The sequence below is a fragment of the Ranitomeya imitator genome, chromosome 4 (assembly GCF_032444005.1).
Source record: "Ranitomeya imitator isolate aRanImi1 chromosome 4, aRanImi1.pri, whole genome shotgun sequence".
Lineage (NCBI taxonomy): Eukaryota > Metazoa > Chordata > Amphibia > Anura > Dendrobatidae > Ranitomeya > Ranitomeya imitator.
The window spans coordinates 312,689,553-312,895,554 of record NC_091285.1 but is presented as its reverse complement, the minus strand read 5'-3'; the positions used below and the strand labels follow the sequence as shown (position 1 = coordinate 312,895,554).

General features: G+C 44.0%; 2 protein-coding genes across 6 annotated transcripts in view; both read right to left on the bottom strand.

Annotated features, from left to right (window-relative positions):
- Positions 1-2,517: 2,517 nt before the first annotated feature.
- Positions 2,518-177,344, bottom strand: ST7 (suppression of tumorigenicity 7). 5 transcript variants are annotated; one of them, XM_069764848.1, is made up of 16 exons: positions 177,165-177,331; positions 82,468-82,806; positions 79,481-79,563; positions 56,485-56,644; positions 53,650-53,704; positions 51,158-51,273; positions 47,242-47,317; positions 44,842-44,996; positions 41,317-41,414; positions 39,419-39,533; positions 38,741-38,813; positions 35,265-35,367; positions 29,658-29,808; positions 4,164-4,256; positions 2,955-3,094; positions 2,518-2,823 (listed from the first exon to the last, which is right to left on the bottom strand). In XM_069764848.1, the coding sequence occupies exons 2-16, from the start codon at positions 82,508-82,510 to the stop codon at positions 2,728-2,730; spliced, it is 1,557 nt and encodes a 518-aa protein (XP_069620949.1). In that variant the 5' UTR covers positions 82,511-82,806; positions 177,165-177,331; the 3' UTR covers positions 2,518-2,727. The 5 variants fall into 5 exon arrangements, with proteins under 5 accessions (XP_069620949.1, XP_069620948.1, XP_069620946.1 ...); XM_069764847.1 differs by lacking the exon at positions 82,468-82,806 and having other exon boundaries at positions 29,673-29,808; positions 177,165-177,344; XM_069764845.1 differs by lacking the exon at positions 82,468-82,806 and having other exon boundaries at positions 177,165-177,343.
- A 20,273-nt stretch (positions 177,345-197,617) lies between these two features.
- The window catches only part of CAPZA2 (capping actin protein of muscle Z-line subunit alpha 2), a 98,716-nt gene continuing 90,331 nt past the window's right edge, over positions 197,618-206,002 (bottom strand). The window contains exons 9-10 of the mRNA XM_069764844.1: positions 199,162-199,224; positions 197,618-198,461 (exon numbers count right to left, since the gene is read on the bottom strand). Coding sequence (XP_069620945.1) covers positions 198,321-198,461; positions 199,162-199,224 — 204 coding nt within the window. The 3' untranslated portion in view covers positions 197,618-198,320. The remainder of the gene's footprint in view (positions 198,462-199,161; positions 199,225-206,002) is intronic.

Genomic DNA, 206,002 nt, shown 5'->3' with positions numbered 1-206,002 from the left:
ATTAGATACACGGCTCAGCAGACAGTATCACACAGGATAGGATTAGATACACGGCTCAGCACACAGTATTACACAGGAGAGGATTAGATACACGGCTCAGCAGTCACTATCACACAGGAGAGGATTAGATACACGGCTCAGCAGACAGTATCACACAGTATAGGATTAGATACACGGCTCAGCAGTCACTATCACACAGGAGAGGATTAGATACACGGCTCAGCAGACAGTATCACACAGGAGAGGATTAGATACACAAGTCAGCACAGGAGAGGATTAGATACACGGCTCAGCACAGTATAGTGATAGATGCAGGGTCTGATGTCCTGTGAGGAGCTACAGTGAGACAGGGTCGGAGCAGCACAGAGATTCTCCCCCATCCCCCTCTGTTACCTCTCTGCAGCTCCATATCACCAGTCAAAAAGATATCTATCAAAGCAGGGTGTGACTAATAATTAAAAAATAGCATTGGCATACCCCTAGGTTGAGAATCCCCCACGGAGGTGGAGGGGTTTTACATCGATTTCCCCTGATGAGTTCATAAAACGAAACGCGTAGGGAAAAATGTGCGTGGTATTCTGGGGTTAATTTGCACTCCTGACAGCTTGGATGGGTACATGTGTGGGCAGAATTGTGGATCCCCCCACCCTCCCAAAATGCTGTGGACGTAAGTGATCTGGCCGTTACAAAGATAAGGAAACTGGAGGTGAGATCGTTCCAATTTTTTCTATACACGGTTTACGTCTCTGAGTGATAGAGACAGGATATATGTATCGGTACTGCATTCCCACTAGATTGATGGGATTTCATTGTATGCGGTGAGAGTTATCATTTACATGCTCCTTCGAGGAGGTGTTTGTGTTTTCTTCCCTTTGTAGACTGACACTGAGGCGTCTATGTGGACAGTCTTAGGGATTTTATTATTCGCAGATTCTCTATATATGGGAATTTGTTCTGTGAGTCCTTTCTGTTTGTTTGTACGTGGTTTATTATACCAATTTTAGTATTATACATTAAAAGTTATTTTTTAATTATTAGTCACACCATGCTTTGATAGACCTCTCTGCAGCTCCAGATAAGAGGACATCAGACCACAGCACTTCACCCTCTCTAGCGATTCTAGAGATTACAGGCAGCAGAGGACAGGGAATGGCCGCTGAGTGTGAGAGGAGACAGATGGAGCTGCCCCTCCAACAGCACGGCTCTACAGTGGAGCTCACAGGTACGCTCCACTGTGGGCTAAAGCAAGATGGCGCCGATCTCCTGCCTCTGCTGTGATGTGGAGACCGCCCAGGGGGCGTGGCCACATCAGAGCAGAGAAGCTTATAATGGTAGCTATGGGGTCGGATGCTGAGTCCTATGTCCAGGGCAGCCGTATGTGAAGACTGTAAGTGTCGTGCAGCTACACTTACAGTCCTGCAAATGAAAATGGCGGCGCCCAGTGGCAGAAAAAAAAATGAATAAAAAAAAAAAAACAACAATAAATACTATGCACTTGAAAATAACTTATGAAAATAAGGAATTAAAGAGGTTTTTTTTTTTTTACAATATTAAAACGCGGCACCTTCCCTTTAAGGTCACCAGTATATTTCCTATACCTTATAATAATGATGCTGCTCCATGGAAACTATACATGCTACAGAAAAACTACATCATTTTTTAAATCAGGACAAAAAGATGTTTCAGAAAAGTACAAAGTCACCTATGATGGTCAAAAAAAATTTTTTGTAGACTTGTGTTAAACTTGACTCGAAATTCTGATTACTGTAGTCTAGTGAAGAATACAGTAATTCTGTAGTCTGGTAGGGTTTTACCTACTGCTACGTGTATAAACTACCAGTAGTGCAATCTTTATACAAAGTCTGTAAGGATTCCTCCTAATGAAATCACAGTTATATTCTGTTTAACTACCATCACCAATTGAATGAATGCAAATAAAGCCAAAATTTGGATCAGTGTAAAAAACTTAATTAAGTCCATTGTGATTCAGGACATGAAAAGGCAGTGGGGGCGATTTATCAAGACCTGCCATCCTCTCGCCAGGGCGTTTTGGAGCAGATGCTCCTGATTTATTGAGAAGCTCATGCCTTAGTGAATCAGGTGCGGTGCATAGTGGCATGTACCCGCTGTGTATGCCTTATCACAAATATGAATCCAGCTGTCATTTGTCATGAATTTGACCAGCGAGGGCCACCATGCGCCTGTCCCAGCTCTGCCTAGTTTGTTGGAGCTGGAGTGAGAATGGTATGAAAACAAGTCGCATTTCTTGCGTAATCTCGTTCTGCGCAAAGGTTTTTTTTTTTTTTTTTTTAAGAGAAATCTGGCGATAAAGTTTTGATGAAATGCCCTCAACACATGTATGAAACATAAAAAAAGAAGCTTTCTTACGGTCTTGTTCTGGTTTCATTTGTTACTACTTTTTCTTTCCATTCCCAAAATGCATTTGCAAAAATCATATAGTTGTTTGCTTAGTGAAACGCCCTGGTAGCTAGGAATGGATACAGCAGAGGCAGGTGGTGATCTTTCTGCTGCCATACACAAAGATTTATTTTAAAGAATTGGTTTTTTCTCCTTTTTTTCTGAAGGTAAAATATAATTAAACATAATGGTTTTCCCCATTTACAACAAAACAGTTTGTATATGAGAACAGACAGTCTATTCATGAATAGTTCTTAATGTCATGCTTTGTCGCTGGCAGCCATGTTAGTCTTTAAGGCTGCAGGATCCTCAAATTCGTGTCAGTTGGTGCCACAAGCTGGATGGGAGGATGCTTTCCACTTTCTCCATAACGAAGTTTAAAGGTGCAAACAATGTGCTCAGGAACTATGGAAGACAAAGAATGATCAGCCACATTCCCTATGCGTTATGTTACGTACAGAACATTTACATGCGGTTTGCTTGAGCGGAAATTAGCGAGAACTTTATTGCTGACATAGTAGGAGTTTGATACTTACCGCTTTTGCAAATACTCCCATAAGCTCTGGGAACTGATGTGTAAGAAGAGCCAACATGGCTGTGAAGGAGCACAACCCAGCTGTGAAGAGTATGAAGAAAGGAAGCTCTTTCTTTGGATATACTGACACTTCATGAAATGCTGTAAGTGAAAATGAATAGTTAGTGCTTTGTGATACCCATGCAGACAGCACGCTGCCATCACTGCGGGTGTAAAATCATAGAGCATGCATACACATCAGTATGTCCGACTGTCCGCTCCCACCGCTGTGCATGCATGGAGCACAACATAATAGTAACCCTACATGAAGAAGGCAAAAACAAAAACCTGTGGATGAATAGCTGATTTCAGCCTCTACCACAGACCGTATAAATTGAGTGCTCCTTAAAGGGAATCTGTTAGTAGCTTTTGCTATGTAGCTGAAGACAGCATGCTGTACAGCAGTGTTCCCCAACTGCGGTCCTCAAGAGCCACCAACAGGTCAGGTTTTCAGGATTTCCATAGTATTGCACAGGTGATAATACCTGGAAAGGCAAGCATTCAATCACCTGTGCAATACTGGAAATCCTGAAAACATGACCTGTTGGTGGCTCTTGAGAACCGGAGTTGGGGAACACTGCTGTAGAGGTAAAAAAACACTGATGAGAGACATTCCTGAAATCTAGCTTCAAGCTGTTTATTTGCAATTATGATTTTTAGCACCCGGAGCTTAAGAAGCAACTGCCTGCTAGTCCAACGCCGCCCCTTTCTGCAATAAGCAGCTTACGGTTTATAGCTATTGGATATAAAGAGCCTGGTGTGGGCGAGGTTAGCTTCCTTAGCTCTGCTTCATTGATAAATCAAAAAACAGTTTACTGGGTGCAGCCATTCTGACACTGTTGGATATAGGGTCTCTTTGCCTATAACATGCTGCTCTCAGATGAGGTTGCAAAAACCTGCTGACAGATTACCTTCAAGTTCTGCTCAGATATCAGTGATTTTCATGTACATTTTTTTTTTCAGTACAGATGTCAATATTTTTTTGGATTAGTTTTCAAAAAAATGGGAATCCAGCACTCAATCAAATATCATTTATTCACTCCAAGAACTGTGTATCTACAGATTTTTTGACGTTTCAGTCTCACTGACCTTCATCAAATATACACATTTCAGTATGCATACTGCTCCTGAACATGTATGTGCAGCTAAATGCATAAAACAATGTACTTACAAGGAAGCAATTCTCTGTCGGCGGTTTCTGTGCAAATAGGGTATGGGTAAAAAAGGTGACCCTTTTCCAGTGGATATGGGATCATTCTGAATGCTGTAAAGACAAGGCACATACATTTTAAAAAAGTTCTAGAATAATACAGAATGTTAATATAATTAAATAGTGGTTGCTTCCAACAATTTAGATATTGAACATCATGAAGTTGTGCTGTTCTGCTTTGTTCACGGCTTAGATCTGACCGCTACTAGAAACAGCTGATCAATGGGGGCATTGGCTCCCTTCTATTCGGATATTGATGACATAAGGATCAATCATCATTGTAGTGTAAAACCTTCTAAGTTTGATTGTGCTTTTAGAGAACTTTGGATGTGTCAGAAGTTTTGATTAGTGAGGGAGACTGAGGAGAGTAGAGCTCGGTTGAAAACATCTGTCCCTTCTTTTTAGCGACTGGTGATGTCTCTGCAAAGATGGAAAAAGGGCTCAAAATGTCCATGGAGCCATTCTTCTCTCATAGGAAAGCACTGATCGGTGGAGCACTTCCGCTCCATCCATTTAGCAATTGTGGAGTCTTTTTTATGTTTTTAACCAAAGATTTTCTAGAAGTGCACCTATTCTTTCAATATCCAACAACCTCCAGGACACGTACATTTAGGTTATTAGAGAATATACAAGAACAATTTGGCCACACGTAGCTCCTGTTCACAAATTGGGTTTCTTGGTCCTACCATATACTGACTAAGTGTAACATACATAGCGGGAAACCTTGAAGAACATCAGTTCATTTCCAGCTACAGACACAGGAATTCACACTACTAATCCCAGGACTGATCTTTGATCTGCATATTACCACATTGTCTGTCAACATACAGATTTGTTTTAGCCACAAGATGTAACAAGACCAAGCCCCGACTCACAGAGAGCGTCAGAGTCTCACTAACACATGGCATTTATTTTGGTACATAAATCATGGACGTCTGAAATGTATTGAGAAAATAAAACCAGCGTGTGCAGGATTTGATCAGTTACAGCTGAATAATTTAACACAGACTGTAGGTTAGTGTCCTGCATATTTGAGATCTAATGTAACAAGAGCTGGGATATCCTCAGAATGATTCTACTTTTATCAATTTTACAAGAAATCCCCATGGCCTTCAAAGTCACATTGTTCCACTTTAATATTTCAGCAGTTGTAAGTGGTGTGAGAATGGCTGTCGTATGAGTGATACCAACACAAGAATCATTCTTCAACATTACACCACATGAACACGATAGGAAGCTCAGCACAAAAGTCGGTCCTATCATTGTTTTATAGTAATAAGATTTCTTCAGTACACTGCTCTCCTAAAGATTTTATATGAAAAAGTGAATATTCCTAATATTCCTACCAATATGAAAAGTATAGTAGATTACAGACCTCAGATATTGTTGGGTCATTGTGTGAAGATGAGCAGAACATGTGAGTGACTTTACCGAGGTTTCAAATACAGTTGCTAAAACGTAAATCAATCTTTAGGAACTACATGAATTTCCGCACTGATACTAATAACACACCAACAGCTATAGTACTTCCGGGTTCTGTTCACATGATCAGGGAACAGGATACGCGTCACTGCAGGTCCTGAAGCTGGGAACTGTGAATCCAGTATTGCCCGAACACCGCAGGTCCTAAAGTTTCTTAAAGGAATTGACTGTGCTCGTAGCTGCTCCTGCCGCAAACCCCCAGGAGGAGGGACATAACAAGATGGAGGAAAAAAGTTGTAGCGGTCTGTAGAGAGCTGAGATAAGGGATAAATGTAGGAACAGCAAGCTGGTTATCAAATTTTTATTAACCCTTAGATCTCCACAACGCATTTCAATAGCATAACACTATCTTCATCAGTTTTGTACCACCTGATGAAGATAGTGTTATGCTATTGAAATGCATTGTGGAGATTCAAGGGTTAATAAAGGTTTGTTAACAAGCTTGCTGTCCCTACATATTCCCTTATCTCAGCGCTCCACAGACCTCTACAACCTTTTTCCTCTATCAGAAGGCAGTCATTGACATACGCCACAAGGAGGGTAAGCCACAAAAAAGGTAATTGCTAAAGCAGCTGGCTGTTCACGGAATGCTGTATCCAAGAATATTAATGGAAAGTTGAGCGGAAGGAAACCGTGTGGTAGAAAAAGGTGCACAACCAACTGGGATAACTGCAGCCTTGAAAGTATTGTTAAGAAAAGGCCGTTCAAAATTTTTGGCAAGATTCACAAGGAGTGGACTTCTGCTGGAGTCATTGCTTCAAGAGCCACCACACACAGACTTATCCAGGACATGGGCTACAAGTGTCGCATTCCTCGTGTCAAGCCACTCATGACCAATAGACAATGCCAAAAGCGTCTTACCAGGGCCAAGGAGAAAAAGAACTGGACTGTTGCTCAGTGTTCCTGGGTGTTTTCAAATGAAAGTCAATTTTGTATTTCATTTGGAAATCAAGGTCCCAGAGTCTGGAGGAAGAGTAGAGATGCACACAATCCAAGCTGCTTGAAGTCTAGTTTGAAGTTTCCACAATCAGTAATGGTTTGGAGAGCCATGTCATCTGCTGGTGTAGGTCCACTGTGTTTTTTCAAGACCAAAGTCAGCATAGCCATCTACCAGGAAATTTTAGAGCACTTCATGCTTCCCTCTGCCAACAAGCATTTTGGAAATGGAAATTTTATTCTCCAGCAGGACTTGGTACTTTTGGCAGTGTGGACAGGTGTCAATACCTGGTTTAAAAACAACAGTATCACTGTGCTTGATTGGCCAGCAGACTCTCCTGACCTTATTGCCATAGAGAATCTATGGGGAATTACACCAGACCCAACAATGCAGATGAGCTGAAGGCTGCTATCAAAGCAACATAGGCTTCCATAACACCTCAGCAGTGCCACAGGCTGATCGCCTCCATGCCACGCCACGCCACATTAATGCAGTAATTGATGCAAAAGGAGCCCCGACCAAGTATTGAGTGCATTTACTGAACATACATTTCAGTAGGCTAACCTTCCGGATTTTATAATAATTTTTCAAGCAGGTGTCATAAAGTATTATAATTTACTGAGATAACTTTTGGGTTTTCATTGGCTGCAAGCCATAATCATCAACATTAACAGACAAACACTTGAAATAGATCACTCTGTTTGTAATGACTATATAATATATGGATTTCACTTTTTGTATTGAAGAACTGAAATAAATTAACTTTCTGATGATATTCTAGTTTTGTGAGAAGCACTTGTAACGCCAAAGTTCACCAAAACAGGGTGCAAACTCCTAGGGAGAATAAACAAAGTGTATACAAGTGGAAAAAGTTCAGGATTGTCTGGCCAACTCTGGATTCATGTACACTCAGGTAAAACTTTTAGCAATATTTTTGTAGACTGTTCAAGATTAAGGGGGTTGTCCACTACTATAACAACCCCTTCCTAATCTGAATGTTTGCCTGTGTTAAAATAAAGACACCTATACTCGCCTCTGGTACAGCGGTGTCTCCACTCACATTCCTGGGGCTCACGTGAGGTTGTGTCACGAGAGCCCTGCGCCAAATCAGAGCCGGCGTCACCATCTTGGCCTTCGGACAAATCAAACCTCAAGAGGAAGGGAGAGATCAGATGCAGCCCTGGCTTCCTCTTGATGTTCAATTAATCTAAATGGAGGGATAGTGAACCTCATGTGTGTCCCGGGATCATGAGTGCAGACACCGCTGCAATGGCGTCAGCACTGTTTGCTTTAAGACATGGTTTAAATAGACGAAAAGATGATTTGTTAATCACCAGGCATTGTGTGCCTTTATTGAAATAAAAAAAAAAAACACCTTTCAAAATCACATTTCCAAATTGATTTCCTTAATTAGCTTTTGGACAAGTGAATATTTTCTCAACGAGCACTACAAAACACAATGTACCTAGACTAATAGCATACAAACTGTTACACTGCTCATGTCTAACTATAAATGAACTTGGATAACAAATCAGGTCATAATTAGTAATCAATACAGAAATCCAGGTAATTTCACAGGGGTTCACATACTTTCTTACAATGCTATACGTTTAGGCATAACAAAAAAAATCCTATACAAAAGATAGGATGCCAATTTGTGCGCATATTTAAGATATAAAACAATGAAGTACACAGTACGTTAAGAGCTATAAAGGAAATACATTGTTCATAAACTTTAATGCAAGGAGCATAAAATGTATGGAGAAGAAATCAATATTAATGATGCACAATTTCCTTAGAGTGTATACAAGTAATATTATAATAATGCAAGATAAATACCACTTGGATTAGACTCCGTAATAAAAGATCTAGAAGGCTACTTGAGAATCTGTACACCTTAGCGTTATGTGTAGAGGTTGTCGCACGGGCTTCCTGTTCCTGATGATGGATTATGGCTGGGGTACATGGTTTAGATTTATGTAAATGACGGCTGAAAAGGTTAAGGAAATAATTATACCTTATTTCCTTTAAATTCTCAGGAGAACGAACCGATATCAACAAGGATTCAAAATGGGATGCGCTGGTTGTGGGCAAAGAGCCATATGCAAATGGGAAACAAAGATGACCAGAATGTTCCCTTTAATAAATTGGACTTACAGTAAAGCATTAAAATAATAGGACCTTTTATATGAGGACATGGAGACTGGAGTTCCAGCCACATTAACATTATTCATCCACTTCAGAACATATCAGCTTTCATGTGCCCCATCACTATTAGCATAATTCTCGGTGTAGGAATAATACATTCTTCACAACGAGTAACAAAATGGTAACGGGCGGGTATTGGGGAGGAAGACCAAATAGGGTCACAGGGCAGAGCGGGTACGAGGGGTGTTTAATAGATGGACGACTGACATTTTCGCTTTTAAGTCATCTACAATGAGTAATTACCTCAGATAAGGAGAATCGGAAAGATTTGTGGAAGCTGGAGGTTTGGGCAGTAACGCAAGATGGTTTAACCTGTTCATAACCAGGGAAAAATTCTACTTTTTAAAAAGTTGAAGTTTTGTTTCTTAAAACATTTTGGTGCAGACCGTTTCTCTTTTGGTGAAACATGGGGTTTTCTTAATACACTTAATTGGAGCAGATCTTTGTTAATCTTGTGTAGACAGGTGTACATTATGTGATGTATGATCGTAATATCATACATCACATAATGTACACCTATCTCACAGAGAACACAAGCCCCATTACAGCCTGCTCTCCTCCATTAGACACAGACATTGTCCATGCGCGATATCTATTCAAGTTCAGATATTTTTAATAAAATGCACAAAAGCAGGTAAGGAAATGGTGAATGGAATAAAATTAGATAATTTGATGCCAATGAAAATGCATTTGTCTCTTGCCAAGTGTCTAGGCCACGTTCACACTAGCAGTATTTGGTCAGTATTTTACATCAGTATTTGTAAGCCAAAACCAGGAGTGGAACAATTAGAGGAAAAGTATAATAGAATGTGTAAGCTATACCAGGAGTGGGTGATAAATACAGAAGTGGTGACGTGTTTCTAAGGTAAAATACCAACCAAATATTGAACGTGTGAACGCGGCCTAAGATTGAAGTGTACATAGGTTTTCATTTTTATACCTTCATTGATTTGTGACTAATCGGTAGAGATCAGAGTCCAGATTAGTAGGGAAAACATTAACCATCTGTTACTGGCCCCATATATACATCACTGATGGTAACAAAAATCTGTAAAAGATCTGTAAAAATCAACTATACGGGGGAAACCCTTCGATGCAATAACTGGTCAGTGTTCTGTAACAACTGCCTGAATGCAGCACGAGAAGTTTCTGCATTTAAGAAAATAGCACCTCAATTTAACACTATTTATGGGATTTTGTGACAAGAAACTGATTATTTCACAGTACAGGCTCAGTCTGTCATTACAGACTCAGATTCTCAAGCTGTGTGTCAAACTTCTCACATACATTACCGGGCTTCAGACATAGGGTCCAGCCAATAACTCCATTAATATAGATGGGTTAATATAGGCAAGTATGGCTTTTTTTAACACATGTAATTAGTAGGAGCTGCTGCCTGGCATTTTTTGGTAAATATAATTCTTCATGTACTGTAATCCATGTGCATCTGTGCCCCTTTTTGTTGCATTATTTTTAAAAACACACCTGGGGTTATTTAACTCGAGATCCATCAAATTGTTTTTTTTCATAACACCTACATGTAGCCCTGAATCCATGACATGAGGATATCTAATACACCACAGTATTGCAACCATCGACTACTGTTTTGTTGTGAGCGTTGATTACTTGATGGACTTGAAAGGATGACTATTGAAGAATTTCATACATTTTGTGACACATCAGTCTTCACAGTGTAACAATTATGGGTTCCCCCAAGTTAAGGAGGACATGAAGGAAAATTTAATGTTCTAGATTTCTCCAAGTAAAAAGTAATTAGAAATAGCTAAAATGAATTGTCAAGACAAACATAAGGCAAGGAAAGTCTCAGAAGCAGCAGTGAGGGTTTTGCTTTATATAGCTGACCAGTCTATGTCATTCTACCTACAGGAACATGTCAGAGACCAGAAGAATCATTTCTTTGAACCACAATCTATCAGATTACAGTGATGGTGACTTCTGTAAACCAAGATTGAGCTCTTTAGCTATAACCACTTAAGATGTGTATAGAAAGAATGATAAGGAAAACAAACATGGAGTACATGAATAGAGTGCACACTGCTGCTCCTGTTGTGAATTCTGCTCTTGGGTTCCCTCCAGTGGTTGTTGGTGGGAATGCTGTTGTCTCTGACTCGCAGTCCTGGCCAGGTGTATCGGATAATTACAATTCTGACTGGGATATTTAGGTGTGCAGGATCCTTTAGCCCTTGCCAGTTGTTAATGTTTCTTTGGAAGTATTGGATCTCTGCCTGGCCTCTCCTGCTTATCGGCCAGTTCAGCAAAGATAAGTGTCTGTTTCTTTTCCTGTGGCACACATGCGTGTGCTTATTTTCAGTACTGTTCGTTTGTTTGTCTTTTGTCCAGATTAGACTGTGTCTGTGTTTTCTCAGTCTGGTTGGTTTCATGGAGTTGCAGATATACGCTCCTACATCTTTAGTTAGATGTAGGAAGTTTTTTGTATATTCTGCTGTGGATTTTTGAAGGGTTTTATACTGACCGCACAGAACTCTGTCCTATCCTGTCCTATCCAGCTAGAGTGGCCTCCTGTTTTTTCTGCCTGTGTATGTATGTTTTTTCCTCTCCGACTCACCGCCAATATTTGTGGGGGACGGTCTATCCTTTGGGGATTTTCTCTGAGGCAAGACAGTATTCCGATTTCCATCTTTAGGGGTATTTAGTCCTCCGGCTGTGACGAGGTGTCTAGGTGTGTTAGGTACACTCCACGGCTACTTCTAGTTGCGGTGTTAAGTTCAGGTTTGCGGTCAGTATAGTGGCCACTTTCTCCAGTGAAAGTTCTCATGCAGCTAAAAGGTCACTGGATCATAACATGCTCCATTCATTCATAAGGAGGCCATCGGGGATAGGGTGATGGGCTCGTCTTGTCTTCGGCATTCCTACATAAACGAGGGGAGCAGTAGTGTGCATGATCGGAAACAGCTCAAGTCACATGGCTTTTCAGGATTGGTGAGGTTCACGGCAGTCCAACCCCAGTGATTGGGAAATTATCTCCACCTGTAGGATAGGAAATACTTCAGAATACCCCTTGAATAAACTATCGATCCATATATCTTCATACCTGCAGTAAGCTTAGGAGCTGTGGAAACCAAGAGGAGGATATTTTCACACCTATTTCTAAAGGGATTTCATACATGCATAAGATTTTGCAAACTTACAGAATGAAGAAAATTTACCCCAATGCACAAACCACCAATACTTGCAAAGACCTGTAAAAGTCAGCATCTAAGCGCCCCCCAAAAAAGGAGTCATATTATAGGGGCTAGAGGTAATTACAATCATGTCTGTCAGTGGCCTGGACCCACGACTGTATTGTGGCAGCAAATGTTACCGTACAACATAGTTATACACCATCCTGCATAACGGCACAGGAATAAATTGCAAAAACTAAATCGGTGTCATTTATGTGAGGTCTAAACTATTTGTGACTGATATGTGGGTGTAATTCACAACCTCTTCTGCCAAAACGAGAACCCCAGTAACATCACCCTTGGGTGGTCAAACAATACTAGGCTGTGGAGGGGACGTGACCACAAAAAGAGGCAGCTGACACATCAGCACCATCACGCCTGTCCAAAAGCAGCTCCATCTCAGCCAATCTGGTTTGGCAGCCGGTTTTGCGCACACTCCTGGACAACGAATACAGAAAGTAATGCATTGTGGAACATGTAGTTCCATTGAGATTGTATCTAATAATCCTGGAAGTTTAACTGAAATACGAGCAGGGAATTTCAGCAAAAAGTTATAGAATTGAAAATGTCACAGCTCACTAAAAGATATTATACATTTGTAATTTCAGCTTTGGCAGAACAGCTTGTAAAAAACAAACAAAAACAATCTCATACGTTTCTATATTATAAAAGATCATTCCTAAATAATGTCATCAACTGTGTCTGGCCCAAGGGTAAAACAATCAGCCAGACAAGTGATGTATGTAAACCCAGCCAAAAAGAGAAACTACACACTCCTCAGGTACACACACGTCTGCTTATTCTGAAAGATTAAATTACACCATTTCTGGTCATTATATGACTGGTATCCGCCATTTTTCCTATCTTTAATTTACAATTGATTGGGAGCTGGTGGGTGCAGAATAGCTGCTTTGATGTCTCCTATACACTAACAGCGGAAAATCCTTTCTCAAGGTATGGACCCTCAACATGCATATTTGCCATGCGTCAGACTGTGCATGGCAACCATTATGACATTTACGTCGATACTGTGCCCGTCGCTGATTGGTCAAGGCGAATTCACGGCAGACTCTGCCCGTCACTGATTGGTCGAGGCAACCTTTATGACATCATCGTCGCCATGCTGTGCCCGTCGCTGATAGGTCGAGGCAACCTTTATGACATCATCTGTTGTGAATTCTGTTGTCGGGCTCCCTCCTGTGGTCATGAATGGTACTTCAGCTGGTTCTGTCCATGGACTTCCTCTGGTGGGTGTTTCTGAGTTTCACAGGTGACGAGGTTAATTCGTTAGCTGCTGCTCTATTTAACTCCACTTAGATCTTTGCTCCATGCCACCTGTCAATGTTCCAGTATTGGTCTAGTTCACTCCTGGATCATTCTTGTGACCTGTCTTCCCATCAGAAGCTAAGTTCCAGCTTGTATTTCTTTGGTTTGCTATTTTTCTGTCCAGCTTGCTATTTAATTTGTTGTCTTGCTTGCTGGAAGCTCTGGGACGCAGAGGGAGCGCCTCCGCACCGTGAATCGGTGCGGAGGGTCTTTTTGCGCCCTCTGCGTGGTCTTTTTGTAGGTTTTTGTGCTGACCGCAAAGTAACCTTTCCTATCCTCGGTCTGTTCAGTAAGTCGGGCCTCACTTTGCTAAATCTATTTAATCTCTGTGTTTGTATTTTCATCTTTACTCACAGTCATATGTGGGGGGCTGGCTTTTCCTTTGGGGAATTTCTCTGAGGCAAGGTAGGCTTTTTTTTTCTATCTTCAGGGCTAGCTAGTTTCTTAGGCTGTGCCGAGTTGCATAGGGAGCGTTAGGCGCAATCCACGGCTATTTTTAGTGTGTTTGATAGGTTTAGGGATTGCGGTCAGCAGAGTTCCCACGTCCCAGAGCTCGTCCTTATTATCAGTAACTCAGGTCATTCCGTGTGCTCTTAACCACCAGGTCATAACAATCATCGTCGCCATACTGTGCCCGTCGCTGATTGGTCGAGGCCGCCAGGGATGCGGGATTTCCAGGACAGACAGACAGAAAAACCCTTAGACAATTATATTATATTATAATATATATATATATATATATATATATATATATATATATATATATATATATATATATATATATATATATATATATATATATATATATATATATATATACATATATATATACATATATATACTAGATTGTGGCCCGATTCTAATGCATCGGGTATTCTAGAATATGCATGTCCCCGTAGTATATGGACAATGATGATCCCAGAATTCGCGGCAGACTGTGCCCGTCGCTGATTGGTCGAGGCAACCTTTATGACATTATCGTCGCCATGGCAACCATTATGACATCTACGTCGATACTGTGCCCATCGCTGAATCAGAAACGTGGGATTTCTACGTCCTTTATGACATCATCGTCGCTGTGCCCGTCGCTGATTGGTCGAGGCCGCCAGGCTTCAACCAGAGACGCAGGATTTCTACGTCGATACTGTGCCCGTCGCTGATTGGTCGAGGCCGCCAGGCCTCGACCAATCAGAGACGCGGGATTTCCAGGACAGACAGACGGAAAAACCCTTAGACAATTATATATATATATATATATATATATATATATATATATATATATATATATATATATATATATATATATATGTATATGTATGTAGCAGCCGCATAGTATATAGCACAGGTCACGTAGTAGATAACAGGCCACGCAGTATATCACACAGCCCACGCAGTATATCACAGCCCACGTAGTATATAGCACAGCCAGCGCAGTATATAGCACAGCCAGCGCACTATATAACACAGCCCAAGCAGTAAATAGCAGCCACACAGTATAGAACACAGGCGACGTAGTATATAACACAGCCCACGCAGTATATCACACAGCCCACGGAGCATATAACACTGCCCATGTAGTATATAGCAGCCACGCGGTATATAACATTGCTCACGCAGTATATAACACAGGGCACGTAGTATATAGTACAGCCCACTCAGTATATCACACAGCCCATGGAGTATATAACACTGCCCATATAGTATATAGCAGCCATTTAGTATATAATGCAGCCCACACAGTATGTAGCAGTGTGGGCACCATATCCCAGTTAAAAAAAAAATTAAAATAACAAATAGTTATATACTCACCCCCTGAGATCCAGCGAAGCTGTGCCGAGAAGCGCGGCTGCCGCCATCTTCCGTTCCCAGGATGCATTACGAAATTACCCAGATGACTTAGTCTCTCTGGGTAATTTCGCAATGCATCTCTGGGAACGGCAGATGGCGGTCGGCGCGAGCGCATCGTCGGACTACGGAAGGTGAGAATAGCAGGTTTTTTGTTTTTTTATTATTTTTAACATTACATCTGTTTACTATTGATGCTGCGTAGGCAGCCTCAATAGTAAAAAGTCCTGTGGCAATGTCAAAGCGGGATTTAAATCCCGCACCAATGTCGCTGATTGGTCGCGTGCGCCGGCTGGGCGCCACCAATCAGCGAAGCGGGATTTAAATCCCACGTCAAGGTCGGCTGGGCGAGACCAATCAGCGAAGCGGGATTTACATCCCGCGGCAATGTCACTGATTGGTCGCGCAGTGTACTGCGGTCTCGTGAGATGATGACGTAGTGGTCTCGCGTGACCGCCACATCATCTCGCGAGACCGCAATGCATAAACTGGTCACCGGAGCGTCGGGAGGAGCGGTAAAGGCCGGTTCTGGATTCGGGGGCCGACGGACGGTGAGTATATAACGATTATTTTTTTTTTTTTAATTATTTTTAACATTAGATCTTTTTACTATTGATGCTGCATAGGCAGCCTCAATAGTAAAAGCTTGGTCACACAGGGTTAATAGCAGCATTAAGGGAGTGCGTTACACCGCGGCATAACACGGTGTAATGCAGCCATTAACCCTGTGTGAGCGCTGACTGGAGGGGAGTATGGGGGGAGTACTGACTGCGGGAAGGAGCGGCCATTTTTCCGCCGGACTGTGCCCGTCGCTGATTGGTCGCGGCAAAACAGCCACGACCAATCAGCGACTTGGATTCCATGACAGACAGAGGCCGCGACCAATGAATATCCGTGACAGACAGAAGGACAGACAGACAGAAAGACGGAAGTGACCCTTAGACAATTATATAGTAGATATATACATCTACTATATAATTGTCTAAGGGTTACTTCCGTCTGTCTGTCCTGTCACGGTTATTCATTCGCTGATTGGTCTCGACAGCTGCCTGTCATGGCTGCCGCGACCAATCAGCGACGGGCACAGTCCGGAAGAAAATGGCCGCTCCTTACTCCCCGCAGTCAGTGGCTGGGCAATATACTACGTGGACATGCATATTCTAGAATACCCGATGCGTTATTAGACGGTGGCCCGATATATATATATATATATATATATTTTTTTTTTTTTTTCATTTATTTTTTTTTTGCACATTTGCACTGACATGTAAACAATGATGCCATCCAATATACTGGAGAGCAGGTTAAAAAGTATTTCTATAAAAATATAAGCCTCAATGTGGCACCCCTAGAGGTATTTGCCACAAATATAGTTACTGACACTGAATACAAATACTAAAATAGCAAGACTGCACTACCTCCTCCGGCCAGAAGGGGGAGCTCCAGAGACTCCCCTTGATCCATTCTGGTCTGAGAGAAGAACTGGCAGTTGGGCTAAGGAGCTGAAAGTGAGAGGTCATACAGCTGAACTTCTAACAGCCCTATGACGGTTTCCAGGCCCAAATCACCGGCCTGAGGAGAAGAGGGACAGAGAAAAAGGACATTGTGAGAACCGGGTAGCATTAATCACTACCCAGAACAGGCGCAAAGACGGATACCGGATCCGTGGCTGTATTCATTACATATAATACAGCAACCGGAAAAACGTGAGGTGATATCAGCTTCACTAGGGTCGGACGCAGCAACAGACACAGAGTTCAGCGGTACTCCTGAAGGGGGTAAGCCGATAAAAGGACTCGGGTTGCCCGTCGAACCAGGACCCGGAGGGGACAGATTGGGCCGGCAGCCAGTTCACATACAGCAGCAGGGCCACACAGATATTGCGTACAATAAGAGGCGAAGACCCCGGCAGGGTCAAAGTAACTCAGAGTTCCTATACAGACTCCGGTGACAGGACTGGTTGTAAATCCTTTTTTGTTAAAGTAAACTGGTTAAACGTTTCAGTGCCTCAGTCTTTCATTTGGACAATAGCCATCTATCCAGGATCAGGATCATCACCGCTGAGAGAACCTGCTGCTGATCAAGTAAGTGCCTGTTCCCTCACGATACCCTTTACACTGTGCATTGCCTGAGGCCACAGCACCGGGTCAAGCCACCCGTGACATCCCCCTCAAGAGACAGACCCCATTGGTCCGGTGCTGGGTACCCCGGTCTCTCGGGCGTCACAATTGGCGTCACAAACAGGATTGGGCCAGCCCTTATACCGGGTATTGTGTGCCGTGATTGGAGCCCACAACTTTGAAAACTTGGATGAAAAATCGTGAAAATTGACTTTATTAAAGAAAATTCCATTTCCCATTAAAAACTATTGAAAGTGACTTTTCCCCATTGGTTGTAATGGAGTAAAGATGGCCGCCATCCCGAGGTAATCACCTCATAACCGTTAGGGGCGAGACTGTTAATTGAGCTACGCCATTACCTGAGCCCCAGTCTAACTGAAATACTTCAGAATCCGCCATTACAGAGCGCGCGGCGGGCGGGAGCAGCAGGGGGCGTGTCATTGTGGGCGGCACCAAGCTGAGCGCTCTGACGTCAGAGCAAGGGGAAAACCAATCCTGCTGCACAGCAGAACGAATCTACACTATCCCGACGGAAGCGGAGGACCGGAAGGGTCCGGATTAACTAAGGGGGCACAGTATGTCGCAGCACGGAGACGCCGCAGAAGCCCGGCGACGCTAATGCAGCTGAAAGACAGAGTGTCGATAGAGCGTCTGGTAGCGCAGCGGTGCAAGGAGTGGCGCCCATCATGCCGGTGCTGATGCCATATACCCCAGGTGGCCCGTGGCTTCCAATGTATGAAGGTGAGCCTAATACCCTTGATGATTTCAGAGAAAAGATGCTGGCCCATTTTAACATGTTCCCCGTGGGTGAAGTTCAGCGTGTTAGTCTCCTGATGATGCAGTTAAGTGGCCATGCTAAGCGAGAAGTCACAGCATGGGCAGCTGATCTAAAAGGCACTGTTGAACGCATATTTGCTGGATTAAAAGCTACATTTGAAACCACTGCCAGCAGCAAAGCTAAAATACGATTCTTTAATTGCAAACAAAAAGTTAATGAGGGCGTGAGAGACTTTGCCTTAAACCTGCAGGAAGCCCTTAAATCACTTACACTGGCTGAACCCATTTTTAACACCGGAGCGGATAAACTGCTAAGAGATCAATTTATGGAGGGACTCTACACCCCTTCTCACCGGGGGCATGTGAGCATGCTTGTTTTTAAGAACCCTGAATTGACATTTGCTCAATTAAAGGAGAGCGCTATACGTCTCCAGCTGGCAGAGGCACCTCGGGATCAGGATCCTGCGCAACCTATGGCAGAGGCACCTCAACAACAGGGAGTGCCAGTGACATCAGCTATGTCTGGGGCCATTGCTAAGCCCCTGGGGCCCAGTACTAATGAGGCTCTTCAACAAAAGCTTGACTCTTTAACTGAAGTTTTTGCTTCAATGGCTAAAACCATGCAGGAGATGAGAGGACCCAAGATAGAGTTCGCAAACCGTAGAGAGGATGTTCCATGGATGAGACCCCAGAGATACCCGACATGGAGAGGACGACCCCGCGACCGCTACCAACCGGATGGACAGCCCATTTGCCGCCGTTGCCAGCAGCCAGGCCACTTTGCACGAGATTGTGATTTAAACGGGAATCCCCTGTGAATGCGGGCCGCTTCGCAGGAATGAACTTTCAAGGCCCAACACCCTGGCACGACAGGTACATCGGAGGACGACCCATTATCCCTATCGCGCTGGACGGAATTCCCCTCAACGCTTTGCTGGACACAGGTTCCCAGATTTCATCTATACCGTATATCCTTTATAAGAGGTACTGGGCTGATGCAGATATTGATAAAGGGCCCTCTGATGTTGAACTAGATATATGGGCCAGTAATGGTAAGTTGGTACCGAAACTAGGATTCAGGGAGATGACCATAAAGATTGGTAAAGTAGAATTGAAGAAACAGGGTATAATTGTTGTTGATGTTGACCGGCGGAACTGTGAACCAACTGTATTGATAGGAATGAATGTGTTAGAGAACTGCTTTTCCGAAGTTATTTCTGTCTTACAGCAAATTGCGGAAACTGCCCAATCCTGCCAGCAGAGAGTTCTCCAAAGGGAAATAAAAGTATTGATGTTAAGGCAACAGGTAGAAGTTGCAGGTGGAGAAATCGGCAGTGTGAGGGTAAGTGATCCAACATCTATTGTAATCCCACCAAAAACAGAAATGCTGGTATGGTGTAGAGCAGCCATTGGTACTAAGGGACGAGATTATCAAGCCTTAATAGAACCAGTGTACACAGACAGCAGGCCCACTATACTCACAGCACGAGGGGTAGTCGAGGTACACCGGGGACGAGTGCCGGTACGACTTTTGAACTGTGGAGAGGAAGAGGTCACTTTGCCAAGGTATGCTACAGTGGCAAAGCTATATACTGTTGACAACAATGCCATCACAACCATTGAGCCCTTAGAACCAACCTGTCAGGTGGAAGGCAACGGCTCAGACGGAGAATTGGAGGATTGGTGCCAACAGCTACACGTGGGCATAAATTCAACACCTACCCATCAAAAACAAGGGGTGTATAGGCTAGTGACGGAATATGAACAAGTCTTCAGTAAACACCCATTGGACTTCGGACGGATAGAAGGGGTAGAACACACAATCCCCACCAGTGACCATCCCCCAATAAAAGAAAGATATAGACCCATACCGCCCGCTCACTATCAATGTGCAAAAGATATGCTGAGGGAGATGAAACAGGCCGGGGTAATAAGAGACAGCTGTAGCCCCTGGGCGGCCCCTCTAGTGCTTGTCAAAAAAAGGACGGAACCATGAGAATGTGCGTAGACTACCGACGGATTAATAACATCACCCATAAAGACGCCTACCCCTTGCCTAGGATAGAAGAGTCCTTGACTGCTTTGAAATCTGCTAATTATTTTTCCACCTTAGACTTAACAAGCGGGTATTGGCAAGTCCCTGTGGCTGAGAGAGATAAGGAAAAGACGGCATTCACCACACCAATGGGTCTATGTGAATTTAATCGCATGCCATTCGGACTCTGCAACGCATCCGGTACCTTCCAGCGGCTGATGGAATGCTGCCTCGGACACAAGAACTTCGAGACCGTCCTCCTGTACCTAGATGATGTGATCGTCTACTCAAAGACTTACGAACAACACTTAATAGACCTGGCAGAAGTGTTCGAAGCCTTATCCAGGTATGGCATGAAAATCAAGCCATCCAAATGTCACCTTCTCAAGCCAAAGGTACAGTACCTGGGACACATCGTGAGTTCGGAGGGAGTAGCACCGGATCCCGAGAAAATAAGCGCCATAAGGGATTGGCCAAGACCTACCAACGCAAAAGAAGTGAGGCAATTCCTGGGATTGGTGGGTTACTATCGCAGATTTATAAAAGGATTTACCAAATTGGCAGCACCCTTGCAAGACGCCTTGGTAGGGCAGACAAAGAAACCTTGAAACCGAAACCCTCCTTTTCAGTGGAACGATGAAAGGGAAGACTCCTTTGAACAACTAAAGAAGGCACTAACCGGAGAAGAGGTTCTGGCATACCCAGATTACCATCAACCTTTCATCCTCTACACCGATGCCAGTAATGTGGGACTAGGAGCGGTGCGGTCACAAAAGCAAGAAGGTCGGGAGAAAGTCATTGCCTTTGCAAGTAGAAAGCTCCGGCCTACTGAAAGAAATCCAGAAAATTATAGCTCCTTCAAATTGGAACTACTAGCAGTAGTTTGGGCTGTGACTGAACGTTTCAAACACTATCTGGCTGCTGCAGAATTTATTGTCTATACTGACAACAATCCGTTGACCCACCTGGACACAGCCAAATTAGGTGCGTTAGAACAGCGATGGATAGCCCGGTTATCTAATTATAACTTCAAGATCAAGTATCGAGCAGGTCGCAAGAATGGAAATGCCGATGCCCTATCCCGGATGCCACACTTGAGAGATGTAGAAGAAGAAACGGGGGAGCTTGAAGAAATTGAACTACCAGCCTTCCATCATCCCAAGGCAAAACATCATCAGTCAAGTACCTATCAGAAACAACAAGAGATGAATTTTAATCCGTTAGCACACCATAGATGGGCTGACACCCAAGACAGCAATCCGGCTGTGAAGTTGGTGAAGGAACTGTTAACTGAGCAAAGTGCATATCCCGATGAGGATGCCCCAGAAGAGACGCATCAACTCTGGAAAGAGAGAGGCAAAATGTTCCTGTATCAAGGGAAGCTCTGTAGAAGGTACACCAATCCGAAAACACATGAATTGGTTTGGCAGGTTATCGTGCCTAAACAAGATGTCAAGATGGTCCTCGAAGCTTACCATAATGGTGCTGGTCACTTCGGTTGGAAAAAGTTAGAAGTACTTCTAAGAGAAAGATTTTATTGGGTCGGGATGAGAAAATCAATCGAACAGTGGTGCAGAAATTGTGGCCCGTGCAACCTCAGAAGAAACGATCAAAAGAACCAAAGAGCACCACTGCAGCCCATAATCACCAAACAACCACTTGAACTTGTAGCCATGGACCACGTGAAGTTGACACCAAGCCGGTCCGGCTATGTCTATGCCTTGACCATCGTGGGCCATTATTCACGCTTCTTGGTAGTAGTACCCGTAAAAGATCTGACAGCAAAAACAGCAGCCAAAGCGTTCCAAACGTACTTTTGTAGACCCCATGGATATCCGGAACAGGTTCTCACCGACCAAGGTACAGCCTTTGAATCAGAGATCTTCAGAGAATTCTGTAATATGTATGGTTGCAAAAAGATCCGGACGGCGGCCTATCACAAACAAACGGCTTATGCGAGAAGATGAACCATATTGTAATAGAACTACTAAAGACTTTACCTGAGGCAGAAAGGAATCAATGGCCAGAGAAATTGCCTGACTTGGTGGATCTGTATAATCATGTCCCGGTGAGTTCCACCAATTGCACCCCAGCTTACCTTATGGGTGCAAGACCCGGCCAATTACCAATCGATCTAGAAATGGGAATTCTGAAACCAGACGCAGAAGTTTAAGACTCCAATTGGGATATCATACGGCAAAAGCAGTATCGCCAAGTGCAAGAGAGTGTGGAAAGAAGCCTTCAGCAAACTAGAGAAAGACAAGAGCGAACTTTCAACCAGAATGCTCTAGCGACCCCATTAAGACCGGGTGACCAAGTGCTCAAGAGAAATCGTCGAACCAATAAACTAGACAATCAGTGGGAAGCCGTACCCTACACAGTTTTACCAACAAGAATGGATAATCCTAAAATGTGTCTCATTAGCAAAAACGGGGGCTTATCATCTGTACTAGTGTCAAGAGACAATCTTAAATTATGTCCGGAAGCATTGAAAGAGACAGAAGTTGTCCAGCCAGAACCAGAAGTTATTCAACCCATGCAGGTCCAACCAGTAAAGGAAAAAGAAGAGGAAATGTATCACACCTGTATAGGAGACTTTCCCAAAACCCTACTAACATACCATGGTGCAGTAGTGGTTCCCATGGTGGCCTTTTACCCAACACCGAACCCAATACCAGAAGTCCCAAGACAGGAAGAGGCTGACCCCGTACTACAGGAGATTCCAGGCCACGAAGAACAGATTCCTGATCAGAGTGATCCCATTCACGGTGGACTTGCCAACTCCATAGTCGTGGAATTATCTTTAGCAGAGCGGGCAGATACTACATCCGCAGTAGACAGTAGTACACCACATGGAGAGATACCGCTGTTACGTAGATCACAGCGTAGTACCCAGGGTCAATTACCGGCCAGGTATGCAGATTACCAACTATAAAACTATAGTCATTGTTATCATTCTGCAACGTTTCAGCCCAGTACCTACAGGAGACTTGTCTGTATGAACTTCTTGCATATTCTTGAACTTTTTATCAGCCCGGAGGCACTAAATCAAAGCTCCGGAAAGACTGCTTTTTGAACTTTGCTTTTTGCTCTTTTTGAGCTTTCTTTAGACGTTATATTGATAACTCCGTTGGAAAAATGGAACTAAATTCTTGGATACAAAGTGCAGTGCCTTTCCTAGTACCTTCAAGGATAGAACTGTATTAATGGACGCTATTTGAAGTGACTTTTTACAGAACTCTATTTTTGTTTCCTTGAGTGGTTTTTGTAACTTTTCATTTTTAAGACTCTGTACATATTAATTGTTATTTCCCTTAATTAATTGTTATTGTTATCGTCCCACAGTCCCGGAGTACTGTTCTTAACTAAGGGGGAATGTGGCACCCCTAGAGGTATTTGCCACAAATATAGTTACTGACACTGAATACAAATACTAAAATAGCAAGACTGCACTACCTCCTCCGGCCAGAAGGGGGAGCTCCAGAGACTCCCCTTGATCCATTCTGGTCTGAGAGAAGAACTGGCAGTTGGGCTAAGGAGCTGAAAGTGAGAGGTCATACAGCTGAATTTCTAACAGCCCTATGACGGTTTCCAGGCCTGAGGAGAAGAGGGACAGAGAAAAAGGACATTGTGAGAACCGGGTAGCATTAATCACTACCCAGAACAGGCGCAAAGACGGATACCGGATCCGTGGCTGTATTCATTACATATAATACAGCAACCGGAAAAACGTGAGGTGATATCAGCTTCACTAGGGTCGGACGCAGCAACAGACACAGAGTTCAGCGGTACTCCTGAAGGGGGTAAGCCGATAAAAGGACTCGGGTTGCCCGTCGAACCAGGACCCGGAGGGGACAGATTGGGCCGGCAGCCAGTTCACATACAGCAGCAGGGCCACACAGATATTGCGTACAATAAGAGGCGAAGACCCCGGCAGGGTCAAAGTAACTCAGAGTTCCTATACAGACTCCGGTGACAGGACTGGTTGTAAATCCTTTTTTGTTAAAGTAAACTGGTTAAACGTTTCAGTGCCTCAGTCCTTCATTTGGACAATAGCCATCTATCCAGGATCAGGATCATCACCGCTGAGAGAACCTGCTGCTGATCAAGTAAGTGCCTGTTCCCTCACGATACCCTTTACACTGTGCATTGCCTGAGGCCACAGCACCGGGTCAAGCCACCCGTGACATCCCCCTCAAGAGACAGACCCCATTGGTCCGGTGCTGGGTACCCCGGTCTCTCGGGCGTCACATTAATATGGTGATAAAACAACAAAAAAGAAAAAAAGAGTTATGACTCTGAAAAGGAGAAAAGAAATGCGAACAAAAAAAAAAACAAAACAAAAACGATAAGCACAAAAAAGGGAAAAAAACAATATACAGCGCAGTATATGGGAACGTACAAAGATTTTTCTGCAGAGCAGCTGCTAGGAAATATCTGCGGCATATAGAACTGCACAATTTCTTTATTTTTTTATTTTAAATTAAGTGATCGAGGTTTCTCAAGGTATGGACCTGCAACGAGGGTATTTGCCATTGGATTTTCTCATATTTAATTACCGTATATCATTTCTTCGGAAATCAGGTGGTAATGGACAATGTAACAAGCACGCCACAATTCAGTCTGGAGTTCCTACCTAAAGGAGAGACGCCTCAGGGAGGCTACATGGAATATACCTGCAATTAGGCAACCTCTCAGGAGATGCACAATTACACTGACTTGATAAAGAACATGACACACTACAGGAGAACACAAAACAAATATTACCATTTAATTACTATATAATTACTTTATGGTATCTGTATCTGTAATTCTACCTGGCAGGTCTGGTACAATGCACAAGAATATGTACAACTGCCCTCTGCTGGTGAATCCTGCAAACTGCAAGGCAGTCTCACAAGTAACATGGCTCACTAAACTTATTACGCCCCACCGGCCTTGTTCTTCCATTGAAAGCAACATTTACGCCACTTACAAAGCCGCAGACTAGATGTAGCCAAATGGTACATTGGCTATTCTTGGCATTCTGCCACCTGGACAGAATACCGAGAGCACAAAGCTGTGGTCACTTACAGAATTACAAGTATAGATTACTTGGACAGATTTTCAGATCAGAAGAAAATAATGAAAAGTTAAATTGTAGAATAGTAATGTCCCGAGTTACCCAGACATGTAATTATGGGGAAACCGTTCTTATTACTTTCTGGTCAATACAATCACATTTACATGGGGTTAGAAATATGGCAGAATGGAGATTGCCATCTATATTTTTCTTTGGAGTGCAGAGAAAAACCATTTGGCATTATTGATGCGGCTTATATTCCTTGGGCTAAAAAGCACATCATCCTCCAGATCCAGCAAACTGGAGGGGATTTCGACAAGTCTCATGCCCTCTGTGTGGCTTTCTTTGTACCTTTTCAGAAATCTGCAACATATCAATTTCTCGTGCAGTAAATGAGTTTCATTTGTTAATTTGTGGATATTCTCTATGGACTTAAATGAGATCAAATCCACAGGAAAAAAAAACAAAACAAAACAAAAAAAAAAAAAACACAAAATAAATGCTTCTTTAGGCCTTCTTTCACATATCCATGTCTCCAGTACGTGTGCCAACCCAGTTTTCACACGTACCGCAGATATTTACACACGTAGACCCATTCAAGTGAATGGGTCTGTGAACATTAGTGTGATTCCATGGATCATGTGTCCATGGGCAAAACACACTGACGTATCTGGTTTTTACTGGCAGCACAGGCCGCAAAATGTCCCGCACACAGATGCACAGATGACACACTGGGATGTCATCCATGTGACACGTACCGGTGCCTGAGAAGCAGTCTACAGTTAGCGCGGTTCCCCAGCGCTGGGTGCTGAAGACTGCGCTCATTCTCCCCTGCTCTGCCGGCAATCAGCACGAACAGGGGAGAATGATGAGTTATATTCAAGTGAGAACAATGACAGCAGAAGACGGCTGATGGTCTATTACTCCCATCAGACTACACCTGGTCTATTACTCCCATCAGACTACACCTGCTGCCTCTAAGGGCAGTCTCACACGTCCAGATAATTACGGTACCGGAAAAATCGGTACCGGAATTATCCGTGTGCCCATGCGTTTCTGTGGCACATCAGTGTGGCACATGTGCAGCACACGTGTGCCGCCCGTGTGCCCACTGGGTACCACACGCACCCTGCAGGAGACAGCGCTAAAGTTTAGCGCTGTCCCCTGCATCTGGTGTTGAAGCGCCATTCAGATCTTCCCTGCAGCAGCGTTTGCTGTAGAGAAGATATGAATATACTTTTTTTTTTTGTTTCTCGTGTTTAAAATATAGCTCCATGTCCCCACCCCCCTCCCACCCCCGTGCGCCCGCCCACTGTTATTAAAATACTCACCCGGCTCCCTCGCTGGCTGGCGCTGCTTCCTGTCCTGGCCGCACCTGCTACTGTATGAGCGGTCACGTGGGGCCGCTCATTTACAGTAAAATGCGGCTCCACCCCTATGGGAGGTGGAGCCGCATATTCATGACTGTAATCGGAGCATCTAATGAATTGGACTGAATTGGAGCATCTAATAGATGTGTCTTTTCTGGGAGGCTGTTACTTTTAGGCTGGAGGGGGGGAGGGCAGGGGTGGTGTCAATATCCATGGCCCCGTACTAGCCGGAGAATATCAGCCACCATCTGTCAGCTTCAGCTTGGCTGGTTGTCAAAAATGGGAGAACCCCATGTTGTTTTTTCTTAAAACCATTTAAATAATTATAAAAAACAGCCTGGGGACCCCTCTATTCTTGATAACCAGCCTTGCTGAAGCTGACAGCTGAGAGTTGCAGCCCCCAGCTGTGAGTTTTGCCTGGCTGGTTATAGAAAATACAGGGGAACCCAAGCTTTTTTTATTTATTTATTTATTGCGCATGCGGTGGGTGATGAATACTCCCATCACCTGCTCCTGCTCTCACTGTTATTAGAGGCAGCTGGTGTAGGCTGATGGGAGTAAAAGTCCCATCAGCCGCCGCCTGCTGTCATTCTTCTCACTTGAATATAACTCCTCCTTCTCCCCTGCTCGCGCTGATCACTGGCAGAGCAGGGGGGGAATGATGAGCGCCGTCTTCAGCACCCGGCGCCAGAGAACAGCGCTTACTGTACCGCTGCTTCTCAGGCGCTGGTGTGTGTGTGGTACTGATGCGGCACATGGTTGTCACACGCATGCCACAAGTATTACACACAGGGACACTGACATCTTTGGTACCGTTTTTATTCCAGTACTGGAAATATCAGGATGTGTTAAACTGGCCTTAAGGCTATGTGCACACGATGCGGAAAATGCTGCGGATCCGCAGCTGCACAGCAGTTTCCCACGAGTTTACATTACAATGCAAACCTATGGGAAACAAAACGCTGTGCACATGCTGCAGAAAAAAACGTGCGGAAACGCAGCGGTTTACATTCCGCAGCATGTCACTTCTTTCTGCGGATTCGGCAGCGGTTTTACAGCTGTTCCTATAGAAAACCGCAGTTGTAAAACCGCAGTGAAATCCTCAGAAAAACCACGATAAATCTGCAGCAAAAACGCAGATTTATTAAATCCGCTGCGGAAAAATACGCAGTGGACTAGAATACGTGTGCACATAGCCTAAGTGTTTCACAGCTAAAATGCACTAAGAGCATGAAATCCACACATGCCTAGATCAATAAAGTTTTAGCAAAGCTAAATAATTGGAAGTATTCTGAGTAGGTACAATTGTAACTATTCCGTTTTAAAATTGCAATAACTTTTTTTTTTTTCGAAAAGCCATAGAGGGCTGAAATTTCGTGACATCTCTGCAGTTTTGGTCCAGAATATATTGGCCAAATTTCTATAAAATATATATATGAAGGTACAATTGTACCTCTGCAGCCTGTTAACGTTGTAAAATTATGCAGCCTGACGAAGGTTAAAGGAAACCGGTTACCAGTTTTTGTGATGCAAGACTTTGGGCACAACGTGGATGACGGAGAGACGTCATCCACTTAGAGGCTGTGTGAAAGGACCGGGTCAGTGCTGATCACAATGTAGAGACCCCCATTGGACCGGACTGTGTAGTTTACATACCAAGCAGGACAACTATAAAAAAACAACTCATTTGGAGGTGTACAGGGTCACGTCTGAGGATATAAAGGGGCTGCAGGAACCCCATTCTTATAATCTTAAAAGGTCTAACTGCTAGCAGGTTCCTTTTAAATCATGACATAGCAAAAAAGAAGCAGTTGAAAAAACAAAAACCGATAAAACACATGTAAAAAAAACAGTGACCACATTTAGCATATCGGTGCAGAGAATCTATTATCAAACATGCACCAAATACTCACTGTGAGGACTGCGTTTATTTAAAGTTCATTTAAGGCCATCAAAATGATATAGTATAAGCCTAGAACCATTGCGGCCTCATTTATGTGGGTTTCCAACAAAAAGGGAGACTTTACATGATGAACCCAGGCAACACAGCACCCCACCTGCTGCCATGCCCCTAGGATAAGGCCCTCACGTTGCTCCAAGCACATAGAATGCTATGGAAGGAGGCTAAAACAGACAAAGTCTTATTGTATGATTACCGGGGTGTCTTACAGAATGAATACTTATAATATCTGCATATACTAATACAGCGACTGCCTGGACCCCTATTCATTATTTTTCTGATTGGTATTTGTTGTGTTGCTTGCTTTGATAATAAAAGATATTCAAAACTACAGGCACTGCAAATACGGCAAAACTCAGACTAGGAGCGAGAATGAAGAATTGGTATCTTACTCTGGCTGTGCCACGTTATTTTACGTTACACTGGTTGACAAGCTCCGCTTTAGTCGGTTCACCCATGCACCATTTCCCAGCAAAACTTGCAAAGATGCAAAGAAATTGTTCCATAAAGGCAATGTTTGCCTTAAAAGCATCAGCACGTTGTAGTTAACAGGCTTTCTTTATGGTCAGACATGAAAACCAGGGGGTTGGATTACATGCACTAAGGTACAATAACCTGAAATTGCAGGTACGGAGATTGAGATAACCGATTTATATAGGGGAATAGAGCCAGTCACACATTTATATAAAACTCAATGTATGGTCAGACATGAAAACCAGGGGGTTGGATTACATGCACTAAGGTACAATAACCTGAAATTGCAGGTACGGAGATTGAGATAACCGATTTATATAGGGGAATAGAGCCAGTCACACATTTATATAAAACTCAATGTAGTTTCCTACACGAGGTCTTGTATAACGATAGCACGTCAGAGGATGGTAACTATGGTTTATAAAGGCTAATGCTTTCCACTACAGAAAGGAATAGGACGTGAAGTTTAATGATGTCTGACAGCGATGGAGGTCATCTGTGAAATCTTACTAAGGCACGATTTACCATTAGAACATGTAATAGTTGGCAGATTTCGGGTCATATATCCATATTGTGGTGCCTCGCAGACAACCTACAGTTTGCTTTATGCCATGAACTACAGAATAATAAGATTTAGAAAGGAATAATATACTTACTCCCTTCCCACGTACAATGTAAGAGATTTAAAGCTCCCTCGACCCTTTTCCAGTGTTGAAGGTGAAAGAAAGCGTATGCTATTGCTTCACTGTCCCCTCTCTTCAGGATGTGTTCTGGGGGCAGTATTAAACTTTTCATTTCAAGAAGGTACTAAGAAACAAAATACAAAAAATAAATAAAGAGAGCTATGTAAAAGAGATATTAGTTACATGAATGATTAATGGAATCCAAGAAAGGTGTCGGTACTCTATATTGGCATCATAAGTTGGACCACACATTTTCAAAAAAGTCGGGCTTACTATACAGCTCTGGCAAAAATTAAGAGACCACTGCAAAATGTTCAGTTTGTCTGATTTTTCTCGTCATAGGTATATTTTTGATTAAAATGTAAATGGTTCTTTTATTCTATAGACTTCTGACAACATGGCTCCGAATTTCCAAGTAATACATTTTGTATTTTTTCCCGTCAAAGAAAAATTGTCAAAATTTAACCCCTTTCTGCCATTGGACGTACTATTCCGTCCATGTGGGGTGGGCCTTACTTCCCAAGGACGGATGAGTACATCCAGCGCGATCGGCCGCGCTCACGCCTATCACAGCTGACATCTGGCACTATGTGCCAGGAGCGGTCACGGACCGCCCCCGGCACAATTACCCCCGGCACACCGCGATCAAACATGATCGCGGTGTGCCGGCGGTAGAGGGAAGCATCGCGCAGGGAGGGGGCTCCCTGCGTGCTTCCCTGAGACCCCCGCAGCTGTGAGATCGCGTTGCTGCGAGGGTCTCTTACCTATCCTCCCTGCAGCAGGCCCGGATCCAAAATGGCCGCGGCATCCGGGTCCTGCAGGGAGGGTGTCAGATCAGCAATCTGTGATGTCCCCCTCTGGGACAAAGTAAAAAAAAAAAATTCCACATGTGTAAAAAAAAAAAAATAAAAAAAAAATAATTCCTAAGAAAAAATATTATTCCCATAAATACATTTCTTTATCTAAAAAAAAAAAAAAAACAATAAAAGTACACATTTAGTATCGCCGCGTCCGTAACAACCCAACCTATAAAACTGTCCCATTAGTTAACCACTTCAGTAAACACCGTAAGAAAAAACAAAAATGAGGCAAAAAAACAACGCTTTATTATCATACCGCCGAACAAAAAGTGGAATAACACGCGATCAAAAAGACAGATATAAATAACCATGGTACCGCTGAAAACGTCATCTTGTCCCGCAAAAAACGAGCAGCCATACAGCATCATCAGCGAAAAAATAAAAAAGTTAGTCCTCAGAATAAAGCGATGCAAAAATTAATTATTTCTTCTATAAAATCGTTTTTATCGTATAAAAGCACCAAAACATAAAAAAAGATATAAAAAATGATATAAATGAGGTGTCGCTGTAATCGTACTGACCCTAAGAATAAAAATGCTTTATCAATTTTACCAAACGCGGAACGGTATAAACGCTTCCCCCAAAAGAAATTCATGAATAGCTGGTTTTTGGTCATTCTGCCTCAGAAAAATCGGAAAAAGCGATCAAAAAATGTCACGTGCCCGAAAATATTACCAATAAAAACATCAACTCGTCCCGCAAAAAACAAGACCTCACATGACTCTCTGGACTCAAATATGAAAAAATTATAGCTCTCAAAATGTGGTAACGCAAAAAATTTTTTTTGCAATAAAAAGCGTCTTTCAGTGTGTGACGGCTGCCAATCATAAAAATCTGCTATAAATAGTATATCAAACCCCCCCTTCATCACCCCCTTAGTTAATGGGAAAATGGAAATAAATACATTTTTTTATATTTTTCCCTAAGGTTAGGGCTAGGGTTAGGGCTAGGGTTAAGGCTACAGTTAGGGTTGGGGCTAAAGTTAGGGTTAGGATTACATTTACGGTTGGAAATAGGGCTGGGATTAGGGTTGTGTCTGGGTTAGAGGTGTGGTTATGGTTACCGTTGGGATTAGGGTTTCAGTTATAATTAGGGGGTTTCCACTGTTTAGGCACATCAGGGGCTCTCCAAACGCGACATGGCGTCCGATCTCAATCCTAGCCAATTCTGCGTTGAAAAAGTAAAACAGCGCTCCTTCCCTTCCGAGCTCTCCCATGTGCCCAAACAGGGGTTTATCCCAACATATGGGGTATCAGCGTACTCCGGACAAATTGGACAACACCTTTTGGGGTCCAATTTCTCCTGTTACCCTTGGGAAAATACAAAACTGGGGGCTAAAAAATAATTTTTGTGGGAAAAAAAAAAGATTTTTTATTTTCACGGCTCTGCGTTATAAATTGTAGTGAAACACTTGGGTGCTCAAAGTTCTCACAACACATCTAGATAAGTTCCTTGGGGGGTCTAGTTTCCAATATGGGGTCACTTGTGGGGGGTTTCTACTGTTTAGGTACATTAGGGGCTCTGCAAACGCAATGTGATGCCTGCAGACCAATCCATCTAAATCTGCATTCCAAATGATGCTCCTTCCCTTCCGAGCTCTGCCATGCGCTCAAACGGTGGTTCCCCCCCACATATCGGGTATCAGCGTACTCAGGACAAATAGGAAAAATTGGACCCTAAATATTGTTGTCCTTTTACCCTTGGAAAAAATACAAAAACGGGGGCTAAAAAATAATTTTTGTGGAAAAAAAAAATATTTTTTATTTGCACAGCTCTGCGTTATAAATTGTAGTGGAACACTTGGGGGTTCAAAGCTCTCACAACACATCTAGATGAGTTCCTTAGGGGGTCTACTTTCCAAAATGGTGTCACTTGTGGGGGGTTTCTACTGTTTAGGTACATTAGGGGCTCTGCAAACGCAATGTGACGCCTGCAGACCATTCCATCTAAGTCTGCATTCCAAATGGCGCTCCTTCCCTTCCGAGCCCTCCCATGCGCCCAAACGGTGGTTCCCCCCCACATATGAGGTATCAGAGTACTCAGGACAGATTGGACAACCACTTTTGGGGTCCAATTTCTCCTGTTACCCTCGGGAAAATACAAAACTGGGGGCTAAAAAATAATTTGTGTGTGAAAACATTTTTGTTTTATTTTTACAGCTCTGCATTATAAACTTCTGTGAAGCCCTTGGTGGGTCAAAGTGCTCACCACACCTCTAGATGAGTTCCTTAGGGGGTCTACTTTTCAAAGTGGTGTCACTTGTGGGGGGTTTCAATGTTTAGGGACATCAGTGGCTCTCCAAATGCAACATGGCGTCCCATCTCAATTCCTGTCAATTTTGCATTGAAAAGTCAAACGGCGCTCCTTCCCTTCCGCGCTCTCCCATGCGCCCAAACAGTGGTTTACCCCCACATATGGGGTATGAGCGTACTCAGGACAAATTGTACAACAACTTTTGGGGTCCATTTTCTCCTGTTACCCTTGGTAAAATAAAACAAACTGGAGCTGAAGTAAATTTTTTGTGAAAAAAAGTTAAATGTTCATTTTTATTTAAACATTCCAAAAATTCCTGTGAAGCATCAGAAGGGTTAATAAACCTCTTGAATATGGTTTTGAGCACCTTGAGGGGTGAAGTTTTTAGAATGGTGTCACACTTGGGTATTTTCTATCATATAAACCCCTCAAAATGACTTCAAATGAGATGTGGTCCCTAAAAAAAATGGTGTTGTAAAAATGAGAAATTGCTGGTCAACTTTTAACCCTTATAACTCCCTAACAAAAAAAATATTTTTGTTCCAAAATTGTGCTGATGTAAAGTAGACATGTGGGAAATGTTACTTATTAAGTATTTTGTGTGACATATCTGTGATTTAATTGCTTAAAAATTAAAAGTTGGAAAATTGGGAAAGTTTCAAAATTTTCGCCAAATTTCTGTTTATTCCACAAATAAACGCAGGTAATATCAAAGAAATTTTACCACTATCATAAAGTACAATATGTCACAATAAAACACTGTCAGAATCACTGGGATCCATTGAAGCGTTCCAGAGTTATAACCTCAAAGGGACAGTGGTCAGAATTGTAAAAATTGGCCCAGTCATTAACGTGCAAACCACCCTTGGGGGTAAAGGGGTTAAAAAAACAAAAACAAAACAGGGCTTTCAGACCTCAAGTAATGCAAAACTAATGTTTTAACTCCGGAAGAGTTCATAAATCAATATTTTGTTGAGTAACCATGATTTTTAATCACAGCTTTCATGCGTCTTGGCATGCTTTCCGCCAGTCTTTCACACTGCTTCTGGTGCAAAAATGTAAGCAGTTCTTCTTTGTTTGATGGCTTGTGACTATCCATCATCCTCTTGATTACATTCCAGAGGTTTTCAATGGGGTTCAGGTCTGGGGATTGGGCTGCCCATGACAGGGTTTTGATGTGGTGGTCTCTTAATTTTTGCCAGAACGGTTATGCGAATTTTGTTTCAAATCTGCAACATAAGGGCATGCTGCAGATTTTCAGATCCACATAGTCTTTTATAACTGCTCAGTATGAATGGGGTTTCTGCAACCAAAATCTAAACCAAATTTGTCATTTTCTAGACAGAATAATTTCGATGGTAAAACTGTCACTTAATCAGCACAATCACTCAACAGAGTGAGAAAAGCCAGTTGAAAGGAGACAGTCAATATGGCTGCATGTGGAAGCACTTCTCTTAAGGTACCGTCACATTAAGCGACGCTGCAGCGATATAGACAACGATGCCGATCGCTGCAGCGTCGCTGTTTGGTCGCTGGAGAGCTGTCACACAGACAGCTCTCCAGCGACCAACGATGCCGAAGTCCCCGGGTAACCAGGGTAAACATCGGGTTACTAAGCGCAGGGCCGCGCTTCGTAACCCGATGTTTACCCTGGTTACCATGTAAATGTAAAAAAAAAAACACTACATACTTACATTCCGGTGTCTGTCGTGTCCCCCGGCCTCAGCTTCCCTGCACTGTGTAAGCACCCGCCATAAAGCAGAGCAGTTACGTGACCGCTGTGCTCTGCCTTACGGCCGGCGCTGACACAGTGCAGGGAAGCTGAGGCCGGGGGACTGGTTGCCTGAGGCCCTGCACCTGAAGATAAGTATAAGCGTGGTGCTGTTCCTTTTCTACTACTAAATAAATATATATATATATATATATATATATATATATATATATATATATATATATACACACACACACACACACATACACAGTATATATGTTTTTTTTAATTTTTAACACATGGATCCCTTGTATAGCCGTATGTCGGTTTTGCAAGCCTGCGATAAAAACACGCATTACGGCTGCCATACAGATTACATACGGAGGATGCCATTCGCAAAAAAACGCTGACACACCCTGCCTACGGAGGAGCTACGGACCACTATTTTCGGGACTTTTCAGCGTATTACGGCCGTAATATACGGACCGTATTTTCATATGCTGTGTGTGACGCCGGCCTAAGACACAGGGTAAAATAAGTATTTGATACACTTTTGCGAGTTTTCCCACCTACAAAGTGTGCCTACGATAAAAGTTCCAGACCTCTCCCTTCTTTGTAGGTGGGAAAACTTGCAAAATCGGCAGTGCATCAAATACTTATTTTCCCCACTGTAGGTAACTTTTCGGCTGCAGTAATGCTATGAACGGACCGGAATTGTGACATTAAAGCCATTATGATCCATATTGATTTACGTACTTTTGGCACATGTGGATTAAACTCCACCGCCCTATGAATTGCTTCTACAGCATTCATTTCTGCTGTGCTGAGCCCTCGCCGTGACGCGGCTTCTGGGGAGAATCTGAAAAGAACAAAAACAGGTATCACCAATTAAGAGAAGGCTCTATACAAGAAATGGCACTTGGTCTAATGTACAGTGGTATTTATAGGTTTAGGCACGTTCAAAACTCTTTTCCTTTTCTAAAGTCTCTATTTCCCCCTGTCTGACAGTGACAATCACACACCAGTACAATGTATACATTCTGGTCATTTCATGGAGGGCTTCCTAGCACTTTCTGCTCAGAATGGTGCTCCATGCAGCTGGAGTTGGTAGCTCTATTCTGTTCTGCGGATCACTACCGGCACAGAAATGGCTATAGTATATAGGAAAGAAACCAGACCATGCAATCTCTTCCTCACCTCACACCTCACGGCTAACTCCAGAGCTGTACTTGGCAGGCAGACACCACAGGGAAAGCTGTGACAATCATTCCCCTGCCCTCCCAAGCTGGAGTCGCTGTGTAGGGAGGAGAGATGTTGCAGGTACTGGTCGATCTACAGGACAAAAAGAATGAAAACAAAAATTACTTGCACTTCTACGAGTGCACACATTGAACAGCATGCTGCCTCACAATACTGGCTGTGCCTGGCCTATGCCCAAGAGTAGCTGCTGTGTATAGGTTTTTCCTGCCATTATCCATTCTTTGGATTATCTGAACTACAGCAACATCGGAATAAACTAGAAATTAATAAAAACATGAAAATGTTGTTGTTATCTTACCTTCTTGCTTAGAAAAAAAATATACAAAAAAAAAATTGACATTTCATCAGAATATTTGGATTTGTTAAAAAGCTAGGTATAGCAATATTGGGATTAAAACATAACTTAATATGCTCTTATAGCAAAAGGTTAAAAACCAGACACACAACATAACAAAACCTGAATGCCATAAACCAGGTAGTTTATCACAGTAACTTACTAAATATTAACACTACAGCCAAGAAGGTTTAAGGAAAAAGAAAACACACATTATCCCCTTATTACACATATGCCCAAGAGGGGCCAAGGTAATTGCATATATATGGCTGAGGGCAAGTGAAGTGTCAGAAACAACAGGTGAGTAATATGCACCAAAAGAATAGCATAGGTAACTGCCAGAATACTCACTATTAAATCAGGGAGAGCAGAGTACACCCTGTAATAAATAGATCTAAAAAAACCTCTAAATACTCAATGAAAATGGTTTAGAAGAAAAATGCTGATCTATCATGGATCCACTATATGCAGCTCTTACAATGTCAAATGTGAGTATAACACCCCATATTCAAATTCCATGTGGTTGCTTACAGATAGTCCTCTACATAGAAATGGAACTCTCTCACGCACGGCTTCCACTATCTCCAGGTTGTTGGGTATCCATATACCGTACATGCAATTACCTTGGCCACTCTTGGGCATATGTGTAATAAGGGGATAATGTGCGTTTTCTTTTTCCTTAAACCCCCATGGCTGTATTGTTAATATTTGGTAAGTTACTGTGATAAACTACCTGGGTTTATGGCATTCAGGTTTTGTTATATGTGGTGTGTCTGATTTTTACGCTTTTGCTATAAGAGCATATTAAAAGTTATGTTTTAATCCTATTTCAGCCTTCTTTTCTGCTCGCTTTCTAAAACTGAAAATGGACAAAACAGAATTCATCATCTTTCCTCCATCTCACTCTACCCCTTCACCAGACCTATCCATCAATGTCAATGGCTGCTCACTTTCCCCAGTCCCACATGCCCGATGCCTCGGGGTGATACTCGACTCTGCCCTCTCTTTCAAGCCTCATATCCAAGCCCTTGCCTCCTCCTGCCGTCTCAAACTCTAAAATATTTCCCGGATCCGCGCATTTCTTGACCGAGACACCACAAAAACACTAGTGCATGCCCTTATCTCCCGCCTTGACTACTGCAACCTCCTACTCTATGGCCTCCCCTCTAGCACCACCCCAATCCATCCTACACTCTGCTGCCTGATTAATCTACTTGTCCTCCCGCTATTCCCCGGCCTCTCCCCTATGCCAATCTCTTCACTGGCTTCCTATCGTCCAGAGACTCCAGTACAAAACCCTTACAATGATGTACAAAGTCATCCACAATCTATCTCCTCTATACATCTCCGACATGGTCTCCCAGGACTTACCTACACGCTACCTCCGATGCTCAAGATATCCCTCTCTACTCCTCTCTCATCTCTTCTTCCCCCAACCGCATCCAAGACTTCTCCCGTGCTTCCCCCATACTCTGGAACACTCTACCACAACACATCAGACTCTCGCCTACCACAGAAACCTTCAAAAAGAACCTGAAGACCAACCTCTTCAGACAAGCCTACAGCCTGCAGTGATCCTCAACTTACTGAACTGCCACACAATCAGCTCTACCATCTCCTAGTGTATCCTCACCCATCCCCTGCAGACTGAGCCCTTGCGGGCAGAGTCCTCCCTCCTTATGTACCCATGTCCCTTGTTTTTTGCTCATGTTTAATGTATTTGTCTATATTTTATAGCACCATTTATTCCACGGCGCTTAAAAAATAAATGTATAATAATAATAATAATAATAATAAGAATAATAATCCCAATATTGCTATACCTATCTTTTTAAAAACTGGTAACCCGGTCTTTGTCCTCTGGTTTTAAGTTTATTCTTGGAAAACAAAAAAAAACTAATTTGCTAATTATTTGCTACAAAGCTACTGCAGTGGGATCTCAGGATTGCAATTAGTAGTAAATACAGGAACTTTGGAGAAGTCTATATCCAGGCTAGTAGAAGCCACACAATAGTGCTCCCACGCTGAACATGGAGAGAAGTGTGGGAAGTGTGCTGCAATCTCTTTGTAGAATACTCTGATGACTTTTCATTTTAATAAATAGGTTGATCTATGTAGGTTTTAAAAGAAGGGGCACAGTTTAGTATCAGTTTAATATCCTCACTGGTGCTGGTCCTGCTGATCACAGAGCCTCAGCTCACAGAAGCAACTGTATAAATGTAGACTAGCAAAGTAGTGTTAAAGGTAACCAGTCTTGTCCAGAAATGCCATTTACCTGCAGGTATATGGTTAATTTGCAGGTAAAGAGCATTAAAATCATACCTGCCCTACAGAAACAGCAACTACAGGGAGAAAATCAACTAATTTCCTGGAAACGAGCAGCTGCAGGGAGAATATAAAAGATTTGTTTTCCCCCTGTAGCCGCTGCTTAAGTAAGCCTGCCAGACATTATTTTAACACCATTTACAGGTAGATTATCTCGATCTGCAGGTAAATAGCGTTTCAGGACATGACAGGTTCCCTTGCAATGGATGGGGATATAGGAATAATATTTTCCTGTTTCCAAATAATTTCCTGTCCAGTACAGAGGGATCAGTGATGTTCTACAAAAACGAACATGACAATGTGTAACACTTACTTGTCTGATACTGCTCGTGCTTTTAGCAATGCAGCTGTGTAACATATTGTGGCAGATTTAGGTAAACTTATATCTGGAAGCAAAAAAGAAATTCAAGAATAATTACAAAGTAAGTAAGTCTAGTACCATATATGCAGAGCACGTGCCATGGTTCACAATCCGCAAAATTAAAATCGAATTCTGTGTGTAAACGTGTAATTAATATAAAATATTAGATTAGGTGAAAATATATCTAACAAATGGTCATTGGCCCATTTAGAAAAACTACATGGGACGCAATGCATTCATGATTTATACATGTTTTATTAAAGGGAAACACCACCATGGAGAACGCCTAGTCATACCTTTCTAAACGTTCCTGTTAAAATCTTTGCCAAAAGAATGCCCTAAGGGTATGGAAAGTCAATGCCAGGCTTGCTGAGCAGGAAATCAAGTAAAAAAAGAGAGGTTACAGTCAGGACACTGACTCCACCACTCCAGCGTGACTATTGGTGAATGGTGCGCATGGTTAATGCCTTCTATTTATCCAGTATAGTAAAGCACGCCATTATAACAAGTGGAAGCTTCCAAATACAGGTATCTATGGAATTAATTTTTTCTGGGACTTTCTGAATGGTGAGAATTAAAAGACATAAAACATGGTGCACGACGATGAGAGTGTAAGAGACGTGAACTCACCATCATACTTTGCTAAAACTGCTTGTACGTCTGCATACGCCTGGAGCTCGAGCAAAGCTTCTAACAAGTTCTCATGAATATTGAACATACTGAGAAGTGGGAACTCCTTCATTAACTAGAAGAAATCAGAAACCACAAACACACTAGCCTTAGTGACACACTTGAGGATAACTCCATTAGGTCCGGAGGCATCGAAATGCTGCAGTCAATTAGAATGATGATAAACATCTGCCGGGTATTTTATAAAATATAGACAATTAGGAGGCCATTAATTATAAATGCACTATTTTTTTTCATACTATCACTTTAGAATTGATATAGCGATAAATCAAATCAGCTCATGGAATACAAACTGGTTCCTAGGTGCAGTTTTAAAAATACAGACAAAAATGAAATCCCAGTAGCAAGCCAATGTGGACACTTCTCCCCAACACAGGTAACCCGACAGATTGGACAGAACAAATACTGCTGCATGTCATTTAACATCTGGCGAAACGCTGTGGCTTTTGTCATATACTAAAGCCACAAATCTGGTAGAAAAAGTTACTGGGTAAAAGAAAAAAACAAAAAAAAAACAATAAAGCACTAATGCCTTTTTTACATTCAAGCTCTTTGCCCCAAATGTACCGTATATACTCGAGTATAAGTCGACCCGAGTATAAGCCGAGGCGCCTAATTGTACCACGAAAAACTGGGAAAACTTATTGACTCGAGTATAAATTGTCCCCTTATCCCTATTCTGATATGCATGGCTCCCCGTCCCCGTATGCATGGCTCCCCATCCCCGTCCTCGTACGCATGGCTCCCCGTCCCCGTACGCATGGCTCCCCATCCCCGTCCTCGTACGCATGGCTCCCCGTACGCATGGCTCCCCATCCCCGTCCTCGTACGCATGGCTCCCCGTACGCATGGCTCCCCGTCCTCATACGCATGGCTCCCTGTCCTCGTACGCATGGCTCCCCCATCCCCATCCTCGTACGCATGGCTCCCCGTACGCATGGCTCCCCGTCCTCATACGCATGGCTCCCCGTCCTCATACGCATGGCTCCCCGTCCTCATACGCATGGCTCCCCGTCCTCATACGCATGGCTCCCCGTCCTCATACGCATGGCTCCCCGTCCTCATACGCATGGCTCCCCCATCCCCATCCTTGTATGCATGGCTCCCCGTCCCCGTATGCATGGGTCCTCATCCCCGTCGTTGTATGTATGGCTCCCCATTCCCATCCTTGTATGCATGGCTCCCCATCCCAGTCTTTGTATGCATGGCTCCCCATCCCTGTCCTTGTATGCATGGCTCCCCATCCTAGTATGCATGGCTCCCATCCCTGTATGCATGGTTCCTATATATTTAAAAAAAAACAAAAAAAACAAAAAAAAAAACACACACATCCTACTTACCTTCCTGCATCTCGTTCTGGCGCCAGCAGCTCTTCCACTGAGCAATCACGTGTCCCCACTCATTAAGGTAATGAATTTTCACTCCACGCCTATGGGAGTGGAGAGGGGTAAATATTCATTATTTTAATGAGCAGGGGACACGTGATTGCTCAGCGGAAGACTGGCACCGGAAGGAGATGCAGCGAGAGCCCACAGGGAAGTTAAGTAGGATGTGTGCTGGAAGCTGGCGCAGTGAACATTCATTTCTCTTTTGCTACGGGCACAGTTACAGCCACAGCTGCCGGCTCCTGCCTCTGACCCGCTGTTCCCCCTCCCTCCTGTCTTTCTGGACAATGACTCGTGTATAAGCCGAGGGTGGTGTTTTCAGCACAAAAAAAAAAAAAAGTGCTGAAAAACTCGGCTTTTACACGAGTATATAAACGTCAAACGTTCTTTAGGCACAAAACACTGGCTAATGGAATGGTCCCTTCAGAAAGTCTTGGCATATATCACACTTACATCTCTCATCATTTTAACGGCTTCCCTTGTTCTTCCGAGCTTCCGTGCACACATAGCTAACCTTCTTTTAATGTACACCAACACATTAGTGTCTCGTCCTGAAACAATAAAAGTGGAACTCAGATGTACTGTATATACCAAGCCCATGTTCAAGAGGTAAATGCACATTAATTTCTTTACCGTCATCTGCAAGACCAGATCAAATGTGAAGAATGGCAAACGGGGCGAAACAACGCTGAGCCCCTGAATACCTAGGGTCACTTAGGCCTGGGAACTTACTACAGTTTATTATTAAGTTCACCGTATAACCACTGTATGCAGTAAGGAATGCCCCCCGTATTGTGTAGGGAAGCTATGTTAAAAGGGTTTACAAAATTAAATATAAAAAACATGACTGCTTTGCTATAGCCACATCGGTGCAGTGATTTGTCTGATGCTACAGCTCAGCTCCATCAAAGTGAATCATAAGCGTCCAAAATAAACCTAGTACCCCAAATGCATGCGGATATATAAAATAAACCGAGCTATTACTTCACATCCTCAGATCTGCTCAGGTCTGTGTGGACAGGCTGCAGCTGTGGCATCACTACCAAAGTGCGTGTGATCACTGCAGACAGACATAGGACTCTGTGGTAATGCCAATGTAGATGGAACAAGCCACCAAGTCCATTGATCGCCTCCAGAGATCATGTGTAGCTGTGAGGTCACCACTGAAGCTGGTCAGCAAAATCTGGTACAACGTCGGAGCAGAAGAGTGATTATATTATTTATAAATCTTCACGCTTTGGGGAAATGAAAAGTATATCCCAGACATGTATTCGTGAAGTTGTATATGGTCCACTTAAATGGGGCTGAGTTACAATACCAGACAATCCATGGACAAATGTGGAGTTGCTTCTAAATAAAGACAGCTATGTTTGCTTAACCCTGGACAACTCCTCAGACTATATGCCTACACGGTGAAATTGTTGTCACCTCTGGGACGTGCACCTATGACAGGAAAGGGAAACCATATTTCCACTCTTTTTTCTGGTTGCATATGGCACACAGTGGCCATTGATGACATAGTGGCTGATCCATCAACACCTCCCATCCTGATGGTATTAGCACCCCTCCCCCCCCCCACATTTATGGCATAGATCAGGGATAAGCCAATTTCTTCTGAATGGGAAAACTCAGTTTTATTGCAGCAATGTGCATTTTAAAGTACATGCTAATCAGCTAAGACATTATCTGTTTAAGTTAATGGCTTGAAAAAAATGGGCCCTTCCCTGTTAATACATCAACACAAATTATATATACACAATGGGGAAAATAAGAATTTGATACACTGCTGATTCTGGAAGTTTTCCAACCTACAAAGAATGGAGAGCTCTGCAATTTTTATCTTAAGTACACTTCAACTGTGAGACAAAATCGGGGAAAAAAAAAAAAAACATTGTATGATTTTTACATAATTATTTACATTTTATTGCATGAAATAAGTATGTGATACAATAGAAAAACAGAATTTAATATTTGGTATGGAAATCTTTGCTTGCAATTACAGAGGTCAGACATTTCCTGTAGTTCTTGACCAAGTTTGCACACATTGCAGCAGGGATTTTGGCCCACTTCTCAGGGTTCAGGGCTGTCCCTGAGCAACATTGAGTTTTAACTCCCTCCAAAGATTTTCTATTGGGTTCAGGTCTGGAGACTGGCTAGGCCACTCAAGGACCTTGAAAAGGTTCTTAAGGAGACACTTCTTAGGTGTTCTGGCTGTGTGTTTCGGGTCATCGTCATGAAGGAAGACCCAGACATGACCCATCTTCAATGCTCTTACTGAGGGAAGGAGATTTTTAGCCAAAATTTTGCGATACATGACATCATCCAGGCTCTCCAATACGGTGCAGTCGTCTTGTCCCCATTGCAGAAAAGCACCCCTAAAGTATGAATTTTCCCCACCATGCTTCAGTTGTGATAGTGTTCTTAGGGTTGTACTCATCCTTCTACTTCCTCCAAACACGGCAAGTGGATTTAATACCAAAAAGCTCTAGTTTGGTCTCATCTGACCAAATGACAGTATACCATGTCTCCTCTGGATCATCCAGATGGTCATTGGTGAACTTCATATGGGCCTGGACATGTGCTGGCGTGAACAGAGGGACCTTCCAGGCTCTCCAGGATTTTAATCCATGACAGCAGAGTGTGTTACTAATGGTAATGTTTTAGACTGTGGTCTCAGCTCTGTTCAGGTAAATGACCATGCCCTCCCATGTAGTTCTGGGAAGATTGCTGACCTTTCTCAGAATCATCCTTATCCCACGAGGCAAGATTTCGCATGGAGCCCCAGACGGAGGAAGATTGACAGGCATCTTGTGTTTCTTCCATTTTGTAATAATTGTGCCAATAGTTGTTGCCTTCTCACCAAGCTGCTTGCCTATTGTCCTGTAGCCCATCTCAGCCTTGTGCTGTTCTTGGCCATGGTGGAGAGGTTGGACTGCGATTGAGTGTGTGAACAGGCGTCTTTCATACAGGTAACAAGTTCAAACAGGTGTATTTAATACAGGTAATGAGTGAAGAGTAATGGTACCGTCACACATAACGTATGTGACGTAGCAACGAAATCGTTATGCGTGACAGCGACCAACGATCAGGCCCCTGCTGGGAGATCGTTGGTCGCTGGGGAATATCAGGACTTTATTTCGTCGCTGGATCACCCGCTGACATCGCTGAATCGGCATGTGTGATGCCGATTCAGCGATGTCTTCACTGGTAACCAGGGTAAACATCAGGTTACTAAGCGCAGGGCCGCGCTTAGTAACCAGATGTTTACCCTGGTTACCATTGTAAAACTAAAAAAAAAAAAAAAAAAAAAAACACTACATACTTACATTCCTGTCGCGTCCCTCAGCGTCAGCTTCCCTGCGTCCCCCCCAGTGTCAGCGCCGGCCGGCCGTAAAGCAGAGCACAGCGGTGACGTCACCGCTCTGCTTTCCGGCGAGCGCTTACACAGTGCAGGGAAGCTGACGCTGGGGGACGCGACAGGAATGTAAGTATGTAGTGTTTTTTTTTTTACTTTTACAATGGTAACCAGGGTAAACATCGGGTTACTAAGCGCGGCCCTGCGCTTAGCAACCCGATGTTTACCCTGGTTACCCGGGGACTTCGGCATCGTTGGTCTCCAGCGACCACACAACGACTTGCCAATGATCATGGCCAGGTCGTATAGCTGGTCGTGATCGTTGGTAAATCGTTAAGTGTAACGGTATCTTAAGAGAGCTTCTTAAAGAAAAACTGACAGGTCTGTAAGTGCCAGAATTCTTGCTGGTAGGTGATCAAATATTTATTTCATGCAACAAAATGCAAAATAATTATGCAAAAATCATACAATGTGATTTCTGGATTTTTTTTCAGATTCTGTCTCTCTCCGTTGAAGTGTACCTACGATAAAAATTACAGACATCTCCATTCTTTGTAGGTGGGAAAACCTGCAAAGTCGTTAGTGTATCAAATATTAGAGAAACTGTAACAGGGGGCTCTTACTGTGTTGTGCTTCATACTGAGTTCCATGGTGTTGTAATTGTTGGCTTCGTCTGTAGCAGCCTTCCCCAGCCTTCAATGCTTGCTTAAATAATTTCTCTGCTTCCACAATTGTCGTGGCCTCTTCCTCGGCCAAAAGAATAAATGCCGTGGCACATCTGTGCTCAGAACAAAAAGAAAAAAAGAAAGAAAATCAATTACATTAAAGGGGTATTCTCATCTCCAAGATCCTATCCCTATATCCAATATGTAGTAGGTGTAGTAATAATAATAATAATAATAATAATAATAATAATAATAATAATAATAATAATAATAATAATAATAATAATAATATTATTAATAGCAAATTACTCCAATTAGAAATTTAGTATAGTTTTTTTTTTTTTAATTCATGGTGTCTTTCCTCACGTGCAGGCATTGCAGGACCTTCGGTTTCCATGGTTACAACCACTAGCAACTAGCTGTCACTTTATCAGTGGATGTAACCATGGATACCCAAAGTCCTGCAACACCTGCACATGAGTAAAGAGTCATGGCGAATAAAAAAACAAAAAAAACAAAACTATACTACATTTCTAATTGGAGGTATTTGCTAATATCACTATTACACCTATTAAATATTGGGATAGGAGCATGTAGATGGGAATACCCCTTTAAAGTTTTATGTTGGTTCTACCACTTAATATGTACAGACCCTTATCTGTATCAATGAGGTGCTGCAAGCTTAGCTTAAGTGACAAGCGCTGACATCCGGTTACCACCGGTCACTGAAGATCCGTTCCCAGGCTCACTTCACTGTGAGCCAGAATGATGAACTGCGGTGACCTCAATGAAATCACCTCAAGAGTTTTCTCATGGTGCTCACGGTGATCTCATGGAGGTCACTGCAGTTCATCGTCCCGGCTCACAGTGAACTGCGCTTGCAGCACCTCATTGTGTCCTGCTTTATAGCATGAACGGTCACATCATGGCACCGTTCATGTTGACAAATGGATTACGGCGTGTGACAGCATGATTTTTCTGCACTTCGGCCATGTGTTTATGTTTTTTTTTTTTTTTTACACAGAGGACATGGGCATCAGTGGATTAGGCGTATGGTGAGTATTTGTTTATTATTTTCTGGTTTTTTTTTTTTTGTTTTTTTACAGGGGACATGGGCTTCAATAGAACAATAAAATAGGCGTAAGGCGAGTATAACTGCTTTTTTATTTTTAAATAAATGATAAACTTTTGTTTTTTTTCAAATAAAGGATTTTATTTGTGCTGTATGTTTATTTCAATACTTACTACTATGGTGTTAGTAGCGGGGGAATCTTATAGGTGCCTCTCCATTAATAACCCCTTGGCTTGATGTCACCTGACAATAAAGAGGTGACATCAACCCCAATCCTATTATCCTGCTTGTTACTGCCACAGGGTAAATAGGAAGAGCGCTATTTCTGGGGCGGCTGAGGGCTGATGTTGGTAGCCTGGGGGGGAGGGGAAGGGCAATGTCTCTGACCCCTTCCCAGGCTATTAATATCAACCCACAACTGTCTATTTAGCCTTTGCTAGTTTGAATTTATAGGGAGACACCACTATTTTTTTTCTGGGGTCATCCGTAAAGTCACCAGGAAAGGCTAAGCAAACAGCTGTGAGCTGTTAATAGCCTGGGGACCTCATGGGGTATTGTGATATTGTCCTTTTACCCTGATTATTAACATCAGCCCCAAGCTGTGGACTTTCCCTCTGCTTGTTATGAAAATTGCAAAGGAGCCCACACTTTTTTTTATTATATTCTTTATTTTACATGAGGGACACAGATGCTGCTGAATAAAACTCCCATCATTGTCTCCTGGTCGCGTTGCTCTCAGGGCGAGAAGGAGATAATGAGAGCTGCCTTCAGCACTGGTGCCTGTGAACAGCGTAAACTGTACCGCTTCTTCCCAGGCGCCAGTACATGTCCTGCTGATGACACACGGATGTCATCCGTGTGTCTTCAGTGTACATGTGTGCGTCATGCATTTTGTGCGTGCTACCCAAAAAAACCCTGACATGTCTGAGTTTTTCCATACAGACACATGCGCACCACCACGGAATACAAAGGGTGCGTGTTGTGCATCCGTACTTGAGGCCCTTAAAAAATAGACCACATACGGACACAAAAAACGGACATGTGAAGAAGGCCTTCAAGACATTTCTACATTTTTTGCATTCTTAGTTTTTTCAATATAGGAACAAAAATCTAATATACATTTTATTTAAATGAAATAAATTACATGTGCCCTTGTAGTAGACAGCATTTACAGCAAAAGGTTAGCGTCACTCGACATCTATGTCACAATGAGTATGTGCAGGGCAGTGCTGAGTGTCCATTCAGGTACAATACATCTAGCACCACTGTTCTGTATAGCTACTCACTCATTCAGTTCTAGTGCTTCATGTGCTGCAGAAATCCTGGCTTGTGGATTTCTTTCTCGCCATGCTTTTTGCATTACTGTTCAATATAAAAGGAAAACTCGATCAGTTACAATTAATTCCACAGAATCACCCTGAGTGTAACCACAATTAGCCTCGCTGTCAAAAAGTCGTCTCACCGCAAGATATGGCACCAACTGCCGGACTGAGATGCCAGGACCCACCAGCAAAGATAACTCAGGGGGCTACTGTTCAGCTACATGGAAATGTCACCAGACCTTCATTCACAAAAGCACCTCTACTTCTATGTAGTAATAAGCTGTTGTAGTTTAATGAATAGGAGTGGGTAGACTAGACATGACAGATGGTACAGGGAGCAAGGGACAAGTTGCTAGTTGCCATAATTACTTAACCCCTTTACTACCTTGGGTTTTTCCATTTTCTTTTTCGGTTCCCCTTCTTCCCATAGCCAGAAGTTTGTTTTTTTGTCAATATGGCCATGTGACTGCTTCTTTTTTTTATACTTTTGAACGACAACATTAATTTTACCATATTGTGTACTATGTGTACTAGAAAAGGGGGAAAAAAATTCAAAGTGCAATGAAATTGGAAAAAAAGTGCATCTCCACAATTTTTTGTCTACAATGTTCAATAAATCCTAAAACCGAGCTTCCATTATGATTCTCCAGGTCATTAGGAGTTCTTAGATACCAAACATGTCTAGGCTGTTTTTTTAATTTACTCTGAAAATGGCGCCATTTATTTATTTTTACCAAGACCCGCGGCATCTCCATTTTTCGATATCTGCGGCTGAGTGAGGGCTTATGTTCTGCGTGCCAAGCTGACGTTTTTATAGATACCATTTTGGGGTAGATACGATGTTTTTTCATAGCTTGTTATTGCAATGTTGTGGCTACCAAAAATTTCTGCCATTTTGATTGTTTGTCTAGCTATGCAGTTTACTTATCAGATTCATTCTTTTTATATTTTGATAAAAATCGGGTGTCTCTGAACACAGCGATACCAAATGTGTACTTTTATTTATTTTTTGGTTTTATTTTGAATGGGGCAAAAAGAAAGGGCGATTTGAATGTTTATTTATTTTATTTTTTTTTTACATGCTTCAATAGTGTCTTTAGGAGACTTGAAGCTACAATCTCCTGATTGCTTGTGCTACACATAACAGGTCCAAGCCCCGCTATGTTTGGCAGAAATTATCATCCCCTATGGACACCGGCTCCTAGCAGTTTGGCAGTGAAAACAGGGGTCTCCAGTTGATCCCGGGTTGTCATGCCAACCTATTGGCACCCCGCAGTCATGTGACAGGGGTGCCGATGGGCGGAGCTAATGACACTGATCTGGTTTGCGCAAATTAAATGCCACTGTCAGAGATTGACAGCAGCATTTAACATCTTAACAGCTGTGGGTGGATCGCGATTACACCTGTGGCTGTTAGGGGCACATGTCAGCTGATCAAATCAGTTGTCATTTGCCAGAAGAGAAGAAGGATCAGTGCCAGAAACCCCATCAAAGAGGGGGGAGGCATCCTATGACATACCTATATGTCATTTGTCATAAATAGAACAAAACATTAATTTTAATTAATAGATCTTTGAATAATAACTTCCATAATTAGATGTGTTTAAATAAAATGTTCCCGTGCTGAGATTATCTTGTAAATGTGCCCCCCGATGTGTACCGCGTAATGACTGTCTGACCGTGTAGGGACATGGTCGGATACACGACCGCTCCACAGGAGACTAGAAGCTGCCATATACGGATCGGATCTGCTACATAGGGGCGATGCTCAGATCGTCTCTATGTAGTAGAATTAAGACTTGGTATGAGCGCCGACCACAGGGTGGCGCTCATAGCAATCCGGCTTCAAAAACCATAGCGGTCTCAAGGAGAGCTGTGGTTGTGATGCCAACACCCCGGTGACCCGCAATCACATGACGCAGGTCACCAGTGTGCGCATTTCCGGCCGGAAGAGCTTGTTAAATGCTGCTGTCAGAGTTTCACAGCGACATTTAACTAGTTAATAGGCGTGGGTGGATCGCGATTCCACCCGTGCCTATTGCGGGCACATGTCAGCTGTTCAAAACAGCTGACATGTCCTGGCTTTGATGTGGGCTCACTGCCGGAGCCCATATCAAAGCGGGGGATACTGACATCGGCGTACTAATATGTCCGATGTCAGTAAGGGGTTAATTTTGCACACTTCATACATTTTGAGGTTAGGTTCATTTACCCATCTTGAGAGTGTTCAGGGCTATTACAAAGTTCACAGCAGCCTCTTGCTCTTGCATTGCTTTTAGTAGAGATGGTTGCATATAAAAAAAACACCCCCAAAAAAACCTTATTCTACTTCATCAAGTTTTGGAACCAAAAACGCAGCAAAAAGATACATGTGTTTTTTTCAGCGTTTTTTGCACCACCCATTGCTTTCAATGGGTTAAATACGATGAAAAAACACAAAGTGAAAGGCTCCATTCTGCAAGACCCCGAGTTTTGCACAATATTCTGAGGACAAATAAAACTGAGCTGTGTGCATGAGATTTTTGAAATCTCGGACTTTACTGGTACTGTAAAATGCAGAACAAAATTTGCATAAAAAACAAAAACAAACACATGAAATGTGTGAAAATAGACAAATCGGTTATCTTCTCTGTGGGGAGTCTGTTCGGGTGTGACGACAGCAGTCTCTCGACCACTACAATCTCTTGTATGCTGCTTACTCTACATTGGTGTTCAAGGGTATGTGCACACATTGTGGATTCGTGTGCGGATTTATCAGCGCAAATTATGAAAAATCCACAGGCCCTGTGTTTTACCTGCGGATTTACCGCCGTTTTTACACCTGCGGATTCCAATTATGGAGCAGGTGTAAAACTATGCGGAATCCACACAAAGAATTGACATGCTGCGGAAAATAACTGCTGCAGTGTTTCCGCACAGAATTTTCCGCAGCATGTGCACTGTGGATTTTGTTTTCCATACATTTACATGATACTGTACAACGCCTGGAAAACTGCTGTAATCTGCAGCCAAATCCGCAACGTGTGCACATAGCCTTAGACTGCCCAGACGTTCTTAGTCGTCTATGGGCAGTCGGGAAGTGGTAGTAACTGCTGTGGAGGTCTATTCAAATTAAGGGCAAGTTCACACAGGGCGTTTTTGCTGCTTTTTTTATGCTAATTTTCAGCTGCTTTTTACAGTACCAGCAAAGCCTATGAGATTTCAGTAATCTCATGCACGCACATTGGGTTTTTTGTGTGATCGGTATTTTGTGCTTTGCTGCGTTTTTTGGACATAGAGCATGTCACTTCTTTCAGCGTTTTTGCTGCTGGGTGTTGAAAAAACGCAGCAAAAATGCAGGTATAATTATTTGCTGCTGAAAATCCAAGGACATTAGCAAGGACAAAGAAAAAAAAAATGCAACAAATATGCAACAACAACAAAAAAAAGCAACAAAAACACACCTAAATCTGCGTTTTTGACGCAGCTTCTTTCCTGCCAAGAAGATCAGGTTTTGCTGCAGAAAAAAACAAACAAACAACAAAAACGCCCTGTGTGAGCTTACCCTTAAGGGGAGAAGACCTGTAATGACAGATGATACCAGGCTCGCACATCCCCAGATCCATTCTGATAGCGAGACTGAATGTTCCATTAAGAGAATTTCAAAGCTCAAATATGCAACAATACTTTGCTGAACAAAGATCATCCAATTTGAACCTTTACATGGCTCTAAAAAAGGAAATGAATTTCTAAAATGATAATGGAAAGAGCTTGTAGCACGGCTTTCCAGTGGACTTTCTGGATCAGGATGTGCAGGGGCAGGCACGCCAGTAAATGTGGTTTGTAAACTTTCGGAAATATTAAAGTCTCAGTGCATGATACAACAGAGTGCAGTTCTTACTGGCATCTGCTGGTCGCACGTGGTCTGTGTCACACGTAAAGAACGTCTGATGATCCTGGGCTGAAAGATTCATATCGTAATAGGTTAGCGGTTCTCTTCCCGTCACCCACGTGTATCTGTAATACAGCACAAGTCTGGATTATACACTTATAGATTTACACATTAACTACCGTACAAATTAACAGATCGCATAAAGGCGCCTGCCAGACGGCCCTCATCTCCCAGCAGGCTGTTTGAAATGGAAAATACTTGATTTTGGGCTGCCCCTATGGACAGAGTTTTGTTAGACCCCAGAGACCTCCATTGTTAGCGTGACACAGCTCTTCTTGGACATGGACGTGTGGGTTTTTTTAAACCTCATATGGAATGGGATTAACTTGAATCTGTAAATGGAAACTACTTTCTATAGGGGACAACATAAGACTAAAACATATATATTCTCGTAATGTTTTTAAAGGGAATCTGTCACCAGGTTTTTTCTCTGTAATCTGAGAGCAGCTTGATGTAAGGATAAAGACCCCGATTGCAGTGAGTTATTAACTTACTGGGCTGCTTGCTCCAATTTTGATAAAATCAGTTTTCTGTGCTGCAGATCTACCAGTCCCCTCTGTATGTGGCGCCCTGTGTAACCCCATGCCCCACTATTGATTAGCAGCCTAGAGGACTACATGGCACAAGAAAACTAGTCCTCTAGTGATAATCTTCTGCTGGTAAAACACTGATTATTTTATTGCAACTACATCAAGCAGCCCAGTAAGTGACATGTAACTGAAATCAGGAGCTCTGCCCTTAAATCACACTGCTTTCAGATTCAATAGCAAAAACCTGCTGACAGATTCCCATTAAGAAAAAAGAGCTTTGCACAGAGCCAAGGATTACTTTACGTAGGCATTAATGAGAACTCCTGAAGAATCACCAGAACAGTTTTGCTTTCTGCACAACACATTAGAAATGGCACCGTGAATAGAGAAAGATTTGCATTTGCCTAGATTTGAACCGGGTCAGGAATAGGAATTCTGCTTTATTATGGCGCATAATAGCTTTCAACTTTGTGTCTTACAGAACAATGGGCAGCATATAAATGCCAAGGACTACACAGGGCAGGAATAATGTCATCTTTACACTCAGTGCACTCTGATTTTATAGCCCCAATGTTATTTATATGGTAGAAGAAGACAAGGCACTGAAAGAGAATGTATTAATTGTACATTCTACCTAATACTATACTTGTACATGTGTGGATTTTATTAAAAGAAAACAGCCTGTGTGTGCAGTCCGACAGCAGCCCTGTGCTCCTGCCTGCTGAGCTGCCCACTGTTTGGGAGGGAATGGGGGTCTGCTGAGCGACTTGTAGAGATCTCGCAATCCAGGAACTCACTGATTCAAGCGCCCGTTAACCATAAAAAAAAAAAAACGAGATGCAACTCTAGTTACTCTTTAAATATGTATATGTTCAGGTGTTACAATCCAACACAATGTGTTTTAGTGCCATAAAAATAGCAGGCATAGTACTAAAGTGAGAATACTGCACAAAGTACATTGTTGTAGAACTAAAGTGTGACCACATTTTCTCTAAGTCACAGAGCAGAAGTGACTATTTAGGATCTGGGTAACGTTCAGCAATTAGACTCCAGTATGAAGCATTGTACTTTGCACCTGTCAAAATGACATTGTGTTACACAGCACGTCACAGACAAAGATGGAGATCCCTGCACATCACAACGGCCATGCCGCATCCTACCGTACTCAGTTCCTACACTTCCAATGACAGAGCTGAAAAGAGATTTACTCCTTCAATCCATTCATTAGAGGTAAAGCCAGCGTAAGTCCCAGGTTTAGCTGATCATTCTCTCATTTCCCTCCCCAAATCTCCAGCAGATCTCGGCTCCAATAGACCGGATTTAGAAGGTCAATCGGGATAAAGAAAGAATAATAAATCCCATCTCAGGACAACAACGCTTTCTTATAAAGGTTGCAGAGCGATATAGATGTATTGATATTTGTGCAGTGTGTTTAATGTTCAGTGCTCGGAAAAAAACTTGACAAATGTACGTAAAAGGGGTTCTTACCTTTCAAACTGAATTTCCACAAAACACACAAAAACAACAACAACAACAACAACAAAAAACACACAACATTCTGTACTCACCTACCCCGGGTCCAACAGCGAGTCTCTGCCCCTGCTCCCGGTATGTGGCTTTGAGAGCAAAATTCCGGTGTAGACAGAAAGCCCCACTGAGCAGCTGGACCACAGACTGACGTCACATGAACAGTGTGGCAGCCAATGACGGACACCAGGAGCAGTGGCAGAAACTCACTGGTGGACCTGGGGAAGGTGAGTAAAGCAGGTTTGATATTTAAACCAACATTCAGCAAGGCATGATCTTTGAAGAGGATGGAGTCCTTGAAGTTTTATTTTTAACCAGCATTTATATGTGAATATATACACAAGTTTGTGTGGTGCACATTATATATTTTTGCCAAGAAGTTACCTATTATACTCCGCTCCTCGAAACAGGTTTAACGGGTTCCGCCAGACTTTACATTCTGTGAAGCAGAACAGGAAACTGGTAACTAAAAGAGCTATACAAAATGGGTTATTAAGATCAGACCATCAACACTCATCTTTGACTTTTTTTAAGGGACCTGGTCTAAAACGTTAGGGGGAACATTCTAGACCAAAAAAAAAACAAAACAAAAACACTCTCATACTGTAAATGTAACTATGTCTAAATAGGTTCATGCAGCTTTACATGAACACCCGAGCCTTACACTATGGCTGGTCCGAATAACTAAAGCAATTGTTACCATCCACCTCTCGTGTCTCCCCTTTTCCCCATAGTTTGTAAGCTTGCGAGCAGGGCCCTCATTCCTCCTGGTATCTGTTTTGAACTGTGATTTCTGTTATGCTGTAATGTCTATTGTCTGTGCAAGTCCCCTCTATAATTTGTAAAGCGCTGCGGAATATGTTGGCGCTATATAAATAAAAATTATTATTATAAATAGGTCAATTTCAGTTTCGAGGTCGACAGAATAAGAAGGAAAAATCGATACATCAGTGTAAGTGTTTGTATACTTTTTTTTTTTTTTACAACATCCGAGTGGGATAGGAGGAAGACTAGCTAAATTACACATACCTACAAATAAATTATATACATTACACAAATTGTTCTTTTTGGTGGTCGGGTAAGGGGTTTATTTTTGTCTCATTAATGGTCATTGAATTTTGCCCTTTTTCTGTCCCACTAGGGGACTACAATCAGTGATCATTTGACTGTCGGATGATTACCAAATGCTTTGGAATACATAATATTACAAAACAATATAATGTCAGTCCCTGCAATCACATGTAGATAGCCAAGGGTGGTGGGGGGTTCCGTCACACTCGTGCTTTCTGCAGACTGCAGCATTTAAAAAGACTTAAATCCAATCAGATCTGGTCGCAGTGCGCGCTCTCGGCATCGTATCCGTGCTTGCAGCGGTTATTATTCTGGACATGAGAAGAGGTTCCTCGGCATCACAATTCTTGGGGAAAGCCGCAGAGGTCTTCTCATGTAGTAAGGGGAAGCGCCATCTTCCAATCAGTTATGAAAAAGCATTGCAGCGACGGGAAGTTGTTTAGAGCAATTCATGACAAAACGGTTATTGCGTTAGGCCTCGTGCACACAACGACTGGAATTCTCGGCTTCTTAGACCCTGCACTAGCCACCTAGATTCCAATAAGAGCGCAGGAGACCCCTATTCTCCCAAAAGGCAAGAGTTACACTTCTGGAGCTCCTTCCTACTGGATGCTTCTAGAAACTAAAAGGAATTCTTATAAAACTTATTGCAAACCTAAGAGGGTAGATTAATAAAAATGTGGCCTAGGAAGGTAACAGACTGCGATCTGCTGTGTATAGGTGTGTGTGTGTGGGGGGGGGGGGTGCTCATTCTCACCAGATAGCAAATAACATGGGAAAGAAGGCTATGTTGTGAGGCAAAATTTTAACCCCGCGTGTTCCAATTCACCAAACAATTTTGCCCCTATCTACATAATGGGGAAAAAGTGAAAGGAAAAGTGTTGGAGGCAAATTGACAGCTGCCAGATGTGAACAAGGGGGACTTAAAAGAAAAAAAAAAAAAAAAAAAAAGGGGGGGTGGGGGGAGCCGCACAGCAGACTTCCAGTAAAAAAAAAAAAAAAAAAAGTGATGTTTATTTGCCCAAATGGCGTAGCGATGTTTTGGATACAATCCTTTCTCAAGCCAAGATTATAGAGAAAGGATTGTATCCGAAAGGCCTGAGAAAGGATAGTATCCGAAATGTCGCCACGCCATTTGGGCAAATAAACATCACCTTTTTCCCGGAAGTCTGCTGTGCTGTTTCCCCCTTTTTTTCTACTATTACTATAATTATATAGCTTAGTTGCCATAAAAGGCGGGAGGCCCAGACACATTTCTTGCACGGGGCCCCATGCTGTCAGTGTCTGCCCCTGGTCAGACAAGTTGGTTGTCATACTTGATTCTTTTTATTCTAACTTGAGGTTAAACAGAGTGCATGTTTACATGGTGCCGGCACAGAGATCGATGGCTGGACAACAATATGTAGTTTATGGCCAAGTAAACCCTTTAAGGTTCCTCAAAAGTTTAGCATGTAACAGCTCTGAGTGACACAAATAGCACAGAACTACAGAATGAACATGTGCACAATTTAAGAAAAATGCTTTTTAAGAGTCTCAAAATGAGAAATATTTTTAAATAGTCAATAATAATTTCTTAAAACCTTCTTTTTCCAGCAATTCTATTTTAGATCATCCTCCTTCGGGCAGTGCTATGGTTTTATTGTGCCGGATTTGATTTCAAATAATTGTATTGATTTATATTCTAATAAGAAAGTGAGGTGAGAATGGGGCAACATAGGAAGAAAAAATGGCAAATTGGGAGGGGGGTAGGTGGGAGTGTTTTGAAACAATCTGATTATACAATTAACATTTGTTAAGGAGAAATTTATGGATTAATAAGTTTCCTCCAAGTATCAATGAGTCCATTGACTAAAGCTGGTTTAGTGTTTATTAGATGTGAACCAAGAACCTTTACGTGAATGCTTATCCTGATATGAACATTACATTTCCACTCCTTGAGGATCTATTTCAGAAGGTGTTTTTTGTACAGTGCTAATGGAAGATGACATTTATGAAATGCCTTGAGATATTAAATCCATACAATAATTAAATGTAGTAACTTTTGAGAACGCATGAGTTTTCAGTCAATGGTATATTTTCTGCACATGAAAAATATTATTTAAATGAAGTTTGGTCAAAGTTAATTCCAACGATAAACCTAATCATTACCTGAAACGCTCTGTCGACTCGAATCAGCATCCCCATTACTCGTGTTTGAGTTACTTGGTGTGCTACTATCAACTCCTCCCAATAGAGGGCGTAAGTGACTTACAGAGACTTGCTCAATAAATGAAGTTCCATACTTCCGAAAGTACCACCATTCAAATATCTAAATATGGGAGGAGAAAAAAAAAAAAAAAAAGGTTAGGATTTGTGCAATTGTGGGCTTTCATCTTAAAACACGCATCTACATACCACTGGCAAATCCAATCCGGCCTTCATACATCAAAATAACCTCGATATGCTAATTTTAGTCATTAATAAATTTAATTAAAAAAAAAAAAAAAGCTTTAAATAAAGTTAAACTGATTTTTCTGTGATCTTCTAAAGCATAGAGGTCGTCTTACAGAAGTTACTTAGACCACATGAACCTGTAGTCTGTAGATGCACAATAAACTTGACTGTTCTTACTCATTTCTATTGTAAACCCACTGGACAGTCATATGTTCAGCCTTCTGAGCAGTTATCTTCTCTTTAACGGGAACCCGTCATGTGAAAAGACGCTATTAACCTGCAGACATGGGGTTAATCTGCAGGATAAGAACGTTCTGCACAGCTGTGGGGAAGAAATTAACTACCTCATAACAGCCTCAGGCTTTCAGTTGGAGGCACAGCCGGCTCGACTTCAGTCACCGCTCAGTACATAGTCAGTGAAAGGTGGCTGTAAACACGCCCTGGCACGGACAGCTGGCTCAGCAGTGCATTAGTGCAGAGCCAACTGTCAGTCACACCAGTATGTGGCTACTGCCGCAGCTCAGCATGCCGGCCCACCCCTATGACTGAAAGCCTGAGACTGCCGGGAGGAATAAAGTTAATTTCCTCACAGAAAACGCATGGATTCAGGGTCTCAGTATTCAATTAAAAATTGACCAAAAGAGATAGGTGGCAACTGCAAATTTGTAAGAGCCTCGGCAACTAGGCCTAGAAAAAAAAAAAAAGGCACTTCATTTCTTTATGAGGAAGCATTGAAGCTGTACGGAAACATCAAGATGACAATTTCTCCAGTCATATATTTCTACGTATTAAAAGCACCACTCCAGTGTGTTTTTTTTTCAGCAATAGAGTGGCACTTTAAATGTAAGCCCTTTGCCCATGTTGCTATACTCCTTTTACTGACCCTTCTCTGGTCCATCGGCGCCATTTTGTGCCTGAAACATCTGAATGGCTGGAAGTCAGAACCTAAATTACAAGCTCTCAATGCAAGTGTAAGGGGTGTACTGGGGGCCAACTTATGCCCTGCATACATTTGCACACTTTCCTAATAAAACGGGTACGTTTCACATGTAAAGTGATGCGTTATGTGATATTGTTTTATTGTGTATTAACATGTCAAACAGCGTGCTTATGAATATGTACTGAGTAAGTTATACATATATTTATGGGTTATGGATAGAGATAGGGAGCTATAGTGATAGAGTAAGGTTTAGTATTAATAAGGGGTCATTTAGGAACACTGGGGGGCACTGTAGAGTAGGAGATTAGATTGAGTTAGGTTCAGAAATGGTTTCAGTCAGAGTAGTGACAGTTGAAAAAGGGGGCGGGGCCAGGTTGTGTGGCGGGAAGAGTGTCTCCCTGAGGTAATCAGTTAGTAGAGTTGAGCAGAGCTGTCAGGTTTCTGAGACTGGGATAAAAGTTATGAAATAAAAAAATATGAAAAATCATCTTTGAATGTGAGTCCTGGGAAGCGCTGCCATTCATGGGCTGGATGTGCTTTTCTTGAACTACTCATCCTGTGTGAGCCTTACTCTGGCTCTCACTTGGATCCACCCGAGGCAAGCTGCAAGCCCTGTATATTGAAAAGTATCTCAGAGGGAATTTGGAGGATACACGATCTAAAGCCATTTTAGTCTTTTATCAGGTGAGTGCATAAAATTGTGCACCCTTTAACTCCTTTCTGACATCGGACGTACTATCCCGTCGAGGTGGGGTGGGCCCCCATGACCACGGACGGGATAGTACGTCCAGCGCAATCGGCAGCGCTTACGGGGGGAGCGCGGCCGGGTGTCAGCTGCCTATTGCAGCTGACATCCGGCACTATGTGCCAGGAGCGGTCACGGACCGCCCCCGGTACATTAACCCCTGGCACACTGCGATCAAAGATGATCGCGATGTGTCGGCGGTGCAGGGAAGCATTGCGCAGGGAGGGGGCTCCCTGCGGGTTTCCCTGAGCCCCCCGCAGCAACGCGATGTGATGGCGTTGCTGCGAGGGTCTTACCTCCCTCCCTGCTTGCTCCAGGCCCGGATCCAAGATGGCCGCGGATCCGGGTCCTGCAGGGAGGGAGGTGGCTTCACAAAGCCTGCTCAGAGCAGGCACTGTGAAGCAGCCTGCACTGCTATCAGATCGGTGATCTGACAGAGTGCTGTGCAAACTGTCAGATCATCGATCTGTGATGTCCCCCCCCTGGGACAAAGTAAAAAAAAAAAAATTCCAAATGTGTAAAAAAAAAAAAAAAAAAAAAATATTATTCCTAAATAATGAAAAAAAAAAAAAAATATTATTCCCATAAATACATTTCTTTATCTAAATAAATAAAAAAAAAACAATTCAAGTACACATTTAGTATCGCCGTGTCCGTAACGGCCCGACCTATAAAACTGGCCCACTAGTTAACCCCTTCAGTAAACATCGTAAGAAAAAAAAAAAAAAAACACGAGGCAAAAAACGACGCTTTATTATCATACCGCCGAACAAAAAGTGGAATAACACGCGATCAAAAGGACAGATATAAATAACCATGGTACCGCTGAAAGCGTCATCTTGTACCGCAAAAAACGAGCCGCCATACAGCATCATCAGCAAAAAAATAAAAAAGTTATAGTCCTGAGAATAAAGCGATTCCAAAATAATTATTTTTTCTATAAAATAGTTTTTATCGTATAAAAGCGCCAAAACATAAAAAAAATGATATAAATGAGGTGTCGCTGTAATCGTACTGACCCGAAGAATAAAACTGCTTTATCAATTTTACCAAACGCGGAACGGTATAAACGCCTTCCCCAAAAGAAATTCATGAATAGCTGGTTTTTGGTCATTCTGTCTCACAAAAATCGGAATAAAAAGCGATCAAAAAATGTCACGTGCCCGAAAATGTTACCAATAAAAACGTCAACTCGTCCCGCAAAAAACAAGACCTCACATGACTCTGGACCAAAATATGGAAAAATTATAGCTCTCAAAATGTGGTAACGCAAAAAATATTTTTTGCAATAAAAAGCGTCTTTCAGTGTGTGACGGCTGCCAATCATAAAAACCTGCTAAAAAACCCACTATAAAAGTAAATCAAACCCCCCTTCATCACCCCCTTAGTTAGGGAAAAATTAAAAAAATGTATTTATTTCCATTTTCCCATTAGGGCTAGGGCTAGGGCTAGGGTTAGGGCTAGGGTTAGGGTTAGGGCTACAGTTTGGGTTGGGGCTAAAGTTAAAGTTAGGGTTTAGATTACATTTACAGTTGGGAATAGGGTTGGGATTAGGGTTAGGGGTGTGTCAGGGTTAGAGGTGTGGTTAGGGTTACCGTTGGAATTAGGGTTAGGGGTGTGTTTGGATTAGGGTTTCAGTTATAATTGGGGGGTTTCCACTGTTTAGGCACATCAGGGGCTCTCCAAAAGCGACATGGCGTCCGATCTCAATTCCAGCCAATTCTGCGTTGAAAAAGTAAAACAGTGCTTCTTCCCTTCCGAGCCCTCCCATGCGCCCAAACGGTGGTTCCCCCCCAACATATGGGGTATCAGCGTACTCAGGACAAATTGGACAACAACTTTTGGGGTCGAATTTCTCCTCTTACCCTCGGGAAAATACAAAACTGGGGGCTAAAAAATAATTTTGGGGGGGAAAGATTTTTTTTTTTAATTTTCACGGCTCTGCGTTACAAACTGTAGTGAAACACTTGGGGGTTCAAAGCTCTCACAACACATCTAGATGAGTTCCTTAGGGGGTCTAGTTTCCAAAATGGTGTCACTTGTGGGGGGTTTCTACTGTTTAGGTACATTAGGGGCTCTGCAAACGCAACATGGCGTCTCATCTCAATTCCTGTCAATTTTGCATTGAAAAGTCAAACGGCGCTCCTTCCTTTCCTAGCTCTCCCATCCGCCCAAGCAGTGGTTTACCCCCACATATGGGGTATCAGCGTACTCAGGACAAATTGTACAACAACTTTTGGGGTCCAATTTCTTCTCTTACCCTTGGAAAAATAAAAAATTGGGGGCGAAAAGATAATTTTTGTGAAAAAATATGATTTTTTATTTTTACGGTTCTAAATTATAAACTTCTGTGAAGCACTTGGTGGGTCAAAGAGCTCACCACACCTCTAGATAAGTTCCTTAGGGGGTCTACTTTCCAAAATGGTGTCACTTGTGGGGGGTTTCAATGTTTAGGCACATCAGGGGCTCTCCAAACGAAACATGGCGTTCCATCTCAATTCCAGTCAATTTTGCATTGAAAAGTCAAATGGCGCTCCTTCGCTTCCGAGCTGTGCCATGCGCCCAAACAGTGGTTTACCCCCACATGTGGGGTATTGGCGTACTCAGGACAAATTGTACAACAATGTTTGGGGTCCATTTTCTCCTGTTACCCTTGGTAAAATAAAACAAATTGGAGCCGAATTAAATTTTTTGTGAAAAAAAGTTAAATGTTCATTTTTATTTAATTTAAACATTCAAAAAATTCCTGTGAAGCACCAGAAGGGTTAATAAATTTCTTGAATGTGGTTTTGAGCACCTTGAGGGGTGTAGTTTTTAGAATGGTGTCACACTTGGGTATTTTCTATCATATAGACCCATCAAAATGACTTCAAATGAGATGTGGCCCCTAAAAAAAAAAATGGTGCCGTAGAAATGAGAAATTGCTGGTCAACTTTTCACCCTTAACTCCCTAACAAAAAAAAATGTTGGTTCCAAAATTGTGCTGATGTAAAGTAGACATGTGGGAAATGTTACTTATTAAGTATTTTGTGTGACATATCTCTGTGATTTAATTGCATAAAAATTCAAAGTTGGAAAATTGCGAAATTTTCATAATTTTCGCCAAATTTCCGTTTTTTTCACACATAAACGCAGGTACTATCAAAGAATTTTTACCATTGTCATGAAGTACAATATGTCACGAGAAAACAATGTCAGATTCACTGGGATCCGTTGAAGCGTTCCAGAGTTATAACCTCATAAAGGGACAGTGGTCAGAATTGTAAAAATTGGCCCGGTCATTAACGTGCAAACCACCCTTGGGGGTAAAGGGGTTAAAGACTATAAGGCTGCCGTCACACTAGCAGTATTTGGTCAGTATTTTACATCAGTATTTGTAAGCCAAAACCAGGAGTGGAACAATCAGAGGAAAAGTATAATAGAAACATATGCACCACTTCTGCATTTATCACCCACTCCTGGTTTTGGCTTACAAATACTGATGTAAAATACTGACCAAATACTTCTAGTGTGACGGCAGCCTAATAGTGTGTTTACGCACTTAGGGCACCGCGATTTGTCTGTTCTTCTCTCCCAAACAGGGTTTTTTTGTATAGAGCTGTCAGGTTGTGAGAGGAACGAGTGAGGAGAAGCTCAAAAGTCCAGACCCTACGGGCGGTGTGAGGACATCAGGTGGAAAGAATCAGAGCAGTATGAGAGACAGCGGCTAGGCTTAATGATAAATCCCGGAACGTCCAAGACCCAAGGTCTGACAAGGAATGGCAGTGGCATCCTTTAGTTTTGCCCAGGATGGGGAAAGTGGATGGGGACATTCAGGAAGAAGCTAGCATGGCTACTCAGGGAGCTGTGGTACCGAGATACGGTACGAGAACTGGCAGGAAGAACTAGGGACAGTCCAGGGAAAGGAATGTCCTTGAAGTATGAAGATTACGGTGCAGTGTCTGAAAACTGGACGAGCTCAGTAAAGTTGTTTTATTAAAAATTAACTTGGACTCGTACCTTCATTGCGTGGTGCTGAAGAACTCTGGAATGCAGCAACCTGAAGAAAACTCGATTTCACAAGTGACTGACTGGCAATACACACACATTACTCAGACTGGACATGAAGTTTATGTAGCGGAGTGCCAGGGTGTGGAAATACAGAAGCCCCTCACCATGACTGGAACCCTGGCCGCTATTACACAAGTCTGAGAGCCAGATCGAGGCCCACAGACAGTGAAGTGTAACCTCCGGGTGCACCATGAAACACTGGAGCGGACGACAGGTTACTTTTTGCTGTAGACAAAACGGAAGCGACACGGGAAAAGAATGAAGACGATATCTACTCTAATCTCCAAATGGCTGTCATATACCGACCACCAGGCTCAGCCACTGCCTTCATTGACCAATTCTCCACCTGGCTTCTTCACCGTCTCTGCCGACATCCCCACCATCATCATGGGCTACTTTAATATCCCTACTGAAATCTGCCAGCCAGCAGCCTCCAAACTCCTGTCCCTTACCGCATCCTTTGGACTTACTCAGTGGTCCTCCACAGCCACCCCTCACAGACTACCCACCTCTGTTCCCCATCCAATCTCACAACCTCTCCCTTCCCCTATCTGACCACCATCTACTGACCTTCTCATCCTTGTCCTCCTCACCTGCCCTGCCCGCCCCCCCCCCCCCCCCCCCCCCCATGTCCAGCCACTAGTACAACCTCACAAACTTTGCACACCTAGACATTCACAAACTCTCAGACTTCCACCTCTGTCCTCCATATCTTCACTCCACGACACGGACAGTGCCACCGCTTTCTATAACGCTACCCTCACATCAGCCATAGATAGACTCAGACGCCCTTCTCATGCATGGCAAAGTGCGACAAATCAATAGGCAACCCTGGCATAACAATCTGACTAAAAAACTTTGACAAGCATCCAGGGTCACGGAGCGGCTTTGGAAGAAAACACGCTTGCCAGACGACTTCACTGCCTTCAAACAAGCTACACAAGCTACAAAAAGCTTTCAAATTAGCCCTCACCTCTGCTAAACAGACCTATTTCACAAACCTTGTATCTTCATTATCCTACAACCCAAAACAACTGTTCAGCACATTCAAATCCCTCCTCCGCCCACCACTGCCACCTCCAACTTCCCTCATCTCTGCAGAGGACTTTACCACCTACTTCAAAAATAAGATCGATCAAACAAGGCAAACCTTTACTGTTCCACCACCTCAACCACTCCATATACCACAATTTTTATTATTAATTTATTTAGTTATATAGCACCATTAATTCCATGGTGCTGTACATGAGAAAGGGGTTACGTACAGAATTATAGATATAGTTTACAGTAAACAAATTTACAATGACAGACTGGTACAGCGGGGAAAGGATCCTGTCCTTGCGGACTTACATTTTGCGGGATAATGGGGAAGAGATAGAATGTCAAGCGTGCAGCAGCTCTGGTGGTGGTGAAGCGGCAGCTCGGTTATTGCAGGCTGTAGGCTTTCTTGAAGAGATGAGTTTTCAGGTTCCGTCTGAAGGATCCGAGGACGGTGGATAATTGGACGTGTTCAGGCGTGGAATTGCAGAGGATGGGGTATATTCGGGACAAATCTTGGAGGCGGTTGTGTGAAGTACAAATAAGTGTGGAGGAGAGTAGGAGGTCTTGGGAGGATCAAGGATTACGTGAGGGAAGATATTGGGAGATTAGTTCAGAGATACAGGGAGGGGACAGGTTGTGGATGGCTTTCTAGATCAGTGTTAGTGAATTGGATTCGTTGGGGAATTGGGAGCCAGTGGAGGGATTTGCAGAGGGGAGAAGAAGGGGAGTAGCGAGGAGAGAGGTGGCTTAGTCGGGCAGCGAGTTGAGGACAGACTGGAGTGGTGCAACAGAGTAAGCAGGGAGGCCACAGAGGAGGGTGTTGCAGTAATCGAGGTGGGAGAGGAGGAGGGCATGCACAAGAGTTTTAGTAAATTGTGGGCTGAGGAAGGGACGGATTCTGGCAATATTTTTGAGTTGGAGGAGGCAAGAGTTGGGACTTGCGGTTTGAAGAACAGGGCACAGTCGAGAGTTACCCCGAGGCAGCGGATTTCAGGTGCAGGAGAGAGTGTGATGCAGTTTACCATAATAGATAGATCAGGTAGGTGGGATACGCGAGATGGGGGAAAAATGAAGAGTTTGGTTTTGTCTACGTTGAGTTTTAGGAAGCGAAAGGTGAGGAAGGAGGATATTGCTGATAGACACTCCGGGATTCTGGACAGCAGAGAGGTGACATCTGGGCCAGAGAGGTAGATCTGAGTGTTGTCCGCATACGGGTGGTACTGGAAGCCATGGGATATTATGAGTTGTCCTAGACCAAGGGTACAGATGGAAAAAAGTAGGGGCCCCAGGACAGCGCCTCTAACAGACAGGGACTCAGAGAGAGGGCGGGATGAGGAGGTGGTGTGGGAGTGTGAAACGCTAAATGTGCGGTTGGAAAGGTATGAGGCAATCCAGGACAGGGCAAGGTCTTTGATGCCAAGGGAAGAAAATCTGTAGCAGTAGGCAGTGGTAGACTGTCGAAAAACAGAGGACAGGTCGAGAAGGAGCAGGATGGAGAACTGTCTGTTAGCTTTAGCTGTAAGTCATTAGTAATTTTGGTCAGAGCAGTTTTGGTGGAGTGGTGGGGGCGGAAGCCAGATTGGAGGTTGTCATGGATAGAGTTAGATGAGAGGTGGGAGGAAAGTTGAGCATGGACATGCTGCTCAAGAAGTTTTTAAGCAAACGGGAGCAGTGATATGGGGCGATAGCTGGGCATAGCAGTTGGGTCAAGGTTGTTTTGAGGATGGGTGTGATGGTGGCATGTTTGAAGGCAGAGGGGAAGGTACCAGAAGACAGCGATAGGTTGAAGAGGTGGGTTAGGGCTGGAATGAGCATGTTAATGAGGTTGGGGAGCAGGTGGGAAGGGATGGGTCAAGTGCACAGCTGGGGAGGTGTGATTTGGAAAGGAGGTGAGTAAGCTCTCCTTCAGTGGTGTTGGAGAGGGAAGTTAATGGGGAAGGGCAGTGGTCTGGTATATGGAGTGGTTGGGGTGTGGAACAGTAAAGGTTTGCCTTGTTTGGTCGATCTTGTTTTTGAAGTAGGTGGGAAAGTCCTCGGAAGAGATGAGGGGAGTTGGAGGAGGCAGTGGTGGGCGGAGGAGGGAGTTGAATGTGCTGAACAGTTATTTTGGGTTGTAGGATAATGAAGATACAAGGTTTGTGAAATAGGTCTGTTTAGCAGAGGTGAGGGCTAAAAGTTTCTGTGAGAATGTGCTAGTGGTTGGACATGGGGGGGCGGGTGAGGAGGACAAGGATGAGAAGGTCAGTAGATGGTGGTCAGATAGGGGAAGGGAGAGGTTGTGAGATTAGATGGGGAACAGAGGTGGGTAAGGATGAGGTATAGTGTATGTCCGTCTGTGTGGGTGGCTGTGGAGGACCACTGAGTAAGTCCAAAGGGTGAGGTAAGGCAGTGTTTTTCAACCTTTTTTGAGCCGCGGCACACTTTTTATACTTAAAAAATCCCGAGGCACACCACCAACCAAAATGGCACAAAATGGTGCGTCCAGGTTTGAGATGAAAGTCTGCAGTCATTCTATGTGACTGCAGGCTTCTGAATTCTCACAGCGCAAGCACTGCACACTTTCAGGATTCTCCCTTGCCGGTGGCCAGAGTGGACGGTCATGACAGCACAAGTATGTGATTTGGATACTTCTGGTCACATTCTAACTAGACGTGTCCGGCCTCAGTCAATTCATTTTCATTGAATGAGGCCACACATGTCTAGTCAGCACGTGACCGCATGTATGTAAATCACCAACATCAGAGAATTATGATAGCAGTGTGCACTGTGAGAATTCAGAAGTCTGCAGTCACATAGTATGACTGCAGACTCATCACAACCTTGGACATCCCCTTTAATGTTCCTAACAAATAAAAATGAGAATTAGTATCACAAAAAAAACACATTTACATCCAGGTACCTGATAGATGACGTTGTTTGTGGAGTCGCCGCTTTCTTTTCATCTTCACCTTGTCCAGATGCCATGATGACTCTTCTCATCCACCGGCAGAGCTCGTTTCTGCAGACTTCCATCTTCTCCTGTCTTCTGCAGCACATCCCGACACAACACCCTTAAAGATAGCAGTGTTCTTATAATGCTCCGGAATAACAATATCTGCCCTAGGCTGAGCCCCTGAGTAAATAATTGCCCATCACTTTATTCCCAGCACATAATATGACCCTCACTGTCCCTCTTATGGTACATGCCATCCACACTACCCTCTCTCTTTTCCATACTTCACACTGCCTTCTCATACGGTGTCCCTCATAGAGAGCCCAGTCTCTCTACTGTGCCCCTTCATTACACTCCTCCTACTTGGCATACTGTCTCCTCCTGGCTGTTACCCTCACACTACTCAGTATCTATTATGTGTCCACTCACACTTTCATCCCCCCATACTGTCTGCACACATTTCTAATAGCCTCCTCCTGTACATCCCCCCCCTGCTAACATACGCCTTTGCTCTCTCCATATTTCCTCCTCACACATTCCCCCCTCACACATTCCCCCGACTCCCCATACTGTCCTCACACATCCCATCACCGTTGCTCCCAGTACTGTCAGCACACATTTTTCCCCTCGCTACTGTGTCCACCCCCATCTCCCCACTCACCCCCACAGAATATATCCACTGCCCTTCCGATAGAATAAATCCATCCCCTTCCACAGAATAAATGCACCCTGCCCCACACATGCTAAATAAATTCCAGCCCCCCCCCACGTACACACTGAATAAATTCCCCCCACACACTGAATAAATCCCCCCCACACACTGAATAAATCCCCCCACTCACTGAATAAATCCCCCCACTCACTGAATAAATCCCCCCCCCCACACTGAATAAATCCCCCCCCACACACACTGAATAAATCCCCCCACACACACTGAATAAATCCCCCCACACACTGAATAAATCCCCCCCACACACTGAATAAATCCCCCCCACACACTGAATAAATCCCCCCACTCACTGAATAAATCCCCCCCACACACTGAATAAATCCCCCCACACACTGAATAAATCCCCCCACACACTGAATAAATCCCCCCCACACACTGAATAAATCCCCCCACACACTGAATAAATCCCCCCACACACTGAATAAATCCTCCCCCCACACTGAATAAATCCCCCCCACACACTGAATAAATCCCCCACACACACTGAATAAATCCCCCCCACATACTCCCCATAAACCCACCCCACGCTGAATCTTCGGTGTCTTCAGCTCCACAGCACAGGAGCACTTACCACCAAGTCTCTTCTGTCTCCTGCGCGCCGGATAGTGACGTCAGCAGCGTGATCACATGACTTGATCACGCTGCTGGCGTCGCTCTGACCCAGCGGTCAGAGCCTCAATTGTACTCGCAGCTGGTAGATGTCTGCGAGTACAATTGATCTCCGGGAGCCGGCGCGCTGCAGCTTCTCTGTGCCGGCTGTCAGCTTGACAGTCGGCACAGAGAACAGCTGACTCCCATTCCCCGCGGCACACCCGACCATGTGTCGCAGCACACTAGTGTGCCGCGGCACACTGGTTGAAAAACACTGAGGTAAGGGACAGGAGTTTGGAGGCTGCTGGCTGGCAGGTGTCAGTAGGGATATTAAAGTCGCCCATGATGATGGTGGGGATGTCAGCAGAGACAAAGTGAAGAAGCCAGGTGGAGAATTGGTCAATGAAGGCAGTGGCTGAATCCCAGTGTTCGGTATATGACAGCCATTTGGAGATTAGAGTAGATATCACCTTCATTCTTTTCCCGTGTCGCTTCCGTTTTGTCTACAGCAAAAAGTAACCTGTCGTCGGCTCCAGTGTTTCATGGTGCGTCCGGAGGTTGCACTTCACTGTCTGTGGGCCTCGATCTGGCTCTCAGACTTGTGTAATGGGAACAGGGTTCCCGTCATGGCGAGGGGCTTCTGTATTTCCACACCCTGGCACTCTGCTACATGCCCTACATGATATTACATAAATGAACCGACCTACTCCTGATCGTGGGAAGAGAACCCCAACGCGTGTTTCGCACACTTTCACTTGCAATTATAGGGTTTTCATTATAATATGCTTTGCCTATATGTCTTGTTGTATTAATCAAGTCCATGCTACTTTCTACTATAATAATAATCACTAACTATAATGTTTTTAGATTACAATATTGATTACGACTGTATATAAGTATATCTTCTTGGCACTTTATTTGGATTCGATCTATGCATTTGATCTGCATTTAACCTTTTGAGTCTTGAGTTCATTCATATAATTCTTATAGGCAACTATACAGTAAGACAATTATACCCTATTTTCTAGTTTAATAATAGCATTTATCCTTTGCAGTCCCCCAGTAATTTTCTCAATTATTGTTATAGCTATTGTGGCTCTATGTAGGTGGCGACTATATCCTATGTACTGTTGCCACTTTGCACTTTGCCATTATTTGGCTAATCTATATGAATTTGATATGACATTTTGAACAGTTAGTCTATATACATAGCTCTGTGAGTTAGTACTAAAATCCTATAGAGAGGGATCTAGAGATTGGTTATTTAATTGTGTAGTTCATTAAAAATGAAGTGGCTATGTTGATTATTCCTGTTATACTCTTTCCCTGTACGTGGTACTAGTGTGTTGCCTTTTCCTTTTTAACTGTGTCTGCAAATATATTTACAATGATTATGTCTGGACAACAAAAATTTTTAAATATATTTTCAATAAATTTTCTAGTATTTTAATCAGCTCTAGTGTCCATTTTTTCTTTGGTTAACTATCTATCTATATTATATTTTATATATATATATATATATATATATATATATATATATATATATATATATATATATATATATATATATATATATATATATATATATATATATATATATATATATATATATATATATATATATATATACACACATACTTTATAGCAGAGCTCTCATACCACTTGCCCCGTTTTTTGGTCTATATACAGGGTGGCTTCATTGTGGATCCAAGACCACATATGGCTCACAGATCTTTATTGTTATAATGCCATTTATTCCGTGAGGCTTTACAGGTTAAAAGGGGTATACATAAAAAACAAAGCACAGTAATCTTGGACAAAACAAGTCACGACTGGTACAGGAGGAGAGAAGATCCTGCTCTCGAGTGCTCACAGTCTACAAGGGATGGATGAAGATACAGTAGGTGAGGGTAGAGCTGATCGTCCAACCGTATTGTGGAGCGAGAGTAACTGTAGGTTGTAGGCTTGTCGGAAGAGGTAGGTCTTCAGGTTCCTTTTGACGGTTTCCATAGTAAGCGCGTCTGATATATTGGGGTAGAGAGTTCCAGAATAGGGTGATACACGGGAAAAATCATGTATGCAATTGTGTGAAGAGGAGATAAGAGGGAAGTGGAGAAGGAGATCTTGTAAGATCGAAGCTTGAATGCAGGCAAGTACCAGGAGACTAGGTCACAGATGTATGGAGGAGATAGGTTGTAAATGGCTTCGTATGCCATGGCTAGGGTTTTGAACTGGAGTCTTTGGGTAATGGGGAACCAGTGAAAGGATTGAAAGAGGTGAGTCCAGAGAATAGTGGGGGGACAGGTGGATTAGTTAGGCTACGTTCACATTAGCGTTGCGCCGCTGTTGCGTCGGCGACGCAGCGGCGACGCAGCGGCGACGCGCCCCTATGTTTAACATAGGGGACGCGTGCGTTTTTTGGGTGGCGTTTTTCGCCACGTGCGTCGTTTCCGACGCTAGCGTCGGACGCAAGAAAATGCAACAAGTTGCATTTTCTGTGCGTCCGATTTTCGTCAAAAACGACGCACGCGTCGCAAAACGCGCGCGTTTTTGCGCGCGTTTGCGCGCGTTTTTCCGTGCGTCGCGCGTTGCGTCGCCGACGCAGGGCGGCGCAACGCTAATGTGAACGTAGCCTTAGGCAGCGGAGTTTAGATTCAATTGGAGGGTTGCAAGTATGTTAGAGGGGAGGCCACAGAGCAGGAAGTAGCAGTAGTCGAGGTGGATGTGGGCATGCACTAGAGTTTTTGCAGATTCTTGGTTAAGAAATATGCGGATCCGGGAAACATTTGAGTTTGGAATTGGCAGGATGTAGAAAGTGCTTGGATATTTGACTTGAAGGAGAGATCAGAGTCAAGGGTTACCTCGAGGCAGAAAGCTTGTGGGACTGGGGAGAGTGAGCAGCCATTGACTTTGATGGCTAGGTCTGCTGTTAGAGGATTGGTTGAGCAGATGGGAAAAAAAGATGATTGATTCTGTTTATCCATGTTAACTTATAGAAATCTAGTAGAGAAGAAAGATTAAATAGCTGACAGACATTGTGGGATTCTGGTTAGTAAAGAAGCGATATCAGGTCCAGAGAAGTAGATCTGTGCATCATCAGCATATAGGTGATAATGAAAGCAGTGGGACGATGAGCGGTCCTAGGCCGAAGGTGTAGATGCAGTAGGGCACCGGTCCTAGAACTGAGCCTTGGGGAACACCGACAGATAGGAGGTGAGATGATGAGGTGGTATGTGAGTGGGAGATGCTGAATGTCCAGTCTGCTAAGTATGACGAGATCCAAGATAAGGCCAAGGCTGTGATGCCAAGAGATGAGAGAATCTGAAGTAAGAAAAAAAGGTCCAGTGTGTCAAAGGCAGATGAAAGGTCCAAGCTCTTTCATGTGGCTTCTTGTTACTCAGCCCCATTCTAAACAAGCATCCAGGACCTAAAAATACGCTTTCTGCTCTGGTCCCAGTGTCTAACATCGCCTCGTCTGCTACATTTTTCCTGACTGCTGTCTAATTCTCTAATAGGAAAAAATCTGTAAGCAGTGTGAGCTCATGAACAGAAGCAGCATATGTTTCATTGAGGCACAGTCCATGCAAGTTTTTACTGTTTGTGTGGGGACCATTTTAGACAAAGCAGGAATGTAAGTGAGGAAAATGACCTTGTGTACAAGATTCCTCATACTTCTAAAATATTTGACAACCCCTTATCTGATCTATAATGTAAAATTTTCCTTTTGGGGCCCAATTCACAATATTACCTAAATGGCAAAAAAGTGGAAAGGACTACTGCATGCATATAATGTACTGACCTTATATTAAACCATTACTATTTGGATGTCTGATGCAGAAGACACACAAACAAATGTGCTGTCTGCAGCTTTGCATATTATATTTATTGCTGGGAAGCGCTCAGGTCGCTCACACTCTCGTACGCTTAATAGATGATCCCTACTTTGTTTAGGAATATGCTACTAGGTAAATAAGTTCTGGTGGTCAAAACAAAATCTAGATTTACATCCACTCTGTGGCTTGAGAGGGAAACTATTAGGCTATATTCACACTTAGCGGTTTTTTCCGCGGAACCGCCGCGATTTTGATGCTGCGGGTCCGCAGCAGTTTCCATAGCGTTTACAGTAACATGTAAACCCTATGGAAACCGCAAACCGCTGTGCACATGCTGCGGGAAAAACCGCGCGGGAACGCAGCGGTTTACAACCCGCAGCATGTCACTTCTTTGTGCAGAATCGCTGCGATTCTGCACCCATAGGAATACATTGAACCGCTTACTTCCCGCATGGGGCTGTGCCCACGTTGCGGGAAGTAAGCGGATAATGTGCGGGTGGTACCCGGGGTGGAGGAGAGGAGACTCTCCTCCAGGCCCTGGGAACCATATTTGGGGTTAAAAAATAAAAAATCTGGTTATACTCACCCTCTGATGTCCGGAGCTCCTGGGCGCTGCACGCGGCCGTCCGGTCAGAGTTGCTGTGCGACCAGGACCTGCGGTGACGTCGCGGTCACATGACCGTGACGTCACGAAGGGTCCTTCTCCCACAGCATCTTTGGAACCGGAACGCCGGGTGCAGCGCCCAGGAGATCCGGACATCAGAGGGTGAGTATAACCAATTTTTATTATTTTTAACATTACTATTGATGCTGCATATTGCTGCATATGCAGCATCAATAGTATAGGCGGAAACCCGCAGCGGAAAACGCGGAACAAACCGCGATAAATCTGCAGGGAGAACCGCAGTTGTTTTGCCCTGCAGATTTATCAAATCCGCTGCGGGAGAACCCGCAGGGACCCGACGCAAGGTGTGCACATAGCCTTAAAGGATTGGGTGTATAGTAAAATCAGAAAGTATCCATTTGCAGTACAAATTAACTCCACACAAAAAATAAAGCAATTACCGTAGGTCTTTTTCCGAAGGGATCACTCATTACTAGCTGGGAGCTTCTTTGGGGAAATGTCTATTTTGCTGTAAATATCCACAGAGAATCAATTAGACAGCCTCCTTATGCCTGGCAAACTGCGAAGATTATGGCACAGGTCTGTGTATACCACGATACACAGGGGTCATTAACAAGGCATTCCTGCAGAAAGCTTTGGGATGGATGCTCAAAATTATGTATATAAAGCTTGCTCCATGCACTCGTATGGGGAGGGGGGTTGGAGTCCATGTGCCTACCACCTGAGCACTGAATCTATAAGAAACTTGAAATAACCAATAAAAATTATTGCCATATTTTGCCTATGGTTGCATAGTCCAAAATACAGTTACCAATGTAAGCTGGATGTATCTATAAAATACACCAAAGAAGTCCGGTAAATGCAGGTCCCAGAAAAATGCTCTTTTATATCACTGACTGAAATGAAGGGATGGCCGCCCATGAACGTCTCTCCCACTCTGGGGAATAAGCTTGTTCCCAACAGAGGGACCCAAATCGATCAGAAATTTATGGCCAAGATGCGAATACTTCTTTAAAGGCCACACCCATTAAGTAAAAGTGGCTACTTGCATTTTCTCAAGAATACCACATACAAAAGAAAAAAAAAAAAAAAAACACAGAAGCAAAGTGGCCAAATGTTATGATTAGGCAACTCAGTACCACAGTGAACATAGAGGTCAGAGCACATACAGTGACCTGACAATAACCCAAAAACATAGAACGAGCTCTGAGACGTGGGAACTCTGTTGACCGCAATCCCTAATCCTATCCAACAACACTAGAGGCAGCCGTGGATTGCGCCTAACGCTACCTATGCAACTCGGCACAGCCTGAGAAACTAGCTAGCCTGAAGATAGAAAATAAGCCTACCTTGCCTCAGAGAAATACCCCAAAGGAAAAGGCAGCCCCCCACATATAATGACTGAGTAAGATGAAAAGACAAACGTAGAGATGAAATAGATTTAGCAAAGTGAGGCCCGACTTTCTGAACAGAGCGAGGATAGGAAAGGTAACTTTGCGGTCAACACAAAACCCTAAAAACCACGCAAAGGGGGCAAAAAGACCCTCCGTACCGAACTAACGGCACGGAGCTACACCCTCTGCGTCCCAGAGCTTCCAGCAAACAAATAGATAAGCTGGACAGAAGAAAAGCAAACAAAATAGCAAAGGAAAACTTAGCTATGCAGAGCAGCAGGCCACAGGAACGATCCAGGAGGAAAACAAGTCCAATACTGGAACATTGACAGGAAGCCAGGATCAAAGCACTAGGTGGAGTTAAGTAGAGCAGCACCTAACGACCTCACCACATCACCTGAGGGAGGAAACTCAGAAGCCGCAGTACCACTTCCCTCCACCAACGGAAGCTTACAGAGAGAATCAGCCGAAGTACCACTTGTGACCACAGGAGGGAGCTCTGCCACAGAATTCACAACAGCCAAACACCAAACAAAAAAAGACAGACATTCAATATTGCATTTGCAATTCCCCAAACCCATCCCCCTTAGGCTGCTTTCACACTAGCAGTATTTGGTCAGTATTTTACCTCAGTATTTGTAAGCCAAAACCAGGAGTGGAACAAATAGAGGAAAAGTATAATAGAAACATATGCACCACTTCTGTATTTATCACCCACTCCTGGTTTTGGCTTACAAATACTGATGTAAAATACTGACCAAATACTGATAGTGAGAAGGCAGCCTTAGAATAAAGAGAAAATTGTTGAAAAAAAACCAACTCCGATTTCAATTTGCACCTTTTCCGAAGTCTATTTTAATCGGTGTTTGCCTGTTATGTAGTGAAGGGCGAACCCAATCAGTAAAGTTATTCTCCCAGAAGTCTGTTACTGTTCAGGTTCAACAGCCTGAACAAGGCTTGAACTTCTGGCTATCACAGCCGGGGGAAACAAAAAAAAAACAAACAAAAAAAAAAAAATAACAAAAACACAATATGGGGTCCCCTTTATTTATTTTTATAACAAGTACAGGTAAAGCAGACAACTGCGGCCTGCAGCCGTCAGCTGCCTGGTTTATCTTGGCTGGTTATCAAAAATAGAGGGGTCCCCAAGTAGTTTTAATTAAATAAAGAATTTTAAAAACAAAAAGCGTGGTGTACTCCTTATTTGTGATAACCCGCTATGGTATAGCAGACAGCTGGGGGTTGATATTTTTGGGCTGGGAAGGTCCATGGATATTTGGCACTCCTGAGCCTAAAAATAGCAGCCCGCAGCCCCCCACAAGAGGTGCATTCATTAGATGTGACAATTCTGGCTCTTTGACCAACTCTTCCCGCTTGCCTTGGTCTGGTGGGTTGGCAAACATGGTAATGTTTTGGGGTTCATGTCAGTAATGTAATGTCTGCTGATATCAAGCCCAGGGGTTAGTAATGGAGAGGCTTTTAAAATACACCCCACTTATTAACCTCATAGTCAAAAGCAATAAACACACAGACAAAAGTCCTTAAATTATAAAAAGCACTTGCCTTGTTTTAGGGTATGTGCCCATGATCCGGAAGTGTCAACGCTTTGGACGCAGCGCATGTTCACTGCGTCCAAAGCACTGCAGTCTATTGAACACAGGTGAATCCGTATGTGTTCACTGTTGCGTTCAATACATTCTATTGGTAAAATTTATCTTGCGGAGACTAGTATCTCTGCAAGAGAAATTGACAAGTTGTGGTCTGGAGAGATGCGCCGCATGTCAGTCTCTGCAGGCTCTCTGGACGCATAGTGGGCATGGGATTTAAAGAAAAAAAAAAATCCATCCACTATACTGTAACATCTGGATGCTGCGGGTTGAACGCTGCAAAAGTAGGCAGTGTCCAACCCGCAGTGATTACTGATCGTGTGAACATACCCTGTGCCATTTATTACCTTAAAAAAAAAAAATCCAAAAGGGGAATGCCGTAAATCCATCCCACAACGATCCCAGACTGTGCTACACCCAGATGCAGTGCTTAGTGGCAATATCAGTAATGCAACCACTCCGCACAGCTGCTGAAACACACCGACAGTAACGTGTGAATCCGGCTGCTGCAACAAGTGCTGACATCAGTAAGGTTATCGCAGTTCAATGGCTATGAACTGCAATAACCTTACTGACAGCAATGCTCATCACAACAGCTGGATTCATACACTATCGTCAAAGTGTTCCGGCGGCCGTGCTGAGCGGTTGCATTACTGATGTCAGGTAACACCAGTCAGAGCTGGAGTTTACCCACACTGTCACACAGCTGACAGCATGGGAACCATGAGATGTTTGGGCCCCCGATGCAGGATCAAGTTTGGGTACCCTAACTGAACTTTTTTTTTTTTTTTTTTACAGAGTTCAGCAGAACCTGATGGACTCAAACATCCAAAGGTTTGCCCATTCCTACTGCTTGTTTACATTTGTCATTGTCGGTGGGGTTCAAGTTTACCTGAGACTTTGGCCGATTCAGCAATTGCAACTTTTTCAAAATTTGCAATATGTTTGTATGACAATGTCCCCCTGAATTAAAATTTAATGTTCGCCCAAAACTGTATAAAATTGTAAGATTAAAAATGCAAAAAAAATAAATAAAAATAAAGTTAATACAAAAATTTTTAGATTTTGTGCAAAATAGATTAACTACATGTACCTTTTGAAGAAATTGGCACAATAAATGTAAAAAACGAATACCAAGGCAAAAAGGGGGGGGCGGGAGAAAGCAACATAACTAGTATCACCCCGTCCACCGACAAAAGATGAATGAAGCTCAATGTGTATGTGCACTGTAAATGCACAAAAAAAACAAAACAGCAATTTTAAAGAGTTTCCTCACTTTGGAGTTTTGCAAGATTTTTTATTTTTATTCACAAACATGCTGACTGGACTCAGAATTATTCCCCAAAAGACACCAAACCAAGTTCTGCTTGGTCAGTTACCATGGAACATGGCACAATGCTATCTGAGGGTTTTTGCACACTGCATATTTTTCAGGCAAGTATGCTCGCTAACCCACCTGAAAAAGTGCAAAAGAAGAAAAAAAAAAAAAAACAAAAACAAAAAAACACCCATAACCACAATCTTACCCACACACAAAAACTACCAAAAAGGCATCAAAAGAAGACAGTTCAGGAAATCAAACCTAGTGTTCATTTTCCTGAAACATCTTCTGCTTAAAATTCAGAGGACATGCCCGCGTCTAAAAGACATCCTGCACACTTACTCTTAGGCTATGTGCACACGTTGCGGACTTACTGTGGATCCGCAGCGATTTTTTCCGTGCAGAAACGCTGCAGATCCGCAAAGTGATTTACAGTACAATGTAAATCAATAGGAAAAAAAATGCTGTTCTAATGGTGCGGAAAATTCCACACGGAAAACTCAGCAGATTGAAAGAAGGAGCAGGTCACTTCATTTGTGCGGATCTGCAGCGTTTCTGCACCCATTCCATTATAGAAATCCGCAGGGGTAAAAACGCATGAAATCTGCACTGAATCAGCAGGAAAAACGCATCAAATCTGCACCTGCGTTTTCTGCCAAGAGATGCAGAATCCGCACAGAAAATTCCAGAGATCCGCAACGGGTGCACGTACCCTTAGGCTAGGTTCACATTGAGTTAATGGGTGTCCGCTAGTGGACTCCGTTACATGGCGCAATTGTCGCAATTAACGCTATGTAACGGATCGGTTAGCGCACCCATTGACTGCAATGTGCTAACGGATCTCTAGCGCATTTTTTGCATGCGCTAGCGATGTCCCGTTAGATGTCCCGAGGTCCGTTCCTCGCTAGCACAGATTGGGTATCTGCGCTAGCGGGATCGCCAAATGCGATCCCTTTTGGGACATTGCGTTAGCGCAATCCGCTAGCGTATGCGCTAAACGGATTGCCCTAAAGCAATGTGAACTTAGCCTAAGAAGGCAGAATATAATCCATCCCCTCAAAGCCCCAGAGATGAAAACAAAGATGAATCACAGAGGATGATGGAGGAACAGTGAGCATGGCTACAAGTTTTTCCATCCTTCTTGAACAGTTGTCTTCATTCACATTTTTCAACCCCCAAAAAACCTTAAGGAATCCAATGTAGAGAGACCATAACGGAACAACCTTTTGCACGCAGCAGGGGGGATACTACTGGGCTTGCGGCATTATATACATTACCAAAACTAGCAAATCAGAATGTCCAAGTAAAATATGGATTAAAGGCATATATAGGGAAAATCTGCATGACTGACTGCAGGGGCATCAGCAGACAGCATGTCGGTTAATTGTCTTACAAGGAGGAAGTATGGTTATGTACTAGAAAATTCCATTAACGAAATTGTGGCAAATACATTTTTCATGAAACACGGAAATGTTATAAAATTCTGTACACCGAATAGTATGCGGATTCTCTAAATTATAAGAAAAGTCACCAAGGAGCTCAATGGTCTAAGTGTTTTGCTATAGATCGTGGAGCTCAACTTCTAGAAGTTGCTGAAAACCTTTTTTAATGAAAAACAAGGGGGAACTTTGTCAGCCATTGCCATTTCGAGGTACACTGGGTTAAGCCGAAGACTTTGGTTACAAACGTGCACACGTTGGGGATTTGGCTGTGGATCCGCAGCGGACTGGCCGCTGCGGATACACAGCAGTTTTCCATGCGGTGTACAGTACCATGTAAGCCTATGGAAATCAGAATCCGCTGTGCCCATGGTGCGGATCATACCTCGCGGAAACGCTGCATTGTATATTCCGCAGCATGTCAATTCTTTGTGCGGATTCCGCAGCGTTTTACACCTGTTCCTCAATAGGAATCCGCAGGTAAAATGCAGTGCGTTTTACCTGCAGATTTTGCAAAAACGTTGCGGGAAAATACGCACACGAATCCGCAACGTGTGCACATAGCCTCAAATCATAAAATGAAATCCCTACCGAGATGGCGTGGGAGATTTTATTTTCTAGACCAGGCTTATATTGTAAGGTATTGATAGTGGTAACCCTCACACTGGCAGTACAGGGCGTTGTTACTTATGACTTTTGTGTTTGAAACTGTTAGGCTATGTGCACACGTTCAGGAATTCATGCAGAAAATTCCTGAGAATTCCGGACATTTTCTGCATGAAATCCGCAAGAAAACCGCATGCGTTTTTGCCGCGTTTTTGCCGCGTTTTTTTCCGGACACTTCCCAATGCATTTTGGAGTGGGAAATCCGCAAAAAAAAACGCAAAAAGATAGAGCATGTCCGGATTTTGTGCGGTATGCGTTTTTTTTGCGGAAAAAAAACGCATCATGTGCACAAAACATGCGGAATTCATTCTAAATGATGGAATGCTTATTGTATGCGGTTTTTTTTGCGGTTTTATAGCGTTTTTATCGGGAAAAACCACGAAAAAACCGCAACGTGTGAACACAGCCTTAAACTGTAAAGCGCTGCGGAATATGTTGGCGCTATATAAATAAAGATTATTATTATTATTACAGGGCATGCAGACAAAAATGGCAATAACCGTGCACATAGAACTACTTTTTTGTAACCAAAAGAGGACTTAATTGGTTATTCCTAATTAATAGTGTTATAGCATTATTAGAATAATAATAATAATAATAATAATAATAATAATAATAATAATAGCATGCCATACCATGATTGTGTTGTCCTAACAGGTGGACATGTACGGTAATCAGCACTGTGAATAAATCCTATTAATTGAAATGTCTGTCTTTAGGATAACCGCCCCACTAAAATTAGCAGCAAGAACAAAACGGTCACCATATTACGATATAAGAAATATTAATTTACTCACCAAAATAAGTCCGGAGATGAGGGACGATGTGCCAGTCAGCGCAACGTAAAATTTGGGTGTAAGCGTGTTCAAAAACATACTCACTGAAAGAGAACAAAACAAATCCACTTACTACATTTCTCTAGAACGGGTGTATGACTTGTAGGGTGTAACATTCAGTTAGTACAAATCAAAAACGGACGCAATTTTACTATCCATTATCACAAAGTGTTTCTATGTATGATTTATACAGCTTTTATAGCTTGCAGAAATCTACTGCACCTACTACTGTGAATGTCAAGTAATTAAGATCAAATGACTTCCCGAGAAGTAGAAAAAAAAAAAAAAAAAAAAAAGTAGGGGGATGTGATAATGTCCATCATCTATAAAATACCGTATGCTCCATACAATTACCAGCCAGTGTTGTACTATGGACAATTATGATTTACAGCCATGTTGGATATGCTTTGCAGATTATTTCAGATGTAAAGGATATTACATTACTGACCAGATTTGCTTTCAAAACAATTTTATTTATTTTTTCAGTATTTCACTTACCAACCAGTAATATTATGCGTCATTTGCAGAGTTTGGCTATTGATTAAATTGTTAGGCTAGGTCCACATTGTGTTTAGGCTATCCGTGACGCACCTTCGAACGCGGGCTACCGCGTTTTGGGGTACATTACGGCTAATGCACAGCGAACGGAAGCGTTCGCTGTCCATAGACCTCTATTGCAACCATGCGTTAGCGCAATCGCAAAAAACGGATCCGTTAAACGGAATGCCCCAACGCGATGTGAACCTAGCCTTAGAGGGCTTTTTGCACTAGATACCTTTATCATCTACTAAATGTATGATCACTAGGAGCCCCCACCCAATCCCCAGAATGAAGTGGTGCAGCACAAGTGTGATCACAACTCCACTCATGTCTATGGGACCAGCAGTCAGTCCTATAGAAGGGTATGGAGCAGTGGTCACATGCATGGTTGTATGGAAGAGGAGGGAAAACTGAACATTACAGGAGGAAGAAAGATTCCAGCCCGATACGGTCATCTTCCTACCAGACAAGGAAGATGCGGGAACTTTTCTTTAGGTTATCACCTCTTTTACCTACAAGAGTAAATATTTTATCAAATAAAAGGGGAGAGAAGTTGTGTTGTTGCATAAGTAATCAGACAATTTTGTGACTCAGATGTGCACCGCCATGTGAATCGTAGAGGTTTCCCAAACAGCCATGAGGGACATGTCAGAAATCTGAACTAGTGATGTGTCAGACAGCCTCAACACACGCGGGGATAGCCTAACAGGCAATGCTCTCGTGTTGTGGCTGTCTAACAGAAGCAAACCATGCAGCTGTAGGGACAGGAACATAATATACGAGCACGCCCAAGATACTCGGAAAACACCAGAGCACTGGAGGGATTTGCTAATAATATTACACCTACTACATATTGGGAAGCTATCTCGGAGATGAGACTACCCCTTTAACCACACACAAATTACACACTTCTTTGGAGTCCTAATCCATGTGGTCAGCCTTTAGGCCATGTGGACTTGGGAACTTTATGAAGCCGGAGAATATCCAGAAGCTGTATTTTCCCCCAATTGACCCAGTTTACAGAAGACTGGACATCCATATAAAAGGCGCCAAGACAAACCAATCAAAAATAAATAAATCTGAAAAAGTGTGGTTGATGCCACTGTGGCACTTTGGGGGTAAAGAAGGGTTGATATCAGACACCCCCCAAACGTGTTTAGCGCACCAGTTACCTGCAGAGTCACCTACTACATGGTGCTAGCATTACTTCATAGGGCACATTCTAATCTGTTTAAAGCTGTATTACAATGTAAGCCAATTACTAAACCACATTATCCGGTCTGATTTAAAAGGTATTTAACAGCTTTTCTTCTAAAACACGGACAGATGATTTCTTTGACTGCTTGGAGATTGTTATAAGGAAAACTTGTACATGTTACACAAGCAGCGGTATCAAAACAGACTATTGGAATGGTCTAATGAAAATGGCTTACAGTAATCTTGAAGAAGACACTCGCTAAAATTAAGTCAGTCTCTGTTCTCCACCCCAGAACACTCCTAAAACGAGTGTGCGGCTTAGGCTACGTTCACATTAGCGTTTTGCGTGTTTGCGTCGGGTTTGCGTCGGGCAATGCAGCGGTGACGCATGCGTCATGCGCCCCTATATTTAACATGGGGGACGCATGCGTTTTTGTGGGCTGCGTTGTACGACGCATGCGTTTTTTTACCGCAAGCGTCGGGCCAAGAAAACGCAACAAGTTGCATTTTTCTTGCGTCCAAATTTTGGCAAAAAACGACGCATGCGTCGCAAAACGCAGCGTTTTTATTTGCGTTGCGTCGTCGACGCAGCGGCGCACAACGCAAATGTGAACGTAGCCTTAGATGGGGGGACTGCAGCACTCCCAGGCGCAGGGGGGACTGCAGCACTCGCAGGGGGGACTGCAGCACTCCCAGGCGCAGGGGGGACTGCAGCACTCCCAGGCGCAGGGGGGACTGCACTCTTTTGCTGGATCGAATTAAGAAGGCTTCAAGTTTTACAGTATGGGCAATTACAGCAAGAATACTACATATGTGACTTTAAAATGAAAACCAGCGCAGCATAAAAATATACACTTTGCTGTTATTTTACATTTTCAAATACAATGACTGTTCAAATCTAGCACAGGCTCTTGGTGCATCTCTGGCGCTTCCAAGCCGTTAAGTGAAACTTACCATATACTTGTATCCCAGTCATCTCTGTCCCCCGTAACTAAGGTAAAGCTAGAGCTGGCAATTAAGAAAAGGAGAAAGATGGAAAACAAGTGGGTGGGAAGGAGCACAGAACCGCTTGCTATACCGAGGGTGCACCAAGCACCTGTTCTTGTTTGAACAGTCATTTTGTGCTGACAGACTTCTTTTAAGCGATATTTAAGTTATAGGTTAGTGGTAATTTGTAACACTAACAGCGTACAGAGTCATCAGTAACGTACCTGCTTCACACAAATGACTGTCTGGTCTCACTGGAAACCCCATATCTTACACCCCATTATGTTGGTGATGCATTCAGTATGGCAATTGATGTAGGTGTATAAGTGTGCTGCAGTACTGAGGCTTTACGTATGCACCATGCCAAAAACCCAGACTGCTCTTTCACAGAGAAGCATTGTTTATGGTGTCCTCAAAATTGAGCTTCAGATACAAAACATCAGACGCTTCCCCCATCTTGCACCTCATCACGTAATAAAATGCACATGGGATATGTAGGAGACATTATTGCAGAGAATGGCAGCATTCACTCGTATACTCATTACCAAGAAATGGCAGAAAACCTGTAGAAAAGACAAGAAGCTCATTAACTTAGTAAGGGATGAAACAGAAAAATTGTAGGATCTACCTCACAAGTTGGAGACCAAAGTACATCTAAGGACATTTTAGCGCCACCATGAATCATCTGCTGTAGTGCAAACTAAACATTTTTGGGGGATGGAACATCTACAATTTTACAAAAGTCTGTAAAAAGCTACGTCTATAGACATTACGGTTTCCTACATTCCACCATATTGCTACAGAAGGTTGGTAAGAGAATAAGGACATGTAACTACACCTGGTTCTACAAGTATAGCAAATTAGCCCGGCACCACAATCATATTCAGTTACTTATTCTGCATTAAATAGGGATGACGTACAGCAGGCATGTCAAACACGCGTCCCGCGGGCCGCATGTGGCCCTTTACAGGCATATCTGCGGCCCGCACAAAAGTTTCAAACTTTGTCTCTAAACACAAAGTTTGAGACTTTTGTGCGGGCCACAGATGCTCAAAACTTCACGATCAGCACTTCCGGCTCTTCATTCATTGGCCGATATCCCTGCATATGACCTGCTTACGTGATCAGCAGCCGACTAACTAGCTCCGTGTCAATCCATGACGTGTGTACTTTGGTCGGCTGCTGATCACGTAAGCAGGTCATATGCAGGGATATGGGCCAATGAATGACGACCCGGAAGTGCTGATCGTGAGTTTTGTACATCTGCGGCTCGCATGGCTGCAAATCACGTCCTAAGTCAGGAAGGCTGAGAGTGACTGTGACCGAGGAAGAAGGGACCAACTGCCGCACAGGCAAAGTCCAAGTAAGTGAGTGGCCCTCCTGTATGTAACGGTACCATTAAACCCTTCCCGACCTTTGACACCACATAGGCGTCATGAAAGTCGGTGTCAATCCGACACATGACGCCTATGTGGCGTCATGGAAAGATCGCGTCCCTGCAGATCGGGTGAAAGGGTTAACTCCAATTTCACCCGATCTGCAGGGACAGGGGGAGTGGAAGTACAGCCCGGGGGTGGGGGTGGGGGGCGGGGGTGTTTTCACCCCCCCGTGGCTACGATCGCTCTGATTGGCTGTTGAAAGTGAAACTGCCAATCAGAGCGATTTGTAATATTTCCCCTATTATAACTGGCGAAATATTACAATCCAGCCATGGCCGATGCTGCAATATCATCGGCCATGGCTGGAAACACTGATATGCCCCCCCAGCCCACCGATCGCCCCCCCCCCCCAAGCCACCGATCAGTCCTGCACACTGCCCCGCTCCCCTCCGTCCTGTGCTCCTCTCCCCCCCGTGCTCTTGTCCGCTCCCCCCGTGCTCCAACCCCCCTGCACTCCGATCCACCCCCCCCATGCTCCGATCCACCCCCCCATGCTCACCCACACCCCATCATACTTACCGATCCTCCCGGGGGCTGTCCGTCTTCTCCATGGGCGCCGCCATCTTCCAAAATGGCGGTCGCATGTGCAGTGCGCCCGCCGAATCTGCCGGCTGACAGATTCGTTCCAAAGTGCATTTTGATCACTGAGCTATAACCTATCAGAGTGATCAAAATAAAAAAAATAGTAAAAAAAAAAAAATAGTAAATGACCCCCCCCCCCCCCCTTTGTCACCCCCATAGATAGGGACAATAATAAAGAATTTTTTTTTTCCACTAAGGTGGGGGTTAGAGCTAGGGTTAGGGTTAGGCTGATATACCAACAATTGTTAGCACAAAGGTGTCAAGCCTCAGGACAAAACACTAATGATTGAAAAAAAATGATAGCAAATAAATGTTTAGTTTTTAATTTGCTGTATTTTTGTTAAATATATTAGTTGCTGTTGTGCACTGCAAATATATGTTGCTGTTCCATATTACTACTTCATATCTTATTTTCATTGACTGCTGTTAAAATACGTGTGTGACATTAGCTGCTGTGTGCGGCCCTCGCAACATCCTCTTGTTATTCATGTGGCCCTCGGGGTACCCTGAGTTTGACATGCCTGACGTACAGAGTGCTAGACCCGTCTTCTGCGCCTGCCGTACAGGGCTACACCAATTTACACCATATCACAAGTCATGGAGCAAGAGCCGGATTGCCGGTTATTACAGTAACCTGTCTACAACAGAAATTACCAAGTTCATTGTCTTACTGTCCCTTTATAAAGAAAAAAAATATTGGTAACTGAAGAGGAGAATAGGTGCCTACTTATACTTTAGGGATACATTCACATTGACTAAATATTCATATACTAGATGGCAGCCCGATTCTAAAGAATCGGGAGTCTAGAATCCATATATACTTTATTTATTCAAATGTAAGAATAATACAATTAATAAATAATAGTAAGAAAGAACAAAAAATGGCTGCACTCACCAGCTCTTGACAATTCTTGTTATTTAAGGTACAGTTACACAGGATCCATGAACATGCTTATGAGGGGAGGGATGAAAGACATCAGACGACAACTTTGCGTGTTGTGGCAAATGCCACAACAACGGTTCTTTGCTTAAGAACAATAATGTAAATAATAAATAATATGTATCAATAACTATGTATATTGGTATGTTCTATGACATTTTAAAATATTTCATTATTATGTGGAAAGGCTCTTAGTACCCATACTGGCGCATACTTGTGTGCCCATCAGGTATTTTCACAGTAATTTTACATCTGATGGGTTGGTATGAAACGTTTTTAATCATCTCTTGGGCTTAGCTAAGCCTTCATTTTAAATAATTCTAATAGGTACAACAGAAATAAAAAGCCTTTTTGTGTACCCAAATTTTTTGTGTTTATTTTTACAGAAGTGTAAAATTTAAGAAATCATCGTTCATAGTACACCGATGGGCTAATATAAGCATGCCCATCAACCACATCACGGTAGCCTTTGAACTGATGGGTCCTAACTAACTGATTCCTATTTCTTAATACTCAGACCTCTTTCACATCTGCATGTTTCTGATATTTGCAGAAGTAATGTTAAAAACAATACAACTTCCACACTTGGCACCAAAGAACTGACCTACAACACACTTTCAGCAAGTGCCATGCAATGTAGATGAAGCTTGGAGTTAACTTGCAGTAAATGCAGCAAACGCGGCTTCGGCAATTGCATTAAATGCAGCCACAACAAAAACACTGGTAAGTGGAGATTTTGTGGCGAAAACAGCAGAAACCACATGTGCCGCACCTGCCGCAAGTGAAGTACAAATTCCGTATACATTGCATGCAACTTACAGCAAGAGTGGCGTGGGTCAGCCCTTAGGCAGGAAGTGCAGAAATAGCCTTTTTTCCACCATAAATTCTCCAAATAGCAGAAAAATGTTGATGTGAAAGCAAAATCTCTATTCTTTCCCTATCTATCTAAAAATGTACCTATCTATATATCTATTTCTATGTACAGAACACACCTGAAGATAGAGATGTGTGTGAACAGCCATCCCACCCGTCTCTTACCTGTTCACAAAAACCTCACCCTTTTTAAAAACAAAATGAAATCTCTCAGCAGCTATACTGCTGGAGCTTCAAATACAGGTTCCTATCACCAAATACAGGCATTTGAATGATACACATCTTACATCTTGTACTTAATGTGTGTTCTACTTACCTATAAAAATATGTATTGATATATCATATTTCTAAATTTATGTAGATATGATATAGAGTTATTAACCCTATATGCTAATGAGTACGTATGTTATATACGTATTTCCTACATAAGTACTTAAAATCTATATGTCTATGGCTACACTAATTTTTTTTTATTTTTTATTTTTTTCCTTATCTCTACACATAGAATTTGCCTATTGCTGTCTATGTTATTAGAAAAACTGAATAATGAAAAAAAAGAAAATTAAGTTTAAACTAAAATATTTTTGTACACAATATTACGTGTGAAGACTTTAGTACTATCAGCCAATAATTGTCCTTGAAGTGGTGTATTAACCACTTTAACCCTCACATTGCAACATTGCTTCACCCTGGAAAAAGCAACATACAATTGACCATGGGCAAAAGCAGGTTCTGGTAGATAAATGCCAACTCGATGGAGGGTCTGGCCTTGAGATTTATTTATGGTCATTGCAAATGCGGGCTTGATGGGAAATTGTCTCCGTCTTAAGGTACCTTCACATTAAGCGACGCTGCAGAGATACCGACAACGATCCGGATCGCTGCAGCGTCGCTGTTTGGTCGCTGGAGAGCTGTCACACAGACCGCTCTCCAGCGACCAACGATGCCGGTAACCAGGGTAAACATCGGGTAACTAAGCGCAGGGCCGCGCTTAGTAACCCGATGTTTACCCTGGTTACCATCCTAAAAGTAAAAAAAAAAAACACTACATACTTACCTACAGCCGTCTGTCCTCCAGCGCTGTGCTGTGCTCTCCTCCTGTACTGTCTGTGTGAGCACAGCGGCCGGAAAGCAGAGCGGTGACGCCACCGCTCTGGTTTCCGGCTGACCGACGCTCACAGCCAGTACAGGAGGAGAGCAGAGCACAGCGCTGGAGGACAGACGGCTGTAGGTAAGTATGTAGTGTTTTTTTTTTTTACTTTTAGGATGGTAACCAGGGTAAACATCGGGTTACTAAGCGCGGCCCTGCACTTAGTTACCCGATGTTTACCCTGGTTACCAGTGAAGACATCAATGGATCGGTGTCACACACGCCGATCCAGTGATGTCAGCAGGAGTCCAGCGACGAAATAAAGTTCTGGACTTTATTCAGCGACCAACGATCTCCCAGCAGGGGCCTGATCGTTGGTCGCTGTCACACAACGATTTCATTAACTATATCGTTGCTACGTCACAAAAAGCAACGATATCGTTAACAATATCGTTATGTGTGAAGGTACCTTTAATTTAAAAGGTAATCCAGTCTCTGATGGACACAAATCAATTCGTGGAATGAATACCACATTTCCTGCTGCTGACCCACTAATTACTTTAGCCAGTATGATATTGGCATGTAAGGCAGTGACAATGAGCCGCGTACCATTGCAGAGACCTTTGTTCGTGTTCACATTACGTAATAACATGACAATGGTGCCAATTTTAAGTTTCAGCCGATGGGAAGGCATACCAGTTGGTGTTAGTGAATTCAAAAACTCAAGTGGGTATTGATCGAGGTCATCAGCTTCATCAGGGCGGCTTTTCGCTCTGCATCATTACCATACTTTATATCAGACCTGATCTTACGTGCGCCATCATAAGCTTTGGACTCTGTGTCATTAGTATACTTAACAGTGTCCATGCGCTTGCATCTATCCTCTGTACTCTTGTTAGCACGCTGTTTGCGCTTACGTGCGGCATTGGCGTCTTTTTGCTCTGCATTATTAGTATACTTTCTATCAGACCTAATCTTACGTGCGCCATCAGCAGCTTTGGGCTCTGTGTCATTAGTATCCTTACTATTAGAGCTCATGTTGGCTAAGCTAAACAGCTTTAAGCGTGGTGGTGGCAAACAACAGGTTAATAAGAGGCAGTGTCAGGTAGTAGGAAAATAGCCAGTTAATAATAGGCAATAGTTCTTTGCAGGAATGCAGATATTAATAAATAGGCAGTTTACATTGCAGAGAAATTGCTGGGCAATAATGGACAATGTCCTTATGTGGCAAATAATAGAGCAATATACCCAATGTGGCAAAGAAGAGGTTAATAAACGGCAGTCTCTCAGTATAACAGTCAGTGAATAATAGGCAGTATATGGAGAAAACACCAAACAAAAGTTCAAAATTGGTGTGAAAATGTCACTGAACCACTTCACAACTAAATATATATAGTTTTGGTAAATGGTATCATTTTTTTTACGAAATTCGGCAGGAGCTTGAAGAGCAACGTCACTGGGCCCGCCTCCACGCAGTAGAAACTTGCTGTGAGGTAAAAATTCAAAAATCACACCAAAATGGCGGGCGGAGTGTGTCACAGTACGGCACGTTTCTGATTGGTCGCTCGCAGCAGGCGGCAACCAATCAGACACTGGACACTGTTGACGTCACTTATCTCCGGACATTAGCTCCGGACATTAGCTCCGGACATTAGCTCCGGACAAAGCCACGGAAGTTGGCACAAATTGCAGGAAGTAGTATTCTAGGCAATTAATCTCCGGACATTAGCTCCGGACATTAGCTCCAGACATTAGCTCCGGACAAAGCCACGGAAGTTGGCACAAATTGCAGGAAGTAGTATTCTAGGCAATTATATATTAGATGGGTAAATCCTTCTGCACATTGTAATGCCAGCACACACACGGAGAATTTCCCAAAGGTTTGACCGCCGGGATACCCCGGGTCCCGACAGCCGCAGCTGCACCATTAGAAGATGTACAACACTACAATCCATAATGGTCGCAGTTTTCCGGTCAACATACCGATGAACACTTAGCTGAGAGTTTGTGGAGATACCACAATATGGCGATTGTCATCCCTTCATATCTCCTCCATCTAGTTTCCCCATCTCATACACATTAGAGCCATTTTATTAGGAGGTAAAGTAACCTATTGGTATATTTTTAGACCATGTGGAAAAACCTGAGAACTGAGGAAACAATCAACAGTTTTGAATTTCTAAAAAGAAATCACAGCCAATCTGTTTTTCCAGCTGTAGCTTTCTGGCCTCCAATGTAATGATGTGACCCACCTAAAGCTACATTTCTTGGGAGACTTCACTTGACTTTGTAAATTTTATCCTAAATATCCAAGTTCAGGAAATGTTACAGTCATAAGAATTCATTTGTAGTCTATAGGGAAAGTGGAAATGTCAGCTTCTTTACAAGGAGTCTCTTGTGGAATGAGTACTCTACTTCAAGAACACTCAAGGGCACAGAATACAACCAAGGCGACAACATGGAACACCGCATACATGTGCATGACTGCTTGTATACACTCACCTACCACCCACAAGATAGATACCCTGCGCACCCAGAAAAACACAGGTACCAGCATATTATAATCGAGCAGTCTTCTAAACATTTTGTATAATATACATACCGTATATTTTTTATTTTATTTTTTAAAACGAGGATTCATAGCAGCCCCCTCATACATCAGTAAGGTGACCACCATTTTTTTTTTTCTACTTCGGTTTCCGTGTAAGGCGATATTTGCCTACAAAATGAAATGGGTACAGACAACGTTCTGGTATGACTGCAGCCGTTTGGGGTCAATCTCACAGAACTTAATCATCTTTACAGGGGTGTTCCCATCTCCACAATCCTATCCCAATTTGTAGTAGGTGTAATATAATGTAATATTAGCAAATCCCTCCAATTAGAAATGTAATCTAGTTCTTCCGAGTCACTATGTTGCTTACCTCAAGTGCAGGACATTGCAGTAGCTCAGAAATCCATGATTGCGACCATTAACAACTGTCACTGTAGGTCGTATGCATGGATACCTCAGATACTGCACTGCCCTGAAAGTGGGGTAAGCGACAGAGCGAATCTACTACATTTCTCATTGGAGGTATTTGCTAATATTACTACACCTACGACATATTGGGACAGGATCTTCAAGATGGGAACACCCCTTTAAGGCCAAGATGACTTTAGGAAAAACCGTGAATATTTAGAAGCAGAGGCTGAAAGTCATTTCTAGTGACTCCTGCCATTCTAGCAGAGAACAACTACAAATGCAGCAGGGGCAGCACCGGCTGTCTCTTCATATTAGACTTGTCCGAAGGTGGGCACAGTGACGCCAGTGCTGATTGGGAGGCGGCATCACAACAACAGCACCGAAGTCCCGGGAGAACCAGTGCCAACACTGTGGGAACGGCGCCGCCACGGGAGGGGAGTATAGGCTTTATTATTTTATAGGGGCCAAGAGAGGGGTATGAGAAGAAGTTGTCCAAGTAGTGGACAATTTCTTTAATGCTTTGTCAAGGTCAGTGGGCTGCTCCTTCCAAAGTCACCTACAGTGCACTACTTCTACACTAGATGTTATCGGGCTGGCACATCGCTTCTTAACAAAAATAAAAAAAACAAACAAACAAAAAAAAAACAAAAACGATTTTTAGTAGGTACTCCACTTCCATGAGTAAAGATTCAGAGGTTCCATGTACGAGCCTACACAAGAAGAATGTACAGAAGAGAACAACAAACGCCTCTACAGCAATCTGTCATACAAAGAGCAATACGCCTTTTGCCCTTAGGGAAATCGTGTAATCTGAGAATGTCAACAGTTGCAGCATATGGCAAGTCTCTGCTGTCCTACATGTAAATGAGAAAATCAGTATGCAACTACCCAGGTATTTGTGAGCCAGCACATTTTCAACTGGTCTTTAATTACTAAAGAGGCTGTTCCCACAATCAAAAGTTATGCCATAAACTGGGCTATGGATTCAGTCATCTTGTATGGAATGGAGGCGCACATGGGGGTCCCAGTGGTTAGACCTCCAGCGTTCAGTAGATTACTGCCTATGCTATATGGGTGGGGGGATAAAAGGGTATTCCCCAAAACAACAAGTCAAGAGAGTAGGTAACAGTACAGGCCATGTGGCTGCAATTCAGCAGTAGATCTTCACAATAGATTTCAATTCCACATGCAGATTTTGTTGCTTATTCACCACCGCAGTGAAGTGCACAGGTGCGTTTGAGGCAAAGTTTGTATTGGGGGTCACATCCCGAATCCAGTATTTTTTCGTTAAACAGCATTTAGAAGTAGAAATTACACTTTCAAAAACCAGCAGATAAACTTTTATGGACGTGCTTCTTTAACCCCTTCACCCCCGGGAGCCTTTTTTTCGTTTTTCGCTCCCCTCCTTCCCAGAGACAGAACTTTTTTTTATTTTTCTGTCAATATGGCCATGTGAGGGCTTGTTTTTTGCAGGACGAGTGAAAACGGGAACGAAATTCCAAATACGGTGAAATTGCAAAAAAAAAAGTGCAGTCCCACACTTTGTTTTTGTTTGGCTTTTTTTTGCTAGGTTCACTAAATGCTAAAACTGACCTGCCATTATGATTCTCCAGGTCATTACGAGTTCATAGACACCAAACATGTCTAGGTTCTTTATCCAAGTGGTGAAAAAATTCCAAAGTTTGCTATAAAACAAAATCTATATAAAATTGTGCAGTTTTCCAAAACCCGCAGCGTCTCCATTTTTCGTGATCACTGGTTGCGCGAGAGCTTATTTTTTGCGTGCTGAGCTGACGTTTGTCATGATATCACTTTTATGCAGATACGTTCTTTTGATCGCTCGTTATTGCATTTTCATGCAATGTCATGGCAACCAAAAAAACGTAATTCTGGCATTAACTTTTTTTTCTCGCTACACCATTTAGCGATCAGGTTAATCCTTTTGTTTCTTGCTAGATCGGGCGATTCTGAACACAGCGATACCAAATGTGTAGGTTTGATTTTTTTAATTGTTTTATTTTTATTTTGAATGGGAAAAAGGGGGGGTGATTTAAACTTTTATATATTTTTAAAAACTTTTTTTTTTTTTTTTTTTTACTTTTGGCATGCTTCAATAGCCTCCATAGGAGACTGGAAGATGGCACAACTCGATCGGCTCAGCTATACAGAGGCGATGCTCAGATCGCCTCTATGTAGCTAAATTGCTGACTTGCTATGAGCGCCGACCACAGGGTGGCGCTCATAGCAATCAGTCACTGACAACTATACAGGTCTCAAGGAGACCTCTGGTTGTCATGCCGACAAACAGATAACCCCCGATGCGCATATTTCCGGCCCAATGGCCGGAAGAGCAATTTAAAACGCCTCTGTAGAGAGTATGAAAGCAGCATTTAACTAGTTAATAGCCACGGGTGGATCGCGGTTCCACCCATGGCTATTGCGGGCATGTCAGCTGTTTAACCCTTGTCAGGCTGCATAATTTTACAACCTTAACAGGCTGCATAGGTACAATTGTACCTTCACATATACCTCCACTGTGGGAAGACTTTACTTGGTTTCAGAAACTAAAGTTCATTCAGCTACAAATGTTATGCTGATATCTATTGTTCAGTGTTGTTACTGGTCACTTATGTTGCTGTCAATTAAGTTAATTCAAACTGGGAGTGGCTTCTACTTGTCTTCCTGCCTCCCTCCTCTCATTAGCCATTTTGCTGTTCATCTCATTGCTGTGAGCACACATTTCTAGGCTTGTGAAGTCTTCAATTTCTTGGAAACGAAGGTAGGAAAGTCTCACAGCATCTAACAGCCAGTTATACCTTTATTCTCATTATGTGGGGACAGAACAGTCAAATTGTCTTTCAGCCTGGACTTGGCTTACATATATTTTGTATGAAACTTATCACTATAGGTATAATTTTTATACGAAAAATGGATAATAATTAGTATCTACATATTGTTTTACGATGTTTTATTTATATTCAGCACAAAATACGAAGCCAAAATTCATCTAGCAAGTCATCATGAGTGATAGTAATGCTGGATCTAGTTTCCGCCATAATCCAAGAAAACGTGTTTGCAGGTTAGTATAATTTTGTGAAAAGCCAATAATGTAGTATTTCGGAAAATTATTTATTTTACATTTTTTCATATTTACAGATTTACGTCTGACGAAATAATGCGAATGCTAGAAGAATCTGATTCTGAGCATGAGGATGAACCATATGTTCCATCTGATGATGAAAACTATGTACCACAAGTGGATGTTACTGAAGAAGATTCAGACATTGAACAAGAAATGGTCATAGAGCATGAAAATGAATACGAATCAGACGAAAGTGTTGAGGATGATTCTGTGCCTCAAAGTGCAGGCGACATTTGGACTGCTAAGGATGAAACTCAATGGTGCAGTAATCCACTGCCAAATGCACAAACAAAATCTCGTAATGTCCTACGACAAAGAGGTGGCCCTGCAGCAATCAGCAACCTATATACAGCAAAAGAGCTATTCAAGTCCATCATGACTCCCGAGATGTGTGACATCATATTACGGGAAACGAATCGAAAGGCCAAGAGAGTTTGTGATGCTTACAACAACGAACTGGTACAACGTTTTCCTGATTCTTCCAAACGGCCACCACAAAAAACATTCAAGCAATTTACTGAAACTGAACTTCATGCATTTTTGGGCATACTGATTGCTGCTGGTGTGCACAGAGCCAACAAAGAGAATCTGGAGGAAATGTGGAATGTTGCTGCTCTGCCTCTTATACGTGCAGCCATGTCTCGTGACCGCTTCAAGATGATACTCAGATTTATCAGGTTTGACAACGAAAATACACGTGCAGAACGTGTGCAAACAGATAAAGCTGCACCAATACGGGACATCTGGACAATGCTGAACAGTAATCTGGAGAGAGCCTACAAGCCATATCATTGTATCACCGTCGACGAGCAATTATTTCCATTTAGAGGTCATACTAAATTTACCCAGTATATACCTTCAAAACCAGCTAAATATGGCATAAAGATTTTCTGGGCTTGTGACTCATCAAATGCCTACCCTTTACAAGGTCAGCTCTACACTGGGAAACCAACTGATGGTCCTCGACAAGTAAACATTGGAGAACGAACAGTATTGGACCTAGTGAGCTCGTATAAAGGCTCTGGAAGAAATGTCACCACCGATAACTTCTTTACAACCATGGAACTAGCTAAGGTATTGAACTCCTGGAACATGACACTAGTTGGTACAGTGAGAAAAAACAAAAGGTTCCTACCTAACAACATGCAGCCTGCCAAAGAAAGGCCTGTATACTCGACAAATTTTGCCTACAATCATGATGCAACAGTCTGTTCATATGTACCAAAGAAGAACAAATCAGTCGTGCTTCTATCATCTATGCACATGACGGGAGAAGTTGAAGAGACACTAGCAGCCAAGCCAGAGATAATAAAATACTACAACATAACAAAAGGTGGCGTTGATGTTATGGATAAAATGTTGGGAGAGTACACTGTGAAACGACGAACATCACGTTGGACTTTGGCATTTTTCTACAATATGATTGATGTCAGTGGGTTAGCATCCTACATCATCTACAGAGAACACAATCCAAGCTTCAGGGCAAAGGATCAACGAAGAAAGTTCCTGAAAGATCTCGCAAATCAGCTGTGTATGATTGCAATTGAAGATCGTAGTACAAACAAAATGATAATGAGAAACCATTTTCTTCGAGGTGCAGTAGAAATGGTGCTTGGACGATGCATTGTGGTAGCATCGCAGCCAGCAGCTGGCCCCAAAATACCTCATGGTAGTCGTGGACCCTCCCCTGTTGTTGGTAGTTGCTATGTCTGCAGAGACCTGAGGCGAAAACAACGCAAGACTAGAAAGTCTTGTGTGGTTTGTGTGAAACCCATTTGCGATGAACACTCTGTAGCAAAGCCAACATGCATTACTTGCAAAGTAAATCAATAAAAAAAAGTTTCTTACATTTTCTTTTATAATGTAAATGAACAGTTTTTTACTTGTTTATAATAGTTAAATAGCATTATCATTAAAAAAAAATTTATGCTTTTTCCCTTGCATTATCTTCATTCAAAATATATGAGGTACATTTGTACCTATGCAGCTTGTTATGGATGCAAAAAGATCTCGACCCCTTATCTCGGAAGCGGGTGGAGATATTTTATTGAAATTTGGCCAATATATTCTGGACCAAAAATGTAGAGATGTCACGAAATTTCAGCCCTCTACGTCTTTTAAAAAAAAAGTTATTGCAATTTTAAAACGGAATAGTTACAATTGTACCTATTCAGCCGGATAAGGGTTAAAACAGCTGACATGTCCAGGAAAAGATGTGGATTCACCGCGGAGCCCACATCAAAGTAGGGGATACCGACATCGGTGTACTATTATGCCCGATGTCGGTAAGGGGTTAAAGAATTAAAAAAACAAAAAAAAACAAATACACCTTCAGCATTGCTGAGGTCACAATGGATATAAATAAATAGAAAGGTGATGAAAAAAAAATGTATATATCGCATCGGGAGGGCATCAGTGTCACGACAGGGGCAGGCATGCGGCGCGGTTGTTGCCTAATGGCATCCTGTGATAATCAGGGGATTCATGTGCTTGATGCCTACGCTTACAGTCATGGCCAAAAGTATTAGCACCCCTGCAATTCTAGCACAACCAGGGAAAACTCAAACATAAGAGACCCAAAGGAGTATATAACAAATATTTATTAATTGCAAAATACCAGAGCAGAATAAACACTACCAAGCAGGTAAAAGATAAATACAGGTGGTCCGCATAAAATACAATAGCCCAAACCCTGACCATATACTGAGAAAAAAAAAGGGGAAAACAATTGCACTATACTAAAAAAATATCAAAAGCAACCAAAATTGGTATAACTGTGCAAATAACAAATGTAAACTCTAAAGTGCAAATGCTAGCTAAAGTGCTGTAGTAATATAGGTGCTGCACTAATTAAGCCACCAAGGCCCCACTCAAATACCTATGCTGGGAGCACACCAATCCTTAATAATATGCAAAGTGCAAGGAGTGCCAGGATAGGGAGAAATGGGATAAAGTGCACGCTATCTATAAGGTCAGGGAATACCAGGAATTATGGATGAGTACGTAACAGAGCATCTGTTGGTTGTACACTATAGCTGACAACTTGCTGTATCAGCCACGATCAGTATTTGCACCTTCTAAATCTGTTTAACCCCTTAGATGCTGCTGTCAATAGTGACTACATCATTATAAATGGTTAACAGAGTGTGGGGGCTTCTTGTTTATCCCAATTGGTGCCCTCAGATCATGATTTTGTTGTCCTGATGTTTGCGATGGCAATTCATGAACAAATAGCGGCCTTAGAGTCTGACGGCTATAGTAATCTGTTTAGAAGTTAGCAACATTTAGGTGGTAAAAATACACATTTTCATTTCTGTCATGCCACTTTGCATTAATTCCTGTAAAGCACCTGAAGGGTTAATAAAATACCTGACAGCAGTTTTCAATATGTTTAGGGGTGCTGTTTTTAAAATGGTATCACGTTTGGGGGTTTCCCAATATATGAGACCCCTAAAGTCACTTCAAACATGGATAAGTCCCTAAAAAAATAAATGTGGTAAATTTCTTTGAAAAAATGAAAAATTGCTGCTACATTTTTAAACCTCCTAAAATGCTAACAAAATAAAATAACATTTTACAAATGGTGCTGATGTAAAGCAGACATGTGGGAAATGTTATTTATTAATGGTTTGCTGTTGTATGACTATCTGGATTAAAGGGATAATCATTCAAATTTAGAAAATTGCTAATTTTTTAACATTTCTCAAATTTTTTATATTTTTTATAAATAAACACAAAAAATGTTGAACTAAATTTACCATTATCATAAAGTATAATGTGTCACGTAAAAACAATCTCAAAATCACTGGGATTTGTTGAAGCGTTGCAGAGTTATTACCACATAAAGTGACACTGGTCAGATTTAAAAAATTTGGCTCGGTCACTAAGGGGTTAATTTGTCTTAAATGAAAAAACACAAAAGAGAATGAAGCAAAAAGCAAAACATTGATCATTTCACGCAAAACTCCAAAAATGGGCCAGACAAAAGTATTGGCACCCTCAGCCTAATACTTGGTTGCACAACTTTTAGCCAAAATAACTGCGACCAACCGCTTCCGGTAACCATCAATGAGTTTCTTACAATGCTCTGCTGGAATTTTATACCATTCTTCTTTGGCAAACTGCTCCAGGACCCTGATATTTGAAGGGTGCCTTCTCCAAACTGCCATTTTTAGATCTCTCCACAGGTGTTCTATGGGATTCAGGTCTGGACTAATTGCTGGCCACCTTAGAAGTCTCCAGTGCTTTCTCGCAAACCATTTTCTAGTGCTTTTTGAAGTGTGTTTTGGGTCATTGTCCTTCTGGAAGACCCATGACCTCTGAGGGAGACCCAGCTTTCTCACACTGGGCCCTACATTATGCTGCAAAATTTGTTGGTAGTCTTCAGACTTCATAATGCCATGCACACGGTCAAGCAGTCCAGTGCCAGAGGCAGCAAAGCAACCCCAAAACATCATGGAACCTCCACCATGTTTGACTGTAGGGACCGTGTTCTTTTCTTTGAATGCCTCTTTTTCTCCTGTAAACTCAATGTTGATGCCTTTGCCCAAAAAGCTCTACTTTTGTCTCATCTGACCAGAGGACATTCTTCCAAAACGTTTTAGGCTTTTTCAGGTTAGTTTTGGCAAACTCCAGCCAGGCTTTTTCATGTCTCGGAGTAAGAAGTGGAGTCTTCCTGGGTCTCCTACCATACAGTCCCTTTTCATTCAGATGCCAACGGATAGTACGGGTTGACACTGTTGTACCCTCGGACTGCAGGGCAGCTTGAACTTGTTTGGATGTTAGTCTAGGTTCTTTATCCAACATCCGCACAATCTTGCGTTGAAATCTCTTGTCAATTTTTCTTTTCCGTCCACATCTAGGGAGGTTAGCCACAGTGCCATGGGCTTTAAACTTCTTGATGACACTGCGCACGGTAGACACATGAACATTCAGGTCTTTGGAGATGGACTTGTAGCCTTGAGATTGTTCGTGCTTCCTCACAATTTGGTTTCTCAAGTCCTCAGACAGTTCTTTGGTATTCTTTCTTTTCTCCATGCTCAATGTGGTACACACAAGGACACAGGACAGAGGTTGAGTCAACTTTAATCCATGTCAACTGGCTGCAAGTGTGATTTAGTTATTGCCAACACCTGTTAGGTGCCACAGGTAAGTTACAGGTGCTGTTAATTACACAAATTAGAGAAGCATCACATGATTTTTCGAACAGTGCCAATACTTTTGTCCACCCCCTTTTTTATGTTTGGTGTGGAATTATATCCAATTTGGCTTTAGGACAATTCTTTTTGTGTTTTTTTCATTTAAGACAAATTAAATGAAGATAATAATACCAAAGAATTTGTGATTGCAATCATTTTTAGGAAGAAACTGAGTATTATCTGACAGAATTGCAGGGGTGTCAATACTTTTGGCCATGACTGTATATGCATTGCTTTTGTCCCAGCGCTGCTGTTGCTCTTCAAGAGTTTAATTTGCCCTTTGTTGTTCCGCTGGTGGCACCGTGCAAGAGGATGAGCGTGTATTATTTTCCACTATAGTGGCCTACTTTCAGAAGGATTCTTGTGTGCCACAAAAAGATGGTTCTAGGCTGTCACCTTTGGTGTTATTAACCATTACAACAATATCGTTAGTTGATGCATTTACGATACATAATTTATGGTTATGATTTATCCTGCTCAGAGGTCTTGTGAGCTAGGATTTATTAATATGATGGTGAGAAAGACCTGCCCACATTCACCGGCTTCATTACACAACCTGCTTCTCTAGTAAATGGTTAGAGATCACCGTGGCGTTGCTAAAGAACCAGGGATTAGAGCTGGCTTATATGATCCATGTCATACACTGCTCCTGAGTAGACAGCGAGCCTTCATAGTCAGTCCTCATTTGTGTGCAACGAGATCAAAATCCATAGCAAATAGGAGTGCTTTCATTTCACATAATGAAATGAGTGAATAAGGGATGGGAAAAAAAAAAAAAAGAAAAAAAAAAAAACACACAACAAGCCAGTAGGTGCACTGGATTATGTATCCATCTGCTGGAACTTATTATATAGCAGCACAATTAAACATGGATTTATGGCCGTACTTTCAAAGAAGCCCCGATTCAAAATGTTCATTGTCAATATTTCAGCAAGAGCTCATTTCTTCCACATAAAGAAAAAAATAGAACACGCAAAGAAAAAAAAAAAATCTCCAAACTCAAAAACTTCTCAACAGAACTCAATCTGTGCAAAATGGTCTTAATGTTTTGAAGGGTCATTGGGCAGGAGGGATAGAGAGAACCAATAGTCTGAACAAAACATCAAATGACCCTTTTAGATTGCATATGACATTTATAAATAATAAATGAGGAAATGTCTGAATAGAGAGTTAGGCTATGTGCACACATTGCGGATTTTGCTGCGGATCCGCAGCTGCGAGTCCACAGCAGTTTCTCATGAGTTTACAGTACAATGTAAACTTATGGGAAACCAAAAACGCTGTGCCCATGCTGCGGAAAAAGCCGCGCGGAAACGCAGCGGTTTATTTTCCGCAGCATGTCAATTCTTTGTGCGGAATCTGCAGCGGGTTTCCATCTGCTCCAATAGAAAACTGCAAATGGAAAACCGCAGCAGAATCCGCATTTAAAACCGCGATAAATCCACAGTAAAAACTGCAGCGGTTTTGCACTGCGGATTTATCAAATCCGCTGCGGAAAAATCCGCAATGGAATCCGCAGCGTGTGCACATAGCCTAAAAGGGAGAGAGCTACGACAATCATTGGTGTGCCCTGTGTTTACTATTAAAATAGGGTTTCTACATTCTCCATTTTCATACAACTTCTGACTGGCATAAAACTGTTCACAATGCATTTTTTCTGATTCGAAGTCTGTTATTCCACACATCAGTGTGTCCAGTACCTGTGGTGACAGTTTTCACACATACTGGAGACACTTGCACACAGACCCAGTCAAGTGAATAGGTCGGCGCATGTCAGTGTGTTTCCATGGACCATGTGTCTGTGGGCAAAACACACTGAAAAGTCTGTTTAACAGGAGCATAGGCAGCAAAATGTTCCCCACTTGTGCACACTGAGGACACAAAGGATGTCATCCATGTGTCAGTGTGACATGTTTTGGCACCTGGGAATCAGAAGTACTGTTTGTGTCGTTCCCCGGCACCAGGTGCTGAAGACAGCTCACGTCATTGTTCCTTGAATTTGCAGCGATCAGCACGAGCAGGGGGCCATGCTGACCATTGTATCGAACTGATAACATCGAGAACAGGCAGGGGCTGATGGGAGTATTTCAGTCGCCCCATACTTTCTAAAGAAAAAAAAAATAAAAATTGACATGGATTGCCCTATATTTTTGATAACCAGCCAGGCAAAACCGGCAGCTGCAGTGTGCAAACCTCAACTGTCAGCTTCAGCAAGGCTGGATATCAAAAATAGAGGGGTCCCCACGCCGTATTTAAATAATTTAACAACCAGAGTGGGGAACCACCTCCACCCTATTATTGACAACCAGCCTTGCTAAAGCAGAAAGCTGGGGGCTGGTAAGGGGCCACGGATAATACCCCCCTAAAAATAGCAGCTCGCAGCCGCCCCAGAAAAAGCGCGCCTATTAGATGCGCCAATTCTGGCGCATTGCCTGGTTCTTCCCACTTTTCCTGTGGCAGTGGCAAGTGGAGTTCATGGTTGTGGAGTTGATGTCCGCTATATTTTGTCCAGTGACATCAAGCACAAAGGATAGTGATGGAGAGGAGTCTATAAGACACCTATCCATTACTAATCCTATAGTTATATTGTAAAAATATGACATTAACAAATTGTTCATTAACATCTTGCAATCAAATTGGGCGTCGTCAAGCCTGAGAAAAGGAAAGAAATCCACCCAGATTCAGCTACGTACAAGTACAATCATCACGACAAAAGGGTTGAGGAGTACTCCTGGGAATCTCTGAATAAATCCTTCCTTGCCAAGTACGGAAAGAGTTGTCTGAGCTAATATTATAAGCAGAGAGTCTCCATTCTACACAAAAAATCCATTTCAAGAGACAATTCTTGGATAGATTGAGTGATTCTATAACGCCAGTGTCTGGGAATGACTGTTTTAGTGGCAGATAAACAGTGTCTCAGCAATCCTCTTGATAGATTTAACCCCTTAGTGACAAAGCCAAATTTTTGAAATCTGACCAGTGTCACTTTATGTGGTAACTCTGCAACACTTTAACAAATCCCAGTGATTTTGAGACTTTTTTCATGACACATTATACTTTATAATAATGGTAAATTTAGGTCAATATGTTCTGTGTTTATTTATAAAAAAAAAATATCAAAAATTTGAGAAAAATGATAAAAAATTTGCAATTTTCTAAATTTGAATGATTATCCCTTTAATCCAGATGGTCATACCACAGCAAACCATTAATAAACATTTCCCTTGTGTCTGCTTTACATCAGCACCATTTGTAAAATGTTATTTTATTTTGTTAGCATTTAGGAGGTTTATAAATGTAGCAGCAATTTTTCATTTTTTCAAGGAAATATACAAAATTTTTTTTTTTTTTTTTAGGGACTTATCCATGTTTGAAGTGACTTTAGGGGTCCTATATATTGGGAAACCCCAAAACGTGATACCATTTTAAAACAGCACCCCTAGACATTGAAAACTGCTGTCAGGTAGTTTATTAACCCTTCAGGTTACATAGTTATTAAGGTTGAAGGAAGACTATATGTCCATCTTCAGGTGATTTTCAGGAATTAATGCAAAGTGGTATGACAGAAATGAAAAAAAGTGTATTTTTACCACCTAAATGCCTCTAACTTCTGAACAGATTGCTACAGCTATCAGACTCTAAGGCCGACCTCACACTAGTGTGTTTTACGGACGCAAGAGGTGCTGAAAATACGGACTGCATACGGTACAATGCTTCTCTATGCCCCACCTCCTATCAGCCGTATTTTACTGATCCATATTATACGGTCTTCTACGGCCGTAGAAAAATGCAGCATGCTGCGTTTGTCACCGTATTGCGCAAAAAATATGCCAATAAAGGTCTAAGGGGGCCATAAAAATACGGATTACACACGGACCAACAGTGTGACTTCCTTGAAATACGCAGCGGTGTTCTATAGAAAAGCCGGCAACTGCGGTGTACAGTAAAATCACACTGACAGGTTAGAATAGAATAGGTAAAATAAATGTGTACACATAGTATAGGGGTATAATATATATCAGTGAGACATATGTATATATATTAAGATTTCATACAGCACTAGATAGGAAAAGCCGGCAATTGAATTACCGGCTTTAAAGTCATCTCCTTTCCAAACCTGACATATGAGACATGGTTTACATACAGTAAACCATCTCATATCCCATTTTTTGCATATTCCACACTACTAATGTTAGTAGTGTGTATGTGGAAAATTTGGGCGCCCTAGCCATTAATTTAAAGGGTTAAATCGCGGAAAAAATGCGCCTATTATGGCACTTGGCCACTCTCTTCCCATTCCCGTGTAGCAGTGGGATATGGGGTAATCAATTATGACACCTATCCATTATTAATCCAGTAGTATGAAATCGTTAAAAAACACACACATTATTACAAAGTCTTTTAATGAAATAAATACACAGGTTTTTGTAATATTTTATTATACTGGTAATCCACCTGAAGACCCTCGTTCTGTAAAAAAGGTAAAGTAAAAAAAACAATACCTTCCATCGTTCTGTCACGTCCAACGATGTAAATCCATCTGAAGGGGTTAAATAATTTTACAAGCAGAACCTCTGCTAATGCAGCTGTGCTCCTGCCTGTAAAACCCCCGGGAATTAATGGAATGTAGGTGAATGACCTGTAGTTGCGGTGATGTGCCCTCTGCTGGATGTCCTCATATGAACTCGAGCCTGGGAACTTTTCAGAATATTTTCCCACGCTCGAGTTCATAAGACTTTGTAATAATGTGTGTGTTTTTTAACCATTTCATACTATTGGATTAATAATGGATAGGTGTCATAATTGACGCCTCTCCATTATTAATCTGGCTTAATGTCACCTTACAATAGCAAGGTGACATTAACCCTTCATTACCCCACATCCCACTGCTACACGTGAATGGGAAGAGAGTGGCCAAGTGCCAGAATAGGCGCAATTGAATTACCGGCTTTTAAGCTATCTAGCGCTGTATGAAATATTAATATACCGGTATATACATATACGTGTCTCACTGAGAGATTATATATATATATATATAATGTGGGACATGCAGGGAGCAGAGCTGTGTATATATGTGGGACATGCAGGCGGCAGAGCTGTGTATATATGTGGGACATGCAGGCGGCAGAGCTGTGTATATATGTGGGACATGCAGGCGGCAGAGCTGTGTATATATGTGGGACATGCAGGCGGCAGAGCTGTGTATATATGTGGGACATGCAGGCGGCAGAGCTGTGTATATATGTGGGACATGCAGGCGGCAGAGCTGTGTATATATGTGGGACATGCAGGCGGCAGAGCTGTGTATATATGTGGGACATGCAGGCGGCAGAGCTGTGTATATATGTGGGACATGCAGGCGGCAGAGCTGTGTATATATGTGGGACATGCAGGCGGCAGAGCTGTGTATATATGTGGGACATGCAGGCGGCAGAGCTGTGTATATATGTGGGACATGCAGGCGGCAGAGCTGTGTATATATGTGGGACATGCAGGCGGCAGAGCTGTGTATATATGTGGGACATGCAGGCGGCAGAGCTGTGTATATATGTGGGACATGCAGGGAGCAGAGCTGTGTATATATGTGGGACATGCAGGGAGCAGAGCTGTGTATATATGTGGGACATGCAGGCGGCAGAGCTGTGTATATATGTGGGACATGCAGGCGGCAGAGCTGTGTATATATGTGGGACATGCAGGGAGCAGAGCTGTATATATGTTGGACATGCAGGGAGCAGAGCTGTGTATATATGTGGGACATGCAGGGAGCAGAGCTGTGTATATATGTGGGACATGCAGGGAGCAGAGCTGTGTATATATGTGGGACATGCAGGGAGCAGAGCTGTGTATATATGTGGGACATGCAGGCGGCAGAGCTGTGTATATATGTGGGACATGCAGGGAGCAGAGCTGTGTATATATGTGGGACATGCAGGGAGCAGAGCTGTGTATATATGTGGGACATGCAGGGAGCAGAGCTGTGTATATATGTGGGACATGCAGGCGGCAGAGCTGTGTATATATGTGGGACATGCAGGGAGCAGAGCTGTGTATATATGTGGGACATGCAGGGAGTAGAGCTGTGTATATATGAGGGACATGCAGGCGGCAGAGCTGTGTATATATGTGAGACATGCAGGCGGCAGAGCGGTGTATATATGTGGGACATGCAGGGAGCATATGGCACCGTATATGGCACAGCAATGGGGCACAATGAACGGTGCAGAGCACCGTATATGGCACAGCAATGGGGCACAATGAACGGTGCAGAGCACCGTATATGGCACAGCAACGGGGCACAATGAACGGCGCAGAGCACCGTATATGGCACAGCAATGGGGCACAATGAACGGTGCAGAGCACCGTATATGGGCACAGCAATGGGGCACAATGAACGGTGCAGAGCACTATATGGCACAGCTATGGGGAAATAATGATCTATTTTTATTTTTGAAATTCACCGGTAAATGCTGCATTTCCACCCTAGGCTTATACTCGAGTCAATAAGTTTTCCCAGTTTTTTGTGGCAAAATTAGGGGGGGTCGGCTTATACTCGGGTCGGCTTATACTCGAGTATATATATATATATATATATATATATATATATATACACACATACCCCTATACTATGTGTAGACGTTTATTTAAGCTATTCTATTCTAACCTGTCAGTGTGATTTTACTGTACACCGCACTGAATTGCCGGCTTTTCTATAGAACACCGCTGCGTATTTCAAGGAAGTCACACTGTTGGTCCGTGTGTAATCTGTATTTTTCTGGCCCCCATAGACTTTCATTGGCGTATTTTTTGCGCAATACGGTGACAAACGCAGCATGCTGCATTTTTCTACGGCCGTAGAACACCGTATAATACGGATTAGTAAAATACGGCTGATAGGAGCTGGGGCATAGAGAATCATTGTACCGTATGCAATCCGTATTTTCAGCACCTCTCTTACGTCCGTAAAACAAGCTAGTGTGAGGCCGGCCTAAAAAGTAGAAGAAAAAGAGTTCTGGCATTTTAACATGGGTGTGTATTTTTTATTTATTTATTTATTTTTATTCTACACACACCAAACAGGACTACGATAGAACCATACCTGAGGTTGATATTACACTTCTGCGCTTTCCTCAAGACCAAAAATCCTGGAGGAATTATGTCCCTCAGTCACAAACATATCTGCATAGTATTCAGATTATTATCGATATGGCATGCAAATCGTGATGTGTCTGGCATGGGCTAGATACGACCAGTCTCGCCGGAAGAACAATTATCTTCACGTTTGAGGATGTACTACCCATTCGTTAACGATGCACTACATAGTAAAGTATGCACTTTCAGAAACTGGGCTAATTGCTAATTAAGTAATCTATGCACAGGAGGTGCTACTAGGTGGCCAGTGACATTAGGGTTATGGATCACATTAATAAATCCATTCATATGCCATAACAGATACAGAGAATTACAAACTTCAAACTAAAGAGTGAACAGGCTTCCCTGTACTTTCAGCTTTGGGCTCCTGAAGATAGAAGTCTAAAAGATGATCTATTCATTCCGCAGTAGTTGTAGCCTCCAAATAACCCACTAATGTAGGCAATCACCAGAAAGAGCTTTTAACATGAGCAAGCAAGCTGGTATATATAGCAATGCACGCTCAGCTTCCCAAATATTGTGCAGCATTAGTGTAATGCTTTATATACACTCAAGATTGAAAAGGCCATCAATGAATGTCACAGATAAAAGAAACATTCAACCATTAACCAAAAAAAGGCATCATTACAATACAGAAAGAATAAAATTCACATGCAGATGTAAAAGGAATCCTTGACAGTCATGGCCAATAGTTTTGAGACTGACACATTTTGGTTTTCGCAAAGATTGCTATATCAGTGTCTTGGATCTTCTGTCAGAAGTCTCTGTTACTGATGCACAATTACAGTATAAGCATTTCAGAAGTTTATACTTTTATAGACAAATACTTCAAGTTTAGGCAAACACTCAATATTTAGGCTACGTTCCAATGATGAGCTTAAAACAGCATGTGCATTTTGTACAAATGCAGATTTTCCACATCTAATGAAAGTCTATGAATGAAAATCAGCACAGCGTACCAGTAAGAGAAGTAATATGCTGCGGATTTGAAACACCAGGGAAGAGTTTATGCGGAGGGGAAAAAAACAAACAAACAAAAAAAAACAATCTTACTGGTGGTGTCTGGATGTTCTTTCAACTAATGTTTTTTCCATGGAAAAATACTGGTAAAATGGTTAAAAAGACACCTAGGTGACTTCAATTATAAAAGTATAGCGCGTCTTCAGAGTGGAAAACACTTGTGCTTCGGGGCGGGACTGTGGGCAAGGTCTCATCTTCCTGCTCTGGGCCGGAGAAACCAATGAAAGACCTGTCCACAGGCCGCCCCGAAGCACAAGCAGTCCGTCGTTACTTAGCAAAATCCTGCTGACAGCTTCACTTTATGGGTGAATGCGACATTTATACATTTCAGGGAGGAATATCAGAACTACAGAACAAAAACACACACACAAAAAAAGAAAGAATTGTTGTGAGGATTCCATTAAAGATGAGGCTATACGCAGGACCCTGATCCAGAAGCCAGGTCAGTAGTCCAGTACCACTGGTAGGGGACCCTGCGAATCGCCTCTCAACGGACGGCATCCACAACTCCTGGTAAGCAGGGATGGTGAGATGAAGTGTGTGTCCCACACCAACGTGAACGACCTGCCAGCTCGGCCAATCGAAAGACGAGTCGTGGATGTGGTCAGGTAAGAGACGATTCCCAGGACTCCTGTCCATTGGTCACGGATTACTGATCTGGGTGCTGGACCGAGTCGATTCTTCCAAGTCTACCAAAACAGACATGTCAGGAAAACTGATCGGTCCTCTTCAAGAAGTCATTCTTTCCATTGCTTCACATCACATGGATCACCTTGCCGCTCATACCATACACATATGAAGCCATGTATTAATGAAAAGATTTACAGGGTCTACTCAAAGTGATCCAAGCCATTAGGAGAATCAAGTCACAATCCAGCAGCAGTTTGCCTTTATTTCTGTTTTTCAGGTTGCTTTGGAGTTCTTCCGCTGCAGGCTTTGTAGCTGGAAAAACCAAAGTAGGAGAGCTAGATGACTACTAATGTTCTTACTTACAAAACTGTACATTGGTACAGAAAAATCTGAATTATTCATAGTACCAAACCTAGAAAAAGGACTTCCTATGGTTTTTGTAAGCAATGAAAATTGCAGGTAATGCATTTGAGCGCACTCCCCGATTTGGTGTATTCTGCCGCTGCCATGCTAAAATGAGCACAATGGTAACCCCCTCCTCGTTATTAGCAATCTGGCTGCCATGGTAACAAACAGCTACCAGCAGAAAGCAAACAGATAGTATGTCTGCGGCTTTAATCGAAAGCCATGTGCAAAAAGATAAAGGAACACCCTTGATGCAAGCAATAAAGATGAAATAACTGATGGCGCAGGGAAGGATTTCATATCCAGAGCAGCCATTGCACCAGCCAAGCAGCATCTTCTCCTCCTCTCCAGAACAGTCACACATGGCCATAGAATTGCCGCTATGATGGCACAACGGAAATTAAGTTTCTCACCTTCAGGATTTACACCTGCATAACGCAGAGATTGCGGATCCCCCCAGAGATGAGCTACAAGACCCTCCATTCCTTCCTCAATAAGTGTGAAACTGGGATTTCATCACATGTAGATATATCCACATGTATACAGGGCCATGGAATCTCGGGCATGGCAAGAAAATGCCTACAATTAATACAAATCTTCCAAATGGAATGGAAAACTGCAGAGTCTGTGCAGTAGGGGACCCTCTGACCTGATCAATGTGTCCAAGTCTTCTAAAGGTAACTGGCATGTGGCAGAGCACTGGGAGAGGGTGAACGGCTGTCTGGTGGCACAATGGGCACCTGCATGTTTCCTTGTGGGACCACGTCAGACATCCGCCTGCACAGCTTTATTAATAGAGATGGTAACTGCGCAGCACATCTCATACCACACATGACCCGTCCATACATAACAGAGTGCCGTTATATGACAGGGAAACACGTGTACATGCATATAGACAAGAGGAGACTATAGCCAATGGCTTCCAAATTGCATACTAAGCAATGGCACCCTCGGTAAAGGCAGTTCTGTCAGGTTATGTAATATTCACCGTGGGCACCATGTATGATGGAGGCTACAACACAAATAGAAAAGCCTTGGTCCTCCAACAGACTAATCATCCATGTTACTAATAATGCATTAAGAGACATGGCCACCCTGCATCCATGGCCGGGCAGCTGTCACATCAGCCTTGTTCTTCCGGTTATCCTTCATCCCCCTGACAGACAGGCAATGCCTGGGATAAAAGGCACATCCAAGGATGCATCTATTCAGGCTCAGAGGAATCACTGACATGTCTTCCTTCGTCAATATATTCAAGGAAAAAAAACAATCGCTTCTCCATTACTTGCTCGGCGGCTAGGAAATTAAAACCTAAATCAAAACCTAAGACATGTAATCACAGCTTACGCATCCTTCACAATAAATCAGAAGGATAGGAAACGGGAGGATTCATTTACTTACATGAAGATTCTGTACCAAACATGGCTGGCCTCAGATCCGGGCTTAATAAATTAGGATGAAATGATGGAGGTAGTATAGGAGGCTTTCACACAGCAGGGTTCATGAAGCCAGACAATGCAGCTCTGGCTCTCCAGCTGCCAGATACCTTCTCCCTAAGCTGGAGGCTGCAGACCACTCTCACCCAGACAGAAAGAGCCCTCCTGATGGAGCGAAATAATCATCAGCTCCTATTTTCAGTCCAATGGGCAAGCGAAGGCCAATATGTCTCTTGTATGATGCAGTGAGGCAGAAATAGGTAGCAGAAACCAGATACTGCAGTCCACAGCCCTACTCTCTCCTAAGACAATAGCACAGCTTATGCACACACCGAGTGACGTCAGGACACTGCAATGACCGACTGCTGTTAACCAAAGCCTTGGAGGGGGCTCGCATAAAGCAGAGTAACTCAAATAGGAATTCCTTTGTCACCAAAGCCACAATGAAAAGGAGACATCCCCTTTCTTACATCTTGCACAGCAGTGAACGGAGGGTAGCCTTGCACTTGTACATCCAAATAAGCATGAAGAAATGTGGTGCTACATAGGGAACGCACTACGTGCAATTATTGCCATCAAGAACCCATTCCATACAAAGTGAGATTGAAGCCTTCACATACTCTACCTCCAACGAACCTTTGTGTATATACATACAGATTTTTAATATTTTACCCTCACTATATGGATGAATGTATTGGCTTGCCAACGCGATGCACCTACAGAAGCTTTTATCCATAAATATTGGTATGGAGTTGGTCCCTCCTTTGCAGCCAAGACAGCTTCCACTCTTCCAGGAAATCTTTGTATGAGATTTTCGAATGAGTCTACAAGAATTTTTGCCCATTCATCTGAAGGAGTATTGACAGGTCTGACCAGGATGTTGGAAGAGATGGTCTGGTTCTCTGCCTCTATTCTAGTTCATCCCAAAGTTGTTTGATGGGTTTGAGGCCAATCATGTTCTGTCATTCCAAACTCATCAAAAAAGGTCTTTATCGACCTTGCTTTGTGCACTTTGGCAAAGTCCTGCTAGAACAGAAAAGGGCTTCCCCAAACTGTCCCACAAAACAAGCATAAAATTGTCCAAATTACCTGTGTATGCTGAAGCATTGAAAAGGGTTCTGCTCTACTGGACAAAGTCCGCTTAATCAACCAGGAGCCTAATTGAACCAAAAACAATGAATCCTCACCCAAGTGGTACTGTTCCATTGACTCCGGCAGCACTTTTCCAGGAGAGTGGTGTGACTAGTGTCCCCTGCAGGCTGTAGCCAATGAGTGGCCACTCAGCCTTCAATATTCCATTAGAGTAGAGGTCCGACCTGACTGAATATAACAATAGCGCAGACATCGAAGGAATGGTGCAAAGATGGTTTTCATTTTAACCAGAGTCCTGAATCGATTCAGTTGTCCAGTAGTGGACAGAAGCTTAAGATTTCCTTTCACTTGTACAAATGGGCCCAAGATAATCCTGAGAAACACCACTATAGCATTATCTCCAAAGGGAGCGGGGGGGGGGGGAGGGAGGGGGCCTTGGGGCGGAAGGGGGATTTGTCCCCGCACAGCAATATATAGAAAACCAAGATACACTGTACATCCAAATATAGAACATCTTCTTGGTCCTGGAACAATGGATATCTATACGTGTGTTTGAGTGCTTTTGAAAAAAAGGGAGCCTCTCAGCACTGCGAACAGCGGCTGTAAGCTCACCCCAGCACTGCGAGAGCCAAGCTTTCAGTGCACAGCTATCAGTCATTAACATCAGCACAAACATAAAACAATCAATAACTTTATGTACCTATGGATACAATGGTATGGGAGAGAGACAAAGACAGACACCAGGAATAACCAATATATGGTACCACAGTCTACACAAAAGGACCAAAGATATTGCTGATGTAAGAGGTAAGAACCAATTAGAATGAAAAGGTGATAAAAATATGCACAACAGAATTATCCCTCGTATTCCTTGTGATTAACCAAGAGAGCGTCTCAGAGTGCTTAGTTCTGATAGAGCACTCTAATATCCTCACAATTATATCCCTTTTTGGAATCTTAAAGTGAGGTCTTTGGCTTCTTCTCATAAAGGTATGTGTCATGATCCCAATGGCAGGGGATCACAAAAGGACAAGCACAAAAAACAAAACAAGCTCTAGGGTGATGGAAACTGAGCTGACCGCGATCCTGAACCTCAACACACAACTAGCTTACATAGTTACATAGTTATTAAGGTTGAAGGAAGACTATATGTCCATCTAGTTCAACCCATAGCCTAACCTAACATGCCCTAACATGTTAATCCAGAGGAAGGCAAAAAAAACCCATGTGGCAAAGAGTAAGCTCCACATTGGGGAAAAAAATTCCTTCCCGACTCCACATACGGCAATCAGACTAGTTCCCTGGATCAACGCCCTATCAAGGAATCTAGTGTAGTGTAGTCTAGTCTAGTGTCTAGCTGTAGCCGGGGAACGTGCCTACGATGATTCTAGACGTCTCGCGCCAGCCGAAGAACTAACTTTCCCTATTAGAAGAAACACAGACCTCTCTTGCCTCCAGAGAAACACCCCACAGAAATAGCAGCCCCCCACATGTAATGACGGTGAATTGAGAGGAAAGCACATACGTAGTTATGAAAACAGATTCAGCAAAATGAGGCCCGCTAAAGCTAGATAGCAGAGGATACAAAAGTGAACTGCGCGGTCAGCGAAAAACCCTACAAAAAACCATCCTGAAATTACTTGAACTCATGTTCCAACTCATGGAACATGAGGAGTAATATCAGCCCACTAGAGCAACCAGCAAAAAGGAATCACATATCTGCAAGCTGGACTAAGACAAAAATTAAGCAAAACGTGGAACAGCAAAATCAAAAACTTAGCTTGTCCTGAAGAATACAGAAGCGGGAAGCAGAGGTAACAAGACACACTGATTACATTGATAGCCGGCGAGGAAATGACAAGAAAGCCAGGTTAAATAGGAAACTCCCATATCCTGATAGAACAGGTGGACACCAGAGACCGCAGAGAACACAAGTCACCCAGTACCATCTGTAACCACCAGAGGGAGCCCAAAAACAGAATCCACAACAGGCATGATCATTAGGCTCGGGTCACATTAGCATATAGCATCCGATGCATGCACCCATAAACTTGTAAGGGGGGGTCTGATATACACTGCCCATCACAGCATGCAAAGATTTTATTCTCATGCCGACTCGGCATGAGAAAATAAACGCTAGTCGGCACTTCTCCATAGTATAACATCGGAGCGAGTGCTATCCAATGAAACATTGGACAGCACTCCAAGTCATAACCTGGCTATATGCCAGTCTGACCAAGCCCTAAGACCATATCCTCCTGGCCTTCAAAAATTGTCCAACAGGAATAGCTCTTGATTTGTGGAAAATATGAGGAGGTGGTATGGAGAAGGGCATTATATATATATATATACATACATACACACACACACACACAAACAAAGTATTATATGCCCTGGTGTTCAGCAGATGACAAAAAACGAGACAAGGCTTTAAACGTAGCAACGCCTCCTGACAAAGCCCAGCATTGGTGAAACTTGTATTGATGTGACAGTGTGCCCCTTCCCCCTCTTTTCATCTTTCTAGGCACATCTCAGGTGATAAATTACAATTAAGCTTTTCGTTTGTTGTTTGCTATATTACACATGGGGGGGGGGGTGTCTTAGTTTTTTTGGACTTTCTTTAGATTTATGTGATTATGGGATTCATCTTAATCAGATTAATTATTAAGATTTATATGGCTCATTTTCAGCATATTGTTTATCTCATTATTTGGACTGTTCTCGGGTCCCGATGACCATTGATGTGATAAACCGATATAGAATGACATCAAGGCCCTTTGTATGGAAAGTGGAACCATGAGTTTATTCCACGTGTGTCTTAGTTTGATCTTTCCACATTTTTTTTTTTTTTTTTTTATGTACCTATGAATAGACTTCATAATATATAAAAGTCAATATTTGTGTACCGGGTTCTTTTCTATTGGGAACATCTAGTGAATGGTTAATATTAGTCCCATTTGAGTTTTTAGATTTCCATTACATTTTCTAAAGGGGATTTATTACATTTTGTAGATTATTTGTAGGTTGGTCTTTACTCTACATGGTCTCCATGTGGTAGTGTTGCTTTGGTTCCTAAACACTTCGCGATCAGATGCGAGTCGTATGAAAAGTGGAATAATCAATAGGAAGGAGATTTCATGAATAAACTAATTCATGACGAGCTGCACCGTTCCCCAAGCCAAAAATCCCAGTCCAGAGATTTTTGGTGTTGAAGACACTGGCGTGAACAATGCCACCCTTGATTAATTGGACTCAAAGTTTAAAGTGTTGAAGTGGCCTCCAAATTAGAGAGATCAAAGCCAATTTAGCATCCATGAGATGTGGGGGAGAAGCAAGTCTCATTGAAGTTCCACTTCCAAGCTTAGGGTACCGTCACACAGTGGCATTTTGATCGCTACGACGGCACGATCCGTGACGCTCCAGCATCGTAACAATATCGCTCCAGCGTCGTAGACTGCTGTCACACTTTGCAATGTACGACGCTGGAGCGATAATTTCATGACGTATGTGCGATGTAGAAGCCGTTGGTTACTATGCGCACATCGTATACAATATCGTGCACACCTTTGTTACACCATGCGATCATGCCGCCACAGCGGGACACTAGACGACGAAAGAAAGTTTCAAACGATCTGCTACGACGTACGATTCTCAGCGGGGTCCCTGATCGCAGGAGCGTGTCAGACACAGCGAGATCGCTGGAACGTCATGGATATATCGCTGGAATGTCACAAATCGTGCCGTCGTAGCGATCAAAATGCCACTGTGTGACGGTACCCTTAAAGGGAACCTGTCAGCAGGATTGTGCTCAGTAACCTACAGACAGTGTCAGGTCGGCGCAGTTATACTGATTAAGGTGACACTTGGGTGATGAAATCAGTCATGTGGTTGTGGTTTAATCTTTATTTGCAGCTTTCAGTTAAGGATATTCTTGTGCTCCGGGGTGGCCTGTGGGAGAGGCTTCATGTGGTGCTGTGCTTAGATATTCATCTATCATTTGCTTATGACCGGTCACTGATTCTTCAGTGACCTGCCCCATATTTTACATAATGCACAATATTGTTGGCTTAAAAAAAACAAAAAAAAAACGCAATCAGCAAAATGGCGGCGTCACATGCACCGTAGCATCTATCGCTTGCCAATAGATGCTACTGTGCCATTTTGGTGTAGCCAAAATTTTTGACTCTAACAAAATGCCACCGCTGCCATTTTGTTGGCTGTAGCAAAATGGCGTCGGCGGCAGAACTTGCGCAGCAGCATCCATTCGCCGCCTGCCTGCAGAAGGTAATATAATATATATATATATATATATATATATATATTTCATTATGTTAACCCCTTAATGGCAGGAGCATTGTTTCGGTTTTGTGTTTCGTTTTTCGCTCCCCTCCTTCCCAGAGCCATAATTTTTTTTAATTTTTCAGTCAATATGGCCATGTGAGGGCTTATTTTTTAGTGGGACAAAGTACTTTTGAACGACACCATTAGTTTTACCATGCCATGTACTAGAAAACGAGAGAAAAATTCCAAGTGTGGTGAAATTGCAAAAAAAGTGCAATCCCACACTTGTTTGGCTTTTTTTGCTATGTTCACTAAATGCTAAAACTGACCTTCCATTATGATTCTCCAGGTCATTACGAGTTCATAGACACCAAACATGTCTACACTGTGTACAGAATTATTAGGCAAGTTGTATTTTAGAGGATTATTTTTATTATTGATCAACAACTATGTTCTCAATCAACTCAAAAGACTCAAATATCAAAGCTTAATATTTTTGGAAGTTGGAGTGTTTTTTTTTTTTTTTAGATTTCGCCAGCTTAGGAGGATATAGGTTTTTGCAGGTAACTATTACTGTGCAGAATTATTAGGCAATGTATGGTAATAAAAACCAAATATATTCCCGTCTCACTTGTTTATTTTCACCAGGTAAACCAATATAACTGCACAAAATTTAGAAATAAACATTTCTGACATGCAAAAACTAAACCCCCCAAAAAATGAGTGACCAATACAGCCACCTTTCTTTATGATGACACTTGTCATGATCTGGTAATTCAGTACCACAATGGACATAGGAGTCAGAGCACATACAGTGACCTGACAATAACCCAAAAACATAGAACGAGCTCTGAGACGTGGAAACTCTGCTGACCGCAATCCCTAATCCTCTCCAACACAACTAGAGGCAGCCGTGGATTGCGCCTAACGCTCCCTATGCAACTCGGCACAGCCTGAGAAACTAGCTAGCCTGAAGATAGAAAATAAGCCTACCTTGCCTCAGAGAAATACCCCAAAGGAAAAGGCAGCCCCCCACATATAATGACTGAGTAAGATGAAAAGACAAACGTAGAGATGAAATAGATTTAGCAAAGTGAGGCCCAACTTTCTGAACAGAGCGAGGATAGGAAAGGTAACTTTGCGGTCAACACAAAACCCTACAACCAACCACGCAAAGGAGGCAAAAAGACCCTCCGTACCGAACTAACGGCACGGAGGTACACCCCCTGCGTCCCAGAGCTTCCAGCAAGCACGAGAAAACAAATAAGCAAGCTGGACAGAAAAAAAACAGCAAACAAAAAGCAAAAGCGGAACTTAGCTATGCAGAGCAGCAGGCCACAGGAACGATCCAGGAGGAAACAGGTCCAATACTAGAACATTGACTGGAGGCCAGGATCAAAGCACTAGGTGGAGTTAAATAGAGCAGCACCTAACGACTTCACCACATCACCTGAGGAAGGAAACTCAGAAGCCGCAGTACCACTTTCCTCCACCAACGGAAGCTCACAGAGAGAATCAGCCGAAGTACCACTTGTGACCACAGGAGGGAGCTCTGCCACAGAATTCACAACAGACACTCAGCCTTCCATCCATAGATTCTGTCAGTTGCTTAATCTGAACATTGCGTGCAGCAGCCACCACAGCCTCCCAGACACTGTTCCGAGAGGTGTACTGTTTTCCCTCCCTGTAAATCTCACATTTTATGAGGGACCACAGGTTCTCTATGGAGTTCAGATCAGGTGAACAAGGGGGCCATGGCATTATTTTTTCTTCTTTGAGACCTTTACTGGCCAGCCACGCTGTGGAGTAGTTGGAGGCATGTGATGGAGCATTGTCCTGCATGAAAATCATGTTTTTCTTGAATGATACCAACTTCTTCCTGTACCACTGCTTGAAGAAGTTGTCTTCGATAAACTGGCAGTAGGTCTGGGATTTGAGCTTCACTCCATCCTCAACCCGAAAAGGTCCCACAAGTTCATCTTTTATGGTACCAGCCCATACCAGTACCCCACCTCCACCTTGCTGGCGTCTGAGTCAGAGTGGAGCTCTCTGCCCTTTACTGATCCAGCCTCTGGCTCATCCATCTGGCCCATCAAGAGTCACTCTCATTTCATCAGTCCATAAAACATTTGAAAATTCAGTCTTAAGATATTTCTTGGCCCGGTCTTGACGTTTTATCTTATGTTTCTTGTTCAAAGGTGGTCGTTTTTCAGCCTTCCTTACCTTGGCCATGTCCCTGAGTATCGCACACCTTGTGATTTTTGGTACCCCAGTAACATTGCAGCTCTGAAATACGGCAAAATTGGTGGCAAATGGCAACTTGGCAGCTTCACGCTTGATTTTCCTCAATTCACGGGCAGTTATTTTGTGTCTCTTTTGCCCAACACGCTTCTTGCAACCCTGTTGGCTATTTGCCATGAAACGCTTGATTGTTCGGTGATCACGCTTCAAAAGTTTAGCAATGTCAAGACTGCTGCATCCCTCTGCAAGACATTGACAATTTTGGACTTTTCAGAGCCCATAAAATCTCTCTTCTGACCCATTTTGCCAAAGGAAAGGAAGTTGCCTAATAATTAAGCACACCTTATATAGGGTTTTGATGTCATTAGACAACACCCCTCCTCATTACAGAGATGCACATCACCTGATTTACTTAATTGGTAGTTGGCTCTCAAGCCTGAACAGCTTGGAGTAGGACAACATGTATAAAAAGTATCATGTGATCAAAATAAAACTTGCCTAATAATTCTGCACACAGTGTAGGTTCTTTTTATCTGTGGTGAAAAAAAATTCTAAACTCTGTTTTAAAAATAAATAAATAAATAGTGCCATTTTCAGTGATCTCGGGTTGGGTGAGGGCTTATTTTTTTTGCGTGCCGAGCTGACGTTTTTAATTACACCATTATGGTGCAGATACGATCTTTTGATCACCCGTTATTGCATTTTAATGCAATGTGACAGTGACCCAAAAAAACGTACTTCTGGATTTTTACTTTTTCTCGCTACGCCGTTTAACGATCAGGTTAATCTTTTTTTTTTTTTTTTTTTTTAACTGATAGATCAGGCGATTCTGCATGCGCAGATCGCCCCTATGTAGTAGAATTGCAGCATTGCCACGAGTGCCGACCATAGGGTGGCGCTCTCAGCAATCTGACAACAACCATAGAGGTTTGCGGGAGACCTCTGGTTGTTATGCAGATGCACTGATGACCCCCGATCATGTGGTGGGGGTCAAAAGTGCGCGCATTTCCAGCTGGGTGGCTGGAAGCAGTTGTTAAATGCCTCTGGCAGTGGCATTTAACTAGTCAAAAGGCACGGGTGGACACAATTCCATGACCTGTCTGCAGCCTGCATTATAAATAGCTAATCAGAGCACCACATGAAGACACCCCCCCAACAAGGCCGCCCTGGAGCACGAGCATATCTAACTCAAAAGTGAAAATGAAAAATTAAACAATCACAAGACGGATTTCATCACCCAGGTATCATTGTAAGGCCGGGATCACACACAGCGAGATACGGCCGAGTCTCACAGGTTAAAACCAAGCTCTGGCACCCCGGAGCGGAGCGTGCAGCCGCATAGCAATACATGGAGCTGCACGCTCCGCTCCGCAGTGCCGGTGCCAGAGCTTGTTTTTAACCTGCAAAACTCGGCCGTATCTCGCTGTAGTGTGACTCCAGCCTAATCAGTATAACGGCGCCGACTTGACACTGTCTGCAGGTTACTGTTCACAATCCTGCTGACAGGTTCCCTTTAAGCACCCTTACACCAATAAGTCCTTTATCCGGCTTCCTACATAGGGGGTCTCAGGGTTAGAAAGGAGAGCCGCTGGTGAGCAGGGGCGCCACATGCGCAGGAATAGGGTGCCATGTAGGGTTGTACAGTAGTAGAGCAGAAGCGGGCACCCCCCCATCCCCCCCTCGGCTCTATCTAGTGTCATTTTTAAATTTTTTACTAATGGCGGTGGTATTTTGTCATTTGCACTTTTTGGTATTTTTTTTTTTGATTGATAAATAAAAGTTATATTTTAATATCATTGTGATCAGTGTGGAGTCTCTTCTATGAGTTTTTTTTCTAAGCCAACATTATATGCATTATACGATAGATGCTACTGCGCATGCGCCACCGCCATTTTGCTGAAGTTACATTTTTTTTTTTAAGAAACCAACAATATTCTATGCAGTATATAAAAAAGGGGGTAGGTCACCGAGGGATCAGTGACCTATCAGAAGCCATACTGGTGAATACCTTATCAGACAACCACATGAAGACCCCCCGACAGGCTGCCTTGGGGCACAAGCATATCATGAACTCAAAACTAAAAATAAAGATTAAAGATTAAACAACAACCACAAGACTGATATCATCAACCAAGGTATCACTTTAATCAGTATAACAGCGCCGACCTGACTATCTGTAGGTTAGTGTGCACACCCCTGCTGACAGGTTTGATTTAAAAAGAACACCATCTGGGTTCTTGTGAAGTCCATGTCTTGGCAGGTAAGAGTCATTTTGGCACCAAGAAGGGGACCTGCCAAATATTAGGTACCATAGGTAGCTTTAATATTACACAGATTGAGGATCAGGGGTAGGCCGGAGTCACACATGCGAGAAACACGTCCGTGTCTCGCATGTGAACATCAAGCTCTGGCGCCGGCATTCCAGAGCGGAGCGTGCGGCCGTATAGCAACACATGGAGCCGCACGCTCCGCTCCGAAGTGCCGGCGCCAGAGCTTGCTGTTCACATGCGAGACAAGGACGTGTTTCTCGCATGTGTGACTCCGGCCGTAGAAACATTACATTTTATTCCAGTTTGCAAAAATTGTGTGACATTTGAAGTCTTCACACCAGTCCAGTCCAGTGCTGCCAATATGGGCAGAGCTGGGACTCAGGCTTGGCGATTCCCACCCATCTAATTCAGAGTACAATTTCTGGCAAAGCGCATGCAACTTATTAGTTGCATCTGATTCATTAGATAGCGTGTGCCTCTTAATCGAAGTAGGGAGAAGTAAGAGAAGCCAAATTCATTAAGGCTGGCTGAATAGGACCTTATACCTTATCATAGATCACGACATCTGAAGATCCCCACTCTCTGGGCTTGTGAGGGGCCATTTCTCTAAGGCTTAGCAAATCAGGAAGGGTAGCGAAGAGGAGAAGTAAGACAATTTGCAGTACAACACAAGATGGATGTTTTGTATCATTTGCATTTTGAAAGATTCCATTTTACTTGCTGTAAATACTGAAAATGCAGTGCCACACAGTGGCCAATGCAATGTACACGAGCAACAGGCTCAGGAAGCTTTCTAGAGTGGACAGAGCCCAGCTTTCTTTTTTGGGGGAGGAGTTTTACTTTTTAAGGACACTATTGATTTTACCATATAAAAGGGAACCTGTCACCCCCAAAAATCAAAGGTGAGCTAAGCCCACCAGCATCAGGGGCTTATCTACAGCATTCTGTAGATGAGGACATCATCGTAAGATGGGAGGCCCTCGGACCACGACGCCCATCGGACCAGAACCGGACCGCCCCTGGGTGAGTATAATCTAATCTCTTTTTCTCATCTTTCAGGTTACATCGGGGCTTATCTACAGCATTACAGAATACTGTAGATAAGCCCCTGATGCTGGTGGGCTTAGCTCACCTTCGATTTTGGGGGCGACAGGTTCCCTTTAATTGTGACAAAGTTCTATTTCAAGTTATCATTTAAGCTACAGTACGTTGGATACTAAAGGTTATTGGGCAGTTTTCCACATTGGGCTTTTTGTCAAGGTCATCACAAACACAGTTTCACCCCCACTTGCAAACACACAGCTGACAACAGTGGCTGAATCACAGCTCTCTCCTTGACATCTCACATCGTTGGCAGCCATCATTTCTGGTCAGCATGAATAGACTTGAATAGCAGCGGCCCACTGGTCCCTCTGCAGCATAGATGCTCCCTGGCTCTGTAAGACGATGCCGGCTGTGCCTGGTGGTGTGGTCAGGTACCCCCTGCAGGTAGTCTACACCCAAACCAAGGTGGAGGACTTTAATTATAAATGAACCCGGAAATGGATTCTCCGAGTCCTGGATCAAACACCTGTTGTGAATTTTGCCATTAACCTGTTAGTGACTGGGCAAAATGTTTTAAATCTGACCAGAGATACTATGTGATAACTAACGCTTCAAAAAATCCCAGCAATTCTGAGATTGTTTTTTCGTGGCCCATTATAATTTACCAGATGGTGGCCCGATTCTAACGCATTGGGTATTCTAGAATATGTATGTATACAGCAGCCACGACATTCTTGAATACCCGATGTGTTAATACAGGCCACGCAATATATAACAGTGGCCACGCAGTATATAAGACAGGCCAAACAGTATATAACAGGCCACGTAGTATATAGAAGCCATGCAGTATATAACGCAGCCCACGCAGTATATAACATTGCCCACGTAGTATATAGCAATGTGGGCACTATATGGGTGGTTAAAAAAGACTTAAAATAATAAATAAACATATACTCACCTTCCAAAGGCCAACTGAAGTCCTGGAGCTTGTGTGCGGTGCATGCGGCAGCTTCCGGTCCCAGGGTTGGTATGAGCGCAGGACCTGTGATGATGTCGCGGTCACATGACCGTGACGTCATGGCAGGTCCTTCTCGCATAGCATCTTTGGAACTGGAACCTGCCGCTTGCACTGCAGAGGACAGCACGCACGTCGGAGGGTGAGAATAACTTTTTTTTAATTATTCTTATTTGTAACATCAGATCTTTTTACTATTGATGCTGCATACGCAGCATCAATAGTAAAAAGTTGGTCACACAGGGTTAATATGTAACGCACTCCGGTTACGCAGCTATTAACCCTGTGTGAGGGCTGACTGGATGGGAGTATGGAGCGGGCACTGACTGCAGGGAGGAAAGAGCGGCCATATTGCTGCCGGACTGTGGCCGTCGCTGATTGGTCGTTGCAATGGTCATGGGCGTTTTGCCACGACCAATCAGCGACTTGGATTCCATGACAGACAGAGGCCGTGACCAATGAATATCCGGGACAGAAAGACGGAAGTGACCCTTAGGCCATGTGCACACGTAGGAAATGTGGTGCAGAATTTTCTGCACTAAATCTGCATCTGCAGATTTGATGCAGTTTCTGCGCAGTACAATGTAAATCAATGTGAAAAAAAAAAGCTGTGCACATGGTGCAGAAAAATCTGCTGCAGAAACGCTGCAGAACTGCACAAAAGAAGTGACATGCACTTCTTTGAAATCTGCAGCGTTTCTGCGCAGATTTTTCTGCACCATGTGCACAGCTTTTTTTTCACATTGATTTACATTGTACTGTACATCACAGTGCAGTTCTGCAGCGTTTCTGCAGCAGAAAAATCTGCTGCAGTTCTGCACCAATTCTGCACTAAATCTGCATCGTGTGCACATACCCTTAGACAATTATATAGCAGATGCTAATGGGAAATAAAGGTTGATATGTTTTGTATTTACAAAAAAATAAAAATCAGAAATTTGAGAAAAGTGTTAAAAAAAAAAAAAAGGTAGCAATTTTGAAACTTTGAATGATTATCCTTTTAAATACAGATAGTCATACCATAGAAAAACAATAATAAACAACATTTCCCACACATCTGCTTTACATCAGCGCCATATGTAAAAGGTTAGTTTATTTTGTTAGCATTTTAGGAGGTTTAGAAATGTAGCAGTCATTTTTCATTTTCTCAAGGAAATTTACAAAATTTATTTTTTAGGGACCCATCCAGGTTTGAATTTCATTTGGGGGTCCTATATATAGGGAAATTCCCCAAACTGATACCATTTTAAAAATAGCGCCCTCTGACATACTGAAACTGCTCTCAGGTAGTTTATTAACCCTTCAGGTGATTTTCAGGAATTAATGCAAAGTGACATAACCGGAATGAAAAAAAAATATGTATTTTTACCACTAAATATTGCTAACCTCTGAACAGATTATAGCTGGCAGACTAAGACTTTGCCATGGCTATTCACGACCAAGTAAAACATCAGGAGTACACAATCATGATCTCAGGGTGCCGATAGGGATAAAGAAGACGCCCCCACACTCTATTAGGCTAAGTTCACATTAGCGTTCGAGTCCACAGTGTGGTGCTGCGGACTTTTCCTTAAGCTCCGCCTACTTCTGCATGCGTCTTGCGTACCTATCTTTAACATTGGGTATGCAGGGTCATGTATGCTGATGCCTCTGTCATTTTGACGTGCCCGCCGAACGCAACATGTTGCATTTTCTTGCGTACGGCGGGCACGTCAAAAGGATGCATCTGCACACATCGCATGTCCCTGCGTACCCAATGTTAAAGATAGGTATGCAGGACGAATGTGGAAGTAGGCGGAGCTTAAGGAAAGCAGTCCGCAGCACCATACTACGGACTCGAAACACTAATGTGAACCCCGCCTTAACCATTTAAATGATGTAGTCACTATTGACAGCAGCATGTAAGGGGTTAAACAGATCTGGATGGTGACAACACTGATTGTGAAGTCCACACCATCAGGCTCTTCAGTCCCCTCTCCCTCAGAGTAGCGGTCATATACCGGCCCCCAGGCTCACCCACCCACTTCCTGGACCATTTCTCTGCCTGGCTGCCGTACTTCATGTCCTCAGAACTCCCAACCCTTACCCTGGGAGACTTCAACATCCCCATTCAACCTCTGAAACACACAAAGACGGTAACACCCTGGACCTGGTTTTTGCCCGACTCTGCTCAATCTCCTACCTTGATAACTCACCGCTTCCCCTCTCTGACCACAACATTCTCTCTTTCACACTCACAAATCCTCGCTCACCCCAGCACCCTCCTACCTACCATTCAGTCAGAAATCTACATACCATTAACCCTCATACACTTTCAGACTCCCTACACTCATCATTGTCCCCAATCTCTTCTTTTTCCTGTCCTGATCTGGCTGAACATCACTTCAATGACAGTCTTAGAAGCACCATGGACCAAGTAGCTCCCCTCACCCTCAGAACCTCCAAACACAGAGTGAAACAGCCCTGGCTCACATCGCAAACCCGATTTCTCCAGCAATGCTCTTGGTGTGCTGAACGCCTATGGAGGAAAACACGCACACCAGAAGACTTCATACACTTCAAATTTATGTTAAGGACCTATAATTCTGCCCTTCACCTCGCCAAACAGACCTACTTCACCACCCTGATCTCCTCACTATCCAATAACCCCAAGAAACTTTGACAGCTTTCACTCCCTCCTCAGGCCAAAAGCACAAGCCCCTATCACAGACATTTGTGCTGATGACCTTGCCTCCCACTTTATAGAGAAAATAGACAATATCCATCAGGAAATCCGCTCCCAATCACCAAGTTCAGTGACTCCCATCCCTCCCTGCATTTCCCCTGGCTCACTCTCCACATTCGATCCCATCACAGAAAAAGAAGTCTCCAGGCTCCTCTCCTCTTCTCGTCCGACTACATGCACCACCGACCCCATTCCCTCACATCTCCTCCAGTCTCTCTCTCTCCAGTCACAACTCACTTAACTACAATCTGTAATCTCGCCCTATCTGGCATTTTCCCCTCCTCCTTCAAACACTATCTTTACTCCATTACTAAAGAAACCCACCCTCGACCCATCCTGCACAAACAACTACAGACCGGTCTCCAATCTCCTCTTCATCTCTAAACTCTTGGAGCAACTGATCTACTCCCGCCTTACCCGTTACCTCTCCACTCATTCCCTCCTAGACACTTCACAGTTCGGTTTCCGCCCCCTACATTCAACAGAAACTGCACTCAAAGTGACCAATGACCTTCTGACGGCAAAACGTAATGGTGACCACCCGGCTCATTCTTCTCGATCTTTCTGCAGCTTTCGACACTGTTGACCACCCTCTCCTACTCTCTAGGCTCCAGTCACTTGGCATTAAGGACACTGCTCTCTCCTGGTTCTCCTCCTATCTTTCTGACCGCTCCTTCAGTGCTCTGTTCTCTGGCTCCACTTCATCTCCTCTTCCTCTCACTGTCGGGATACCTCAGGGCTCAGTTCTTGGCCCCCCTTCTCTTCTCTCTCTACACGGCCCCAATTGGACAGACCATCAGCAGATTTGGCTTTCAGTACCATCTTTATGCCGATGACACAACTATACACATCCTTCCCTGACCTTACCCCCGCTGTACTACAGAACGCCACTGACTGTCTGTCTGCAATCTCCAACATCATGTCCGCTCTATCTGAAACTCAACCTCGCCAAAACTGAACTTCTTCTGCTCCCGTCATCTACTAACCTCCCTAAATCTGACATTTCCCTCTCCGTGGGTGGCACCATAATAACACCCCGGCAGCAGGCGCGCTGTCTGGGTGTTATGTTTGACTCCGATCTCTCCTTCACCTCCCATATACAATCTCTTGCCCCCTCGTGCCGCTTACACCTAAAGAAGATCTTTAGAATCCACCCTTTTCTCACCATGGAAACAACAAAAACCCTCACTGTCGCCCTGATCCACTCCCGCCTGGACTACTGTAATGCTCTACTAATTGGCCTCCCCCTTACTAGACTTTCCCCTCTCCAGTCTATCCTTAACGCAGCAGCCAGGGTCGTCCATCTGGCTAATCGTTACTCGGACTCGTCCGCTCTTCGCCAGTCGTTACACTGGCTGCCCATTCATTACAGGATACAATTCAAAGTACTTGTTCTCACCCAAAAAGCTCTCCACAGTGCGGCACCCCCATACATCTCCTCCCTCATTTCTGTCTATCGGCCTAACCGACCGCTGCGCTCTGCAAATGACTTTCGACTAACCTCTGCACTAATCTGTACCTCCCATTCCCGACTCCAAGACTTCTCCCGTGCTGCGCCAATCCTCTGGAATGCTCTACCCCAAGATATTAGGACCATCCACAATTTGCATAGTTTTAGGCGCTCGCTCAAAACACATTTGTTCAGAGCGGCCTATCCCATTCAGTAATCAAAGTAATTTTATGCTTGTGTGTGTAGCCCATTCACTATCTCCATCTATCCCCAACCCCCTGAAGATGGCTGGACCATCATTGTAAATACATCATTGTAAATACACACCTGTACTTTGTATCGCCCCCACCTCATTGTAGATTGTAAGCTCTCACGAGCAGGGTCGTTTTATTTCACTTTAATTATTGTATTGTTAACGTTGTTACGGTTTGTGTTTGAAACTGTTAAACTGTAAAGCGCTGCGGAATATGTTGGTGCTATATAAATATTATTATTATTATTATTATTACTGGTGCAGCAAGTTGTCAGCTATAGTGTACAGCCAACAGCTGCTGAATTGTCACCTGTATGGGGGATGCTATTTTCTTATACAGTTGTGCTCAAAAGTTTACATACCCCATCAGATTTTTTGCTTTCTTGGCATTTTTTCAGAGAATATTAATGATTTAATACCAAAACTCTTTCTCCATTTATGGTTAGTGGTTGGGTGAAGCCATTTATTGTCAAACTACTGTTTTCTCTTTTTAAATCGTAATGACAACCCAGAACATCCTAATGACCCTGATCAAGAGTTCACATACCCTGGTGATTTTGGCATGATAACATGCACAGAAGTGACACAAATGGGTTTAAATGGCTGCTTAAGGTAACATCCTCACCTGTGACCTGTTTGCTTGTAAATCAGTGTGTGCATAAAAGCTGAGTGAGTTTCTGGGATCCAGACAGACTCTTGCATCTTTCATCCAGCCACTGACGTTTCTGGATTGTGAGTCATTGGGAAGGCAAAAGAATGGTCAATGGATCTACGGGAAAAGGTAATCGAACTGTATAAAAACAGGAAAGGGATACAAAAAGATATCCAAGGAATTGATAATGGCAGTCAGCAGCGTTTAAACTGATTAACAAATGGAAATCAGGGGCTCTGTAAAAACAAAACCACGGTCAGGTAGACCAACAAAAATGTCGTCCACAACTGCCAAGAAAATTGTTCGGGATGTAAAGAAAAACCCACAAATAACATCAGCTGAAAACTAGCGGTGTGGCTGTTCAAGATGCACAATAAGGAGGCACTTGAAGAAAAATGGGCTGCATTGTCAAGGTCGCCAGAAGAAAGCCATTACTGCGCAAATACAACAAAGTATGTCGCCTACAATATGCAAAACAGCAGAGTCAAGGCTCAAAACTTCTGGAGCAAGGTAATTTGGAGTGATGAGACCAAAATTGAACTTTTGGCCACAACCATAAATGTTACATTTGGAGAGAGGTCAACAAGGCCTAATGACGAAAGGAACACCATTCCTACTGTAAAGCACGGAGGTGGATTGCTGATGTTTTGGGGATGTGTGAGCTACAAAAGGCACAGGAAACTTGGTCAAAGCTGAAGGAAAGATGACTGCAGCACATTATCACCAAATACTGGAGGCAAATTTGCATTCATCAGCCCGGAAGCTGCGTATGGGACATACTTGGTTTTGTGTTTTGGATCATTGGAATGTCCAAGTCGGCCTTCTATTGGCTACAGAACAAAGTGAAGGTTCTGGAGTGGCAGCAGCGCCCCAGAGTCCTGGTCGTTGCAGTAATGTCGTTCTTCCACCTTGGGGGAGTGATGTTACGTCTGATGGCACCAAAGGAGTTCACATTGCCAAGTATCACAGCCACACACACACACTTCACACGCCAGTCCACCAGGGGGAGCTAAGGGTTCTATCTACTAGGCCACTCCTCACATTAGGGTAAAACTGGTGGGTTGGTTAGGAAGTTAGTCAGTTCAGGAGAGGAGATGAGAGGAGAGTTCCTGGCTGGAGACTGACGAGGAAAGGTTTCCAGGCCGAGCTGGCTAGGGTGATCTCTAGTCAGATCCAAACCGAAGTCTGGAGGAGGAAGAAGGATACGGAGCTGCGCCTGCAACCCATGCGGCAGCATCCTAAGGAAGGACGAGAAAGGAATTGTGCTGTAGTGGGTGAGAAAAGAAGTCATAGCAACAGAAGTGAAACATCAGTGGGACACCAGCTGGAAGCAGGCTGCCTCCATCTGAAGCACAGTTCCAGTAGCCAGAACACCGAGGGAGTAAAGAGCTCTATGCCGTTACTTCAGAGACTGGCAGGACAGTCAATTCCAAGTTGGCTGCCCAACCTAAACACCTAAGCAGACACGGTGGCAATTGTGGAGGAGGGGCGTCTCTAGGGTCCCTATAAAATAGCCTCCGGCCATCACCGTCATACGGGTTTTGTCCTATCCATCTGGGGGACAGAGAGGAGTAATAACAGTGAGGACCTTATGGTAGCTTAAGCAAGTAGGGACCTACTGTGTTACTATGTGCAAGGGGAAAGCTATTGAATTCCTCCTGGATAAGGGGACTCTGGAATTGCCATCAGACCGGCCGGACCCTGCCTACCCTGTGATCCGGCACTCTGGACTGTGGATGCTGAAGCCTCCAGTAAAGGTAAAGAGACTGCACCCATTGTGTCCTCGTTATTCACCACACCTTGCACCATCCACCATCACCATCTACACTTCTGGGAAGCGGTTATGATCCGGTGACCTTGGAGCAGCATGAAAACTTCACTGGAGTAGGTGGTAACTATACTGACCGCAAATCCTGATCTTAACACCGCAACTAGAAGTAGCTGTGGGGTGTACCTAACAAACCCTAGACACCTCATCACAGCCGGGGGACTAAATACCCCTATAGAGGGAAATAGGAATTCTACCTTGCCTCAGAGCAGAACCCCAAAGGATAGGCAGCCCCCCACAAATATTGGCTGTGAGTAGGAGAGGAAAGACACACAGGCAGAAAAACAGGATTTAGCACAAGAGGCCACTCTAGCTGAAATAGGAAAGGATAGGACAGAGTACTGTGCGGTCAGTATTCAAACCCTTCCAAAAATATCCCCAGCAGATTATACAAAAAATTCCTCCATTTAACTAAAGACGTGGAACGTATATCTGCAACTCCAGAGACTCCTACACTCAGAGCAGGAATACAATAAAAAAACAAGCACACAGCTTGTGTGCCATAGAAAAAGAAACAGACACTTATCTTTGCTGAATTGGCAGCTAAGCAGGAGAAGCCAGAGATCCAACACTTCCCAAGAAACATTGACAACTGGCAAGGACTAATGAGTCCTGCAAACCTAAATACCACAGTCAGAATTGCAATCAGCAGATACACCTGTCCAGGACTGCACCCAGGGACAACTGCATTACCACCTACAACCACCGGAGGGAGCCCAAAAGCAGAATTCACAACAGGAGGCCCTGGGGATATACTTCACCTGTGGGAAGGTATACCATCTAGCTGCCATAACATCACCCCAGCGGACCCCTAAGCAGCATCGGTCACTCTGACCGAATACCACAGGTGGCGTCACGAACACTACCGTTATCTACGAACTCTGCCTTTTATTGGGTTCCCCTCGTAGGGCCACGGTCCAGGTCGGGGCACCGTGACATCCTCGCTGATGGAACTGAAGGACCCGGTACCGAGTACCCCATTGCCCTTACGTGGGGGCGATCCATGGCCATCTCAGTCTCCTGACCTCAATATCATTGAGCCACTCTGGAGAGATCTTTAAACACACAGTTCATGCCCAACAGCCCAGAAGAAACAAACAGTGTCAGAGTCAGTGGGATCCGTTGAAACTTTCCAGAGTTATGTCCACAGAAAATGACAGTGGTCAGAATTTCAAAATTAAGGCCTGAAGACAGAGGGAGCACCCGTCCCTCTGCATCCCTCCTGATTGTTAAGCCCCTAAATGCTACGATTGCAACAGACAGTGGCGGCACTGACACCACTCCTGACTGTTAGTGCAGAAGCTCGGCCACTGGCGGCGCTGAGCTGCTGCACTGATCAGGCAGGAGGTGCTGATATTTCAGCACCTCCTGCGCGATCATGCTGTGATCGGTCAGTCAGATTGACTAACTGATCACAGCGATCTGGGTGCTAGGACCAACAGCATGGGTCCCCTCACCTCTTCCCGTGCCTCTCAACTGTCTAATACAGTTGGCAGCACTTTACACAAGTGACAGTTTAAATGCATGACAGACATTGCCCGTCCTGGTGCGGCAACTGACACCCATCCATCACGGGCTATGCCAGTCATTGGACGTTAAGGCGAGAAAGTGAATCCCTCACCCAGTTCAGCGATTTTAGCCAATATTGGCATACAGGTTGTATGAAACAAACTAGTCACACCTGATTGCCTGGTTGATGATGCTTTGTTCGTGAAGAACCAGCTAAGTTTTGGTTTTGATCTTCCAGGCTATAGTACACATACTGCTTGGAAGATAAGACTGCCTAATCGCTCATACTGGATTTCTTCTCCCTTTCCCCGCGCTTGCCTTTGACATTAGGTGCATGGTGAGAAATCCCGAGCCTGTGTGTTCTGCCTGCCATCTCTCTAGTGCACTGTTCCGCCCTTCGCAGGGCAGCAATTTCAATTTTCTTGTGTGCAGGCGCCGGAGAGTCACAGTCACTTCTGACCGTGTTCTCCAGCGCTCTGAAAAGTTGCAGATAGCCTGGAAGATCAAAACGAAGAGATGATTTTTAGTTAACAAGGCATTGTCAAAGAGGCACGCAGGAATTACTAGTTTCAGTTTTATACAACCTGTATGCCCATATTAACTAAAAACGATTAAGTGAGGTGACAGATTGCCTTTAAAAATTGGGCTAATCTGCAGTACCAGGCTCACATGCTACAAATTGCGCAGAGCAGTGCATTAATATAAAAACCCCGGACAACCCAAATTCAATGAAGGAGTCTTGGATCTAAGGGGTAATGTTTCTCCGTGAGTGACATGTTAAGCATGCCGAGATGAGGAGACTTAAGCCTGCAATGCTCCTCTGGGAAATATGCAAATTGCCTCTTCAGAGAGGAAGAGGACTAGAACTCTAGTGCCACCTAGTAGGAAGTAGCAATCCTAAAAGTCAATATCAAACCTTTAACGAGCCTTGTCACATGACTTAAAATAGAAGCCAATACTAGAATCTCAGTTTGCAGACACTATGATTTGGGGGTCTGCTCCTCGTCAGTGAAAAGTGCGAGATCTGGTTTGGCTATGCAAGAGGGGTCTGACAGGGATCCAAGGGGTAATGAATGAATCTTGAAATCCTTGCAGTTTACAGTGCTTCCAAATTCTGCTGAATGGGCCGCTGACTACCAGCACACTATAGCCATAGCTCAGCACCTTCATGAGACAAGTCAAATGTATTTTAGAGTAAGGCTCATTCAGGCGCCAGTGATTTTTCTTATATGCAAAACACAGTTATTTCCATCAGAGGTTGGTCGGTGTCCATTTTTACCATCACAGTTTCATCAATTTTTCTCAAGAAAAAAACAAACAAACAGAACAAAAACCTGGAGATTGTTCAAGCTTCTCCTATCAAGTGGTCAGCACACTGATGGCACCTGAGTGCTATCCCATTTACCTTCCCCAGACCCATAGACTTTGTATAAGGCCGGTTTCACACGTCAGTGGCTCCGGTTCGTGAGGTGACAGTTTCCTCATGTACCGGAGACACTGACTCACGTAGACACATTGAAATCAATGTGTCTCTGCACATGTCAGCGTGTTTTCACGGACCGTGTGTCCTTGTGCAAAACACGGAGACATGTCCGTGTTCGTGGGAGCGCACGGATTACACGGACCCATTAAAGTCAATGGGTCCGTGTAAAACACGTACCGCACACGGACGCTGTCCGTGTGCCGTGCAGGAGACAGCGCTACAGTAAGCGCTGTCCCCCCAGCATGGTGCTGAAGCCGCCATTCATATCTTCTCTCCAGCAGCATTCGCTGTAGGGAAGATATTAAAAATCCTTTTTTTGTTCTTCTTTAAAATAAAGATCCCCGTCCCCTCCCACCCCTTGTGCGCCCGCCCGCTGTTACTAAAAAACTCACCCGGCTCCCTCGCAGCGTCCTCTCAGCGCCAGCTTCTCCTGTATGAGCTCCCATAGGGGTGGAGCCGCATATTCATGACTGTAATGGGCGGCCCCACGTGACCGCCCATACAGGAGAAGGTGCGGCGCGGAGAGGACACTTCGAGGGAGCCGGGTGAGTATTTTAGTATCAGCGGCCGGGCACACAGGGGGTGGGAGGGGGATGGGGACAGGGATCTTTATTTTAAACACGAAAAAAAAAAAAAGGATTTTTCATATCTTCTCTCTAGCGAATACTGCTGGAGAGAAGATATGAATGGCAGCTTCAGCACCAGATGCAGGGGACAGCGCTAACTTGTAGCGCTGTCTCCTGCACGGTCCGTGTGGTACCCGGGTGGTACACGGCTGCCGCACGTGTGCCACACTGATGTTCATGGCAAGCACATGGACACGGATAATTCCGGTACCGGAATTATCTGGACGTGTGAGACTGGCCTAAGCAAGTTTGAATAGTCTCTCACTTTGTTCATAAAAGTGTGACTGGCCCCATAGAATATATCCTATGAAAAAATATGAATAGAATATGAAAAACTGACTTCAGGGGCTGCACTGCCATACTCAACTAATCCCAAGGGCTGCGAAAAATATAAAGCGGTACATTTGAATATAGGAAGAAAGGAGCGGAATCTCCTGAACCACTGGCCGCATGTTGTACAGGCCTGGTGGAGAGCTCCAGGGTGAGGACAGTAATGAGACCTTCACACAACTCTACCTTGTGGACAGAGAGCGGACCATGGAAAAAACGGATCTCACACAGATAGCTCTAGCCCCAATGTTATTCACTTGGGCTGTTCAGGTAAACTTTTTTTTTTTAAATTTTATTAATGAAGTGGCACTTCTAATCTAAGGTCCAAAACCCTATTATACTAACCTGCCGGATTCTTCACCCTTTATCACCACCACTCCAAATCAGTCCACGTCAGTTTGTAACTTGACGGATTGCTCCAATGTTTCATGGAGCGAGACAGAAGTCACTCTTCACTGCAAATCAGTCTAGGAGAGCCTTGCATTGTTAGCTTGTGATGTAACTCCTGACTTTGGTTACTTCACAAGATGCAAGACCGGCAACACTGGGGGCAGGGTCCCTAGAATAGTAGCACCACCCCAGCTGTAAAATTAGACCTGACCAGTCGTGTACAATCCCTTCAAATCAGCTTGATTAAAAAAGGGCCTGCCAGCTGTCCTACCATGTCTATGTCGTGGCCGTCCAGAGGAATTTCACAATGTACAGTTATGAGACAGGATCCTGCGGAATGCTTTTTTCACGTGCAGTTACTAAAACAGATATTACAGGGAGCGGACGTGTCCTTCCTATACCTGACAAAACTTTGTGCAAGTAGGGGTCCACTTCACTTAGCAGATTCATGTCATTAAATGACCACCAACCATACCCACTGAACAGTCTGTAATAGATCGCTCAAGGGGTGTAAACTGTCATGACTCTCGGCAGCACTGCTCCTGTTTACACAGGACGATGTGCTTCCAAGAACGATCATCTTGGGCTGTAGAATAGAATGATATCTGATGACAGTACGATTGTCAGCCTGTTTTACATTGCAAAACTATCGCGAAACAATTTACTGCTTGTTTAAACGGTCGGCCGTTCAAATAAACGCTTATTTACAGCTTGTTGCCTTGGAGACCAACCACCTCTGCTATACAGCACAACATATTAGCATGGGTAGTCAGTCTCCAAGGCAACAAGCTGTACATAATGAAAAAAAAAGAATTTATATCTGCTGAAATATTTAATAAGCAGTACATTGCAAAAGAGCTTGTATTTTAGAAGTACGGTACTATAAAACAAATTTAAAGTGACTGAGTGGCCTAGTTCAAGTGGTCTTTACCCTAATTTCTAGGAAAGATATTCCCCCATATTCACTCCACAAGAGACTACATTTGATGCTGGAAACTAAATGATCAGACTGATCAAGGTCACCGATAACATTTACATTCCATACATGGTTGAAAAACATAGAAGTGTCTGACTTTACACCCGCCGGCTATGATAACATTCGCCAGCTCTGATCCTAAATACTGCTGAGCTCTAGTAATCCCCAACAGCAGCAGCTTCCGAAAATAAATAAGGAAAACCACATCCAATATTATCCCCGGTCATCTCCAGCGAGCAGCTTTACTGCAGCCATCAGGCCTCACACACAGTCACCCTGCAAAGGGAAGGCATTCCAGATGAGAAAGAAGCACACGCCGTGCACTGTCTGCCACCGATCCGACATTTAAAACGGATCTAAAAATCGGAGAAGGGACGCGGCAGTAAATGTCCATTAAGGATAAAGTCACATGATTTGCCATGGCCACAAAGATTGCAGATTTGCATTGTGATATCACAGGATTAGAAGTTCAATATGTGCCCCTGTACCTGTATATAATGCACAAAACAGCGCCTGCATGGTAGTGTGTAGAACCATACAGCAAATAGTATGGACCTCCATAGGCTCGCTGCAAGTCCATGTGCTTCAACCTTTTACTCATTAGGACAGGCATCTAGGAAAGGTGCTCCTCTTAAAGGAGGGGGGGGGGGGGGGGGCGGGATGTCTGGGACTTTTAGCCTATGTGCACACGTTGCAGATTTTGATACAGATTCGCAGCGTTTTTGGACATTAGTCAATGGGAAATGGAGTATTGTGGTGCACAAGCTGCAGGAAAAAACCCCATGCGGATTTGCAGCGTTTTATTTTCCACAGCATGTAAATTCTTTTTCCGGATCTGCAGCGTTTCTGCACCCATTGACTACTAGTCCCATCTGGCTATGCCTGCTAAAGTGACAGCTAGCTGAATGATGGGACAGTAGTAGTCCCATCATCCGGCTACTGTGTTCAAGTGTAAAAAAAAAAAAAAAAAAAAAAAAAAAAACACAGATAGACATACAACATACAGTACATATTCACCAGTCACCTAGTCCCCGAAGTCCTCGATCACCTGTACAAATAAAAAAAATAAGCCAACAGTATACTCCCTGATCCAATGTAATCCATTTAAAGCGAACCTGTCACCCCCAAAATTGAAGATGAGCTAAGCCCACCAGCATCAGGGGCTTACCTACAGCATTCTATAATGCTGTAGATAAGCTCCCGATGTATCCTGAAAGATGAGAAAAAGAGGTTCTACTATAATGACCCAGGGGCATTCCCCGCTGCAGTCCGGGTCTGATGGGCTTCGCAGTCCAGTCCGGGGCCTCCTATCTTTATAGGATGACGTCCTCTTCTTGTCTTCACGCTGCGGCTCCGGCGCAGCCGTAGTTTGTCTGCCCTGTTGAGGGACCGGGACCGCCCCCACAGGTTCCCTTTAACAACGAGTGTCCCAAGACAATCTCCCGTGGAGAGCGGTCACATAGGCAGATGTGACTGCTCTCCAGGGGCTCCAGTGATACAGCGACAGGAGGTAATCCTCTGCACTGTATCCCTCCGCCGCTGTGAGTGCAGAGTTCATACCGTCTTGCGGCACCGCTGCATGGGAAAATTCTCACGCAGCAGTGCTGTAAAGTGAGCCCATTAAACCCTCAGAGATAACACTGCAGGAGCCATTGTCTCCTGTCAGTGTGTCACTAGAGGCCCATAGAGCAGTCACATCCCCTGATGTGACAGCTCTATAGGGGGGATCATCATGGGACACTTATTAAATGGACTGCGTTGGACCAGGGAGTATTTGTGTTGGTTTATTATTTTTTCTTTTTTGCAAGAGATCGAGGGCGTCGCATGGATTACCAGTAGCAATAAAGATGGCAAAACGGTGTTGTGTTTTATTTCACTGAAATACTTTATTCTGGCTGTGTCTTTATTTACCCTTTCACAACTGTAGGATTAGTAATGGATAGATATCTTATTGACGCCTCTCCATTACTAAGCCGACTTGATGTCACCTTACAATTCAAAGGTGGCATCAACCCCCAACTATTACCCCTTATGCCACCACTACAGGGCAGTGGGAAGAGAGGCCATTCCTGGGGCGGCTGTGAGCTGTTGCTGGTAGTCGGGGGGGGGGGGGGAGGAAGGGGTCATACCCATGGCCCCTTCCTAGGCTATTAATATCAGCTTGCAGCTGTCTGCATAGCCTTTTCTGGCTATTCATTATAGGGGGGACCTCATTTTTTTTTGGGGGGGGTGGGGAGGGGTCACCCTATTTTAATAGCAATAAAAAGGCTAAATATACAGCTGTGGGCTTAGATTCATAGCCTGGGAAGATCCACGGGTATTAGCCCCTTCCCAGGCTATAAACATCAGCCCCCAGTCGCTGGCTTTCCCTCTTTGGCGCAGAAAATTGCACGGGAGGACACTTTTTTTTCCAATTTTTTCTATTAAACAGCTATTGCGTTTAAGGCCATGGTCACACTTGCAAAAAAGTCACACGAGTCTCACACCTCAATACCCGTCACTGCCGGCGGCACTCGAGACCGGAGTGCGGCTGCATGTATTTCTATGCAGCTGAACAATCCAGTCCCAAGTGCCAGCGGCAGTGCCAGCGACATGTGAGACTCGTGCGACTTTCTTGCAAGTGTGACCCTGGCCTATCGGACAGTGTGTGGTGTGAGTCTATTTAACTATTTATGTACCATTTTATTATTTTATTACTAAACATCGGGCTTGGTATTATCCATCTATAGATTAGATATTGTGAGCCCTCGCAGGCAGGGTCCTCTCCTCCTGTACCAGTTGTGATTTGTATTGTTCAAGATTACTGTACTTGTTTTTATTATGTATACCCCTCCTCACATGTAAAGCGCCATGGAATAAATGGCGCCATAATAATATATCCCATATCCATCTATCAATCATCTATCCCATATCTATCTTTGTGTAAACATTATTGTTCAATGGAGTATGTAAATGAAGAGGTTGGACAAGAATTGACATCACAATTTTTTTTTTGTTAAACAGATTTTTACTTAGCTTGCAAAAACGCATACAAATCCGCATGAACAAAAAACGCATGAGAATCCGCATAAAAAAGACAAGTGTCGCGGACCCATCGATCAGACATTGATGACATATCCTAAAAAAGCACATCAATATAAAAAGTCCAGGATAACCCCTTTAAGCTATTAAAATAGCATGCCGGGGTTTTTACTACTAGTCAAATTCTATTAAAAGGGAACCTGTCACCCCCAAAATTGAAGGTGAGCTAAGCCCACCGGCATCGGGGGCTTATCTACAGCATTCTGAAATGCTGTAGATAAGCCCCCGATGTATCCTGAAAGATGAGAAAAAGCGGTTAGATTTTACTCACCCAGGGGCGGTCCCGCTGCGGTCCGGTCCAGGGCCTCCCATCTTCATAGGATGACGTCCTCTTAATGTCTTCACACTGCGACTCCGGCGTACTTTGTCTGCCCTGTTGAAGAAGAGCAAAGTACTGCAGTGCGCAGGCGCTGGGCCTCTCTGACCTATCCCGCGCTTGCGCACTGCAGTACTTTGCTCTTCCTCAACAGGGCACACAAAGTACGCCGGAGCCACAGCGTGAAGTCAAGAAGAGGACATCGTAAGAAGATGGGAGGCCCCGAACCAGACCGCAGCGGGACCGCCCCTGGGTGAGTATATTCTAACCTCTTTTTCTCATCTTTCAGAATACATCGGGGGCTTATCTACAGCATTACAGAATGCTTTAGATAGGCCCTTGATGCTGATGGGCTTAGCTCACCTTCGATTTTGGTGGTGACATGTTCTCTTTAATGCTACCAGTAAAAGGGGTGGTCCAAACTCAAACTAATTTCATTGTAAATCCCCATCTATTGCCATAATCTAAGTTATGTTCTAAAATACTTGTATTAAAGCACCACTCCAGTGGTGCGCTGGAGTGGTGCTTTAAATGCAAGTTCCCTGCCCCTGCTCATATATTCACCCTCCTGAGTCTTCACCATTTTTCGGTACAGCTCCAGTTCCACTGCGGCCACCGTGTGACAGTTTCTAACTTCTGGCCTGTCAGACGCTGCTATGTCACAAGCTCTTAATGCAAGTCAGAGTCAGAACGAGACTCATGAAAGTTACCTCCGTGATGCTCCATGAAACACTAACCAATTGAGTGGTGCTTTGAAAAAAAAAAAAAATCCCTAAAATACTGACTGCTACTCATTTTTCTTTTATAGTCACTTCCTGTGCAATCACACTGAGTATTCCAGTATACATGGGATTCTCAAAGTGTCAGAGCAGGGGGCAGAGGCTGCGGCTTCTCCTGCCCTCTCCCTGAAGTGAGGCTTGTTTCAGGGTTGGGGATACTCTGCTGTGTCCCTCCCTGTGATCTGCAGTGACAGCGTGTGCTCAGATCAATCAGCCGGCAGCACAGCAGAGTCAGAATACCTGACATGCAGGAGGCGAGTGACATCACCAGCAGGGGCAGTGCCAATCTTCTGACACTGATTATTACTGGTCTGAGCATGCAATAGAGCAGACGCGGTCAATGTGCAGGTCGCACAGTCCACAGCTCGCAGGGAGGGACACAGCAGGGACTAGCATAGCCCGTAAAATGAGCGTCACTGACGCTTTATTGCAGGGAGAGGATAGGGGCTGCGTGTGACCGCAGCTTCAGCCACTAGCTCTGATGATGCTTTGTTTGAGTATCTCAATGCATGCTGGGATAATCAAACAAATGGTCATTTAAAAAAAATAAATAAAAAATAGTTAGACAATATAGTTAGGAGACGGTAGGGAAATTTGAATACATGTATATTAGAAAATAGTATAGATTATGGCAATAGATACAGTGGTGAAAATAAGTATTTGATACACTGCTGATTTTGCAAGTCTTCCCACCCAAACATCATAGGTACACACACATGATAAAAGTTGTTGTACCCTTCGTTTAATGACAGAAAGGCCCACAATGGTCACAGAAATAACTTGATAATCTGACAAAAGTAATATATATATATATATATATATATATATATATATATATATATATATATATATATATATATATATATATATATATATATTCTATGAAAACAAATAAAATGAAAGTCAGACGTTGCTTTTCAACCATGCTTCCACAGAATTTTTTGAAAAAAAGAATACTCCTGAAATAGGCCTGGACAGAAATGATGCTAGCCTTAACTTAATATTTTAATGCACAACCTTTTGAGGCAATCACTGCAATCAAACGATTCCTGTAACTGTCAATGAGACTTCTGCACCTCTCGTCAGGTATTTTGTCCCACTCCTCCAGCGCAAACTGCTCCAGTTGTCTTGTGTTTGAAGGTTGCCTTTTCCAGACGGCATGTTTCAACTCTTTCCAAAGATGCTCAACAGGATTTAGGTCAGGGCTCATAGAAGGCCACTTCAGAATAGTCCTAGGTTTTCCTCTTAGCCATTCTTGGACCCATTCTTGGGTGTTTTTAGCTGTGTGTTGTGGGTCATTATCCTGTTGCAAGAACCGTGACCTGCGACTGAGACCAAGCATTCGAACACTGGGCAGCACATTTATCTCTAGAATCCCTTGATAGTGTTGAGATTTCATTGTACCCTGCACAGATTCTAGACACCCTGTGCCAGATGCAGCAAAGCAGCCCCAAAACATAACAGAGCCTCCTCCATGTTTCACAGTAGGGACAGTGTTCTTTTCTTGATATGCTTCATTTTTACGTCTGAACATAGAGCTGATGTGTCTTGCCAAAAAGTTCAATTTTTGGCTCATCTGTCCATAGGACATTCTCCCAGAAGCTTTGTGATTTGTCAACATGTAGTTTAGCAAATTCCAGTCTTTTTTTTTTGTGATTTTTTTCAACAATGGTGTCCTCCTTGGTTGTCTCCAATGAAATCCACTTTGGCTCATACAATGAAGGATGGTGCGATCTGACACGATGTTCCTTGAGCTTGAAGTTCATTTTTAAAGGGACTCTGTCACCTGAATTTGGCGGGACTGGTTTTGGGTCATATGGGCGGAGTTTTCGGGTGTTTGATTCACCCTTTCCTTACCTGCTGGCTGCATGCTGGCTGCAATATTGGATTGAAGTTCATTCTATGTCCTCCGTAGTACATGCCTGCGCAAAGCAATCTTGCCTTGTGCAGGCATGTACTACGGAGGACAGAGAATGAACTTCAATCCAATATTGCAGCCAGCATGCAGCCAGCAGGTAAGGAAAGGGTGTATCAAACACCCGAAAACTCCGCCCATATGACCCAAAACCAGTCCCGCCAAATTCAGGTGACAGGTTCCCTTTAATCTGTTTAGAAATTTTCCTGGGCTCTTGTTACTAGTCGCATTATCGGTCTCTTTGATTTGTCATCATTTTTTCCTGCCGCCAATTCTAGGGAGGTTGGCTACAGTCCCATGGATCTTACGATCTTAAATTTATGAATAATATGTGCAACTGAAGTCACAGGAACATCAAGCTGCTTGGAGATGGTCTTATAACTTTTACTTTTAAGGGTATGTGCACACGTCCTGATTATTCACGCATTTTTTCGGTGGCTTTCCATGGCAAAAAAGCTTAAAAAACGCATACAATAAGAATCCCATCATTTTTAATGGTTTCTGCAATTTTTGTGCATATGTTGCGTTTTTTTCCCGCAAAAAAAAAAAAAAAAAATGCATGCGGAAAAATATGCAGCATGGTCATTAACCCCTTCATGACCCAGCCTATTTTGACCTTAAAGACCTTGCCGTTTTTTGCAATTCTGACCAGTGTCCCTTTATGAGGTAATAACTCAGGAACTCTTCAACGGATCCTAGCGGTTCTGAGATTGTTTTTTCGTGACATATTGGGCTTCATGTTAGTGGTAAATTTAGGTCAATTAATTATGCGTTCATTTGTGATAAAAACGGAAATTTGGCAAAAATTTTGAAAATATCGCAGTTTTCACATTTTGAATTTTTATTCTGTTAAACCAGAGAGTTATGTGACACAAAATAGTTAATAAATAACATTTCCCACATGTTTACTTTACATCAGCACAATTTTGGAAACAAAATTTTTTTTGCTAGGAAGTTATAAGGGTTAAAATGTGACCAGCGATTTCTCATTTTTACAATGAAATTTACAAAACCATTTTTTTTTTAGGGACCACCTCACATTTGAAGTCAGTTTGAGGGGTCTATATGGCTGAAAATACCCAAAATTGACACCATTCTAAAAACTGCACCCTCAATGTACTCAAAACCACATTCAAGAAGTTTATTAACCCTTCAGGTGCTTCACAGCAGCAGAAGCAACATGGAAGGAAAAAATGAACATTTAACTTTTTAGTCACAAAAATTATCTTTTAGCAACAATATTTTTATTTTCCCAATGGTAAAAGGAGAAACTGAACCACGAAAGTTGTTGTCCAATTTGTCCTGAGTACGCTGATACCTCATATGTGGGGGTAAACCACTGTTTGGGCGCACGGCAGGGCTTGGAAGGGAAGGAGCGCCATTTGACTTTTTGAATGAAAAATTGGCTCCACTCTTTAGCGGACACCATGTCACGTTTGGAGAGCCCCCGTGTGCCTAAAAATTGGAGTTCCCCCACAAGGGACCCCATTTTGGAAACTAGACGCCCCAAGGAACTTATCTAGATGCATAGTGAGCACTTTGAACCCCCAGGTGCTTCACAAATTGATCCGTAAAAATTAAAAAGTACTTTATTTTCAAAAAAAAATTCTTTTAGCCTCAATTTTTTCATTTTCACGTGGGCAACAGGATAAAATGGATCCTAAAATTTGTTGGGAATTTCTCCTGAGTACACTGATACCTAACATGTGGGGGTAAACCACTGTTTGGGCACATGGTGAGGCTCGGAAGGGAAGGAGCGCCATTTGACTTTTTGAATGAAAAATTATCTCCATCGTTAGCGGACACCATGTCGTGTTTGGAAAGCTCCTGTGTGCCTAAACATTGGAGCTCCCCCACAAGTGACCCCATTTTGGAAACTAGACCCCCCAAGGAACTTATCTAGATGCATATTGAGCACTTTAAACCCCCAGGTGCTTCACAGAAGTTTATAACGCAGAGCCATGAAAATAAAAAATAATTTTTCTTTCCTCAAAAATGATGTTTTAGCCTGGAATTTCCTATTTTGCCAAGGGTAATAGGAGAAATTGGACCCCAAATGTTGTTGTCCAGTTTGTCCTGAGTACGCTGATACCCCATATGTGGGGGTAAACCACTGTTTGGGCGCACGGCAGGGCTCGAAAGGGAAGGCACGCCATTTGGCTTTTTAAATGGAAAATTAGCTCCAATCATTAGCGGACACCATGTCACGTTTGGAGAGCCCCTGTGTGCCTAAACATTGGAGATCCCCCAGAAATTACCCTATTTTGGAAACTAGTCCACCAAAGGAACTAATCTAGATGTGTGGTGAGGACTTTGAACCCCCAAGTGCTTCACAGACGTTTACAACGCAGAGCCGTGAATATAAAAAATCATTTTTCTTTCCTCAAAAATGATGTTTTAGCAAGCATTTTTTTATTTTCACAAGAGTAACAGGAGAAATTGGACCCCAGTAATTGTTGCGCAGTTTATCCTGAGTATGCTGGTACCCCATATGTGGGGGTAAACCACTGTTTGGGCACACGTCAGGGCTCGGAATTGAGGGAGCACCATTTGACTTTTTGAATACGAGATTGGCTGGAATCAATGGTGGCGCCATGTTGCGTTTGGAGACCCCTGATGTGCCTAAACAGTGGTAACCCCTCAATTCTACCTCCAACACTAACCACAACACACCCCTAACCACAACCCTAATTCCAACCCTAACCCTAAGGCTATGTGCCCACGTTGCGGATTCGTGTGAGATTTTTCAGCATCATTTTTGAAAAATCCGCGGGTAAAAGGCACTGCGTTTTACCTGCGGATTTTCCGCGGATTTCCAGTGTTTTTTTGTGCGGTTTTCACCTGCGGATTCCTATTGAGGAACAGGTGTAAAATGCTGCGGAATCCGCACAAAGAATTGACATGCTGCGGAAAATACAACGCAGCGTTTCCGCGCGGTATTTTCCGCACCATGGGCACAGCGGATTTGGTTTCCATATGTTTACATGGTACTGTACACCTGATGGAACACTGCTGTGGATCCGCAGCCAAATCCGCACCGTGTGCACATAGCCTAATTCTAAAGGTATGTGCACACGCTGCGGAAGACGCTGCGGATCCGCAGCAGTTTCCCATGAGTTTACAGTTCAATGTAAACATACGGGAAACAAAAATCGCTGTACACATGTCACTTCTTTGTGCGGATTCCGCAGCGGTTTTACAACTGCTCAAATAGAAAATCGCAGTTGTAAAACCGCAGTGAAATGCGCAGAAAAAACGCGGTAAATCCGCCATAAATCCGCAGCGGTTTAGCACTGCGGATTTATCAAATCCACAGCGGAAAAATCCGCAGAGGACCAGAATACGTGTGCACATACCGAAACCCTAACCCTAGCCCTAACCCTAGCCCTATTCTAACATTAGTGGAAAAAAAAAATTCTTTATTTTTTTATTGTCCCTACCTATGGGGGTGACAAAAGGGGAGGGGGGGGGTCATTTATTATTTTTTTTATTTTGATCACTGAGATATAATCTATCTCAGTGATCAAAACGCACTTTGGAACGAATCTGCCGGCAGATTCGGCGGGCGCACTGCGCATGCGCCTGCCATTTTGGAAGATGGCGGCGCCCGGGGAGAAGACGGACGGACCCCGGCAGGATCGGTAAGTATGATGGGGTGGGGGGGAGGGGAGCACGGGGGGGGGGGAATAGGAGCATATGGGGGGGGGGTGGAACGGAGCACGGGGGGGGGGGGGTGGAACGGAGCACGGGGGGGGGGGGGTGGAACGGAGCACGGGGAGGGTGATTGGAGCACGGGGGGAGAGCGGAGCACAGGACGGAGAGGAGCCGGAGCAGTGTACCGGACAGATCGGAGGGCTGGGGGGGGGGGGGGCGATCGGTGGGGTGGGGTGGGGGCACATTAGTGTTTCCAGCCATGGCCGATGATATTTCAGCATCGGCCATGGCTGGATTGTAATATTTCACCAGTTTTTTAGGTGAAATATTACAAATCGCTCTGATTGGCAGTTTCACTTCCAACAGCCAATCAGAGCGATCGTAGCCACGGGGGGGGTGAAGCCACCCCCCCTGGGCTAAACTACCACTCCCCCTGTCCCTGCAGATCGGGTGAAATGGGAGTTAACCCTTTCACCCGATCTGCAGGGACGCGATCTTTCCATGACGCCACATAGGCGTCATGGGTCGGATTGGCACCGACTTTCATGACGCCTACGTGGCGTCAAAGGTCGGGAAGGGGTTAATTTTTACATAATTATTTAATGCAGTAAAATGCAAATTATGTATTTGCTACAGTAAAAAAAACTACTTACATTTGGTTCATAAACCTTTGTTTACAATTACAGAGGTCAGATGTTTCCTGCAGTTCATGAATAAGTTTGCACACTGCAGCAAGGATTTGGGCACACTTCTCCATACAGATCTTCTCCAGATCTTTCAGGTTTTGGAGCTGTCACTGGCAACACTGAGTTTCAGCTACCTCCAAAGATTTTCTATTGGGTTCAGGTCTGTAGACTGGCTAGGCCACTCCAGGACCTCAAAATGCTTCTTACAGAGCTACTCCTTAGTTGCCCTCGCTGTGTGTTTTGGGCCTTTGTCATGCTGGAAGACACAGCCACGTCCCATCTTCAATGTTTTTAAAGAGTGAAGGAAGTTGTGGGCCAAAATCTCACGATACATGACCCCATCAAACCTCCCTACAATACAGTACCTTATACCACAAGGGGAGATCTTGCATGCAGCTGCAGACCAGAGAAGATTGACAGCCATCTTGTGTCTTCCATTTTCTAATAATTGTTCCAACAGTTGTTGCCTTCTAACCAAGCTGCTTGCCTAATATCCTGTAGCCGATTTGAGCCTTGTGCAGGTCTACAATTTTGTCATTGGTGTCAGACAGCTCTTTGGCCTTGGCCATGGTAGAGAGGCTGGAGTGTGATTTAACTCGACACCTGTCTATACGCTCAAACGAGTGTAGAGTAGTAGGGCTTCTTAAAGAAAAACTAAGTTCTGTGAGTGACAATTCTTCCTGGTTGGTAGGTGATCATGCAATAAAATGAAGTTTACCGTATATACGAGAGTATAAGCCAACCCGAGACCCCTAATTTTGCCACAAAAAACAATGACTTGAGTATAAGCCTAGGGTGGGAAATTCAGCAGCTACTGGTAAATTTCAAAAATAAAAATAGATACCAATAAGAGTAAAATTAAGAGAGACATCAGTAGGTTAAGTGTTTTTGAATATCAATATTGAATCAGGAACCCCATATGATGCTCCATAAAGTTCATGATGGCCCCATAAGATGCTCCATACAAAATACGCCCCATATAATGCTGCACAAAGGTTGATTATGGTCCCATAAGATGCTCCATAGAAACATTTGCCCCATATAATGCTGCATTAAGGTTGATTATGGCTCCATAAGATGCTCCATAGAAACATTTGCCCCATATGCTGCAATTAAAAAAAAAAATATAATAGTGACATACTCGCCTCTTGTCCTGAGCAAGCGGGGACACCGCCACTTGCGGTATTTAACTGTCCCCGTTCCACAGCTGCGTCTTCCGTCTCTCTGCAGTGACTGTTCAGGCAGAGGGCGACGCGCACACTAAACACGTCATCGCACCCTCTGACCTGAACGTCACAGCCAGAGAACGTGGAAGATGGAGTGGCGTGCAGCGGTGGAACGGGGACAGTTGAATATCTCAATGCTCACCCTCCCCGTTAGACTCACCCTCCCGGCTTCCCCGATGCGATGGCAGCTTGTTCCTGTGTTCAGTGGTCACTGGTACCGCTCATTAAAGTAATTAATATGCGGCTCCACCCCTATGGGAGTGGAGTCGCATCCATATTCATTACTTTAACCCCTTAATCCCATATGATGTCCTATCCCGTCGAGGTGACCTGGGACTTCCAGGGACGGGATAGTACGTCATAGGCGATCGGCCGCACTCACGAGGGGAGCGCGGCCGATCGCCGCTGGGTGTCAGCTGATTATTACAGCTAACATCTGGCACTATGTGCCAGGAGCGGTTACAGACCGCTCCTGGCACAATAACCCCCGGAACACTGCGATCAAACATGATTGCAGCATTCTGACTGCATAGGGAAGCATGATGCAGGGAGGGGGCTCCGAGCGTCTCCTCCTCCCTGCAGGCCCGGATCCAAAAAGGCCGCGGGGCTCCTTCCGGGTCCTGCAGGGAAGTGGCTTGCAAGCGCCTGCTCAGAGCAGGCGCCGGCAAGCCTCCTACACTGCCTGTCAGATCGCTGATCTGACAGTGCTTTGCAAAGTGTCAGATGAGTGATCTGACACTATAGCATGATGTCCCACTCTGGGACAAAGTAAAAAAGTTAAAAAAATATTTACATGTGTAAAAAAATAAATAAATAAATTTTCCTAAATAAAGAATATTTCCAATAAACACACTTATCTAAATTTAAAAAAAAAATGAAAAAATAAAAAACATTAGAAGTGCACATATTTAAACAAACACCAAGGCAAAAAACAACGCTTTATTATCATACCGCCGAACAAAAAGACGGATATATGTATACAAACATGGTACCGCTGAAAACGTCATCTTGTACCACAAAAAAAAAAAAAAAAAAAAAAAAAAATATGAACGGCCATACAGCATCATCAGCAAAAAAAAAAAAGTTATAGTCCTCAGAATTAAGCGATGCAAAAATGATTATTTTTTATACAAAATAGTTTTTATCGTATAAAAGCGCCAACACCTGCCTCACAAAAATCGGAATAAAAACCGATCAAAAAAATGTCACGTGCCCGGAAATAGTACCAATACAAACGTCAACTCGTCCCTCAAAAAAACAAGACCTCACATGACTGTGGATCAAAATATGGAAAAATTATAGCTCTCAAAATGTGGAGACGCAAAAACTATTTTTTTTTTGCAATAAAAAGCGTCTTTTTGTGTGCGATAGCTACCAATCAAAAATCTGCTATAAACAGTAAATCAAACCTCCTTCATCACCCCTTTAGTTAGGGACATGGAGTACTGTGTCCAGTTTTGGGCACCGTTGCTCAGGAAAGATATAATGGAACTAGAGAGAGTACAAAGGAGGGCAACAAAATTAATAAAGGGGATGGGAGAACTACAATACCCAGATAGATTAGCGAAATTAGGATTATTTAGTCTAGAAAAAAGACGACTGAGGGGCGATCTAAACCATATATAAGGGGACAATACAAATATCTCGCTGAGGATCTGTTTATACCAAGGAAGGTGACGGCCCAAGGGGGCATTCTTTGCGTCTGGAGGAGAGAAGGTTTTTCCACCAACATAGAAGAGGATTCTTTACTGTTAGGGCAGTGAGAATCTGGAATTGCTTGCCTGAGGAGGTGGTGATGGCGAACTCAGTCGAGGGGTTCAAGAGAGGCCTGGATGTCTTCCTGGAGCAGAACAATATTGTATCATACAATTATTAGGTTCTGTAGAAGGACGTAGATCTGGGGATTTATTATGATGGACTATAGGCTGAACTGGATGGACAAATGTCTTTTTTCGGCCTTACTATGTTACTATGAAAAATAATTAGTCAGGGGCTCTCCAAACGCGACATGGCGTCCGATCTCAATTCCAGCCAATTCTGCGTTGAAAAAGTAAAACAGCGCTCCTTCCGAGCTCTCCCGTGTGCCCAAACAGGGGTTTACCCCAACATATGGGGTATCAGCGTACTCAGGACAAATTGGACAACAACTTTTGGGGTCCAATTCCTCTTGGTACCCATGGGAAAATAAAAAAAATTGGGGCTAAAAAAATGATTTTTTATTTTTACGGCTCTGCGTTATAAAAACTGTAGTGAAACACTTGGGGGTTCAAAGTTCTCACAACACATCTAGATGAGTTCCTTGGGGGGAGGGGCTTTAGTTTCCAATATGGGGTCACTTGTGAGGGGTTTCTACTGTTTAGGTACATTAGGGGCTCTGCAAATGCAACGTGACGCCTGCAGACCAATCCATCCAAGTCTGCAATCCAAATGGCGCGCCTTCCCTTCCGAGCTATGTGCCCAAACGGTGGTTCCCCCCACATATGGGGTATCAGCGTACTCAGGTTCAATTTCTCCTGTTACCCTTGGGAAAATACAAAACTGGGGGTCCCAAGGACCTCTATGGTTATCATACTGACGCATCGCTGACCCCCGATCATGTGACGGGGTCAGCGATGCGCTCGTTTCCATCCGGAAGCGCTGATTAAATGCCGCTGCCAGCGTTTGACATCGGCATTTAACTAGTTAATAGTGACGGGTGAATCGCGATTTCACCCACCGCTATTGCGGGCACATGTCAGCTGTTCAAAACAGTTGACATGTCCCGGCTTTGATGCGGGCTCACCGCCAGAGCCCTGCGTCAAAGCTTGGTATCTGACCTCGGACGTACTATCCCGTCCGAGGTCAGAAAGAGGTTAACCCTTAACTCCCTAACAAAGAAAAAAAAAAAAAAATTTGTGGTTCCAAAATTGTGCTGATGTAAAGTAGACATGTGGGAAATGTTACTTATTAAGTATTTTGTGTGACACATCTCTGATTTAAGGGCATAAAAATTCAAAGTTGAAAAATTGCTAAATTTTCAAAATTTGCGCCAAATTTCCGTTTTTTTCACAAATTAACGCAAGGTAATATCAAAGAAATTTTACCAATATCATGAAGTACAATATGTCACGAGAAAACAAATGTCAGAATCATCAGGATACGTTGAAGCGTTCCAGAGTTATAACCTCATAAAGGGACAGTGGTCAGAATTGTAAAAATTGGCCTGGTCATTAATGTGCAAACCACCCTTGGGATTTAAGGGGTTAATGAGCAGTACCACATGACCGCTGAACACAGGAAGAGTAGGGACATGCAGAGACATGCTGGGAGCAGGTGAGTATAATGGACAGCTGCCGCTCCCCCTCCCCCGCTGACCCCCTGGGACAATGACTCAAGTATAAGCCGAGAGGGGCACTTTCAGTCTATAAAAAAAATGGGCTGAAAATCTTGGCATATACTTGAGTATATAAGGTAATTACTTAAAAGTCACACAATGTGATTCTCTGGTTTTTAGTTTTAGATTCTGTCTCTCACAGTTGAAGTGTACCTAGGATTTAAAAAAAAAAAAAAAAAAAAAATTATATTTATTTTACAGACCCCTCCATTTTTTGTAAGTGAGAAAACTTGCAAAATCAGCAGCGTATCAAATACTTATTTTCCCCACTATGAGAATTTAGAATGAAAATTAGTTTGCCTTTGAATCACCCGTTTAAGAGTGGCCACCGTGTGATCACACAACCTAACTGAAGAGAAGTATACTATACAGGTCCTTCTCAAAAAATTAGCATATAGTGTTAAATTTCATTATTTACCATAATGTAATGATTACAATTAAACTTTCATATATTATAGATTCATTATCCACCAACTGAAATTTGTCAGGTCTTTTGTTGTTTTAATACTGATGATTTTGGCATACAACTCCTGATAACCCAAAAAACCTGTCTCAATAAATTAGCATATCAAGAAAAGGTTCTCTAAACGACCTATTACCCTAATCTTCTGAATCAACTAATTAACTCTAAACACATGCAAAAGATACCTGAGGCTTTTATAAACTCCCTGCCTGGTTCATTACTCAAAACCCCCATCATGGGTAAGACTAGCGACCTGACAGATGTCAAGAAGGCCATCATTGACACCCTCAAGCAAGAGGGTAAGACCCAGAAAGAAATTTCTCAACAAATAGGCTGTTCCCAGAGTGCTGTATCAAGGCACCTCAATGGTAAGTCTGTTGGAAGGAAACAATGTGGCAGAAAACGCTGTACAACGAGAAGAGGAGACCGGACCCTGAGGAAGATTGTGGAGAAGGACCGATTCCAGACCTTGGGGAACCTGAGGAAGCAGTGGACTGAGTCTGGTGTGGAAACATCCAGAGCCACCGTGCACAGGCGTGTGCGAGAAATGGGCTACAGGTGCCGCATTCCCCAGGTAAAGCCACTTTTGAACCATAAACAGCGGCAGAGGCGCCTGACCTGGGCTACAGAGAAGCAGCACTGGACTGTTGCTAAGTGGTCCCAAGTACTTTTTTCTGATGAAAGCAAATTTTGCATGTCATTCGGAAATCAAGGTGCCAGAGTCTGGAGGAAGACTGGGGAGAAGGAAATGCCAAAATGCCTGAAGTCCAGTGTCAAGTACCCACAGTCAGTGATGGTGTGGGGTGCCATGTCAGCTGCTGGTGTTGGTCCACTGTGTTTCATCAAGGGCAGGGTCAATGCAGCTAGCTATCAGGAGATTTTGGAGCACTTCATGCTTCCATCGGCTGAAATGCTTTATGGAGATGAAGATTTCATTTTTCAGCACGACCTGGCACCTGCTCACAGTGCCAAAACCACTGGTAAATGGTTTACTGACCATGGTATTACTGTGCTCAATTGGCCTGCCAACTCTCCTGACCTGAACCCCATAGAGAATCTGTGGGATATTGTGAAGAGAAAGTTGAGAGACGCAAGACCCAACACTCTGGATGAGCTTAAGGCCGCTATTGAAGCATCCTGGGCCTCCATAACATCTCAGCAGTGTCACAGGCTGATTGCCTCCATGCCACGCCGCATTGAAGCAGTCATTTCTGCCAAAGGATTCCCGACCAAGTATTGAGTGCATAACTGAACATTATTATTTGTTGGTTTTTTTGTTTGTTATTAAAAAACACTTTGATTTGATTGGATGGGTGAAATATGCCAATTTATTGAGACAGGTTTTTTGGGTTATCAGGAGTTGTATGCCAAAATCATCAGTATTAAAACAATAAAAGACCTGACAAATTTCAGTTGGTGGATAATGAATCTATAATATATGAAAGTTTAATTGTAATCATTACATTATGGTAAATAATGAAATTTAACACTATATGCTAATTTTTTTGAGAAGGACCTGTACATTTCCAGATACTAAAAGGAACATCTACTTAAAGCGATTTTCTGTTGCATTGGTTAGTTTTTCTCTTTGGGGTCAAGAACCTGCCTGCCCAACGATCCTTTTGGCTAATAGATTAAATCGGACATGAGAGGTTCCTTTTAAGTCTAAAGTAGTTTACCTATCTTCTGAAAGTCATACAATGGCAAAATGTTTGCAAGTAAGAAACTTTGCAACATACCTCATTACAAATCCTCAGATTTTTAAATTCTAGTCACCACAGGTGTGGGCAACCAATTTTACTGAGGGGCCACATGAGACAGTGACTGTTGTTGGGGGGGAACCAATACGCTTAAAATGCTTCTCGATATTAATTATAGTTTTAGATTGATTGTACCACTTAATATTGAATAGAAGTATGCCGAGAACCCCCTATATACAGTGTGTCTGTAAAGTCATGGTGTACTTTTGACCAGTCACTGGAAAGCAAGAAAAAACGATACAAATGTGAAATCTGTTCCAAATAAAAGAAAAGCTCTCCCAGTTTCATACCTATTCAGTGAAGTTCGATGTGGGCTACACATGACTAACATCTGTGATTCTCTGCTTTAAGTGATTAATGTCATTGATACGTTCAATGTACACATGTTGCTTCACATAACCCCAAAAGTAACAGTCTAAGGGCATCAGATCCGGGGATCTTGGTGGCCATGGCTCGACAGAACCACTGCCTATGCACAGCCGAGGAATGTTCTATCCAGAAACTCACGAACAATGGTGGCGTAGTGTAGAGGAGCACTGGACTATTGAAAGATGACGCCTTCTGGAAATTGTGGCACTGCATGCAATTCCAACAAGTGAAGACATGCGTTTGCTGTCACAGACTACTCCGCAAAAAAAAAAAAAAAAATTATATATACATATATATGCCTGTCACCTTATGCATCAGGCCACACCACACGTTCACTTTAGGGGGTGTTCCATTCGTACTAAACATAGGCATGGAAAACCACACAGCTGGCATAAGCTTGAGTCACAGACCTGGCAGTGTATTAATCAGAGTTCAGTTTATCAGGGGTTAATCTGACAGTGTGAGCAGAACTAACAGCCAGAGGGATGGATGTGGCCTGCAGTTTGCCCTAGGCTGGTTTCCAAGGCAAGAAAAGTAGCGATTTTACGCTCTTTACTCAAAGCTTGCAAGCGCTTGATTCAACCAGCTTTAGTCCCCTTGAGCTCCTCCAATAGTTTTGAGGAAAAAGTGACTCTGCTTAAAGCACTGGCTAGTGCTCTGTTCACAAAGTAATGATTGACATTCCCGCCCAGAAGCACACTGTCTTGCAGACAGTAGGCATGCTGGAGACAGGAATCAGAGTGCCCCTGAAGGAAACTTGGAAAAAAAGAAAAAAAAATGTAAAAAAAAAAAAAAAAACTAAAAACACAAAATACCAGATTACGTACCGAAACCTACAGAGAGATAAAAGGGGCGGCCCCCCCCTCGCTCCTCAGTTGTTTTACAGAGAATAGGAGGAACCGCCGCCAAGTTTTAGTTAACAGGTCCAAGTATATACATATATATACACATATTTACAACTTCATGCTACATCTTTCTAATATTTACATCTCACCAAACAAGCACCATGTGCAACTATATACAGAAAAGGGAGGGATGTGAACGGGTGCTGTCGTGGGCTCTATAAAAGAGCATTACCGGTACGTAATCCGGTATTTTCTATTCGCCACGACAGCACCCACTAGAGAGAATTGCAGAGACTATAGACTGGGTGGGTTTACTGAGTCAAGGACCGATACACCAAAAGTTAGATCAGAAGCAGAGGATAGATCTAATCTATAATGCTTATAGAAGGTATTTGGTGAAGACCAAGTTGCAGCCTTACATATAAGGTCTATTGGCACATTCGCCCTTTCTGCCCAGGAAGTCGACAAGGCTCTTGTAGAGTGCGCTCCCACATGCATTGGAGGATCTTTCCCTCCAGCTTTATACGCCAAGATTATGGCCTCTCTGATCCAGCGAGATAATGTGTTCTTTGTGACTCCGGCACCCTTGGTTTTACCCTGGAAAGACACAAAGAGAGCCCTACTCTTCCTCCAGTCCCTAGTTCTCTCTAAATAGGCTAGGACAGACCTTTTTACATCTAGGGTGTGAAGTCTTTCTTCTGGAGTTGAGTGGTTCTCATAAAAGGTGGGTAACAAGATCTCCTGGGATCTATGAAAGGTAGAAGCCACCTTAGGGAGATAACAAGGATCTGTTTTTAAAAGTATCCTATCTGATGTTACCGTTAAAAAGGGAGGATCTATAGATAATGCATGGAGATCGCTCACTCTTCTGGCAGAGACTAACGCCACTAACAAAACCGTCTTCAAAGAAATATTCTTTAGTGAGGCTGTATGGAGAGGCTCAAAAGGTGGTTGTGTTAATGCATTTAAAACTATCGAAAGATCCCACTGAGGAACCCGAGGAATGTTAATTGGTTTTGATCTTTCACAAGCAGATATAAACCGGGATATCCATTTATTTCCTGCAATGTTATGATTAAAAAGAGCTCCTAATGCTGAAACCTGCACCTTCAGAGTGCTCACGGCGAGCCCTAATTCCAGCCCTTTTTGTAGAAATTCTAACATTGCAAATATAGGAATCTCAGAGGAAAATTGTGTAGTATGAAATTGAAGGAATTTCCTCCAAATTCTAACATAAATCCTGGTAGTTGAAGGTTTTCTGCTCTTCATAAGAGTATCGATTAACCCATTAGAAAACCCCCTGAGATTTAGTAACCGCCTCTCAAACTCCAGGCAGTTAAGTTCATGCCCTTTGCCTGAGGATGGAGGAATGGACCTTGAGAGAGCAGGTCCTTGGACTGAGGCAGAATCCATGGATCTGACACTGACATCGCCCTCAGCCATGAGAACCATGGCCTCTTGGGCCAAAATGGGGCTATCAACAGAACTTTTGCGCCCTCCTCCCTTATTTTTCTTATTACTATAGGTAATAGATTCCATGGAGGGAAAGCATAGGCCAGATCGAATGTTCATGGCGTCTGGAGGGCATTGAGTATGTCTGGCTTGTCCTCCCTGTTTAGAGAGGCAAACATCTTGACTTGACGGTTGGCTCTTGTGGCAAACAAGTCTATTTGAGGAACACCCCATCGAGCTGTTATTGATTTGAAAATCTTCCTGCTCAGCATCCATTCCCCTTGATGAAGAGTATGACGGCTCAGGAAATCGGCACGAAAGTGGTCTGTGCCTCTGATGTGTACTGCCGATAGTGATAGTAGATGACCTTCGGCTAACTCCATGATGTCTGATGCCACCTCCCTGAGTTTGTCCGACCTTGTACCTCCCTGATGGTTCAGATAAGCCACCGCAGTGGTGTTGTCGGAGAATACTCTTGTATGAGAGCCGCTGAGCTGGGGAAGAAAGTGGAGAAGGGAATAATATACCGCCCTCAACTCCTTGACATTCGAGGAATTATTAAGATCTGAGCTGCACCAAAGATCCTGAACCCATTGATCCTGAAAATGTGCCCCCCAGCCTTCAGGACTAGCATCTGTGGTCACAACACTAGAAGGAGTGATTACCCATAGAACCCCCTTTGAAAGGTTATTCTGATCCAACCACCACCTAAGGGAGTGTAATACTTCCGATGTTAGGAAAACTGTTCTATCCAGACATCCTCTATTCTTAATGTCCTCCTCCAATACAAATTTTTGTAGCTGCCTAGTATGGAACTGTGCCCACTGTACCGCAGGAATGCACGATGTTAGAGAGCCTAGCAACGACATGACCTGTCTTAGTGACATACTACGTCTTTTTATTGCTGAGGACACCTTATCAACTATGGAGAATTTCTTATCCTCGGGCAGTTTACAAATCTAGTCAACCGAATCTAGAAGGAGCCCAAGGAATTTCTGACACGTTACAGGCTGAAGTCTAGATTTTTCCCAATTAACTAGTCAACCCAGGGATTGTAAGGATAACACTACTTCCCGTAATCTCTGCTCACACTGTAGGGGGCTCTTTCCTACAATCAATAGGTCATCTAGATATGGGATGACCAAAGTATCCTTTACCCGTAAAAAAGACATTACTTCTGATAGTAACTTAGTAAAAATCCTTGGGGCCATAGATAACCCGAAGGGCATTGCTCTATATTGTAGATGACGAATTTGCCCCTCTATACAAACTGCTACCCGAAGAAATTGTTGGTGTGAATTATGAATGGGAATATGGTAGTAAGCATCTTTAAGATCCAATACTACCATGTAACAATTTGGAAATAGATTTTTTATAGCTGAACGAATGGATTCCATTTTGAATGTTTTAGGTCTTATAAAGGAATTCAGCTTCCTCAAATTGATTATAGTTCTGAAAGAGCCATCCGGCTTACTAATCAGAAACAAGGGAGAGTAAAAGCCTCTCCCTATCTGGGAAGATGGAACCTCTACTAGGACATGTTTGCGTAGGAGGGATTTAACCTCGGTTTCAAGTGCCTCTTGCTGAGGCTTGGATCTTAAGGTGGTAAGAAGGAAAGAATCCGGAGGAGTTCTAATAAAGTCTAGTGTGAGGCCTGAGGATGTTAATTCAATAGCCCATGGATTAGTTATTTCTTTCCATTGATGACTGAATTGTTTTAGTCTTCCAACCACCGGAGAAATATCACTGATGGAATTTATCGGTTGGCTTGAAGGGGCGTTTATTAAACAGATTTCCTTTTTGTTTGAAATCTTTATTATTCCACCTGTCTCTGAAGCCTCCCTTTCTTCCGAATGGTGGCTTCCTGAACGCCCTTCTGTAAGACGGAATAAAGGGATTAGGGAATCCTTTCTTCCTCTCGCACGCCTTAGTGAGAATATCATCAAGGACTGTTCCAAACAGGTACTCACCCTGACAGGGTATGGAACATAATTTGGATCTTGACTGGGCATCCCCCTTCCAGTTCTTTAACCATAAAGCCCGCCGAGCCGTATTAGCGAGATTAGCTGTTCTGGCCGCCAGGCGGAGGGAATCAATTGAGGCATCTGATATAAAAGCCGCTGCACCTTTAATCAAAGGGATAGATGCCCGTAATTTTTCTCTGGATACGCCACTTTTAATCTTTTGATCCAGCCAGACTAGCATTGATCTGCCAGTACATGTGGCTGAAATAGCCGGCTTGAATGCCGTGACACAGGCTTCCCACGATTTTAAGGAGTGCGTCTGATTTCCGGTCCATAGGATCTGATAAGGAACCTGCATCCTCCACTGGTAAGGAGAAACGGCGAGATGTAGACGCAACTGCTGCATCGACTTTTGGAATCTTGGCCCAGGTATTCAAATCTTCATCATCAAAGGGGTAGCGTCTCTTACAGGATATTGGGATCAACCCCTTTTGACCTCTACTCCATTCTTTTTTTAACGAGATCTTTTATGGCCTGATTTATTGGAAATATGTGGCCTTTCTTCTGAGAAAGACCAGCGAACATAACTTCTTGTGGTGTCTGGGGTTCTTTTGATTCAGATACCCCCATCGTATTTCTCACTGATTTTACTAGGTTGTTTATGCCCTCAGTTGGAAAACAGACGAAGTCCTCTTCCTCTGAGGAATTAGATTGCTGAGAAATATCAGAGTCGACCTCCCCACTCTCCGCTGATGTGTCAGCTCTAGGAGAGGATATTTTTCTCCTTCGTTTCTCCATATTTACTGAAGAAGTAGAACCACCTCCCAACGACTGAAGTTCTTCCCGAATTATGAGCCGTATCTCATTCATTTTAACCGATTCCTCCTGCCGTAAGGTGTTGTCTATACATGCCTGACACAGATTTTTAAGATATGAGTCAGGCAGGGGTTCGGTACATATGGCACATTGTTTGTGCTTACTCTTCCCCGTCCTCTTTGCCTAGAAATAATATCAGCAAAGGAATCAATATAAGCTTCAGTGAAGCTATATACGAACTCACCCAGCGTAATATTTATACCGGCTGCGGAGATGTCTTAGCTTGGGGTGTGGAACGGGAGGATTTTCTTCCTGATTTATCAGTGGAGTCACTTATTTTAGAGTGTTTACTATTCCTTTTCCTGGCTTCACCACTAGGGACTAATGGCTCTTCCATAGGGTGCACCCTGACCTCCTCTTGGGACGACATAATGGCACACTGACTGCACTTACTGACTACACTTTATAGTGCAGTAATGTACACACCCCTTGTTTTGTCCCTTTTTTTTTTTTTTACTTACAAATCCGGCATTTAGTGTAATGGCACCGCATGGGGGGATCCAATATGGCGGTTCCCCCGGAAATGATCTCCAACACCGTGCCCCGGAAGTTCATCTCCATTTCCGGGACGCCGACGCTACTGCGCATGCGCCCGCGTCCTGTATACCGGGAGACGCCGCTGCCTGCTGCATCCCACCATGTCACCTCTTACCTTGGAGGGACAGGAGGGCCTCGGATCGCGGAACCGTCACACCGCTGCTCCCGGAGGACGTCCTCTACCACCAGCCGCACCAGGTACCCGCACTGTCGGCGTCTCCACAACGGTGTCCCAGCAGGGAGACCGTTGGATATCTTCAGGCTGCCTGTCAGCCGCACCAGATGAGGGGGGAGCCCGCAGGATCCTTCCCCCGACTCTGTCTACCTGCTCTGGAACCCCTGTCGCTCAGCAGAGTCGTACAGGCGGTAGTCCAGGCAGGTCTTCCTCTTCCTAAATCCATAGAGTCTTCTCTGTGGGTCTCCATCTAGGAACAGGAAACCAACTGAGGAGCGAGGGGGGGCCGCCCCTTTTATCTCTCTGTAGGTTTCCTGTTCCTAGGGGCGGATCCCCTCCCTCTAGTGGGTGCTGTCGTGGCGAATAGAAAAAGATACTGAATTTAAATAATAGGTACTATAAGAGGGTCACTGGTGATGTGCTGGAGGAGAGATAGGTTTCACGGAGGTCATTGGCTTCAGTGATGTAAACCTGGAAGTTTATATGCCAAGTGAGGTTAATCAGCCATGACAGGCCCAGGTCTATTATGAACAGCTGAAAAGGTGGGTGGGACAGCTGTTCACCATACCTCCACCCTATGGAGAAGCCCAGGAAGCAATAGTGAATCCTTTGGCCTTAATGATTGCTCTGTGCACTCTGGAGGGGAGCGGACCTCCAGAGCTGGGCTCTTGGTAAACAGAGCAGAGTGCTGTTTTGTTTATGTCAAGAAGACTGGATGTCTATTTATTTTGTTTCAACAAAAAGGCAGCACACTGTAGCGCCATAGCATGTACATATGAAAATTGAATTGCATTACCTGATAGCCACCATAAGGCATTTATCGCTTCCAGGGCGTAGCAATGACTTTCCTCACTTAGAATAAAGTCTTCATCTGTATTGGAACATAAATCCTCTTGTTAGACTAAAATCTACATCTCTGTGGAGGGGAAGTGGTCCCTCTTGGATTAAAAACACTTGTGGCTAAAAGGCGGAGTGCTCAGTCACAAGGCTAATGAATACAAAAGGCATTGCTAGGTCCTGGAAAAGAGAAATGCCTTGTTGTGGCTTCCAGGTACACAGGAATTGGCCAATTTATGCGCTAAATTTTCTCAATTTTCTCATGCAATTCAATTTTCATATTTACATGCTATGGCGCTACAGTGTACTGCCTTTTTTTTTGGAGAGTATATGAGTTTGTGACTCTAGGTTCAGCACCTGTTCACGCTTAAGGTACCGTCACACTCAGCAACTTTCCAACGATCATGACCAGCGATACGACCTGGCCGTTATCGTTGGAAAGTCCTTGTGTGGTCGCTGGAGAGCTGTCACACAGACAGCTCTCCAGCGACCAACGATGCCGAAGTCCCCGGGTAACCAGGGTAAACATCGGGTTACTAAGCGCAGGGCCGCGCTTAGTAACCCGATGTTTACCCTGGTTACCATTGTAAATGTAAAAAAAAAAAAAAAAAAAAAGACCACCACATACTTACATTCCGGTGCCTGTCACGTCCCCAGCGTCTGCTTCCCTGCACTCCTCCTGCATCCTGTGTAAACGCCGGCCGTGAAGCAGAGCGGTGATGTCACCGCTGTGCTCTGCTTTACGGCCGGCCGGCGCTGACACAGGATGCAGGAGGAGTGCAGGGAAGCGGACGCCGGGGAAGTGACAGGCACTGGAATGTGAGTGTTTTTTTTTTTTTTACATTGACAATTGTAACCAGGGTAAACATCAGGTTACTAAGCGCGACCCTGCGCTTAGTAACCCGATATTTACCCTGGTTACCAGTGAACACATCGCTGGATCGGCGTCACACACGCCGATCCAGCGATGTCAGCGGGTGATCCAGCGACTAAATAAAGTTCTGGCCTTCTAGCTCCGACCAACGATGTCACAGCAGGATCCAGCTCGCTGCTGCGTGTCAAACACAACGATATCGCTATCCAGGACGCTGCAACGTCACGGATCGCTATCGTTATCGTTGTAATGTTGTTCAGTGTGAAGGTACCTTTAGTCTTTGGATGTGAAGGTCATTTTTTTGAAGTTTGTATTTATTTTGTTTGGACTGGTTCATGATGCCTGTTTTAATTAACCAGCTGAAAGTTTAAAGGGAACCTGTCACCCCGAAAATCGCGGGTGAGGTAATCCCACCGGCATCAGGGGCTTATCTGCAGCTTTCTGTAATGCTGTAGATAAGCCCCCGATGTTACCTGAAAAAGGAGAAAAAGACGTTAGATTATACTCACCCAGGGGCGGTCCCGCTGCTGGTCAGGTCGGATGGGCGTCTCCGGTCCACTCCGGCGCCTCCTATCTTCTTTCCATGACGTCCTCTTCTTATCTCCAGCCACGGCTCCGGCGCAGGCGTACTTTGCTCTGCCCTCTTGAGGGCAGAGGATAGTACTGCAGTGCGCAGGCACCGGAAAGGTCAGAGGCCCGGCGCCTGCGCACTGCAGTACTTTGTCTGCCCTCAACAGGGCAGAGCAAAGTACGCCTGCGCCGGAGCCGTGGCTGCAGATCAGAAGAGGACGTCATGAAAAGAAGATAGGAGGCGCCGGAGCGGACCGGAGACGCCCATCCGACCTGACCAGCAGCGGGACCGCCCCTGGGTGAGTATAATCTAACGTCTTTTTCTCCTTTTTCAGGTAACATCGGGGGCTTATCTACAGCATTACAGAATGCTGTAGATAAGCCCCTGATGCCGGTGGGATTACCTCACCCGCGATTTTCGGGGTGACAGGTTCCCTTTAAACAAGAAGCATTCCTGTAACTACCTTGTCAGGCTATGTGCACACGTTCAGGAATTCATGCAGAAAATTCCGGAAAATTCCGTACATTTTCTGCATGAAATCCGCAAGAAAACCGCATGCGTTTTTGCCGCGGTTTTTTCCGGACACTTCCCAATGCATTTTGGAGTGGGAAATCCGCAAAAAAAAACGCAAAAAGATAGAGCATGTCCGGATTTTGTGCGGTATGCGTTTTTTTTGCGGAAAAAAAACGCATCATGTGCACAAAACATGCGGAATTCATTCTAAATGATGGGATGCTTATTGTATGCGGTTTTATAGCGTTTTTATCGGGAAAACCCGCGAAAAAAAACCGCGAAAAAAACGCAACGTGTGAACACAGCCTTAAGCAGCAGAGAGCCCATCTAACATAGTACTTTACAAATTTTAAAAAGGAACTGTATCAGGAAAGTACAGTGGTCTCTAGCTTTTCCCCCCTTGAGCTTCCTTACTACGAAAAAAACAAGTGCTCAACCCTTTGGATATGACATCAAAACATTTTTTTGTGTGTGCTCACCCCATATCCTTGAACACTCAGCCAAGAGGTTATTATAATTTTTTTTTTTTTTTTTAAATAGGGGAGAAGAAGGTTCCGGAGGCGGACTACTACAAGGGCGAATAAGAGGATTGGCCATTTGAATTTGAACCACCCAATCCTTTATCACCAGATATCAGACACTTGCCTTCAAGCGCTCGTTTTTAAGTAGTTTTAATGCCTACTTAGCACAATTTTTGAAACAATTTTTTTTTTTGTTAGGAAGTTACATAGTTACATAGTTATTAAGGTTGAAGGAAGACTATATGTCCATCTAGTTCAACCCATAGCCTAACCTAACATGCCCTAACATGTTGATCCAGAGGAAGGCAAAAAAAACCCATGTGGCAAAGAGTAAGCTCCACATTGGGGAAAAAAATTCCTTCCCGACTCCACATACGGCAATCAGACTAGTTCCCTGGATCAACGCCCTATCAAGGAATGTAGTGTATATACCCTGTAACATTATACTTTTCCAGAAAGGTATCCAGTCCCCTCTTAAATTTAAGTAATGAATCACTCATTACAACATCATACGGCAGAGAGTTCCATAGTCTCACTGCTCTTACAGTAAAGAATCCGCGTCTGTTATTATGCTTAAACCTTTTTTCCTCCAACCGCAGAGGATGCCCCCTTGTCCCGGTTTCAGGTCTATGATTAAAAAGATCATCAGAAAGGTCTTTGTACTGTCCCCTCATATATTTATACATTAAAATAAGATCACCCCTTAGTCTTCGTTTTTCCAAACTAAATAGCCCCAAGTGTAATAACCTATCTTGGTATTGCAGACCCCCCAATCCTCTAATAACCTTGGTCGCTCTTCTCTGCACCCGCTCCAGTTCAGCTATGTCTTTCTTATACACCGGAGACCAGAACTGTGCACAGTATTCTAAGTGTGGTCGAACTAGTGACTTGTATAGAGGTAAAATTATATTCTCCTCATGAGCATCTATGCCTCTTTTAATGCATCCCATTATTTTATTTGCCTTTGTAGCCGCTGCCTGACACTGGCCACTGAATTTAAGTTTGTCATCCACCCATACACCCAGGTCTTTTTCATTGACGGTTTTGCCCAGAGTTTTAGAATTAAGCACATAATTATACATCTTATTACTTCTACCCAAGTGCATGACCTTACATTTATCCCCATTAAAGCTCATTTGCCATTTATCAGCCCAAGCTTCTAGTTTACATAAATCATCCTGTAATATAAAATTGTCCTCCTCTGTATTGATTACCCTGCAGAGTTTAGTGTCATCTGCAAATATTGAAATTCTACTCTGAATTCCCCCTACAAGGTCATTAATAAATATGTTAAAAAGTAGAGGGCCCAATACTGACCCCTGTGGTACCCCACTGCTAACCGCTACCCAGTCCGAGTGTGCTCCATTAATAACCACCCTTTGTTTCCTATCCCTGAGCCAGCTCTCAACCCACTTGCACATATTTTCCCCTATCCCCATTATTCTCATTTTATGTATCAACCTTTTGTGTGGCACCGTATCAAAAGCTTTTGAAAAGTCCATATACACTACATCCACTGGGTTCCCTTGGTCCAATCCGGAACTTACATCTTCATAGAAACTGATCAAATTAGTCTGACATGAACGGTCCCTAGTAAACCCGTGCTGATACTGGGTCATGAGGTTATTCCTCTTCAGATACTCCAGTATAGCGTCCCTTAGAATGCCCTCCAGGATTTTACCCACAGTAGAGGTTAAGCTTACTGGCCTATAATTTCCGAGTTCAGTTTTTGTTCCCTTTTTGAATATTGGCACCACATTTGCTATACGCCAGTCCTGCGGCACAGACCCTGTTATTATGGAGTCTTTAAAGATTAAAAATAATGGTCTATCAATGCCTGTACTTAATTCCTGCAGTACTCGAGGGTGTATCCCATCCGGGCCCGGAGATTTGTCAATTTTAGTGATTTTTAGACGCCGCCGCACTTCCTGCTGGGTTAAGCAGGTGACATTTAATTGGGAATTTTTATCACTAGACATTTTGTCTGCCATGGGATTTTCTTGTGTAAATACTGATGAAAAAAAGTCATTTAGCATATTGGCTTTTTCCTCATCCTCATCCACCATCTCACCCAGACTATTTTTAAGGGGGCCAACACTATCATTTTTTAGTTTCTTACTATTTATGTAGTTAAAGAATATTTTAGGATTATTTTTACTCTCTCTGGCAATGAGTCTCTCTGTCTCAATCTTTGCTGCCTTGATTTGCTTTTTACAGAATTTATTTAATTTTCTGTATTTATTTAACCCTCCGTCACATACAATATTCGGACTAACGAGTTCACATACAATGTGCCTGTCAGGCGCCTGCTGGAAAAATACCTATAATATCTAATGTTTGCAATTTCAGTGCTCTAAAAGTGATCAGTGACCTTCATAGGGATGTAATAAAAGAGACTACACATAATCAGTTGCAAAAAAAAACATTTACTTAACATAAAACTAATAACTATGAAATACAAACTTTTCAAAACTCCCGCCAAATAGTCCCCAGTTCGACTCTCTCAAAAAAATGTACAAAGAAAATTTTTGAACACAAACTTAATTTTAAGGTACCTTAAGTACTATTAAAAACATATTCAATCAGAAGTAGATGCTGAGGTTTCCCCAAAAAAGTCACACTTGCAGTGCAAATAGCAAGAATTACACACCATTTTTGCATGTGTCAGGCAAATTGCTTTATGACATTTGAGACATTCATAATTTGAAAGCCTTCTGGTTCCGCGTTCCGTTTGGCAGGTGGTGCATCTCCTTCTTTTGTGAGGTGGTGCAGATGGTGACTTTTCACCATCTTCTGGGCGGAACCTTTTGAGCTGAACTTGAAGGCGAGAGGGGATACCGATTGTTTTCACGCTTCTCCTGCGTAGCTCTCCAAGTACTAGTTCATGGGCCAATTTTTTCAGATACAATCGTCTACGGAGTGGTTCAAGCTTGTTTTCAAGATAAATTACTTGTGAATTTATACCACCCAAATTCAACATAGCAAAAAATATGACCATTGGCCAGCGTTTGATGTTTCTGCTGACGTTGAAAGTGGAGCACATCTGATCTGCTGTATCCACACCCCCTTTGGTGGCATTGTAAAATGTAATTATCTCCGGGTTTTTTTCTGCCCCAGTCCCAGGATCGATGGCAGCATCATCATGAAGTGTTGATAGAAGAAGTACGATTTTTTTGGCATGTGGTACATAGGAAACTAAAGCCTTTCCATTATGGAATGCAAACATACTGCTGTACTGTTGTCTCTCTTTCACACTTACAAACTGTGGCGGCAATTCCCTTTTGTTTTTTCTTACAGTTCCCACATATGACAGCTTCTGAATTTTCAGATAATCAATCAGATCACAACTTGTAAACCAATTGTCAGCTGTAATATTGCGACCCGATCCAAATAAGGGTTCAGCCAGTCTTTTTACAACATCAATGGGTTTGTTGCTCACACAGTAAGGACCTTCTGGTTGTTTTCCTGCATAAACTTCCAGGTTGTAAGTGTAGGTCTTACTGGCATCAACAAGGGCATACATTTTTATTCCATATTTGTTTGGCTTTGATGGAATATATTGACGAAAGGCACATCTACCACGAAAACCAGGGAGCATTTCGTCAATAGTGAGATTCTCTCCAGGGTAATAACTTTGTTTACAGTTTACAACAAATCTTTGAAATATATCACGAATTGGAGCAAGTCGGTCATGTGTTTTGCGTTCGGTTCGGGTAGTTCCGAACCGAAGGCAACGAATTAGAATCTTGAATCTGTTTATGGACATAACAAGGCTAAATTTTTCAACTCCATCCCCATCTTTACCCCAAAGTTCCTCCAAACTTTGTCTATTTGCCCTATAAGCTCCTGCAAGGTACAGTAATCCAAAAAAAGCACGCAGTTCTATTTCATCTGTGGGCTTGATGGTTCTGTTGCAGATGTACTTGTCCTTTATAATGTCTATATATTGGTTGGTATATGTGACAATAGAGTCCAGAATGTCATCTGTAAATATACTGTTCCAGCATTCAACTGCAGTTTTTGCATTACGTGCAGTTCCTATTACTGCAGGAAGGTGAGTAATAATGTTTAAAGGTTCCCTATGTTTTTTCTGGAATGGCTTCTTGTTCCATTTAGTATTATTATCTTTTCCAATATAATATCATCCAACTTCTTCATCCTCACCACTGTCACCATCTTGCTCTGTTTCAGAATCCAGGACACATTCTTCCACCTCATCATGAGAATCAATCTCACTTTCCTCTCCTAAATCCTCATTCAGTGTGAGGTCTCTATCATCTAACAGCATGTTTGTTACTTCCTCAACATCAAGTTGTTTGGATAAATTGTACATTTTCCTCTCCATTTCAGCAGATAATCTGAAGCAAGAGAAGGAATATGTTAGGGAACTACTGTATATGCCTGAGCAGCACACTTTCTTTTATAAAATCTCCCTTATTTCTATGAAATATCCTCACATTTTGTGCTATACATTCATAAAACAAGCTAAATAAACTATTGTGATGAATAAAAACATAAAATACCAACCTTACTGAATGTGACGTATTCACATACAATGAGCCTGAGAGATCTGTGCAGCTATATCCTCTCCCCTGAAGCTCTGAAATCCAACTGTGATATCAGGTTTCACAGACCTTCAAGAGACAGGAGACTACCTGGAGGGAGGGGGTTTCCTCACAATCTGGTGAGGAACGAGAAATGAAAGTAAAAGAGAAGCGCCTGTCAGATCAGTTGTATGTGACGGAGGGTTAATGCCTCCTCACTACCTACTTCCTTTAATTCTCTAAATGCTTTCTTTTTGTCACTTATTGCGCCCCTTACAACTCTATTTAGCCATATTGGTTTCCTCCTATTTCTAGTATGTTTATTCCCATACGGTATATACTGTGCACAGGTCCTATCCAGGATGCTAATAAACGTCTCCCATTTTCTTTGTGTATTTTTGTGTCTCAGGATATCGTCCCAGTTAATTGCACCAAGATCCTCTCTCATCCGTTGGAAATTTGCCCTCCTGAAGTTTAGTGTCCTTGTAACCCCTCTACTACACATATTTTTAAAGGATACATGAAAACTTATTATTTTGTGATCGCTATTTCCCAAGTGACCCCCAACCCTTATATTTGATATGCGGTCTGGCCTGTTGGTTAATATTAGGTCTAGCAGTGCCCCCCTTCTTGTTGGGTCCTGAACCAGTTGTGAAAGGTAATGGTCTCTCATAATTGTCAAAAACCGATTACCGCACACCGCCAGGGCAACGAAGGAGTGGCTTCGTAAGAAGCATTTCAAGGTCCTGGAGTGGCCTAGCCAGTCTCCAGATCTCAACCCTATAGAAAACCTTTGGAGGGAGTTGAAAGTCCGTGTTGCCAAGCGAAAAGCCAAAAACATCACTGCTCTAGAGGAGATCTGCATGGAGGAATGGGCCAACATACCAACAATAGTGTGTGGCAACCTTGTGAAGACTTACAGAAAACGTTTGACCTCTGTCATTGCCAACAAAGGATATATTCCAAAGTATTGAGGTGAAATTTTGTTTCTGACCAAATACTTATTTTCCACCATAATATGCAAATAAATTGTTAAAAAAACAGACAATGTGATTTTCTGGATTTTTTTTTCTCAGTTTGTCTCCCATAGTTGAGGTCTACCTATGATGTAAATTACAGACGCCTCTCATCTTTTTAAGTGGTGGAACTTGCACTATTGCTGACTGACTAAATACTTTTTTGCCCCACTGTACATGCACTTTATGTTCCTCTCTGTACTTCTATTTCTTAAATTATTAACTGTTCTGACCCCACCCCCCATGCCACCGCCACCCCCAACTTCCTTATTTGTGCCCAGGTCTCTGTCTGCACTATCTTCCCCTCCTATAAAATGAATACCCTCCCCTTCCCCCCCAATTCCTAGTTTAAACACTCCTCCAACCTTCTAGCCATTCTCTCCCCCAGCACAGCTGCACCCTCCCCATTGAGGTGCAGCCCGTCCCTAGCGTAGAGCCTGTAGCCAACTGAGAAGTCGGCCCAGTTCTGCAGGAACCCAAACCCCTCTTTCCTACACCAATTCTTGAGCCACTTATTAACCTCCCTAATCTCCCGTTGCCTCTCTGGCGTGGCACGTGGTACCGGCAGTATTTGGAAAATACCACGTTGGAGGTCCTTGCTTTCAGCTTGCAGCCTAATTCCCTGAAATCATCTTTAAGGACCTTCCACCTACCTCTAACTTTGTCATTAGTGCCAATGTGCACCATGACCGCTGGGTCCTCACCAGCCCCTCCCAATAATCTGTCCACCCGATCAGCGATGTGTCGGACTCGAGCGCCAGGTAGGCAGCACACCGTTCGACGATCCCTGTCTTTGTGACAGATTGCCCTATCTGTTCCCCTAATAATTGAGTCGCCCACTACCAGCACCTGTCTGGCCTGCCCTGCTCTCCTATTTCCCTCCTTACTGGAGCAGTCACTCCTCCGGCTTTCAGAGGAAATATAAGGGTTAAAGTTATAAGGGTTAAAAGTTGACCAGCGATTTGTTGGAAAAATTGTTTTGTTTCTTTTTTTTTTTTTTTTTTAGGGACCACCTGACATTTGAAGTGAGTTTGGGGGGTTATTATCACAGAAAATACCCAAAAGTGACACCATTCTAAAAACTGCCCCCCTCAAGATGCTCAAAAACACATTCAAGAAGGTAATTACGGTAAGAGTTAATTACTCTTTACATGCATCACAGGAATTGAAGCAATGTGGAAGGAAAAAAAAAAATGAACATTTAACTTTTTTTTTTCACAGTTTACTTCAGAACCAATTTTTTTTTATTTTCACAAGTGTAAAAACAGAAAATGAACCACAAAATTTGTTGTGCAATTTCTTCTGAATACACAGATACCCATATGTGGGGGGTAAACCACTGTTTGGGCGCATGGCAGAGCTCTGGAGGGAAGGAGTGCCGCTTGACTTTTTCAACGCAGAATTGGCAGAAATTGAGATCTGACGCCATGTCGCGTTTGGAGAACCCCTGATGTGCCTAAACAGTGGTAACCCCCCCCCCAACACAAGTGACACCATTTTATAAACTAGATCCCCCAAGGAACTTATCTAGATGTGTGGTGAGCACTTTGAACCCCCAAGTGTTTCACTAAAGTTATTAATGTAGAGCCATGAAAATCATTTTTTTTTTTTGTGGGAAAAAAAAAAGATCTTTTAGCCTCCAATTTGTTTTATTTTCACAAGGGTAACAGGAGAAATTGGACCCTAAAAGTTGTTATCCTATTTGTCCTGTGTACCCTGGTACCACATATGTGGGATAAAACTACTGGTTGGGCACACGTCGGGGCTGGGAAAGGAAGTAGTGACGTTTTGGAATGCAGACTTTGATGGTATGGTCTGCGGGCGTCATGTTGCGCTTGCAGAGCCCCTGATGTGCCTAAACAGTAGAAACCCCCCCCAAAAGAGACCCCATTTTGTAAACTAGATCCCCGGGGAACTTATCTAGATGTGTGGTGAGCACTTTGAGCCCCCAAGTGTTTCACTAAAGTTTTTAATGTTTAATGTAGAGCCATGAAAATAATTTTTTTTCCCCACAAAAAATATGATCTTTTAGCCCCCAATTCTTTTTATTTTCACAAGGGTAATAGGAGAAATTGGACCCCAAAAGTTGTTGTGCAATTTGTTCTGAGTAGGCTAGTACCACATATTTGGGAGTAAACCACTGTTTGGGAGCACGGCAGAGCTTGGAAAGGAAGGAGCGCCGTTTGACTTTTTCAACAGAGAATTGGCTGGAATTGAGATCGGACACCATGTCGCGTTTGGAGAGCCCCTGATGTGCCTAAACAGTGGACCCCCCATTCTAATTCCAACCCTAACCCCAACACACCGCAAACCCTAATCCCAACCCTAACCCTAGACACAGCCCTAACCCCAAGACACCCCTATCCCTAATCCCAACCCTAGCCCTAACTTTAACCCCAACCTTAGCCATAACTTTAGCCCCAACCCTAACTTTAGCCTAACACTAACTTTATCACTAACCCTAACCTGCCTTATGTGTTTTTTTACTTTATAACAAGATCAGTGACTGGCACAGCTGTTGCTAGCAGCACTTGTCACACTGTTTCTCCTCTAATCTCTCACTGACAGAAGATCAGAGGAGAAAGTTATTATGAGGCAGATCGCCCGGGAAAGTTCATTGCTACAACAAACTTTCCCAGTGATTTGTCTTATTGGCTCGTGTGATGCTGACATCATTGGGACCTGAACCAATCAGGTCTCAATGAAGTTGGGGGTCACAGGAAGTGTTGTGCCACGGAATACCCTCGTTATAAGGTACATGGGGGTCCCGGTGAGCACAAAACTGCCGACCATAGACAAACGTCAGCGCTGCACAAAGCCCTGCTAGCACCAACGTTTAGCTACCGTCGGCGGTCACGAAGCGCTTAAATCTGCTGAAGGAGGCAGGTTATAACCTAAACTACAGATGCTGTGGTAATAAATTTCTAGACTGGGGATTAGCATTAATAATAATTACCATAACGACCTTTAGATAGATCTCAAGTCATGGCAACTTGATGGATGAACGATCTGTAGGAAGATCGATCTTGTGCAAGCCTAGATAGTACCACCAGGGTCTTCTACACAGTTCTCATGATTGTATCAAGCCATTGGATTACGGTTCTTCCTCTTCGCCTTGTTCCTTCTATTCTTCAAACCATGATATCCTTCTCCGGTGATTGGACACATCATTTGAAGAGAGCAAAGTAGGCAAGTCGTAGCTTGATGATCCTTACTTCCAGTGTCTGGCTTGATTTGTTTCAAAAATGGAGTTTGTTCTTCATGCCATCAATGGTATTAATAGCATCTTTCTCTGGCTCTCTAATTTGACCCCAAGTAAGAAGTCATTCATTGCATCTACGCTTGTTGCCATCAGACTGGGGATTACAAGGCTTGTTAATATGGACAACCCCGGATAATGTTTCGTGTAAAAATCAGAAAGCTAGGGGGCCGATTCATCATTTGTATTTTTAACTTACACCAAATATGTGCAACATATCAAGTCTTAAAAATGGAAAATATATAACACACACACGGGATATAGTTGGTAAAAGTTGCACAGATCAACCCCTACTCTCAAAGGAATAGAACATGCAAATCTGGTCCAGCATTAAAAAAACAGAGCGTATTAGTTTCAGGATTTCACATTATTATTCTCTATAAAACATGCAGAGTGACAACTCTTATCAGATTGATTTGAGTGCCAAGATGATGTCTGTTCCCTTTCAAGGAGAAGTCACCCACGGGAGGAAGTCCAGATGCAGCCACAAACTGTCAAAAAACCTCAGGAGACCGTGCACGAGATAAAATGGTAAAAATACTTGAGACATTTAACATTCATGTTACCAAGAAAAGTTCTGTGTTCTCCGGTTCACACGGCTGTAGACTACATTTTTAACATGAGTTTACTGTATTATTTTTGCTGTTGAAACAATGGTTGTGGGATTATGGACTGTATGTTTATGGGGGTGATTTAAAAAGAAAATTGGGATAGCGGAACATAGATATGACTCTCCTCCATGCAAGCAATTGGTAAACTGTATGAAGGCATGCAAGAATTTTTAATATCTTCAGAAAAAAGTCCCAAAAAGCTAACAGCAAATGAGTAGGCAAACAGCCACATCCAGGCTCCGACCACAGAAGAAGAGTGAAAGCTGCCTTGGTTCTGGACCCCGATAGCATGGCACTAGACCAGAACAGCATTGCTCACCACTCTTGGCACTGTAGGTGCTGCTACTGAAACTGCTAAGTGACTGGACAGTTATTCACCTCTTTATAGGCGGAGATGGGAATAACGTGTCAAAGAGGTCGTATTCCTTCACAAAGCTTTCTTTCATAGACTGCAGTCTTCACAGGCTTTGCTGCTGAGCACACCGACTGGCTGCAGTGCTGGTGACTTGACATCAGCACTGCAGACAGACAGTGACCAGACGGAGAGTGGGTGATGGGCCCTTGGAGAGCAGTGATATTTTGCCTTTTTTCAGTTACCACAGCTTGTGATAGCCTAAGGTTGGCAGAAAACTATGTGCACACGTTGCGGATTGGGGTGCAGAATTTTCCACACAAGATCTGTTTCTCCTGGCAGAAACCGCTGGTATGGATTTGCCGCGGATTTTGTGCGGCTTTTGGTGCAGATTTTCTGCGTTTTTTTACCCTGCGGATTTCTATTATGAAAGAGGTCAGAAACGCTGCAATTCCACACAAAAGTAGTAGCATGTTATTTCTTTTGTTCCGCAGCGGATTTCATGCGGATTTTTCCGCACCATTAGCACAGCTTTTTTTTCTATTGATTTACATTGTACTGTATATCACAGTGCGGAACTGCAGTGTTTCTGCGCGGAAAGAGCCGTTGCGGATCCGCACAAATTCCGCATCGCGTGCACACAGCCTCACTATACGTTCTGCTGTGGATTTTTTTACAATAATCCACCGAGTTTTATAGTAGCAGTGGCCAGAATATGGGTTTGGGTTTTTTTTTTTTTTACCCTAATGAAACTATCGCCATTTCATTTAAGAGGGGCTGTCATTTATGACATTTAAAATCCATAGGATACAAGTCTCTCTACTGAAACCCACAGCTGTCAGGAGACCAGGGCCCGGTCACTTAATTGATTACCACGTTCATTTGGCGAGGTGGCTACCTGCATGCACCAATGCTGTAGTTCAGAGGTCCTCCCCGGTAGACATGCAGTCAGGAACATACGGCCATAGATTTCCCTGCCTGAGGGCTGTGTCAGTAGCACGCCAGCTATATTTAGCATCTGCTGCCATATTTTATGTCCACAGCACATACTAAGTGCATTGCCTAATGCGGAGACTTCTCCAGCATGCTTTGCTAGTACCATCATTACTACACAGACCTCTTCCATACCCAATGTATGACAGATCACCAGGGGAACCTCTGTATGTAACCGACAGTGACAGCCATGACTAGAGGCCCGGACAAGCTCCTATGGCAGAGAGGATGAGCCGCGGGTCACCTAGTCAGTGTTTCTCTCAGCTTCTAACCACTTCAGATAATCTCTTCTTGTTAAACGCATCCCCCGATAAGCTGATTAGAGGGAGTCCCGGGAGCAGTGATCTGTGAGGAAAGCTGCCCAGAGGTGCTGGTTATTCCAGACCAAAAAGATGCTCACAGGACTGACACTTATTTTGGGCTGAAATCACACATAGCGAGTCTGCCACCAGGACTGGCCCACCTCTAAGGCTTCTTTCACACTAGCGTCGGAATCTCCCCGTCGCAATGCGTCAGGGAGAGATTCCGACGCTAGCGTTTGCTGCATTGCACAATGGGTGCAGCAGATGCATTTTTCCGGCGCATCCGCTGCCCCATTGTAAGGTGCGGGGAGGTGGGGGCGGAGTTCCGGCCGCGCATGCGCGGTCGGAAAAAGCGGTCCGTCGGGAGAAAAAAACGTTACATGTAGGGTTTTTTTCTCCCGACGGTCCGCCAGAGCACGACGCATCCGTCTTGCACACGGAAGTGTGCCAATCCGTCGCAATACGTCGTCAATAGAAGTCTATGGGGAAAAAACGCATCCTGCAAGCACTTTTGCAGGATGCGTTTTTCTGCAAAACGACGCATTGTGACGGATTTAAAAAAACGCTAGTGTGAAAGTACCCTAAGGCGTTTTCTTGGCTCGACATACATTTCTGCACTCATACTATGTGACTGGTCACGGGATGACTAGATTCTCAGCCGCTTCTCTCAAAGTTGTATTGGAGGGATGGTCTATAGAGAGGTAGAGGAGAATCTAGCCAGCACGTGAACGCAGCTAAGCAAATCGTATTCATGTGGTCACGGGACTGAAGAAATCTGTCCAAGGTCAGGTGCCCATGATCCAGAACTAGCAGCGCATGTTTGCTGCGTCCCAAGCGCTGCCATCTATTCAATGCAGGTGAATCCGCATGTGTTCATGGAACCGTACGAATTTACCATATTAATATACTCCATCGATGTAATTTTTCTTGCGGAGACGGGTGTCCCTGCAAGAGTAATTGAGATGCTGTGGTCTGGAAAGATGCGCCGCATGTCCGTCTCCACAGGTGATCTGCAGGCATATGTGAATGCATAGTGGGCAAGGGATTTTTAGAAACCTCATCCACTATGTTGTAACATCTGGCCGCTGCGGGTTTGATGCTGCATAACTACAGTGTCAACCCAACAGCAATTCCCGATCGTAGGCATATACCCTACGGGGAAAACCATTTTAGATTTGGCAACCAATCACATGCTTCTTTGGCTCTGCAGGACACAGAGCCCACACATGTTTTAAGAGCAACTGTCATTTTAATTGTTATTTCAAAATTCAATCGTACACATGGAGATAATCAACGTTGTAATGTATCTTATCGGAGAAATATGCTACTTTCTCATCGAGAACTGATCTTTCTTTCTCAATTCATAGATAATGTATCTTCACTGAATACAGATTGTTACATTACTGAGATAGATAGCAACTCATCTCCTATGTAGCAGGGCTCCCATCTGTATACAGCCCCATCCGCAGTATCAGCCATCTCCTATATAGCAGGGCTCCCATCTGTATACAGTCCCATCAGCAGTAACAGCCATCTCCTATATAGCAGGGCTCCCATCTGTATACAGCCCCATCAGCAGTAACAGCCATCTCCTATATAGCAGGGCTCCCATCTGTATACAGCCCCATCAGCAGTAACAGCCATCTCCTATATAGCAGGGCTCCCATCTGTATACAGTCCCATCAGCAGTAACAGCCATCTCCTATATAGCAGGGCTCCCATCTGTATACAGCCCCATCAGCAGTAACAGCCATCTCCTATCTCAGTAGCTTGAAATTCTGTCATGAATGAATGAATGAATGAATGAATGAATGAATGAATGAATGATTACTCTTCGTGGAGAAAAGTGGATTTCTCTGATGAAATATTACAAAGTTTCTTATTTTCACTTGATTAATGAAAATCATCAAAACGACAGGTACTCTTAAGACCTTTGCACCCTGTGAATACCACCCTGACCCATCTTAATGAAAATTAAAGGTGCCTACACATAGCAGGTTGGGCAGTGTGGCTACAAAGGCGTCCTGAGAATTGCAGCATATCTGTGGTGTGGTTTTGACTATGTGGTCTACACAAGGTTTCACTACGCATCCAAAATCTGCTGTGCAAAACCATAGGAAACGTCGCAAACAACGCATGTGCGGGTCAAACTGCTTTATGTATGAGTATACTTATGGGGACTCACAAGTGGGAAGAAGCCGAAAACACAGCCAATTTGGCCATTAGCCACTTGCTAAGATACTGACTTTACAAAATCCAAACACTCTTCATAGACAGAGATGCAACAACATCTCCACTGAATAGAGTCAGGCTTATGGCGATGTTCACACGCAGCATTTTTTTTAGCTTGATTTTTAAATGCAGATTACGCACTTTTTATCCACAGTACAAGTTAATTTTATTCACCATTAATGCAGACAAACCAGTTTGCTGTGGGTTTTATTGCTTTCTATGGGTGAAAAAAATGCTGCAAAGACGCTGAAAGAAAGGACATGCTGCAGATCTCAAATTCAGGCAAAGAAGAAAAAAAAACAAAACAACCAAACACCTCTGCATGTGAACATATCTTAAAGCAGGCACTGAGAACTTGACCATTTAATCATACTTGTCCTATCCACACAACAGGTGATTAATGTCTGAATGCAGGGGCCTCACAAATAATTGAGCTGGTGGTCCCTCATTAAAGCACCACCATAGTGAGATTTTGAATGAAGTTTTGGTCGAGCATGTGCAGTGCTGTTACACTCAACATCAATGGGAGTGACGGAGACAAGTATGCAGCCTGGATAGCCAATTCATACCACTTGTCTTTGTAGGTTTAAGTCAGAGAAACTTTACTGTAAAATTATCTTGCAATTAGGTGTGCAAGACAAGCCCCCGCGGGAGCGCTAACTGTAGGGAGGAAGACAAGCCCCCGCAGGAGCGCTAACTGAGGTGAGGAAAACAAGCCCCTGCAGGAGCACTAACTGAGATGCGGAAGACAAGCCCCCGCAGGAGCGCCAACTGCAGGGAGGAAGACAAGCCCCCGCGGGAGCGCTAACTGCAGGGAGGAAGACAAGCCCCCGCGGGAGCGCTAACTGCAGAGAGGAAGACAAGCCCCCGCGGGAGCGCTAACTGCAGGGAGGAAGACAAGCCCCCGCGGGAGCGCTAACTGCAGGGAGGAAGACAAGCCCCCGCGGGAACGCTAACTGCAGGGAGGAAGACAAGCCCCCACGGGAGCGCTAACTGCAGGGAGGAAGACAAGCCCCCGCGGGAGCGCTAACTGCAGGGAGGAAGACAAGCCCCCGCGGGAGCGCTAACTGCAGGGAGGAAGACAAGCCCCCGCGGGAGCGCTAACTGCAGGGAGGAAGACAAGCCCCCGTGGGAGCGCTAACTGCAGGAAGACAAGCCCCCGCGGGAGCGCTAACTGCAGGAAGACAAGCCCCCGCGGGAGCGCTAACTGCAGGAAGACAAGCCCCCGCGGGAGCGCTAACTGCAGGAAGACAAGCCCCCGCGGGAGCGCTAACTGCAGGGAGGAAGACAAGCCCCCGCGGGAGCGCTAACTGCAGGAAGACAAGCCCCCGCGGGAGCGCTAACTGCAGGAAGACAAGCCCCCGCGGGAGCGCTAACTGCAGGAAGACAAGCCCCCGCGGGAGCGCTAACTGCAGGGAGGAAGACAAGCCCCCGTGGGAGCGCTAACTGCAGGAAGACAAGCCCCCGCGGGAGCGCTAACTGCAGGAAGACAAGCCCCCGCGGGAGCGCTAACTGCAGGAAGACAAGCCCCCGCGGGAGCGCTAACTGCAGGAAGACAAGCCCCCGCGGGAGCGCTAACTGCAGGAAGACAAGCCCCCGCGGGAGCGCTAACTGCAGGGAGGAAGACAAGCCCCCGTGGGAGCGCTAACTGCAGGAAGGAAGACAAGCCCCCGCGGGAGCGCTAACTGCAGGAAGACAAGCCCCCGCGGGAGCGCTAACTGCAGGAAGACAAGCCCCCGTGGGAGCGCTAAATGCGGGGAGGAAGACAAGCCCCCGTGGGAGCGCTAACTGCAGGGAGGAAGACAAGCCCCCGCGGGAGCGCTAACTGCAGGGAGGAAGACAAGCCCCCGCGGGAGCGCTAACTGCAGGGAGGAAGACAAGCCCCCGCGGGAGCGCTAACTGCAGGGAGGAAGACAAGCCCCCGCGGGAGCGCTAACTGCAGGAAGACAAGCCCCCGCGGGAGCGCTAACTGCAGGAAGACAAGCCCCCGCGGGAGCGCTAACTGCAGGAAGACAAGCCACCGCGGGAGCGCTAACTGCGGGGAGGAAGACAAGCCCCCGCGGGAGCGCTAACTGCAGGGAGGAAGACAAGCCCCCGCGGGAGCGCTAACTGCAGGGAGGAAGACAAGCCCCCGCGGGAGCGCTAACTGCAGGGAGGAAGACAAGCCCCCGCGGGAGCGCTAACTGCAGGGAGGAAGACAAGCCCCCGCGGGAGCGCTAACTGCAGGGAGGAAGACAAGCCCCCGCGGGAGCGCTAACTGCAGGAAGACAAGCCCCCGCGGGAGCGCTAACTGCAGGAAGACAAGCCCCCGCGGGAGCGCTAACTGCAGGAAGACAAGCCCCCGTGGGAGCGCTAACTGCGGGGAGGAAGACAAGCCCCCGCGGGAGCGCTAACTGCAGGGAGGAAGACAAGCCCCCGCGGGAGCGCTAACTGCAGGGAGGAAGACAAGCCCCCGCGGGAGCGCTAACTGCAGGGAGGAAGACAAGCCCCCGCGGGAGCGCTAACTGCAGGGAGGAAGACAAGCCCCCGCGGGAGCGCTAACTGCAGGGAGGAAGACAAGCCCCCGCGGGAGCGCTAACTGCAGGGAGGAAGACAAGCCCCCGCGGGAGCGCTAACTGCAGGGAGGAAGACAAGCCCCCGCGGGAGCGCTAACTGCAGGGAGGAAGACAAGCCCCCGCGGGAGCGCTAACTGCAGGGAGGAAGACAAGCCCCCGCGGGAGCGCTAACTGCAGGGAGGAAGACAAGCCCCCGCGGGAGCGCTAACTGCGGGGAGGAAGACAAGCCCCCGCGGGAGCGCTAACTGCGGGGAGGAAGACAAGCCCCCGCGGGAGCGCTAACTGCAGGGAGGAAGACAAGCCCCCGCGGGAGCGCTAACTGCAGGAAGACAAGCCCCCGCGGGAGCGCTAACTGCAGGAAGACAAGCCCCCGCGGGAGCGCTAACTGCAGGAAGACAAGCCCCCGCGGGAGCGCTAACTGCAGGAAGACAAGCCCCCGCGGGAGCGCTAACTGCAGGAAGACAAGCCCCCGCGGGAGCGCTAACTGAGGCAATTTGTCAGTAAAGGACCCTAGAGTCGAAGACTGGCAGCACGTACCGCTCTCCATAGGCCACGCACTATTAGGCCCATTATTATGGAAACTCATGAGAAACCAAGCTTATCTGGACAAAACACGCTATGAGGTAAAGCACTTTAGTAGCCAACATAACATTTAGTGGTCAAGAATAAAAACTTCCAGAAAGGGCCAACTAATCCAGAAACGTAGGGGTCAATCTGCAGACCTCGGGGCGCTGGCTCCTCGGACTGGCACGCATCACACAGGGCTAGCAATGGATATAATATATAGCCAGGGATATAATCCTACAACATTGCCATAGGAATCTATAAATGAGGAGATTCCGAGCCCTGCGCCCACCCTGGAGGTGACCCCACCGCATCTGTCACTGCTCCATCTGCCATAGAGGAGGAGATAAGAACACGCAGCATGGAATCACTTGTGTCCATCAGGAGAAGCTTCCACGAGTGACGAGATTATTACACGACGCCCGTGACGTCACGGCGATAGTCCACACAAGTGTCCCCGGGCGCTAGGACCCAGCAGGCTCCCCGCAGCCATCCATTGAGAAGTCCAGAAGAAAACAACAGACTATCGGTGAAAAGTGTCGGCGGTGCCCAGTGGTGCCCGGTGCTGCGGGCAGTCAGTCCAGCACACACCGCCGCCGTGCCAGGGGCTCCACCGGGAAAGTTTCCCCCCCTCCGTGCCGAGAACGTGGCAGTGCCCCCTCCTCCTACCTGTGCTCAGATTGTCATTGATCTTCAGCGGGACCCTCAGGATGTAGACGAGGAAGAGCATGAAGAAGAACCACACTGTCCACAGATAGGTCCACGACCACAGCACGCAGGACTTGAGCTGCTCCAGGAAGCCTGTCCCCGCTTCAGCCATATTTTATTGTGTGTGCGGCCCACAGTGCAGCCAATCCCTGCAGCAGGCCTCCGCCCCCGTCACTGGTTACCACACAGGCGGCGAGCAGGCAGCAACCTCACAGCGCGACCTGCAGCCGGCAGTATCCTCTCGCACACACTTTTTGTGGTGGATTTTTTTTGTCCTCATCTCTCTGTAAACTGTCATGTCCTGCTGCTATGGGGGCAATCTGCGACTACTCCCCCAAAGCAACAAGTGTGTGGGTCTGTGCCACGGCTTGATGCGGAGGAGCGGGCGGTGGTTTTTCTGTAGCTCCTATTTTGAGGCATTTTTTCCATTAGCCATACATTACAGAGAAAGCGGAAGACGCCAGAAGAATGGCGCGGCCACTTAGCTTCATCATGGTTTTCGGAGCCTCCAGAGGTTTGCGGATTTGTGCACACGTGGCGGATTTGGCTGCGGATCTGCAGCCGTTTTCCAGGCGGTGTACAGTACCATGTAAGCCTATGGAAAACCAAATCCGCAGTGCACATGCTGCGGAAAATACGGCGCAGAAATGCAGCAGCATGTCAATTCTTTGTGCGGATTCCGCAGTGTTTTACACCTGCTCAATAATTGGAATCCGCACAAAAACCGCGGTAAATCCGCAGGTAAAGAGCAGGACGTTTTACCTGCGGATTTTTCAGAATCTGCGCCAAAATATCCACACAAGAATCCGCAACATGTGCACATACCCTAAAGAAGCTGGAAAGCTGACGGCGTCTGAGCACCTTACAGGGGGCCGTTCTCTGTAGCGGGGGTCTTCAGGTACCTGAATAAGATGTGCGCACATTCCTTCTAGTGGAAACCGCTTCACGAAACGTTCCTTTAGGGAGTGTATTTAGGAGTTTTTAATGGGGTCATCCACTAGTAGGACAACCCCTTCCTAAACTAGATGTTTGACCCCAATAAAATAATAAAGCCTACAATCCCGTAGTGGCTCTGTTCCACGGTGGCCGCACTCGCTCTCCCCGGTGCAGTGTTGTGACATGTGACGTCAGCGCCCAATCAGAGCTGGAGTCACTGTCTCGGCCTTTGTATGAGGAGGAAGCCAGAGCTGCAGTTACTTTCTCTTCAGGCTATGTGCACATGCTGCGTGTTACTCTGACGATTTTTCCGGACTGATTTTGGTAAATCCGCAGGTAAACTGCACTGCGGAATTCCTGCTGAATTACCGCGATTTTGTGCAGATTCTACCTGCAGATTCCAATACAGGAGCAGGTGTAAACCGCTACGGAATCCGCACAAAGAATTGACATGCTGCGGAATAAACAACGCTATGTTTCCACGCGATTTTTTCCACAGCATGGGCACTGCGGATTTTGTTTTCCATAGGTTTACATGGTACTGTACAACGCATGGAAAACGGCTGCGAATCCGCAGGGCCGATCCGCAGCGTGTGCACATACCCTTGTGGTCAGTGGACAGCCCCTTTTAAAGTCTTGAGGTTTTTCTTTCTGAAGCATATTTTGCAGCCATTTGATTGGACAGTGCTGGTTCAGAGTGTTCTCTTTCATTTTTTCAAAACTTGAAGTGGAAGAAAAATACTTAAAAGACTGAATATATGACCAGCAAGATGGCGCTACTATAGGAAAAGTCTTTCAAATGTATTTTAAAGTGGATCTTTTTCAGAGAAATCCCATTGAAAAAAAAGTCTGAAAAAACTCCTCTTATATTGTAGCAGAAACCACTTTAGGAAACACCTTTTTGTAAAGTTTTTTTCTTTCACTGCAGAATTTTTTTAAACTTTTTTTTCCCCTTAATCTCCTGAATACCTGCTATACATGTATGTCATGGCAAAGTGTTCCCACGTCACACTATACGTGTACAGTGTGGGGAGGCAGCGGGCACATGCCATCCGCAGCATGTTACACTTAGGCCACGTTCATTATTTTACATCAGTATTTGTAAGACAAAATCTGGAGTGGGTGATAGATACAGAAGTGGTGCATATGTTTCTATTATACTTTCCCTCTAATTGTTCCACTCCTGGTTTTGGCTTACAAATACTGATGTAAAATACTGACCAAATACTGCTAGTGTGACCTTGGCCTTTATCTGGACTCCCACTGCCAGAGCCAGGATCACAACTATGTCAGATCCTGGCTAACTCTTTACATGCCACGTGTAAAGAGAGAAAATGACCGCTCTGTCTGCCCATCAGCACCACACTGGATAAATTGCCACATCAGTCGGAGGCCTAACAAGTGTCTGTGTCTGTCATATAACACAGCTGCAGAGAAAGGTTAAACACCGACAGGCTTAGGCTAGGTTCACATTACGTTATCTGAACCCGTTTAACGGACTACGTTACACCGTGGCATAACGCATAATGGCGAACGCATCGCTAGCGCACGCCCACATTGGGCGTGCGCTAGCGATGTGCCGTCATTTGAGTGATGGGCTGCGAACGCTGCTTGCAAAAAGAGCCACCTTGTGCAGCAGTAATGCTGCATTCTAACAAGGTGGCTCTTTTAGTTTTAGGTTCAAGTATACCCCAAATAAAGCGTTTTTATACTTAGCCACAATTCCTGTCTCTAGCCAGGGAGGCGGGTCCTCACTCCCCAGCTCTAACCGCTCCTCTGCCGTCACTCCAATCTTCCTGCGCTTTTGGCGCCGCCCCCTCAGCGCTGTGTACGTTTCAAAACCGGCGCCTGCACAGTTTACTGCTGTGCTGCGCAGACGCAGTAAGCTCTGGCCGTCTGACGACCCAGCCAAGCTTGCAGACAGCGCCTGCGCGGGCATTGCGGCCGGCCACCTTTGGAATCCCCGCCCCGCACTGTGTTATGCATTATGCACAGTGCGGGGCGGGGATTCCAAAGGTGGCTGGCCGCAATGCCCGCGCAGTCTGCAAGCCTGGCTGGGACGTCAGACGGCCAGAGCTTACTGCGTCTGCGCAGCACAGCACAGCAGTACACTGCGCAGGCGCCGGTTTTGAAACGTACACCGCTGAGGGGGCGGCGCCGAAAGCGCAGGAAGATTGGAGTGATGGCAGAGGAGCGGTTAGAGCTGGGGAGTGAGGACCCGCCTCCCTGGCTAGAGACAGGAATTGTGGCTAAGTATAAAAACGCTTTATTTGGGGTATACTTGAACCTAAAACTAAAAGAGCCACCTTGTTAGAATGCAGCATTACTGCTGCACAAGGTGACTCTTTTTGTTTAAAACGGCTGGAGGGGGGTGACAGTGGCCCTTTAAGAAATGAACGTCAGTCAGACCGAAAAATTGGGAAAACTTTGAAAGTGTCCCCAAGTGCAGAGGCAAAAAACCATCAAGCACTACAAAGAAACTGGCTCACATGAGGACTGCCCCAGGAAAGGAAGACCAAGAGTCACCTCTGCTTCTCAGGATAAGTTTATCTGAGTCACCAGCCTCAGAAATCGCAGGTTAACAGCAGCTCAGATTAGAGACCAGGTCAATGCCACACAAAGTTCTAGCAGCAGACACATATCTACAACAACTGTTAAGAGGAGACTTTGTGCAGCAGGCCTTCATGGTAAAATAGCTGCTAGGAAACCACTGCTAAGGACAGGCAACAAGCAGAAGAGACTTGTTTGGGCTAAAGAACACAAGGAATGGACATTAGACCAGTGGAAATCTGTGCTTTGGTCTGATGAGTCCAAATTTGAGATCTTTGGTTCCAACCACTGTGTTTTTGTGTGACGCAGAAAAGGTAAACGGATTGACTCTACACGCCTGGTTCCCGCTGTGAAGAATGGAGGAGGAGGTGTGATGGTGTGGGGGTGCTTTGCTGGCAGGGCCGGCGTCAGCACCCGGCGCACCGGGCAAATGCCGGGGCCCTAGCGAGAGAGGGGGGCCCACTCACGCTGTCATAGATACAGCTGGGAGAGCAGAGCAGGAGAACATGCTCTCTCCGCCAACAAAGTCACTGCTGGCTGCGTTCTCTTAACCCCTATGTGCCAGCTCTGACACAAGCATCTTCTCACTCAGTCAGTGCAGCCAGGCAGGCACATAGGAGTTAAAGGGAACCTGTCACCCCGTTTTTTCAGATTGAGATAAAAATAGTGTTAAAAAGGGCCTGCGCTGTGCGTTACAATAGTGTATGTAGTGTACCCTGATTCCCCACCTATGCTGCGAAATACATTACCAAAGTCGCCGTTTTCGCCTGCCAATCAGGCTGGTCAGGTTGGCGTGGTGACATCGCTGTTTCTTCCCCAGCTTTCCGTTGGTGGCGTAGTGGTGTGCGCATGTCCAAGTGCCGAATCCACTGCGCGCACGTGAAGAAACAGCGCGCGATCTGCGCTATTACCCTTGTCATCGGTGGGGGCGGCCATCTTCCTGGGGCCGCGCGTGCGCAGATGAAAAACTCAAAACAGAAAAGATACAACAACGCCCTGCTCAAGACACTGCACAGCACCTCTCCTGTATATATACACTGCACAGCACCTCTCCCCCTGTATATATACACTGCACAGTACCGCTCCTCCTGTATATATACACTGCACAGCACCTTTCCTCCTGTATACATACACTGCACCTTTCCTCCTGTCCTATATATATACACTGCACAGTACCACTCCTCCTTTCCTGTATATATACACTGCACAGTACCACTCCTCCTGTCCTGTATATACAGGTCCTTCTCAAAAAATTAGCATATAGTGTTAAATTTCATTATTTACCATAATGTAATGATTACAATTAAACTTTCATATATTATAGATTCATTATCCACCAACTGAAATTTGTCAGGTCTTTTATTGTTTTAATACTGATGATTTTGGCATACAACTCCTGATAACCCAAAAAACCTGTCTCAATAAATTAGCATATCAAGAAAAGGTTCTCTAAACGACCTATTACCCTAATCTTCTGAATCAACTAATTAACTCTAAACACATGCAAAAGATACCTGAGGCTTTTATAAACTCCCTGCCTGGTTCATTACTCAAAACCCCCATCATGGGTAAGACTAGCGACCTGACAGATGTCAAGAAGGCCATCACTGACACCCTCAAGCAAGAGGGTAAGACCCAGAAAGAAATTTCTCAACAAATAGGCTGTTCCCAGAGTGCTGTATCAAGGCACCTCAATGGTAAGTCTGTTGGAAGGAAACAATGTGGCAGAAAACGCTGTCTTCACCTTCTGTTCATTTTTTCATTCTGCCTTCTAAGGATTGCAATAAGGCTCCGCACATATTTATCGTGCGCACTACGCTGAGCGTTTACACCGGTGTTTACGTGTAAGGGTATGTGCACACGTCCGGATTTTTAGCGGTTTTTTTGCAGAATTTCACCATAAAAACGCTATAAATCCGCTAAAAAAACGCTAACATTATGCATCCTATCATTTAGAATGCATTCCGCATTTTTTGTGCATATGTTAGCGTTTTTTTCCGCAAAAAAAAACCGCATACCGCAAAAAATCCGGACATGCTCTATCTTTTTGCGGATATTCTGCGGATTTCCTATCAAAATGGACATTCCGGAAAAATCCGCAAAATATCTGCGCAAAAAACGCGCAAATTCCGCGAGAAATCCGTGCGAAAAAAGCACGCGGATTTCAGGCAGAATTCTCAGGATTTTGTCAGGAAAAAATCCGGACGTGTGCACATACCCTAAAGGTAAGCCCGATGTAAGTGGTCAGCGTAGAGCGCCAGATAAAAGCTTCCACTCGTTCCGCAAAAAAAGCAAGTGCCCACTCAGGTCCATCATCTTCCACGTTACTGGTAGCACAAAGGCTCTGAAAAAGCGAAATGGCTCCTCTCGCCCCAAAGAAATTCAGCAAATTCTGTGCTCCCACATCCAAATGCCCCCTCCATTTTGAGCCTTTATTAATAATTTTGTACAACATGACTAACTGGTTTAAGGATAGAAAGTTTGAAAACTGCGATATTTTTTTTCTTTTCAAAATTTTCACCAAAGTTGCAATATTTTCACAAATAAGTGCAAGTCATATCAAACAAATTTTACCACTATGGCTGGTGTCACACTTGCAACTGCAATGCTTGAGTCTCTCACCTCAACTTTATCACCTCTTGAGTCTCTCACCTCATTACTTTATCTAAAAAACTAATTAAAGCTGCCAAAAAGGAAACAGAGAAGCACATTGCTAAGGAGAGTAAAACTAATCCCAAACTGTTCTTCAACTATATCAATAGTAAAAGAATAAAAACTGAAAATGTAGGCCCCTTAAAAAATAGTGAGGAAAGAATGGTTGTAGATGACGAGGAAAAAGCTAACATATTAAACACCTTCTTCTCCACGGTATTCACGGTGGAAAATGAAATGCTAGGTGAAATCCCAAGAAACAATGAAAACCCTATATTAAGGGTCACCAATCTTACCCAAGAAGAGGTGCGAAACCGGCTAAATAAGATTAAAATAGATAAATCTCCGGGTCCGGATGGCATACACCCACGAGTACTAAGAGAACTAAGTAATGTAATAGATAAACCATTATTTCTTATTTTTAGGGACTCTATAGCGACAGGGTCTGTTCCGCAGGACTGGCGCATAGCAAATGTGGTGCCAATATTCAAAAAGGGCTCTAAAAGTGAACCTGGAAATTATAGGCCAGTAAGTCTAACCTCTATTGTTGGTAAAATATTTGAAGGGTTTCTGAGGGATGTTATTCTGGATTATCTCAATGAGAATAACTGTTTAACTCCATATCAGCATGGGTGTATGAGAAATCACTCCTGTCAAACCAATCTAATCAGTTTTTATGAAGAGGTAAGCTATAGGCTGGACCACGGTGAGTCATTGGACGTGGTATATCTCGATTTTTCCAAAGCGTTTGATACCATGCCGCACAAGAGGTTGGTACACAAAATGAGAATGCTTGGTCTGGGGGAAAATGTGTGTAAATGGGTTAGTAACTGGCTTAGTGATAGAAAGCAGAGGGTGGTTATAAATGGTATAGTCTCTAACTGGGTCGCTGTGACCAGTGGGGTACCGCAGGGGTCAGTATTGGGACCTGTTCTCTTCAACATATTCATTAATGATCTGGTAGAAGGTTTACACAGTAAAATATCGATATTTGCAGATGATACAAAACTATGTAAAGCAGTTAATACAAGAGAAGATAGTATTCTGCTACAGATGGATCTGGATAAGTTGGAAACTTGGGCTGAAAGGTGGCAGATGAGGTTTAACAATGATAAATGTAAGGTTATACACATGGGAAGAAGGAATCAATATCACTATTACACACTGAATGGGAAACCACTGGGTAAATCTGACAGGGAGAAGGACTTGGGGATCCTAGTTAATGATAAACTTACCTGGAGCAGCCAGTGCCAGGCAGCAGCTGCCAAGGCAAACAGGATCATGGGGTGCATTAAAAGAGGTCTGGATACACATGATGAGAGCATTATACTGCCTCTGTACAAATCCCTAGTTAGACCGCACATGGAGTACTGTGTCCAGTTTTGGGCACCGGTGCTCAGGAAGGATATAATGGAACTAGAGAGAGTACAAAGGAGGGCAACAAAATTAATAAAGGGGATGGGAGAACTACAATACCCAGATAGATTAGCGAAATTAGGATTATTTAGTCTAGAAAAAAGACGACTGAGGGGCGATCTAATAACCATGTATAAGTATATAAGGGGACAATACAAATATCTCGCTGAGGATCTGTTTATACCAAGGAAGTTGACGGGCACAAGGGGGCATTCTTTGCGTCTGGAGGAGAGAAGGTTTTTCCACCAACATAGAAGAGGATTCTTTACTGTTAGGGCAGTGAGAATCTGGAATTGCTTGCCTGAGGAGGTGGTGATGGCGAACTCAGTCGAGGGGTTCAAGAGAGGCCTGGATGTCTTCCTGGAGCAGGACAATATTGTATCATACAATTATTAGGTTCTGTAGAAGGACGTAGATCTGGGGATTTATTATGATGGAATATAGGCTGAACTGGATGGACAAATGTCTTTTTTCGGCCTTACTATGTAACTATGTAACTCTCGGCACTGCCACAGGCGGTTCGGACAGAAGCGTTCAGCTGCATAGAAATACATGCACTCCGGTCCCGAGTGCCAACGGCAGTGGCGGATATTGAGGCGAGAGACTCTCGCGAGTTTCTCGCATTTCAGTTGCAAGTGTGACACCGGCCTATCATGAAGTATGTCACACAAAAAAAACAAATCTCAGAATCACTGGGATCCATTGGAGCATTCCAGAGTTATTACCACAAAGTGACACTGGTCAGATTTCAAGAATTTGGCCTGGTCATCCACTACTAAGGCAACCCCTTCTTGAACTAAAGCAGTGTCGGCACTCGCGGTTCCAGAGCTCTGGTGTGGCAGAATGACACGTGGTGTCTGTCGCCCAATCAGCATTGGCACCACTTTTGCCTTTTTACAGATTGAACATGAAGAGGAAGCTGAGGCTGAAGGTGATCTATGACTTCCTCTTCATGTTCAGTCCGTACAAAGGTGCCAGGAGACAGTGACGCCATCTTATGAGCGCAGTTTCTGAGTGGCCGGAAGTCAGAAACTAGCTCTCAATGCAAGTCTAAGAGAGCCAGAACGAGGCTCTCGTAGACTTACATGAAATGGGCCATTTTCAGTTTTCGTTTTTTGCTCCTCTTCTTCCCAGAGCCATAACTTTTGTATTTTTTTGGTCAAAATGGCCATGTGATGGCTTGTTTTTTTGCAAGACAAGTTGTACTTTTGATTGACATGATTGATTTTAACATACGTGTACTGGAAAAATGGAAAAAAAATCAAAGTGCGATGAAATTGCAAACAAAGTGTTCACGAAATGCTAAAACTGACCTGCCATTATGCTCCAGGTCATTACGAGTTCATGGAGTCACCGATATGTGGGATTTCTGGTGCGCTTCCCAGAAGTGCGAGTTAATTGCCGCTGTCAGAGATTTACAGTGGCATTTAACGGGTTAACAGCCGTGGGTGGACCACAATTCCACCCATGGTTGTTATGGGCACATGACAGCTGTTCAAAACAGCTGAAATGTGTCGTGAAAGATGTTGGCTCAGCGCCGGAGCCCACATCAAAGGGAGGGAGGGAGTCCGACATGGGCGTATATTACGCCCAATGTCAGAAAGGGGTTAAGACATGACACACCAACATGAGACAAAAACCGCAGCATCAAAAACTCGATAAAAATACATGTTAAAAAACGCAATAAAACAAGGCAGGTAACCTAATTTAAATAATAGATGCAGAAATTCTGCAACATCAAAATCTCAAGAAATGTTCATCTTGGGATCGTAGCCTTACTGAGGGCCAATAAATGCAACATTTGGATGAGAAAAGTCATCCAGACAAAATAAAAAAAAGCCTTAAAAAGGAAAGACAACTTAAAAGATGTCGCAAATCTTTGTAGAGAATAAGGCACAAATACTAAATCCCCCTAAAAAAAGCAAATTACTACATAAAACTGGAGAAAAAATGATGACAATCATTTCTCCACTGAATCAATTAAAAGTACATAGAATATGTTCTACACGATGGTGGCCCGATTCTAACATATCGGGTATTCTAGAATATGTAGGTAGTATACAGCACAGGCTACGTACTATATTGCACAGTGACGTAGTATATAACACAACCGACGTAGTATATAACATAGCTACGTAGTATATAACAATTACGTAGTATGTAACAAAGCGTATGTAGTAGCAGAGCTACGTAGTATATAACACAGCCACGTAGTATATAACATAGCCACATAGTGTATTGCACAGCCACGTAGTAAATTGGTCAGCCACGTAGTATATAACATAGCCACGTAGTATATTGTAGAGCCACGTAGTATATTGCACAGGCACGTAGTATATTGCTCAGCCACGTAGCATATAACACAGTCACATAGTGTATTGCACAGCTACGTAGTGTATTGCACAGCTATGTAGTATATTGGTCAGCGACGTAGTATATAGCAGGGCCACGTAGTATATTGTAGAGGCACGTAGTATATTGCATAGCTACGTAGTATATTGCACAGCCACGTAGTATATAACAGAGCCACATAATATATTGCAGTCAACGTAGTATAACAGAACCGACACAGCCACATAGTATATTGCACAGCTACGTAGTATATAACACAGAGCATGTAGTATATTGCACAGCCATGTAGTATATTGGACAGTCACGTATATTGCACAGCCACGTACTATATTGGACAGTCACGTTGTACAGTCATGGTCAAAAGTATTGACACCCCTGCAATTCTGTCAGATAATACTCATTTTCTCCCTGAAAATGATTGCAAACACAAATTATTTGTTATTATCTTCATTTAATTTGTCTTAAATGAAAAAACACAAAAAGAATGGTCCTAAAGCCAAATTGGATATAATTCCACACCAAACATAAAAAAGGGGGTGGACAAAAGTATTGGCACTGTTCGAAAAATCATGTGATGCTTCTCTAATTTGTGTAATTAACAGCACCTGTAACTTACCTGTGGCACCTAACAGGTGTTGGCAATAACTATTCTTATCCCATCAATTGAAAGGATGTTTGGGAATGATGAAATCATTTTTCAAGATGATAATGCAACCTGCCATAGAGCAACAACTGTGCAAACATTCCTTGAAAAAATACACATAAGGTCAATGTCATGGCCTGCAAATAGCCTGGATCTCAATCAAATTGAAAATCTTGGGTGGAAGTTGAAGAAAATGGTCCATGACAAGGCTCCAACCAGCAAAGCTGATCTGGCAACAGCAATCAGAGAAAGTTGGAGCCAGATTGATGAAGAGTACTGTTTGACACTCATTAAGCCCATGCCTCAGAGACTGCAAGCTGTTATAAAAGCCAGAGGTGGTGCAACAAAATACTAGTGATGTGTTGGGAATGTTTTTTTGTTTTTCATGATTCCATAATTTTTTCCTCAGAATTGAGCGATTCCATAATTTTTCCCCTATTCTTGGTTAAAAAAAAGTAACCATTACTGACTACCACGTTTTGTTCTTGATTTCTTTTAGTGTCTCTTAAAGCCAGAAAGTTGCCATTTGAAATGACTTTAGTTTTGTGCCATGTCTGTGATCTGTTTTTTCTACAAAATTAAACAACTGAATGAACATCCTCCAAGGTCGGTGATTCCATCATTTTTGCCAGGGGTTGTATTTGCAACTTATGAAGTCACTGCTGGCCTGATTGTAGTGCAGAGATCCGGCTGGTCTCTGTTCAGCAATACGTTTCAGGTAAATGTACGTTCTCAAACTGCACATCTAGCTGAAATAGGTGCGGTCGTTACTGGGCCCCTTTTGTGCACGGGCCTGGTCGCAGTCACAGAGGCTGCTTTAAGCTCCTACTGGAGTGCATGGGTGCTGTGTTGTTGGGGTGATGATGCTTGTGCCCACAGAGAGAGCTCTGAGTGCCCTCTCTGAATGAACCAGATGTGGTTCTCCATCATCCTAGATAAAGCTTTGTTCATCACCACATTACTATGGATTGTTGGGAGAAGTTGCTCTTGGAAGAGGTTTAGATAAAATTCTGTATTCATGGCAGTGTTAGGCAAAATTGTGAGTGAGCCCACTTTCTTGGATGAAGCACAACCTCACACTTGAATGATCTCAGAATGCTTTACTGTTGGCATGACACAGGTCTCATGTTCCACTCTTCTTCTCTTGTTAATTATTCTTCCAGATGGCCCAGACTGAGGGGGATTTCATCAGAGAAAATTACTTTGCAGAAGTGCAAGGATTGGACTGCAGAGGACTGGTGTAAAGTCGATTAAGCTATAAACAGCACGCGCACAGGCACACACCACTGAAATTTCAGCACCAATATTGATAAAATAATGATGAAAAAACAGAAGCAAAATGTTTAAAAATATCTCCAATTGTTTAATATCGAGTATTCATGTAAAAACACCCGGCTTGGCAGGCTATAAATATTTGTCTGTGTAATGTTCTGCCTCGTTGTATGCACTTGGGCATTCAAATCATCAAGATGCATTGCTGGCAGCTCCTTTTGCAATTACCATGTCATCTCAGATGTGCTGAAAAGGGAACAAGTCTGGAGATCCTGGAGTCATGGTAGCATGTTTAGGCCATGCAGGCTGTTCACAGTAAGACAAGCAACACAAGTCCTGGTGTTGTGCAGGAAAACCACTCGTAGGACACATGACTGTACCATTGGTTCCAAAGCCATGTAACGCCAACTTGTTAGTGTATCTGGAATAAAGACTAGGGGTCTGGCTACTGCATATTATGCCACCCCATAGCATAAGCCGCACGTGAAGGCTTCTTCCAGCTATTACTGCATCCAAGACATAAGCTTGTCCACACATATAAAGCGCCATGGAATAAATGGCGCTATAATAAATAATAATAATAAGCTTGACTCCGTGCTGAAGAGGATAAACCTACATTCCAGTCTTGATCTGTGCCACGATAGCAGTGAAGTGAGGTCAGTGGGATGCCTGTACCTAGACGTATTGTACGTGGAAGCGGTTTATTTACCAGCAACAAAAAAACGTTTTGGTCGTTAATCTGACCTTCATCAGTTACGTATAGATAATAGCGTTGTTTATAGTGGGTGTACGCTCCTGTGAGCGAAGGGCTATGTTTTCCCTGTTGTGAGAAGAGACCGGGTATGTGACCGGTAACTGCTGGCTTGTGATTTGACGAGACACGGTGTCCACCGCTGGTTGGGACCAAGTGCATGCCCAAGTGCATTCTGCGTGGCCGTGCATTCCTCAGACAACCATTATGCCAAGGAGTAGGTGTACTTCAGCACTCCTACTCGAAACCGAATAAATAGAGGTTTTGAAAAACTGGGATTTTTGTGTTTCTCACCGTAAAATCCTTTTCTCCGAGTCGTTCATTGGGGGACACAGGACTGTGGGTATATGCTACTGCCACCAGGAGGCTGACACTAAGTAGGTATAAAAAAAAAGTTAGCTCCTCCTCCATAGTATACACCTTGCCACTGGCCCTGACAGCTCCAGTTTGGTGCACAAGCAGTAGGAGATAGAGAAAAGAAAACAGCATTAGAGCAAAGACAACATGTCTAGAATAATACTACAGTCTGAACAACCCCATAGACAAATAAAATGAATAGGGAGGGAGCTGTGTCCCCCAATGAACGACTCTGAGAAAAGGATTTTACGGTGAGTAACACAAAAATCCCTGTTTCTCCATCGTTTCATTGGGACATCCCACAGTCCTGTGTCCCCCAAAGAAGTCCCAGGGTGGGAAGAAGACTCATTGGAAGAAAACCCCTAGGCACTTAACGCCTATAGGTGTGATACCGCAGCCTGAAGAATTTTCCTTCCCAAACTTGCATCAGCAGAGGCCTGAGTGTGGATATTATAATGTTTAGAGAAAGTGTGCAGGCTGGACCAAGTGGCCGCTTTGCAAACCTGCTCTGCTGAAGCTTGGTGCCGAAGCGCCCAGGAAGCCCCTACCGCCCGAGTAGAGTGTGCCCTGATCCCAGCCGGGATGGCTGCACCCTTGATACGGTAGGCCTCCTGAATAGTGGTTCTTATCCATCTGGCTAAGGTCGATCTAGAGGCTGCGAGTCCCTTTTTATGACCCGCAGAAAGAACGAACAGAACATCCGTCTTTCGAAAAGAAGCGGTCCGGGAAACGTATCTTCTCAGAGCTCTCACCAAATCTAGAGTATGGAGAGCTTTTTCCACCTGGTGTATAGGCGCAGGACAAAAAGAAAGCAAGACAATGTCCTCATTAATGTGGAATGAGGAGACTACTTTTGGCAGAAAGGAAGGTGCTGGTCTCAGCACCACCTTATCCTGATGAAATTGTAGAAACGGTGCCTGACAGGACAAGGCCGCTAATTCCGATACCCGCCTAAAGGATGTTATAGCTACCAGAAACAAAACCTTCCAAGAAAGGTACCTTAAAGGAACATCTTGGAGGGGTTCAAATGGAGGTTCCTGAAGAGCACTCAAGACCAAATTAAGGTCCCAAGCTTCTATCGGAGCTTTGTAAGGAGGGACTATATGAGAGACTCCCTGCAAAAAAGTTTTTACTTGCAGATTGGTAGCGATCCTGCGCTGGAAAAGAACCGATAAGGCGGATATTTGCCTCCTAAGGGTACTTGGAGCGAGACCCGAGTCTAGACCAGATTGGAGAAAAGCTAGGACATTAGGAATGGAAAACCGAAGAGGAGGAAGACCCTTCTTCCTGCACCATGAAAGAAAGACTTTCCAGGTGTGGTGGTAAATGCGTGCTGAAGCTCTTTCGAGCATTAACCATAGTTGAGGCTACTTTCTGAGAAAAACCGGCCTGGGTCAGAATCCAAGATTCAACGGCCAAGCCGTCAAACGCAGGGCCTCTAAGTTCTGGTGGAATATCGGCCCCATGCGACAGAAGATCTGGCTGCATTGGTAGCTGCCAAGGAACCCCGACGATCAGCTGAACTAGATCTGCGTACCATGACCTCCGAGGCCAATCTGGGGCGACTAGAATTGCCGGAACTCCCTCTAACTTGATCTTCCTGACGACCTTTGGAAGCAGCGCCAGAGGGGGAAACAGATATGGAAGACGAAATTGGTTCCAAGATAGGACTAGTGCGTCTACGGCAATTGCTCCTGGATCTTGAAACCGTGCAACGAACCTGGGTACTTTGGTATTCGACCCGGTGGCCATTAGATCCACGTCCGGGATTCCCCAGCGTAGACATATCTGCCGAAAAACATCGGGGTGAAGAGACCATTCCCCGGGCGCAAGACCCTGTCGGCTCACAAAGTCCGCTGCCCAGTTCTCCTTGCCCGGGATGTAAACTGCCGAGATCACAGAGTGATTGTTCTCGGCCCAGCGGAGGACTTGTCCTACCTCGCGCATGGCTGATCTGCTGCGAGTGCCCCCTTGATGATTTACGTAGGCCACGGCCGTGGCATTGTCCGATTGGATCCGCACCGGGCGACCCGCCAGGAGATGGTGAAAGTGCTGCAAGGCCAGCCAAATTGCCCTTATCTCCAACAGATTGATTGGAAGGGTTGATTCCCTAGGGGACCAACGACCCTGAGCCGTGTGCTGGAGAAACACTGCTCCCCAACCGAGAAGGCTGGCGTCCGTAGTGACTACCAGCCAATGAACTGGAGGAAAAGCTTTCCCCTGAAGTAGGGATGAACTCCTCATCCACCATATCAGGGATTGCTTGACCCCAGGAGACAGACGACACCTGAGGTTGAGAGACAAAGGACTCCTGTCCCAGGCTGACAGAAGTGCCTGTTGGAGTGGACGAAGATGGAATTGGGCGAATGGAACCGCTTCTATAGCTGCTACCATCCTGCCCAAGACCTTCATGCAGAACCGGATTGAATGGAAACTCGGCTGCCGAAGAATTTTTACCTCCTGCCGGAGACAAAGCACCTTGTCCTGGGGTAAAATAGTTAGCCCCCGAGAGGTGTCGAAGATCATCCCTAAAAAAAGAGATCTTCCGAGATGGTACTAGAGATGACTTCTTTAAATTGACCAGCCACCCTAGACGAGCTAGGGTGTCCAAAGAGATGTTGACGTTGTCCCTGCATGCCTGAAAAGTTGGTCCTTTGACTAAGAGATCGTCTAAGTAAGGCAGAATGACTATGCCTCGAGAGTGCAGGATTGACACCACTGTTGCCATCACCTTTGTGAACACCCTGGGAGCAGTGGCGACCCTGAAAGGTAATGCAGTGAATTGGAAGTGTCGCTCGCCTATGGAAAACCGTAGAAATTTTTGATGAGGAGGAAATATAGGAACATGCAGATAGGCGTCTTGAATATCTATGGAAGCCAGGAATTCTCCCCTTTCCATAGCCGCAATGACCGAGCGGAGAGATTCCATACGGAAGCGACGAGTGCTGATGAATTTGTTTAGACACTTTAGGTCCAGAATGGGTCTCACGGTCCCATTCTTTTTGGGAACCGTAAACAGATTTGAATAAAACCCTTTGAACCTTTCTTCCTTTGGAACAGGGACAATGACCCCGTTGGACTGAAGAGACTCGACTGCTCTGAATAAAGGTCTTAGACGGGTTTTTGAACTGGGAAGACTGGATGGAAAAAAACGGCCTGGAGGGAGATAGGAAAACTATTTTGTACCCTGAAACCACCAGGTCTCTTACCCATCTGTCTTGAACAACTGACAGCCAGGACTGATGGAACAGTAGTAGGCGGCCGCCTACCCTGTTGAAAGCGACGAGAGGCTGCCTCCAGTCATTTAGCCGAAGATCGAGGATATCTAGATCCCCTAGATCTTGATGGTTGATGCCGCATTCTTGCCAATGGATTGGCCCTATAGGAGACCTGGTGCTCCCTGTCTTGGACAGGCCGACTTGGGGGACCTGCGCTTGGTGCCGCAGACCACCGGGAGTTACGAAAGGATTTAAATCTTGCTTGAAATTGGCGACGAAAAGGTTGCTTAACCTTTTGTTGAGGAAGGAAATTACTTTTACCTCCCGTGGTATCAGATATAAGCTGATCCAGTTTTTCGCCAAAAAGACGGACACCTTGATAAGGGAGGGATGTAAGGGACATTTTTGAAGTAGAGTCCGCCCGCCAATTTCTTAGCCATAGGGCCCTTCTGATAGCAATAGCATTTGCCGCAGCCAATGCTGAACAATTTGCCGCATCCAAGGATGCATTAATCAGATAATTTCCTGCTAAAGATATCTGATTTGACATCTCTATCACCTCTACAGGAAACCCCTTATCCTGAAGAGCCTTAGTTACGAACTCTGACCAAGCTATCATAGCTTTGGCAACCCATGTGGCCGCAAAAGACGGCACGAGGGCTCACCCTGAAGCCTCAAAAAGAGACCGAGCTAGACTCTCTAGGAGCCGATCAGTCGGATCCTTAATAGACGACCCATTAGGAAGAGACAGCAACGTACTAGAGGCCAAACGGGACACGGGAGGATCCACTGAAAGGGATTCTGCCCACTTTTTACAAAGCTCTGGAGCGAAAGGATACCTTGCACCTAGGGCCTTCTGGCCTAAGAAACGTTTATCTGGTCGCTCCATGTGACGTTGGACTAGATCCTCAAACTCAGGATGAGTAGAAAACACCCTATGAGGTTGCTTGAATTTCTTAAAGGACACCTTATGACCAGAAGGTAAGGTGGCCACATCCTCTACTCCCAAAGTCTGGTTAACGGCCTCAATGAGACTGTCAACAGATTCCTGATAACCAGGAGCTTCTAAATCAAAAGACCCCTCTGAGTCATAGTCCGAACCGTGTTCACTCAATTCCGCAGAGAGGGAGATCGAGAGACGGGATTCAAAGATGCTGATGCACCTGACGGACCGAGAGACGCTGTGTGGGATCGTTTCCCCTGTGTCTGCCTAGAGGGAGTACGGCCCCTGCAGGCCGGAGGATCCTGAAAATCAGAGGATCTTTCCAAAACAGGCGGATGAATGTCCCTGACAGGGGCTTGAAGGGACTCAACCGCCTTTGTTAGAGACGCCATAGACTGCGTCAATGATATGACCCACTCAGGGGGAGACACTGCCGACCCAGGTACAGGCACACCCGGCAGGATAGCCGGCGGGGTAACAGGCAGGGTAGCAGACGGGGGCTCCTGCACGCGCTCGGAATCACAAGCCTCACAGAGATGGTTACTTTGCGCATGCGGAAAAGCAGACCGACAGGTAATGCATGAGGAATACAGAACTGAGTCTTAGGGTTTCTAGACATGATGACTCTAAAGCCGCTATGCTCCGTATCTCCTTATGAGCTACTAGGTCTAGAACAAATACTGTTGTCAGGCTGAGGGAAGTAGCACTTACCCCAGTCCTGTGTCCCCGTATGCTCTCAAACACTGAACCATGTTTCCTGTGCAAATCACACATATATACTAAATTACAGGGCGGATGCTTGAAAAAGTGGGAGGAGTTACCGCGCATGGACCCGGTTTAGGCCGAAGCAGGGAACTAGATTTCACTCCTTCCCCTGCTCTCCCGGGAAAGCTGGGTGCTCGAAACCGGAAGTAAACCGCCGCCGATGGAGGCGGGACTTCCCCCAGACTACAAGACCCATAATGCCACAGGCCGTACAGAAAACCGGAAGCCGCCGAAAAAGGAGAGGGACCGTCTGCCTCCTTTAAACACCGTAGCCGTGCATTGGTGATGAAGTGGAGGGTGCACGGACAAGGAATGAATGCCTGTACAACCTAGGGTTCCGTTACCTCAGGGTGGTCAGGTTCTTAGTCCGGCAAAAAAAAAAATCCCACGTCCCGGGAGAGGATACGTGGAGGCGACACTCCACGTGCTCGCCCGTTGTTGGTTTGGGGAGATCGGACCCCTTCAAAAGGGTCCGTCGCCCCTGTCTTATCTTCAGAGAAAGAGAAAAAAAGCATCTGGGAAAACACAGAGATGTGCCTCCTACGGACACTAAGCATAAACTGGAGCTGTCAGGGCCAGTGGCAAGGTGTATACTATGGAGGAGGAGCTAACTTTTTTTTATACCTACTTAGTGTCAGCCTCCTGGCGGAAGTAGCATACACCCACAGTCCTGTGTCCCCCAATGAGACGATGGAGAAATGTGCCTTTATTATTTGTATATCATTATCATGTCTAATGATCCCATGATTTCCACTTTTCCTTCGTGTTGTAATTTCAATGTTGAAGAGTATGTATAGACAGACCCCATTAAGATCTCGTCCTACGTCCAGATGAACGCAAATGCTGCAGTGTGACAGTACTGCTTCTAAAAATACTTTGGGATATTTATGATCTACAGTTATAGCACCACTAGAGGACACATTGCTGATCCATATCTAATTATATTAGATCTAAAAAAGAAACTAATTGCAGATAAAGTAATATATATCAGTGTCTAAGAGGATATTGCTTATATTTATAGCGCCCCCTGGTGTTTCTTTGATTTCACTCCAGCGTATACATCCAGTGTGCCCAGACTGGCAAGAGAAAGCCACTTCTGGTGCACAAGTTGTTAGCGACTGACCTTCGCAGTAGGGGACATCACTCGTCGTACAGAGGGATAGCGGCGCTGGAGACGAGGTGAAGGTTCTGTGAGGGAATTAAAAACAAACCACAACCGAACATCTTGAGGAAATCGTAACAAGCATCCAACAGTAACAACTGCACAAGGGGAAATTTCTATATTTTATAAATTATGCTTACCAGTTTAATATTTCTAGATGGTCTGTTTCTGCGAAATGTTGTACTGGGGGCTATTGAGCATCACATTGTATAGGCTGACAGCGAGGTACATTACCCATAATCGAATAAAAAAAACGGACTGCACGGTATGTTATCTGTATGTGTGTGATCGTGATATGATCCGGTACAAGGTCTCACTGGGGTAAAATGGGAATGTTTGGCAGCCGAAACCCCGCCCTCCTGACCAAATCCCCACCCAGCGATTTCTTCGGCTGGCGACAGGTGAGAGGCGCTTTGGCCGCAGTGATCTCATCTTAAAGGGACACTGTCACCTGAATTTGGAGGGAACAATCTTCAGCCATGGAGGCGGGGTTTTTGGGTGTTTGATTCACCCTTTCCTTGCCCGCTGGCTGCAATATTGGATTGAAGTTCATTCTCTGTCCTCCGTAGTACATGCCGCACAGCAGCATGCTGGCTGCAATATTGGATTGAAGTTCATTCTCTGTCCTCCATAGTACACGGAAAAATAATGAAAAACCAGCTCACCTATTAGGCATTTGTTGTGGGGAAGCCCGGATACCGTGCAGTCATCACGTGGAATGCATTCATGCGTGCAGTCATTGTTCGAAACACGTAGCCTGCTGCTACTCATTCTCCTGTGAACCATGTCATTGGACTTTGGATTTTATCCTCAATAAATCTTGATATTTTTGGAAGCTGGATTTTTTTTTTCCTGTTTGCCTCCATAGTACACGCCTGTGCAAGGCAAGATTGCCTTGTGCAGGCATGTACTACGGAGGACAGAGAATGAACTTCAATCCAATATTGCAGCCAGCATGCAGCCAGCGGGTAAGGAAAGGGTGAATCAAAAACCCCGCCTCTATGGCTGAAGATTGTTCCCTCCAAATTCAGGTGACAGTGTCCCTTTAAATTTGTGTTCAGTGGCAATGAAGCTTTACATGAACACCCAAGCCTTACACTATGGCTGGTCCGAATAACTATAGCAATTGTTACCATCCACCTCTCGTGTCTCCCCTTTTCCTCATAGTTTGTAAGCCTACGAGCAGGGCCCTCACTCCTCTTGGTATCTGTTTTGAACTGTATTTCTGTTATGCTGTAATGTCTATTGTATGTACAAGTCCCCTCTATAATTTGTAAAGCGCTGCGGAATATGTTGGCGCTATATAAATAAAAATTATTATTATTATTATTATAATGAAGGTGCGGCGTTCTTACATTTTCAGGAATTTGTCGGAAGAGACTTGCAACACAGAGAAATAGAAAATCTGCATTTTAATGTCACATTGAATTGTAATACATTTCAAGTGCAGAAACAGAAAAATAAACTGACAGACATGATAATGAGTACAGGATTATATATATTACAGTTTGCCTTGTTATAATACATTGGCGGCTTTGTAATAAAATAAGAGTTAAGGGCAGACAAATTTCAAGCCAATTTGAGTAGCTGTCATGGGAAGAAAGCATTATATAAATGTAAGCAATGGCCGATTTATCGATACTGGAACGGGAGCGCTCAGCTTTAATCTTACAGTATTTACCTTATAGGGGTTAGTTCAATTTAGCAAAATATAAAAAAAAGGTACAACAGAGTATTCACACAGGTGAAAGGCTTCACATAGCAAAGCCTCCGTGAAGAGCCTGGCTACAGAGCTGGCACAATGAGTAGTACTGCACCAAGTCTAGATATTCGCACACTATCATTATGTCGTTAGCTAGCTGTTTTCTCTTATTTGGATATATTGGAAATCAATCATTACAGCACGTATACCAACCCCAAATGTAAACGGAAATGAATCTAATAAGGTAAATGTTGTGCTGTAGCTGAATTATTGGAATTACAGTGATTTAATAGCAGAGGGCCATGCTGACCAGGCGAGTTGGCAGTTCCAAATACTTTTGTAACCATGTTTATTTATATGCACAGACACGAAAATCATCCAGTCATGCAATGTTCACGTTAGGCATTCTGCATCTCTTTGCCAATTTTGTAACTAAGAATCTTGTTCCAGTCAATCTTGGTGCGTGTCACTGGCAGTTGCCGGCGTAAGGCCTTGAAAGTAGTGTCCGACATGGTCTGGTAGTTTTCACTGATTGCAGTCTAAAAAAAAAAAAAAAATTACGCAAATATTAGGGTTATTTCAGTGTCTGATATGATGTATACAGAGATAACATGCGGGGGAGTGGATAATAAATTGGCCATGTGATATCATGGGGGAAAAAAAATAGCTCATATGCTGTTCTGAATGCCACACTAAATGGTTTCATATTATTATTATTATAAAACCGCTTGACTGCAGCCCTCTGAGTACAATGAAAATGAGTCTACACACATCAGGCCCAGTTCATCAAAGTGATCACATCAGGATTTTGCTGTAAAAACCTTTGAAAAGAGTCAACATATTGGCACAACTAGCGACTGCATTAAACAAAGCGACTTTTGGCATTATTGCGAGTGGACGAAAGGTGGAGTTTGCTACGCCGTGCACCTCTCCATAAATCAGGAGCATCTAACTCCACAACACCTCTTCATCAAGACCAGAGTGAAGAACACCCGTCTTGATGAATCGGGACCATCATGCATTCTTTCGTATGAATACTAGCACTTGATCCTACAGTTTGGTTGCTAGTAGGGTCCAGGTTCTAGATGTCACACTATTTAGGTACGGTATGATTGCCGGATCAGACTATAGCCATTGAGATGAATAGGTCTGTAATGAAGCTGTAGAGACAGTTTTTATTTTAGACTAGATTAAATAATGATTATTCAATTCAAGATTTCTCAAATGTGGAAGACATACCTGGTACTCATTTTCAGCATCCTCTATTATTTTAATGAACTCCTTAGCTGTTTGAACTTCATTCTAAATAGAATGAAAAAAAAAAATCAAAGACTTAAAAACAAAACAAAAAACCCACATCATCATTAGCAGGCTGAGGGATAACGAAACGCCCTGCAAACATAACAAGACTTACTTTGCTTGGCAACTAGCCCCATTTTAAATGAATTTAGCGGGTGTTGCAAGTACAATTGCTATCAAAATTATTCAATTCCAGTGCCAGAGGAAGTAAAGGAGAAAGACAGCATCGGAGCCATCAGCATGCTTCACTCTTTCGGCTCCACACTGTCGAGTCATAGGCCCTAAACGGTCCAGTTTTAATTGCTCAAGAAAACAAAATCCTAAAACTTTTCTTTCTCCAATGGGTCAGGAGAGGAGTAGGTCTTGAGTTCAGGCAGTAAGACCTTCAGTGTTTAAATAATAATCTTTATTTATATAGCGCCAACATATTCCACAGAGCTTTACAATTCATACAGTTCATACACCACAGTCATAGGTAGCAGAGTTAACGATAATACAATAATTTACGCAAAGATAATGATGACCCTGCTCGTAGGAGCTTACAATCTACAATGAGGTGGGGGTGACACAAAGTACAGGAGCTTGTTTACAATGATGGTCCAGCCATCTTGAGAAAATGGGGGTAGATAAAGGCTGCATGAGCTAGTCGCAAGCAAGTATTTGTAGTGCTTTTGGGTTCGGTGGCGTTTGATGGAGAGTTACGTTCAGGGCAGTGAATAGGAGATATTATATCTACATATATATCTATATCTATATATATATCTCTATCTATATCTATATATATATCTCTATCTATATCTATATATATATCTCTCTATCTATATCTATATATATATCTCTCTATCTATATCTATATATATATCTCTCTATAGATATCTATATCTATCTATATCTATATCTATATCTATATCTATATCTATATCTATATATATATCTATCTATCTATATATATATATATATATATATATATATATATATATATATCTATCTATATATATATCTATAGATATCTATATCTATATATATATCTATAGATATCTATATATATATCTATAGATATCTATATCTATATATATATCTATAGATATCTATATCTATATATCTATATATCTATATATATATATATATATAGATATAGATATAGATATAAATCTATATATAGATAGATATATATATCTATCTATATATATCTATAGATATATAGATAGTCTTAGTTACTCACCGGTTAACGGTGTTTTTCGGAGTCCATGACAGCACTACGGAGAGAGGGGATCCGCCCTTCAGGAACAAGAAACCTACAGATACATAAGGGCGGCACCTCTCCCCACGCATCAGTTGGTTTACAGAGCACAAGAGGACCACCAAGGTTAATAGCATACACAATAAACAATAATACAATATTAACTATTCACTACCCGTGAATTATATATAAATAAAGGAAGAGGTGTACACCCAGAACTTAAGAAGACGGGAGGGTATGTACAGGTGCTGTCATGGACTCCGAAAAACACCGTTAACCGGTGAGTAACTAAGACTTTATTCGGTCGTCCATGACAGCACTACAAAGAGAATTACAGAGAGTAACTAACTAGGGAGGGACTACAGCTTGCAGCACCCTTACACCAAAAGAGAGGTCAGAGGAGGCACCCAGGTTCAATCTATAATGGTTATAGAAAGTGTTTGGAGAAGACCAAGTAGCAGCCTTACAAATCTGGTCGATCGACACCTCCAATCTTTCCGCCCACGAAGCCGCCATAGCTCTAGTGGAATGCGCTTTAAGACCTTCAGGCGCCGGCTTGCCCTTTGAGATATAAGCCAGCGAGATAGCCTCCCTGATCCATCTAGCTAGAGTAGACTTCGATGCTCTATGCCCTTTCCTACTACCCTGATAGGACACGAATAGGGCATTATCTAACTTCCAGGGATCAGTTACCGCTAGATACTCCAGGATACATCTTCTTACATCTAAAGTGTGTAACTTCCTTTCCTTATCGTTAGTAGGATTGGGGAGGAAAGATGGAAGAACTATTTCCTGTGTTCTGTGGAATCTGGACACTACTTTAGGGAGATATGCTGGATCAGGGGATAGTATCACTCTATCATCCCTAAGCTGCATGTAAGGGGGAACCCTGGATAATGCTTGTATGTCACCTATCCTACGTGCCGATGTTAGGGCTACCAGGAAGGCTACTTTAAGGGATAGATTTTTAATAGAGGCTGAAGTAATTGGCTCAAATGGGGCCTCTGTCATGGCTGAGAGGACTAGGTTCAGGTCCCAAGGCATGACTCTATTCTTCACAATTGGCCTAGACCGTTTTGTTGCCCTGATGAATCTGCTGACCCAGTGATTCTCAGCAATGTTGCAGCCAAAGAGGGCCCCTAAGGCTGATACCTGCACTTTAAGAGTATTTGGGGATAATCCCTTATCTAACCCCCTTTGTAAGAATTCCAAGATCTGGACAATCGGTATTGACTGTCCAGCTGTTGCCCCCGAGTTCTGAAGAAATCTCTTCCAGATTCTGACAGATTTTTGTGGTTATCATTTTCCTGCTTTTCAGCAGCGTGTTAATGAGGGCCGGCGAGAACCCCCTATCTTTTAGTAGCGCCCGCTCAAAATCCACGCCGTCAGATGAAGGCCAACCGCTCGAGGATGGTAGACTGGGCCCTGGGATAGGAGATCCGGAATGTCTGGCAAGACCCATGGATCGGACATCGACATAGCCCTCAGGCATGGAAACCACGTCCTTCTGGGCCAGAAGGCGCCAATTAATATTACTGTGGCTTTGTCCTTCCTGATTTTCCTCACCACCAGAGGAAGTAGAGACAGGGGAGGAAAGGCGTAGGCTAGCCTGAAGTTCCAGTCTATGAGGAGGGCGTCTACTGCCAGGGGATTTTCTCTGGGGTTCAGAGAGCAGAATTGTGCCACTTTCCTGTTTTCTTTTGTGGCAAACAGGTCTACCTCTGGTTGTCCCCACCTTTCCACGATAAGGTCGAAGATGGTGCCGTTCAGGGACCACTCTCCCTGCCTTAATGTGTTGCGACTTAAGAAATCCGCTGTAGTGTTTTCTGCCCCTTTTATGTGTAGAGCTGTCAACGAGAGAAGATGTTGCTCTGCTACATGAAACAGACGATCTGCTACACACATCAGGGATCTGGAATGAGTCCCGCCTTGGTGATTTATGTATGCCACGGTGACTCGATTGTCCGAGAATACCCGCACGTGGTGGCCCTGTAGACAGACAAGGAGTGTTTTAACCGCCTGCTCCACAGCCGTTCACTCCTTTAGATTGGAAGACATCTCCATCTGATTACAATCCCACAGCCCCTGGACCAATGTATCCCCCATGTGAGCCCCACACCCAGAAGGGCTAGCGTCCGAGGTGACAACGCGAGTTATATTATATTCCCAGGGGACCCCTGTGGACAGATTCTCTTGGTCCAACCACCAACCGAGGGATACAATAGCGTCTTGGGATAGGGTCAGCAGACTTTCTAGACACCCCCCCAACCTTTTTTGATGCAACAGCACCTCGCCCTGAAGTATCCTCGTATGATACTGAGCCCATCGGACCGCTGGAATACAGGACGAGAGAGAGCCTAACAGAGACATGGCTCTTCGTAGGGACATGGTGGGGTTCTTTGAGGCACTCAGCACCTGAAGGTGCAGGCGATTAATTTTTTCTTGAGGCAAACGGCATTCCTGAACCTGGGAATCCAGGGTCAGGCCTAAAAATCGCTGCACCGTCATGGGCTGTAACCGTGATTTTTTAACGTTTAGCATCCACCCCAGACGCTCTAGAGCCGACATCACTTTATGTAACTGCTCCAGACAGTGATCCGCCGTTTTACCTACGATAAGGAGATCGTCCAGGTAGGGGATTATCAGAATGTTGGATTCATGCAGGTGTGCCATTACTTTGGTAAATACCCGAGGGGCGACCGAAATCCCAAAGGGAAGGGCCCTATACTGGAAGTGTTTTACTACCCCATCCAACCGTACCGCCACCCTCAGGTATCGTTGGTGACCTGCATAAATAGGGATATGGTAATAGGCGTCCTTCAAATCCAATACTACCATAAAGCAGTTTTTAAACAGCACTTTATTGCGGTGTTTATAGTTTCCATTTTAAATGGTTGAACGGTCAGAAAATTATTCAGTGCTCTAAGGTTAATGATTGTTCTGAAGGAGCCGTCTGGTTTACTTATCAGGAATAGAGGAGAGTAGAATCCACTACCCTGTTCTCCTTCCGGAACCTCAGATAGGACATTTTTATTGAGCAGATCGTGAACTTCCGCTTCCAGGGCCGCCTGTTCTGCTGGAGAGGATCTGAGAGGGGTGTTTCTGAAGAAGTTCTGAGGGATAGAGGAGAATTCTAGCCGCAGACCCGTAGCTATCAACCCCAAAATCCAATCACTACTGGAGATCTTGGACCAGGCCGGGTAGAAGGCAGATAGTCTACCTCCCACCGGGGCGACTAGTCATTGGGGTGGTTTTTTGATTTCACGGGGTGGCTCCTGACGTCCTCCACCAAGCATGAACCCAGTACCTCTCTTCTTTTTTTCGTCCCATCTGCTCTGATCTCTGGACGGTCTCTTCCGAAAGAATCTTTTCCCTGCGAAGGGGCACCTGTAAGAAGTAGTTGGAAGATTAGGAAACTTCTTCTTTTCATCTCCGGCTTTCTCTAGTAGCTCATCTAGGACTGGCCCAAACAGGTATTCCCCTTCGCATGGGATAGAGCACAGACGGGATCTGGATTGAAGGTCACCCGGCCAACATTTCAGCCATAGGGCCCTGCGTGCTGCGTTTGATAATCCTGCCGCTCTAGCCGCCATTCTTGCCGAATCCGCAGAAGCGTCTGCGAGATAGGCAGCGGCATTTTGGATTGTTGGCAGGAATTTCAACATGGAATCTCTGGAAACACCTTCTTCTAATTTAGACCCTAGCTGATCCAGCCAGACCATCATCGATCTAGCTGCGCATGTCGCAGCCACAGCAGGTCTCAAGGCACCAGCCGACATATCCCAAGTCCCTTTCAGGAACGAGTCAGCCTTTTTATCTAGAGGATCTTTTAGGGAAGCCATGTCATCAAAGGGGATAGATGATTTCTTAGATGCCTTAGACACTGCCGCGTCTAATTTTGGCGCCTTATCCCAGGTGTTCACCATGGGGTCCTCAAAGGGGTATCTTCGTTTAAAGGCCGGTGGAAAAGAGCCTTTTTTCTCCGGCTTCTTCCATTCTCGTTTGATGAGGTTCTGCACCTTGTCATTAAGCGGAAAAGACCTACGTTTTTTAGGGTCTAGACCGCCAAACATTAGGTCCTGTGTTGAACGCTCTGGCCTTTCGTCCGCCACCCCCATGGTGGATCTAACTGATTTAATTAGTTTGTCCATTTGGTCCAACGGGAAACAGAAACGATTAGACTCTTCTTCCGAAGAGGACGCTGAGGAGACAGAGGCGTCTGAATCAATCTCCCTACTTGGGCCAGCGGACGAATCTGAATTTGAGGCGCTAGGCTCCCTTCTTCTCTTGGAAGGCTCTGCCCGGGATAGGGATTTCAGGGAATCCTTCACCTCCTTCCTGATAATCTCCCTAAGATTTGAAGTGAAATCGGGAGACTCCTCCGCCACCTATGGGAGCGGAGAAAAGGCTATGTCACTTATCCGGTGCTACCGCTATATAGTATCCTATTCAACTATTTCCTACCGTCTGCCGCACACACGACTGACAAAGTCTTTTAGGGTAGGCGTCTGGCAAAGGGCAAGCGCATAGCGCGCACTCCTTGTTTTTTGATTTACCAGCGCTTTTTTTCCCCTACGGAAATAAACATAGGAAAAGACTGCATCAGGGTACATTCACGAAGATCTCTTACCCAGGCAGTAGCGGTAGGTACCGGATCACTGGGGGGTCGGTCCAGATCCTTCTGTTTTGATCTGCGACTGGCCTGATTACTGCGTCCGCGGGTCTTCTGCTGGGGGTTTGCAAGGGTCTCCGAGGATCTGTCCTGCTCCTGCTCCAGCAGACCAACGGCAGCTTCTGGCACCTCCATAGCTGCAGATGGCCATAAGCAGCTCTGGAGCAATCTTAATTAGCTATATATAGCCTTCCCCCGCCGGAACATGTGCAGGTGTGTATGGTCAGTAATTACTCTCCCCCCTGCACCTGACCCTGCTCCATCCTCCCCTGCCCCTGAGCGCTCCCCCCCCTCCGTTCCCATCACAAGCAGGACGCGGCGCTTCCAGCTGAAGCCGGCCGGCGTCCGACTTCCGGTCCTGGCTCCGCCCCCTCGCCGCATCACTTCCGGAAACGGCTAGAGCGGTGAGCGACGCTCCTGGAAGCCGGGGACGGCGTCGCCGGATCCTCCAGCCGCACGCCGCCATACCGACGCCCACGTGGCCCCAGCAGTGCGGCGATCGTGGCGGAAGCCGGCACCCGAATCCGCCCCGATCCTAAAGGAGTGCGGAGGGTGTTCCCAGAGCCTGCGCCGCCCGGATGGGACCCGAGGTAGGGAGTCAGGGCACGGGAGCGAATGGACCCCGGAGGGGGGGAGGGAGTGGGGGGGAACATACTCACCTTCTGACCCCAGAGACAGCCTCCTCTGGACGCCGCTCGCCTCTGCACCGCTCACTGACGTGGAGCCCTACCCGGGCCCACCGTGGCGCTTCCAGGGACCCGCACTGCCCGAGGTAGGAGACCCCCTCGCTACCTGGGTCGGACAGCCGGCCTGGGTGCTTGATAGGAGAAACTGAAGAAAATCTGTAGGGAATCCTGTCCTCCAGGAAC

Coding starts and splice junctions, on each gene's coding strand:
- ST7 (XM_069764845.1), bottom strand. CDS start 177,315: ATGGCTGAAGCGGGGACAGGCTTCCTGGAGCAGCTCAAGTCCTGCGTG. Junction 79,564..177,164: donor CAATGACAATCTGAGCACAG/GTAGGAGGAGGG, acceptor GTTCTCTTTCAG/TGAGTATGTTTTTGAACACG. Junction 44,997..47,241: donor GAAGCACTAGAACTGAATGA/GTGAGTAGCTAT, acceptor TTCTGAGCACAG/ATGTGCCACGGCATTTATTC.